Source organism: Castor canadensis, chromosome 3 (genome assembly GCF_047511655.1).
Source record: "Castor canadensis chromosome 3, mCasCan1.hap1v2, whole genome shotgun sequence".
Lineage (NCBI taxonomy): Eukaryota > Metazoa > Chordata > Mammalia > Rodentia > Castoridae > Castor > Castor canadensis.
Window position 1 is genome coordinate 6548434 of NC_133388.1, and position 288358 is coordinate 6836791.

The 288358-nt window shown below is 47.0% G+C and overlaps 6 protein-coding genes, 1 non-coding gene and 1 pseudogene across 12 annotated transcripts; 4 read left to right on the forward strand and 4 right to left on the reverse strand.

Annotated features, from left to right (window-relative positions):
• Nucleotides 1-6279: 6279 nt before the first annotated feature.
• Nucleotides 6280-45399, reverse strand: Kif26a (kinesin family member 26A). Of its 2 annotated transcripts, none has more exons than XM_020187183.2 (16): nucleotides 45281-45399; nucleotides 42574-42819; nucleotides 31316-31759; nucleotides 25703-25893; nucleotides 19260-19446; nucleotides 15280-15492; nucleotides 14582-14675; nucleotides 13981-14243; nucleotides 13699-13882; nucleotides 13401-13563; nucleotides 13018-13180; nucleotides 9398-12317; nucleotides 8383-8594; nucleotides 8244-8264; nucleotides 7814-7964; nucleotides 6280-7561 (listed from the first exon to the last, which is right to left on the reverse strand). In XM_020187183.2, exons 1-16 carry the CDS (start codon nucleotides 45350-45352, stop codon nucleotides 7380-7382), a joined length of 5706 nt encoding a protein of 1901 aa, XP_020042772.2. In that variant the 5' UTR covers nucleotides 45353-45399; the 3' UTR covers nucleotides 6280-7379. The 2 variants fall into 2 exon arrangements, with proteins under 2 accessions (XP_020042772.2, XP_020042770.1); XM_020187181.2 differs by lacking the exon at nucleotides 45281-45399 and adding an exon at nucleotides 43163-43331.
• Nucleotides 45400-67973: 22574 nt separating this feature from the next.
• On the reverse strand, nucleotides 67974-99020 carry Aspg (asparaginase). 4 transcript variants are annotated; one of them, XM_074067049.1, is made up of 16 exons: nucleotides 98722-99019; nucleotides 86491-86599; nucleotides 85674-85785; nucleotides 83008-83133; nucleotides 81562-81645; nucleotides 80421-80547; nucleotides 76479-76591; nucleotides 75082-75264; nucleotides 74809-74922; nucleotides 74168-74290; nucleotides 72824-72919; nucleotides 72424-72587; nucleotides 70972-71058; nucleotides 69139-69238; nucleotides 68729-68797; nucleotides 67974-68197 (listed from the first exon to the last, which is right to left on the reverse strand). In XM_074067049.1, exons 1-16 carry the CDS (start codon nucleotides 98801-98803, stop codon nucleotides 68177-68179), a joined length of 1710 nt encoding a protein of 569 aa, XP_073923150.1. In that variant the 5' UTR covers nucleotides 98804-99019; the 3' UTR covers nucleotides 67974-68176. The 4 variants fall into 4 exon arrangements, with proteins under 4 accessions (XP_073923150.1, XP_073923149.1, XP_073923151.1 ...); XM_074067048.1 differs by having other exon boundaries at nucleotides 74156-74290; XM_074067050.1 differs by lacking the exon at nucleotides 98722-99019 and adding an exon at nucleotides 86703-86796 and having other exon boundaries at nucleotides 74156-74290.
• Nucleotides 99021-119670: 20650 nt separating this feature from the next.
• LOC109701662 (mitochondrial fission factor pseudogene) lies at nucleotides 119671-120275 on the forward strand (annotated as a pseudogene).
• A 2825-nt stretch (nucleotides 120276-123100) lies between these two features.
• LOC141421821 (small nucleolar RNA SNORA11) lies at nucleotides 123101-123229 on the reverse strand. The gene has a single exon (XR_012446511.1). It is a non-coding gene; the product is annotated as a small nucleolar RNA SNORA11 (small nucleolar RNA).
• A 4109-nt stretch (nucleotides 123230-127338) lies between these two features.
• On the reverse strand, nucleotides 127339-217766 carry Tdrd9 (tudor domain containing 9). Its single transcript, XM_020187185.2, has 31 exons — nucleotides 217688-217766; nucleotides 214878-215042; nucleotides 207279-207382; nucleotides 181791-181855; nucleotides 179644-179698; nucleotides 179411-179495; nucleotides 178421-178478; nucleotides 175897-176001; nucleotides 163947-164044; nucleotides 163251-163382; nucleotides 162023-162188; nucleotides 161877-161940; nucleotides 161739-161802; nucleotides 161419-161463; nucleotides 160572-160625; nucleotides 156770-156886; nucleotides 155710-155817; nucleotides 154800-154900; nucleotides 154093-154266; nucleotides 152198-152309; nucleotides 150439-150651; nucleotides 150045-150134; nucleotides 149269-149529; nucleotides 147574-147729; nucleotides 147152-147222; nucleotides 145402-145511; nucleotides 144762-144858; nucleotides 138484-138622; nucleotides 134849-134967; nucleotides 130362-130434; nucleotides 127339-128219 (listed from the first exon to the last, which is right to left on the reverse strand). The coding sequence occupies exons 1-31, from the start codon at nucleotides 217745-217747 to the stop codon at nucleotides 128118-128120; spliced, it is 3363 nt and encodes a 1120-aa protein (XP_020042774.2). The 5' UTR covers nucleotides 217748-217766; the 3' UTR covers nucleotides 127339-128117.
• On the forward strand, nucleotides 190895-198840 carry LOC141421468 (uncharacterized). 2 transcript variants are annotated; one of them, XM_074067052.1, is made up of 3 exons: nucleotides 190895-191243; nucleotides 192105-192932; nucleotides 194952-198840. In XM_074067052.1, the coding sequence occupies exons 2-3, from the start codon at nucleotides 192664-192666 to the stop codon at nucleotides 196606-196608; spliced, it is 1926 nt and encodes a 641-aa protein (XP_073923153.1). In that variant the 5' UTR covers nucleotides 190895-191243; nucleotides 192105-192663; the 3' UTR covers nucleotides 196609-198840. The 2 variants fall into 2 exon arrangements, with proteins under 2 accessions (XP_073923153.1, XP_073923154.1); XM_074067053.1 differs by having other exon boundaries at nucleotides 192658-192932.
• A 26161-nt stretch (nucleotides 217767-243927) lies between the features above and the next one.
• Nucleotides 243928-247060, forward strand: Rd3l (RD3 like). Its single transcript, XM_020187186.2, has 4 exons — nucleotides 243928-244161; nucleotides 244279-244419; nucleotides 244801-245106; nucleotides 245460-247060. The coding sequence occupies exons 3-4, from the start codon at nucleotides 244808-244810 to the stop codon at nucleotides 245755-245757; spliced, it is 597 nt and encodes a 198-aa protein (XP_020042775.1). The 5' UTR covers nucleotides 243928-244161; nucleotides 244279-244419; nucleotides 244801-244807; the 3' UTR covers nucleotides 245758-247060.
• A 15684-nt stretch (nucleotides 247061-262744) lies between these two features.
• Atp5mj (ATP synthase membrane subunit j) lies at nucleotides 262745-267967 on the forward strand. The gene is made up of 4 exons (XM_020187184.2): nucleotides 262745-262877; nucleotides 266061-266184; nucleotides 267096-267119; nucleotides 267785-267967. The coding sequence occupies exons 2-4, from the start codon at nucleotides 266061-266063 to the stop codon at nucleotides 267817-267819; spliced, it is 183 nt and encodes a 60-aa protein (XP_020042773.1). The 5' UTR covers nucleotides 262745-262877; the 3' UTR covers nucleotides 267820-267967.
• Nucleotides 267968-288358: the final 20391 nt, after the last annotated feature.

Consider the following 288358-nt stretch of genomic DNA (forward strand, 5'->3'; position numbering starts at 1 on the left):
AGCAGAGCAATAGTGCCTTTCTCCTGTTGAAGGCAAACAGCAACCTCACTGGGAAGTGGGGGGCAGTCTGGCTACCAGACCCAGGCCCTTCTGTCAGCTCAGTCCAGGGGGTGCTTCAGGATACTGCTTGGCTAAAACCTACCAGGCAGAGGGTAGGAGTGGACTGGCCGATTGCCGGCAGGAGGCCTGGCTGCCTGGGGCAGCATGTCCTGTCTGATCTCACACTCCCAAGGTGATGGTGACGATAGCATGAAGGCAGCCATGGGGTGACTTCACCAGAGCCACCCTGTGGATTCTCAAGGACGTCATTGCCCCTTCTCCCAGCCCCAAGGCCAGTCTGGGCTGCCCAGACCACACTGGCACTTTAGACTGGCATCACCCTGTCCCAGGACCATGGACCTCCTCCCATTCCACCCCTCCCCCACTTCAGGCCACTGAGTTCACAGTGACTCCTGAGCCTGGTGCTGTACTGCAGCCAGGTCCCGGCTGACGCAGCCTTGGACAGCTCCAAAGGCTCATCACTGCTTAAACATCCCTGGACAAGAACTCCAGGGCTGGCCACAGTGCTGGGGAGGGTCTCTGTTACGGGTCAGGGCTAGTCAGGGGCCTGAGGAGGGGTCTGTGCATCCTGGAAGGTCTCCACTCCAGAAGCTCCTGTGCTCTCTTTCCAGGAAGCACAGGTGAGAGGCACAAGGAGAGCCTAGGCCATGGGCTCCTTCCATCTGAGTATTCTGAAGCATTAGCCCCAGGGGTCTCAGCCCTCCGGTCCCTCAGGTCTATCATTCCAGGGGATTGGAGACCCTAGCACCGACAGTGAGCTCCAAAGGCTCAGGGATGTCAAGGGGAGCCTGCTGTGGGCTGTCTGGGACAGTGGGGGCAAAGTGTCCCCGCAAGGTAGCCTTTCTGTTGGGGAAGTTCCTCAGGGCCTCAGGGCCCAGGCAGTGCTGCTGCCCCTGGGCCGCCTTCACCAGCCTCCATACAACTGGCTGGACCAAAAAATGATGGCAGCCAACTGAAAAGACTCCCAGTGGCCAGAGCTAGAAGGATTCCAGTTACAAAACTAAGTGGTGTTGGCTAGAAAAGAAACAGCAGTAAGTGCATACTGATGTCAGTAGGGAACTGGGTGCTTTTGAGGCAGGCTAGAAGCAGGAAAAGTTGGGCTCATATAGGTTGCCTGGGGATGGCCCAGACCACCCTCATCTGGCGAGGAACCACCCATGCTCCTCCCCACTCATTCATTATTGGGTGGGAACCTCCTGGGCCTGACCTTCCATGGGGTAGTGTAGGTTTTAAAGGCACCTGAAAAAGAAAAGTTCTCTCTCTGCCAGCAGACTCTATCTGCACCCACCGTGCCTTCTTCTTCTTCCCTTTCCTCACCTGACAGAACAGGTGACTCCTCTTTTCTCAATAAAGCTATCCTACCTCACCCCATCCACGTGCTCTGCTTGGATTTTTCCATTTGTAGCACAAAAACCAGGATCTTCTGATCACAGGCTGCATTAGCACCATCAATACATTAATCAGCTGAGAGGAGGCAAACCTCTGCGAAAGAATTCCAAGTCACACACGTCCAGGCTCTGCCTTCCCAGAGACGGGGAACTGTGTGCCTGCCTCCTGGGTGGGATCCCAGGCCAGAAGGACTCCCGCGGAAACTGAGGCAATGGATCCAAAGGCCATGCTTCAGAGGTAAATAAGCTGCCCATCCTGGTTCCTTGGTCATAGCAAACACACCCCAGTAAAAGGAGACTTCACGAGACAGCGTGGGATATGAGGGCTCTTGTGCCATCTTCAGAAATTTTTTTAAACATAGAATAAAGCCAGTTTTTAAAAAGACAATCCTGCAACAGTGTAGCAAAAGGTTAAGTTTTGATGCTGCTGGAGGCCAGGGCACACTTGTGGGAGCCTTGGTCAGGAGGGCATTTGGGGAGGACCTTCAGGCTGCTCCAGACACATCTGGGCCCAGAACTGGTGACCTTTGGGAGAGAAGGATCCAGGGATGCCCTGCCCAGCTCCTACCCTCCTGGAGGTCCTTCCTTTGAGGCCACAAATGTCCCGTGCTCAGCCCCTGTGCCTGGCCTCATTGGACTCTGACTATATGTCCTCCTCTGAGGGGCAGACAGACTCTAGGACTGGGCCTCAGTGTCCCCAGTTACAACATGAGTTGAGGGACCCAAGGATTTCCAAAGCCACTAGCCTAGGGTTCTGAGTGGTTCTCACCACACAGGCCTGGAGTTCCAGGAGTCTTCTTGCTCTAGGCTGCCCATGACCCCACTGCACCCCACCCCCACCCTTCCTAGCCCTCCCACCCCACCCCCGCTTAACCCACAGGAAGCCTGGCTTCTTGGCTGGCTCAGGGAATTTCTTCTCTGCCCCTCCCAGCCTCCAGGGCTTCCTGTGTGGAAACGGGATCTGGATCCCCGCCTTGCTGAACACAATATAAGGAGGGAGAACTCTCCCTCCAGGTTTCCTGTTTGCTGGGAGCAGATCCCAGGGCCCACCCTGGCTCCTGTCCCAGGAGAGGAGCAGCAGAGGAGTCTCCAACCCAAGATGTACCCTCCCGACCAAGGGCTGCAAAGGACTCCTGGGCAGGGCCCCAGGACCATGGGGTGGGGCCTCCAAGGCTGGAACCACTTCCAGAGAGCCCAGACCACACCATTCTCCCAAGGCAGTCAGGGTTGGTATTGAGGGAGACCCAGGTGAGGACTAGCATCCATCATGAACAAGAAGGTAAACTGTGACATTGATAGAGGGGGAAACTAAGGCTTAGAGAAAAGTCAAGTCTGGCAAAGCCTGCCCTCCCTGCCTAGACTCCAAGAGGGCATCTGGGATAATGAGACATATATTATTAGGAAAACAGTAAAGGGTGCAGCAGGCTCTGTCCCATCTTCAGAATTTCTCTTAAACATAAAATGAAGCTGATTGTAAAAGGACATCTTTTAGGGCCCTTATCTGGACTCCCCAGTCCCCTTGCCCCCTTAATCACAGAGCCTCAGGACCCAGAGGGAGCCCCATGGAGGCTGCTGATGTGACTTTACCACATTTCCCAGGGACAAACAGGTCAGAAGGAGGACAGGCTCCTAGCTGGCCTCAGGGAGACTGAAATCCCAGAGAAATAAGGGACCAAACAGATGGAAAAAGAACTGCAATGCACCATGGACTGGGTTGCAGGAGGCAGCACACTACCTGGCAAGGTCCACTGACCCTATGGCCATCCTCACTGTCACTAGCACCCACCACCATCCCCATTGTCACCACAAAACCCCTGTGTCCCCTCCCCACAGCCATCATGATCATACCCACAGAGAGGTTTACAGGGAATAACTGAAAGCCAAGCACTGGTTCTCAAAATTTCACGCTGCTCCCCTGGCACCCAAAATCCCCACTGGAGCGTCCGTGCCCCTCTGCTCCATGTGAAGACTCTGCATGTGGAGTGCAGGGCCCTGGCTCCTCCTCCTGCTGCTGCCCATCCTTGGAGAAGGGAAGCCCCACATCTGGCAGTGGCCTTCTGAGGGCTACAGGCCTGGCCTGACACCCACAGTTCTCTCTCCTCACTCTGGGACCAAGCAGGGTAGGGCAGCTCCAAGGGCCCCAGCCCTGCAACTCAGCTCCCATCCTGCCTGCCCACCCCCCAGCCCAGCTCTGGCCTTTTCCCAGCTCCTGAGAGCCCCTGCCCCCTCCTCCCCACATGGCCTCCAGCACCAGGGCTGAGGTGGGCAGGGCGAGCAGAACAGGCCTCAACTCGCTGGATGAGTCAGGCGGGCACCTCACCCCAGGGGAGCAGGTGGCCAGGTGCCAGGTTGGCCTCCGAGGCCGTGAGAGCTGGAGCATGAGCTGCATCAAGCCTGTAACTCCACTCAGCCCAGGCAGGCACCCCATGCCCCTTGGCCCCAGGTCCCTGGCCTGGCCTGTCCATCCTCCTTCTGACCATTTACCCTTAACAGCTGGCTGCCCAGAAGCCCCCACTCCGACTCCAAGCTTGCCAGAGCCTGATAGTCCTTAGGAAAGTTCCCCTCTTGCCCTGCAAGCTCCTGAACCACCTCACCTCCAAGGAGAAAGAACATGGAAAGAGGGCTTAGGCAACCTCTGCTCTCCCTGAGCCTCAGCTTCCCCACAAGTTCAATAAGCAGGAGGCACACAGACTCCTTGCAGATGACATTAGATGGGCCACCCTGACTTTGGCTTCAGTCAAAGAGCTGGGTTCTGGGCGGCTGCAGCTTTCCCATCCATAAAATGGGCATACTGGAACTTGTGCTGCTCCCCACAGGGTTCCCAGCCTATAATGACAGGGCTGAGGGCTTTGATGTCCCAGATGAAAGGCCACCCAAGGCTCCCAGGTCAGCCCTAGGATAGTAGGCTCCTTGTCCAGAAAAGCAGGCATTATCTTCCCCAGGCCTGGCCTGGACTGTGGGAGGTGGACTCCATATGGCCAGTCCCCTGTGCCGGCCATCCTCAGCCTGGGCCTGGCCCGTAGGAGACCCCCAGCCAGGACAGGCAGTGAGAATCAGGGCCAGAGATTATGCCAAAAAAACAGGCCCAGTACCCCTCCTGTGACAGACGGATAAGGAGGCAGCTGATGAGTCCTCTGTAGAAGGAAGGGATGTGACGAGCACATAGCCCACATAGCCCAGGTGGCACAGGACAGTACATGCTGGGAGCCAGAGCCCAGAACCTAAATGCAGACCAGGGGCTCCCTGGCAGGTTTCCCCAAGCCCTAAGTGCCCCTGCCTGGACCCAGCACTGCCCTGTTTTTGAGAACAGCACCTCTGCACAGGTCAGCATGGGAGCCAGTCCATAAAACCATGGACGGGTGGGCTTGTCTCACCTCTCACCTCTCTCCACCATATCCTGCCTGAACCCCCACCTCCCCACCCCCAGCTAAGCCCACAGCAACTTGGATTAACACTTGGCTGGTTAAAAATAACCTGGCCATTCCCAGATGTCTGCACTGTTAGAGACACATCTGGCCTCAGAGCAGCAGAGGAGTCCTGGGGTTGGAGTCCCCACCTTCCCACAGGCATGTGACCCCACCCCAAGGAACTGGGGGCCCATTTGCTGCTGCAATAGTGTGGACGGCCTTCCTTGCATGGGCAGCCACATGGAGGACAGGCTGTCTTTGGGCTATCAGCAAGGGTCTAAGCAGGAGGCATTCTGCAAACTGCTGAGTGCAGTCTGCCTCTCCCCAGCCAGAGCCCTCTGTAGAAGACTCTGTCATTCCTTTGTTCATTCATTCACTTTCTTCAGCTAGTGCCCCCCCTCCGCACCAGGGCCCAGAGGGGCCCAGCCTTGTGCCATGTGTGGATGTGACGATGAGTCAGACTCTACCCCACCCAAGGGCCCCACTGAGACTGAGATATGCAGAGACCACACAAGGTGTGACATGCACAGTGGAGGGGGCCCAGACAGCAGGGCCACCAAGGAGGGGCCCCCACATTCACTGCCTGGAGCCAAGGAAGGGGCACCTAGCTGAGCAGGCCCTGGAGGAGGGGTCCCAGGCATGGGGGCTGCAAAGACTCAGATGCTAGGAGGGACCGGGATATGTGAGGTACATGCACCAGAGCCCATAAGGTGGGGTACAGCATGTAGGGGGTCGCTAGGGCCAGGACCAAGGCTTAAGTAACAAGCAGAGCAGTCTGAGGCCAGCAAGAAGTTGCTGGATGAGGTGGGAGTCCAGATACAGCCTTCACAGGCCTATAAGGGGACACTGAGATGGAGACAAATAAATAGGTTTTGGGTGGGGGTGGGGCTGGGGGTGGGGAAGCAAACTGATTCAGCCAGGGGACACACTGAGTATGAGACCAGAAGGCAGCCCAAGCCATGGCCAAGGAGGCCTATGTCACGGGAGGCAGAAACTCAGGGAGCTCAAAGGGCACTGGATCACAGGGTTCTGGGGAGCCCGGCAAGCGACCTTGTGGGAGGAACTGAACAGAAAAGCAGGCAGGGGACAAAGGACCGAAACCAAGGCCCTCCTAAGGGCTACTGTCACCTGCCTTTACTTCCCCAGATAACAAAACCCAGTGGGATGCCAGCACAAAAAAGGCTGTTTCCCAACTAGCCCAGCTGGCAAGCCTGGCTCCCCAAACAGCCTTGAGATCTCATGATCAGGGCAGGGGGCCTGGCGTGAGGAAATGAAGGTCCGAATACCACCCTGCATGGTGGCCCCTACAGGCGCTGGCACAGCAACCTGAAGCCTGTACCCCTCCAATGTTTTGCTGCCCCACCTTCCCAACCCAGAAATCCTCAGAAAGTTGCACAGCAGGGGCACCCAGTGAATTCAGAGCCATTTGAACAATCAATGCATCTTTTATTCACAAATAAAAACTGTAGCAAGATGTTATCTATACATTTGTACAAAGGTCTGGACACCCTATAAAATGCGCAATGGTCAGAAAACACGAACCTGCCGTGTGGGGCACATCGTGTGGGGAAGCAGGCTCACCCCTCATCTGCATTTGAAAAGAAGCACCTCCCAAGGATCCCCACCCTGCCTAGGGTGCCCCCCAAGAAAGAGCCTGCCTCCTACAGCTGCCAAGAGCCCGGCCCCAGGAACGCCTTCCGTAGAAAACCATAAAAATGTAGATCATTTGTCTTCAAATTCCCACTGCAAATCCCATGTTTATAGGCAAAATGATACAAAAATAGGAACCTAACTAACAGAACTTTTACAAAAGCCACACCTCATCTTTGTTGGTGGGGTTTGTTTTGTTGTGTTTTTTGCTTGTGGTTTTGGTAAGAATTCCTGCCGTGGAAGAAGGCATTGTGTGCCCTGGCTCAGGCCTCACTCAAAGCCCTTGGTGTCCTCGGAACAGAGCAGGGTCCTCAGGGAAGGGAGAGGACTGAGGTCAGCTATCCCCACTGAGAAGACCCAGCTGCTGCAGACCGCTAATGCCAGATCTGCCAAGAGGAAACCACTAGAAAGGAAAAGCAATCCTGATCCTTAAAGCCGGTGAGCGCAGGGCTGTCCTGCTACACAAAACTGCTTAGTTGCAAGGAAGGCAAGATGGGATACAAACACCTGGCTCCAGCCCCGGCCAGAGCGGTCACAGCCGCCTGAGCCATGGGTCCAATCACACGTCTGCTGGTGTCTTGAGTCTGTAGCACCAAATGCGAAAAGAAGAAAGTCCAACAACTCAAGGTTAAAGGCACTTGCGTGGCTGTCTGGGTGGCGACAGTCTTCCGGTCTCCGTGCACTCACTTGTTCCGTCTATGGCCAGCCGGCCCTCCCCTCCCCATGCTCCATCTCCTCTGAAACCCCTGGTCCTCACAGAACCCCCCACCCTCTGCATCTTCATCCCTCTAAGATCCACCACATCCTCGCTCTCTCCCACATCCCCACCTCACACCCCTGCACATTCCCTCCCGTGCTCAGTCAGTGCCCTGCCTCAAACATCCACCTCTTGTGGCCCCGGTACAGCAGCAGTGGCGGCAACACCAATATCGAAGCAGGTGACCATCATGACGTGGGCCTTGCACAGGTTCACGCACTGCTCCAAGGCAGCTGTGGCTCTCTCCAGGGCCACCAGGTACTCAGCAGACTCAGGCTCCAGCTCTGGGTCCACCTCGACTGAGGAGAGGCAGGACAGGGTTAAGACAGAGGCCAGGCTCCCTGGATCCCCAGGATAGGCATCTAGGCCTCTCAGAGCCTTCCTTCACAACACCTGTTGCATGACTGCAGCTGGATGGCAAAGGTGGGAGGGGGTGGGGACACACAGCACAGCAAATGGGGAGCCAGGGCAGGACCTAGGGTCTGGGGTCACGCTCATGCTGGTGTCTGGGGGTCCCACTGCTCCAGCAGTGGCGGGCGTGGGGCACTCACACTGATCCAGCCAGCGGCCAGGCTCCACCATCAGACGGCCCTGGGTCTCAGCTAGCTCCTCACAGAGGTGGTCACGTTTGGCCTGCACTTCCCGCAGCCGCTGCTGCCTGCGCTCGGCCAGCCGCACCTTGGAGTTGACACATACCAGGGCCTAATAGCAGGGGACAAAAGAGGGTGGGCTCAGACATGGAGGGCAAGGGCACCCACTAGTGGGCTAGGGGCTCTCTCCCCGGGGACTCACAGCACCCCAGTGGCGAAGGGCCTCCCCCAACCCTCTAGGCCTGTGCGTATGCGTACATGGTGGTGCCTACAAGGTGAAAAGACGCCAGGAGCTCCTAGATCTTGGGCCCAACTCAGCAGAGACAATGGTGGTGGTCTCAAGATCCCCTCTAGCCGCCCTCTTCCCCAGAGGCTATCAGGGGCCACCTACCTTCTCCAGATCCTGGGAGGGCTGTAGAAAAGAGAAGGTAAGGTCTGAGGGTTGCCTGGCCACACCCCCAGGAGCCTGAAGAGCCCTCTCTGCCACCCCAGGGCTCACAGCCTCCAGCCCAGCCCAGCCCACCACAGACCCTGATCTGGTCCGGGTCCTCCCGCAGAGGCAGGCGGTGCCGCTGTAGGCGCTCCACGTCATCGATTTCATACACCTTGATCTCAAAGGGCTCCTTCAGAGAGCCGGCTAGAGGTGGAGGCAGGTCCACCCACTGTCCAGGGAGGCTGGGCTTTCGGCCCAGTGCAGTAGCATCAGGCAGTGGGGCTGGTATTAGTCGTCGCCGCTGCAGACCTGGAATGAGAATGGGGTACTGGGTGAGCAGAGCCCAGAACCCACCCCAGTCCCAGCCAGTGGACAGCCATGCCAACTGCCCAGACAGAGGCAACCCTCCGACACTGTAACTGCTCACTACTCTTCAATTCACACCCTCCTTACCCCACTGTCCCCAAATAGGGAGAGGTCCACACTGCTGTCCCCCAGAGCAGCACCAGTAAGGGCTACCAGGCAGGTGGGACACTCATCAGTGAGAACCCTGCCTAGAGTCCAATGCCTAGCTCAAAATCCAAGTCCTTGCCCAGCTTCCCAGGGCCCTAGCTGGATGTCCTGTGGCTCTACCTGGGACCACCCTCTGGGGCAGCATGAAGACGAGAGAAGGGTATGCACTGGGTGTAATTATAAACTATACAGGATTGTGCACATCTACACTCTAAACAGCCCCATGTATTTATAAACTGTCAGAGGACAGTATATGCATCTGGGATCTGTGAAACCCTGCAGATTTGTAAACTAGCGGGCCATACCCCTCTGTCCACTGAAAAACCCTAGGCATGCTCATAAACCATCAGGGCTATGCACACCTGGCATCCACAAAGATTGTGCCAGGGACCTCACAGGGTGTGATGTGCCATGGTGGAGGGGCCACACCTGGAGTCACAGAAGAGGTACCCGAGAGGCTGGACACTAGTCCCAGGTATGGGCTGAATTTGACCCAGTTGCAGGGAAAGTCAGAGTCCACAGCAGCCTGGGGTGGCAGAGCGCACCTGTCAAGCATCTCCTAGCTCCTCAGACTTTAGAGAGTCAGCACCAGCACCTACCTGTGGCCCTCTTCTTGGGGGACTTGAGGCTGCGTGAGCGGGCGCCTGGGGAGGCGGCCCCACTCTCGCTCATGGAGTCAGGAGCCGAGGATGCACTGCCGGTAGCCTCACTGTCCCGCATCATGCTCTCATAGCCACTGCTCCCGCCACTGTGATAGAAGAGCGCGGTGCGGCCCATGGCAGGCGGGAGTTCCCCACTCAGCACACTGCTATTATCACTGCCGTGGCCACTGCTGTAGCGTTGGGGCCGCCTTGGGGCCGTCACCTTGCTGTAGGGGGAGGGCAGGGAGGGGCCCGCGGGCAGCTGCTCCTCAGCCACGTTCACGCCGCTGTCATTGCCACTGTCTGAGTCAGCCGAGCCCCACGAGGGGACACTTCTGCCAGAAGCCCCACTGGCCGCCAGCTCATGGACGCGGCTATGGGCAGCCCGGAGTGCCTGCTTGGTGCCCATAATGGTGCCCCGGCCAGTCTTGGCCCCAGCACCAGACACAGCCCGTGGGGCTGACCGGGGACCTGACACAGGGCCACCAGGAGTCCTACCTGACACAGGGGCCAGTGGCTTTACTGAAGCACCCAGAGCCCGAGTCCCACCAGCCACTAGGCTACGGCCCTTGGCCCCACCAGCTGGAGGCTTGGGAGCCCCCATACCCTTAGCTGGGCTGCTCCTACAGGCAGGGGTGGGCCCAGGTGTGGGACTGGCAGGTGGCACACCCAATCTGGGCACAGCCCGGGGTGGCCGGGGGCCTTCCCTGCTCTTGCTGCTGTGTGCCAGCCCCTCGTACCGCTCCAGGGACGTGTGGCCAGTGGGGCGGGGTGCCACCTCCATCTTGCCAGCTCGGACCTTCAAGCTGGATGTGGCCTTGGGAACAGAGTGGTCAGCCCGGCCACTGGGCCTGACTTCTTCCTCGCCTCGGAAAACAGCAGCAGTCCCAGCCCGGGTCGGGCCCAAGGCCTGGGAGGGGGCCAGGGCCGGGCTGCTCTGCTCTAGACTGGACTTGCGCACAGGTGGAGCTGGAGGGGCTGCCCCACTGGGCCTTGGGAAAAAGCCCCCCTTGGGAGCCACACTCTTCTTGCTGCTAAGGGAGGCCTTCAAGCTGCCTGAGCAAATCACTGCTTCAGCCAAAGTGTCCCCACCAGATGCAGTAATTGTGGTTACCCCCAGTGTGGTGGCACCCCTCCTCAACGGTGGAATCCGAGCCACAGCCTCTGGCCTGCGGGCCACCCTGGCTGCCACCTCACATCCATCCACCACCCTCTGGGCACAGGCCAGCATTGCCTGTACCTCAGGCAGCCGGGGGGAGCCTGGAGTCGGACTGGGAGCACTGCTAGCAGAGGCTACTGGCAGCATGTCACCATCATCTACCCGGAGCAGCCAGGGGTCCTCGCAAGGGCCTCCGGGGCTAAGTGGACCCCGGCCCAAGCGAGCACAGCCTGGGCGGCTGGCTGTTGTAGTCCTGGATTTCCGGGGCAGGCTAGAGTGGATGGTCTGGGCTACAGCTGCTCCCTGCAGGGACCCCACCCAGGGCTCCATGCCAGGTCGGGTCAGGGTTGCTGCAGATGCTTCCCTGGAATGAGGCCTCCCAGTTGGGCCAGGACTGTCAGGCCGACCATGCTCCCATGACCTGAGGTTGCTATCCTCCAGAGAGCTTCCCTGGGCAGGAGGCTCTGGGGGGCCAGGCCCTGCTGTAGAATCAGGGCTGAAGGGAATCTGTGGCTCAGGACTATGGCTAACGGCTGTACAGACGCTGACCTTGCTGAGCCAGGAGCCGATGGATGAGCCAGGACTGCCACCAGCCCAGGCTGCCCCATCCAGGGGCTCCCCAGGGCCACATGGGCCCTCGGGGACCTGGGAGGTGTAGGCATCAAACTCGTCATTGATGCTGCTGATGATGCTGACTGGTCGTGAGCCAGAAGCCAGGGCCTGCAGGGAGCAGTCACTACCAAAGCTGGTCAGGCTGGAGGGCCGTGTGGCCCCTGCGAGCCCCCCCAGGGGCAGCTCCTCCACCACTGTGAACACCAGCTCGTCCTCGCCATTCAGCTCCACAGGCTGCTGCAAGGTCACTGTGGTGGTCAGCAGGCCCCGTTCCAGACAGCGGCCACTAGCAGATGGGCAGGGGCAGGCTGCATCTGAAAGCAGCGGGGGCCGGCCCACCTGTCCACTCATGCCCACTGGCGGCGTCCGCACCACACTGTCAGTTCCCCCTCCCCCAGGCTCCACAGGGGCTCCTCTAGCTTCCAACTGCCGAGGTGGTGGAGGGGCCGGGCTAGGCAGTGGCCTTCTGCCTCCACCACCTGTGGCCTTGTCCAGGATGGGCAGCTGAGGCCGGGTGCTACTGTCTGCTCTCTGGTCAACCTGGGCGCTGATTTTGGAGGGATCAGGGGCACCCTGGTGGATGTCTGGTCCAGAGCTGCCTCGAGGGGTGCTAGTGGCCACTGGGGGGCCCACAGCCTTCCTGGGGGATACAGACTCAGGTGGCGAGGGCTTCCTGCCCCCTCTAGCGGGGCTGGCCTGAGCTGCATCAGAGTCACCCAGGAGTCCCAGGGGTCCCTCACTGCCATCGATGCACTCCAGTCGCTCCTGCAGCTCTGCAAAGGTGCTACAACGAAAATGGTCGGCATCCCGTGGGCCCTCAGAGGGCCGGCGGCGGCTCAGGGCAGGAATGATGGGCACAAAGTCAGGTGGACCCTCATTATCAGTGAGATCCCGGTCTGACAGTGCTGCCCCTCCAGGTCCCACGTAGATGACCGTATCACAGGACTGCTCACTGCTGGATGAGTAGTCAGGGTCACCAGGCAAACTAGGAGCTGGGCGGTCGCGGTCCGGGGCCATGGTACGTGGGTGGAAGGGCCGCAGGTGTGGGGGGCGGCGGGCTCGGCCTTCCTCACAGGAGCTCTCCCCACCCGAGGAACTGGATGCATACTGGGGACAGCAAGGCAGACCGCATGAATGGACCCACCTTGGCCTGCACCTGGCCCCCACTCTCATTTCACCTCCTTTTCCCTGCCCTGCCTCAACAGTACGATACTGTGCTCAAGTGACAAAAATGATGGTGTGGTCACTAAGGTCACTAAGCAAAGCCTGCCCAGTGCTGGGTACTGCCCCACAAGTCGTAGGCACAGAACGCAAGTATAGTTTCCTGGCAGCAAACATCACTGATGGTGTCACACGGAGGAAGAAACTCAGACAGGTGATAGCTATCCCCACAGTTACAGCCCCCAGGGAAAACCTAGCATTCAGAACCATGATGGGGTCTGGCCCCAGAACACTCCAAAGCCCACCCTTGTGCCCAAGTGAAATGTGCCTAGAAGTCCCCTCAGGGATGGTGCCCATGTCCCATGTGCTCCAGGCCCTGGTGCTAGAGCCAGGCAACCTCACACCCCACTGCAAGCAGCTATCCCCCTGCCCGATGCCTCAGGGATTTGGGGCTTGGCTCCCTTTTCCCTATAGGCAGGGTCATGAGGCTACAGCCCCATGACTCAGGGACATACAGGAGACCCACTGGAGGCTGGGTCCCCCATCCCAGGCCCACCTATCATCCCCTCCCCCACATGCCTTATAGGCCTGCAGAGGACCCGGAGGCCTGGGGGCCCACGGTTGGGCATCAGGAGCTGGAGCCCACCTTGGCCTTCTTCTTGCGTAGGCGCTGGATACGGGCAGCAAGCTGCACGGTGCTAAGTGTCTCAGCATGGTGGGCCGGCGCGTCTGAGACATGGGCAATCATGGTGGTACGACAGCTGGTGGCAGCCAGAGACTCCTGCAGCAGCATTGTGAGTCTGTGGTCCCTGGGAGCCGAGGGGAGGCTGTGAGAGTGGGAGGCTGGGGGTGGGGTAGGACAGCTTCTCCCTGGACTGGGGCTTTGCCTGGAGCCTCAGGACTTCCCTAGTATTCACCTCTGCCCCGTCCTCTGGCCACGCACTGAGGCCCCCAGAAGCACTGGACATAAATGTGGCCAGTTCCCCAGTGGCCACCCTGGCTGGTGCTTGCCCACGGGCCCACACTCACCTATAGGGCACGTGCTTGGCCCCATTGACCAGGGCCAAGATAACGCTGCCCAGGGCTGACAGGGACAGACACAGGGGTCCTCCAGCAGCCTCCGTGCCCCTGCTGGGCGTCGCCTCACAGCTGCCCAGGTCAATCAAGTGCAGGCGGCTCCGGCCTCCAGACACTGAAACCACAGTGCAGGCAGGTGCTGAGCCAGTCCAGGTGCCCTGCTCCACAGCCCCACCCCAGGTAGGCAGGAGCCCTTGGGGGATGCCTCTGGGCACAGAAAGATCCCTGGGTGGATCTCAGATGCACCTACTTCCTCCCTGGCCGCACTTCTCCACGCGGTACTGGTAGACATGCAGCGTGAAGAGCATGTGGGAGTTGTGCCGGGTGTCCTCCCCACAACCGGCACGGCTGGTGCTGCGGGCAGCCAGGGCTGCGTCAAGGTACAAGGCCGCCTTCTCCGCGGTGGGTGCCCGCAGCTCGCTCTGGTTCTGGAGCTGTGGGAGAGGCGAAGGTGACAGCTCCCTTAGAGGCGTAGGGCCAAGAGTGCAAATCCCCACCGCCACCCTGTGGCTCGATCACGGTGTTGGTGTACCTGTGCCCCACACACGGGGTCCTCTCTCAGGTACACGCCTGGAGACTGAGTGTCCTGGAGGCTGCCAGAGGCCACCTCAGCCAGCAGGTCCCGCAGGTTCTGGTCCTGGCCGCACACCTCCACGGCCGAGACTCGGATGGAGAAGCGTGTGCCAGTCCTTTCCTTGCGTTCGTCAACGAGCCTGAAGAGCCAGGAGATGGCACAGGGCACGACTCCCAGGCTCTGGGGTGAGCTGTCCTTCCCAATCATGGTGTATGACTTGCCTGGGGTGACACACAGGAACATGAGGGCCACACCTGCTTCCCATGAGAAGCCCTCGGAGCCTGGTCACACTTGAAATCATCTCCCAGGCAATGCCCAGGGTCCTCAGGGCCAACCTGGGGCCACTTAGAACTCAGGGGCCTCCCTCCATTCATTCCAGGGCCTCTGCCCTTCAGCTCTGCAGACTTCAATCTCCCCAAAAGACCTCCCACCTCAAACACCCACGTGGAGAACTGTCCTCCTTACCCACCCAGGGCCAGACTCAGCGATGGCATCGCCAAACATGGAGGGGGGTGCAGCAGAGTGTATCTAGGGTGTGAGGGGTGAGGGAAGTGCTTACCAAGGCTCGTGTGGCCAAAGGAAAAAATGCAGCCATCGGCCCCGCCAACGACACACTGCAGCACATCGGCCACGGTGCCCGAGCAGACCTCAGCCTGCATAGAGACCCCGGGGTCAGGCAGGTGCCAAAACCAAGGGGCCATGGCCACTACCTTCCACCACGTATGTGAACTAGAGACTTGTCTGTCTGTCCTTGTCACATAGACGTCCAACCCACAGGACGGCTGAGCTGGCAGATACAGGGCCAAGGATTCAGAGCTCTGCTATATGCACAGAGGAGGCACAGGACACACACGAATGGCACACGGAGACACACAGCACACTCAACTTGCACTGTCCAGACACGCTGCAGACCCCACAGAGCACAAAGGTGCTATTGCCAGCACGGACACACGCCCAGGACACACATAGCTATGCTCGGTGAGCACAGTGCACACACAGCACAGCATCCAGATAAACAAGCTTCTGAGAATTGTGGGTTCCAAAATTCCCAGCATTCCCCAGACACTTGGCCTGAAGATGCGGGCAGGAGCTGGGGAAACAACCAAGGCTCCTGCCCACAGGAGGATCCACAGGAGGGAAACCTCAGCAAACATAGCGGGCAGCTGGGCCCTTTCTCTCTCCTCACTAAGCAGAGCCCAGACCTGACCCCATCATCCTGGCAGCAGCCCCAAACCCCAGGCACTCCACCAACCGTACCTGCTCTGAGTCTTGGGGGAAAACAGCATCAAAGGCAAACATCTTGGGGACAGCTGCAGTGGCAGCATGCCGTAGCCCTGCACTGCCAGGAGGCCCAGCAGCCGGGTCGTAGAGGGTCACCTGCTTCTTCCGAGGGTCCACCTTCAGGAAGGACGCAGACTCGGCTGAGCGCTGGGCCCCCTGTGCCGGCCAGATGCGGAGCATGACCTTCACCTGGGTGGGGGTGGGGGGACAGGCAGAAGCAGGCATCTGAGCACCACCCACCACCCAGCTGGCCGCTAATTATAGGACAGGAGGAGCCATGCGCAAGTCAGGACAACGGATCAGGCCTCAGCACAGGCACCCCATGCCACAGGAATGCGGACGGAGCAGATCCTGTATGAGGTCAGCGGGGCAGGGAGAAAATGAAGCTGAGGGCGGTGTGACGCTCCTGGGTACATGGCCAGGCAGCAGTGCAGGGGCAGGGGAGGCAGATAACTCATGGGCAGGAGGCTCCAGACACCTGGTGAGCACAGGTCTGTTCAGGTCCTGCAAAGCAGTTCTCTCTACTAAAACAAGAAGGAGCACATCCTTGCATCCCCAGACATCTCTCATCCCCAAGTATTACCAGCCCCAGGCCAAAGTCCTTCAGGCCCAAGGGCAGCTCAGGGAGAAAGCAGGTGCATCTGTGGATGAACAAGTGAACAAATGCGCAGAGGGCAAAGGACCTCAGAGGGCCTGGAGACCCCGGGGAGAAATCCCTGCAGCTTGCTGCTTCTAACCCAAGTTGGCTCAGGAAACCAAAGTCACAGCGCCCTGTGGCATGGCAGGACTGGGGCCAGCAGAAAAACAGAGAAATCCCATCGGAACAAATCCTATCCAAGAAAAGATGTCCAATGTGGCTTGGGGAAAACTGAAGCTGATGGCGGGGGGGGGGTGGGCAGAGGGAACAGAGAGGTAGGGTAGGGTGAGGGTAGCCCTGAGCTCCCAAAGTCTAGCAGGTGACCAGTCAGCCTGGGCTATGGCAGCATGGATGGCATGTCTTCAAAGTACAGAACAGATCCCCAAATGTGCACTGTGCACAAACCACCAGCCCCTCAGAGAGTATGGGACAGGGCGACATGATGCCAGAGTCCAAAGCGAGCTGTACTGCAAACAACTTGAGACCTGCGTGGAGAGATAACCCAGAGAGGTACACCTCCAGAGCCAATCTGAGTTAGGGCTCCTCGGAGCCAGGCACCAGCTGTACTTTCACTGGAGGATGCCACAGTCCCTCTCCAATGAAATCTCTGACTTCTTCCACATTGGTGTAAGTCAAATTACCCAAGAATCATTTCAGAGCCAATATTTTTCAAGGGTTTAATTGTAAGTGACAGGTACATAACACTGCAAAATTGGTTTAGCACAGAGAGCTCCTGAGTGGAGCCTGAGTGTCCCATCCTCTGGGGAGGCCCAAGGAAACCCTTGGCTATTGTACTACTCAGAACCTGCGCTCCATCAGGCGAGAGAATCGATTCTTTTATTCCCCGACACGAAAAAAACTATTTCATTTCCAAGCGCAGCTGCAAAGCAGACAAAAATGTACGCTTCCTGGTAATTTTGGCAATTTTTTTCCAGCGTGAACTACTCCCCACTTCAGGAGCCAAATGGGTTCTGAAGATGTGAGAGAATTCCCAGTGGGGAGGAGAGGCCTGAAGAAGCTACAGTTTGGCTCTCAACATCTCCTCAAGCACAGACACTAATCCCAAATTGACCTGCAGCCAGGCAGGGAGGGGACAGAGCAGGGACACCGACGTCCAGCCTGCCCCCCACTGCCCACATTCATTGTCTGCATCCAGAAAACCCTTTATTACCTCTGGGGAAATGATAGGGTCTTCCACGAGACAAGTGCATCAAGTCTCCCCCCAAATGTGCAGATATCACAAAGCCCAGCTGAATAACTATCTGCCCGGGAGGGGAAAAACACATTTTGCATTAAAAAAACAAAACAAAACAAAAAAAACGCTTCAAGCTCCACAAAGGTAGCCCAGGCTGGTGAGGGGGGAGGGGCACTGCTCAGCACCCACCAAGAAAGGGATGTCTTCTTTAATACCACAATGATGAATTATCTTAAGTAGCACATTAATGTCAGAAATTGAATATAATCTAACTTCTTTTCTGTGACAATATTAAATGCCTTTCAGGAGGCATTTCTGACTATGTGACATTAGTGCTAATAACACCCCAGCCAGGCACGGAGGTAGGATAGGGGACATGGGGGGGTGGGGGTAGAAGACTGGTTGCAGGGGTTCCTTGTCTCTGGGAAAGTGCTGAGTAGTCCAGAGTCACCAGAAATAAGGTTGAAGCTCCCCTCCTTGCAGGAACACTTGGTCCCACCTCCTCCTGAGGCCAGACCCTCACCCAAGTGTTGCCCCAGGAGGAGGCAGGAGCTTGCTGAACCCCCAAATAATATAGTGGCAGCAAGGACAGTTGCAATCTTGTGCAGCAATGTCCAGAAAGGAGCCTCTAACTCCTTAACTTGCCAGCTCTGGGGGAGACACTGTCCCCATAACCACAATACTCCCTCTGCCAGACAAAGCCAGGTGAAGTGGCCAGACTACTCAGGGGCAAGATGGAGAGCTGAGCTGGAAATACATCTGCCTTCCTTCCCTGCTACCCTAGCCCTGTACCCACCCACACAGCCACAGCAATGGTACCCTGGCCCTTGTGACCTGCCTGCCTGTACTGTGGCTATTGCAAGTGGACCACTGAGGCACACAGGCCAGCCAGGCGTGGGCCCACCTGCCTTCCAGTAACTGGACGGGGCTGATGCCACCAGCCTTGCCTCGAAGGGACCTGCTGGACACAGCCTGCTTGCAGGGCAGGAGCAGACAAGGGCTGGCAGGCAGGGGCACTCAGGAGCATGAGCCCTCTCTTCTCTGTGCCCCCAGCAGTGCAGGGCACAGAGGCAGACAGGCCTGCCTGCCACCCCAGCACCCTCAGCATCCTGAGACACAGGCAGGCAGAGGACTTCACCAGGCAGCAAGAAGCCACCTTGCCCTAGCTCTGGGCTGAGCAGCTAGACAAAATCAACAGCTCCAAGACAGACCTTTGCAGAATGGCCCCATCAGGCCCCAAAGACAGCCAACCACCTAGCCACCCCCCGATCCACCTCCCACGCACACACATATAGCAGATGTGGTGACCTGGGGCTGAAAGTGGAATTGTTCAGATCCATATAGTTGGAAGGAACCCCAGAAGTGGGGAGCTCACTAGGCAAACTACTCCTTAGCCTGGCCACACCCCTGCAGTCCACAATGGACACACACATGGTTCACATGCCAACCTTGGGCACATGGCTGGTCCACCCACATGACTCCACCCCATAGGCCAAAAGGCCTGTGCTGACCACCAGGTGAGGGACTGGCCAAGAGGCCAGGGAAACCACTCGGGGTGCACACACAGGCCTACACTGCAGTTGTGAGTCCCCCACCTTCATGGGTGCAGAGCCCACCTCACCCAGGCAATTACAATTACTGCTATGCAGGACCCCCTGGGGTCTGGGGTACAGGTACTTCTCTAAGCCTCCTAGAGGGGAAGCAATCCACAGAACTCCTGGAGGAAGGACACCAGCCTGTCCATCACCACCTGGAACCCTTGCCCTCTCCAGTCCTCATCTGAAATCCATCTGGACATGTGACATGGAAGAGCTAAGGGGTCCCCCCCCCGAGCAACATTTAATGGAGATGAGGAAAGAAGGGGCTCCCTGGATCAGACCCCACCCCCAGCCCCCAGGAACACCAGCACATGCATGGGGACCCCTGATTACACACTGCCACCCACCACTTCCCAAGTCACAGGTCCTCAGTCTCCCAAGGCCCCTCTACCCCCTTATACAAGTTCCCCATCTGTATCCCTGTTCAGTCCTGGAGAGGGGAGTGGGGCCCCTCCATCTCCCACACCTTCTCAGATAGCCCTGACCTCCCCACTCCCACGGCCACCTGACCTAGGGCTGTGTATACCTTTCCAAAGCCTCCGGGGTTGTCCTTGGCCTTGGCAGCCCTGAGCAGGCAGGGGGGTGCCGGGGGTGGCCACAGCTGCAGGATGCCACTGAAGTCAGTGGGATATGTAGAGGTACCACGGGTGGCAGGGGCAGGTGGTGGGTGGTGCTTCTTGCGCTTGGAAGCCAGGCTGAGCTTCTGGGCAGCCCTGGGGGGTGAGGGGAGAAGAGGCAGGGTGCTCAGTATATAGCTGTCCCTGTCACTGTGTCAGTGTCCATGAACCACCCAGTCACACCTCAAACCCCATCAGCCATGTGGGGGGGGGGATGCTCACAGGAAACAGTCAGAAATGTGGTTACACAGCCCAAGTTCTGTCTCTCCAAGAGAGGTCCAGGTCTGGGGTCACAGCCACAGTTCCTCCCCGGCAGCTCTGCCCAGCACACAGGCCAGACCAGGTGACAGAGAGTTCAGGCAGACAGAACTGCACCCCAAGCCTCTGTGCTCGGCACTGAAGGCATCAACTTTATTCCAGACCCTGCAGCTGCTGTCAGTGACAGGACTTCAAGAGCCCAGGCTGCAGCAGACACATAGATGGAAGGATTAGGGCATGTCAACTTAGCATCCCCATGCCTCAGTTTCTCCTGGAGGGTCTTGGGTGTGACCCCAACGAGCTAATACATTCTAGGCACTCAGCACAGTGTCCATACAGAAGGAGCTCATTAATGCGGCTCTCATGACCACTGTGCCCTGGTTCACAGGGCAGAAACTGGCCCACTCCTTCTCATACACCAAAGTCTGACAAGTATACCACACACCTGCACAGGGAGACATCTCCATGGTCAACTCTGTACCTGTTCCTGCTGGTCCCTGAGTCAGGCCTCCCTGTAGCCTCCAATCTTTCCCCCAGAGCCCCCTGCTCCTCCCTGCTCCTGGACACCCAGGATTGCTTGACTCTGCACTCCCCCTCCCCCCTCAAACATAGGTGACCCAGTGCAACACCAATGTGAACACACTCACTGGTGACCCTAGCCAAGCCCATCTCCCCATGCCTGTCACCACCTTCCAACAGCGGAGCCCCTGGTGGGGGGCAGGTGGCCAGGACAAGAGGCTACAGACCAGCTCCTGACAGCACCTGGCAGCTTCCCTTCCCAACCCAGCCTGTCCCAGCCATCCCCTGAATCCAGACTCCATCTCCTCCAGCCCCTTGGTCCTCTCAGGTCCATTTTGTCCTCCTGAGAGGTACCCCATGTGGAAGGCCCACATCCTCTACTGCACCTCCCACCTCGGGGAGATTCACGGCCAGCCAGCGTTTTGGTAACTCCTCTCATCTTTAATAGGAGTTGTCTTTTAAGAGGCCCCGGGGACAACTTCCTCCTAGTGAGGTGTCATCATGGAAAATAAAAGTAATCTACGACACATAGCAGAGTTCTTAATGGAGCCTCAGCGGCACCCGTGCACCAGGCAGGGCTGAAGTGGGGAGTGGAGGACCCACGCCCAGGAAGAATCCTGGACCTTGGGATGTGGTTTCTTTGGCCATGGGCTGGAGGTGGTGATGGCATCTGTGCCCTGGGGGCCTAGGTCATGGGTATCTAAGGTCCTCTGACCACACGTCTCCAGCATTTACCTCCTCATTTGCCTGAGCCAACATGTTAGCAAACCTCACCCTGCAGGGAAGCATTCCTCGGCCCTGTTTGCCAAGCAGCAGGCCCAAGGGCAAGAGGTCAGGATAAGAAGGGACCCTGAGACACATTCAAGCTGCACCACTGTGGAGGCTGGGCCTAGGTGGTATGGCCCCAGGACTGTGGAGGTCAGTGGCAGGAAGAGTTGTGATGCCCATCAGGTGGACAGCAATGTGAGCAGCATCAGCTCCAGGGCTCTTCCTGCCTCCCACAGTCCCAGTCTTGGCATCCCTTCCTGGATCCCAACCCGCCCTAACCACTTGGGTCACCCTGCAGCTTACCCAACAGCTTCTGTAGGAAGAAGCCAGAGCCCCACCTCTGAGGACATTAGCCATTAGCCTCTCCAGGCAAGATGCAGACAGGGAAACTCCACCACCCACTTGCCAGGCACTCCCCAGGGCTGGGACTCAACAGGGAGGGTTGTGCTGATCATGGGGACAGAGGGAGTAGGGGAGAGAGGAAGGATGGAAGCCTCTGCAGGTGTTGCTGGTATGTTCAGGCCTACCTGGGCAGGGAGGGGCCCAGGAACCCCTGTGCATGACAAAGGGCTCTAAGAGTTATTTTCTCACTTGCAAATGGGTACCGTGGTACCTGTTCCCAGGACTTCAGAAAGTGGCAGTGCAGGGGTGCTGCCCAGCACCAGGCCCTTGATGGAAGGTGTGGGCTCCTCAAGTGACAGCACTGGTCAGCAGACAGCCATGGATGTGACCAAGGCACCCTGAGTCACTCCTCACCCCTCACTGGCTCCTTGCCCCCAGGCCCTTCCCTAGGTCAGTGGGGTCAGGGCTCAAACCCAGAGCATAAGGGGTAGCACCCTCCCTCTAAGTCTCAAAGGGACATGAAAGCCATCAGGGGACCACAGGTTGCTAGGAGAGGCATAGAGTGTTGGGACGGGAGGAAGAAGTGGAACTAATTCAAGGTGGCTTTCATCTGTCGGCCACTGTCGAGGCCACCCACAGAGTGCCCCTTGGAAGCCCTCTCAGGAGCTGTACCTTGCTTACCTCCTGGACAGGCTGAGCAACCTGAGGTCTGCAGCCCTAGGAGTTTGCAAGGTTATGGCCAGGTGTCTCCACCCCACTGTCTGACCTAACTCAAGGAACCCCTCCTCCATCCCCCATCAGCTGCAAGAATCTGGGAGATGACAGCCACTCTCCAGCCCGCCCAGCCCTCGGGCACCTGGTTTTATGGGCTCATCTCACTGGGTATGACTCATAGTACGTCACTGTGCCACCAAAGCCCCAGGATGGGCACTTTCTCCTTTGATGAAATTCAGGCCCCAATGAAACTGAGACAAACACCAGTCAGCACCATCAACACCCAACCTGGCAATGGAACCTCAGCTTGCAGGGATCTTGGGGTTCCAGGGGCCAGGCCCCCAGCCTTGTGGAAGTACAAGCCTGGCTTCTGAACAGCAAGGGGGAACATGGGCCTCACCAAGGCTAAGTGATGGCATGTGGCCATGCCCAGGACCAACAAGGCCCTACAGTGGGAAGTGTGGGCAAGTCCCAGAGCCGCACCTGCACTGCAGCCTTTGTCCTTAGGATACTTCCTTCCAGGAAACCTGGCCTCAGCCCAAGCTGGACTAGTCCTCGAGTCTCCTGCTACCACAGGAACCACTGAGACTATGATGTATGCAGCTGAGCCCCGCTGCAGGGCTCTGAAGGAGACACTAGCCAAGCCAGGTTGAGCTCACAGTGGAAGCCCGGCACACACCTGTGAGCAAGGGCATGAATGAGCAGGTGCATGAGCGCCAATGTCATCTGCTTCCTTGAAGCCATCAAACATCTCACACAATCCCAGAGCCCCCTCCTGGGCTCGCCAACTCTGTTCTGCAATTCATGAGAACAGAAAGAAAAGTATTTTGGCTTTTTACAAAGAAAACTCACCTCCTCCAAACAAGAGGTAATTTATAAACAGCTGGCTTTATGATAAGACCCTTAGATATGAAAAGATAGACTGGAACTTGGCCTGTTCCCATGGGAGGTAGTTCTGGCCAATCCAGAGCTTCCAGACCCGGTTGTAAGGGGCTGGTGGGCCAGGCCAGGCCACACTCCCACTCTCCATCACCAATCAGGGACTTAGGACCAGCATCGGGGGACCTTGGCTGGGTGCTGTGGGGGCTGCTAAAAGAGCCTAGCACCTAGCTGGAGGCAGCTGCTGCCTAAAGCCTCCCAGGCCTGCATGCTGACACCCTGCATGTTACCTGAAATCCTCACCTGCAGGCTGTAAGCAGGTGAAACTCCTCTGTAGAGCACTCAGGCCCTGGAGCCCCAGCTCAAGCTCATGAGGCTCTGCACTAGTCCATCCTGTCCCTGCATCTCTACCCAGTCTGAAGCAGACACCAGGGGCTCCACAGAGGCCACACGGTGGATCTTCAGAGACCTGTGAGTACAGCAGGGTGTCCCTATGCCAGAAGGAAACCCCATGGCTCTCCCTACCATTAACCTGCCTGGAAGATGTCTCCCCCAGCAAATCTCCTGACACCTAAATTCCCAGTCCCAGAGATGACCCATCCCAAGGGCAGAAGGGCAGGTGGGCAGCACTAACAGAAGCATCTCAGAGGGAAGGCTGCAGACTGGCAGGGATGCGGCACTCCCAGAGCAGCAGAGAAGGACACGGTTAGGCAGGAGAGGGAGGGCTAAAAGCATGGGCGTGAAGGTCGTCGCAGCCTTTGGAGAAAACTCATCACCAAAGCCCTGCCTACACAACCTGTCCTCAGATTTCTTGCTGAGGCTGTGGTGACCAGATCCAAACTACCCAGGCCTCAGCCCTGCCTGTGCCTGGCAGGTATTAAGGAAACCCTGGGCTGTTGGGGGACCACACTGCCCCTCAGCTTCCCCATGTAAAGATGCGTACAGAGGTGGCTGTGGTATCTGGGAAGGCCAGAGTCTGGCACCGACCTAGGGTGGAGGCGCTCAGAGAGCGGCAGAGCCCAGACTCACCCAAACTCCTGACCCCACCCTGTTCCTGCCATGTGGCAAATGCACCTGCCAGACTCCTACTACACCCTTGAAGTCCACCCTGGTGGTTCACAGCACCAGGGTCAGCTCCTCCCCTCCAGGTCCTATGTGAGGGTGGAGGTGAGAACACAGAATACACTGTCAGCACGTGCCCCGGGGCAGGTGGTCAAAGTTTCATTGTCTCTTGGTGAACTCTAGACAAGCCCTTTCCACTCTGAGCTGAGCAGCTCCCCCATCCACCACACACAAAGCCAGGAGCTGTGGCAGTGTCTCAAAACACCCTCTGATAAAGGGCCACCGACACTGACCCCAGCCCATGGCCCTCCTGCTGGGACAAGTGCCCGAGGAGACACCCACTCCAATTCGACCCACGACCGGCCACCTACTGAGGAAACTGCTGTAATTCAGGGTATCTAACAGGCTGGAAGTAATGGCAGCCGGCAGTGCTCCCCTCTCGGGAAGCCCGCTTCTCACCCCCAGCCCTAAGTGCTTGTTTCTTTGTTTCTATGGTAACTGCCCAAGGTCAGCTCGCTGGCGGGCAGGAGCAGCTCCAGCCTGGGCTGAGACAAAAGGAAGCCTGCGCCTGCTCTGCCAGGACTGCTGGGCTCCAGGGTGCTAATAAGCCAGAGTGGGGGGCCAACAGCGGCCCGCCCACCTCAGTGACAAGACCCCTCCTCAGGCACCAGGGGCCTCAGCACCAGGCGGCAGAGTGGCTCCTAGACTCAGGACCAATGGCGATGGAAGGTCTTTCTTTTCAAAAGCATTAATCATTTCAAATCCTCCCGCCAGCACCACCAGAAGGAGCATGGCGGCCTCATCAACCACAGAAGCCCAAGGCAGAGGCACTTGAAATCAGCGCTAAGCAGGACAGAGATGTGGCTACCTTGCCTGCCCTTACACCCCAGGCACCACCCTGACTGCCACTGTCACATGGGTTGGGGGGGGCTCCTGAGAAGGCTGGAAAAACCCCCTCCCAGGGGATCCCGGCCAGGCTCTCTGTGCCTAATTGGGGTGGCAGCTGAGGCCACAGCAGCCACAGGAGGGAGAACAGCACAGCATGGCAGCGTGTTCATCAGCCAGAGCAACAATGCCCTAATCATATGCCCCAGCACTCCCCCATCAGGACACGCAGTCCCCATCCCCGTCCCCTGTCCCCCCACCCCCCACCACCAGCGCTGATAAAGCGCCCTCCTCACTGGCTGGCTGCCGGTGTGATTCATGGACAAGCTTATCAGTACCAGAGCGGGCTGCTAATGGGACAGTGACCCACAGCTGGGCTGCCATTACCACTCATTACCACGATGACATCCTGTAATTCTCGTACCTCAGGCCACCAGGATAAGGATAAAACTGGGGCTTTGGGGCTGTAGAACCCAGGGCTGTGCCTTGGGCTGAGACCAGGGCCTGCTCCCCAACAGCCAGGGTAGGGGAAGACCCCGCTCTCACACACCACCCACCTTTAAGTGCACCACTCCCGCTGTCCAACAACCACATCCAACCACACATGTCCCCAGGACCTGATGCCTACAGGCTCAGCTCAGGGCTAGGCAAACCAAGGGTGCAAACCAAGGGTCCAGTCACTCCTAGGTACCTGAGCTCTAGGCCTGGGACAGGGACCCATGTCCCAGGGAGGCCTTGTCCTCTCAGGGTGTCCTGAGAAGCCAGCCAGGTTGTCAGCTGAACTACTGAGCCACTAGTACCCACAGACCTCCCTGGAATGGTTCACAGGCCATCAGGGGTCAGGAGCCGAGGTCTCTGAGGGGCTCTGTTCCCAGACACAACGCCCCATCCACTCTGCTACACAAAGGGCCCCAGGAGTACATACCTAATAAAGAAAGAGGCTGCAGCCGATGGGCCTGTGGAACCTCCAGTCGAGGTGCCTGGGGCTGGGGTGACCAGGGCTGCTGTGCAGGCTGCCCCACGACCCCATGCCTTGGACACGCCATCAGGGCCTGGTATAGGGGGGCCATCTCGGACCGTATCTGCCACGGCCACAGCAGCCACAGCCGCCTCAGCCTATAAAGAAGAAAGTCCACATGAGAAGCAGGCTGGTGAGCAAAGAGATACCCAGTGCCCCATGCCTGAGCATTCCAAAGCCTAGCACCCCAGGATCCTGCCTGTGTGGCTGTAAAGGTCCCAGAAATCAGGGCTGGGAAACAGACCCAGAAGAGAAGGCCTGGGCTCCAAGGCAAGTCACATCCCCAGCTCAAGGACGTGACAGGTCTACCCCAGGAGGGACCCATGGAGGCAAAGGGGAACCTGCCAGGTCCTGACTTTCCAGAAGTACAATGACCACAGAGGTCAGACGATAGACACCCCATGTCCTCTCAGCCCTGGGCCACCTGGGAGCACTAGAAGGCTTTTACTCAGACAAGAAACCACAATAAATATTTGGCACAGCACTAATTGCCCCACACATGATAATGTATGATGGTCCCATCGTCTGAAACACTGCTCTGGCATTTCCAACTAATTAGCTAAAATAAATTCCAGAAAGTGAGACGGCCCCAAAATGAAGCACAGCTGTAATTAAGTGCTCCCCAGGACGGCTTCCGCATAGGACATGTCTACACCCCAAGCTCCAGACCCAGACGAACCTGCTCTAGGGAGTGGATACAACTCCGGGCAGGGCAGGACAGGCAGCCTGTCCCCTTCTCCCAAAGGCCTGCTGCCCTCCAGGACATCAGCTCCACTGGGCCCCGAGTAGGGGGTCAACATCCCTGCACAAGTGCCCTGTGTTCAGGCTGGAGAGGGCTGGAGACCCCAAGCTGAGAGGATATGGGCCCAGTCTGGTAACCTGGGCTGAAGATCCCAGCGTCCTGGAGTCTCCCAAGGGACACAGACCAGAGGCCAGGCAGAACAAGCCACCCAGGACTGGAAGGCTCATGCCAAGAGGCCCTGCCATCAAAGGAAAGCAGCCCTCCTCACCACGAGGGAGGGCCTCACCCTGCCCAGCCCATGGCCAACACTGGCTTCCAGTTTTGGGACACAAAGCAGAACCATGTCCATGGAAGTCCACAGAGAGCCCAAGCCTTACACCAGTGGAAACTCAGCCCTCCTGGCCCCTGGGACAGTGGCCACTCCCCAGGGCTTAAAGAGGAACAGTCAGTAGCAGAAAAAGGCAAACCTGGAGCAGAAAGGTGAACCTGGAACAGTTCAACAGGCATTGTGCCAGCAGACCATGGCTAGCAGTCTGCAGGGCAGGAACTCATACACTCCCTCAGAACCAAGCCTGAGCCAGGCACTGGTGGCTCACACCTATAATCCTAGCTACTCAGGAGGCACAGATTAGGAGGATCGCAGTTTTAAGCCAGCTCAAGCAAATAGTTTGGGACACCCTATCTCAAAAAAAAAAAAAAAAAAGGGCTGGAGTGGTTCAAGGCGTAGACCCTTAGTCCAAACCCCAGTACCACACACACACACACACACACACACACACACACACAACCCAGCCTCCCAGCCTGGCCAGTCTCCTCCTTCAAGCAACTCCCTCACCTCAAATGTGAATTCTTTACTATCAATTAATATGTTTCCCTTTGAAAGATCTGAACTCCTTCGCTAAGCAAAGTAGCATAGGAAAGAAATAATTTTAAAGCTACAGCAATGGCTGCTGTGGCCTGAGCCCCTCAGAGCAAAGCTGGGCTTGAGTGAGTACCACTGGGCACAGTGGCCAGCAACATAGAACCAGGACAAGTGGAGGGACACTTGTCATAGATCCCCTGGCACCTACAGCTGGCTCTGACCAGAATATAATGGCACCACTAAGGCACCCGGGCCCAGTGTCCCAGTCCAAGCCCAATAACACTATGACACCCAGCCAGCCTGCTGGACACAGGACTAAGTCTTGGAGGGCCACAGCAAAGTCACAGCTGTTTCCCCTGGCCCCACACAGCCCCTCCACCCACTCCCACTGGGCCAAGCCACCCCCCTGGCATTGCTGGCAGCATCTCCACCTCTAGCCAGATGTCCAGCCCACCAGGATGGTATATGCCTGTGCGGCTGAACCTCCCCACACTGACCTGTCTTGGGAATCCCGCACACGACTTGGCTCCACCATCCCACGAGCTGCCGTGACACGGCTCCGTCCACCTGGACGGCCACTGCCAACTCCTGCCAGAAGCAGAGCCCAGGCATGCGAAAAGAAGCCGTCCCAAAGCAAGAGCCAGAGAGGAAAGGGGGCCGGCAAGAAGGGAGACCACAACACGGAGCGGGGAGGGGAGAGGAGATGGGGTGGGCACCAAACAGAAAGCATGATGGAGGCACACAGCAGCAACAGAAGGAAAAGCAAGGAGAAAGGAGAGCGTGAGGCCAGCGCCAGCCGAGGCACGGCCTGTGGGGCACCCACGTCTGCTCACAGTGGTCCTCCCACACACATGGACTCTGCTGGACCTGCTACATAGGAGTCTCTTAACACCAGCCAGCAGAGGCTGGCAGCTAGAGCCCAGCAGCCTCCCTGGGCTGACCTTCATGGAACACCAAGGTTCTTTGGAACAGTTTAGGAAACACCATACTAGCCCATCTCTTAGCAGCCCTCTAGGCTTGGTCTCCACACCTGTAAGATTCTGGAACATGAAGGACAGAATCCCCTGGCAATCTCCCCATAAACACCCACTGGGTGTTACCGTAGGGTTAGGGGGCTGCCGAGGTGGAGGAGGATCAGGTCTAAACTGCAGTGGCCACCTCACCTTTGCACAGGGGTTGGCAGCTCTGGAGCATTAGATAAGCCAACTCACTGGCCCATGAAGTTCTGACCTCCTCATCCAGAGGCCTCCAAGGCCTGGCAGTCCTATCCCTATTAACCTGCCCAGTCACAGAGGCCTCCCTTGGAGGAAAAGATCATCCTGCTATCCCCACTGTGTGGGTGTGTACACCAAGCCTGCACAGGGCACCAGCAATGAATGGGTCAGGGAGCATCACAGAGAACCAAGCCCAAGCCCAGCACAGCTCCTCCACTCCCCAGTGCCCAGCCAGCCCCTGTGGTTGCGTGGATACCCAACCCACTCCAGGGCTCACGGTAGGAGGCAAGCAAGCAGGAGCTCCAGACTGGTTCTCCCCAACCATCACAGATGGTGGGAAACCCTGGTTCATTGAGGCCTCCCTCCAGGCAGTCACTGTTAATCTACTATGGCCTCTGCCAAGAGATGAGTGCAGGTTGCTTTGGCCTCCAAGAAGGCCCCTGCCCAAGGACACTCAGCACCGCTGGTGTCAAGGGACAGCATGTTCTGGACCCTAGTGGTCCCCAGGGAGCAGGCCAGGGCAGGTGACTGAGGGTGGCCCATGGCCACTGCACACTGCCCAGAATGTCAGGGCAGGTAGAGTGGGGACAGGGCCCTGAGCCCAGCTCCAGTGGGCAGCTCTCCTCCTCCACAGTGACAGAATTGCCTCCATCTGACATTCTGGAAAGAATGGCCAGGCCAGGCTTCAGAGCTCCACGACAAAGTGTGGACACACTCAGGAGGTGGAACAGCCTGGAAAAGGCCCCTCTGTGCTCATGAACATGACGTGGGTGGGCCATGGGGCTGGTTATAACCATGCTAGCCAAGGGCTGATCCATCTGGACTCAAGCAACAGCAAGATCCAGGGCAGTCACCAGGGCAGGCTCCTAGCCATCGCAACCAAAATGTTCCAGGCCCTGCCTGTCTATAGCTCCAGTAGATCTCAAAGCCCTGGCCACCCTCCTCCCTCTCCAAAGATGAAGCCTTCTGGCCAGATCTGGCCCCTCTTCTACAGTCTCCACTGATGGCCTCAGTCACAATAAAGTGCCCACCAGGCCTGGGCTGCTCTCTCTACTCCACATCTCAAGACTGAGGGGCTACAGCCTGCCAGAGGCACCTGTCAAGATCAGTCTACCTGCCCAGAAACAATCCCATTCCGCCTAGGGCCTGCTGTGACACAGACTCACAGTGTGGACCCTCCAGAAGTATTTAATCCTAGACCATACCAGGCAGTATTTTATCACTCTGGGGCCACCTCTAGTGATCAGTGTACTGGTTGGGGGGACATTACCTCATCTGAATCCTAAAGTTCTATTTATGGTTCTAATAATCTCTCTATTGATTGTCAAGACTGTTCTCTAATTATAAATCCATTCCTGCCTACCCTGAACAAAATCAATGTGCACATAAAACAAGGAGTGGGTGCCTTAACTGCCCACATTTTATGGCATGCTGGCTGCCAGCACGGCTGCCCTGCCAGAGACCAGTGACCCTCCCCTCCCCTGTGCCCCACCACCATCACCACATCAAGGCACAGAGATGGCCAATGTTCACCTCACTCAATTTCCAGCAGTCAGACATACAGGCTTCAGCTGTAGGCATCCAGGCCAGGATGACAGGATGACAGGGGTAGTGAGGGAACCCATGGGTCAGCTTCTTAGGTCTTGGCCCTTGGGACCCAGCTCAATGCCCTCCTCCAGGAGCCAGTTACCTAAGCGGGAGATGGTACCCAAGACACATCTCCCGGGAAGCCCAGTCAGTAAGGATGAGGAAGTGCCAGCCTGCCTCCCCTCTACCTCCCCTCAGGATGATAAATGGAGGAGCACTGTGCTCGGGCTGTGGGCATCGAGGTGAGTTATTATTATACCAACTGGAGACTGTGAGCCCCCTGGCACCCCAACTGTAAGAACAGAATGGCCTCAAAGGACCAGCCACAGCAGCCAGTCACAGGACCAGCAACGGCCTAGGCAGGATTTTTAGTCAAGGCCACTTCCAGGGACACGACATCCAGCCAGCATCACCTTGCCAACCTCAGAGGGGCCAAGTCCAGAAGATGGGGGATGGGGGCCTGTCCTGCATCAGGATTTGTACTGACTGTCCTGACGGCTGTGGGGTCATCCTTCTTGAACCTCTAACCATCCCCCTGAAATGCCACCTGGCATGAAGACTGAGGGCAAGGGCCTACTAGCCCATTTCAGAGACCCTGAAACTCCTGGAGCCCCTGCAATGCTTACCATGCAGAATCACAGCTCCTCACAGCCACCTACAGCCCCTGGTGTTCCAGGAGGAAATGCAGGGGGCTTCTCCACGCTGCCAAGCACTCATGTGCACAGCTACCCCTTGCCCAGATCCCTCTCCCCTTCCCAGCTTCTCTCCATAGGTGCCTCACTCTCCCACAGGGAGTTCCCTTCATGGTTCATCAGGTCAACCAAGACCAACAGCACAAACCCAGAGCCCAGGCCTCTGTCACCTGCAGCATCACAAGTGGTGTCAGGAGTGAAGCTGGCCCAAACTGTCCCCATAGCTACTTCTGGAGACTCAAAGGGCCCTGACAAACAGAGCCATCACAGAAGACCTGATGTGGGGCCTCTGATGCTCTGAGAGTCCCCCTGCCCAAGTTCCCTGGCTGCAGGGGTGCCACACCACAGGGTACTCAGATGTGGTCAGGGGCCTGAGAGGGAACCAGGTTCTGACCAGCAGCCCCACCCACCCAGGGCACTCACCAGGCAGGTGGGTGGCAGGAAGCTGTTGACCCTCGAGAGGCTCCACATGCTCTCCAGGCACTGCTGGGCCTGGATGGTGACCGTGCTCAAGGCTCCCCCGAGACCCGCGGGTGCCACAGACACCTGGACGCTGGCTCCAGGAGGCCAGGCCAGCCCCTTCACCCTGTCTGGCCCCACCGGGGGCTGCCTCCCAGCAGGGCCAGCTGGCCCGGGTGTGTCCCTGGAGCTGGTCATGGTTCCGGGGAGATGGGGCATGAGGCCTCCTTGAGGGACATCGGGGTCCTCACGGCTGGCAGGGGCCTGAAGCAGGCCCAGGGCCTCCCTCGTGAGTTGGTGCAGGTGGGTGGTGCAGACATCGCAGCGGCTCTCGGCCTCAGGACGGCACGTTGGCAGGACTCCGGGTGCCGGGAGCTTATCAAGAAGCAGAGCAGAGAGGCAAGGATCCTGAGGACAGCAAGGGACAAAGGTGCAATTAGTGCCGAGGCATGGGCCCATGCAGGGAGTCTGCCACCAAGCCTCGCCCTCCACAGCACGGCAAGCTCACGTCACAGCCACAGCACCATCCGTAACTAATTAATAAGCCCCCAACAGTTTCATCCTCAGGAGCCCAGCAGGAAAATAATTATCAGAGCTTAGTAGCGAGGTTAGCAGTACCCGTGGTATCTGCTGGCCTCCCCCACCATCATTAACCTTACTGGCTCCCAGCTAACAAGACGTGTTTGTGTTTGTGGCTCCCAGACAACGGGGATTCAGAGGCAAATGCACAGGTCCAGGACCAGGTGAAAGCTGGTGAGAAGCAGCCACCAGGACTTCCCTCACCCAAGCTCCTGTGGGCAGTGCAGGGTCTGAAAACCCTCTCCCTGCCTTTCCAGCCAACATGGTCAGGCAGGCCTAGGAGGAAAATGAAATATGACACTGCTATGAATGTGTCCACCCAAGTCACACCACTCAGCAAGGTCCCCAGTTTGAGAGAGGTCAGCTCCTTCCACGAGCTGAGTGGCAGGAGATGGAAAAGCAAGGCTCCCCATCCCTGAACATGCCCTGGGAAGGCTGGGTGAGGGCAGCGGGGAAAGGGGTCCTAACTGTGAGATTGGTGTCCAGAGGTAGGCAAAAACAGGAGCCAAAGTGCCTGGTTTGGAGGGAGAACTCTGCAGAGAGGCAACCCCTTCCACAGAAGAGAATGGGGTTGAGCCTCACAGCAAGTCTCACCAGAAGAGAAACTACCAAGGACCTTGAGCCTGTGACCCACCTCACCCCACAAGACTGTGCAGCCTGGGAGAGTCGTACAGGGCCAGGGCCTGAGCCTGGACCAGCACCTGTCCTGCTCCCAGAGACGTGAGTCAGCCTCAAGTACAGGGCAGGTGGCCTGAACAGCCCCTTGAACAAATATCAGCCCACCTGTGGCTGTGACAACCTCAGACTTTTCCATGTCATCCTGACAGAGCACAGGGGTCCTCCCCCAGAGTCCATTCTACCCACTTCCACCTGCCCTGGCCTGGGCCTCCATACTGCCCCGGACCCAAGGATCCCCAGTTCACTGCTCTCAGCTGGCCACACAGCCCCAAAAGCCTGGCTCTAATCTAGACACTCAGTTGGCCATAGAATAAACCACAGCCTCCCTAGACACACCCATTTCTCAGAGAAGGAAGCAGAGGCCACCATCCCCCAAGACTATTAACCCTCCACTCCCCCCCAACACACACATGCTGCCATGTCCGCAATACCCAAGAAATTCACAAAAGTCAGAGCTGTGGCCAGAGGAGGCCATCACTGTGAGGGGCACTGGGGCCCATTGTGGAGAGGGGATCTCTCTTCCCCTTGTCCCCAGTTCCACCCCGCATTCTGCAGTGTGAGCCCTGCCTTAGCCCCAGACAGATGAAAGGGTGACCCCTGACAAGCCTAGCATAGCCAGCTGCCTGATTTGTGGTCCAGTCCGGAAGGCCTGGATTGTCTCCAGGCTCTGAAGTGCCTGGCAGGCCTGGTCCTGATTAACCAACACCCCACTCCCCCTTCACCCCTGGGAATTCACTGTGCCCAGCCAGCCACAGGGAGCCCTGCAAGGGGCGGGGGAGAGGGGGTGGTCCCAGCCCCAGGCGGAGGGCAAGCAGCTCTGACTGCCTGGTTTTTCCACTCAGCAGGAGGCTGTGAAGGGGAAGGAAATGCTGCCTGCTGGAGCCATTAACCCAACTTGAAAGGCAGCTGCCCAGCCCCCAGCTCCAGCCTGAGGCCCAGGCCCCACAGCCCTTTGTTCTGGGGCTTCTGGACAGGCCATGGGGCCTAAGCCTGTCTTGGGGACCACAGGCCTCTCGGGGAGCCCCCTTTACCCCCTCCATGGTCTCCACAGCACAAGACAGGAAGGCCAAAGGGCAAGGGCAAGGCAGGCAGGGACTGACCTGAGAATGCAACAGCCCTAGCCCCATCAGTCCCTGCTGGTAGTGGGAGGAAAAAAATGACAAAAGACCAGAGCAGGCAAGCCCAGCCTAGCGCCCCCTGCCCAGGTCCCCACCAGGCTGGGTCTTCAGGAAATCAGAGCCCCATTCAGGCCTCAGGTCACTAGATGTTCAGGAATCCTGGTCAGCTGCATAGCCAACACAGGGCCTCTCAGCCAGGGACCCTTCTCCCAAGCAATGCTTGGCACGCCAGGACCTGATGCACAACCCCACGAGTCTGGGCTCCAAAGCCAGAGATCACTTTTGGGACAAGCGCCTCTCTGGGACAGACAGCCAAGTTCTGGGGGTTACCTGGCCTGATTCCAAAGGCATACTGGGCCATCTCTCCAGCCCAGAGAGGAGATGGCTTCCTGGGGTGACCAAGTAGGACAGAGGATCTGCCCCACTGTGCCCCTCAAGCCAGCCAGGCTGCAGCAAGGGCACAGAACCACCAAACTGTCCACCAGGGTCACTCAGAACTACACAGCCTGCTCCAGAGGAACCCAATACCTCCCAGTCTAGAGGGACCAGCACCTTTGTGTCAGAGAAGGCAGAGCAGAGCCCAGCTCGCCACCCCACTCAAGGCTCCAGAAGGTGAGGAAGGGGCCCCCCACAGCACCTGCTATTCCCTGCAAAGACTCCAGATGCTACCCTCAGACCAGACAAAGGCCCCGTGTCCTGCCCTCCCACCTCTGCTCTGCTATACCCTGCTTTGCAAGCCTACCACAGCAGCCACTAGCAAGCTTGCTCAGTTGAACTTCCTGTCCCTTCCAGGATCTAGGCCCACACTGTGGGGAGAGGGGAAGCACAGGCAAGGCAACCAGGACCCTTCCCCCAGGCCAGGCCTCCTCTCCCAGCCACCATGGAAGCTCCAAGTGTCCACAGGCCCAAGCCCCCAAGGGGCCACTGCCCCAAGCTCAAGATTTTAGCTACTGAAAGTTCCAGTCACCAGGCCTACTTCTCACCCCTCTGAAAGCCAGGCCCTTCAGAAAGACAGTAATTACTCCTCTGCAAAATATTACTTTTAATTTTCTCTTTATGGTCTAATTAAACAGATATTTTACTTGCACTTAGAAAATGTTTTTCTTAATTTGATTCGATTTAGCACTGTGCACAACCCACCCATCACACGGAGGGTTTTAGGGGAACTCCCCTACTTAAAAATGATGACTTTTTCTGTTTTTATTTTCTTTCTGGGGTCTCCAAGCTGCTTTAAGTAATCCTTCCATTTTCTCCTGCGTGGGAGATCGTTTCATTGCCTGCGCCTGGAGAGACAAGTTCTAGCTCCAAGGAGAGCCAAACCCTACCCAGGGGACAGACCTCCCCTGGCTGAGGCTACCAAGCCACCAGTTCCAAGAACCTCTGCCATGTGAGACCCTCTCTAGCCCACCACCCCATCTCTACAAAGGGGACCACAGCACACCCAGGCAGGGCTACTGAGAGGGCAAATAGGACCAGTGGCCCTGCCTGTAACAGCCCCAAGCTCCTGGGGTCCCTTCCCCACTCCACCACACAGAATTTGAGTGTGAGGATCCCTGGTGTAGTCCCTCTACTGCATGCTCTCTTCCCTTCCTAAACAAAGCACTCTGGGCTATGACCCCACACAGCCACTCTTTCCGGAGTTGACAACAGGTCCAGGAAGAGACTCCCAGCTGTGGGGCCAGGGCCTGCTATCGAGGACATTTCCATGTCTCACAGCCCAACAGGGTGGGGGGCCAGGGGTTGGGGCTCAATTTTCCAGCCTGGAAACTGCCAGCCCCACCTTGGCTGCCCCAGCCCCACCTACTCTGCTGGCCACCTCACCCCTCCAACCTATCAGCCTGCAGTTTTGAAAGCCTCCTGGCCAACCAGGCCTTCCTCTTCTGCTGAGGGGGCATCCACAGAGGCAGCTCAGCCCACCCAGCACTGCCCGGCACGCTACCCGAGCCCTGTGCCAGGCACAGCCCAGCTGGACAGCTCAGGACAGACCCGCTCATTGAGACCCTCCCTTCAAAGGCCTCCCCTGTTCTTCACCCGATGCCCCTACAGGATGCTGAAGCCCTGGGAGCCATGGGCCAGACAGAAACTGTCACCCTCAGCTGTGTGGAGGCCATGGCTCATCGGACACTGCCCAAGGAGGCATGCAGTACACTGCAGGGGTAGAGACCCTGTGGCTCAGTCTAACTCTGGGGCAGACTGTGGCTACTGGGTGAAGCACAAAGCCCTGTGCACCACAGTTTTCCCATCTGAGCCATGGGGCAGCACAGCATCCTCCAAGGCTGCAGCAGGCTTGCACTGCCAAGTGCATCATCCCCCCAAAAACAGGTCATGGTAGAGCTTGCTAGTACCACTGGAGACAGCAGAGCTCCAGAGAGCCCAGGTGCTCACCAGTGTCCAGCTGGAAGGGGCTCATGTAGAATCTGAACCAGGCTCCTGTCTCGAAGAAAGCCCCTGGGTTCCTGGGCAGATACCTGCAGACCACAGCATGTGGGTGTGCACAGATCTGTCCCAACAACCTGCCCCCTCCAACAGTGTTGCCCAAAAACCCAGTGCTGGGTTACAGGTGAAACCCTGGCCTGCAGCTCTTTAGCAAAGGCAAAGGTCTTCCTGGAACACCTCAGGCCCTGGCTACAGCCCCAGGGTTGGAGCACAGCTCTACTTCTTGCCACCCTGCAGAATTGCCACCGCCCACCTTCCCCCCTCCCCTTGAGAGCTCCAGATATGCCTATCTCAGAGCTTTTGATGCTTCCACACTCTGGACACCCTCGCCCCTTCACCATAAGTTCAATTCTCACCTTCTGGAGGAGAAGCCAGGTGAAGGGCTTTATCAGGTACTGGCTGGCTTTGTGGCCTGAGGCAAATTACATCCTCTCTGTCCTCCTCACAAGGGCATGGGGCAGCCACAGCACCAAGCTCTGCTTGGTGGGCTTAGATCAGGTAGGACAAGTGCAACCCCTCCCCAGCCACACTTCAATGAGGAGATACCAGGCAGGATGGGCCCCTGACATCATTCCATGGCCAGACGTGGGCCTCCTGACCACCAAAAGGCACTGCCTGCCGCCCCAGGCTCATGCCCACAGATGACCACCTTGATCCATGCGGCATGCACATGCCCACTTCACAACCGAGCCTTGGAGCAGCTAGGACACCTCAGGCCACAAAGCCTGGGCAGCAGCACTGCAGATCAAACCAGGCCTGGCAACTCTAGAGTGTCCACTCCCAAGTCTTGTTCCTTACCCCCTTCAGGTTGGTTCCCTCTTGGGGAGCTGACTTGGGAGCCCTGGCCACACCCTCAGGAGCAGAAGGAGTTTCTGAGCCTGGAGGATAAACAAGCTGGGAGGCCTGCCTCCCCATGTTTCCTCCCACTGGAGCAAGTGTGGGAGCCAAGGAGCAGGGCCCCCAAGGCGGAGATGGCTATTAGGACAATGTCTTGGGTTCTGGGTCTGTGGAGTCCTGAGGCAGGAGTCCTGGGGCCACTAAGAGATAGAGGTGGACTGTCAATATGGACCAAGGCTATGAGCAGAGGCAACAGGACAGAGGCAAGACTTGAAGGGAGGGACCCACCCTACAGCCCAAGACCCTGAGCAGGGGTCCAAGGCAAGATCCAGCACCTGGCACGCTCCACCAAGAAATGTGCTGCAACTCAGGCTGGCCTCCACTGCCCGAGGTCAAAGGCTAACACACACTGCAACGTAAGAGCATCCACCCGAGGCCAAACACAGCAGGTGCCAGGCCTGTACTGGGCCATGCAGGACCATAAATCTGCCAGACCAGAGTGCCTGGCCTGGCCCACACACTTGCACCTCCACCCTCAGTCAAAGCTCGGGGACACTACCAGAGGACAAAGAACCAGACAAGGCTGGGAACCCCCCACAGAGCACCCAGCCAGCCTCCAGGGCTCCCCATCCCACAGAACCACACCTGAGAGACACTGCCCTAGAGAGGGGTTGTGGCCACAGTGTACCCATCTGCAAAACCACAACAATGTAACACCAGGGTTAAAGTGTCCCCAGCCTAGGAGGAGCAAGAGTGACTCCACCAAGAACACTACTCACAAATGGAAAAACTGAGTCCTCTGGCTACTGCCTCAGGCTCCACCTGCCTAGTAGGAAGGGAGAAACTAGAGTTCACAGCTCAGTGCCAGAGGAGGCCAGACCACCCACGAGGCTGCCAGCAGGAACCTGCAGGGGCCAGCCCAGCCTCACTCACCACTCCTTCCATTCCTTGGGCTGCACAGGCTCCCATTCCCAAAGGCCAAGCAGCAGACCAAGGCCAGGTTCAGAAAAGGCACAGTCAGTCCATTTTTATCCTACTTACTTACGGCCCGCATAGTTTCACACAAAGATGGTGTGGTGACTTCCAGGAACCACACAATATAAATTAAAAACAAAGCATGCGACAGAAAACAGTCACCACTGGAACACACAGGAATGATCTGTTCCCACAGAAGACATGAGAAAAGTCTCAAGTGGCTATCTGGAGCTGAACAGATTTGCTGTGAGTTTCCTAGCAGGCAAAAGAAAAGGGAGCATCCTTGCTATTTAAGACAAGAACCAGCTATTCTGACTCCCGACTCTGGGGTCCTCCCAGGACCCTGGAAAGAAGCTTGAGAAGACCTCAGATCCTTTCTCTTACCCACTCCAAACCACTGTAAGCCCAGTTTAACTCCGAGCAGCTCATGGCATGACAGGTGACCTACAGCTACCCTGCCCCAATCTCTCTACCTCTCAGCAGAAGGGCAGTGAGGCCAGAGGCCACATTCAGTCCCTGCCCCACCTCATGTCTGATGCAGCCAGACCCCCTGGAGTGAACCCCTCCCTCAAGACGCAAAGCTTCTACCAGACCCATGCCCAGAGCAGCTGCCAACAACCCCTCCCCCACTCCCAGCAGAGGTGCAGAGGGCACCAGCTTCTATCTTAAGCTCAAGTCCTCCCCATAAGGCCCACCAGCAATCTGTGAAACCCCAGGCAGCAAAACAGGCAAGACACACAAGGAGTCTCATCCCATGCTGAGCCAGAGAAAACCAGGGATCAGGGAGCTAGCCCAGGACAGGGAGGGGACCTGTCGCCAGCCTCACAGAGGCTAGACAGTGAGATTCAGACTGCCAGACCTCCTCCCAGCCTCCATTGGGCATTCCTCAACCAATAGCCTAGAACCCTTAACCTCCTGGGAACAGACGGCTTCCCAGTGAGTCACCCCTGTCCCCTGCCAGTCAGCCCCAGGGAGCACCAGCCCCTCTCACACCTGTCCTGGCTGCCACCTGGGCTCAGCTGGGAAACAGGCTAAATGCCAGGGCCCCACCTTGCAGAGCCCCAGGCAAACACCATGGCATGGCTATATAAGCAGTGGGTGGAGCTCAAACCAGGCTCCAAACAGTGGGGAAGGAGGGTTGGTAGGCAGGGGCAACTTCCAAATCAGAGGAGTCAGTCCAGTACCCACCCACCCAGGACCACACCCTGTTTGGGGGCCACAGACCTCAAAATCACAGTGTAATCAGAGTCAGAGGCCATGTAGACAGAGCATCCCAAGGGCTGGAGGTTTCCTGGAGGAGGTGACAAAGAAATGAAAAGCTGGCAGGACTCCTCCATCTCTCACCCCAAGTGAAGGAGAGCCAACAGGAAAGGAACAGAGAAACAGGCACACACCAAGCCACCAAGGCCAAATCATAGGGAGAGGGGACAAGGGCTCTTGCACCAACCCTCAAGGGCTGGCTCCCTGTGTGCTGGGAGACCCCAGAGCCAGGGCACAATACCCTGAGCTGTGTGGGGACAAGAATCCAGAACCACAGTCCATGGGTGGCCTTGCCCACTGTCCGTTTGGTGAAGGTTTGAACCAATGCCTGGCACTACTCAGGCAGGCAAGGACCACAAGAAATGGTATTGCCAGCTCTCAGGAGGCAGAAAGGATGAGACCCCAAGCCTGGAGAAGCGAGGGAATTACAAGAGCTAAATGAGGATTGATCATTTTCCCCATTGGGGGTGATAATCAATTCAGTGCTGGTATTGACACTTCGAATGTCACAGGCCTCTGGAAGAGTCACCACCTCTGAATGTTACGCATTGCAGCAGCTGGGATGGATCCCCAAGTTCTCCCACCCTCCCCCTTTGTAGCAAGGAGCAATCTTTTATAAAGGAGAGGGATCACCACCTTGTGGGACACAGAGCCAGAATCCAGTCCCAGCAGCCCTCAAGATGACCACCAGTGAGGAGTGAGAGGAAAATCCTGGTCACTCAGTCATTCAGCAAACATTTCCAGGTGACCTGAACCCCCATGCCTGCCTTGGCAGAGCTACTGCCTGGAAGTGGCATCTTGGACTGGGGTGGGGACTAAGAAAGGGGTCTGCAGAACTCATCTGCCAGTTCACCATGACAGATGAGGACCCAGGATAAGGATGGGTTGGTGGAGCTCAGGTATGGCCTTTGAGTGAAAGGTGCTGCACATCCTGCAGGGATACCTCCCAGGCAGGGGCACCTGGCAAGGAGGCCCAGAAGACCACAGCAGAGTGATGGCAGGGCCTTCTGTTAAAGAAGTCTGGGAGTCTAAGGAGGAGGAAGCCATCTGAGACAGTGGAAGGAGAGGAGGTGCAAGGCCCAAAAGGAACATGCCCAGAAAAAGCCCCACAGAGATCACAAGAGGATAGTAAAGTACTATGCTCAAGGGAGCTCATCACGCCATGACCAAAAATAAGGAACAGACTTCTGGGGGAGATCCTAGCCCAACAACTCTAAATGCCCAGTATTACCTCGGTTGGCCTCCAAGGTGTGTCTGCTGGAGGCTGGCCCACAGCCGGGGCCACACGGAGGGTCCCTCCCATTCCAAAGGCAGAAACTGCTGCGTGTGCACATCTGAGCCAGTCCATGGATGCTGGGAAGAGCCCAGCAACAGGACAATAATACCCATGGAGGCCTCAGGGTACAGGCACAGCCCCTGTGCCCTGGGGCTTTCTATCTTCACTGAAGAACGACTGATGACTAACCACGGCACCCTATAGAGTAGACAGCTCTCCGGAACAGACCTGGAAGCCGTCCCCATGCACAGCAGAGGAGGCCCAGGGCAGCACAATGTCCTGGCCCACAATACTAGTCTGCTGCCAGAGCAGGCCAAGACCAGGTGAGCCCCCAGCTGAAACTGGAGAGAAGCAGCCTATGTCAAAGGTCAAACTCAGAGACATGAAGATGGGTGGATGAATTGTCTGCAGGAAGAGGCTACTGAGTGCATCACCCCCCCCACCCCCGCCTCGCCAGATGAGAAACTCAACTCTACCAGAGTGTGGGCTCTCTCCAGCAGGACCCCCAGTCCACCTGCAGTCACCAGCCCATGCCCTCAGCTGGTTCAGGGACCGGGGCTTGGAAGCAGCATAAGCAAAGCCTGAGGTGGGAGACTCAGTCAAAAAGCCCCTCCTACCCTGACATGGTGGCTCAAGCCTACAACCCCAGCTACTTGGGAAGTGGAGATGGGGAAGATCCCAGTTCAAGGACAGCCCAGACCAAAAGTTCTAGAGACTCTCACCTCAACCAATGGCCAGGTACAGTGGCATGTGCCTGTTATCCCAGCTAGGAAGATCAAGGTCCAGGCCAGCCCAGGAATAAAGTGAGACCCTATCTCAGAAAACAGCCAATGCAAAAAGGACAGGTGGAGTGGCTCAAGTGGTAGAGCACCTGCCTAGCAAGCACAAGGTCCTGAGTTGAAACCCCAATATGGCCAAAACAAAAGAAAACAAAAGAAAAAAGCCCTTCCTGTCTCTGGTCCTTTCCTGAAGGGCCTCAGGGGCCTGTCCCAAATGGCCTTTTCTGGGATCCTCAAGGGTCCCTGCTATCTTTTAAGCTAGATTCAGTTGGTTTAGGATGTGAAATTTAGCAAAGGTGCCGCAGGGCAGGGTCCAGTCACACACAGGAGAGGCCCACAGCTCCCCTCCTCTAGCCACAGAGAGGCTGCAGCTTCTCCAACCCTGGCCAGTACCCAGGATCCTGGAGAGGGTGCCCAGGTCAGAACCCAGACTAGCACCTGGCTACCTGCCCTGGCCCAGAAGGGAATTCAGGGTGTCACTTCCAAACCACACCAAACTGCTTCAGAGAACTATATTTAGATTCTGTGGAGATTACATGCACTTCCTAGGGACTCCTTCATGAAGACTGAAGGTCAGCAGCACAGCTTCCTCTAGATACCCCACCGCCCCAGACTTGCAAACGTCCAGGGAGCATTGTTCCCTGGAACAATGGCCCGGCTCCTTCCAAGGCAGGCAGGCAGGCAGGCACTGCCTGGTGGAAAGTCCAGTGGGCCCTCTCCCCACAAGCACTTGCCCACCGGACTGCAGCCTGTGAAACCCAAAGGCCCAGCAGTTCACTCCCCACATGCCAGGCTGGAACCTAAGAGACAGAGCTCCAGGATGGGTGGGACACAGGTCTTACTCATGGCAGATGCTGCAGAAGGGTTGGACGGAGTCCGCATCTGCTGGAGGTGATCTACTCACACCCCCATTCCCTCTAGACCCAGGTATGCCACTGCCCATGTACCCCAAGGGCCACACTGCACCAAGCAACCTCTGGCTGCTGCCAGGGCCCTGACCTGGGTGGAGTCCCTGCTGCTTGCTCTCTCCCCTCCCCCTCCCAAACACAAACATGTGGTTCCAGTTGTGGGACCTCTGCAGCTGGGAAAGAAACCAGCCCAAGCCCCTCCAGCCAGCAGCAGAACCCCCTAGGATGATCTGCCCCAACTCACATAATCAGTGTTACAGAGAAATGGGGCAACAGGATCCTGGTGGAACCGGGCCTCTCCCTACAAGCCTCAAGGTCTCCCAACTTCCAAGGCAGCCCAGCCCGAGAGAGGCCGGCCTGGGGAGGGGTCACTTACCCGGAGGGGCGTCCCGGGCCCACTGACCAGCTTCCACGCCTGTCGCTTTAGCTCCACGAGCTTCGTGTGGCAGTGGCGGCACCAGCCGCCCCCGCTGGCTAAGTGGCCCTGCTCTGCGCCGGCACCAGCGCCCTCGGGGGCAGGTCTGCTACCGCATGGGTCTTGGTCGGGCCGGGCAGGCAGCCTCTTGCGCGGAGACACCTCCAGGAGCGGCAGCGGTTCTCGGGCCGGGCCACCCTCGGCCACCTGCAGGGGGGAGGGTAGGGGAGTAAGCCTGGGTCGCGGGGCGGCGCTACTCTCAATCACGCACGGGCAACCCCGGACCCAGGCGCCCCGGGCCCTAGAGCAAGCTCTCTTCAAAGTTAGAGCGCTGGGCGCGAACCTGGCTCCCACCCTCTCAGTGCACTGCAAGAGCTCCCGGGTGCCGGTGCCCCAGCCCAACACCCGAGGCACAACCACGCTCCGCTCAGGGCCGGGCCCCAAGGAGGCGCCGTGCGCCCCGCGAGCATCCTCCACGTTCCAGCTTCCTAACCTGGTACCCGCCAGCCCTCGCCGCCCCGCAGCCCGCTCCCGGCCCGGCCGCGCGTACCGCGGGCTGCGCCACACACAAGGGGACGCCACGACCGCCCATGACTGGGTTGTAGGAAGGGCCGCGCTGGCTCTTGGCGCGCCGAGACTATGTGATCCGATCCCGCGGCGCCCCCATGGCCCGGCCCGCCGCTCGGAAGTTGGCCGCGCTGGCGAGTGGCGGAGAGCGCGCTGTGGCGGCGGCGGGCGCGCTCGGGGGCGGGCTGGCCCGGGGCGGGCCAGGGCTAGTCGGGGGGGCGGGCCGGGGGCGGGCCGGGAAGCCGGAACACCGCCCCCCAATCCGTACTGCGCGGGGCTTGCAGGCGTCCCCGAGCGGCCCCTCCCACTCCAAGGACCCCAACCTGTTAGGTGAGTACTGGCTGGGGAGCGGCGCTGGGGGCCACTAAGACACAAGTGCCGCGCGCGCATGCGCCTCTCCTGCTCTCCCGGTACGAGTGGTTCTGCGCGCCTCCTGGGAGGCATCCACCCACTCCTCACTTTGCAGGCGGGAAAACTGAGACCGCCAAGGGGAAGGTCTTGCCCAAAGTCACACAGCAAGGGGGACAAGGAAAGAACTGGGCCTCAGTCCACATACTCCTAATCGCTTTTCAAACACACCCAGTGCACTCCGCGTGTGACTGGCCACCCTTTTGGTCCAACTGTCTCGCGTGGGTGAGTGTCGCCGTGGTCTGCGCCTCCGGAAGTGCAGTGCCCTGCCAGGATCTGTCTCGTGTGTGTCTGCAAATGGCACGCGTGTCTTTGCAGCCGCGCGTGTGCCTGAAAGTGGGTGTGTGCGTCGTGCCGCTGGAGAAGCGGGAGGAAGTGGTGCGGCTGGCCCCGGAGGTGTGCGCGGGACCTGTTGTCAGCAGGCCTGGCAGATGGGAACTTAGCTCCGGAATTAATTGCCTGTTTGCCTCCAGCTGGGAGGTCGCCTCCCTTCCCCGACGACCAGTTGCTCCCTCCCAAGCCCGGCCCCAAATATCGCTGCCATCCGAGGTCGCCAGCGGCTATGGGCCGGGACGCCAGGTCAGCCCTAAACCCCAGGTCGAGTTAGGCTGGTGCGGCAGCCGGGCTCCCCGTGACGCAAGCGCCCCCTGCCGGCCACTGCGCTCACAAGGTTCCGGGACGCAGAGACACCCGGCACCAAGCGTTCGGCGCGGCGACGCTCTCCCGGAGGATCAGAGAGGACCGAACCAGCGTGATCCAGGCGGAGACCCTGGCCCGCGGCCCCCAACGCACAGTATACCTTCGCACTTGCTCGAGCCAGTTAAAGCGATCCTTCCTTTTCGTTTGATCTACCATCTCCTTTACTTGGACAGCACTTGCACTCGCTCCCCAAGAAAGTAGGGTGGATGATCGTCTCCTGAGGGTTCGCAAACGCGGCGGGAAGTACAGAATAAAGCGGGCATGAGCGCCCGCTCCCCTTCTACAACCCCAAAGCTTCCAGGCCCTTTCTACCTAGTCCGGAGGCGGGAAACTCCTCCCTCCCCCTAGTTTATCGCAGCCTCGCGAGGAACAGGGGCGTCGGTCCACTCTGGGATCTCGGTATCCTCAGACACCACCATCCCCAACCCATACCCTCAAGCCCTGTAGGCAGCACCACCTCCGCCCCTCTATTGCACTGGGACACACATCCAGGGCCTAAGAGGCGCGGCTCACACGCCCTCTAAATCCTCCACATTCCACATGCACCCCCAGAAATATCGCCAGGAGTCTAGGTCCTGACCCTACCGCCTGCCACACCCTCAACTTCAGTTCCCCGCACCGCCGCAGTGCTTCGGGAAGCACACGTGCATAGCCTCCACCAGGGTTCCCAGAGGGGACCGAGACACACCCCGCAGTGCCCGGAGGTGCACGCGGGAGCCAGAGCGCCTCGTGTACTAAGGATCTCGCCCCCCCGGCCCCCAGCAAGGCGCAAGGTGAGACCCGAAATCCCCTTGCTGTAGTCTCCTTCCTAGCTATCTCCGGCTTCGTACCGTCAGGACGCAGCCTTGACTACAGAGCTGCACGCAGCACCAACCCAGGAAAGTATGGCAATGAGTCCCCGCCTGGGCTGCGGGACCTGCCTCCTCTTCTTTGCGCCGCGCCGCAAAGTCGCGGGACAGCGCCTCCTCGCCAGCCGGTCCCCGCGAGCTCTCACCTTGCCTCGCCGCCGCAGGAGGTGGCTGGTGAAGCCCAGGATGATCTCCGAGTCCAGGCAGAGCGCCCCCATCTCCAGCAGACTGGGAGCCTTGCGGGGCGCGCCGCGGGGCGGCTCGGGGGACCCAGGCAGCGCCATGGAGGAGCGGGGAGCGGCCCCGAGCGCCTCCCGCCGCCGCCACCCCACCCGCGCGCTCAATGGCCGCGCGCCCACCGTCGCCGCGCCCCACACTGCGCAGGCCGCCCGCCAGGCCCCCAGTCCTCGGCGGCTCGCGCCCCCGGGCCCTGCGCTCGCTCCGCGCCGCGCGCCCCCGCGCTCTGGCCCCGCCTGCCCGCCCGCGCCGACAGCGCCCCCTCTGCCCCGGCGGCGAGCCGGACACGCGGACCCGAGTTGGGGCGGTGTCCCAGCCCGCTGTGCAGTGGAGGATGGGGGACCAGAACCCGGCTGGGTTTGCACCCAACTGGCTCGCGCATCCCCAGACGTCAGCGCCTCCTGCTCCGGGCCCTGGTAGGGGACAGGGGAGCACAAGCAGGGGCGGCTCGGCTGAGCTTGGCTCCCTGAAACCTCTGCAGACAGTGAGCATACTCCTAGCCCCTTTCCCCTTTCATCTGTCCTGGGGACTCCGGGCCTTAGGGTCCTGGTCCCTGACACACTTAGGGAGCTGGTTGATCTTGTACTCCCACCCTACCCATGCTACAGGGCACCTCTTTTCCTTTAGGAAGCCCCCTTCCACCTTCTAACCTTGGCCTATTGACACAGAGTGTGAGTGGTGGATCCCATGGTTTCTGCGCCTCCACTCTCCACAACCCCAGTGTTGTTGCCATTTCTCTGGCCCTGACCCCCATGCCTCCAGCAGTTCCCGGGAGTCCCCGCGGGCTGGAGGATTCTGGCTGGTGGGCCGTGGGCACAGCCAATTTACTTTAAAGAACCACGAGCAGGTGGGGGACTCTGCTAAGACACAAACTCAAGCTGGGATCCATCGGTGCTCCTACGCATTTGGGTCCCCAAGGCAGGACACATGAGCAAAGAGGGTTAAGCAGAGAGAGGGTTGCATAAATAACTTAGACCCCTGGGGAAGGTCATTCGGAGTTGGTGGGGGGATGCCAGCGACACCCTGAACAGGACCTGGAAGGGAAGGAAAGCCTTAGAGTGGCGCTGTCTACACACAGGACAGCCTGACTGGGTTGCCCCCTGCACCCTCTACAATCCAATGAGAAGGACCTTGGACTTTCCACCTGGAGCCAGAGACCCTCCCTCCCTGGGGCCCTCCCTGACTCACCACTATGGTAGCTGGAGAACTCTGTCTCAACCTGACTCCTCCCAGGGAGCCCCATGCTTCCATTTATCTCCAACAGGCTGACCCTAACCTCTGTATCTGGAGATGGTAGAGCAATTGGTGCCCATCAAGCACTAAGGCTTCTGGTCCAGAGAGAGGAGGGGTAAAGTGCCTTTCTTCCCTGCCCCCATATCACCCCTAGCCTGGGGCAGAGATCAGGGTAAGCCATAAAGGGGGCCCAAGGTCCTGGGGGGCGCTCCTCTCAGCTCTCATGGTCTGGACTTGGAGGAGTCCAGGCTCCAAGAAGACACCATGGGACCCCCTATCCTCCTCTCTCCTCCAGGAGCAGAAGACTGAGGAAACCACCACCACCACCCCACCCTCCTCTCCCCCAGCCTGTCTCTCCCAAGATACTGACCCTTGGGAGGGCATCCCTCAATGCAACTGCAGCTTCTAGGAGGAGGCCACCCACCATTGCTGTGGACTGATTAAAGTCATTGTGGAGATTTTTTAACATTTAATTTACCAGGCTGGCGGGCACCGGTCAGAGCTGTCCCCAGGGAAATCTAGGCCAAGGGAGCAAGACAGAAAAAAAAACCTCCTGCAATTGAGCGGAGACTCTGCAGGATTAATTGCCCAAGCTCAGCTTCCAATCAGACCCACACTCTGCAATATTTCAGGAAGGCTGCAGTGGTCAGGTTCCTGCACTAGGCCTGGGAGCTCTGGACCCCCCCCCCCAACCTACTGAAGAAGCCCCCACCTCTCCCTGGAAAGTACTTGGACACAATACAGACCAGTCCCTCCAAGCCTAGGCTCTGTGGGAGCCTCAGCTTCCCTTCCAAACCCACATCTCGCAGCCCGTAATAGGCAAGCTAGGAAGGTACCCAGACTTGCTTACAAGACCTACGCAGGAAATGCACTGCTTGCAGGGCGTAAGATACAGTCAGTCCTAGCTCTTCACTCTGTGACAGTGGATAGACAGCAGGTGGGAACAGGGAACTCCTGGAATGACGGCTCAGGGGCAGCACAGTGGGCAGCGTGGTCACGTTTGTGTTCCCAGGAAGCATCTATTCATCGAGGTGTGGACCTTTGGCGGGAAGAGCAGGAGGGATTGCCTCTGAATGGTCAGGGAGGGGCTTTTACTTCCATTTTGTACCCTTCTGAGTGGTTTTCACTAGATGGGTTTTTTGTTTTCACTGCCAGTCTTAGTGTTTTAAAGAGAGTGGGAAGGACCCAATGGCTCAAACTGCCAGCAATAAGAGGTTCTGAGGTCTACAGAATCAAACTCAGCATCAACACATCCTCGCCACTCCACTAGTGTGGAGAGCAGAGAGAAGCCTCCCCCTCATCCAAGCAGGGCTTGAGATGCTCCCCCACTTCCACAAGCCTGGTAGCTCACCCCCGGATCATAGGGGAGGCCCTGCTCCTGCCAGGTGGAGAGGAGAGAGGGAGCCTCAGGAAGGCAACCAACAATGAAGCCAGCTCTGTCCAGAGGGAGGCTGACCTCAGCTGGGAAGGACCTCCTCAACCCTGAGGGGAACCTCAGTCTCAGTGATATGGAGCACCTGTACTTCGGGAGCACCCGTGTGCTTGTCTGTTGGACGTAGCCAACCCGTGTTTGCTATGGCTCTGTTTTACTCACTTGGCAGTGATCACTCACTCAGTCCTCAGCACAATGCCAGAGGATGGAGATTATGCCACATTCTACAGACGAGCTAGCCGCGGTGGGGTGGTGAAATCACTTGTCAGAATTTGTCTCCATGCCTGGGTTCCTCAGCTCTGGGTCTTGCTGCCTCTTTACCCCTTTGCCCCAAAGGCCTTGCCTCAAATAAGCCACTGTGGAGGAAGGGCCAGATGCTGATTTGGGAGCTCTGGTCCAGGGGACAGAAGCAGCAGTGGAGGGTAGAGCCCAGCCAGGGTGCTTGGGAGGACACTGGGCCGAGGGTTTGTCAAGCAGAGAGAGACGGTATAGTTAGGCGGCTGCTGTAGTATGGACACACTCGCTGGTCACTGAGCCAGTCCCTCCTGCCCTGTCCCACACTTCGCCCTCCCCACAAGAACCCCAGGTCCAGCGCACTGGGACTGCTACCAGCACCGTGGCTTCAGCACCTTGGCCAGCTCCAGGGAGCGCTGACGGGAGCCCCAGGGCTAGGGAAGGAGGTGGATGAAGCCTGCAGGGTTTCCATCTTTCATTTGCTCAACCATCACTCAAATCAATCATCCCTCAGTTTTCCTTGACCTCTGTTCTCTTCCCCAGCTGACGTTCTATCCATCAGGACCTCCTGTCCCTGAAGCCTCCACCTTATGCCACCATCGCATCCTGTGCACCAGCCCTACCTGAGACTCTGTTCATAAACACATGCCTGGGCCTCCATGCAGCAAACAGGACAACTCTAAGAAGACAGGAGGGTTACCCACTTCCCTGCACAAAACCTTGGCTTCCCACCTTGCCCACCAAAGGGGCTGGGCTGCCCTTCTCTCATTGTGCCCCCAGGCTCTACTCCAGCCCCAAACTCAGCCCACGGCTGTACTGTTGCACTGCCTGGTGTGAGGGGCTCTTCTCTCAGACTTTCACATGCTCCCCTTTTCTCCAGGTCTTTCCTGAAACGCTGCCTGCACAGCGAAACCTCCCTATCCACCTTATCTAGAGCTGCCCATGCCTCCCAGCCCCCTCCCACACTTCTGTTATAATCCTTAGCACTTGCCACAAATTAAATACTTGTTGTTTTGATTATCCATCACCCATCATAAAGTCAGCTCCAAAATGGCAGGAAGTTTTGTGCTGTTTCCCAGGACCTGGCACAAAATAGAAACCCACTCATTCAGTGACAAGATAAAAGGAACACATGGACCCCCAGGCTGCCCTCTTTGTGCCAGTCCCACCGCAGAGGGACTCCTGTCTCTCCCACCTCACCCCAAGCATGGTTGCAATGCCAGACCTTGCTCAGGATGACCTGCCTCAGACCATGCAGCCCAGCCCTAGTGGGGTAGTCGGTCTCAGCTGTGCTGTGCACCAACCAGGAACTTTGTCTCCTGTGATCAAAGGATGAGGGCCATGGACAACAGGGTGAGCAAAACAGCAGAGTTTTATTTAAGCCTGGAGGAAAAGCTGAGTTTTATTTAATCAGAGAGGAAAAGAAGAGGAGAAATACCTTTCAGGTGGGGTCTGAGAAAGGCTGAGCCCTCGAGGCTCTTTGTCAAGTGGTTTTTGTAAGGAATTTATTTTCTGGTTGAAAGGAAGTTGGTTGTGTCTCTGTGCTATTGGTCTATTTAGGGGATGTATGTCATCACCAGCCAATGTGTTGCATGGGGACACTGTATATGCCCCTCTTTTCCTCCCCAATGGCCCTGAGGTCTAGCGTACCAGCAGGGCATCTTATCAGAGCACGACTCATGTACCATTCATATGCCTCAGTAGTTTCAAGGCCTGAGGGAGCGGATTTTAAGCTCCCCATATTTCCCACACCTGTTTATCTTGTTTCTGTGTCCTTGGTAAATTTTCATCGAGCTGCCTGTCCCTGTTTTACCTGACTTTTTTATTTCCTAACTTTTAGACTCACTAAGAAAGCTGGGTCAACCCCATGTGGTCCACAAGCAGTGAGTGGTTCCTGGCTCCCCCAGCCTGAGGACACCCCCCTGACCCAGGGAAATGTTTCTCATCTACCTTCGCCTTCCCAGCTCCTGGGAGAAAATGTGCATGGCACTGGGTAGCCCCCAGCCGCCTGACCGCTGCCTACACTGCCACAGGGAAGAATCCAGGCCCTGCAGCTCTGCCTGCCAGGACTCCTGCCCCAGTAGAGACTCCAGGTCTTTCCCTGGAGTCCCACCGTAAGTTGCATTCCCCTGGCAGCCTTCAAGGTCTCCCCCTGGATCTCTGCAGCTCAGCTGCCCCTTCACTACTTACTCAAGCCCAGGTCCTGAACCTCTCCATTCCTTCCACACCCAAGCCAGGGCAGGTCACTCTGCCCAGCTCGTGCCACTGAACTTGAGGCCAGCAGGTGGCGCCCTCAGACACAGTCCCTGTGGCCAGAGGAAATAAGCCATCACTTGTCCAGTTCCCCTTCTGCACAGACAGGGAAACTGATGTCCTGGGGAGGGAAATGGGGCTTGCCCTAAACCCCTGAGGGTGAGAGGTGCTCCAAGACATTTATCTTAGAACTCCTGCCTCCATGGCTGAAGAGGCCCTCCAGTCCTGCTGTCTTCCTACATCCCCATACACACCCCCAGCAGGCCTTGGTTCCCCGCACCCACACCTCTGACTTTCTTCTTGTCCCTCTCTCCCCCAGTCTGGACTCAGCCTCCATCTTTTTTTTTTTTTTTCCATAACCAAAAGTATTTATTGACCCGAAAGTGAATTAGCGTTTCTTTTTTTTATTATTGTCTTATTATTCATATGTGCATACAAGGCTTGGGTCATTTCTCCTCCCTGCCCCCACCCCCTCCCTTACCACCCACTCCACCCCCTCCATCTCCCCCCCACCCCCTCAATACCCAGCAGAAACTATTTGCCCTTATCTCTAATTTTGTTGTAGAGAGAGTATAAGCAATAATAGGAAGGAACAAGGGTTTTTCCTGGTTGAGATAAGGATAGCTATACAGGGAGTTGACTTGCATTGATTTCCTGTGCGTGGGTGTTACCTTCTAGGTTAATTCTTTTTGCTCTAACCTTTTCTCTAGTTCCTGGTCCCCTTTTCCTATTGGCCTCAGTTGCTTTTAAGGTATCTGCTTTAGTTTCTCTGTGGTAAGGGCAACAAATGCTAGCTAATTTTTTAGGTGTCTTACCTATCCTCACCCCTCCCTTGTGTGCTCTCACTTTTATCATGTGCTCATAGTCCAATCCCATTGTTGTGTTTGCCCTTGATCTAATGTCCACATATGAGGGAGAACATATGATTTTTGGTCTTTTGGGCCAGGCTAACCTCACTCAGAATGATGTTCTCCAAGTCCATCCATTTACCAGCGAATGATAACATTTCGTTCTTCTTCATGGCTGCATAGAATTCCATTGTGTATAGATACCACATTTTCTTAATCCATTCGTCAGTGGTGGGGCATCTTGGCTGTTTCCATAACTTGGCTATTGTGAATAGTGCCGCAATAAACATGGGTGTGCAGGTGCCTCTGGAGTAACCTGTGTCACAGTCTTTTGGGTATATCCCCAAGAGTGGTATTGCTGGATCAAACGGTAAATCAATGTTTAGCTTTTTAAGTAGCCTCCAAATTCTTTTCCAGAGTGGTTGTACTAGTCTACATTCCCACCAACAGTGTAAGAGGGTTCCTTTTTCCCCGCATCCTCGCCAACACCTCTTGTTCGTGGTGTTGCTGATGATTCAGCCTCCATCTTGAGACAGGCAATCTCCAGGAGAGGGGGACACAGGGAGGAGGAGCCCTACTGAGTTCTCCAGGCACCTTGCCTGACAGTGCTATCTGCGAAGCTTTGGGAAACCCTCCAGCACAGATTTGTCACCTGGACACCCTGCCCCTGTGCCAGAAATGGCCCTGCTGCTGCTTGAAGAGCACTTCTGGGCGCATCTCACATGTAAGACACCCCCAGCCTCTAAAGCACCTCTCAGGGAGCTTCTCTAAGGGCAGGGGTGGAGTCTACCTGAGCTCTACATCCCCAGGGACCAGGGCTGGGCAGAGCATAATATAAGCCATGGGGACGTGTGCACGTATGTGTGTGATATCACCTACAAGAGTGTACAGCATTGCCGTGCCATGTAGTGAGTGATGGCAGCATGAACTAAATGCCGGGTGGCTGGAGGTACGGGTGCTGAGTGGTCCGGGCACCACCTCTGGCCAGTGAGGACAGGAGCAGCAATCTCCATGGCATCTCTACTACTAGTCCTGGGCGAGGCCATAAAGTTACCTCAGAGAAAGAGGATGTTGAGTTCCATGAACATAAGTACAGATGCAACTCAGAGAACAAACAAAAGGCATTGAATAATAAAAATGCAGTAACAGAAATAAAAATGGCCAGGCATGATGTGCATACCTGTAATCCCAGCACTCAGGAGGCTGAGGCAGGAGAACCTTGAGTTCAAAGCCAGCCTGGGCTATATTTTGAAACCAAAATATAATTAAGCCAAAGAAAAGGAAAGAAAGGAAGAAAGGATTAGAAGGTAGAGTCAAAGAGACCTCCCAGAAAGTAAAGGAAAAAGAACTGCAAAAGAAGGGAGAAGAAAAAAAGTAGAATAGGAAATTCAACTTCTGATTAATTGGAGCTACAGAAAAAATATGAATGGAGTAATAGTGCAAAACAAAAAAATCTTCAGAACAAAGGACTAGGAGTCTTCAAGCCTGGCGCAATAAAGCAGGGAAGGGTAGGGGGAAGCCAACATTGCAGTGGAATTTCAAACCACTAGGACAAATGGAAGATACTAAAAGCTTCTGGACAGGGAAGGAGGAGTTCACACATAAAGGACCAGGAAGTCTATGTACATCACACTTCCCCTCAGTAACAACGGAAGCTACAAGACAATGGAGCACTTCCCAAAGCCTCCATCTAGAATTCCACACCCAGCCAAGCTATCAACTAAACCTAAAAGCAGACAGAGACAAAACTCTTGGTGTTTGGTTTTTCCCTTGCTTGAAGATCTTGGAAGATAAGCTCTCGCATCCCCCAAACAAAGAACTAAACCAAGGGAAAATGGGACATGGGGTCCAACCCAAGAAAGAGGTAATGGGCACTTCAGGTTGGTGCTGAGTGGAGGCTTAAGGTATTACTGAGCTAAACCCGAAGAGGTCCATATTGGAGTGATCACACAGACAGAACCTGAGAGAGGAGGAAGGAGAGGAGAGAGGGAGGAAGTAGATTACTTGATGTGTTTGAATACATTTAGAAGGGATTTAAATTTTCAAAAAGCATGGGAATTATTTGCAATTACAAAACTATGCAGGTTTTAATATGAGGCATTTGTTAAAATTTTTTAAAGCTGTACCAGCAAGGAACTGTGATCATGTATGCTACAAGGCTCAGCCATGAATTATCTTTACAAAGCTCACAATACAAATGTAAATTCTGAATACTGATTTAACCAAAAGTTATGACCACGTTATTAGGAAGGATAGGAGTGGGGTGGGGATAGAAAATGATCAGAGAACTATAAAATCCTCAGCTTCCTACAGATATTTGACTTTTAAAACTGTATGCATATTTAAATTTCATTTTAACGATACTCACTTAATTTAAATATGCAGATGAATAATATACCTCTGTGTAACTTCTAGAGGAAATCTAAATGGAAATTACAAAGAAAACAATTGAACACAACATATCACTACATGTGATCTGAGACCAGAGTGGCTCTCAAAGGAAAATCAAATCCTTATATGTATATATTATAGAACCAGAGAGAGTAAAGATTACAAAAATCAGACTTTGCCAAATGTACTACCAAGGGTAGCCTCTGCCAATGGGTGTTACTTTAGTCTGTGTATTGGGGAGTCTTCCCAAGACGTTATTCATTTGAGAGAAAGATTTGGGTGAGATTCTGATGGAACTAAAGGAAGGCTGGTTGGGCAAGACATTTGGAGGTCTCCCTCAGAAGCAACTTCACCTGCACTGCCTCGTAGGCATCACCAAGCAGCACTACTAAAGACAGCTTCACTGCATGTTGCGTCTGCCAACTGCAAGGACTCAGAAAAGTTGTGTGTATGTGAAATGCTACATCTGAAGCTAGTTTGGCTGTGAGGGGGAGAGCATATCCCACCCCAGTCAGTTGGTATACCTGAGCACCTAGGAGAATCCAACATGAAGCACCAGGAGGCCAGGAGAGATCATCTCAGAGTGAATGTGTGAGGAAGAGTGGGGTTCATCTGTGACAACATTGGAGGTGACCAGAATTGTCTCAGGAAAAGGAATGTGGTAGCAAAATGTCAACAGTCCATAGAAGTAGGAGCTAGTCTTCTTGGAGTACCTAGGAGATGGACTTTCACTTTGGATCAAGATAGAGAAACAGGGACAAGATTTATGCTCCCAACAGAAAAACAATGTAAGAATTGACAAAATATATGAAACAATTTACAGACATTGGCTATGAGGCAAGACAAGAGAGTGATCCCTGAGAGAGGGGGAAGCAAACAAGGTGAGTCCTACACCCACCCCAGTTTTGTGCCTAGAGGAAGCTTATAGGTCTCATCTCAGAAAGGGAGGACCCAGGAGGAGCCCACAGGTGTGCCTATGACACAGTGGGAACCTGGGGAGCCAAAGAGGCTGGGCACTGCAGAGAAGAGTGTCAGAGAGGAGAAACCCACATGGAAGTATTGCTCTGGAGGTCATCAGGTCTCCTCCCCACACTTCACCGGGGTATGGACCAATACATGAGGGTGAATAAACTACCCCAGTCTCTGCCCAGAATCACCTGAAAGGAGCTGAGAGAAGACTGCCCATGTTTAAACCATGCTGGGAACTAAAATGGATCTCCATGCCCACGTTCATAGCAGCAACATCCATAGTAGCCAAAAGGTAGAAGAAATTCAAGCATCCATCAATGGATGAATGGATAAGCAAAATGTGGTATATCCTGGCTGGGACACAGCTTGTGATAGAGTACTTACCTAATATGCACAAGGCCCTGTATTTAACCTTTAGCACTGAAAAAATGTAGTATATCTATACAATGGAATGTTATTATATCTTAAGGAGGAAAGAAACTTTGATACATGCTACAACATGAATGAGTCTTGAGGACATTATTCTCAGCAAAATAAGCCAAGCATAAAAGGACAAATATTATATGATTCCACTTATATCAAGTACTCAGAGTAGTCAAATCATAGAGACAGAAAGCAGGAAAGTAGTTTCCAGGGGCTATGGGGAAGGGAAAATGGGGTGTTGTGTTTTATTTTGTTTTGTTTTGTTTTGATACAGATAAAAGTTCTAAAGATGGATGTTGGTGATGGCCACACAATGTGAATATACTTAATAGCACTGAACTTTACACTTAGACATGTTTAAAATGGTAACTTTTCTATTTCTCTATAATTTTAAAACATTTAGAAATTTTTAAAAATTCATGCTGGAAATTGTTTGTTTTCCCACCAACCAGAAAGAAAAAGAATTTCTCATTCACAAGGCACAGGTACTCAGAAAGGTTGTCTCACTGTCATAGATAATTAGCCTATAATAAAGGTTTAATTTGTCACACCTAACAAAGCTAAAAACCACCCTCAACATGATTGATCTATTTAAAAGTCACTTAACCATGTCTCAGAGCAAAGATCATAGATATTTATGGGAAACAAAATTATCCAGCTCCCAATATTGAAAAATTCATAGTATTTAGCAGCCAATGAAAATTTACCAGGTATGCAAAGTAACAGAAAAACAAATAATGAGGAGAAAAAAATCAATGAAAACAGACCCAGGGATGAAGCAAATGGTAAAAGAACATTGAAACTATTCTGTATTTCAAATATATTCAAAAATGAAAACTTAAACAGATCCAATCACACTTCCATAGATTAAAAACGTAATGACCAGCATGAAAATCACACTGAGTGGAATTGGTAGCAAATTTAGATGCAGCAGAAGAAGCCATTACTTAAATAGAACTATAAATTATCCAAAATGAAGAAGGGAGAAAACAAAAGACTTTTAAAATGAATAAAACTTCAGAGATCTTTGGGACAACTTCAAGTAGCCTAATATAAATGCAGCTGGAATCCCAGAAAAAGGGATAGAGATTTATAAACAATATTTAAAGAAGTAATGACTAAAAATATTCCAAAATTCATGAAAATAGTAAAATCACAAATTCAAGAATCTTAGTGAGTACCACACACAAGAAACATGAAGAAAACCCCACCAATTTAATAATCAAATTTCAGGAAACCAGTGATAAAGAGAAAATCTTAAGAGCACCCAGTGGTCAGGAGGAGGAGGGGAAGCATGTCAGAGACAGAGGAACAAAAACAAGGATGACTACAGACTTCTCATCAGAAATAATGCAAGCCAGATGACAATGGAATAACTAATGTAGCAAAGAAAAAATGTTTTCAAGCCAGAAATCTATGGATGATAAAAATACATTTCAAGCTAACAGGCCATTTTTCTGATATTAAAAAGCTGAATAAATTTATCACCAGCAGAACTGCACTATGAGAAACATCAATAAGTTCTCCAGGCATAAAGCAAACAATACCAAATGGAAGTTTGGAAGAAAAAGCACAGGAAGTGGTAACTAACTCAGTAAATGCAAACTATTCTTTTTTATTTTTGCATCTCTTTAAAACAACTAAAGCAAAAATAACAACACTGTATTGTGGGGCTTATCAGGTATAAAGACAAAATAAATATACAACTTGGGAGGGGGGAATGGAAATACATTGTTGTGTATTTGTAAAGCTCTTATACTAAACTATACATAAGTAATTATACTCTACATAAATTGGTATATTACTGGAAAGTAGAATGTAATAAGTTAAAGATGCATACTGTGCAGTTATGTGCCATATAATGACATGTCCACAAGTGACAGATCTCATACACAAAGGTGGTCCCATAAGATTATATCACCTGGTGACATCATAGCTGACTTACTTTGAGTGAGGATACTGTATAATGTTTGCACAACAATGAAATCACTTAAGTACATATTTCTTAGAACATGTCCTCATTGTTAAGTGATACATGACTGTATATTCAATGAGAAAACACACCAAGCAGTTGTAGCTAGTAAGACAACAAAGGAAATAAGATGGAATCATAAAATATTCAATCAATCCAAATAAAGGCAAAAAAAAAAAAAAGAAAGAAAGAAAGAAAGAAAAGGGAGAACAAAGAATATATGAGACAAAAAAGAAAATAAAAGATGATAGACCAAAACCTAAATGTATAAATAATCACAATAAATGTAAATGGCTTAAATATCCTAATTAAAAGTGGAAATTGGCTCCATAAAAAAGCAAGATTCTATTATGGGCTATATAAAAGAAAATGCAGCTTAGAACATTAATGAACCTATTGTAAAATTGAAAAACCATAGGTTGAACCAGGAGAAGAGGGAAATAGGTTAAAAGTAAAACATCAGAAAAAGAAATGCCACACTAACAAATCAGAAGCAAGCTGGAGTGGCTGCATTAAACAAAAATTGGTATGTTTGAAGCCAAGAATATAATCAAGAATAATGGACTTAAAAAAAAAAAGCCAGATGCTGATAGCTTATACCTGTAATCCTAGCTGCTTTGGAGGATGAGATCAGGAGGATCATGGTTCAATGCCAGCCCAGGCAAAAAGTTCATGAGACCCCATCTCAACCAGGTACAGTAGTATGTACCTGTCATCCCAGCTATGGGGGAAAGCATACATAAGAGGATCACAGTGAAGGCCCCCCTGGGCAAAAATGTGAGACCTTATTCCAAAAATAACCTAGAAACAAAAAGGGTAGGGTCCATGGCTCAAGTGGTAGAGCACCTGCCTAGCAAGTATATGGCCCTAAGTTCAAGTACCACACCAAAAAAATGGTACTAGGAATTAAACCTAAGGCATTGTGCCTGCTAGGAAGCATGCTACCACTGAGATACATCGCCAACCCTAAAAGGCTCATTTCAAGAAGAGGACAAACAAGCCTAATTGTTTATTCACCAAATGATAGAGCTTCACACTACATGAAGCAAAACCAGATAAAAGTGAAAGAAGAAATAGATTCACAATTACAGTTAGAGGCGGGAACACTCTAACTAATACACATGTGTATTAATTACATGTGTAACTAATACACATCTACACAAAAAATCAAAGGGATCTATTTGGCTTGGACAACTCCGTCAACCAACTTAACCAAAGCAACATACAGCTGCTTCTCCACCTATGATGGTCTTATGTCCTGATAAACCCATTTAAGTCAGAAATAGTGTAAGTTTAAAATGCATTAATCATGAAGTTGAAAATCATAAGTTGAACAATGTAAGTTGGAGACCATCTGTACATGTGACAGCCCACCCAACAACACCAGAGTATACAGTATTTTGGGGTACACACATACAGAATACTTACCAAGACAGAACATCTTATAGATCATAAAACAAATCCAATAGAGTTGTGGTTTTTGTGTGTGTTGGGGGGGGAAGGTACTAGCATTTGAACTCAAGGCCTACACCTTGAGCCGCTCCACCAGCCCTGTTTTGTGATGGGTTTTTTTCAAGATGGGGGTCTCGCAGAACTATTTTCCCAGGCTGGCTTTGAACTGTGATTCTCCTGATCTCTGCCTCCTGAGTAGCTAGGATTATAGGCATAAGCCACCATTGCCCAGCTCCTAAATGACTCAAATAATACAAAGTATGATCTCTAGCCATGATAGAATTAGTTGAAAAATCTCAGAAAGATATTCCCAAATATTTTGAAATTAAATTAACCACAGCTAGATGACCCACATGTCAAAGAAAATTTCAAATAAGAAATTAATAAGTAATTTTAATGGAAAAAAGTGGAGACAAATATATCTTAATTTGTATGATGAAGCTATAGCAGTGGTGGGAGGGAAATTCATAGCACTAAAATGCTGTACATTAGAAAAGAAGAAAGGCCATATGCAAATGTCCTCAGTTTCTAGCTTAATAAACTATAAAAAGAAGTTGGGGAGATGTTGGCCAAAAGATACAAATTTTTGGTTAGACAGGAAGAATAATTTCATGAGATCTTCTATACAATATAGCAACTATGGTTAATAGTGGTATGTTGAACTTTTTAAAAACTGTTAAGAGAGTTTAAGTGTTTTCACCACAAAATTATGAGTGTGAGCACTGATACATTTGTTAATTTGCTTGATTTAGCAATTTCACAATGAATACATAATTTGAAAGTAATTGTACATGACAAATATATGCAGTGTTTCTTTGTCAAGTAAATAAATTAAAAAGGGAACTAGAAAAAGAAGAACAAATAACACCTAAAGTAAGGATAAGGATGGAAATAATAAAACTCAGCATGGAAATCAGTAAAACAGAGAACAAAAAAATAATTGAGAAAAACAAATAAAACTTTAAGAGCCAGTTGTTTCAGAAGATCAGTAAGAATAATAAGCCACTATCCAGACTAATCAAGTGAAAAAGAGAAAAGTCTCCAAGGTTAAGAATGGGAGATGGGGCATCACTACAGACCCTACAATATTAACAGATAATAATGGAATATTACGTGCAACTCTATTCCAATAAGATAGACAACTTAAGTTAAATGCAAAACCCTTGAAAGATACAAACTACTAAAACCCACTCAAGAAAAAACAAGTAACCTGAGGAGTCCTATATCTAGCAAACAGAATTTGCAGCTAAAAACCTTCCAAGGAAGAAAGCGTCAGGAGTTGGGGAAGGATATCACAAAGAGCCAGACTATACCCTTTTAGGGGTTAAGAGGGATTTCTTCATGATCTGGTGATCGATGTATCCATAGACACACACGCAGACATGTGACCATCAAATTGTACATTTTAAACATGTGCACTTTCCTGTATGTCAATTAACCTGCAGTAAACCTGAAATAATAGAGAAGACATCCCCTTCCCACAGACTGAAAGCTCAGGCAGTCTTGCTTCCAGGTGTGCCCTTGACTGCAGCTCTCAGAACCCCAAGCAGATGCTAGGAGGCCTCAGAGCCCTCCCAGAGTGGACACACTCCTTGAGTCACCAAGGGGCCAGAGAGGAAATAGCCACTGTCCTTTTCTCTCTGCAAACACAGTAGAATTGTCCTTCAGGAAGCTCTGCACAGGCCCTCACCCAAACAGGGCCGCAGTTGGGTTACCTGTAAAGCGAGGGCTTGGACCTGGTTGCTGAGGGCTGCTGTACTGTGGGGTCCTCCAGGGAGCACAGGAACTGAGAAGTTCTGTTTTGGACTGGACTCTGCTCACCTGGGAACAGGAGGCCTGGGTGTCTCCAAATCCTCAGGCACAGGGCCCCCCCACCGCTTGCAAACTTTTTCCCCTGCCAAGGTCTGCTGCTTAGCACAGTGGTTTTCAGCCTCCGGCATTCCCCACGATCACCTGGGAACTCCATTAAGACGCAGCTTCCAACCGTCCTAGTTCAGGAGCTGGGCCTCTGTGTTCTTTATTAGCCCTCCCTGTGACTCAGCTACAGAAGCCTGAGAATCACCAACTTAGCATACTGGCTCTGCAGCTTTATAGAGATCAGAATAACAACAGCTTTTTAAAAGACAGAAGGTTCCTTTCTCCCGTGGGAAAGACAGGCTACAAAGTGGTCTGAGTGGGTAGGGGGTGTACACCATGAGCTGGCCCAGGGTATAGTGATCAATCATCCCAGTTCGCCTGGGACTTAGAGTGTCCTCAGAACACAAGACTGTCAGTGCTAAGCCAGGAAGTCCCAGGCAAACCTAGGCATATGAGTCGGACAATCATCCAGGGATGCTTTGCCCTGCCCTGGGGTGTGGCCCTCCATTTTCACAAGCAGAGCAGGCTCAGTGGCCTAGTTCCACGCAGAGGCACTGAGGATGAGGCTGCGTTGCAGCCAACTTTGTTGGCATCTCCCACAATATGGCCCGGGGAGGGGACCAGGAAAACAGACCCTGACAAGGGAGCCTCACTAACATCCAGGTCTCCATCACCACAGTGAGTGAACTGGTGACTCTCACCTTCCTCTGCCTGAGTGGAAGAGGCAGAGGGGTTAGAAGTGTAAAGGGCTGGGGGTTCCAGGAAGCACAAAACTGGACTCTGGAGTAGGGATCACCTGTTCTGACGGCCCCAGGAACTGAGGGGCCTTTTGTGAGGACCCCAGCCCATTGCCTTCCATGGATCCTCCAAGGCCCTGGCTGCAAGGCAGCCCCTCCAGTGAGCCATCCACTAATCCTCCCACCCTGAGGCAAACCGGTGTCCATGACAATTCTAGCTCTGTCCAGATGAGCACTGCAGGCAACTGAGGGCTGGTGGGAGGAGGTGTGGGGATACATCATTTCAGCAGTCCCTCTCCTGAACCCCACTCTCCCTTTGCAAGAGAACACGGCTACTCCCAGAGCATAAGGGACTTGCCAAGATCATTTGCTTTTAAGTAGTAGACTGGGGCTCTACCCACCGGATTCCTAGCCCCCCGCACCCGGAGCAGGGGGATAGGAAAGTTGAGAGGGTCCTCTGTCTCTCCAATCCCCCAGGACTCCCATCCATTCCCTTGCCTATCCCATGGCCAGTCCCCAGGACCAACCCATGGCCTCTAGCCAGGAAAGGTTGAGAACCAACTGAGGGGCCTTGTCAGTGAAGCAGAAAGCAGACCGAGATGGCTTGAATTGGTGCACCTGAGAGCCAAGTCCACGCCGCAGCCTGGCTCCTTGAGCCAATAGCAGCTCAAACAGCAAGGAGGCCAGTGGCCTGGCTCCAAAGATTGGGAGGTAAGTTGGATACAAGTCACTTCATACAGCCCAGCTATACCCCAGAGGTGTCTGCCCCCAGCAGCAAGGAGGAAGCTAGGGACAGAGGCTAGGGCCCTCCTTGAGGCCAAAGGGCCAGAGGCAGGGCTGGGGCTGACAGCAGGCCCTGGAAAAGGTCTGAACCATCCCCACTCACAAGCATCCTCGTTTCTGCTTCTCTGGGGTTAGAAGGAAAAGGGCGATTGAGTCGGGAGGGAGAAACCACAAGGGGATGTGGCTTGGAGGAAAAGGATAGCCAGCCTCAGAGACACAGTGATGCTCTCAAACATGTTTATTCTTATCAACCTAGAATACACACATTTAAATCATGCAGGATGGCTAAAAATGCAGAAAAGGGAACCCCCCGACACTCATCATCTGAGCTACCTGAGCCAACAACAGCCATGCACAGGGACAACATGGTACAAGATGCAATGGCCACTCAGTGGCCGTGGTGGCTGCAGGCATCAGGGTAGTATCATGGCTGAGGTCCACCACAGAACCAGCCGGAACTGCTGCACCACCTACGCCCCAGTTCTCAAGTCAGTTTGAGAGGTGGCCACAGTGGCGTTTACTGACCTGGCTGGCCAGGTGGCCTTCCCTTGTACAGCACTTCAGTGACCCTACAAGGGAGGAGTAGCCCCCCTCCCTGTGCAGGTAAGGCACAGAATCACCCAGTAGGGAAATGTCCTAGCTGACTTCAAATCAAGGCCTGTCAGACTCACCTCAGCTGCCTAGCAGGTCCCCTGAACACTAGGCTGTGGAGGCTGGGAGCTTTGGAGGCCTTCCTTCATCTTAGAGGTTCACTAGACCAGCGGGCCAGCCCATCTCCCAGGCAGACAGGACCTGGTTCCACCTGGAGGTGGGAACAGAGGGGCCCTTTGCTCAAGAGGTTCCCTCCCAGGAGCACCTAAGGCAAACTCACCCCAGACTTTTCTGGTGGGCGCTCCCTACCTAACCGCAGAACACGAGGCCCTAAAAACGCCACATGAGGGATGTCTCCACCAACCTTCCTCCCATCCTATTTTTGGTCCTCACTGGACCCCTGCCCCGCCCAGCGGACAGCACCGCGCTCTCCGCTCTCCACCAGAATTCCCAGCACTCTGTCCAGTCACCAGTTCTCAAGAAGCCCCGGGGCAAGGAGCGCTCTTTAACCTCGAGAGGACTACTGCCAGGTTCCCGCAGGAGAGTTTCGGCAACGGTGCGGGCCCTGGGGCGAAGGAGGGTGGCGAGAGCGTCTCCAGGCCGGCTACGCGCCAGGAGCGTGGGCGACCCAGAGCCCCTCCACCCCAGCGGTTCCCAGAGCGCGGCACAGTCCCGCCCAGCCACCTCCCTACTGCACTGGGTTCTCAGGCCGTGTGCGCGTCCAGGGTCGCACGCAGCAAGTGGTGGGGGTGGGAGTGGGAGTGTGGTGGGAGGGTAGCTCGGGTCTTAGGTTTGCTGCGCGCGGAGCTCCGCCACGCTGGGGGTCACGGAACCAGGTGCTTGGGCTCTTCTCCGGCGGCCCCTGTCGCGCCCGTGACTCTGACCTTGACCGCGTGCTACGCGTGGGACGCCCCGTAGATGTTGTAGCCGTTGTTGCCGCCGCCGCCAGGCGCACCGGATCTAGTGGTCCTAAACATTTCACAATTGCGCTACAGAACTGTTGAACTGTTAAGAACCACTGGACCCAGCGCGCGAATCCGCGGCACCCTGGGTTCGACGCGCTATGGAGAGAGAAGCCCGTGCTGCCCTTGGGACCGCCCGCGTCGCCCGGGGATTCCGGGGTGACGGGTCCCTGCTCCCTGATTGCCGCCCGGCTGTAGCCGTCCGCGCCTTCTCGCCATTGCAGGCGCTCCAGTCGCCCCGGCCGGGCTCTGGGCGCAGCGCAAGCGCAGCCGCCCGGCCCAGCCCTGCCCGCATCGCCCGTCGTTGGCCGAGCCCCCGCCGACCTCGGCGTCTTCTCGTCCCGCGGGCCCCGCGTGGCCGGAGGGCTGCACTCTGTGCGGCAGCGGCCAGCCCGACGGCGCCTTTTATGCGGCGCGGCCGCCCTCCTCGGCGCCGGAATGCGCCCGCGCCGCGCTGGCCCGACCGGTTTTTCCGGGCGGGGAGGCTCCCGGGCCCCTGGGTCGCGCGGCGGGTCGTCCACGGCCTAGGGACCTGCTTGGCGCGCCCCGCGCGGGGGTGGCCCTGACTCACCCGGCGTTCAGCCCCGCCCGGCGCCCCCGCCTCCAGCGCCCAGCCTGGGCGCACCTGGCCTGGGGTTGGCGCTGGGGAACGTGCTTGCCCAGTCTCGCCTGGGACCCGGGACGCCCAGGCTCACTGAGGGAGGCCACATTGATCGAGTTGGTGCCCCAGGTGGCCCGGGTAGGAGAGGTCCAGAGAGGGACAGGGTTCGCACTCTGGGTGGTGGGGGTGAGGGCGGGAGCCTGGGCCGGACACGCCCATCCCGTCCGGCGCACTTCAAAGGGAATTTCGTGGGAGGGGAAGGAGGGAATAAAGAGAAAGTGAAACTGGAGGGAGGGAGAGAGGAGGAGGAGCAGCCCAGCAGGTTTCTGCTTCTCAGACTCTTGCCTCTCTGGGGGAGGGGAAAAGAGGACACCCCTGAACCCACACCTCGTAGTCCACACTGGGACCCCCTGCCTGTGCTCTCATCTCCGACGTAGGAGGAGGCCGGCCCCCTGGCCTGCCTGCAACACACGCAGCAGGAGCCTGCACCTTGACCCCAGCACCGAGAGCCCCGTGTGCAGCCTCCAGGGATCTCGGTTTCGGTGCAGCCCGTTGAGGCCCATCGCAGGCAAACGGAGCTCCGGCTTTAGGAAATAGGGAAAGTTTGAGGAAGGTGACCTTCTGGATCCCTGCTCTAGGTCTTGAGCTGCTGGTGGGCAGCACGGAGTGGTTATAATTCATTCAAGTCCAAGGCAGCTACCCAGGGCCAGCCCAGAGACACCAGTGTGCTCTGTGCTTGGGAACCACAGCTTGGACCCAGGCCAGAAGGCAGCCACCAAGTTGTGAAGCAGCCCGTAGATGTTGTCATTTGTGCTGGATGTAGTTTAATTATTTGCAACCACCCTGTAGCATGAAAAGTGAAGGTTTTGTTATTTACATTTTGCAGTTGGGGAAACTGAGGCTCAGAGAGGAACAGAAACTTCTCGAGGTTCCACAGCTCTTGGCAGCGGAGAAGACTTGCATGCATGGCACCAAGTGTGTAGGTCTGAGGGAGTGCAGTCAGGGTGGGGGCACAGAGCTTATGATCAACACACACACACACAATTGGGCTGGAAGAACCCACCTCTCTTGTTCCCAGTGTTAAACTCTAGAACAGTACAGTCCCCTGCAGATCTCAGCGCAGGTGGGCTGTCCCCCTTCAGCAAAGGTGGGCACTGTTGCAGCCTCAGAGAAGACAGTGCTGGGTAGGTGACCAAACACAAGCCCCCTGCAGCAAGAACTACTGAGGTGTGACCAGGAAGGGAACGGCTAAGCATACAAGAGAAATCTGGTTACCTGTATGTAGCTGGGAAGAGGGTGGCCCTGGAGGGCCCCTCCGCTATGAAGTCTGATTCTAGGATAGAAAACGCTGGGAAAATGTAGATAGTGGGTGCGATGAAAGGGAGATGTTCCCCAGAGATAGCCCCGGCACCCAGATGTTTGGTGATGGGCTGTGGGAGGCCTCCCCACAGTGAAATTACCAGGTGTGAGCAATGCTACCCTCAGGGGAGAAAGCACCCCGGGGCTCAAGCCACCTCCCACACACCTCAGCAGAGCTGAGCCACTGAGCCACGCCTGGTCCACATCTCACACCCTCCCACAGAGGAGGTTGGCCCCGGCAGGCAGACTCACCCCAGCTTTGCCAGGCCAGCATGGGGCCCTGAGCACAGGCCTGGGCAGCTCTCTGCCTCAGTTTCCTTGGCTGTAAAATGGGAGGATGAGCCAGTGCCCACCTTGGGGACCTGTTGGGGACAGCAGGCAAGCACATGGCTGTGAGCCCTCCACGGTGGTCATCCTTTGCAGCACTTCCCATTATCCTTGCTGCTCATCAGTGGCTATCAGAGGAGCTCACATACCCCTGGCAGGCTGGCCTCTCCCCAAGGACACCCCTGGAAGGTCTCCATACAACATCTGCAACTATCCAGACACTGGTGGGTTCAGGAACTGTCTGTGGTCAGGCTCTGAGTCCCACTAGTGTATGGAGGGCCTAAGAACAGGTCTCAACTACCCAGTCCTTATGGGGAGTCCCCTCACTTGCCAGGCTGCCAAAGCTTCCCCTACCCCCTTTTGCCCCTGTGTGTCTCTGTTGAACCCATCTGACCCACTTGGGGGAGAGCCAGCTCAGACTCCCTGTGGACAGCAAGGTAAGTGGGTGTTCCACATCGGCAGGTCCACACCTGCTCTGGGAGGGTCTGCGGTGTGGGGTAACATGAGCCACCTGCAGCTTTCACAATGCTGAGTGTGCCGTGGCCAGGAGCAATGGGTCTGCTGGTACCTCAGAAGCAGAGTAGAGACATGGGTGTCTGGAGAGCTGCTACTGTAGACATGAGGGTGACTCCAGAGGTTGGCTCAGCCTCTACCCCTCCACCAGGCATTTTCTGTTTTCTGCCCCGCTCTGGCCTCCTGAAGGCCCCAGCCCACCAGTGAGAGCAGGACCCTTGGCTTGGCTCTCAAGCTCCTATCCCCTTCCTTGCTTCTGCACCCCCCCAATCAGGGCTTCATGAGGGTGTGGGGCACAGGCTTCCGAGCCCTCCCATGCTCAGGTGGCATTACCTGGTTGGGTAAGGCCTGGGCACACCTGTATCTGGGAGAAGAACTGGGAGGCTGCCAGGGCAGTGCCAGCTGGGGCCTGGGAACCAGACTGAAAGCCTGGGGTGTAGACAGAACAGCCCCACCTTGGCCCACCTTGGTGCCAAGGGCCAGCTCTTGGGGGGTCACACGTTTGCCCAACATCCACAGGGCTCAGTCCTGAATCCCAGTCCACAGACAGGCAGACAACTGGGAATCAAGTGGACACAGATAAAAGGTACCTTAGTAGCTAGGCAGAAAGGCCCCGAAGTTGGAAGGTAGCTCCTTACTCCTATCAAGGAAGGCCAAGGGCTGTATGTGACAGGGGAAATGGTCATGGTTCACATTCAGGGTCTGAGCCTGGGGTGGGCCCTGTCTCTGAAACACTTAAAAGTTTGGACAAGAACTGACCAGGAAGCCAGGCACTGGTGGCTCACACCTCTAATCCCAGCTACTCAGGAGGCAGAGATCAGGAGGCTCATGATTTGAAGCCAGCCTAGGCCAAACAGTTCACGAGACACTATCTCAAAAAAAAAAAACCATCAATAAAAAGGGCTGTGGAGTGGCTCAAGGTGTAGGCCCTGCGTTCAAACCTCAGCACCACAAAAAAAAAAAAAAAAAAAAAACCTGACCAGGAGTCCAAACAAACACCTGACTTCAGTCCCAATCAGGCCTCTCCAAAGCATGAGGCTACCCACCTGCCTAGGGGCACACCTGCAGCAGAGCACCTGCCCACCCCCCACCCAGGCTGGCACAACGCAATCTGCACAGGAGACCTCTTTCCTCTCCCCAGCGGGCAGCCACCTGGCAGCCTGGCTTATAGTGGGTGGTGGATAGACCCTGCTGGGGCCCGCTGGCAGAGTACCAAATCCCCCTTTGGCTCCTGGCCTCCATCAGCCCCTCTGGAGTCCTGGAGTGCCCCTGCCATACAATGAGGAAGGGTACAGAGATGCTAGGGTTATGGCAAACAGGCAGCCACCCAGGAAGGAGCTGGGAGGCCCCGGGGTAAGCCGGAACAGCATGCAGTCCAGGTGGGTGGGGGCTGCCTGGAGAAGGTGATCCAATGACGTAACACCTGATGAGGATTACGGTGTGAGGAGATGGGACAGAGCAAATGGTGGGGAGGAGGGCAAGTAGGACAGGAGGATGGCACGCCCAGGGTTCCCTCCCAGTGTCACAACCACCTAATCAGCAGCCTCCGGATGACTGGTTAGTGTTCTTCCAGTCCCCAGGGTGCTGCAGAGATGGCCAGAGCCTGGGGCCCCACTCCCCACCCAGACCCACAGTGTCAGCTCAGACAGACCCATTCAGCCAGGCTCTGGGGACCTGGGGAAGCAGCTGTCCCCACAACTTTATTGCCACTCTGCCCAACAAAGACCTTCAGGCTTTGCCATGGAAACAGACTGGAAGCAGTCCTAGCAGTGGGGACACATCGTCATCAGAAGGTGTAGATGTGTTCCTGAGGACCCTCCAGTAGGTCAAAGCAAGAACAGCTCAAACTGCAACAGGATGGCTTCAGGTTAGACATCAGGCAGTATTTCCTGAAAATGTGAGATCTGCTGAGAATGTGTAGAGCCCCAGGTAGAGTACAGTGGCTGGGTACCCTCATTCTCCAGTACCATCTGTGGGGTCCAGCCCTTCTAGGTATGAGGGATCCCAGCCAGCCTCAAGACTCTCCAGGAGTGCCAGATAATGGAGTGGGAGTGGGGTGACAGCTGGGGCCTGGCCTGAGAGACAGGCAGAGCACCAACCCCATGGGCCCCCGGGACAGGCAGGTGGGCAAGGTGTGCATAGAGAGGTCTGGAGTGGTGGCAAGGACCCTCCAAGGTGGGGTCAACCTAGCTGGACAGAATGCAGGTTTGAGGTGGGTCTTCCCTCCACAAAACCCCCCAGATTCCCTCACACCCCTGTCCCCAGTGTGCTCCTCCCAGAGTCCCACAGGAGGGGCTCCCAGATCCCGACATTGACTTGTCTCAGCCTCCTCAGACTCTAGGACATTACAGGGCCAGGCTCCACCACAGGCCAATGGGAGCTTGCTAAAGGGACATCAGCCCAGTCCGGGGGGTTCTTACAGGGCCCGGGGCCTGGATGCCAAGCCTCTGCAAAAGGGCCACCACCTCCAGGTTTCCAGTTGCTTCCGCCTGAAGGGGAGACAAAACGCTGCCTCAGGGCCCAGCAGCACCTCAAAAATCTCAAAGGCCCCACCCACCAGCACTCCTTGCCCCCCCCACAGGGACCCCTGGGGCTCCCCCATTCTTAGCATCCCCACAGCTCCAAGCCCAGAGGGGCCTTGGAGAGGAAAAGAGGGGGAAAGACAACCCATGGGCTGCTGTTCCCCCAGAAGGGCTGGGGATCCTGCTTCTTGGGAGGTGGGTATCTGGGAGGGGGCAGAGAAGGGAGAACTGGGGGGAACAGTCAGGGTGGCTGTTCACCTTCAGGAGGTGGACGCCTCCCGAGAAGGCACAGGAGGTGGGCTACTCACAACATGCAAGGCACTGCGCCCATCATAGCCTTGCTGCCCCAGGTCAGCTCCCGCCTGCCACCAAGCCTGCAGGCCTTCACTGTCTGCCCTGAATGCCAGCCTGCAAGCGTAGAGAGGGAGCTGTCAGGGCCTTCTGGACACCTGTCCATCTGCCCACCTGCCTATCTGCCTGCCCCTCCTGATGCCCTGGGCACTTTTTCCAAGCCAGCCCCAAACAGCTGACCCAGCAGAACCCAGCCCTAGGGCAGGAGTCTCAGGCCAGGCGGCCTGGAGTCTGGTTTCACAGTGGGTGTGACTGTGACTCAGGTCAAGGGTGCACACACTCGCACACGCACACAAGTGCACAAGTGAGCATGCACACACCCTCCACCAGTTTCATATTTCACAACACAAGCCCTCACTGGGCTGGGGCGGGGTTCAGGAGTCATGAGGAGAGTCTGGGGTGGCACAGTGGCTCCAGAAGGGAGACTTGGGAGGTGCCTGAACCCCAGCAGACTACATGGGGTGGGGGTTGGACAAGGTTCCCAGAACCCTGGCCAGCATTCTCACCCTCCACTGCTCCCAAGAGAAGCCCTCTTACCACTCTGGGAGCTGGGCTGGGGAGAAGCTGGGACCAGGCAGAGGTAGGGCCCACTCCAGGTGAGCTGGGGGTCCAGGGAGGGAGGGCCCCCCCCCAAGAGGGTCTCAAGTGACTCCACTCCTATCAGGAAGCATCCACAGCAGCACCACAGTGGCGCTGGGTAATTTCTGTTGTGAATCACACCAGATGGCATGGCTAGTCCTCCTGGACCGGCACCTACGCCTCCCACACAGGGCTACCTAAAGAAGAGGCTGCACCCACACCTCACTCCTTGGATGTGGAGGCCCCAGCCCCACCCCATCCAGCCAAGCAGCTCAGGTTGGCAGAGTCCCTAATGATGGTTCTGCCCCAGTTCCATAGGACCTGTTTACTGCCTCAGTTTCCCCTACGGTGCAGCCCTGGACCAAGTCACCCCAGAAGTCCCTTCAAAGCCAACAGCCAACATCGGCTTCAGCCCTCTCATTGCCCCCCACCTCACTCCCACCTCACCTCTGTTAACTAACCTCTCATTCACCCCTCCATTACTGAGAAAGGCAAACGGAGTGGGAGCGGTGAGGATTGGCAAGCAGCACTTGTTCCCCTGGTGCACTGTAGGCCAGTGCAGGGGGCTGAATCTGGGGCCAGTGTGCCTCTCCACCTGACCTTACACTTAGTGCTGGGGGCCTCTAAGTTTGGGGGCTTCCTGACATATGGGGACACACCCACAGTGTCTACAGCATCAGCTACCACCCTGCACCTCCAGCCCAGGTTGTCTGTCTGTCTGTCTCTCTCCCTCCCTCCCTTCTCTTCCTTGGCAGGTACTGGAGTTTGAACTCAGGACCTTGGGCTTGCCAGGCAGGTACTCTCCTACTTGAGCCACACTCCCAGCCCTTTTTGCTTCAGCTGTTTTTCAAATTGGCTCTTGCTTTATGGACCAGGACAGCCTGGTCTGATAGCTGGGATGACTTGCACACAGCACCGTTCCCAGCTTTTTATTGCTTGAGATGGGATCTCACCAACTTTTTTCCCCAGGCTGGCCTGGAACCTGGATCCTCTGGATCTCTGCCTCCTGAGTAGCTAAGATTACAGGCAACACACACACACACACACACACACACACACACGACTATTCTCTCAGTTGGGAACAACCCCCAGAATATGGCCTGGGTCAGATACCTCTGCCCATCAGTGCTGGAGCATGGGCTTTCCCTGCTCAGCCCCATATCCTGGCTGACCTGGAACCCTGAGCCCACAGGTGCCCTGGCTGCCCTCACCTGCACAGCTCCGTCCCAGCATCCTCCAGCTCCTGGGAAGACAGGCAGGCCCCAGCTTCACGCAGCAGTCCAATGACACCCTGATGCCTATCATGAAAAACAGCATGCTGACCGTTGGCCCCACCAGGCTGGCACACGGCTCCCTCTGCTCTCATGTCCTGTGCACAGGGACCAGGACCTGCCTGCCTGGGATCCCACAGCCCTGGCCCTAGACAACGGCTGCTCCCCAATCCCTTGCCCAGGCCAGGTGGAGCCATCTTTAAGGCTCATGATTCATTTGTTGGGGGCACCTTCTCAGGACATCTAGGGTCTGCATCTAGGGTCAACATCCAAACAGTGGATGTTGTCCACTGTTTGTCCTCCATCCAAATAGTGTGCCCCATGGTCTCCCCAGCCTATCCTTGGGGGATGGTGCCCTGGAGGACAGCCAGCCCCAGTGTGCTCTGAACACTTGACCTCCCTGGCAGGAGGAGAGAGTTGTCCTGGCTCTAGGGCAACTGAGTCAGTTATGCCCTGATTCTGCTCTTGGGTATGGGGTGGGGGGATGAGGCCCCACAGACAAACGTAAACTTGGGGTCTGCCTGGCCCAGAACACCATGACGGGAGCCAGAGCCGTTTCTGGAGGCAGCTTTGCTGAATCGAGCCTGGAGGGGAAGTGGCCTGCTGGGGTGAGATGGAGCGGGGGCTCAAGCAATGCCAAGGAACATAGTGTGAGGTCTGAGGCTGAACAGCAAAGTGCAAGAAGGGTCACCCAACTCTTGCACCACAGTTGCTGTGTTCTATTCCTCTGCTAAGTGTGGGGATACCCTAAACTACATGGCACCCCACTTTTATGTAACTTTGGAGGAGTATGAATGGAGGCCTGCCCTCCCCACCTACTGCAAAGCCCCCAGCCACTCAGGTGCTGCAACAAGACGGGACTGGTGTTGGAGTGTGGTGACAGCTAGGCAGGACTGGTGAGTTAATCTGTCTCCACCCACCCACGCCCATGGGCGCCCAGTCAGAACTCCAGCCCAGATCACCCCAGGGGTGCAAGGGTCACCCTGCAGCCCCTAGACAGAAGGCTCAATGTCCTCACCCCCACTAGCACTCTTGGCTGCGGAGGGGCCAAGACTCTACACCACAGTCAGCGATCCTGGGCTCAGACACCAAGGTCTCCCTTGGAAGACTCACAAAAGCACTCTCAATAACCCAGGGCCTGCAGGCCATGTGCCCCTAGGGAGAAATCCCAGGGAAAAGCTGGGTCAGGAGCTTCAGACAGTCGAGATGGCCCTGTCAGACAGGTCCGTCTCACTAGATCACATTCAGTGTGCTGCCTCTGGGTCCACAGGCAATGGAGGGCACAAATGAGAAGAGGCACACAGGGCCTTTGCTCAAACCAAGTAGGTATCCTCTGTCCAGCCCCCGCCCCCACCCACACATCCAGTTCTGCAACCAGGTCCCAGGCACTACCTGCCCCTCACAGCCAGCAGCAGTGGGCTATGGCCATCCTCATCACGGGAATTCACGTCCACACCTCTCCGCAGCAGCATGGTGACCAACCCTGTGTGGCCCCTCCTCGCAGCCAGATGCAATGGTGTTTGACCAATAGGATCCTGCAGACTCAAGTCACTGCCCTGAGGTGACATTAGGGCACACGCCTGTATATCGGGGCCTGGCACGTCACTGGGAAGGGATGGGGAGGGTGGGGTGTGCCCATGAAGGTGGGGTCCCCGTAGCCACTGTGCCTGCCCCCCTGGGCCACGGGATCATGGCAGACACGGGCTTGGTGGGATCAGTGATGCCCTGATGGATGGTGTTCTGCCCACAGTAGGTAGCACTCCCGCCTGGTCCCAAGGTGGGGGAGGCTCACCAGCTCCATAAGAACCTGCAGAGCCTCTAAGTCACCAGTGTGGGCTGCAGCAAGGGCCAGACTGGGCGTCAGGGAGGCCCGCACAGCATCAGCTTCCTAGGTGAAGGGGGTGGCATCTTGGGCTCCTGCCTTGTTCTAGGATCCTCAGTGAGCAGAGCCGGTGGTCCCTGTACCATGTGAACCCTGCCTCCACACTCAGTGGGGTAGGGAAATCCCACCACACAGAGAAAGAGCCAGCATCACCACATGGAAAGCCTGGGGCTCAAACCTCACAGCCCTGCCCAGAAGTTCACCTGGTCCCCATGCCCTTGGAACAAAGGAAGGTTGGGACACCGCCTCACCAGTCATGTGTCTAGGACCTGCCACCACCCTCCAAGATCCATGTCCTCACCTGTCCCCTCTCCTGACAGGGATAGAACCCTGACAGCCCTCGAGGGAGCAGCCCTCGAGGGAACCCTCCCCTTCCCCCCCACCCCCCGCAAGAAGACCCTACTTCACACATCTGAATGCACCTGGAAGGGCCACTTGCCTGAGCTTCCAGTTGCCCAGGGCTCCCCAAGGCACCAGAAGGCCCCAAAGGTGCCACCCCATTCAGCACCCATGGCCCAGCCTGATCACAAAGCTGCTACTGGCTGGCTGTGTCCCCAAGAGGCATTAGGAGCCCCAAACAGCCACCCTAATAACAGGCCACACACCCAGTCCCTTTCATCTGACCACTGCCCACCTCAGCAAGTAGCAGTTAGCCCCACCTTGGCTCAAGACATTCAGCAGAGGGAAAGGAGGCCCAGAAGGCCCATGGACTGAGGCAGTTCAGAAGCAGGGCGCTGCCACCTGCCGGACTCTGGCACCAGGCCTGGATGCTTGGCCCAGAGGCCAGGTGGGTGTGTTGTGGGGTCCTCAGCTGCCCCTCCCCCTCCTGGTTGTAGCTATCTGATCATGAAGGGGGAGGAGACTCAGGCTGGACCACAACCCCAGATACAAGTGTGGGACCTGGAACTTTCTGGCTCAGAGTCTGACAGACCCCCTTTCCTTTAGCATCCAGGACAAGCACTGTCTCTGCCTTGCTTAGGTGCAACCCAGCTGTAAGGCAACCCTGCCTTCAGGCCAGCACTGCCATGCACCACCAGAAGCTATATAGTTTCTGCTCCTATCCTGTTCTGTGGACCCTCCAAGTCCTCCCCACAATGGACCCCATGCCCTCTTCCTGGGCCGTTGCAAACAGCTGTTTCAGCTCCTGTGCTGGAATGACAGCTACAGTGGCTGATGCCTGGCACAGCCCATGGGGATGCAAGGCCCCTGACTGCCTCCTGAGCCCCCATCACGCCTGCCCACCTCAGGCAGTACCTGGCTACCACCGAGACTGAGAAGCCAGGCCACCCTGCGGCCCAGTATGCTATCCTGCAGTGAGGACTGACGATCAGCTGCCATTGGCAATGTCATCTCCCCTCGAAGGTCCTTGACCAGGAGCTGGAAAAGAAGGACACACAGGCCAGCAGGCTCAGCCAGGAATCCAGAGCAGCTGAGAGGGGCAGGGCATGGGGGAGGGCTGCCTCTGGCCTGGAACCCTATCCTCATGCTCCATTCATCCGTGGGACTGAGTGTGACTGAGGCCAGTTCCCACACAAGATCAGCCTTGCCCTCCACCCTACAAACTGGCATCTTATGGGCCTGGGGCCAGCTGTGTCTGAGGCCCACTTAGGAATGGGGAAGCAGGAGAGGGTGTCCAGAAGCAGTGTGGGAGTCTCCACCTACACGACCGGAGGCTCCCCAGAAGGGCAAGAAGAGGGTGAGCTTGAACAGGGGGTTGGGCAAGGGCTAGGCTGCACATGGCTCTTTCCTCCCACAGGGCGCCTTCATCCCTGCCCCATCCTAAGCAGCACCCCCACTCTTCCTGAGTCTCCCAGATAGGCTCTCAGGAGCCAGAAGACATGCATGTGCACAAACATGTTCTTCAGTCTGTGCCACAGCCCCATGATTGCACATACCTTCTTCCTGTCCTCCAGGCTCAACCCGGCATGGCCCAACACATATGACAGCTTGGCCAGAGCAGCCTCTGATGTCATGTCAAAGCCTGAGATGATGCCAGCTCCCGCCATAGCCTGAGAAGGTCCACACAGGGCAGAACGAGCAGCTCAACCTGGCCCCCACATGGGCTTCTTTGCTCCATCCCACGCATACAAGGTGTGAAGCAAAGCCTGGCCCACCCATTATCCCCCAGGTGTGTCCTCCCTCCCCAGGCCTCTGTTTCCCACTCCTACCATGCCAGATGCGTAGTCTGAAGTCACAGCCCCCTGAAGGCAGTGGGTACAGTTGACAATGATCAGGCCGCGCTTGGCCGCCACCCGCAGCTCCTGCAGCAGGTCTGGCTTGGTAGGCCCATTCCCTGAACCAAAGGTCTCCATGACCACACCTTTCAGGGGGGGCTGCAGAAAGGCCCGAACCTGTGGTGGGTGGTGGGGCAGGGCAGAATGGTAACCACCTCTATTTCTTATGCCAGCAGCTGGAACCAAAAGGGCCTGCCCTGTGTCTTCCCAGTGTAGGCCCAGAAGAGCCTGAATTGTCAGCAGCCAAGCACCCACTTCACTCCCAGGGTGGCTGGGCTCTGAAAAGACCTGTGTGCAGCTACAGGTGATGGGGGGAGCTGGGGAGTGGGGGCTGACCAGACTACATTGCCCTCACTTGTCCACAGAGTGTGGGCCAAATTGGCAGGACTCCCAACACTGTGGAAATATGTAGGGAAGTACAGTTAGGGCCGGATAGGGCTGTCACCAGACCCAGGTGCTCTGTCCTGCCGGGTATTCAACAGGGTGCTCTAGTGAGCTGAACTAGGGGAACTGATGCTATGCTAACATGCACACAGTGCTTTCTGGGACCACTTAAGCTGGGCACCAGCCCTGCCCACATCTCCACCAAGCTGGAAAGCTCTACTCAGATGACAGAGGATAAGGCCTTGGTTCCAGTCAGCATCTCAGAAACAGGGAAGACAGACACCTCTACCACTGCAGGAATAGCTGGCAGCTGAGCAGTTGATAGCAGGAAGAAAAAAAAGGACCATCAAAAAGCAGTGACAAAAAAAGAACAGAGTCACAGTATTTAGGAGGCTGAGGCAGGGAGGATCTTGAGTTTGAGGCCAGCCTGGGCTGCATAGCAAGATCCTGTCTAAAGAAAGAGGAGAGGAGAGGAGGGGAGGAGAGGGAAGAAGAGGGGGAAACAAGGGAAGGAAAGGGAAAAGAAAAGAGGAGGAAGAGAAGAAGAGTTCTGGAGCCACTCTAGATCAGCTTTGGAGAAATCATCGGGCAGCACCCCCAGGAGTCCACCAGCATTTTCTGGTGTCCACACAGACAAACCCTCAGCACATAAGGTAAGTGGGCTCCAAAGCCTCAGCTTAGGTGGCAGTGAGGGTGCACAGCTTCATGGCCCTTCGTTCAGGCCATACCTGGCTGTGAGGATGAGAGGTGCTCTCCATTGCTGGCTTGTCATTTTTTGGATGAATGGGCCTGAGAAAGGCCTAGAGCAAATGGAAGCGGGAAGGCAGCACTGGGGAGCCATGGGGCTGTGGGAGCGTTTTGGGCACACTCAAGAGCCCTGAGTATGGAGGCATGGGAGCCACAGAGGGCGCTGTAGGGGCAGCAGGTGCAGAGTGAGCAGTGCCTACCAGAGAAGCAGGAATCCCGGGATAAAGGCGCAGAAGCCCCACATCACGCTCCATGCAGCTGTGTACTGCCAGTGGGTCCTTCCCACCCACCTTCCGCACAAGCTCCCTGTTGACTGAGGACAGAAGGTCAGAATGTGGGGATGGCCTGCCACCCTCTGTTTTCTTAACCCAAGTCTCTCATGCCCACTCTCCTGTCCTGCCTTTCCCCAGGAGCCAAATCTTCCCACCTTGGGCTCCCTTAGGCCTGTGTCAGGCTCTGTAGCAGGGCCAGGACCCTGGAGGAGGTACGAAAGAAAGATTGATGGCCAATCAGTGGTTTTGCATGTGACAAGGCTGATGGGGTTGGGGTTAGGGATCAGGGATGGTGAGTGAGGGCGAGTAGGACTCTCAGAAGCAGACCTGGCTGAGCCTTGTGGGCTGCAAAGGAGCGTTCAGGGAAGGGAACAGCATTCCAAGTAGAGAGACTGACACAAGCAAAGGCTGGAGCAGCAACTGACATGCACAGCTTTGAGTCAAGCAGTCTGCATGTCAAGTCCCAGGGGAAGTCTGGGCAGAGCTGGGCACCTAATGTGCCTACTGCCCATCAAATGAATGAATGAATGAATGTTCTGAATCCTCAACTTGAGGAAAGAAAGGCTTGATCCAATTCCCATCCAAATCCTAAAGGCCTAGTAGTGCCCATCACCTCTCCCACACCCAAGGTGAGTGAGGGGGAAATCTGGGTCCTGGGGAAAGTGCGGAGGGGCAGGTATTTGGGGTCAGCCCCCCTTGGGCCCAGCCATGCAGAGGACCTACCAGAGGGCCAGCCCATCCACAGGTCTGAAGTCCACTGCAATCAGCCATGGGTGGGCAGCAAGCCGACCTGGAACCTTGTGAGCCCTCCACACACGGCAGCCTCCAGCCCAACACAGGTGGGACACTGGGGACGCTCCCTATATTATATGTCACCAGAAGGACCCTCCAGCTCAGCCCAGGGAAACTGAGTCCCAGGGAGGGAAAGGATCTTGCCTGAGGTGCTATGCACAGTGCCAGGAAAAAAACTTAGACTCTAAGACCCTCCTCCAGGGTTCTTCCTCCAGACCCCACAGGGGGATGTAAACCCATGTGGCCTACCATGTCTGCTGGAGCAATTCATATGTGATAATGAACAAGGGAACAGTCTGGGGCAGAGGTGGGGCACTGGGGGACATGAGGGGAACCAGTCACAGCATTTGTCAGCCCACACAAGGGCAGTTGGAGATGTCCTTGTCACCTAGGCTAGGCAGACAGGTAAGGCAGAATGTGGGGGGCAGGGGTGTGTAGAGTGGGACTGTACAGGGACAAAGGCCATCCCATGGCCATCCCTCACGTGGAGCCAGGGAAGCAACTTCTTAGAATCCCCAAGTCTTCCCCTGGGGATCTGGATCCAGGGGACAGAGAGAGGAGGGCAGCACTGCCCAGGAAGGACACAGTCTATAGCCTGTGGTCTATAGCCAGGGAACTAAGCAGGGAACCAAATATGTGGGACCCAACCTCAGGTCTGGGTGGCCTTGGGATTTCTGGGAGGGAGGTGGCGTCACAGCATACAGAGCAGGGTGCTGGCTCTGAGCTCCCTCAGCAAGGCCCACTGAGCCTGAGTGGCCTGACCCCTGGCCACAGCAATGTCCCCTCTTCCAGATCTATTTTCCTGTGGGCTGAGTGGCTCTGGCACAGGGGTGGGCTAGGCAGGCTCCAGCAGGTGGGCAGCAAAGACAGAAAGATTTTCCATGTTCATGGATTGACAGAATTGATGTTGTAAAAATGGTTATCCTACCAAAACATTCTACAGATTCAATGCTAATCTCATCAAAATCCCAATGTCATTCTTCACAGAAACAGAGCTGGGGGCTTGAGACACACAGAAAGGGGCAGGGTCTGGCTCTCTCCACCTGCTGTGTCTTTACCTCAGATCAGAGCAGACTGACTGGAAGCCTCCAGGGTGCCAAGCCCTGTCTGTCACCTCAGGTGGTTGCTCTGACTCCCCACTCCCCGCTTCCCAGATGGTAATTAAAGAGCTAGTGAGAGTTCGTGGGAGGCCCTCATCTGAGGTCTCCACTAGTACAAGGGTGGGCAAGCACATGCTGACCCTTGTTCAACTCCCCGTGCCCCTCCCGAGGGCCCCCAGCAGCCCCACCCTGGGCAGAGCCTGCTTTCTCAACACGGGGTGTCAGAACCGGCCAGGCAGCCTAACATGAGTGGGGCAGGTGGGACACAGGTTCCCACACCAGCATATGTTACAGATGGGATCGTGGGTCAGGGGCTAGGGAGTTCGGTGGGGCTGGGGTAGAGGGAGCCTCAGCTCTTGGTAGGGAAGCGGCTTGTGCATCCTGGGCATGGCAGAGGCCCTAGGATCCAGATGAAGGCCTCTCCACCCCTAGCAGACACTCCAGTGCTGAGCTCAGATGAGGTGTGACTCAGTCTCCAGGGAGCCAGAGCTGCAGGGCGGTGTCCACACCTCCACTGCTCCGCCTTCCTGGACTGCAGGAGCCTAGTGCCACCACCCAGCATGGGAAAAGAGCCAGGCCCCCACCAGCAGCCCTCCAATTGCTTCAGCCCTCAGGGCGCAGCAAGTGGACCCCTAAGGCCCTGGGAATGCCAGGTATGCAGCACACACATTAGACATACTTGGTGAGTTTATACCTCACCCTCCTTGGAAGGTGCTCAGGTGAGCAGTGAGGGGAAGTGGGGGAAAAGGGACATAGGGGAGAGCTCCCACAGAGTAGTTGGGGCTCAGGGCTAAGGTCTTGGAGCTCCTGCCTGTGACTCTGGGGACCTTAAAGGAAGCCACCACCCTGATCAAGGCACTGGCTGCCCACATCCCATCTCCCTCACTGGGGTATCTGTTTCTCCCTAAATTGGGCAGCAGGGCAGCGCCTGCTACACCAGGAGATTCCCAAGAATAGGCCCCTCTGGGCCTGAGAAGCACCCTGTGTCTGATCCACAGGGTCTACCTTGGCCCAGGCAGAAGCATGGTGTAAACAAGGGGCCTCCCAAAGGGCTGGGAAGCTTCAGTCACGCGGTCAGACGAGAACTGCCACTTTGGTTGTAGACAAGCAGCCCCACCCCAGCATGTACAAGAGAAGCCCAGCCCTGGCACGATGTCAAGGCCCCAAAATGCCCCCAAAGGAAGCCCAGCTCTGCTGGAGCCTTCTCTGTCCTTGAGGACAGAGGCCCCAGCACTTGGGTCCACGTAGCCCCAGGATCCCAACCTCAGTTGGGAAGCAACAAGATACTGGGCAGGTTTTGGGCTACCCGTAGGAAGCAGAGGCCAAGCAGGTAGCAGGTCACTTGGAGAGTCTATCTTACAAAGGAGTAGATGCCTCATCTGCCCCAGGTGGTCAGACCCACCATAGACCTGGAATGAGCAGGAGCCAGGGAGAGACCAGGAGACAGCTGGCCCTGAGTCAAGGATGGCAGAGGCCCCCTCAGGAGAGTGGCTGTCCCAGTGGAAAGATGGTGGGCCTAGAGTGAACCATTAGGGTGGCCCTGAGTCTCTGGCAAGGCTGGTAAGGCACTGAACTCAGAGGCCACTCTACAGCTAGGATAGGGAAAGATGGGCCAAGCATCCCCCCAGGAAGCCTCAGGACACAGGACCAGCTGCAGATATCTGTTGGCCTATGAATTTGTCTGGGCTGCCCACAGACCCAGAGGACAGAAGCACTCCTTGGAGCACCTGGTTGTACCACAGGAGTCTGTACCCCAAAGGAATGTGTGGCAGAGCCATGGACACATTGGCTTGAGGCTATGAGATGGGCAGGACACATGGTGACACGAGACACACGAGGCAGATCCCCCAAAGCCCTGAGCCTCAAGACCCCTCAGCGGTGGTCTGCTGAGGCCTTCTGCCTCCATGCCACACTTTTCCCTTCTCCCCAGGCCTCCTTCTCACCCACAGCCAGAAACCCTGCTCTTAGATCAGCTTACTTGTGATATCCGCACCCACAGTGGCCAGGGCGGGTAGGTTGGGGGAGCAGAAAGCTGCAAACTTCCGGGCGTCCACCTTGGTTGCCCGGTTGCCCCGAAATAGCTGATTCTGGAAGAATAGGCAGACCTGGAGAGGGAAGGACAGGCGCTCAGAGATGGGTCCCATGATGCCCTCCAGCTTCCTCCTCCAATGCCATCATGGGAAACACCCAGACCCAGGGGGCCATCTTGAACCTGCACCCACAGGCAGGTGACCTGCAAGCAGAGACCCTCCAAGATCTCTGCAGATAGCTGCTCCTCTCAGGCACCTCCCTGCCCTGCCCCCTGACCCATGGCAGACCCCAAGCCTGCCAGGCCTGGGGAGCCTTGGCACAGCTGAGCGGGCAGCTGGCCGCAGGGCGAACATCACACTGCCTCTGCCTCTTCTCCGCTGCCTTACCTCCGAGAACTCTGCCCAGAGGCACAGAGAGATGGGTGATTGCAGAAACCTCCCCTCAGTGAACCGGGGTGCGAGGAGCACCCCCACCTCCGAGCTGCTTAAGAGCTGTCCCCTAAAGATGGCTGGATAAGATTTGGCCAGAAGATGGGGCCTGAGACTACCGCCCTAACCCTGATCCTGCCTGCCCAGGAGGGAACCACTGAAGACAAAACAGGCTCCCAGACCAGCCTGTGAAGGACAAGAGGTTTTAAGGTCTTCCTGTAACACCAGGCAATCCGTGATGCTAGGTGTGACAGGGAGTGAGTGATGTGACCAGGAAAGGTAAAAAGCCTCAAACTTACATTGGGTGCAGTCTATTTTCATGGGAACTTACTTACACGCAAATCTACAAACCAAGTGTTAGGTTTACAGAATATAAAATGGGGACACACACACTCTATGCTGCCAACAGTGCTGTCTAGGACTGAGGCTGGGCGGCTTTGTTACCTCTGCTTTATCAGTTTCTCTAGAGGTTTTCCACCACGGTGCTACTTGGAAGGCAAGGGACAAAACTTTAAAGATGGACCCAACCCCTGGCCTGTGGGTCCCACTAAGTGCCACAGGCACCAGCCCCTCCTCTGGGCTCTTGGACACACCAGGATGTAGCACCCACTATCCCACTCTCCTTTGTGGCAACCCCCCACACCAGGCCAGGCCAGGTACCTCAGGGATGACATACTGGCCAGCCATAAGAAGGGCACCCAGTAGGTTGTCACGACCGTCATTCCACAGTGCATGGATGGGTACCTGGGGAGAGACCACAGGGAGAGGGCTGGGACCAGGGCAGGGCCAGACTCCCCTCTCCAGGGAAAGCCCTTAGGCCCAAGGATAGAGAATGGCTGGGACAGACTTGGGCTGAAGAGTGGACTGTGGGGGGAGGGGCAAGTCAGCCCACTTCCAAGGCCACCAACAGTTCCTGGTGAGGACGCCAGCTTGTACCTGGAGCCTCAGCCTACCTACCTTGTTCTCCCACAAATTGGTGCCCAGTGGGCAGCCAGGCCCATGTGGCTGCCCAGCCCCAAGGGCACTGCAGCTCCATCACTACCCCGGGATCTGTGAGCCAGGCAGGGTGCCAAAGGGATTGGCTGGATGGGCTACAGTGGAAAGAGGCTTCCCGAAGGAGGCCAGGTACAGCATGGCCAGTCCTTCTGCTGCCTATTTCTGTAGTGGACAGTGCTCTAGCGTGACCAAGCAGCGCCCAGCTCCTCAGCACCCTACTAGAAGAGTGCAGGCGGGTGGGGCTGTTGTGAGGACAGAAGGGGAGCCAGTGTAGGGTCTCTGGAGGCAGGCTCCTCACATGGTGAGTGGCTGCAGGATCACCCTGAGGGCCTGTTTCCTCTTAGGTATAACAGGGATAAGGTTGCTGCATCATAGGTCTTCCCTGAGTGAGGCCATCACTCCATGAGACCCTCTGGGCAACCAGGGAGACTAAGTCAGGGACAGCCTAGCCACCACTCCCAAGAACACCAGCAGCCCTGGCAAGGGGACCTCCCTGGATCTCCCATTGGGTTCTGTGCAAAGGGACAAGTATTGGCTTCTTAGGCACAGACCTCAGCCTCTGCTCTGTAGAGAAGACCCTGAATGGCTTGGGTATGACTGGCCCAATGGCCACTGGCATTTGCTCTTGTGAAGCCACTCTCAGGCAACAGGGACCCAAAGTCAGCCCCTAGCAGGTCCCAATGGGGGTCCAGACTTCCTCTGTCTCCTCCCCTCAAATACAGCAGTTTTCTAGAACATTCCACTGACCTTGGCTTTGAATGTATTAGGTTAGGCCCCCAGGGATAGCATCAGTGGGAACCATGGTGGGAAGAAATGACAGAGGTCTCCCCAGGCCCCCCGACACCTGCTCTGTGTGTGGCTAAGTGGTTTCAGTGACAGCAGATGTGAGAGTCCATTAAAGAGAAGAGGAAAGAATGCCTCCTGTGGCTCTGGGTGCTCCTAAGGCCTCTAGTTGGACAAGACCACAGCAGGCAGAGACTGGTCAGAACGGGCCCCAGACAGTTCAGCAGGAGTGACCTGGCAGTGCACAGCAGGAGCCACCCCCTAGGTAGCTGCTACCCTGAGCAAGCAGCTCTGGTCTGCCCTTGACTCCTGAGGGCCCCCGGTTACCTGAGCACCAGTGAGAATGACAGGTTTCCGTAGGTTTTCCAGCACAAAGGAGAGCACAGAGGCTGCAAAGGCCATGGTGTCAGTGCCGTGGATGATCACAAAGCCCTGGTACTGTTCGTAGTGTCTCTGTGGGAGGGGGTGAGCTCAAGGCAGGCCAGGCCCTTCCCACCATGGGCTTCCTCCTGGGACCTGATGGCTGGGGGTGGGGGTGAGGGCAGCAGCCAATCCCCTTTTCCACAAGGAAAGAAAGGAGAGGACCCAGATGCCGGTGGAGGGTCTCAGGAAGGCGCCATGTGATCTACTCCTGCAAGACCAGCAACGCTCTCTGGAAGGCCAGCTGCTGCCTAGCGTGGAAGGCCAGTGCCCCACATCCTTATGGCCCCCCTCAGAGCCTGAGAGAATGTGGTCCCATGGGCTCTGGACACTCTGCTAGGAATGGCCTTCAGAATTCTAGCCAGTGCCTCCTCAAACAGGAATCATCAGCCTGGGGACTCCGTTGGAACTTGGCTCAGTGCTCCAGAGAGCCTATGGATAAGGACTCACTGTCTCCAGGGCAACCAGGGGTGGAGAGGGCTGTGAAAGAGAGCCTCACTGTCCAGGGGGAGGGTCAACGCAAACATACATGACCAACACAAGGCCCAGTCATTGCTGGAAGGCAGCAGGTGGTCTGGTATACTGCCCAGAAAGTAGACATAGGCAGGGGGGGCAGGAACTGATGGGCAAATGTGGGGGGAGGAGTTTCTAGGCACAGCAAAAGGCAGAAGCCCTCCTAAGCATGCCGGTCAGGAGTGAACTGGCAGTGCAGGGACACCCTCCCACCTCCTACAGGGCAGCTGGCCCAGGCTGTGGCTGCCAATGGCACAGCTCTTAGAGCCAAGGTGTCTCATACTACACCAGGTCCTCCTGGCCCATTAAAAGATGGCTGGTCAAGCCAGACACCATGGCTCATGCCTGTAATCAGGAGGCTGAAGCAAGAGGATGGAGAGTTTTAAATCCAGCCTGGGCTACACAGTGAGACCCTGCCTCAAAAAAAAAAAAAAAGAGAGAGAAATGAAGAAAGGAAAGAAGGAAGGGAGGGAGGAAGGGAAGGAGAGAGGGAGGAATGAAAGAAAGGAAGAGGGAGGAAAGAAGAGGAAGGAGGGAGGGAGGAAGGAAGGGGCCAGGTACAGTAGCTCATACCTGTAATCCCAGCTACTCAGGAGGCAGTGATGAAGAGGATTGCAGTTCGAGGGTAGCTGGGGCAAAAAGTTCTAGAGACCCTCATCTCAACTAATAAGCTAGGCATGGTTGTGCATACCTGTCTCCCCAGCTAGGAGTATCAGAGTCTGAGGCTGGCCCAGACAAAACTATGAGATCCTATCTAAAAATAGTTAAAGCAAAAAAGATCTGTGAGTGTGTCTCAAGTGGCAGAGCGCCTGCCTAGCAAGCACGAAGTCCTTACTTCAAACCCCAAAACTCCAAAAAAGAAAAGAAAAGAAAACAAACAAAAAAGGCGGTGTTCCAGCAACTGCAGCGGAGCTAGCAGGCCTCATGGAGTGGCGTGCCCTCTGCTGGCGAAACAAGGCACAGTCGCAGCCAGAGAAGGCCTTTGTGAGGGTGTGTGGTGACCTGCCATGTGCAGGGACCACAGGACATCATCTGGACCTCAACAAAGTAGTGGGACCCGGTCCAGTGAGTGTGGCCCACCACAAACAGGAGACTGCTCTGGCCCTCCACGACCGGGCCACAGATGTCCAGTGGAGGATCCATTTCTGGAACAGGGACAGGCCCAAGGTCACACACTGTTCTGGACAGTTGTAGGGGTGAAGAGGGAGAGCTGTTTTCTTCCAGGCAAGTGTGTGACTAGAACTGTTTGGAAAAGGTTGGAAGGGGAAACCCTTCCACTCAAGACAGCGGGGGTTTCTGAAGGGAGGAAAGTGAGAAGACCGACCAGGGTAGCTGAGGCTGGACTTGGGCCATGTACTGATGAGGGGAGAATAGAAAGGAAAAGCTGGCAGAGTGGGCAGCTCTGGCCACAGGTTAAGACAGTTCACCCCACGCTGCAAACCCGCCCAGACGCTGGGAGGATTCTCTGTTCCTAGATCCATTAAGACAGCAACTTCAGGATACAGGGGTAGAGAGAGGTGGCCAAGGCACGGTGGGCTAGCCAGTCACCACACGTCCCACTAACTGGGATAAGCCAACTGTGTGAGCAAACCAAGCTGGCTCACCAGGAAGGTGAACATGGCCTCAGTGCTCACCATCCGTCTGCATGGGGGAAAGGGCCCAGAACTTTGCACCACAGTGTGGCCTGATGACCTTTCTGGAGGCTGCCACTCCCAAATACTGCCAGATCTCAGGCTCGGCAGGCCCACTCCACCACAAGCTCCCAGCTCTTTTGCCCCAGAGGGCTTCTGCCAGTGGGCCTGTCCAACCCTATAGCCCTTCTCAGATTCCAGCCCCTTCCAGTGCTCCACAGCCCTGTCCACACCCACAGTCCCACCCTGCAGCCCCACCCAGCCCTCTGGCCACACCCACGTGCCACAGCCATGCCCATGGACCATAACTCCACCCCCACAGCACACCCCAGCCCCTCTCAGGACTCCACAGTCCTACCCATAACCCCAAGCCCCAGCCTCCGTCCTCCAGTCCCACCCACACTCCACTCTGCCCTTCCACCAGGCTACCTCTATGATCTGGGCAATCTGAACCCACTCAGTGATGGTCATGTCACTGGAGTCCAAGAGGGGCTGGCACTCCAGCACTGTGTAGATGATCCTCTGGTCAGAACTGGCAGGGCTGCAGAAGGCAGAGCATGGATCCCCTTCCTCCCCATTTCCGACTCAAAGCCCCCAACCCACTCCACTCGTCCCTGGCCCAGCTGGTGCCCCTCCACATAGGGGTGTCTGTGAGTGGGCTCTGTACATGGACATGATTTCAACATCCTGAGACAGGGATCATGTGTCTAAGAGATGGACAGACCACTCCTGAGCAGTGTCACCTCGTATACTAGCTCCGGGGGGGGGGGGGGGGGGGGGGGGGAGGATGACAAAGAACACAGGAGTCAGGGAAATTAGCCACAGCAAGGCAACTCCAGCTCAGTCTCCCTGCTGTGAAGGGCACCAGACAGCTGAGCCAATGTTAAGAGACAGAGGATGGCCATGCTGGGAAGGGAGAGGCCACCAGGGTTAGCCAGCCTGTCCCTAGACAGGCTGTCCCTTCCCTGCGGGCTCAGGGAGGTTAAGGGGAGGAAGAGAGGAAGGAAGATGGGCCCCATAATCAGAGGTCTTGGTGCATCTTAGTGCACAGACCCAGATTTGGAAGGAAGGCGGCAGTAGGTTCGCCCTAAAGCCCCATTAAAGTGGTAAGTGTCAGAGATATCTTATGCAAATGGCTCCATGGAAGTGCTGGGGCACTGACCAATCTCAGGATCTTCCCACCCCTTTGCCCCAGGACAACCAGCAGCCATCACCTTCCAAGATCCGCAAAGGAGCCCACACTCACGGCAGCATCAGGGTGTCCTCAGGGAGACCACAGGCCCGGGCATACGCCTCATCATGGAACATGGGCAGTGTCTTCAGGACAGCAGCCAGGCCCCTCCCAGGGACAAGCACTGCAAGCAGAGTCCAGGCAGAATGTGAGGTCAGAGCCTGCAGCCACAGCCCCCTTCTTTCCCTCCTGGGTTCCAGGACCTGGGCAGAGGCAGGGGGAAGGACCTGGTTCGGGCCACAGTGCCGACTGAGACTCTCCAACTGATGGGCAGCTATGCTTTCTGCAAGCCATGGCTTCCTCTCTTGGAGACAACACTGATTCTGAGGCAGGATAGCGATAAAGATCTGAGGACTGGTTGGGGCCATAAGGCACAGCTTTTCCCAGCACATTTCATGCTAAACTCCTTCTCTCAACCCAATACTATCCTTTGCAGTTGTAAATTTCTTTTCAATTGCAAATCCTTTGCAGTTGTAAGACAGGAAGCCTTGAGGAAATTGCCTCAATTACTTCAGGTAAAAGCCCCTTGCTTAAAACATGAATACTGATCACACCTCATACATGTAATTAAAATACTTGAGAGCTTGCCTAAGTGTATGTGCAGAGTGCCCCATGTTGTACGAAAGACCTTGTTAATCAAACCTGCCAATCACCTTAGCCCATCCTGCAAAGACCACCCAGACTCTTCCCGCCCTTTCAATTTACAAAGGCCAATTGAAACAAAGGGTGCACAGTAACATCACTACTTTCTCTATGGTAACTTCCCCTCACTTTCAATAAACATTAATACATTTCTGGGTGATGCCTGGACTCTTCTCACCAGGACACAAATGCCGAGGAGTCTTAGAACCTTTAGAAGCCACTCATCGTATCAATTCCACATCTCTAACCCAAACTGCCTCAGGTGCTCTGCCTGTTACTCTACCTGAGGCAGACTAGACATTAGGGAAAACTTGGAGATTTAAAAAAACATACAGCCTGATTTAGAGCACCTTGCTCACCCCTTCCTTACCCTTTCCCTCTGAGCCCAGAGAGCTCCATTTCAACTGCAAATCCTTTAAGTTAGAGTGGAATTTCCTCCCACATGGACTTAGGGTACCTGAGAATTAGCCTAGGTGCATGCATGAGTGCGCCCAGATCTTCCCAGCCTGAAGGCCACTGGAGATGGGGAGTGACAAGGGTTTTCTCCCCACCTTCAAGTTAAGGATAATATAAAAATTACCTAAAATTTAAAATTCACCTAGCAGAGACCACACCTGTAATCTCCTTTCCCCTTTCCTGTAATAAAACTCTATTATTTCACTCAACTACATCCACTTGTCCTGCCTGGATGGTTCCATGTAGGACGCAAGGAATTTTGGAAGTCTCTGATTAGAGACAAGTCTAAGGCGAGCCAGCCAGTAGTAGGAGGGTGAGATGCTAGACTCTGTTTCAAGACGTCATTTCTACTGTCTTCTTTTCTTCTCCTTGTTCTCCAACTGCCTCTACCTTCCTCCACTTCCATCGTTGTTCTCAGCCACCGAATGCTTCAGAGCTGAGCGCCACCCACAGCTTGGGGTCACATGACCTTGTGCCAGAGGGTTGCTGCATCCCACTGTTACCTCTGGGAGAGACATCTCATTCCAAGGCCTACAGGGAACACATGCCCCAGCAGATGGTCCATGTTAATCTTCAGTATCTCTCTGCTCAATGCACCAGCAGCTCACAGCACAGAGTATTCTGCACAGGAAATGTGGCTGGGAGATGCTGGGCCACGCTGTCATCCCACTCCCCTCCTGGGTTGTGAGGGAGAGGCATTGTGTTCCCTTTTCTCTGTTTCTGTATCTATCACTTGAAACATTAATCTTGTTGGTTTATTATTATTATTACCTTTTTAGAAAATTTTCTTGTTCCCCCATTCTTCTCAGTTTGCAAGTTGATTACAACCCTGTGGCCAGGTGTGCACACAGGCTGCTGGTTCTTCCCTCACGGTCACAGAATCCTGAGCTCTCTGCCCACAATTTCACACAACAGGGAGCAAAAGTCTCTGGTCTTAAGAAAACTGAGGGGGCCGTGGGTGGGCATGACCACTTCCTTGACTCTTCATAGGTGTTCATTTTGATGGCCTTTGTAAAAGTAAGTGCCCCAACACACAATATAACCAGGCTTTACTTCCCAACCCTATGTAATAAATGGCATTAAACAATAAAGTCATCTTGCATCTTTTTTTTAAAAAAATAGTTCCTCAATTCTCCCCAAAAGATTTTCTAATACTGCTTGGACCAGATGCTCCAGATGTTCCTCTTGTACTGAGGAACTTTTTCCCCATTATTGACTCCTAGCTTCCATCAGCCAAGCTTATCTTAATATAGTTAGAATTTGGAAGTTATTTCTTTACTGGTTGCAAAGAGTTTGTATTAAGATGCTTTTTTTTTTTTTTTAACTCTCAGCAAATTGTCTTTGTTTATATTGTTATCCTTCTTATGTTACATGTTGCTTTTGATATCAGCCTGACTCTTTGCCCAATATATGATAGTTCTGCTGATGTTTTGCTTACTGGCAAACATATATTCATTAAGAGTTTTTGAAAATCTCATCAAACTCAATGAATAAAATCTCTCCATAATTCATTTGAAATTATTTACTACATTCTTTGCATCTTTCCTAAATTAATCTCTTGCCATACACAAGAACTGAGGTATTTTTCCAGGAACACTGAGGAAACAGTTTAAACTAAGTAAAGATTCTTTTAAGTTGTTCTAATACAGCTAGTGCATGTATGTGTAACTAAATGCTGTGAAATCATTTACAAAGCTAAAGGTATTTACATAAAGTAAACAACTACGGTTCTTTTATCTAAGGTACATTGTATTGAATAAGGTCTTTGACATTTCTATTTATGACAAATACTAAGAGGTCTGCCATTTAGGCCTGTCATCTGTTGTCTTGGCTAGATAAACATTGTTATATGTACCCAAAATATACAATTGAGCATTAAAACAGGGGCTATTTGGGATTACTGAGTCTGCCTTCCTCTAACTGATGGGAAATCCAGGGTTTTGATTTTGTCAGTGCTGTCTGTTATTTTACCTAACCAAAATTCAAGGTTTAAACTATGATGCCAACTGTTACTGGCTCCTTCATATGTTAGGTATATTTGTGTTCTTCAAGTACATAAGCCTCCTAAAATAGAGTTGTAAAAAGACACTGTACTTAGCTGGTGTCCTAGTCTTTTGCAAGTTTGTGCATATATTCCTAATTGTTTTTTTTTTTTTTTTTACCTTGTCTCTTTTATTTCAAGAAACTACATAGATATTGTATTAAGAAATCAAGTTGTGTTTTGAATCCTCATGAGTAAGATTTGTTAGGTTTAAGTAGTAGCATATTTTCTTTGTTTTATACATTGTGCAAAAGTACACATAAAATGTACCATCTTTTTTTTTTTTTTAATGGTATGTGAGATACATTTTTTTTTCATTTTTCTTTTATTATTCATATGTGCATACAAGGCTTGGTTTATTTCTTCCTAATTGTAATAAGAGAGATTTAGTAATACTGTATACAATAGAAGTAATTAGACTGTTATGTTAATTGCTAAACTGTTAGCCATGGTTATTTTAAGTTTGTCATTACAGTTCTGATCCTTCTAAAACATTTACAGACAAGCCCATGGAAAATGACCCTGACAAGTACTTATCTGTCAACCAAGTCAGACATTCTTAAGTACTGGGGTTGTTTTGTACTTTCCTTGTAAAATTTTATAACTGGTGACATTTTACAACATTTAAAAAATGCCAGTACATCCTCTATAGAACAGACAAAATTAGACTTAATTAGGCCCAGCCTAAGAGTCACTGTTTTTTTTGGCCAGAAAGGTCTCATTGGCACTGCCTTCCATCTGACCTGTCTGTTGAGCTATTTCCCCTCCAACATGGGACCAGAACAGACTTTCCAGGAGAAAGCTACTCCTGACAATAAGGGACCAACTTGCCTAATGGGCAAAATATTCAAAAACAACTGGTAAAAAAAACAGTTTAAAACAAAACTGTCATTTTTTTTTAAACAAAACTGGAGAACAGGAGGGCAGAACAGGTTCTGTCTGAGGGGTTGATACCAGTGAGGGGAGGGATGTGGAGAATGCATGTAGGAGGGGGAATATGGTGCAAATACTATGTACACATATATGTAATCAGAAAAATGAGACCTGCTGAAACTATTCCAGGAATGAGGGGAGGGGAAGATAAAGAAGAATGATGGAGGGGTGAATTCAACTATGACGTATTCGATATATTGTAAACCCTTCTGTAAATGTCCCAATGTACCCCCAACATGACAATTTCAAAATTAAAAAAAAACAGTTTAACAGGACTACAGTTTCAAAAGGCTACACAAAAGAGGGAACGTCCTCTGGATCTAAATGGAGTCATTTATTCCAGACCTCTAAAAGTAACCAAAACTGAGAGGTTTTTAAAAAGACGGGTTCTGACACGTGCTATCTGGTATTAAAACCATCCAGGCTTCTGGTGAAAGGCAAACTCACGTTTTTGGCTAGGGTCTTCTGTTTCAGCAAAGGCAATACAACCATTTCTACAACTCCAGGTCTGTCCTTTAACAATTCATGCTCATAGAGTTGTCTACTCTCGCTTACATTCGACTTTGTAATGGTATTCAGCTTCTGCTCAGAGACACTGTGAGTCTTCTTTCTGTATAGAACTGACTCCTATTGCTATTTACCCTCTAACTGTACAGGCACCTTCCCGTACTACACCTGGCTCCTAATGTAAATATTGCCTCAAATAATCAGTCCTTACTATAACCACCCTACAGTAGCAGTCTGTACAAAAAGGGTCACTCAACTCATCCTCCTCCTACTTGGGTTAGGAATAGCTATAGGTATAAATACATACGTATATATAATATATGTATATATATTATATATATATATAAAAGAATAAACAATGAACTCTCTGATGGTTGTCACTTTTCAAAATAAAAAATTAGAACCTCTGACAGCTAAAAATGATAGCTTTGTCTTGTTCCTAGAAAAAAGGGTGTCGTTTACATGGTTTAAGATTTAAAATTGTACATCCTGGTTATTGCACCTGGCAGGGTCCCTTCCGATGTTCCTATCGATGCTTACGTTCAGGTCTTCTAAACTTTAGTTACTCAGATTTCTCTCTTCCAGGATGAAAGCCTTTAGTATCTAAACCTGTTATGCAATAAGGCTGTCAATCTCTGGAGGTAGACGAGATTCCCATGAACTATCTTTCAGCTGGACAAAGATTCAGACAACGGATGTCATCTGATGACTGACTGAGTCCCATGGGACAGTGGTGGGAGAGCAATATTCCTGCTAGGTAGGGCATGCAGCCAGCCCCTGGCAGCTCTGAAGTAGATACCGAAGACAGAGCACCCCTTCGCGATTCCCAAAAAAGACTTTTTTTTTTTAATATTGTCCCTCAGAGGGAAGCTGAGGCCGACTAGATGTGAGGGACAGTTCAGGGCTTTTGACAACCACCCAGCCTGATTTAGAGCACCTTACTCGCCCCTCTCTTACCCACTACTTCTGAGCCCAGAGAGCCCCATTTTATTTGCACATCCTTTAAGTTAGAGTTAACACAGGTGTACACACGAGTCCACCCAGATCCTCCCCTGTCCCAAAGGCCACAGGAGATGGAAAGTGATATGAATCTTCTTCCCACCTCCAAGTTAAGGATGATACAAAAATGACCTAAAATTAAAATTTGCCCCCTATTTTGCCTGTATGCAGTGCCTCCATTCCACCTAGCAGAGACCACAACTGTAATCCCCTTCCCCCTTTCCTATAATAAAACTCCATTTTTTCCTCCACTGCATCCACTTGTCCTGCCTGGATGCTTCCATGTGGGACACCAAAAAACTTAGGAATCTTCTGATCAGAGACTTCATCCAGGTCCTGTCTCTGTTTACACCTGTGTTTATACCAAATGAATGAGGACCACAGGGCCTGGCCCTCTCCAGCCTTTGTCTTTCCCCAATCTCCAATGCCTACTACACAAGGCTGGTGCTGCCTGCGAGGTCTGCACCATCCCCACTTCCCATCCAGCAGGTGCTTCAAAGCCCAGCTCAGGAAGCCCTCCTCCCCAATTCCCAGGCCCCAGTGCCCTTCTCACACACTCCCTCACTTCCTTGATGACCCCTAGCTTCTGGAAGGCATGGACTGTATGTGGCTCCTCGGGGGCCAAGGCCAGGTTCCCTGCCCTGGCCTCCCAAACAGGAGGATCTGGCACACAGTAAGTGTTCAAACAGGAGAGTGCTCACCACTACCCTCTCGCCTATAGCCCTCGAAGCTCAGAAACATGCATGGAAGGAAGCACTACAAAGAGTACTGTGTCCTCAGGACACCCTGAAAGGTCACAGGCACGTTTCCTAAAAAAACAAACATCTACTCAGCAAATGCTCCCAGAAAGTGCAGGACTGAAGTCCTGGCCATTGCCCTGACCTAGCTTTGTGACCTTGGACAGGTCAACTAACCTCTCTGGGCATATTTATCTTTACCATGGTCTGGGAAGTCCTCACATGCCAGAGCACCAGGACACAGCAGTGAAAACAAGGTCCCCTGACAAGCATCCTGACTGAGCACGTAAGACCTTAATAGGGGTTGTCCTGGCATCCTCTGGCCTTTGAACTCTGCTTGCTGGACTATCTCCTGTTGTTGCATCAGAAATTGCCACAAATGTGGTGCTTTCACCAGTCCCTTTATCATCTCCCTGGGCTGGGATGAGAAGTCAGGCAGTACATACCCCCCACTGCGTGCTCTGGGGCAGAACCAGGGTGCAGACCCACTCAAACGGCTGGTGGAACTTAGTCCCACACGCTGTAAGGCAGAGGAGCCTGTGTCCTCCTGGGCTCACTCCCAGACAGTGGCCCTATCAGTCTTCTTTCTCCCCTCTCTCACCTTCCTCTTCCTTAGCCAGCCAAGAAAGGAATCCTGTTGAAGGGCTCAATGGCCCAGGTGAGCCCAGTGTTACCTTCCATCTCAAAGCCAGGAGCACTGATCACTTACACTGAGCTCATTTGCCATGAGGACCCCACTCACAGGTGCTGGGGTGAGGACCTCATATGGACACTTTTGGGAGCCATGATTCTACCTGTCACAGAGTGTAGTCAGGGGCACAGAGTAGAGGAATGCCATCTCTGGCCCCTGGAGTAGAGAACAGCTTAGAGTGGGCCTGGCTAGTCCTTCCTTCCTCACACCATGCTACTCACCTGAGAAGGTGCTGACAGGGCCAGGGAGCACACAAGAAGAAAGGTCAGCCCTGCCACATCCGGTTTAAGCAGCTCTCAGGCTTATTGACTTCATAGGGAGGAAGCACTGCCAGACTTGGTGCCAGGCTCACCCTTGGTTGCCCCAGGTAATGGCGAGCATCCAGCCTGTCACCTAGCCAGGGGCCTATTCACTCCTTCAATTGAATATCTGGCCACACGAAGAATTTCCTGGTGGTCAGATTGACGCCCACTACTCTAGCTCCCCAGCAAGCCCCAGGTTCCCTGCTGGTTCCTCCACTCCCAGCACTATCACCCTTATGTGGCAGGCAGGCAGCTACTGACTGGCCTACCAGCCCTTCACAACTGTATCTGGTTCCCAGAGCTATGTCATGTCACATCACATCACAACTGAACCATAATCTCAGGGGATCCACATGGTATCCTCTACACAATGTGGTGGGCCAGGAGCCTAGCAGGCTGTGTTCCCCAGCACCCTGCCCTGTTTCTCAGGACTTCTCCCCATCTCCACCCGCCCCTCCCCAGCTCCCCAGGCCCATTGGCCACTGGGTGTTAATGGCACCATCTCTCCCACCAGTGAGGGAGACCCCAGGGGAAGAGAACTGCATGACTCCTCAATAGCCACTTCCCTGGCCTGGCATGAAGCCCCAACTCATGCACATTTGCAGAAGTGGTGCCTGCTGCTTACAGAAACATCACGTGGACAGGGCTCAGTAAACATGTGTGGAAACCACAGTCCCTGTACATTTGCCAACCCCAGCAGTCTTCGGAGACACTCCAGGTGTGACGAGGACATTGGTCAGAGCCATCCAGGGCACCCAGGATGGAGATGGAGGGCCAAGTGTGCCTGTCCCCAATGTGGAGGGCTGAAGCTGGACACTAAAAATGTCCACACCCTAATTCCAAGACCTGTTATCTTTTGTGGCAAAGTCTTTGCAGATGTAATAAAGGGTGTTGGGATGGATAGATATCAAGGATGACCCTGAAGCCTGGCACCAGTGGCTCACACCTGTAATCTTGCTACTTTGCTGGGAGGCAGAGATTGGGAGGCTAGCTTGGGAAAAGTTCTTGAGACACCATCTCCAAAATAACCTGAGAAAAATGGACTGGAGGTATGGCTGAAGCAGTAGGGCACCAGCCTTGCAAATGCAAAGCCCTGAGTTCAAACCCCAGTCCCACAAAAAAAAAAAAAAAAAAAAAGATGATCCTGGAATTTCCAGGTGGGCCCCAAAACACATCATCCCTGTCCTCATAAGAGGGAGGCAGAAGGAGACCCAGGGCGCACAAACACACACACACACACACACACACACACACACACAAGAGAAGGCCGAGTGACCAGGAACTGAGAGGGACTGGAGATACAGAGATGCTGTCTTGCATATGGGAGGGATAAGGCCACAAGCCAAGGACACTGACAGCCACCAGAAGGTGGAAGAGGCTAGAGGGTTCCTCCCTCTGCTGATGCCTTACTTCAGTGTCATGACACTAAGGAAGATGTCTGCCTCCAGAGTGGAGGGACAGCATGGACTCCTGCGGCTTTCAGTCCCTCGTCATGTACTAGTTTGTTTTGGCAGCCACAGGAAACCGAAATGTCCACTTTCCACTCCAGCTACCCCCATAGCAGGTATGCTGGGGTGTATGTGGAGATTTGGAGGTTCACTTATGGGAAGATAGAATGGGATATATTTGGTTTAGGCTTATGAGACATGCTCACATCAGGCAAGGTGCCTCTGTTCCACAGCTAGATGATTGCCACTGACGTTGGGCAACTCCTCTCAGGGATAATGGCATACTGCAGCATGGCAGGAAGAGCCACCAGTGGGACATAGACCCTGAGGGCCCCACTTGTGTGTGAGTAGCACAGGCAAAACCAGCCAGAGAAGACCAAACTCTCCTCATACACTTTTGTCTCAGCAAGACTCTGCAAACGTCATGCAACAAGAGTCTAGAAGACCATAAGATTAAAAGTGTGGAACAAAATAGCCAGGAAGGAGGGCCAGGGAGTTACCTGCAAAAATCTTTTTCTGGATTTCATGATATTCTTTTTAACTTGTAATTTGTTCTGGTTTCTTTTATTAGTCTAAATAAATTTCAGCTCTCACAACTGACCTGATTTCATAAGTTGTATTACTTTTCTGACTGAGGGTCCCCCAAAAGTGCCGGGTCCTGAGCACCCCTTTCCGGGAACTCTGGGCTTCCTCGAAACTTGCTTGCTAGGAGTAGGAACTTGCACATGGGACCACCCATACCAAAATATGGAACCACCATCAGGAAGGAGGTCCAGGCAAGGCAATGGATGCTGCTCTGCAGCACCCAAGAAGCCATGGGCATCACTCCAACTGACGAGGCTTGGCACCTGGTAGCCATTGGGCAGGCTGCATGAGCAGGGACACAACCTTGAACCACCTTGCCCTAAAGCTCGGCTTCCCAGCTCTGCCTGTGAGGACCCAAATTCCAGGGGCAGGAAGTGCACAGCCTGACACAAGAGGCCTTCAGAGAACTGTGTGACTGCTGAGAAAGGCCTGGGCCCAGGCTTGGGGTCGTCTGGTTCACAATGCCTCTCTACTTGAGTCACCTTCACTGAACTCTGAAAGGGACAGACAAAGGACTGAGTCCTGCTGCTGTCACCTCTGCCCTCCCCGAACTTTGGCAGGGCTTGGTTGGTCATGTGGATCATTCGGCCCTGTAGGCCACTGTTTACAAGAAGGCACAGAAACTGTTACAACAGTGACAATTCAAACAGCTTTACGGTGGCAGAGACACCACTCTCACTCACTGCCCCCTCCGGAGGCCAGGGCAGTGTCAGCAGAGCAGAGCAGAGCCAGTTAATCATTGATGCCTATGGGATTGCAACTCCAGGGTGCGCAGGCCCTCTACCACCAGTCCAACAGCCCCCTGAGGAGGCCACAGAGAGGCCCAGAGCTTGCCCAAGACCCTCAGAGTCCAGAGTCCCGAACCCCAGATCTGACCTCCCTCATTGTCCCCAACTTGCCTGGCCTGTGAATGCTGCCCTCCTTCCTGGAACCTTTTTCCTTTACACACATTTTTAAGCAAAAAGTCAAGGTGCCAGCGACCATCTGTGTGTCCCTGGAAAATAACTGGTTACAGCCACACAGGAGGGCAGGCCTCCAGTCCCTAGAGTCTCAGCCCTGGCTGTGCATGCATGCTTTCTGTTCCCTCTTGGGGTTCAGCAGAGGCCAGGCCTCTTGTCTCTGTCTCAGCCTCTGGAAGCTAAAAGCACAGCTCCCTAAAACCTCTCTGAAGGGGAGAAGGGTCAGAAGCTGCAGGAAGGCCCCTGGGACCAGCTTTTCTGGAAGCAGCAGGTCTGGGGAGCAGAGCTGTCAGTGCAGAGCCAGGACACCTATTCTGGGAGTTACCTGTACCTCCTCTAGGGCTCCAAAGACTGACTGGTCAGTGAGACAGGCTGACTAAGCTGAGCTCTCCAGGGTGTTGGCCACCCCAGTGAAAGAGATGCTGGGCAAATGCCAGCTGATCTCCATCTCTCCCCAGGGCTTGTAGACCCCGACCCAGAAATCCCTAGGATGTGCCTGAAAACCCACCCCATCTTCAAAGGCTGCTTTGCAGCCTCTTGCAGAAATGTAATGCACAGGTGTGAGCCCATGTGGCTGCCAGAGGAGGGCCCAGGAGCACGCAGCACAACATTCATGCAGGTGGGCCTGTGCTCAGAGTCCACTTGTCCCTCAGCTTGGACCATTCCAGAACTATGTGTTGAGCTCGACACACAGTGAAACTGAAGCTGGCCATGTGCCAAGCCTGGAAAGACAGCGTCAAGAGGTGGTCCCAGAGTCCACAGGGCCAGTTGCTGCTCCAGGCAGCTCGGCAGCCTCCTCTCTGCTCCTGGCCTGCTGAGCTCCTCTCTCCAGCTCCTCACACTGCTGCGCCGGCCTGTCCATGTTGCCACCTTGGTCCAGTTGCCGCTCCTCCTTGCAGAGCAGCCCCAGCACAAAATGGCAGCACAGGCTGGGTGAGGCCCTGTGAGGTGCCCACAGCGTCCTGCAACCTGCAGGTAGCACCTGACCCTCTTGAGACCAACTCCTAAACATGTGCCATTAGTTTTAATGTCAGCCCTGCTCCCTCTGAGGACCAAGCAGAGGGGCCCTGTCACTCCCTACTGGTGGAGTGTTCCTTTTCAAAGGTGTTCACCGACCTGTGAACAACTGGGTCACAATCAGAGGCAGATGTAGTCGGTGGAGTTAATGAGAAAGTGACAGTGGCTTCTGAGTAACCTCCTCAATAGAAAGGGTGGCCAGGAAGGGCAGCTGCCAGCAAGGTCACAGAGAAAGGGAAGGAAGGAGAGGGGAAGTGACTGACTGGCAAGGGCAGAAGAGAATGTTAGGTGAGTACTCAGAGCAAGCAGGTTCTCAGGGGCTTGGTGAGGTCCCTGGGAGGGAGGGCTGGAGGGGAGCTCACTGGGTCCAGAGAAAGGCCTGCTGTCTCAGGTGAGTGACTGGTGGAAGGCACTAGTGAACAGAAGACCCTTTAACTGCAGGCACCTGGACAGGGTTGGGAGGACGGTGGAGGGAAGGAAGTTGCAGGAAAGGTGGAGAGTTAAGCAGCTCTCCAGTGGGCAAAGAGCTCCAGCCTGAGGCTGGGGCGACTGTCCTGCCCCACCCTGAGGGAGGGCACACCCACAGGGCACAGGCCGCATCCCCAGGGTCTTCCCCAGCATCCCAGGGGCGCTAACTACAGCAGCCCTCAAGGTGAGGTCCTGCCAGCTCCCCTCCTTTCCCTTCCCAGTTGCAAAGCACTTGGGCCTCGGAAAGACCCCATGGGGCCGGGGTCTCGGAAAGGCAGTGACTGGAGAACGACCCTCACCCCACCCTGCGCAGCACAGCTGAGGTGCTCCTAGACTGTTCAATTCATTGACTCCCCTTCTGGAGCAGGAAGGATCCCCTGTCGCAGGTGAGGAGCCCGAGGTTCCCAGTCACAGCCAAGCCCTGAAGCCACCCCGCACAGGACGCGGGGTCACCGACTCACCGCCGTCCTCGCTCCGCATGCCGATCGTGCCGCCGGTGTAGACGGCCAGCAGCCGCCGCTCGGACCCGGCTGCGCGCGCCATGCCCGGAACCGCGTGCTCCAAGACGCTAGGGGTACGGTGGAGACGAGGAGCCGGGTGACCGCGGGGGACTTCAGGGAACCGACTGGCCCGGGCGCCAGGGCAGCGCAGGGCCTGCTGGGATAAGGGTTTCTACCCCTGATGGTGCGGGGTGAAGGTGGCGGGGCACCGGATCGGGCCTGTCCGGAGGCGGGAAGGAGCGAGATGCAGAGGGGCGGGGGAAAGTAACCTGCGGGGAGGAACCGAGGGGGCAGGGGGCGGGGCAGAATCCGTCAGGAGGCGGGGCCTGCTGGGGGCTGGGGGCAGGGCCGGGGCCTGTCCTGACCACCTGGGGTTTCCGTCTTTGGGCGGTGACACTGTTGTGCTGGAGGTTGAGCTGGCCGCGCAAATACCACGTGCCTCAGGGACCGCAGCGTCTGAGGACTTCCAAGGCCCAGCGCGGAGTCGGGGCTGAACCCCTGGCCCGGGTGGCTTCTTGAGGTGGCCAGGGGTAGACAACCCCCACCCAAAACACGGGTCCAGGAGAAGAGATGAGGTCTCTGCCACCGGAGCGCAGGAGGGCAGGCCCCTCCAGTTGCTGTGTCCCAGATGCAGAGAAAGCCCGCACCCTTCCGCCGTGACAGGACTGCCCAGGGGGCACTGGCCTCAGGAAAAGCCCCTCTAGCATGTCACTCTGATCAGAGACACGCTCAGGAGCTCCCGGGTCTGTGCTCATTTGCTCAAACAGAAATGCACTGGAGGCTGCAGGCTGGGTTCCTTCCCGAGTCCCTCCTTGGCTGGCAGATGGGGCCTCCTCACTCTGTGCCCCATATTCCTGGTGCCTCTCCCCTCTTTGTACGGACCCCAGCACATGGAGTTAAAGCCATCCTATCAGCCTCATTTTAACTTAATCACCTCTTTAGAGTCTCCATCTCCAGATTGTGAGGTGGGACCTTCAATGTATGAATGTGGAGAGGAACAACTCACCCCGTAACAGCCACTCCTTGAAAGTCCTGTTTTGCCTCTGTCTGCATGTACAGTTCCATATTACTATTCTGGTTTTGTTTTTTTTTTTTCCTGGGGTTTCCTTTTTTGTTGAGCCCTCCTTACTGGTGGAGTAAGTTCTTCCAGTACATGCTCACCATTTGCCCTTTTGGGAAATCATGCTTTAATTACCACCCCTCTTCCCCTTGGCCATCATAAACCCAGGAACCATGTCTGGAGCCTGGCAGGCCATCTTTGCAGATGATCCCAGCTCCAGAGGCCTTTATTCCAGCCATATGTGAGCCACAGCAGGTATGTGCTGTCAAAACTGTGTAAGACCCAGGGGTAAGTCAACAGTGTCACCTGTGGACCCAGGGGTCCTCAGATGACTCAGCCGTTTTGCTCTTGTTTTTGTTTGCATCCATCTACAGCTAGGGCTTTCTCTGACCAGGTCATTTGTATGGTATGCATTGAAGTCTCTGCTCTGGGGACCCAGCCTCTGCCCTCCTGGAGTTTACCCTCCAGTAGATAAATAAAATGCCAATGGATAGTGGGGACAGAGCATTTTGAGCAACAGGGACACAGTGAAGATGGCAGTGGCTGGGAAGCTCTCTCTGAAGGGCTGTCATTGTGGCAGAGCCAAGGCAGAGCATGTAGGTGCCAGGCAGAGAGCAGGTGCCCAGGCCTGAGGCTGGAACAAGCATGGTAAGTCCACAAATGCCCGCCTCAGAGGAGTGGGACCACTTTGAAGGATGGGACACTGGCTGAGGAACCATGGAGCCAGGCAAGGACTTTAGAGGATCCTCCAGATCTTGAGTGTTGACTGTCAGCCCCCAGAGGGCTTGGAATGGTTTGTCCCAACCTCTGCTTCTGTTTGAAGACACAGGGGTGGGTAGTCAGTGGGGTTAGGGAGGATGTCAGGAGGCCACTGCAGGTAGGCTGGGAATGACAGTGGCCTAGGAGAAAGTGAGAGGTGGGCATGTTGGAAACATGTACTGAAGCTTGGGGTACAAGGCAAAGAATCAAGGCTGGCTCCTGTGTTAATGCAGCTTTCCATCAACTGTAACAAAATGCCTGAGAAAATCAACTCGTAAGGAGGAAAGATTAACAGGCATGGAGGTACACACCTATAATCCCAGCATTCAGGAGACTGAGTCAGAAGGACAGTGAGTTTAAGGCCAGCCTGGGATACCTAGTGAGACTCTATCAGAAAATCAAAATAAAATAATTCAAAAAAGGCAGGGGAGGGAAGGATTTGTCTTATAGGCTCATAGTTTCATTGGTTTTAGTCCATTGACAACTGGCTCCATTGGTTTAGGCCTGTGGCAAGGCAGAACATCATGGCAGGAGTGCCAGGCAAAGAAGGTCTGTTCACTTCATGGCATCCAGGAAACAGAGAGAAAATGAGAAAGAGAGAGAGAAAGACAGGAGAGGAGGGGCAGGTTCCCAACATCCCCTTCAAGGACACAGCCCCAGTGACCTAATTCCCTTCCTCTAGACCCTACCACCTAAAAGTTCCACCACCTCCCATATCACTGCAGACTGGTGATCAAGCCGTCAACTCATGGGCCTTTGGAGGAGTGTTAAGATCCAAACCATAACAGTTTCTAAGTCTTTGGCTTCAGCAGCATGCTGGACAGGATATTCTTTACTGAGCTGAGAACCTAGGACCGGAATCAATCCCTGTGTTAGCTTTCTGTCACTGTGAAAAGAAGAGCTGGCAGAATGGCTCAAGTGGTAGAGTGCCTGCCTAGTAAACGTAAGGTTCTAAGTTCAAACTCCAGTACCACACACACACACACACACACACACACACACACACACACACACGCACACGCAAATACCGAGAGAGTCATCTTAAAGGAGATTGTATTTATTGTGGCTCGCAGCTTCAGTCCATGGTCAGTTCTCTGTTGCTTTCCAACCTGTTGTGAGGCAAAGCAGGGGGGCACGCAGCAGAGCACAGCTGCTGAGCATGTCACAACAGGAGAGAAATTTTTTTGTAACAACCCCCTCAAACCAAGTGAGTCATGAATCCATCAATGGATTAATCCATTTGTTAGGTCAGAGCCTTTGCGATCTAATCACTTGCCAAAGGCCCCACCTCTCAACACTGCTGCATTCAGGACCAAGCCTTCTACACATGAGCTTTCAGAGGACATTTAATATCCAAACCATAATAGTCCACTGGGCCCTGAAGCACCATCTACCTTGCTTCTCAACCCAACTCCTCCCCCTCCTTTTTTGCACTTTGCTAATTTTTTTTTTTGTCTTTTTTTCAGTAGCGGGGTTTGAACTCAGGGCCTCAGCCTTGCTAGGAAGCCACTCTACCACTTGAGCCATGTCCCCAGCCCTGAACTCATTTTTCTAGAGCATAGTTCTCAAATGCAGCCCTGGTCCAGCAGAAATACCTGAAACTTGTAGAAACTACAGAAGCCCAGGCTCTTCCCTGGTTTTCCAACTCAGAGACTCTAGGTGGGCTAGGGATCCAGAAAATGGCACACCCTCCAGGGTATTCTGATCCAAGTGCAAGTCTGAGAAACACTGGTTTAGCCCAGGGGCCAGCAAACCATGACTGAAGGGGAAAATCGGGGCCTCCTGCTTTGTGAATAAAGTTTTACTCAGTCATATACTGCATGAGAAAGGCAGGAAACCACCAGTGCAAAGGACCCATGGCCATGTTGTGGCTCGGGTCAGAGGATGCACTTGGGTGAAGAGCAAGAGGTGGAACAGAAACACCCCACATGCTGGTGCATGTTTTCATTGGGCAGGCCTTTGTCCCCAAGTTGTCACCACTGCCTTGGGTTTGGGGGGCCTCAGAGGTCACCAACAGTGGTCTGAGAGGTCTGTGCTTCACACAGATGAGGGAAGGCTTCGTGAGGTACGTGTCTACATTACACACTGGTGCCCTCTCCTCAGAGGTTGATGAAAACAGGTGGCCAAGGGACAACAGCCCCTGAGAAGCCTTGTACCTAGGCCCTTTGAGATGCAGGCTCCTTCTCGTCTTCCACTTTGACAAGCTTCTCAGGGGCTGCGTGGGCCAGGCACAGTCCAAGAGCCCTGGGAATACTGGTTCCTTGAATCTTGTAATGGCCCTGAGGCTGGTGCTCACAATCCCGTTTGGCAGGTGAGGGAACTGAGGCCCACAGAGGGTCCCAAAGTGGTGAGAAGCAAGCTAGTCTATGGACAGTACTGGATGCATGACAGCTCTGCAGAAGTAGGGTCAACTGGGGCCTGGACCACGGCTTGACTTCAGCAACTGGAGGGTGTGGGGAGGGTGGCAAGCATAGAGGAGGATTGCAAGGGGGCTGGTGGATGTGGGGACATAGGGGAGGGAAGAAGACCTAAAAGACCTGGGTAGAGGAGAGGATCTTGTGACCCAGGGGACCTAGGGGACATCTTCCACCAAAGGTCCAGTTGTGCAGGGTATGTGGGAAAGAAGCAAAAACAGACTCCTAGCTCTGTGAAGCACAGACCTCAGCACCCAACTCCAGGTCTGTCGGAGGTGCAAGGCAAGTGCAGACGCTGAGAAATAGTCAGGGAGCTGCTCCTCAGACCTGGACTCATCTGCCACAGGAAGGAGGCACTGGGTAGACAGAGGCTACCACAGCTCAGCCAAAGCCCTCCCTCCATGACCTCAGGGCACTGAGATGTCCCACAGCCAGCAGTGCCATGGCTGCTGATCCTGGTGGGTCAGCACTGAACACCAGCTTCCTCTGAAGGACAGTGTGGCCTCAGGAAAGGCGTTGTCTCTCCAGTGACAAAAAGGCTTACAAAGCACAGCAGTTGAGGCCCTGCCCAGCAGCCCCAGCTACAGCAGAGCACCAGCAATTCTGGGGGAACCCAAGGGGACCACGGTGTCCACCACACCATGCAGTGGGCACAGAGAAGCCTTCTCAATAGACGGAGCTATACCAACCAGACAATCACACAGACAGAAATAAGCCCCAGCCTTCTCTCGACACACACAGATGTTAACTTGAGATGGCTCCCAAATCCAATGAGAAAATGCTAAAGTTATAAGGTTTCAAAAGACAACAGAGAAGAGTCTGTGTCCTGTGCAGAAAAGATTTCTTAGGATACTCTAGGCACTAGCCATTAAACAAGATTTATAATCAACAAAAACAGACTGCCAAAATCCCAGAGTTCTGCACACCTGACGAAACCTTAGAAAATGAATAGACCATCTACAAAAGCCTACTAAGAACAGAATAAGAACCTAAAATGACAAAACTTCTAGAAGAAAACACAGGAGTGTCATGACATTGGACTTAGTGGTTATTTCTACCCAAAGTAGAAAAAACCACTGGCAAAACAATTAAATGGGACACATCAAACTTAACAACTTTTTTGCATCAAAGGACATAATCAACAGAGTGAAAAGGCAACCTACAGGATGGGTGAAAATATTTGCAAAGCATCAATCTGGTAGGGGTGGACATCCAGAACTCTTGTAACTCAGCAACAAAAAAATGAAATAACCTGATTTGCAGATGGGCAAAGGACTTGGCTAGATATGTCCCCAAGGGCCACACACAAATGGCTAGCAAGCTTGTGAAAAAATGCTCGACATCACTAATCACTGGGGAAATGCAAACTAAAACCATACTGAGATACCACCTCACCCCCACTAGGATGGCTACTCTGGAAAATACCCCAGAGAAGTGTTTGTAAAGCTGTGGAGAAATTGGAACTTTTATGCACTGTTGATGGAACTGTAACACAGTGCAACCAATATGGAAAACAACATGGATGGAAGTTCCTCAAAAAAAAAATTAAGAATAGAATTTCTATAAGATCCAGCAATCTTGTTTGGGTACATATGCAAAAGAACAGAAAGCAGGGCTTCAAAGAGACATTTGCACACCCATGTTGACAGCAGCAATATTCACAAGAGCTAAGAGGCAGTCCAAATTCCCCTGCACAGACGAATGCATGAGAAAAGGGCAATACAGACACTGAAAAGGAAGGACATTCTGTCCTATGCCACAACATGGATGAACCTTGAGGACACAATGCATAGTGAAATGTACCAGTCACAAAATATGTATGGTACCTTGTCTGAGGTATGTCATGCTGTGGTTTGAACGCATCTCCAAAATTCATGTTGGAAACTGAATTCCCAACGAGCAGTGTTGGGGGAGGCAGGGCCTATGGGAGGTGTCATGAGTTTCTGCTCTCACACATGGATCCATGCCATCAGAAAAGGGCCTGGAGAAGAGATGTGGTTTTTCTCACCCTTATGCCTCCTGCCAGTAAAGATGCATCACCACCCTAGATGCAGGGACTATGGCCCTCAGCAGACACCAGGGGCTGAGTCAGGACCCTTGACTTCCCCAGTCTCCAAGAAATAAGATTCTCCTCGTTATCAATTATCCAGTCCCAGATGTGTTAAAGCAGCACAAAATGGTCTAGGATTCTAACACAGTCAGTCTCTTAGAGACAGAAAGTAGAGTGGTAGTGGCAGGGGCTGGGAGGAGGAAGCCATGGAAGTTGTTCAGTGGGTACAGAGTTTCAGGTTTGCAAGATGTGAAAGTTGTGGAGATCTCTTTCAAGACAATGTGAATTACTTAATACTGCTGAACTGTACCTTAAAAATAGTTACAATGGTAAATTTTATGTTAATAAAAACAAGTGAGTAGGCAAGGATAGACTAGGAGAAAATGTCCACAAAACACGTATCTGACAAAGGACTTGAGTTCTGATTAAAGAATTCTTACAACTCAATAATAAAAATACAAAGAAGCCCCTAAAAGGTGGCACAAAGGAAGATGTGGGTAAGTGTACACACAAGGAATTAAGGACTATTTAGGGGGATTAAGTACTGAGACAGGCAAGATCTTTTTTGTGGGAGTGGGGTTTGAACTCAGGGCTTTGCACTTACAAAGCAGGCATTCTACTGCTTGAGCCACACTTCCGGCCCATTTTGCTGTGGTTATTTTGGAGATGAAGTCTTGTGAACTGTTTGCCTGAACTGGCCTTGAACCTTGATCCTCCGTATCTCAGCCTCCCAAGTAACTAGGATTATAGGCGTGAACCACCAGTGCCCAGCAAGAATAATTCTAAAGACTGCAGAAAGGGAAGGGATGGAGCTGTCATTTCTTTAGTATCAAGACCAACACCCAGGAAGGAACACACCGTCCCAAGAGCCAGGTGAGGCATAAACATCTTTGGAGTGTGGCTGTGGCCACTGAATGGCCTGAGGTGTGAAAGTGGCACTTACTGCTGAGGCTCACTGGGAAGCCACCTGCTGGCAAGAAGAAAGGAACAGAGCTAGAAAGAGAAGCTTCTCCCTCCTGCAGGGTTCCTCCAGTGTCCTCTGTTGGCAAGGCCCGGCACTGCACAGCTGGGAGAGAACAGACTGCAGGGAGCAGATCCTGCACAATGCAGCCTGGGAGTGGAGAAGAAAAAAGCTCCAGCCCACACAGAGTGTAAACTTTGCAACACTCTGAGAGCTGGTGGTTTCCCCCGCCACCTGCTTATGACCCAGTAACCCTGCAACTCCCAGGCACGTGTCCAAGAGAAATGAAAACGTGTCTACAGAGATGCGCACAGCAGCCTCCCTCATGATAGCAAAAAGTGGAAACAAGCCAAGCACAGCTGTGCCCATCAGGGAGAGAATGGATAAAGACACAGGCACACGTATGCAACAGGTTACAAAGACACAAGTGACGGGCATACCAATTGTGAAGAATCCTCAAACGCATTCTGCTGAGGAAAAGTTGCATGGCCCAGACATGAACTCCTGCATGCGTGCCAAAACTTGGTTTGATGACAGCAGCCATACACGGTTCTAGGTGGATGGGAAGGTCTGTGGGACAGAGCACCTTGGTGCCTTCAAGGAGGTGGTAGGGGCAGGGATATCACAACTCACCACAGGGCAGGCCACATCTAGACACTTCCCACGTTTGAAGGACACCGGAGCTCTGGTTTAGTGTTTTGTGAAAAAAGAAGACACAGAAAGACTATCACTGCTGAAGTGCTTTTTCCTCACACAGGTGGTTGTCTTTTACTTTTATATCATCCCAAATCAAAAGCTGTATTTTTGGCCATACTGAGGTTTGAATAAGGGCTTCATGCTTGCTAAGCAGGTGCTCAAACACTTGAGCCACATGTCCTGCCAGCCTTTTTTGCTTTAGTGAGTTTTCAGGTAGGGTCTCCCACTTTTTGCCCAGGCCAGCCTAGGACTATGATCCTCCTACCTAAGTATCACACATAGCTGGGACTACAGACATAATGTAGTCCCAGCTATGTGTGATAAATCTAAGCAACCAAAACTATCAAACAAAACGAACCTGAACATCTCTCCCATGGAGTTGAAAGTCTCACTTCCTTAGCCTGCTGCAATCGAGTTGATGTCTTCCATGGTTGGTTTGTTTCTTCCTGCAGTTCTGAAGTGCTTGCCAAGGTGCACAATCTGCACATGAATACCGGTTTGCCTATAGACATTGGGGGAGGCAGCACCTGCAGTGCTCAGCAAGACCACTAAGTGGCAGTGCCAGTCTCACCTGCATGAGGGAAATGGTCCGAAACCCACGCAGAAGCAGCTCATTGTGAAATGCAATTTCAGCAGAAAACACCATGTAAGAGAAGATGTGCCACTTCCTAATTGCAGGTCTTCCAAAGCACAGTCTAATTTCAGATGCCTTCCAAGTCTTTATCTACAGTCTGGTAATGTCACAAACTTCTCAGAGATTAGAATAGCATTGTTCTCTTTTGCTTAGGAAAAAAGCCTCTTCAACATAATGTACTAAGATAATTATACCAATACAAAAGCGAATCCAGAGAACGAAGAGCACACCTAAAAGCAGGGCACTGTTTTCCATGCCCTTTCTCCTCATAGTGTGCAATTACCTCGTCACTGCTACTGTGCTCTACTCTTCCTAAGCCTCACTTTGATTTCAGGGTGGGTCCTCTCCATCTTTTGTACTCCTGAAAGTAGTATGGTGACTTCAAGAAGGGGACAGAAGATGTGTAACACAGGCCTGCTTACTGGAGTGCAATGGCTTAGAGACCTCCTGGGCTCTACTTTGTAATTTATTTATTTATTTATTTAGGGTTTTCTTTTAAAAGCACACCTGGACTTTTCAGAGTGGCGAGCTGGTCTGGGTCAAGAGTTACTTTGAATTTCGGAAAGTGCCTGGAAGACAATGCTCATGACACACTTAATCTAGAATGTATCCATTGGCTATGCTCTCAAATTTTGGCTTTTAATACTTCTTCTGCACTGCAGCACTTTGCTGGTTGGATATGTACTCTTTTACTTTCTCGGTTTTTTAGTATATACTATATCAAGCAGGAACTATGTTTGACTGCTTGAAACAGACCAAAAATCACAAAAGAAGCCTGTAGGGAGGCAGTCCTGGGCTGAGAAGACTGACAGATAACAAAAACCCAGGTTCTGCCATTATTTGTGAGTGGCTTCCATTCTCAAGGTCCTTTTAAGGTTAAAGATGCCTGCTGAAGCTCCAAGCCAGCAGGTCTGTACTCCAGGAAGGAAGCAGGAAGAACCCAAAAGAACAAAAGGGCCCATAGCCCCTATCTGTCTCTTTCAAGCAACTTTATCTAAGGATTTTTGTCTTCATTCCATTGGTCAGAACTAGTCACATGGCCACATCAAGCTGCCAGGGACTCTGGGAACTGTAATCTCTCAGTGAGGCTGCCCTCTCAATAAAACCTGATTTTGTTATGAAAGGAGAAGGGAGAGGAAATATAGGATAAATGCTGCTACAGATGACTCATGAATTTAGGTTTATATGGTGGGTAAGTGTAACCTGATGCACGTGGTGTCTAGAATCATCTTTACCTGTTTATCTGTGGCTCCCACTCACTCTGCCCTCATTGTCCCCGTCCCACCATCTTCCATCCTCAATGACTGAGGACAATATCCAGAGCACATCCTTCCCCGTTCCTCCATACACAGGGATCCATCCATGCGATGTTTCAAATGAGATACAGCCACAGTTCTTCACTCTTTTTTTCTCACAGCCCCTGTGGAAACCCTTCAGGTTAGCAGCCATGCCTCACAGTTCACCTCTGACGGTCTTCGAACAGTCCTTGATGTTGACTGGTACCCAGTCACTGCACGTTCCTTGTCCTACACCTCTAAGTCAAGGGTATGCCTGTTGTGAATTTTCACAGATGTTGTCAAACCAACTTCCAAAAGAAGCTGAAACTCTTCCCACTTTTACCTGCAATATATAAGTATTTCTTCCCTCCACCTGCCTACTGATAAGCGATGCAGCTGTTTGCAAGATCCTGACAGTCTAGGGATTTAATATAAAGCTTGCTGCTCTGGAATTCCCTCACTACTAAAGAATCTGAGAATCTCCCTGCTTCTTGGTGGTTGGATTTGCTCTTCCATAGCTCACGTACTCATACTATTGCCCTGTTTGTCTGTTGGATTCCTGCTCTTTCCTGACAACTTTTTAAGAAGCTTTTATGTAGTATCTATTAACCCTTTCTCATTTGCATCACCTGATCCAATCAAATCTGTGCATTCACTGGTTATGGTATCCTCTGCCATATAGAAGTTTATTTTTAATATTTATATGGTCTAATGTGTTTGCACCTTCTGATTGATACAGCTTCGGATTTCCCGTAGCCGGATTCTATTCTTGGGCATTTATTCATCCATACAAATTTTAAGATACTTTCATCCAATTTCAAAAAGACACCCTATTGGGATTCTAATTAGAATTGTATTACATTTGCATATTAATGGGAGAATTGATGTTTAGGGAATGAAATCTCAACTATACTTTTTTTTTAATCCAGATTGTGTTTATGAAGGTATTCAATTCTGTAGAAAGTTGCTTTTTCTTCAAGTATTTGCATTTCTAGTAACTTATTTCCGCACTTGTGAGTCATTATGAACTACTATCATTCCAGCTCAGTAATCATTTTCACGTTTAACAGATCTCTCACATCAGAATACAGCCATTTTTAAATTACTTGTACAAAATAATAGGCTTTGCTATGACATTTTCATACCTTCATACAATGTACTTCAACCATGTTCACCCTCCCTCCACCACCCTCTCTTGTCCCCTTTCCCTCACCTGCTAGTCTTTCCTCCATTGTCCCCCTTCTACTTTCATGCCCTTTTAAATTTTAATCTACATCCTGCATATGAGAGAAAACATGTGGTGTTTTCTTTTTCTTTCTTTTTTTATTTTTGCAGTACTGGGAACTGAATAGTCAGGGCCTCGAGCGTGCTGGGCAAGCACTCTATCACTTGAGCCATGCCCCCACTCCTTTTGCTTTCATTTTTCTTTTCAGATAGGATGTTGTGCTTTTGCTTGGGCTGGCCTCAGACCTCAACTGTCCTGTCTCCACTTCTTGAGAAGTTAGGACTACAGGCATGCATCACCATGCCTGGCTCAATATCTCTCTCAATATCTTGTTTCGGTTAACATGATGATTTCCAGTTCCATTTATTTTCCTGCAAATGACATCATTTTGTTTCTTTCTTCCTTTTGTTTTTGGCAGTACTGGGGTTTGAACTTAGGACCTTGCACTTGCCAGGCAGGCACTCTACCACTTGAGCCACTCCACCAGCCAAAAACCAACAATATTTTTAAAAATTATACACCATGACATTCAGGATTTATTCCAGATATACAAAGCTATTTCAATATTCAAAAATCAATTAATGCAAACTATCACTTAAGTAGGCCCAAAGAAGAAAAAAATCACACAATCCTATCAACAGATGCAGAAAAAGCATTTGACAAAAATCTAATGTCTGTTCATGATTAAACTCTCAGCAAACTACACCTAAATGGGAATTTCCTTAATATGAAAAAAGAATGATCATGAAACCCCACAGCTAACATCATACTCAATGGTGAAAGACTGAAATCTTTGCCTCTGAGATCAGAAATGAGGCAATGAAATCTCTCACTATTCCTATTCTTCATTGTACTAAAAGTCTTAGCTAATACAGTAAGAGTATGAAATAATACAGCAAAGAAAGGAAGTAAAACTGTCTTTATTCACAAATGACATGATAGAAAATCTCAAAGAATCTCCTCCCAAGGTGAGAGTGGTATGGGGTAAACATTATGGAACAAATAAATAATTATAAAAAGGTTTCAGGACACAAGATAAACAAAGGCAATTGCTTTCCTATATTCTAGCAATGAAAATTACAATTTGAAAATTTAAATACATCACCATTTGTACTTGTACTCCCAGAAAGAGATTTAGGTATAAAACTAGCAAAATATGTGGATTACATACATGAGAAAAACTACAAATCTCTGATAAAAGATAGCAAAGCTCTAAAGAAACAAGAAAAGCAAGTGAAAGGTCTTGAGCCAACCCCCAGTACCACCACAAAAAAAGGAAGAAAGAAACAAAGAGGTATCCCATGTTCATGAATAGGAAGACTCAATGTGGGTAAGATGTCAGTTCTTCCCAACATGATCTGTAGATTGAATACAATCCCAGCAAGTTATTTTGGGATATTAACATGCTGATTCAAAATCTTTAGGGGAATCGAAAGACCTGGAATAGCCAAGACAACACTGAAGAAGAACAAAGTTGGAGCATCAATGTCACCCAACTTGAAGACCAACTATGAAGCCACAGTAACCAACAGAGTGATACTAGCAAACAAAAAGAAAAATAGATCAATGGAACAGAAAAAAGGGTCCAACAATAAACTCATATCAATTCAACAGGGAAATTACATTCTTCTGGACAAATGTGTGGAAAAAAAATAAAGTATAAAGAAATCTCAACTTCACATCACCATCTACCCTTTCCCCTAAAACAAACATGGAAAAAATAAAACTTGAAATGGATCATAGACCTAAGTGTGAAAGCTAAAACTATAAAACATTCAGAAGAATATGTAGTAGGCAACTTTGTAATCTTGACTTAGCCAAAAATTTCTTATACAGGACACAAAAAGAATAAACCATAAAAGAAAAATGACTAAATCAAACATAATCAACATAAAATTTTTTGCTCTTCAAAATTCATCATCAAAAAATGCAAAGGCAAGGCATACTGGGAGAAAATACTTGCAGTATATATCTCTGACAAAGGATGTGTACCCAGAAAACTCACACAATAGTAAGACATCCAACTCCACTCTAAAAATGGGAGGAAAAGTTGGAACAGATACTTTACAAGAAAAGTCATTCAATAATAATCACACACAAAGAGAACACAATGTCAGTTTTCATCAGGGAAATGCAAACTAAAATCACAAGGGGACATTGCCACCCAGGACTGTCATACAAAACCTAAAACTCCATGACTGCCAGTACCAAGTTGTTGGAAGAGTCTGGAGCAACTGGGTTGCTCACTCAACGCTGGTAGAAAAGCAAAGTAGTGCTGCCTACACACATCTAACACATCTAAGACATTTCTCTAAGAAGTTAAATATACACTTACCATATAAGCCAGCAATTCCATTCCTAGGTATTCACCCAAAAGAAACGAAATATATGTCCACACTTACTATTGTCCACATACTATTGTTCATAGCCATTTTATTAATAATTAACCAAAACCTGAAAACAACTCAAATAACAATCAAGAGGTGAATGGATCAATAATGTGTGTATCTGTACAATGGAATACCACTGAGCTGTCCCAAGGAATGATCTACTGGGCACAACAATGAGGATTAATCTCAAAATGTGCTGTGGTTAATCTTGAGTGTCAACTTGATTGGTTTGAGAAGTGTCTAGATTAGTTCAACAAGGGGAGAAAGAGCTGCCTTATATGTGGATGGCACCATCCCATAGGCTGGAGGCCCAGGTGGAATAAAAGTGGGGGGAGAAAGCCAGCTCCCACACATGTTCTCTCTCTGTTTCCTATCCACCATGGAAACTACCTTGATTCTCTACCTCACCACAGCCCAGAATCAACGGAGTCAAGGACTAAGGGCTGAAACCTCTGAAATCATGAGACAAAATTAATTCCTCCTTTGTCATTGTTCTCTCAGATAATTTTGGTCACAGCTACAGAAAGCTGACTAACGTACATGCTGAGTGAAGGAGTCCAGACACAGAGTCCATAACTAGCAAAGTCTGAGCAGAATCTGCTCTACAGAAATGGTTCTCAACCAGAGTGACAATGTTCTGGCCATCACAAGAAGATTGTGCCTGACATCAAGTGGGTGGAGGCCTTGGGTGTTGCTAGACACCCTATGAAGCACAAGATGGCCCATCTTAGACTGTTTCCTGTTGCTAATAATACAATACCAAAACTGGGTATGTCATAAGAAAAGAGGTTGATTGTGGCTTGCTGTTCTAGTCCGAGGTTAAAGAGAGGCACATCTAATGATGGCCTTCTTGACAGCAGAGTCCTGAAGTGGACCAGGGCATCACCCAGTGAGAGACAGGGAGTGTGTGCATGTGGATGCTGGTCTCTTCCTCTTATTATAAAGCCACCAGGATTCAGTCATGAGGCTCTGACCTCATGACCTTAGCCAATCCTAATCACCTTCCCACAATTCTGACTCCAGACACCACAGATTGCATTTATACCCTATAAAAACTTCACAGTAGGGGTGAAACTCCAACATGAGTTTCAGAGGGGACAAGCACCATTCAAAGCACAGCACCAATGACACTGCTAAGAAACTCAGTTCTGGGGACAATATGTATGTAGGCAGCAGTTCCCTCAGGCTACAATGGTGGGTGACCACAGAGGGGCATAAGGGAACTTTCTGGGGTGATGGAAACATTTGTTATCATAACTTGGGTTGTGGTTATATAGGTGTTTACATATGACAGAATTCAAACTGTGCACTTAAAATAGGCGTGCTTTATTGTATGTGAATTTTACCTCAATAGAGTCAATTTATAAATGAAATTGGAAGATTGGGCATGGTGGTGCAGTCTGTAGTACCAGCACTTGGGAGGCTGACACAGGAGGAGCTCATCAGCCCATGAGTCAGCCACCAGCCTGGGCAACTCAAGAAAGAAAAAGAAGCCACAAGTACACTGAAGTAAGCATAGGAGATATTTCAAGTAAACTCAAGACAGCAGGGCACTATTAGAAGGCATAAAAGATGCGTACATTTGACATGAAAAGACAAAATTTATAAGGTAAAAAAGAAACATGATAAAGTCAAAAAGCAAATGACAAACAAGACAAAATATTTGTAACTCATACTACAAAGAGCTGATTTTTTTTTTCTTGCAACAGGGTCTCATTATGTAGCAAAAGTTGATTTCTTACAATAAAGAGTTCTGGGGGTATATCTCAGTGGTAGAGTATGTGCCTAGTATGAGTGAGAACATGTGTTCAGTCCCCAGCACCAAAATATAAAATAAAGCACATAGAAAAAATTCTATATCATAAAGAAAGCCTGGCAAAAGATGGGAATGGCCAGTTCACATAAAAGTAAAAAGACTCTTAGTGTGTGAAGATGCTGAGTCTCACTCATAAAGAGAAACTCAAACTGAATGGCTACTCTGATGGAAAAGGATGGTGTCTCACAGAGACCAAATCCTTTCCCAGCGCTGGAGGCAGGAGTCAGGCAGCAAGTGTGCCTGGCTGCCTAATGACCTCTAGAAGGTCGGCAGCCTCCACAGGTTGAGTTATTTGCACAACATCCTTTCACCTTGTGACTCTAACTCCATAAATATTATGGAGTGACAGAGTCTGAGGACTTCCACAGAGACACCATCTGCAAGACTAGAAACTCCCCAAGTCAATCAGGAAACATTAATAAAATGATACACCGTGAAGCACTTAAAAAGGACAAAGCAACAATCTGTGTAGCAGTCTAGAAGTGTGACCTGCAAATATGTTAAGGAAAAAATTAAGATGGAGATCAGTAGATGCAGCTTGCAACCATGTGTGAAGACAGACACTGTGTCCATCTGTGTGAATAGCTCATCTCTGGGCTGTACTGACATGTTTCCACAAACTGGGGGCTTACACAACAGAAACTGATCCCCATTGCTCCAGGGGCCAGAAGTCACACATAAGGCATTACAGACCCAGGCCCTTCTGAAGGCTCTGGCCCCCCTTCCAACCTTCAGGTATCCTTGGCTTGTGGCCACATCACTCCCATGTCTGCCTCCACCTTCACATGGCCTCCTCCTCTGTGTGTCTCGTACAAGGACACCTGTCATTGGCTTGAGGTCCTATCCCAAACTCAGATGATCTCATCTTGAGATCCTCAGCCATACCATCAAAGAACCTTTACTCAAACATGCTCATATTTACAAAGGACTACTGGGTCTGGGACATGGGTACAGTGAGGGGGCACTTCAACTGGTGTACCACTGAGGACGCTCCTGACTTCTTGCACCTGCCCACTCCAGCACAGTGCCAGACAACAGTGTTTCCCCTGGGCCTTCCCACAGTGCACCCAGTTACCCCTTGCAATAGCCAGCAGATCTTCAAGAGGCTATCAGGGCAGCTGTTCTCTCACTCAACCCTTCACTTCACTCCATCAATGACAAAACTTGCCTGAGGGTCCACCTGACCTGGCTTGGACTCTCTCCTGACTACTCCTGCCCCTTTGTGCTGTGCCAGTCTCACAGGCCTCCTGCTCCCCCCACCCAATAGCAGGCTTGAGCACATTTTCTCCTGTGTGCATCCCAGATGAGATCTGTGCTCAGCCTCTTCTCAGGGACTCTCCCTGTGCTTCTTCCCACATAGAACCTGGCTCCTGCCACCTGGGGCCTGCTCTTACACACCGAGTTCTGTAGACACACCTGGCTCCTTCTTTACATATTGCTTCTGGCTGCCTTTGAGCTACACCTGCAAAGCTGCTCAGTGGTGCAGACCATGTGACCCACAGAGCCTGAGTTAGCTGTGCCCACCTGCCTTCTCCCGCCACCTGCTGAACTAGCTCCATGGCCTCACCATTTCCCGATGCTTCTACTATAGTCTCCACCCAGCACAACGAGCACCTGGAGGACATGGAAACAGGAGACGCACTGCTCACCACTGATCTCCAGCGTCCCTAACTCTGCCTGCAGCACGGCAAGTGCCCAATAAGAACCTGCTGCAGATGTGTGCAGACAGCAAATACTGATGGTGGGACAGGACTCCAACCACCTGCCTTTTGAAATGTTGCCCTTATACGGTGTACGTGTATGAATAAGACCATAAATACTTCTTTTAAAAATGTGTGAAGAGAGAATTTTGCAAGTAAAAAAAAGAAAGCAATTATCCTCTATAGTAAAGTCATACAAGGATGATCAAGTCATTTATAAGAAAGAAGTATTGGGCAATCAAAGCACACTACTTGGCTTTGTAGAAAATCATTTTCTTTGATATTTGCAAAGCCAATGTTATTAAGTAGGATGACTCATTTAACAAGCAATATTGATGTGGCTCTATTGGGAGATGGGAAAAGGTGCAGAGTGTTGTAAAAGAGCTTAGTATTCATCTACTACTCAGCAATGACAGATTATGACTAAAATGGAAATCACGAAAATGGTCAACACACTTAGCAGGATGGAGGCAGGGCTCCTTTTTAAAAATAAATCAATCTCTTGGTACTACTTAGGTTTTTAACCATTTGCTAAGTGTGACTAGGAAGCAAACAGCAGGCATGCTTGGCCGCTCCGAGCTTTCTGTACTGGCTGACCCCACCATGACCAGTGTGCCCCCTCCCTGAAGACTCTGACTCAGACAGGCAGCAGCAGACAGCAGTGGAAATACCTGTGGCCCTTCCCTGTCTGAAAGACCAGAGGACTCTGAAGCTGAAACAAGCCTGTGGGTGAGCTGGGGAGTGGCAAAGAACTGCGCGCTTCTAACATATGCTGCCCCCTGCTGCCTAAGACTGGGAAGCACAGTTCCCAGAATCTGGGAAGATTTTCTGCTGTAAGACTGGGAGGCAGGAATGATGCAGAGGGTGTGACTGTTGGGTTGTCACTGTGACTTGGTGACTCAGTCAGCGCTGCCTGGCAGCCAGTGTGCCTCCTCCCACGCTTGCCTTCTGAGATGGGCCTGCTGGATCCCCGTTCTGTGGATGCTCCCCCAGACATGACACTGCTGACCTTTATGTGAGGCTCTGCTCACAGTCCCACTCTGATCCCAAGCACTCATGCCCCCACCTTTCCTCACAAGCTCCCAATTGTGCACACTCCTCTGCTCCTTCCTCCAGTCCTCTCAGCTTGGTTGTGAGAGGCAACTGGCACACTAAATCCTTTATGGTTGAGGGAAAACAATCTTGATATGTTTATTTTGTTATAATTACCTCATACTAATTATACAAATTAAAGTGTTCCACTGTGACATTGCCATATTATGTGTATATATATCATGTTTTGATGGAATCCACCCTCCCTAACATTTCTCTTGCCCAACCCCCCCACTTCCTTCTCCCTATTAGTCCCTCTTCTACTTTAGGACCTCTTCTTTTTCTTTCTCTTTTTCTGGCAGTACTAGAATTTGAACTCAGGGCTTTGTGCTGGCTAAGAGACACTTTATCACTTGAGCCATGCCTCCAGACCCTTTTGCTCTGGTTATTTTTGAGATGGGGTCTTGCTTTTTGTCCAGGCTGGCCTGGACCACAATTCCCCTATTTTAAGCTTCCCACCATCACTGGGATGACAGGCATGTGAGAAAACATGCGATACTTGTCTTTCTGTGCCTGGTTTATTTCAAATGACATGGCTTTTTCTTTATAGCTTAATACTACTCCATTGTGTATATATAGCACCCTTTCTTTATCCATTCATTTGCTTATGGGCACATAGTCTAATTTCATAGCTTGGTTATTGTAAACAGTGTCATAATAAACATAGGTGTCAGGTGTCTCTATTGTATGCTGACTCCTTTGGGCATGTATGATTCCTTTGGGCATACACCTAAGAGTAATATAGCCGATCATACGATAGTTCTGTTTTTAATTTTTTGAGCAATCTCCAGGCTGGTTTCCATGGTAGCTGAACTAATTCACATTCCCACCATCAGCGTATAGGGGTTTCTTTCCCTCACATCCTCATCAGCATTTTTTAAATGATGCTCTTTCTGATGCTGGGTGCGGTGCCTCATGCCTATGAAACCCAGCTACTCAGGAGGCACAGATAGGATTGAAGCTCAATGCCAACTCAGGCAAAAAGTTAACTAGAGGCCATCTCAGTAAGCCATGCTTGATGGCATGTGCCTGTCATCCCAGCTGCTCAGGAGGCTATAGGTAAGAAGAGTCTCTTGGTCCAAGGTCAGTCCCTACCTGAAAAATAATTTAAAAAGCAAAAAGGGGGTGTGGCTCAAGTGGCAGAGCACCTGCCTAGCAAGCGCAAGACCCTGAGTTCAAGCCCCAGTACTGCAACAACAACAAAAAAAAGTCATTTTGACTGGAGATGAAATCTCAGTATGATTTCTTTTTTGTTTTAAGACAGGGTCTCACTATGTAGCCCAGGCTGGCTCAAACTTGAGGTCCTTCTGTCAGCTTCCTGAGTGCTAGGATTACATTTCCTAGCACTCAGCTTCAATGAAGTTTTGATTTGCATTCCCCAGATAGCCAAAGATATTGAGCATTTTTCATATATTTATAGGCCATTTGTATTTCTTCTTTTGAGAAGTGTCTGTTTGGTTCATTAGGCCAGTTATCAATTGGATTACTTGTTAATTTGTTGTAAATTTGAGTTCTTTATATATTCTGGATATTAAGTCTCTGTCAGATGAATAGCTGGTATATGCTGTTTCTTCACTCAGTTGTCAATTCTTGCTTTCTTCCCCCCCACCCCCCCACCCCGTGAGCTCTTGGAATCCTATTCAGGAAATCTTTGCCAATGCCAGTATCTTAAAGTAGTTCCTCCATGTTTTCCTCTAGTAGTTTCAAAGTTTGGAATCCTATTCAGGAAATCTTTGCCAATGCCAGTATCTTAAAGTAGTTCCTCCATGTTTTCCTCTAGTAGTTTCAAAGTTTCAGGTCTTTCATTCATTCAGATCTTTGATCCAGTTTAAGTTGATTTTTGTACAGGGTGAGAGAGAGGGATCTAGTTTCAGTTTTTCTCAATGTGGATGTTCAGCTTTCCTAGCACCACTTGTTGAAGAGATTTTCTTTTCTCTAAGGTATGTTTTTGGTACTTTTGTTGAAACCCAAATGGCTGTACTGTGTGAGCTTATTTCTGGGTCCACTATTCTGTTCCATTGGTCTACATGTCTGTTGTTTATGTTACTATGACTCTATGGTATATTTTGAAATCAGATATATTGTGATGCCTTCAGCATTGCTGTTTTTGCTTAGGACTGCTTTGGTTATTTGGGGGTCTTTTGTACTTCCACATGAATTTTAGGATTTTTTTCCTAGTTCTATGAAAAAACCTGCCATGGTATTTTAATGGAGATTGCATTGAATCTGTAGATTTTTTTTTTTTTTTTTGGTGGTACTGGGATTTGAGCTCAGGTCCTCATGCTTTGTAGATCATTTTTGGTAGTTTGTTCATTTTTACAGTATTTAACTCTCCCAATCCATAAACATAAGAAGTCTTTCCATTGTCTGCATCTTAATTCCTTTTATTTTTATGATTTTTATTGTAGAGGTCTTTCACTTCCTTCCTTGGTTAGGTTTATTACTAGGGTTTTTTTGGTTTTTGTTTTTTTTTTTTTGAGGCTACTGTGAATGAGACTGGTGCCCTGATTTCTTTCTCAGGAGGCTGATCATTGGTGTACAGAAAACCTACTGTTTTTTGCATTCTGGCCTGCAGTGGCTGCTCTACTAGGGCTTTTCCTGGACATCTTGGTGCACTTGGCCAACAGCCTGTAAGATAGCTTGTCCAAGTACCGAGAGCCTGCCGGCTGTGACCCACTCCAAGGACTCTCCAGTAGGTGCAGGGACAAAGGTATCTCTAAATCCAACACATGCAGAATGAAGCATGTTAAAGGAAGCAGACAGTGCCAAGTAGAAAGGAGTAGTTGGTTCACATTTGGTGAGTAGGGTAGCATTTTCTTCTCCCACTGCTGCTGAAATGGCAGAAATTAGATGAATTCAGTATGAAATGGACTACACTGAAGGTATTAGTCAGTGAATGAGGGTCCCAGAGAAAATAAAAGTAGTACCACCAAATGCTGACCTTGTGGAACAGATTTCAAGAAGGAGTTCTAAATGTTAGTGTGATAATGCAAGTTTCAGAGAGGATAATATGAAGATATTTTCAAAGAAAATAATGAAAGATATTTTCAGGACCAAAGATCTAGACATCACTCAGTCAAGTCTCTTTAAACCCCTGGCACTAAAACACTACCCTAATGTACTTACACTAACTGAAAGACCACTACATTTTCTAGATTTAGAAAGATCTCCACCTCTCAAAATGAGGGTATCTTTGTAGTTAGCAAGCTAAACAGAGAACACCCTGTAAGTCAAAATACTGTTTGCCAAAAGAGACAGCTGGTCAGAAGATTCTACGTATGGTACTTCAAATACAGATACAACTGAGTATAGGATGACATGACTGCTGTAAATGCAGCATCAATGAAACAACAGACAATCAACCTAAATAGACATCCATCAGTTCTAGAAGAGAAGAAAAAACATGCCAAAAGAGAATTGGTCATGTATTCAATGCTATAACATGTTGACTGCTTGTTTGTTTGTTTGTTTTTCAGTACTGGGGTCTTCACCTTGAGTCACTCCACCAGCCCTATTTTTGTGAAGGGTTTCTCAAGATAGGGTCTCATAAACTATTTGCCCAGGCTGGCTTCTAACTGCGATCCTCCTGACCTCTGCCTCCTGAGTAGCTAGGATCACAGGTGTGAAACACTGGTGCCCGGCCTTAATAGCTTTCATAGCTAACTCTGGCTTCACTGCTAGAGGCAACCTTAGCATTTAAGTATATTGTCTCAATAGCTGGAAACATAAAGGATCTGCAAACTTATTTCTGTCTTTGCACTGTATATTGTTTTACAGTCCATGCCCTGAAAATGTATTTATTCAGAAAGGATCTACATTTGTAGAAGGCATATTCTGTTACTTAGTTGCATTCACTTTAAACCAGTTCTGCAGTAATACCTACATAAAATCTTCCTTTTGCAACATTTTAAAATAGACTCTAGTTCATTTTATTTTAAAGAAATTCATTTTGCCTCATCAGTCTGCACAACCAATTCTATGAAAGGGAGAGTGTGCAGAGAATGGATTTAGAAAAGTACCTGTGAAAGAAAAACAATCCTTTTTCTGTTTCTCACCCTATTAAACAGTTAATAGGTATTTTCAATGTTAACACCTTTGAAGTCATGGTTTGGTGCCAGATTTAAGAAAAATCTAACCACCTAATACTTTATAATCACCTGTAGAGATTAAATTATTTCCTGACAATTTAGCAGTTCATCTGTGTGCAATATTACTAGGTTTTTTTTCTTTGGTGGTCCTGCAGTTTGAATTCAAGAGCCTCATGCTTGCTAGGAAAGTGCTTTCCACTTGAACCCTGCCACCAGCTGTGTGTAACATATGTGCTATTTTCCTTTTAGTTTTGCAGATGATTTTTCTGAATCTTTTGGTAGCATCTTTAGGGTCTTTAAAGTATAGAATCATCATCTGAAAACAAGGATAATTTGACTTCCTCCTTTCCTATTTGTATACCTTTTATTTCTTTCTCTTGCTTGCTCTGGCTAAAATTTCATGTACTATATTGAATAAGACTGTTAAGACTGGACACCCTTGTCTCACTCCTGAGTTTCCTCCCCATGGAGTGTCATGTTGGCTATGAATGTGTCATATATAGCCTTTATTATGTTTTGATCTTTACATACTTAACTTACTCTGGGCTTTTATAATGCAATGTTGGATTTGTCAAAGGCTTTTTCTGCATCTATTGATATGATCATGGGATTTTTATCCTTGACTTTATGTGCTATATTACATTTACTGATTTGCACTTGTTGAACCACACTTGCATCTCTGGAATGAAACCAACTTACCTTTTTCATGTGTTGAATTTGATTTGCAAGCATTTTATTGAGGATTTCTGCATCATTGTTCACCAAGGATACTGGCCTATAGTTTTGCTGTTGTGTCCTTATCTGGTTTGGGCATCAGCGTAATGCTGGCTTAGTAGAGGGAGTTAGGAGGATTTCTTCCCTTTGTGTCTTATGGAAGAGTTTGGGGAACACTGGGGTTAGTTCATCTGGCAAAACTCAGCAGTGAATCCATCTGGCCCTGGGCTTTCCTTTGTTGGGAGACTTTACTACTGCTTCAATCTCATTGCTCATTATAGGTCTGTTTAGGTTTTTCATATCCTCTTTGTTCAATTTTGGTAGATCATATATGTCTAGAAATCTGTCCATTTCTTCTAGATTTTCCAGTTTATTAGAGTATAATTTTTCAAAATATTCCCTAATGGTCAATCAGTAGTATCTGTTGTAATATCCTCTTTTTCAACTCTAATTTTATTACTTGGGTCTTCTCTTTCTTTTGGTTAGCTTGGCTAAACATTAATCAATCTTCTTTTTTTTTTTCTCCATATAACCCATTCTTTATTTCATTGATTCTTTGTATCAATCTTTTAGTCTCTACTTCAATTATTTCTACTCTCGTCTTTATTGTTTTTTTCCTTCTGATTTTGGGTTTGGTTTGTTCTTGTTTAAAACCCTAAGATGCATCATTAGGTTATTTAAGTTTTTTAAATGTAGGCTGTCACAGGTATAAACTTCTTAGTACTACTTTTGTTATGCTCCCCACATTCCAGTATAGTGTGTTTCCATTGTCATTTGATTCTAGGAACTTTTAAATCATCCCACAATTTCTTCAATGACCCAGGTTGTCTAAAAGTATATAGTTCAATCTTCATGTGTTTGTAAAATTTTGTAATTTCTCTTGCTGGTTTCTAGTTTCATTCCACTGTTGATGTGATGAAATGCAACCAATTGTTTCAATGTTTTGTATTTATTAAGACTTGCTTTATGGCCTAAAACATGGCCTATTTTGAGAAAAGTTTCACAAGCTAATGAATGTTGCATGTAATATTCTTTAGATGTCAGTTAAATCTATTTTCTTCACAGTGTAATTTGCCTCTGATGTTTCTTAACTTTTTTGTCTGGTTCATCTTTTGGTGACAGTGGAGTATTAAAGTTACCCACTATTATTGTATCGGGATGTATCTCCTCATTTATGTACAGAATTGATTTATAAAATTAAAAATTTGATTTATAAATATGTGACATTTGGTGCATATGTATTTACAATCACTGTGTCTTTTGGTGGATTGTTCCCTTTAACAACATGTAATGAACTTTTCTGTCTCTTCTAATCTTGGCTTTAAATCTCTTTCGCCAGATGAGTACCACTACTCCTGCTTGCTTTTGGATTCCAATGCTTGAAATACCATCTTCCATCTTTCACTTTCAGTCTGTGCATTCGATGGTGAGTTTCTTGCACACAGAAAATTGTTGGTTTTTTCCATATGTAGGACATTTGTTCCTAAAAAGGCCATACATTTTGTGTTCTTCCTAACAATGACAACAAATTTCTCTTGGGTGGGTTATAAACAGAGGAGCCATTGTTCAGGGCCCCTGCTCTAAGTACACTCATTGTTGGATCTTTTTATTGGAGAACAAAGACCACTTTCATTTAGGGTTACTACTAAAAGATATGAACTACTTCCTGTCATTCTGTTGTTCCTCTCCTGGTTGCTTTTAAAAATTTATTTTTCTTTCTCCTTTATTCATCTCAGAAGTTTGATGGTTTACTGAATTAATACTATTTGACTCTTTTCTAATTCTCATTTGCTTGTCTACTTTTCTAGTGAGACTTGCTGTTTCTCATGCTCTAATGTTTATCTTGCTTCCTCTTCTAGGTATAGGATTCTTTTAAGTATCTTTTGTAATGTTGGTTTAATAGTCATGAAATCTTTTAGTTTATGCTTTTCCTAGAAGGTCCTTACTTTTCCTTTGATTTCAAATTTGATAATAAGGGCTGGCTCAAGTTTTTAAGAGCGCCTGCCTAACAAGCATGAATCCCTGAGTTCAAATCTCAGTGCTGCTCCCCCTCCCCAAATAAAGAGATAACATAGGATGGCAGTTATTTTCTTTTAGAGCTTGAAATACATCACTCCATGCTCTCCAGATCTTTTAGAGTTTCTGCTTTTAGGGGTTTGCCTTTATATGTGATTTGGTGCTTCTACCTTGCAGCTTTTAATATTCTTCACACTTTAGGAAGTTTTGTCATCGAGAGGCTATTTTCTGACCACATCTATCTGGGGTTCTAAATGACTCCTGTACCTGTATGCCCATATCTTTCCCAATATTTGGGAAATTTTCTATTATTCCATTGAATAAGTTTTCTATGCCTTCAGCATGTAGCTCTTTGCCCTCATCTATGTATATTCGGTGCCTCATAGATACTGTATTGCTCTTTTTATTCTTTATTACTGTTGAATGTGGTAACTCATCAACTTTATCTTCAATCCATATCATTCCTTCTTCTGCTTGATCTTGTCTACTGGTGAAGCTTTCTACCGAGCTTTTGGACTTGAATTTTTCATTCCCAAGATTTGTTTGGTTCTTTTTCAGAATCCCTATTGTGGGGAGTGGATTATGAGCAGTGTAGGCAAAATGCAGCAGCACAGCTGCATTTCCTAAGTTGTTTACATTCAGAGAAATAGGAACACAGGTTTCTCGTTACAATGTCATGTCATGACCCTCCCAGAGAACTGTTGCTCCACCTCCTTGTTTACCATTGTATATAAAAGACTTGCTGAAGGAGGACATGAGGTTTTTTTGATGGGGTTTTTTGATTGGCTGCCACTGATGTTGCTACTGGCTGTGCATCTCCACCAGAGCAATTTTCTGCACTGAGAACTTTATACATAGGTTTTAGAAAAGCTAAGCTAAAGAAAAGCTAAAGAGAACATGGGACAGGGCAAGTCTAAGGACCGAGACTTTAAGAGTTATGCTAATGCAGTTTTTAGATGCAGCTGCTATTGTTTGCTGCAAGTCTGAGCACCGAGACTTTAAAGAAAGCTAAAGAGAGAACATGGGACAGTGCGAGTCTGAGGGCAAAGACTTTAAGGTTATGCTAAAGAAAAGCTAAGAGAAAATACAGAACAGATCGAGTCTAAGGAAAGAGATTTTAAAGAACAGAAGACTTTAGAAGTAAGGTTTTAAAGACAGAAAAAAGAAGCAGAGTAAAGAGAAGTAAAAAAAGCAATGATGCTTTTGTGCATCTCCATCCAAGTACCCAGCACACCTGGCCCCAACTTTATACATGTTTGCCTATCTTTTGTCCTTTCTGCATCTCCCATTGCCCCCAGTTAGCCTAGTTAAGTCAGGAGACCAGGAGTGAGAGAAAGCTAGCTCCACCCTATCTCTTTATTAAAGTGCTCTTTCATAACCTGCACTGTCTCCATTAATTCCTACAACTATTTATTTGCATTCTCTTAGAAATGATTATTTTAAAAAATCATTCATTTAAATACACTGATCCACCTTGGTATCTTTGTAATTAGTTATTAGGTAGTTACAAACTTTTGGAGGAGTCATATTGCCTTACTTTTTCAGAGTTCTTGTGTTTCTAATGTGATTTGAGCATCTCTTGGAATGGAAATCTCTTCCATTTTTATGTGACAACCTTTGTAGGGAGCAGTGTTCTATTGACAATGTGTCCTGGGTTATTACTTTATTGTGTAGTGTTGAACTTAATTCTAAATTTGGTTTATTGTAGCTTTCCTGTGGCTTCTTAGGCTGTGATTAGTGGGTTTTGACAAAGTGTGTCCAAGTTTGAGTGACTGTCTTTCTCTGTTGGTCTCAGAAGAGTGGGGGCCCTTTGGGAGTGCAGGCAGGTTATGCTGTAGATTATATAGGTATTATATACCCATATATATATGGGAGTATATATTATAGATACTCCCTCAATCTTGTCAGCAATGTATGGTCTAAAAGGGCATGGGAGTAGCCAATGCTGAGGTTCCTCTCAGGTGCAGTGACCATAACATTTGTTATTCCTTTACTGTTGCTATGGGGGAAAATGACCAGGAATGGGTCTTCAGGCCTCCCCAGGTTGTTAGTTGAGCACTTTTACCTCCCCTATTCTTTAAGTTGAAGTACCTAATAATGTTTGAATGGGACAAGGTCATGGTCACTGGGCTCAGTGGCAGAACAGAACACCCACGCAAAGTTCTTGAGGCACCTGGATCAACCCCCAACATTACTTAAAAAGAAAACATACAGTAGTAACCAGAACATAAATAAAAATAAGTCAGATAACAATAGTAAAAGGGGTAAAAATAATATAAACTAAAAAGTCAATAATGTAGGTAAACATTTTTAAAAAGTGAAAAAAGAAAGGAGCATAGATTGAAGATCCAATTATAGAAAAGGAAGACAGGTAGAAACAAAATAAAAAAAATAAGTATTAAGGGGGGGGAGAAAAAAAATTTTAAAAACTGCACACACACACACATATAGGCACACCAAACAGGTACAACCAAAATGTCTTAATGAAAAAGAAAATGTGTCCACCAAGGTGGTCACTTGTGCAGGCAAGCATGGATTTTTGCAACCTATGCTAATCAGATCTTCTTTTCATGACCTCTTAGGTGATGTACCTCTTGGAAAGAGTCTAGGGGTTATTATCACCTTTTCCTCTTTCCTTTGTGCTTCCTGCCAGATGACCAGCAGGAGCAGTTTGTGACTAGAGGCAGTTCTAATACTTCTCAACTGCCCTGCTCAGCAGTTCAACTTAGGACAGAATGCAAAGCTTCCCCTGGCAGAGATTTTGTCCAGTGTTATCTGCTCTGCAGATCTCCAGGGCAGGGCTGACACTGGTCACTGCAGCTCATCACGGTCATGGCGCATTTTGTATTGCCTGCTCAGGAGATGGTGAGAGGAGATGCTATGGGGTTGCAACCATCTGCACCGAAATGGGGGGCAACCAAGATCCCATGTGAATTCCACTCCAATCTCTGGTGTTCCAAGACACCCATAATCCTGTAATCACATACAACCACTCCTTTCCCCCAAGCTGCTGTAACTGGATCCCTGAGTTGCTGGTCCTAAAGGTGAAGCAACCCTCCTTCCCTTATCCATCATAGACAGGTTTCTTACCCAACAAAGGTCTCAGAAGTTTTATTTCAAAGGCTGTCCCCTGGAGCCAAACTGACCCTTAAGGCAGACATTGGTTCAGTTTATCCATATTTGCTGTAGGTTTCCCACAGATAGAACAGCAAGCTCAGACAGTATCTTCTGGAGGTGGCTCCCCATGATTACTCTGTGAACATATGCTGGGAAGCAGGGATAACTTCCCTGGTATGTTCACATGATAAACAGATTCCAAGTCCTCTGTTCTGACTGCATTTCTGCACAGGGCTGAGTCCTGTGCTCACAGTGCTCTCTGGTTCTCTCCCTACTTCCACCTCTACCCCTGCCCCCCAGAGCCCCATGGATGCTGGTGTGCTCTGTCTTACTTTCTTCTCCACTCTCTCTGGGCTTGTCCAAGCCTCTTTCGGTTCACATTTGAACTTTAGTGTTTCCCACCTTGATGAGTAACTACTGCGCAGCTGGGCTTTTTTTTGGGGGGGTGGGGAGGGAGCAGTGGTGTTTTGTCTTTGTGTTTCTTTGAAACAAGCTCTCACTATGTAGACTGTTTTTGAACTTTCTATCCTCTTGCCTCAGCCTCCCAAGTGATGGGATTACAGGTGTACACCAGCTCTCTCTAGTAGTTTTAATTCTCTCTCATGGAGAAGCTGGTGAGTGCTGGATGCCTCTAATCTATCATCTTGCTCCCTCTAAGAACTGACTTTTTTAAAGAGGACTACATTGCTTCACCAGTTTTATAAACTCAGATCTTTCTAGAATGAAACACATATTAACCTCCTCTGGCTAAAAACTATCAGAAACAAAAATGTCACCTAATGTTTTTATTGTTTTAATACAGTTATGCTAGTTGCCAAGTCATTTCTCCTACTTCCAAAACATGGACCAAGAACTGTACCTTAATTAAAAATCTAAAATATATAAAACTGAAGTTTACCACAATTGGATACTTTCCCTCATGAGAAAATGCCACATGTTTTTTAAAACATATCCACACACACATACCCTGTGGCCACCTGGAAGTCCTGCTCTCTCCGGCATGCCAGGCCTAACCCTACAACAGGACAGGACATGCAAGCATGCTCTAGATTCTTATGTGTGAGACTGGTTACTTACATTTACCTTCAAACATTTAAGGCAAAATACTGTTTTTCTGAAACAAAGTCTTCTTGCACAACAACTTTTTCCACAGTATTTAATACAGTGATTTTCTGTTTCTAGAAAAGACTGTACTTTCTAATTCTTCCCACCAGAACAGAAGCAAAGCCAGCAGATGGAGAAGACCCTGGGCACAGCAGGCCTGGGCAGCGATGCTTGGCCGTGGGAAGCAGCCGTAGAGGAGCCTCCATGGCTTCCTACAATGCAGCTGGGTGCATGCTGCCCACATTTAGGGACTGAGCACAACAAGCTTGTGAAGCTGGTAGAGAAAAGTATTCTTCCCCCGGCTGCCTTCTCGGTCAGCCTGTTCCATGACCAGCTTTGGATCAACCTACCAGGCAAACAAAAGGACCAATCAGGCTCTGTGATGGGGCTTTACTAGACATAAATTAAATAAAATTATACACACACATATGTAGACATGTAAGACAGCAAAAAGTGTCCTTTCCATTTTTCAAAACTATTTATAAGCCAGATATGATGGCTCACACCTGTAATCCTAGTTACTTGGCAAGCAGAGATCAGGAGGATTGTAGTTTGAGGCTAGCCCTGGCAAAATATTTGTGAAACCCCATCTCAACCAATAAAAGCTGAGTGTCATCCCAGCTATGCAGGAAGCATAAATAGGAGGATTACAGTCATAAGTGAGCCCAGACATAAACACAAGACCCTATTTGAAAGATAAGTAAAGCAAAACAAGCTGGGGATGTGGGCTCAAGTAGTAGAGCATCTACCTAGCAAGTGCAAGGCCCTGAGCTCAAACCCCAGTACTGTCAGCAAAAACATACTTCTCTAGTCTCATACTTCATACTATATATCTGGTAATTCACTTTTAACCTGATGTTTAATAATAGGGTAACCTTTACTGAGAAATTTCCCCTACTCTCCTATATAAACAGGAACAGTAACTTCAGTGTGTTTATTTAAAACACAAAGTTTTCTAAATCACACTAACTATAAAATGAAAGGCTTCTTTCAAACTGCTTTCTGCTACTGTATCAACTTCACACACCCTACTTGAGTCTAACAAATTTGCTGGTTGTATGAAGAGCTCTGTGCAATGGCAGAGGTGGTTCTGGTGATGGTCCTGGGGGATCCAGATGGGGAATCCATCCAGGGGAACAGAGAGACACACAGTCTCACAGAGGAAGAACCACAGATTCAGGATGGAAACACAACATCCTAAGGAGCACAATCTAACCTAAACACCAAAGGGATGAGGAACTATTGCCCCAGCTGGCTTACTTACAAAGACATCCCTTACCCTAGAGTTAAACTTAAAACTCCTCCCGCTGGTGTATTCCCTGAAACTACATCTTACTCAATTTTCTAAGCCTTAAAAGAGGAAACGTTAAAGGGTCAAAGATGGACCCTATTCTGCTTCACAACTGAACTGCGTCCCCCAAATTCCTATGTTGACACACTGGCCCTCAGTGTGTGATGATACCAGGAGGTGGGGTCTTTGGGAAGGGACTAGAGTTAAATGAAGTCAGAGAGTAGGGTGCTTATTATGGGTTTAGTGTTATACCAGAGAGCTCACTTGCTCTCTATCTTAACCATGGGAGGACACAGGAAGAAGGCAGCCAACTGCAAGCCCTCACCAAAACTGATCTTGTTGGCTGGCACCCTGATCTCAGTCTCAGAACTGTAGGAAATCAGTATCTGCTGTTCCTGAGCCAGACCTCTGTAGTGCTTTTTTATAGCAGCCAAGCAGACAGAGACAACCAAGCAATTAAAGGCAATAAGCAGGCCCAGTGACAGGAACAGAAAAGCAGAGTTTTCAGTAGACAACAGGAGCTGGAGGGTCCCTTCCAGGCACTTGTACTTGTCTTTTCCAAATTCACAGAGCATCTGCCCAGAGTCTGCCTTTTCCCAAGGCATTACAGTAAGCCCTCCTTGTTCAGATTTATTACATGTAGTTTGGCCAAGCACAGTCAAAAATAGTTTTAAAAAATCAAAAGAAATTTTAAAAACAAAAATTTTAAATTCCCACATGTACATTACATGGCTCGGTGGATATAGAGAAGCTCTCAGTCAGTCCTGCTCCTCAGTTGTGTTTAAATCATTGTGTGATATGCTATTTCCCTGCCCTTCGTTTTGTGAAAATCTGCCTTCCCAAAAGCAAATGGTACTCCTAAAGCTAAGTAAAAGTAAATGTGCTTAATTCAAGCGATAAAATGAAATTTTAAGGCTTGCTGAAAGGTGCATGTCTCTAACAGAAGGTGGGTGGCATCATGGAAAAAATACTTCAAGCATCCACAGCACATGGCTGAACTCTGCATTCCTGATCATTGGTGTTTTTTCCTCAATGGCCATCTCTCTGGAACCACACACCCTCAGATGCCAAGGGTATCAAGGGTCTGCTCCATGGCCTCAGCCATTTGCCACGTGCACCCCCACCTTGCTTCATCCCCTGGGCCTGTGTCCACCCAGTGGCCTCCCCCTCATCCACACACAGCCACTTCTCACTTACCTGATTCCACTCGTAGGGCTTTTCATGCCACTTAGGAACAATCTTCTCTCTAGGTCTCAACTGACAGAACAAGCTGAAATTAAGAAAAAAAAATCAAGTTATCCTAATTATGCATTAATAATTGAAAACACTACTATGATCATACTACCCTCAGAATTAGACCTACAAGAGCTTTTAAAAAGGTAAAAAATTTTGTAGTTATGATCAGAGAATATTTAATTTATAGCACATTAAAAACAAAGGAATGGAACACAGAAGACTCAGGGGCTATTATAAGCATTTCATACAATGCCCTTTTTTTTTTTTGGTGGTGCTACTGGGGCTTGAATTCAGGGCTTTCACGTTGAGCCACTCCACCAGCTCTATTTTTTTGTGAAGGGTTTTTCGAGATAGGGTCAATAGGGTTTCCTGAACTATTTGCTTGGGCAGGCTTTGAACCATGATCCTCTTGATCTCTGCCTTCTGAGTAGCTAGGATAACGGGTGTGAGCCACCAGCACCCGGCTAAAATGCCCAATTTTCATGCCATGACACAGGAACATGTGACTCTATTCAGAAAAAAAAAAGCAGTGACAGAAACTTTAGTAAGCCCTGATGAGGGCTTAACACACAAAGACTTCAAAGTGGCCATTACAGGTACATTCAAAGAATTATGGAAAACTATGTTTAAAGATTTAAAGGAAAAAATGAATGACTCAAAGATAACTCAAAGATTAAAACTATATAAAAGTACAAATTCTAGAATAAAAAAGCACAGTAACTAAAATGGAAAATGCATAGATAGATATTATATTGAAGAATCAGTAAACTTAAAGATAAATCCATACAAATTATCTAATATGAAGAGCAGAAAGGAAAGACTGAAGAAAAATCACAGAGCCTCAGGGACCAGGGATACCACCAATCACATGAACACATCAATCAGTTAGTATACTAAGTATATACAATGCAGATACACAAATGCACATGTAATGTAACATCTTCTAACAAGATAGGAGAACAAAAATACAGGGAAGAAAATAAAGAACTTCAAAAATTCAAATAGGCTGCAAGTAAAAGGACAGAAAAGGTTATGCCATGTAAATAGTAACCAAAGGGATCTGGAGTAACTATATTAGTATCAGATAAAATAAAATAGACCTTAAAACAAGAACTAATTACTAGAGACAGCAATTTCATAACACTGATAGCAATTCTATATGTAGAAAATTATAAAGAATCTACAAAACTACCAAAATTAACATAGCAGTTTAACAAGGTCACAGGATAAGAGATAAGTATATAAGATTCTTCTAGAAATGAACAACTCAAAACTAAAATTAAGAAAACAATTTCATTCATAGCAGCATAAAAAGGGACTAAAATATTTAGGAATAATAACAACAGTAGAAGACCTGCCCACTGCCAAGACTATAAAACAGTGTTGAGAGAGAGGTCTCTCAGTGTTATGAGAGGTCTCTCATAAAGAGAGACCCTATCTCAAAAATAAGCAAGTGACCCCTAGGAGTTCTGGAAGAGAATTAGAAAGCAGTACTTGGAGCAGGGTTTATTGAAGTAGGAATTGTCACCTGGCTCGCTCCAAATAGACATTCCTTCTTCCTAGATTGGATGACTTGACATTAAGATGGCAACAGTCAAATTCACATACAGATTCAACACAATCTGTCACATGCCAGTCCAGCTTCCTGCACAGATTGGAACACTAATTCTTACACAGAGTGAGAAGGAAAGAATCTGAAAGAGTAAACACAACTGAGAAGGAGAACAAGACAGGAGGATGAGTACTACCCAGTTTCAGGACTCAGCAAACAGAACAGACAGCACTGGTATGAAGACAGATATAACCGACAGAGCATATTGTAATGTCCAGAAATAAAACCTTCCTTTATGGCCAACTAATCTCTGACCCAGGTGCCACAGGAATTCAATGGGGAAAGGAAGATTCTCAGGAAATGATGCTGTAACAATTAGATATTTATTTATACACAAGACCATGGCATTAGAGACTTACACTGCCAACCACACACCAAAAATTATCTCAAGGATACTCAAGACCTAAATATAAGAAGCAAATGTAGCCAGGCACCAGTGACTCATGCCTATAATCCTAGTTAATTGGGGGGCTAAGATCAGGAGGATCACAGTTTGAGGCCAGCCTGGACAAATAGTTTGCAAGACCCCATCTCCAAAATAATCAGAGCAAAATGAACTGGAGATATGGCTCAAGTGGTAGAGTGCCTGCTTTGCAAGTGTAAAGCCCTGAGTTCAAACCCCAGTCCCACCAAAAAAAAAAAAAAAAGCAAATGTTAGAATACAGAAAACTTTTGAGACCTTGGATTTAGCAAAGATTTTTTAAATATAACACCCAAAGCATAATCCATTTTAATAAAAAATAAAGTATATTTCATCAAAATAAAAGATTTGTGATCTACAGAACATATATTAAAATGAAAAGATAAGTCATACAATGGAGAAATATTTGCAAACACTTGTCTGCTAAGAGACTTGTATCTAGAATTTATAAAGCATTCCTGTAATTCAATGAGAAACATTTTTAAATAGGCTAAAGATCTGAACAGATTTTTCACCAGAAATGGCTAAAATGGATATAAAAAGATGTTCTATGTAACTAGTCATTAAATACAAATTAAAACCACAATGAGATACTACCATGTACTGTTAGATTGGCTACAAACAAAAATACTGTATTAACAACTAACAATCCCCAGTGCTAGGGAGGATGTGGAGAACCTGGAGCCACCAAATACAGCTCATGAGAAGGCTCAGTTACATTGGAAACAGCTTGGCCATTTGCCATTTCCTTAAAAATTAACACAGACATACCAATATAGCCTACCAATTCCACTCCTAGATTTCTACCCAAGAGAGCTGAAAATGCATGCTCACAATTCTTAGTAGGTTTATTCATAGGCCAAATGCTGGAAACAATCCAAATACTTTATCAACTGGTGAAGGGGTAAACAAAACATGACATTTACCAACAGTGGAATGTTTAGTAAAAATGAAAGAACACATTACAACATGGATAAATCTCAGAAATATTAATTAAAAGAAGCCAAGCTTTTTTATGATATCAGAACAACAGAGAGAGCAGATCTATAGAAGCAGAAAGTGACCCATGGTTGCCCAGGGCTGGGGGTGGAACAGGAATTGCTGCAAACAGTTTTGAGGTGTGGTTTACATACCATGAAATTCATCAATCTTAAGTACAAGATTCATTAGTTTCAGTAAATTTATAGAATGGACGAACACTACCACAATTCTGTTTCAAACATCTGCAGAGCTAATGTCTTTCTGAACGCTGCCCTCCTCTCCCTGCAGTGTGGGGCTGGCACAGCACAATCATGCAGCCCAGGTCACGGGCATACCGGATCCCTAAACAGGGAAGCTTGCCAGGCCCCAGACGCATTCTTAAGCAGCCAAGAGGCAGTTGAAAGAACGTGCAGAACAGTCTTCCCCAACAATGTTTATGAGTGAACATTTATGAATGATAGCAACGTAAAGTTGTGTTGTGCTGATCATTTCCACAGCTCCATAAATTCACTAAAATCATTCAATTGTTCCAAACAAACCAACCTAAACCACCTGTCTCTGGCCTAGTAACTCAGGACACAATTACTTTGTAGAGGGTGAGGATACAATGGGTGTAAGAGGCTAAAGAAGCACCTATACTTTATGTGTACTAAACTTTAACACAAAAACTTTGCAGAAAAACTTTTTTGTAAGAAAGTGAGGAGAGAAAACTAAAATTAGCCTTTCCCACAATTTCTAAGGCAGCTTTGTATATTCAATACCTTTTTTAAAGCACTTGCTAAATTAAGAAAGGTCTACCACAAGGGTATAGAATGGAGAAAAAAGTCATTGTGACACCAGAAGCCATCTGCGCTTATGGTTCCAGCTCCTGGCCAGCTCCAGACTGTGGGGCAGGAGGAACTGGTCCCAGCCTTCTTGGTGACTCTGAGACAAGGCTGCAGTCCTGGGTGTAGGTACTTCTATCTCTCTTCCCAACTGCTCCCATCTTCTCAGCTTCCTCCGGCCCTCCAGTCTGACTTTGGCTCATGAGTTACATCAATGAGCATCCCTTGCCATCTGAACTCTGGTTGGGTGTGGGCAATTGAGAGTCCAGCAAGAGGTGAGAGCTGTGAGGGAGCTCCAGTCAGGTGGGCTTCTGAGCCGCCCGGGCCCAGGCTCCACTACCACCCCAAGGTACTATGGTGCCCACTGGTGGTGGGTACACTGCACCACCAACTGTGGTTTCCATGCTCTGTCTAAAATGATCCCTTTAACACTTCTTGCATTGCCCATAGCAGATGCCCCCTCTGCTCTGCCTGCATCCTGACATAGGGGTGTGATGCCCACATTCCAGGGGCTACCTGGGCATTTCCTAGATGATTTGAAACACCCACAATCAAGGCAGCTATGAAAGCTGACCAGGAAGAGAAAAGCCTAAGTCCTTGAACAACTTACCCTAGAAGTTTCTGACGAGCATTATCCTGTAACTGCACAATTCTTTCTGGCCCAAGATACTTCAATCCATTTGGCCCATCACACACTAGCTTGTTGATAGCAGCCCTGAGAATATTAATCTGTAAATAAATGGTGACATAAATAAATTCAGCTACACATAGCTGAATTTCATCCCACAATAAGTAATTCATAGCATTCACTCATATTCTCTGTATCATCGGTATAGTTTCTGGGAGAATTATGAAAATAACATCAATAATCATTATCTTATGGAAAAACAGCAAAAAATCAAGAATCAGCAAGTGTAAACTTCAGAATTTACTCTTCTTTTACCACAGCCTCACCTGTGGGTAACACAGCTTGTGACAGACGTCCTGCTTCCTACTGGCTTTATTGATGATGCCTCTACAAATGCCTACAAAGCCTCTCACCTGAGATTCTAAGGCCCTGTGCTGCCAACCAGCCTTAGTCTTAGTTCTTTTTCTTTATAAACTTTCTATTTTTTAATAGTTTAAGTTTACCTCAGACTTGCAAAGAAAGAGCAGATAGTTTCTGTAAGCCCACATGCAGCCCCCTTAACACTTGTTACAACTGAGACACCAACTCTGGCACTGCCATTAACTAAACTTTGGGCTAGTTAGATTTGACCTATTTCCTATTAGTGTCCCATTTCTGTTCCAGGTCTAGCTCCAGGCACTATACTGAACTTGTCTCCTGTGATACGGGACAGCTCCTCAGCTTTTTATTTTTTAAGACCTTGGCAGTTTTGAGGAGGTCTAGTCTGGTATTTTGTAGACGGTTCTCCAGTTTGTAACAGGCAAAGGGGAAATGCCTTCTCGTCATATCCTACCGTTGAGCCTGCAACCGTCATGACCTATCACTGGGGATGTGACCAGGATCACACAGCTAAGGAGCAGCCAGGCTTCTCCTCTTAAAAGATCTTCCCCCTTCCCTACTCCATGGTCCACCAAGCCTTGTCCACTCTTGGGGACAGGCAGCACCTAACTACACTCATGGGAATTCTGTAGAGAGAGTTATTTCTTTTCCTTCACTGAGTTGTTCAAGCACTAATCTTTTTGGGTGGTGCTGGAGGTTGAACTCAGGGCCTTGCATTCCACCACTTGAGCCTTTCCTCCAGCCCTTTTTGCTGTAACTGTGTTTCAGGCAGTGTCTCACATTTTTGTCCAGGGGCAGCTTCAGGCCATGACTCTCTGATTTATGGCCTCCCAACAGCAGGAGCCACAGGTGTGCACCACCATGCCTAGCTTACTGGTTGAGGTTGAGTATCTCAAATTTTTTGCCCAGGCTGACCTCAAATCACAGTCCTCCTGATCTCTACCTCACAAGATGCTGAAACTACAGGTGTGAGCCATTGTACCTGGCTCAATCACTGATTTCTATCTCTATGGACACATGAATTTTTTATACTTTGGGCTATTATCCAACCCTAAGTTACTTATTTTCTTGCTCAAACTATTAAGAGCTCTGGCCACTGGGAGCTCATTCTCTGCTTGGCTCCTACATGCTCTGACTTGCCCCCTCCCTGAGTACTATAAGCTCATCCTTACCTCCTGACACTACAAGAGCCTCAGCTCCCTTGGTATATTTCTGCTCCAGCTCAGAATCAGTCATTTCTCCAAGGAGCCCTGACTCCCATCCCAGAAAAATCTCACTAGAAATCAGTCAGAGCATCAGACATTCCCCCTGGAGTCATAACTTCCCCACCTGCCAATAACCACTTTCCTGCTTTCTGTCCAGAATGTCATCTGAATAGAATCTCACAACAGGCCCTGAGTGTGGCCTGTCTAGTGTAGTGAAATGCACTTAACACTCATCAATACTCATTCCTTTTCACCACTGAACAGTATTGTATGGCTGCACCACAGTTTGCTTATCTGTCCCCGGTTGAAGGATCTCTTCATCTATCCTAGTTTTAGCAAGCATGAATGTTGCCATGTCAACATTCACATAAGGCTCTCTGTGGACACACATCTTCAAATTTCTCGAACACCTGTAGGTGGGATTATGGCCTTAACTTGGCAAGAGACCTGTCTTCCAAAGAGCAGTACCAAGGGCTGGAGGCAAGGCTCAAGTGTTAGGGTGTCTGCTTAGCAAGCTCAAAGCCCCCGAGTTCAAACCCCAGCACTGCAAAAAAAAAAAAAAAAGAAAAAAAAGAAAAAAAGAGAGAGAGATGATTCAAAAAGCAACACTACTCTGCAACCCCAGCAATGACCGAGGCTCCCACTGTTCCCCACTATCCCCATAACATCAATTGTCAGCATTCTGGATTTGAGCCATGCTACTAGGTTATGTAGTGCTACGCTGTGGTCTTAATTTGCATTTTCCTAATGACATGAGATACTGAGCATTTGTTCATTGCCATCCATATTCTCACGTAATTGCTTGTTTTCTTATTACTGAGTTGTAAGAGCTCCTTACATATTGTGGACACAAGTCCTGTATCAGATATGTGATTCATAAATATTTCTCCCAATGTGCAGTTTTTCTTCATCCTCTTTTGGTAAAATCCAACTTAATTGATTTATCTTTCACAGATTGTATTTTTGGAGTAATATCTACATTCTCATGCCAAATTTGAATTTATATAGATTTCTCATGTATTTGCTTTCAGAATGTTTAGTCTTAAATTTTACAATTCAGCCTATGACCTAAAGAGTTATTTTTAAACTCTTACACCCCTTTTTGTGAAAGGTCAATTAATATTTAACAGTTAAACCAACAAATCAAAAGGCAGAGGAAACTGACCACTCCTGTCCTTGGGACAGCCAATGGCATGACTCCCCCTGCTGCATCTTTACCCTGGCAGCTGTGTCAATTCACCTATTTCATGGAACTTCTGAGAAGGAAAGGAGTCTGAGTGCTCAGGAATACCTTACTCAAACTATTTGTGGTGATGGATCAGTTGTATTTTGGTCCCACTTTGTAAAATGCAAAAAAAAAAAAAATTACTAGAACAATTAGATACAAAAGCAAAAACCTACAAAAACAAGCACATGTTTTTTACTTTTAGATTCAAAAGGCATAGAACTTGTTTGTCCAATGGCTTCACAGTTCTGAAAGCTTAACCTGGGGTACACCTGTCACAGGCACAATGGTGGACCCACTGTGCACAATTGCTCTGGAGTCTTGCATGCACCCAGGCCTGCACAGAGCAAGGGTGTGTGTGTGTGTGTGTGTGTGTGTGTGGGTGTGTGTGTGTGTGTGGGTGTGTGTGTGTGGGTGTGTGTGTGTGTGTGTGTGTGTGTGTGTGTGTGTGTGTTGAGGGGGGTGCTTCCTCATTTCTCCATGTGTACCATCAGGAAAGCATCCAGAGAGAGACCCACAGCTCCTCCTAACCTAGCACAGGTTCCATCTAACTGCACCAGGAGACACCAAATGAAAGATTATACCAATGATCAGGAACTGATGTCTCACAGAACAAAGGCGGCAAAGAGCCAGAAAGGAGTGCTCATTCTACAAGGCAGTATGGAGGGCATCAGGAAGGACAGGTACCTTGGGGAGGAAAGCAAGCATGTCTCCACGTCATGTGCTGTGGTAGACACGACATTACAGGGGTGCAAACGCCAAATGAGAGTGAGATCACCATTCGACCGTGATGAATATGTCACACTAACCTCGACAATATCTTCTACATTGAACTGCACATCAAATGCTAGCTCAATGTCATGCTCCGGCAGTATAGGAGCCTCTGTAGTTGAACTCCATCCCAAACCACAAAGAACACCAGTATAGCATTTTCCATCCCGATCAACCCTGCACAAAACATTTTGAGAGGAATTAATTATTTCACAGTTGTTAAACCACCATTTTAACTTTAAGGAATTAACTGGTAAGATCATCCTACTGGTATAGTAACTAATTTTACTTGTGTTTCTTCTAGGTTTACACTAAAAATAGAAATATTACAAGGATAGTAAACTAAATATTCATATTAACCCAATATCAAGTTTCTTACTGCTGCAGAAGATAATGAAAAGAGTTTTTTTTTTTCTTTAATCACATACCTCAATGGGTTAAATTTTCACTAGGGAGGTTTTTGGAGAAAAGGTTGTACACACAGTTGTGACTATGAAACAAATCCATCCTAATACTTGTCTGTCCCAAGTTCCCATCCCTAACAACTACACATATGATACAGTTTTTTATCCCAGTTCTGTCAAAAACTGCCCCACCTCAACCATCTACACATCCTGCCATTTCTCTCAGTTTTCCCTGCATCTGTCAGTCCTCTCCATCCATGACACCAGCCTGGTCCAAACTGCAGCCACTTCTCAGATGGACACACACACAATAATTTTCAGACTGATTCCCCCACTCTACTCCTGCTTCTGCAGACCTTTTCCAAGTAACAAACAGTGGGAGCAGATCAAACAAATGCAGCAACACTACTGCCTTGCTGAAGGGCTCTCAATCAGTGGATCTGTCATTTCCAGCAACATTCTCAACACAAGCCACAGTACAGCTAAGCAGTCTCTGCTTAGTTCTTCCACAGCACCTCAGGCTGCCTTCTTCCTGGCCCAGCTGGGCTCTCACCTCTCCTCCAGAGGATCCCTCACCAAGCCCCCAGGGTCCTCTGACCTCAGTTCTCACTGGCAGACACTAACACAAATGCTAGGGCCTCGACCCAATGGGTCCAACAAATAATTACACAAAGAATAGACATTAGTACTGAGTGCTAATTTTTGATAATTCATTCAGACTTTTTCCTATCACCAGGATCAGCTAGTCTTTTTTCCAGCTTTACTGTGGTATAACTGACAAAATTGTACATATTTAAGGAGTATGTTTTGATGAGTGTATACTCTGTGAAATGATTACCAAATCAAGTTTATTAGCATATCCACCACCTGCCTCATAGCTGCCTTTTCTGTGTGTATGAGAACACATAGGATCTTCTTAGAAAATTTCAAGTGAACAACAGTATTATTAATTACTATCACTTACCTGGTTATCATTAGATATCCAGAACTTTTAACTTCAAGTTTACACATCAATTAAGTTTTGTGGGGTTTTGCTGTTTTTACTAACATACATTAGTGGTACAGGAGGTTTTGTGTGATAATTCCATATATGTGTACAGTGCACTTGGTCCAAGTTCACCCCTTCTTCCACATTCTTTTAACCTCCTCCCTCTTTGCTGATTTTCAAATACTGTTTGGTGAGTTTCATTTTGTTATCTTTATACACACACACACACACACACACACCCCTACCTCTTCACTCTAAAGTCTCGTTTTATGAGAAATGGTCTGTGTTGCCCAGGCTGGCCTTGAACTACTGGACTCAAACAATCTAATGTCCCAACTTCCCAAGTGGCTGGCACCACAGGTGTGCACCACTGCACTTAGCTACTCAAGTCTTGATTATACAAAATAAAAAAAAAAAAAAACCCTAGGCAAAACAGCTTTCTTCTTAGTCATATACATGCTTCCCTCCTGTTCACTTGGTTTTTTTTTAAAGTTATTTTAATAAAAGCAAAAGAGAATCCTGCTTTAAGTAAACTCAAAGAATAGAAACCTAAAATTCAGGCACAAATTAGGTGCTGAATATTCACTTTGTAGAACAGTAGAACAGTCACAAAAATGTTTGCTTAAACCATTGCTCTGTATTATTAAAATAATTTATTACCATTTTAATTCATATAAAAACTTTCTATAACAGAAGTGAAGAACAATCAGGGCTTTTTTCATCAATTTTATTACAACATTACAACCTGTCGTCCTTACTGATAGCAGCTATGGGACACACTGGTTGCTCACTCACACGACAACAAACGCACTTCAGCGAGGACAGTCTAAGAAGTGACCTTGAAGTGACCCATCCGAGGGTGCTAGTCCTCCGCTCATCTTTACAACGTTAGGTGAATAAGGGTAACCCAAGCAGGGTGCTACTGTTTGGCTCTTAAGCATCCCCAAAGCCCCACATATGATAAAGTCTTGATCCCTGCCTGTGGTGCTGCTGGGGGGCCAGTGCAGCCTTTAGAAGGTGGGTCAGTGGGGAACTGCCCTTGAAGGAGAGGAGCACGGTCCCCTCTCTCACTCCTTCCTGGCCGCCAGAGCTCCGTGCCGTGAGCTCATAATGTTTCACCCACAGGCCCCAAAACCAAGGAAGCCAAGCGACTGGCGGACTGAGTCCTCCGAAGCCTTGAGCCAGAGTGAACTATTCCCTCCTCATGCGCTGATGCATCCTGGGTGTTTTATCATAGTAAGAGAACACTAGCACACAGTGGGCTTATTGTCTTCTAGGAATCCTAACTGTTAACATAAACTTTAAAAACAGTCATTGAAACCATAGAAACACACTCAATTCATCTGTAATTTATACTTTTGACTGAAGCCAAACTTACAAAATCACAACAAGAACAACAGAGCAAGTGCTGTGCAGAGAAGCAAGTGCAGCTACAGACATAACCAAGGTGAGTCACTCCCCTGAAGAAGCAGCATACAAGCTGGTTGTTGCTTTTTGGGAAGACAACTTCAGATAATTATGCACCAAACAAACCAGAGAGAAGGAACTTCTATTGCAAGCTAACAGGACTCCCCATAAAACCCATAGAAGGAAATATGTATCGTCAAAAATGAAATGTTAGTCGGTCTGAAATATCCACATACAAAAGCTATGTTAAATATTCAGTGATGGAAACTGAATTAACCTACACAGTGTCACACAGCACTGTTCATGGCATGTCACAAGGACATCGCCCCATGAAACACCTCCCAACTCTTCACTCCCTCCACAGGGGTAGGATGCACACCACCATGAAAGTCACAACCTTGTGCAGCACTGAGTACCACACACCTCCCTCAACCCCTGGGAGGGCCAGCCAGCCCAACCCTCTGCTACAAAAGAGCAGACCCCAGGGGTGAGAGATGGCCCCAGGCAACAGGCCCAGGCCCCACCCCCAGGGCTGCCTGCTCCACCACACCTGAGGGCATCTCTCACCACCTCACGTTTCCAGCAAGGCAATTTTGCATTCTTCTCAAAGTCTTCAAGGCTTTTCTAAAATATGGGGTGTAGGTCAAGATTTTGCAAATTCCAAAACAGTGTGCGGATGTACTGTAAACAATTTTAAAAGGAAGTTAGCAAACAGACTGTGGCAGTCTGCTCCTTCCAAAGACAAGGCAGCATCACTCTCAGCGAATGCTGTTCCCACATTGATGCTGGTACTATTCCAGACTGCTTGAGTCAACGATCCTGCACTTTGCATCTGGGTGGATGGTGGTCATAGCATGACTCACACTGCAACACAGCTTCTATTTGGTTGTCTCTTGACATACTGACCCTTGGCACTGGCCACCACACTGTAGGTGCCCAAAGTAGCCCACAGAGAGACTTCTTGGAGAGGCCTTCATGCAGAGAAACCGAGGCCTCCAGTCAGCATTAATACCAGCCACATGAGCAGACCTTAGACCAAACCTTCACAGCTTCCCATGACTCCCTGTCAGCTATGGAATAGAGGCACCTGTCCTTCATGAGCCCTATCTTAATGCCTCACCCGCAGAATAAAATATGGTGCTAAACCCCTTCACATTTTGGGATCACTTATTCCCAGTCATAGTATAACTGGAACATCGAGTTAAATAAAGTCTTCTTATGATCCACTCCTTTAATTTTTAACAGATTTAAGGACTGAACTCTCTGTCACTGCTATTTTGAAAAAATCCTACCTCCACAGTGCCAGCTTGAAGCATGACTGTGTCCAGGCTAGGCAGAGCCTAAAGGCTGTACTGGCCTCTAAACCTGGACCATCACTTAATGTGACCTCCAACAGCTGCAAATGCCAGCAGCAGCTCTGAGAACCAAGGGAGGGGGACAGATGGCATCTCACCACTGCACCCAGCCAAAACACTTTTTTAGTGTGCTTCCCAGCCTGGGATAACTGGCCCTGTTGCGACAGAGCCATTTGCTTGCCCAGGGAAAGGATGTCTCCATTAGGTAAACAGTAATGACACCATTGAGCCAGAGTTGACACCATGGACTACTCAAATTGTTCAGGAAAAACACCACAGGGCAAGGCAAGAGAAGTGGAGTACCCTGGGCAGACACAGATGGAGAGAAAGGGAAGGTCAGTATTCATGCTCATGGACAGAGTACTAGGGCAAGAACAGCTTGTACAGAGGTCCTGCAGCAGGAAGTGGAGGACAGAAGTCAGGCACAACACCCAGGCCAGGCCAGGTACAGAGAGGGCTAGAGCCTCTACCTGCATTTTTTGCCTTGCCAATGGAGGGTGGCAAATACCTCACCTCCTTCTCCATTTTAAACAGAAACAAAAGGTAAGCTCTTCTCCATTTATCTTCCCTTCCTCCCACTACTGCACAAAGAATATGTTGGAGGTGGCAAAAAATAAACAAACAACAACAAAAACCCATCAGGTCTTCAAGTTGTTATCAACTGTGGTGGGACAGGGATGATCTGGAAGAACAGACCAACCTGAGACACAGACGTGGTTTCTGACAAGTGGCTCCCTAGCAGCCTTTAGAATGGCAATCAGATGCCTTATGAACAGAAGTGTCTTGTTGGTGGGTCACAAGTGGAAAGAAAGGGGCATGCATATGGCCTAGAAGCACTCTCTGGGTGTCTTGAGGACAGTCCCTCCGGGACAGCATGCCTGCAACACAGTGGGTGACAGGTTCCCCAGGTCAGATCAGACTAAACATCCTGTCCTGCTTGCCCAGGAAACAGAACACTGGAATGAAAAGAAAGGAAAATGCTTGTCTCAACTAAATGTCCTCCACCTTCCACAAGTTTTTCAAAAATGGTTGCTACTGATTCAACAGTTTTTCTTAAAATTCATATAACTAATTAGAGGCAGAGTTTGGATAAAAATCCACAAAGCACCAGGCTACCCCTTCCCTTCCTGATGACTCCCTAGGTGAGCGAATGGATTCAAAGACAGCCACTGACCTATAATGGCTCCACCATGACTTTCCAGTTTTAATTGCAGCACGAACATGATACACACTCAAGTGAAAGTTATGCCTTGAGGTCTCATCTTCCCCTGGCTAGCAATGGATGGCACAGTGCCCTCTCACACTGCTAGGCAGCTGCAGAGTCAAAGTTCCAGTCAGCACTGGGACCCTTACTAAATGACCATCTCATCACACAGTTCTCTGCATTCAAGTCTCTGGGGGAAAAATCCCTATTCAGTCTTGGCACAGAGCTTCCATTTTCTGGGTAGTCTGCCTCCTAGTTTCTGTGGGCAGTGGCACTGACCAGGGTTCCCCCTTGAGAACCAGCCATCAGAAAGTTTACATTCTCATTCACAGCCTGCTGACAACAGGATGCCTGACACGTTATTTTCTATGAGCAAAATTCACAGTTCCACTTCCTATTCTTTTGCCAGCTTTTAACATGGGGATACACAGTATCCCCATGATACTGTGTGTACCTCTGCCAGCTCTCTGAGCTCCTTTCTGAAACAAGTCCAAGCACAAGGACAGATGCTCCTCCATTTATGGTGAGCTCAAATCCCAAGAAGCACACCCAAAGTTGAAAATACCCTAAATTGAAAATGCAGGGTGTAGGTCGTCTCCCCTCAGGACCAATGAGCTGATCAGAGATGCCTAGGATCATCATACCACTAGCCCAGGGAAACATCAAAGCTCAAAATTTAAAATACAGTTTCTACTGAACAAGTATTACTTTTGCACCACCATTAAGTAAAAAACTCAGAATCCAAACCATCATAAGTCAGGGGCCATGAGTACATGAATGATAACAAAGCTGAATCACATGAAGTACAGAGGAGAATGAACAAACCACCAAGAAGGGGGTCACAGCCACACCCTTCCTGAATGCTTCTCACAAACAGGCAGGAAAGGGTCCACTTGTCTCTGCTCAGGTTCTCACATTACAAAAGCCTGCGTAAGGACAAATGGAGGCCCAACCCTACCTTAACTCCATCACCGGTGCGAACAACATGCTGAGCAGTGCCGGGAGGCCAGGGATGTGAGGCATCAGAGAGGTTTCTCTCAGAATCATGGTAGATCCTGTTGCACAGGGGAATGAGAGTCAGCTGTCAGGCCTGCACCTCATGCTGCTTGGTGTCATTCACTCCTAGCCAGTACTGCTGATCCACAGCACCCTTATTCACTGAGTCTGTCTCCAGAAGTCACCCTCCAAGGAAAGCACTCCCTATTCTTGGCTCCCACACATCCTACAGAGACACCTCATGAGTATGCTCAGGTGTCTGTTCCATTGGGGAATAACTCACGTGGTTACTCTTTTCTTCTCTTTCCCCTCATTATACTATCGGGTTTTCCCAGGGCCAAGAACATGGACTTAGTCTCCTTTGTAGCCAAATGGAGAAATTACTGAATGAATTAACAAATGATCAACTAATTCCCACATCCTTGTATTTAAAAAAAGTAATAATGCTCCATTTCTTAAACTTGCATCAGCCAATTCTCAGAAAATGGCCTAAAAGTATAATACATAAGCATAAATTTTTTCACTAATTATAAATTGTTCCTAGCAACCAAGTCAAGGAAAAGAAGAAAAGAGGGAGACATATTCAGAAGCCCTCTAATTACCAGTTGCATTGACTGAGAGTGAGGCTGCAACTAGCATCCTCTGGTGCAAGTCTGCAGGAGCATCACTGATGACAACAGAGTTGATGCTCTCCTTCTCGATCCAGACACACCTGAAAAAAATGGGCAGGACACAAGCTACTGACCCACTGACCAGGCAATAAAGTATACCCAACCCATAAGTGTGCCTCAGAAAAGACAGTCACACATGCAAATGTGATTGTCCACAGCCATGCCAGGCCTTCCAGTCTCCTAGTCTCCTTTCCTGAGCCTCCCCCATATACCAGGACTTACTCTCCCCTCTCCACTGTCCCCACATAGTCCCACCATCTCCTTGCCTGTGGGTACTACCAATGTGTGAGGATACCCAAACCTGCTCCTCTACCCCTGCTCTGTCCTGCACCATAGCCCATGCAGCCATCACCTGCATCCCAGCAGAGGGCACTCAATGCAGTGCAGCTCACTCCTCTGTCTCCTCTCAGCAGACCCAGCAGCAACTCCACAACAGCATCTTCATTCTTCATCATCCCACATCACTAACCTTAACTGAACTCCAGCCTGTTTGTCCCACTCCTAAAAGTTCTTGTGAAGCTGTCCACATCTGTACCTCCTTCTCTGGCCTCGGTTACAACAGGGACCAGCCTTAGAAGGGTGCTCACCTAAGGACTCTTGCACACAGAAATCAATGCATTCCTCGCAAACTTCAATGTGTATGCAGAGCTCCTGAAGAGCTTGTGAAAATGCCTGCCCACTCAAAAAGTCTGGGTGGGGCCTGAGCATCTTCATTTCCAACAATTTCCCCAGGACTCCCCTTCTACTGGTCCTCAGAGGAACTCTTAGAAGAGATTATCCAAAGTGAATTTTTGGTGAGGGAGGTACTGGGCTTTGAACTCAGGGCCTCATGTTTGCTAGGCAGGTAATCTACCACTTGAGGCATACTCCTAGCTCTCCAAAGTGGTTATTTTAAAATGCACATAGTAAAGCCTCCAACTGTATTTGGATGAAGTCTAAAACATGCCTTAGGAAACTTGTTCTTGTCTGTCACAAGGTCTGCAGACCACTCTTGCCTAGCTCCACCCAATTCAATCATACTTCACTTATTCAAAGTTCTCACAAGACAAACCCTCAAATTTAGGCCTTTGCCCTTGTCACTAGAACACCTCCAACCCTCACCTCCCCTCCTCAAACACTGCTCCCTGGCAAATGCCTCTGCAGCTTTCAGGTCTCAAATTCCTCTGGAAAACCTTCACTGCCTTCAAGTGTAGCTGGGTCCATTATGTTCTAGAGCCCCTAACAAGACCCTGTAAACCCTCTGCTATCATCACCAATTTTCCCTTCTGCCCCCACTGGATCCATAATATTAGTGAAGATGTCAAGTGCATCTTTTCAATTAGCAATAATCAATTAGCAACAATCATGCTTCAGATAAAACTCATTGGTTACACAAAGCTGACAAATGCATATTCTTCACTATTGTTCCCCAATGCAAACACCATTCTCTACACATTCATGGACCTGCTGAGTAACAGTTACAACCAGAACAGAAGAAATGACAAAAGACACTCAAAAATATGTCTGTTATAAAACTGCATTCATGGAAAAGAAAAAGAACACCTCAGATTTGGAGCTCGGAGAGAAATTAGGATAAGTTTAAAACATTTTAGCAGTTGAGATACAAAGAAAGATCAGTTTCTGATGAGGTCTATAGAGAAGCAGAGAAAAAATTTTAATGGGAAAATTAATTTAATCATACCTGAACTTGGATATTCTGGTCAAACTATGACACTTCAGCTCGTAAGGGTTAAACGGTCCATGGAGTATGGCCTGTACACACAAAATGCACATGCGACCAATAAGCACTATGCCACATACCATAAAGTAGAAAAAGCCCAAGTCAGCTCACACTTCAAAAAAATTACATTTTCAAGATTCTGTGAGAAAAGAACTCCTTAAAGAGGGTATTTTTCCAGCCAGGCATGGTGGAGCAACCTGTAATCCTACATTCAGGAGACTGAAGCAGGAGGACAGAGAGTTCCAGGCCAGCCTGAGTACAAACAATCCGGTCTCAAAAACAAACAAGAAAAAAAAAAACTGACTATAGCTCCAACTCTTACTGCACAGTGAAGAATGATACCAAGCATCTAGATAATATTTTAAGCAGTTCCTGCACATTACCTTGCAGTTTGGGGCACCCAGCCTATTGGAAGAAAAGCTCTCCAACAACACTCGGATCAGGTATTTCTCCTCATCCTTCATGGGGGAGGACACGGACCTATCCACCAAGTTTTCCATTGATTTGGAAAAGAGATCCTTGAGGACTTCATGGCTTTGCTGAACAAAATAAGAAAAGTACGTTCTGTTTAGGAAAAGTTATACTAAAAGCATCTATCCCAACCTAATCAAAACATTTCATAGGTATAATCTTATTCTGATCTATATGTCATTAAAGTACAAGTAGATAATTTTTTTTTTTTTTTTGCAGTACAGGGGCTTGAACTCATGGCCTCCACCTTCAGCCACTCCACAGCCCTTTTTGTGATGGGTATTTCTGAGATAGGGTCTTGCAAACTATTTGCCTGGGCTGGCTTTGATCTGTGATCCTCTGATCTTTGTCTCCTGAGTAGCTAGGATTACAGGCATGAGCTACCAGCACCTGGTGGGAGGTAATTTTATCAAGTTCATTTTAAAATTCAAACAAAAGAAATAATAAGTTTTAGCTATCAGAGAATTTAAGGAAAGAAACCTTTAGAAAAAAAAAAAACTATCTTGTAAGCCAGGCACTGGTGACTCATGCCTATAATCCTAGCTACTTGGGTTGGCTAAGATCAGGAGGATTATGTTTAAGGCCAGCCCAGGCAAATACTTTGGAGACCCCATCTCCAAAATAACCAAAGCAAAATGGAGTGGAGGAGTGGCTCAAGCAGAACAAGGCATGCTTTGCAAACACGAAGCCCTGAGTTCAGCCCCAGTCCCTTCTAAAAAACCTTGTCTTATATATAAAATTCAGTTTTCCACAAGGAGTATCACCATAATTCCTGTTTTTCACAACTGAGAATTTCACCGGCTTGTCGGTTAATATTTTGCTAGGTTTCCCTTTTCCAATTCCTAGAATCCTTCATCCCCAGCAGAAATTACAGAAGTACAACAAAAGACCTTCAAGGTAGGGCTCAAAAGCAGCCTCTATGAAACCTTTAGACCAAGAAAAGTAACTTTACAACTGATTGTGAAAACAATAGTCAAAAGAAAACTTGAAATATGTGAAATATATATATTTTGGTGGGACTGGGGTTTGAACTCAGGACTTCATGCTTGCAAAGCAAGCAATCTTCTGCTTGAGCCACTCCTCCAGTCCATTTTCCTGAGGTTAGTTTGGAGATGGGGGCCTCGCAAACTGTTTTCCCTGGCTGGCTTCTAATTGTGATCCTCCCGATCTTAACCTCCCAAATAGCTAGAGTTACAGGCACGAGCCACTGGTGCCCAGCCTGAAATAAATGTTTAATTAACTACTTCTATTATGAAAATAATTCTTAGAGTCCATTAAAAAAGAAAAAAGCAATACAAAATATTTTCAAATCTAATTTTCATTTGAAGAAGAAAAAATAGCTTAAGTAGGAAGCCAGCAAAAATAACATCCAGCCAGTAGTCTCAGAGAAATCTGGAAGACATTGTAAATAATACCACAGATCTTGATAAAACATGCCAAATGATGAAGAGCAACTCCATCCATCATCCATCCATCTATCCCACAACACCCCCAGAGATGAAGAAAAGTAACCCCATTCTCATTCATACTCTCTCATTCTTTGTCTTTCTCTGTCTCAATGGCAAATAAACATGTATGCGTGCTCTAACAAAAGCAAAGATGCATACTTTTGACTCGTAACACTCCTCCGCGAGCTCAGCATGGCCCTCGCTGATGAGGACGTCTCTGATGTTGACCATGTCCTGGGTCCCGGAATAGTGGTACACGTCCACATGCAGCACACTATGTACCACTGAGAAGACCTTCACTAGCAGAGCACAGCCGCTCACCAGGGAGGCAAACCGTCCACTGGCTCTGCCGCTCCAATGCTCACCACAAACAAGAGACTTTGCCGAGGGCTGCATTTTGCAAATCTTAAATTCCAAAGCCTGCAAGACAGAAAAATCACATGGCAGTAGTTTTGTAAATGGACAAAACACTCATCTCCCCCAAATACCACCAAAAAGTGACCTTGTTCTTGTATCTCGTTAGTTTTTTTCACAAGAATCCTTCTGAAAGTGATGTGAGGTAGTGAGAGTTTCACAGCTAAAGAAATTTGGCTTCACTTATCAACAGCAGCAGCTTAGGTTAAATGATAGAAAGGGAATGTCTCCAGCCCACCTCACCTCTCTCTCTGGTGCCAACATAACCAGAAGCCTTAGAAACAGTGTTAGAAAATACCACTGAATTAAAACAACACATTTTTTCTATATCTTAACTTACTTCAAAAGCAATAATGGCAAAAAAGCCAAAATGCCTATGGCAATGTATTTTGAGTGAGTGTGACACAGTCCCTTCTCTGCTCTGGCCCTTGGCTGCTCTGTGGTAAGCTGATGGAAGAGGACCACAAGACTCTTCCTTTGAGCATCCAACATTCATTTCCACAGAATCTTTTTTACCTTACCTGAAATGGAAGCTCAAGAAACTGACAGGGAATCTCCATTAAAAGGCCTAGGTCGACATGAGACCTATTACCATAGTCTACAAAGAACACCTAGAAGACAAAGAAAGAGAACACTTAGACACAGGGCCTCAAACAACATCCTCATTGACCTCTTTGAGCAATGGCAGCACAGTGGCCCTCTCTAATTCTGTAACTACAAAATTTCTCAGAGTGACCTGGGCTCAAATCCACACAGTGACAAGGGACACACATACAGTGATGAGGGAAATACCTTGGGCTCACTCTTAACTATAGTAATTTTATATTTGATATCTACCTGTAATTGCAAGAGATTTGGTATAAACTGCTATGAAGTTTGTCTCCTTTCCCTTTGAGTAGTTACAGAAAAACATACCTCAGCAGAATTTCCAGAAACATAAAGGATTTGAGCTCTAAAATAGCGTTCCTTGTCACAGTCAATAAAAGGTGCTAGACAGACCAAGTCAGGATGAGGGTGAACAGGCAGGGGCACCAGCTCCAACTGATTTATCTCAGCAGTCAGCTTCTTCAGAAGCTCTGCATTCCTTTCATCAATCCTGTATCCCCAGAAGTGGCCTACTTCTACCACCTGAAAGGGAGGGGAACAGACAGAGATGAAGCCTATAAAGGAGACCACAGGATACTACAAAAGCTCATTCCTGGGTACATGTGTAGTCCAGAAGTTTCTTTTTTTTCTTTTTTTAATTTTTATTTTATTCATATGTGCATACAATGTTTGGGTCATTTCTCCCCACTTCCCCCACCCCCTCCCTTACCACCCCCCCACCCCATCCCCTCCCTCTCCCCCCCACCCCCTCGCTACCCAGCAGAAACTATTTTGCCCTTATCTCTAATTTTGTTGAAGAGAGAGTATAAGCAATAATATGAAGGACCGAGGATTTTGCTAGTTGAGATAAGGATAGCTATACAGGGAGTTGATTCGCATTGATTTCCTGAGTCCACAGGTTTCTAATAGGTATTTGTAAGAAAACACCTAGTCAATTCTGGTAAGGAAGTATGTGTGATACATCCTGCTCTTGGAGGCACAGAACTCACCAGCATGTCCAAGTACTAAAGACGTGTTGGTTTAGTTCAGAGCTAAGCCAATACCACAGGGCCTCAGGTGCCCTCCAGGCTGGCAAGAACAGGTATAGTGCAAGAGCACAGCCCATGGATAAGTGGTGGCACACGGGGTCTGGCATGGAAAAGCAGATGTTTCATCAAATACAGTCACCAGTGTTCACATATGTCTGGAATCCAAACTTTTACATGAAGTTTCTAATGAGGTGTAGCTGTAGATTTGCCAGAAAGCATGCAAGGATTTTTTGTTATTGTTCCCGTTTTGTTTTTTGGGTTCTTTAATGGTGCTGAGGATCAAACCCCAGGGCCTCATACATGCTAAGCAAGAACTCTACCACCGAGCTAAATTTGCCAGCCCCTGTTTGAATATTTTAATTATAATTTTATTTTAAAGAAATTAAAAAATAAACTCAAATAATATTGGTGGCAATGCTCATTTTGTTGACATAAAATTTAATTATATAGGCACATATCATGATAGCAATTAATTTTTTTTTGGTGGTACTGAGGTTTGAACTCAGGCAGGCCCCCTCAGCCCTTTTTGCTTTAGGTATTTCTGAGACAGGGTCTCACATTTATGCCCAGACCAGCCTGGAATGTGAACCTATTTACGCTTCCTGCCTGACTGGGATGACAGGTGGCATCACCATGCCCAACTTTTATTGACTGAGATGAAGTCTCTCAAACTTTCTTTTGCCTGGGCTGGCCTTCAACTGTGATCCTCCCGATTTCCACCTCCTGAGCAGCTAGGATTATAGGTGTGAGCCACTGCACCTGCCAGTGCCAAAATTTTTAACATGTTTGTTACTATGTTTATTTTAGCATTTTAAATACACTTGCCATTTTAAAAATTAGTTTGAATTCTAGAATATTTGTTTCATTTTCCACTTTAGCCACATTCTAATTTAGAGAGCAAAATAATTCAAGTTCACCCATGCTTACCACATAGCTATAGTGTACAGGTTTATGTGTGTGAACTTATTTCATGAACATACATGATATATGAAGATTTCGGAGGAGGGAAAGATTCGAATGACTCAAGCACACATTCTCACCTCTGTGACATCAATAGTCAAGAGGAGATCTGCGACTGTCCGGGACCGATCTAATGTGTTGAATGAGACTTGCATGGGATCTACTGTCTGCTTCTGGAAGTCCACATTCACCCTATATAACACAAGTTTTATAAAACAGACAATAAAAAATCAGTTCATAAAAAGTGTTTATATACATGAAGTTATCACATGATCTATGTTCTAATTTCTCTATAAGAAATGAACATTTTAATCAAACACTAAGCTAGTGCTATTGTCTGGATCCGGAAAATCCCCCATAAGCCCATGTACTGAAGGCTTGACTGTGGACATATTGGAAGGTGACAGAACTTTAAGAGGGGGGGGCCCAGTGAGAGAAAGGTAGGTTACTGTGGATGTGTCCTTGAAGGGGATGATTGGGACCTTGCCTGTTGTTCTCTCTTTGCTTCCCGGCAGCCATGAGGTGAGTGGTTTCTTCTACCACATTCTCCCTCCATGATGTGCTGCCTTGCCTCAGACCCAAATCAACTTATCCTACTGACCAAGGACTGAAATCTCTGCAGTCATGAGCCAAGATAAACCTTTTCTCTTGTAAGTTGATTATCTCATGTTTATTTGTCCTAGGGATAAAAAGATGACTGACAGAGCAGGAAATGGTAAGTTTGATCTCACCTCCAAGGTGAATTTCTCATGACTTCCTGAGCTGCCCTGTAAGAGGTGCACACTCTAATAATTATGCATTACCCTGCAGAAACAAGGAATACATTCTAAAACCAAGACTTTTAGAGAGTATCTACTTCCAAGGACATAAATTCTAACTCCACAACCTGCAATGTTTCCTGCTTTGTGATTTCAGGAGTGGCTTTGACTTTAGAAAACTAAGAATCCACACTTGGCTCAATACTATGTTAGAACACACACAGATGGTTATCTAACAAGCACAGGAAATATTATTCATCCTTTAAAGCAATAAGACAGTATATGCTAAAGTTCAGGGATATAAAAAACAAATCCAATGAACATAAAATTTTCCTTTCTTAATACTTTTATTCTAAAATAAAGGAAAAGAACTATAAGAGAGATTTGATCAAACTCTTTTCCTTTTATTGATAAGTTGGCAGAGTGACCCAGCATTAGGAACAGGCTGACTTTGACAAGCAGGATGGTCTCTGCTTTGAATCCAACACATTCCCAAATGCTCAGAAACCAAAATGCCATACGCTGCATGAATCTAGATGGACATATTTCCCTTCCTTCACTAACTTCTCAGATTCCTGCCAAGTTCCTCCTGAAAATACAACCACTACAAATAAGAAGTGATAAATTAGACTTCAACCCATGTGATGGTGAGGATGTGACCAAAAAGGCACAGAATCTGTTACAAATACCAAAGAGTATTTAAATTCTAAGAGATGATCCATGGCTCAATGGCCCCTGGCAAGTGTCCTCCTCTGAAATGACCAGACAGTGCAGGCAGTCCCTGCCCCACACCAAATTGGGCAGAGGAAATGACACTGCTTGGCAGCTGGTGCTGGCAAGAACCAGAACCCCAACTGCACCTCCACAGTGTCCCACCCTCCACTCTACTGAAACAAAGAAAATGCCCCCCTGCTTTAAAAGACAGTTCTCAGAAGGATAAACCTATGGAGGAAGAAAAGACATTAACATCAGGTTTAATCTCTACTACTTGAACTGAAAATTATATAAATGATTCCACCCAATCTTCTCAACAGTCTTCTACAACAGGCATTTGTCCTATTAACAGATGAAAACCACTGAAGTTTGGAGAGGGTAAGTATTGTGTTCAAGCACACACAGGAGTCAGAGACAGTGCTGTCTGGTTACCAAGCCAGTCTCTGCATCATGAGAAAACAGTGTCTGGAAAGGTGAGTGCAGGCAGAGTCTTCTGGAAATACCTTGTGTTCCTGAGCTTGGACACCGACCCTCCTTGCACTTTCCCTTCAATCTCATCTGCAGCATGAACACTGAGCTCCAGTGACACTTTCAGCTGGGACATCTTCACTGCCATATACACTGAAGGAAGGGTTTTAAATCTCTCTGTTGGATTCCGGGAAAACTCCACAAAGGCTCTGCTCCACAAATATGAAATAAAACATAGATTTATTAGGCATCCAATATCTGAAAAATAACCAAACAAAAAAGGACTAAAGTGGTAGACCACCTGCTTAGCAAGTATGTGGCCCCGAGTTCAAACCCTAGTACCACCAAAAGATCTAGGATCAGATTGACTCTGTCTTGGGGTATCTATCCTCATGGCTACGAAATATAGTATCAGTGACTCACTTTGAAAATCTGGGGACAAGATACTAAAGTAAGGGGTACCTGCTGAGAAGAGAACACAGTACCACACCATTCTGCAGAACCCTCTTTGCATTAAGAACACAGGTCACAGTCCTAGTTCCTTTAGGATCATGAATTGGACAGAGACAATAAATCTTGCAATTAGATAAACCAAAGCTACATTTCAAAAGCTACCAGTAGCAGCCTCCAGGAAGACCCACTTGCATGTGCACTGAGCCCTAACAACCAAAGTCTGGAAACATTTAAAGCATTATTATGTCCCTTTCATAATAAATGCTAACTTTAAAAATGGAGTACTTACTTTGCACCATCAAATACAATGGATTTGACTTGACCACACTGTCTAAAGAGAGATTGCAGTTGTTTATAGTAAAGAAATCCATAGGGAGGAATGTGCTTCAACTGTAAAACATAAAGAAGTACAGGTCCTAGCTGTTAAATAAAGGCTAATGGGATAGTCACATGTTCATAACTTGAAGCTGTTGCTCATCATCTTAGTTTGCAAAAACACAATTTACTAACCTTTAACCATAATAGAGAGACTAGATCAATCAGTGTACCTAATGACTTAATGACTTCTCAATTCTAACTAACTTTTAATAAAAAAAAAGTTAATGGCTAGTTCTTCCTCATTAAAGTAGTTCAACAGTCTAATACAGCAAAATTAGACCATTAGATTTACCCAAAGTGCATGTTACTTAAATGCTGTTCTAGGTCAGATATTCTAGTTCAGACTTTGAGGGGCCCTCAAATCTGAATTTAAAAAGAAATAAATGAAATAAACACTCTCTAAGTAGTTGCGTTGGGCATTCAGGATAGGTGATCCCTGGTGTAAGCCACAGAAGTAAGCTGCCAATCAGTATTATTTTATGAGCTCTAGGCTCAATAAATAAATAAATTGCACTTTGTGTAAAATTAAGTTATTAACAAAGCATTCTTAAAATTTATGGAAAAGCGCCTTAAATCCTTCAAATAGCACATGTTCAAATCTACATTTGCCATGAACACATAAATTCTCAAGGCCTTCTTATACGCCTCTTCTGTAATAAAGGAAGAAGAGACTGAGGAATAAGTAGAAGTATCTGAAAGCCAAACAAGCCTAAAGTTTTTAGTGATTTTAGAGACACAAGGCACACTAGAGGCAGCTCCCCATGGAAACCAATGACTCAGCCCACATATACTCTGAGGACAACTTCTTATCTATCACCTACCACAACCGTTGTCTTTGGGTCTTTGCCAGCCAGCTCTCTCACCGCCATCTCCTCATCTGGCTGTCCAAAAGTAAAGTAATTTGGATAAAAAGCACCTGCCAATACAACCTGGAAGAGAAGCTAGTTTTCATGAGAAAGTAGCATCAATTTTATCAGTTTTTCTGATAAAACTGAAAAGAGACCAGGACTCTCACTTCACTCTAGCATGTTCACATATCTAACATGTAATAGACTAGACCTCTTCCTCATACAATGGAAGTGACACTCTTGGTTATTTGCCCATAACACACACGCAACATGTATCATTTCTTCAAAGCAGATGAGGTTTGGAAAACTGATGTGCTAAGCAAGGACACAACAATTGCACACAAAGAGCCCTGGGGTTGGCGGGCTTTCTCTGCCCTCGCCTGGATACTGACTCTGATGGGTCAGGCACGCCCCAGGTGTGCAGATACAACTCTGATAGGGACACTTGACCAAGGGCAGCGGGCTGGCATCTAATATTCACTTATTCTAAGAAGCAATTTTCAAAGTTCCTTCTTTAATAAAAATGTGTCCTGAGCAAAACACACACCCATGAAAGACTCTTTTCCCCAGGTCTGTGGCAATTTTACATCCAGAAAAGCACATCCATTACCAGCACACCCAGTTTATGGGTTTCCACCTCAAACCCAATTCTGTGTGCATCGGCCAACCCTTATCTGAAAGCCTGCAGCAGAAGCATGCTCCACATATGAAGACACAGTGCAGTGTAAGAGAACAGCTCCACACGCTGCCTCTTTACTTCCAAACACTGCAACAGAAGGCTGTCTCTTCATGCAGGGGTAGGCAACAGCTGGTGCTCCACAAACATGCACCCTAGAAGGAACAGTCCTTTGTCTGGATCATCAACTCATATCAGGAAGGGTGTGAAACAGGAAAGATGAGAATGGTTCCTGGTTTCCAAAACACAGCAGGAACACTGTGGTCCTGAAATCTCTGAGGCTCAGCTGGAGAGAACACTAACCAAAAGCTGCAGGAGCACTAAGATCAGAAAAGGCACCCAGAAGCCCCAGCACACCTGCAGGATGAAGCGCTGCTTATACCGATACTCTTGGTCCAAGACGGGCCGCCGAGAATCCACATACATGTTGAACTGTGCGATTCTGTTCTTCAGTTCTTCATACAACTCAGCTACCTTAAAAAAAACACACTGAAATCCAATGCCTCAAGATACATACGTTGCCCAGAATGGTGAAAACACTAGAAAAGTAAGCAAACGACGCAAAGTATTAACAAACGTGTGAGTGGACCATCACAGCTACGAGGCAGCTCACAAAGACTAACAAGGAATGAAAGAAGCTCAGTACAAACAATACTAACAGTGAGCAAGAAAGCAGACCGACTGGCATCTCATGGCCTCAGTTATGCACAGACAGCTGCTTCAACCAGCACAGATGCTAACTGCAGTCACCTGGGAGTGCAACGCACAGGAGAGCTGTGACCATATTGCTAACCTCCACTGTGGATTAGAGTGGTGGTTTTTTTTTGGGAAAAAAAACACCACCAAGTTGTAATAAAAACTATCTCACATGCTTTAAATGTTCACACATGAAAACACACAATTCCAAATTCCTATAAACTTATCATAAATTAAATCACTACAAAATTATCTCAATACATTACAAAAAGTAAACACTCACACACACAGTAACAGGTTGTGAACATAACTAAGAAAAAGCATGCATAACAAACTGAAAGGGGCTTGGGACGAAGCTCAGTGAGAGTGTGTGCCTAGCACGCCCGAAGCACACATGCACATGTGCGCACACAAGAATGAAAAGGACAAAGAAACTGGGTAACACTGTCTCTGGAGACACAAGAAAAGCCCAGGGCTGTGGGAAGGCAGGGGAAACACATTCAAATGTCAGCCCGTGTGTTTCTACTAAAACCTCTTACAAGACTAATCACATATAATGTATCTAAGTATCAAGTAAAAATCATCCTAGTCTGAATAAAACACAGTAAAGTCAGAAATTAACAAAATAAGATCCTAAAAATATTCCTTCCCACCAGAAATATGATAAGTTCTTCTAAAGAACTTAGCATCAAAGAGAAAAACAACACTGAAAGACATTAATGGTCAAGAACAGCAGTCCTACAGGTCAAAAATCAGTAAGATGTGGACAGATTATGTTCACAATAAAAGTCATAGCTTTAAATGCTTTTAATTAGAAAATAATCACATCAGGAAGACTACAAAAGTAAACCAAGAGACACAGAAGAACTAAATTAATAGAAAAAAAGCAGGGCCAGGCATGGTAGCTCATGTCTATAATCATAACTAATAGGGAAGCAGAGGTCAGGAAGATTATGGTTTGATGTCAGACCTGGCAAAAAGTTAGTGGGACCCCATCTCAACGAGTAAGCTGGTCGACCCCATCTCAACGAGTAAGCTGGTCGTGGTGGTACACACCTGTAATCCCAGTTACTGGGAAGCAGAAACTTGGCTTGTAGTCCAAACCTGGTCCTGCGCAAAGACAAGAGACCCTATCCAAAATGTAACAAAAGCAAAAAAGGGTGGAAGGTGTGGCTCAAGTGGTAGCAAGCACAAGGCCCTGAGTTCAAACCCCAATACAAAAAAAAAAAAGCAACCTCGCAAATTGTGCAGTGAAGGGCTAGCTCCACAGGTCTGGATGTCCATACCTTAGAAAGGCCAAAGAAAGGTTTGGCTGTGGCCTGCCTTCTGCAAAGAATGGCATGCTGACAATATCTTTGCTTGCCTGGCACTGTGTCGGCACCAGCAGTTTAGCTATGGCAATATGGGTGGTGGGGCCCATGGCTCTGAAGGAGCTGAAGACTCAGGAACCAAGATCTGCTGGTGAGCAGCACTCCAGGCCTACAGAGCCAATCCAAAGAACAAGACTCAGGTGAGCACGCCTGGATGGCAATTCCTTACACCTTCATCACACGTAGCTACTGCGAGCATTCATCACTGTCCTTAGGCTCTCCGGGGAGAGAAGGCCTGGAAGCCTGTACCTGAGCTCTCTTGGCCTCCTCCCATGTGCCCTTCTCTCTGCTGGTTTTAACATGCTTCTTTGTCTGTAACAAGCCCCAAGCAGAAGGACAGCATTCTGAGTTCTCTGAGTCTTTCAAGCTAACCCCTGACACTGAGGGTAGCCTTGGGAACCCTTTGAACACACACAGTCAAAACACACACAGCTGGGTGCTGGTGGCCACACCTATAATCCAAGCTACTCAGGAGGCAAGAGATCAGGAGGAGCTCAGTTCCAAGCCAGCTCAAGCAAATAGTTCACGAGACACTACCTCCAAAGCACCTATCAAAAAAAGGGCTGGTGGAGTGGCCCTGAGTTCAAAACTCCAGTATCACAAAAAAAAGAGAAAGAAAATCACTTATAACCACACACCAATAACATGAAGATCTAGATTAAATGGATTATGGAATTCTCAAGAATGCCCCAAAGAGTTAGAAACCTCTCAGGAAGGACCAGTAACTCTAAGGGAAACTGACACCACTTTTAAAAACATCTATTCCTCAGCTGGGCAAGATGGCACATACTTACAATCCTAGCACTCAGGAGGCCGACGCAGGAGGATAGACAGTTTAAGGTCAGCCTGGGCTACAAAGCAAAACCCTGTTTGAAAAATTAGTAAATAATATATACCTCAAAAAGGCAATGGTCACAAATGCTTTTATGGATGATTCTACCAACTTAAACAAACGTATTCCCAGTTATTAAACTGTTACCTAAATGCTGTGCCAGGCACAGACCGCTGAGGTCGAAACCTGATCTTACTGAGTGTGTGTGCACGTGCACACCAACGCGCCCACACACACAAGCCTAAGGCCAATTTTACTCAAGAATGCACTTACAAAATCCTAGAGAAAACACTGGCAATAAGAACCCAGCAATGGCCTGGGCAATGCTGGCTCACACCTATAATCCTAGCTACTTGGGAGGCAGAGATCAGGAGGATCACAGTTTGAGGCCAGCCCTGGCAAATAGTTCATGAGACCCTATCTCTATAAAATACCCAATACAAAAAAGAGCTGACAGAGTGGCTCAAGTGATAGAGTACTGGCCTAGCAAGTGCAAAGCCCTGTGTTCAAACCCCAGTACCATAGGGGAAAAGAATCTAGCAATGTCTAAAGAGAAAATACAATCAAGGAGGTTTACGCCAAAGGGTACAAAGTTCAATCAACAGTAGGAAACCCATAATGTATTTAGTTACATAAATTGTTAAATAAGTTAATGAAAGCACTACATGCTTATGTTAATACTGAAAAGACAGCTGACAAAAATTATACATCCGCTCCTCATTAAACTACATATGGTGACTCAGGCCAGTGGCTCATGCCTGTAATCCCAGCTACTTGGGAGGCAGAAATTGGGAGGATCATGGTTCCAAGCCAACTCCTAGCAGGGAGGAAGTGATTAGGAAGACCCCATCTCAATCAATAAGCTGGGTGTGGTGGCATGCATCTGTGATCCCAGCTACTCGAGAGGCTGTAGGTAGGAGGATCACATAGTCTGAGGCTGGTCAGAGGTGAAAACTTGAGACCCTACCTAAGCAAAGGGCCATGGGTACAGCTCAAGCAGTAATGTACCTGCCTGGCAACCCAGAGACCCAGAGTTGAAAACCCAGAATTAACTAAATAAATAATAAAAATAAACTACAACTGGGGAGGGACTTCTTTACCCGGAAAAAGAATACCTATAGGAATCTAGCAGCTATCACACGGAAAAGGGAAGACATGAGGCACTCACAAAGTGAAGGAGCCTGTGCATTTACGGTGCTTAATAACTATTTAATAAGTCAGTTTTATCTGCATCCACTTAGTCAAAGAATTCATACTTTACCTCTCTAATTCTCTTGATTTGAATGTAATTTAACCGTCCCCAGTCAAGTTCGTCCTTTAAATACATAAAAGCAAACATTCAGTGTGAGCATGCTAAGAGTTTCATTTGGCTGTTATACAAAACCTAGGCAGTAAATGTAAGTTCCTGCACCACTAAACAGTGCACACAGTGACCACAGCATATCCTCTCCAGGTGCTAACATCACACCAAAGCCAGAAAACACAAGTCCCAGCCACGCACATTATGTTACATAGGGACAATTCTTTGAGTTCACCTGTCTCAAAAATTAAAGGCAGATACAACCTGACTTGCTTGGGAAAGATGCCTGACATCACCTACCCATAGGTGTATCTAGAGAGCAGCTTTCCAGGGCAGGTCACATGCTGATTGGTAGAAAATAGACCTACTGGTGGTCTTTGGAGCCTAATCAGTTTAGGAGAAGAAAACCTGACTCAAAAGAAATGCAATAGAGGCTACCAGGTTAAGTTCTTTTTAAGCCCATAACCTAAACTTGGCTGAAAGTAGAAAAGGCAGGGTTCTTAATCCAGAGCCAACATGTCTAGCCTAATATCCACAAGCACACTGGTGCGAAGCAGAGCTGTGGAACAAGCAGCCCCGCAGCTCTGCAGGCTAAACAGCCTCCTTCTCATAGTGACTAAAACTTGGCACTCTGCAAAAAGACCTGTCACTAAGATCATGGCCCCTCCCAGAGGACAGCATGACAACTGTCTACATGAGGTCAGCTCAGACCTCAGCACCACCATGATTCAGTGTCTAAACTGAGGCAGAGTCCTAAGGAATCTGTCACCCACAATAATCCATAAGGAAACAAGGAAACATGACCAACCTTGGGATGCCGCAGCTCTCCTCGTTGTCTGCAAGCCTGCCATGCCTAAAAATAAATGATCCAGCCTCAAAATAATGTAGTGGCCAACTGAATTTTTTAAATTCTGATTTCAACACACTTTGACCCCAGAAAATGTACAAGTTTTAGATCAACTTCATGAAATTGGGCTCCCACCCCACATGCCTCCTCTTCCAGTAGTTTGTTACTTAACCCTGGATGTGGGTAACCCTAACAATACTGCATGAGAGAAAAACTCTCTCTGACCCATGTACAGATATGAAAGTGTGCTGGCCATCTCTGGTGCCACCCTGCAGACTCACTCTAAATGCCTCCACAAGCGCAAGGCAGTCGCTCTTACTGCTGCCAGAGAAGTTCATTTTGTTCCTACAAACAGACAACAGAAGATCAGTTGGCACTATTAAGACAAGGTGACCCCTTCTAATAGGAATGGCAAGTACCTATATCCATCAAGATGCTGCCGAAAGGGCATCACAAAAAAATTCTTCAAAGAGAGAGCTGCCGCTAAGATAAAACACAGAGAAGGAAGACTGTTAGAGTGAGCCATCACACAAACCTCCCAGCACATGCCCATCCTCACACTCACCTATGATAAGACACTCATCCAGGCACCCAAACACGTGTCCCAGCACGATGAGTTTACCCAGCTGCTGATTGACAGGGAGCTGAGCTAGCACTCTCCCTAAGAAGGTCAGTTCACCATCATGGGGGTTTTCATCTTCTCTCTGCCCGCTAACTGCCAGGGCTCCAACCTTTACAAAACAAATTAGTGGACTGGGCATGGTTCAAATGGTAAAACACTATCCTAGCACTCATGAGGCCCTGGGTTCAATTCCCACTACCATCAAAAAAAGAAGAAGAAGAAGAAGAAGAAATTAGCATTATTAGCAAGCACTAATAATGCACTCACACCTTTCCTTTTTATCCTTAAGGCAAGAGTGCAAAACAAAAAATAAAGATGAAATTTTGATAACTAAGGTTCTAAAAGACATCTAAGTCAACTTATGAAAGGTTGATGCTACCAATTTGCTCTTGAAACCCTCACTATTTCACTCCTTTTTTAAAGAATATGCTATTGGGAAGTAACAATTAAGGAAACTTCCTTAAGCCTACCTAGCTCACAACTTAACAAAGGATTCAAAAACCATTACCACATGGTCACTCACCACAAAAACCTGTTAAACTATGTACAGACAAAAGCTTTTTGAAGATGACAAAGTGCATTTCACAGAAACCTAAGCAGGTGTCCTATCTAAGGGGAAAACACCAGTGGCATCATCAGCTTTTGAGGGTTAGGAGCAGAATATCCACAGCCCCATCAAATGAGGTATGTACTAGGACACAGCTGGTTCCTATGTCCAGGGGGCAATTGTCAAAGCAGAGCATGAGTCAGGAGTGGGCCACAGAGGCCAAAGTAGGAAAAGCAGCATCTTCAGGAACAGGCGGAGGGCTAGGATGAGGTGGAGGAGCCAAGCCAGGAGAGCAGACTAACAGGGACAGAGCTCTACAGAAGCATCTTGCAATGACAGCACACAGTGAGCAGGGGCCTGGGGGCAGGGGAGACATGAGGGAGGAAAGGTTGTGGACATCAGCAACCACCAACAAAACTGATCTGACAGCTGGCATTGTCCAGGAGTCACCCATCAGTCATCATCTGGACTTTTTAAGCACACACTTTGTATGCTTAAAAAAATACACTATTGTAAATGTGAGTCAGAATTTACAATAGCAAAAACAGATTATGAAATTTTCATTCCCCAACAAAATAAAAATCTTAACTTTTCCCACCAGTAATAAATTCCAGACAGCCTCACCTCCTTCAGCAAAAGGATGGTACGCTCTATGTCACTCAGACTAGGTGGAGAAAGGGCAGTTGCCAGAAGAGCTCTTGGTTCACCCATGTCAAGCAGCTTCACTTTTAATATTGTGCTTCCTAACGGACAACGCTAAGAATAACAAAACTTAAATTTAGAAATAAAAAGATAACTTAAATCATAACCTATTCCCATGACTGGTGCTCTAGACAGAGAAAAGCAAGAGAGATGAGAAATAGAAGCAATAAAAATAGAGAAGTCTAAAGAACAAAAAAAAAGAAAAAAAAACAGAGAAGACTAAGAATGAGAAAAGAGAAAAAGGAAGAAACAAAAACATGGAAAGAAAGAAGAAAAAGAAGAGTAAGGGGCAAGAGACAGAAGAGGAAAGAAATAGGAGGAGAAAGAGAGACAGAAAGGAGGGAAAGAAGAACTGATCCAGAATTACTCATTATAAAAGGAAACAGAAAATAGTAGCACTTAAAGATAATGCTATTATAGAGCCAGGTGACACTAGGAAATGTTCTTCTCATTAAGGATATATGACATGTTAAGGGCGCTAGTAGAGTGCCTGGTGGTTTATAAACAATGTTAGTATTGTGATTTTTCTGGAATTAAAGTTATATGATGCTGAAAATTATATTAGACTATTTGGTAAAACTATAAAAATTAACTTTCACCATAACCAAAGTGCATTACCAACATCTCAGGAACAACATGGTCAGGGATGGAGTTGTCCCAGAAATCCTTGTGTACCAGCCTGTAACAATACCCTTTAGACACTCGCCCAGCACGGCCTGAAAAAAAGAGATGCTCGCCATCACTTGACATGAATGCTACATTTTTACATGACACTTTATTCTTTTTAAATTTTTATTATCATATTATTGTTGTACTGGGGATACAGACCAAAAAAAAAAAATACAAAGAATCAACGAAACAAAAAGCTGGTTCTCTCAAAAAATAAACAAGATTGACAGACCCCTGGCAAATCTGACTAAAATGAGGAGAGAAAAAACCCAAATCTGTAAAATCAGAAATGCAAAAGGGGAGATAACAACAAACACCACGGAAATCCAGGGAATCATCAGAGACTACCTTTGAGAACCTATATTCCAATAAATTTAAAATTCTTGAAGAAATGGGCAAATTTCTAGATACTCAGGACCATCCAAAATTGAACCAAGTGGATATCAACCACCTAAATAGATCTAGAACACGAAATGAAACTGAAGGAGCAAGAGTCTCCAAAAACAGAAAAGTCGAGGACCCGATGGATTCTCTGTTGAATTTTATCAGACCTTTAAAGAAGAACTAATACCAACTCTCCTTAAACTTTTCCATGAAATAGAAAGGGAAGGAAAACTGCCTAACTCATTCTATGAAGGCAGTATTACACTCATCCCAAAACCAGACAAAGACACATCCAAAAAGGAGAACTATAGGCCAATCTCCTTAATGAACATCAATGTAAAAATTCTCAATAAAATAATGGCAAACTGAATCCAACAACATATCAGAAAGATCATTCACCACGACCAAGTCGGCTTCCTCCCAGGGATACAGGGGTGGTTCATCATATGGAAATCTGTAAATGTAATACAGCACATTAATAGAAGCAAAGACAAAAACCACTCGATCATCTCAATAGATGCAAAAAAAGCCTTCAACAAGATCCATCACCACTTCGTGATAAAAGCTCTAAGAAAACTAGGAATAGAAGGAATGTACCTCAACATTATAAAGGCTATATATAAAAACCTATAGCCAACATCATACTTAATAGAGAAAAACTGAAACCATTTCCCCTAAAATCAGGAACAAGGCAAGGGTGCTCACTCCTATTCAACATAGTCCTGGACTTCCTAGCCAGAGCAATAAGGCAAGAGGAAGAAATAAAAGGAATACAAATAGGTAAAGAAACTGCCAAAATATCCTTATTTGCAGACAGCATGATCCTACACTTCAAAGACCCAAAAAACTCTACCCCAAAACTCCTAGAGACTATAAACAGTTTCAACAAGGTGGCAGGGTAGAAAATCAACTTACAAAAATCATTAGCTGTTCTAAACACCTACAATGAACAAACTGAGAAAGAATATATGGAAAAATTCCATTTACAATAGCCTCAAAAAAAAAAAAATCAAGGATTCCAAGATGGCAGGCTAGAGGGAGGAAGCAGAAAGCATGCCTCCTAAAGTAAAATCTTGGAGAGACACTGGATATACACCTTACAGATGAAACCACTGAGAAGAGGCAAAACTATGACCCCTCCACACCTCCAGCCTGCGCAGAGCATCTCCACCTCACGTTAAATGGAGAAACCAGGAGGCCAGATGCCAGTGCTCAGATGGCTTGGGAAGACACAGACCACAAGGTGAGCTAAGTGGTACATGGTACTCCCACAGAAAACCCTGGGCCAGATCAGCATAGCCCCCTGGACAGACCGATCCCCACCCAGGGAAAAAAAGAGAAACTGAGTAATAAGCAATAAGAACAATAAAGACACGTAGCAAAGAGGGTGGGGCACCCTGAGCGCCAAAGAGCGGGGGATGGGAATCCCTCCCAGAACTAAATAAACAAGCCAGGCCGGAGAAGGCAGGAGCAGCAGCAACCAGGAGCAGGAAAGCTTGTATAAGTGGTGGAGGGAGGAAAACTCCACAGGACAGGGGGAAGACCCACTTCCCACGTGAGCTGTAAACAAACACGCAGGTGGGCAGGAGCTGCAGCACACGCCCAGTAATCAGAAGCGGAAAAACTTGTAAAAGCAGCAGTGAGAGGAAAACTCCACAGGAGAGGGGGGAAGACCCACTTCCCACGTGAACTGTAAATAAACATGCCGGCCTGAGAAGCAGGTGCAGTGTCACCTCCCCCAGTGAGCTTGGAAAGAGGAAAGCTTGTAGCAGTGGCTCACGCACAGGAGAACTCTGAGTAAACAAAGCCTGAGGGGCCAGGTTAGTGCTAAGCTCACCCATGAGATCTGCATAAATAAAGCCTCCAGCAACAGCAGGCTGACAGCAGCAGGCAGGAAAGCCACAGCCGCAGATACCATTCTCAGAACTGTCTCGACTCTTTTTTTTTTCTCTCTCCCTACCTTTGATGAGAAAACAACCGAACTATACCTGCATGCTGAAAAACTTACTGAAATGGTATTGCATTTGAACTTGGGACACTTTGTGGGTTTTTTGTTTTGTTTTGTGTGGTTTTGGTTTATTTTATTTTTCCCCTTTGGTGAGACAACTACAGAACAACATCTGAGGAACCATCTCCAGGATTGGAGGCTAATCCTGGATTAGCCTGGATGGCCTGGAGGCCATCTCCAGGATTAAGGCCAATCTCCTTAATGAACACTGACGCAAAAATCCTCAACAAAATAATGGCAAACCGAATTCAGCAACACATCAAAAAGATTATTCACCACGACCAAGTAGGCTTCATCCCAGGGATGCAGGGGTGGTTCAACATACGAAAATCAATAAACGTAATAAACCACATTAACAGAAGCAAAGACAAAAACCACTTGATCATCTCAATAGATGCAGAAAAAACCTTTGATAAGATCCAACACCATTTCATGATAAAAGCTCTAAGAAAACTAGGAATAGAAAGAAAGTACCTCAACATTATAAAAGCTATATATGACAAACCTACAGCCAGCATTATACTTAACGGAGAAAAACTGAAACCATTCCCTCTAAAATCAGGAACCAGACAAGGATGCCCACTATCTCCACTCCTATTCAACATAGTACTGGAATTCCTAGCCAGAGCAATTAGGCAAGAAGAAGGAATAAAAGGAATACAAATAGGTAAAGAAACTGTCAAAATATCCCTATTTGCAGACGACATGATCCTATACATTAAAGACCCAAAAAACTCTACTCAGAAGCTCCTAGACACCATCAATAGCTACAGCAAGGTAGCAGGATATAAAATCAACATAGAAAAATCATTAACATTTCTATACACTAATAATGAACAAACTGAAAAAGAATATATGAAAACAATTCCATTTACAATAGCCTCAAACAAAATCAAATACCTAGGTGTAAACCTAACAAAAGATGTGAAAGACCTCTACAAGGAAAACTATAAACTTCTGAAGAAAGAGACTGAGGAAGACTATGGAAAATGGAGAGATCTCCCATGCTCATGGATTGGTAAAATCAACATAGTAAAAATGTCTATACTCCCAAAAGTAATCTACAGGTTTAATGCAATTCCCATCAAAATTCCAATGACATTCATTAAAGAGATTGAAAAATCTACCGTGAAATTTATATGGAAACCCAAGAGGCCATGAATAGCCAAGGCAATACTCAGTCAAAAGAACAATGCAGGAGGTATCACGATACCTGACTTCAAACTATATTACAAAGCAATAACAATAAAAACAGCATGGTACTGGCACAAAAACAGACAAGAAGACCAGTGGAACAGAATACAGGACCCAGATATGAAGCCACACAACTATAACCAACTTATCTTTGACAAAGGAGCTAAAAATATACGACAGAGAAATAGCAGTCTCTTCAACAAAAACTGCTGGGAAAACTGGTTAGCAGTCTGCAAAAAACTGAAACTAGATCCATGTATATCACCCTATACCAAGATTAACTCAAAATGTATCAAGGATCTTAATATCAGACCACAAACTCTCAAGTTGACACAGGAAAGAGTAGGAAATACTCTGGAGTTAGTAGGTATAGGCAAGAACTTTCTCAATGAAACCCCAGCAGCACAGCAACTAAGAGATAGCATAGATAAATGGGACCTCATAAAGCTAAAAAGCTTCTGTTCATCAAAAGAAATGGTCTCTAAACTGAAGAGAATGCCCACAGAGTGGGAGAAAATATATGCCAGCTACACATCAAAGGACTGATAACCAGAATATATAGGGAACTTAAAAAACTAAATTCTCCCAAAACTAATGAACCAATAAAGAAATGGGCATGTGAACTAAACAGAACTTTCTCAAAAGAAGAAATTCTAATGGCCAAAATACTCATGAAAAAATGCTCACCATCTCTAGCAATAAAGGGAATGCAAATTAAAACCACACTAAGATTTCACCTCACCCCTGTTAGAATAGCCATCATCAGCAACACCACCAACAACAGGTATTGGCGAGCATGCGGGGAAAAAGAAACCCTCTTGCACTGCTGGTGGGAATGTAAACTAGTACGAGATACTTTAAAGCAACTGAGGCCAATAGGAGAAGGGGACCAGGAACTAGAGAAAAGGTTATTAGTTCAAGAAGAATTAACTTAGAAGGTAACACACATGCACAGGAAATCAATGCGAGTCAACTCCCTGTATAGCTATCCTTATCTAAACTACCAAAAACCCTCGGTCCTTCCTATTATTGCTTATACTCTCTCTTCAACAAAATTAGAGATAAGGGCAAAATAGTTTCTGCCAGGTAGCAAGGGGGTGGGGGGAAGGGAGGGGGTGGGGGGGAAGGAAGGGGGTGTGGGCAGAGGGGAGAAATGACCCAAGCATTGTATGGACATATGAATAAAAATTTAAAAAAAAAAGAAAGTGTTTGATGTGCCCACTGCAGAGGAGCTAATATAGTAGCCTTAAAACAACAGAGGTCACTATGGGAAGGTGACTGGGAAGTAGTGAAGAGGTTTGGTAGAGATGAATCAATTTGGGTTGTATACACATGTGCTTGGAAGCAATGCTAGGACTCTTTCTGTATAGCTATGCTTATCTCAACTAGCAAAAACACCATGTCTTTATTATTATTGCTTATGTCTCTTCAACAAAATTGGAGAAGAGGGCAGAACAGGTTCTGCCTGGAAGCGAGGGTGGTGAACAGGGGAGATAAGAAGGGGGGGAGCAGGAGGCAGGGGGGAGAAATGGCCCAAACAATGTAGGCACATATGAATAAATGAATAAATGTGAGAAAAAGAAAGTGCACGTGATACTTTATTCTCGATTGCATACATTGATTGTACAAAGGGATTTCATTATCATTCCATACATGTATATAATGCACTTTGATCATATTCACTGTCCATGAATCACTTTAACATAGCGTGATGAAACATGCAACACCAGCCATTAATCAGGAAAAATCTTAACTGTCTTCTACCAGACTAGGTCAATTAAAAACCTTTAGAATAAGTCACTATATACTTAATAAGTTATTCCTATTCTAAAGTTATTCTAAAATCTACCCTGAAGTTCATTTGGAAACACAAGAGACCGCGAATAGCCAAGGCAATACTCAGCAAAATGAACAAAGCTGGAGGTATCACAATACCTGACTTCAAAATATATTACAAAGCAATAGCAATAAAAACAACATGGTACTGGCACAAAAACAGACATGAAGACCAGTGGAACAGAATAGAGGACCCAGATATGAACCCACACAACTACACCCACCTCATTTTTGACAAAGGTGCCAAAAATATACAATGGAGAAAAGACAGCCTCTTCAACAAATGTTGCTGGAAAAAGTGGTTACCTGTCTGCAAGAAACTGAAACTAGATCCATGTCTATCACCCTGTACTAGTATTAACTCAAAATGGATCAAGGACCTAAATATCAGACCTGAAACTCTGAGGTTACTACATGAAGGAGCAGGAAACACTCTGGAACAAATAGGTATAGGCAAAGACTTCTTCAATAGAACCCCAGCAGCCCAGCAACTAAGAGAAAGGATGAATAAATGGGACTTCATAAAATTAAAAAGCTTCTTCACAACAAAAGAAACGGTCTCTAAACTGAAAAGACCACCCACAGAGTGGTAGAAACTATTTGCCAGCTATACATCCGACAAGGGACTGATAACCAGAATATACAGGGAACGTAAGAAACTAAACTCTCCTAAAATCAATGAACAAATTAAGAAATGGGCAACTGAACTAAACAGAACTTTTTCAAAAGAAGAAATCGATGTGGCCAAAAAACACATGAAAAAATGTTCACCATCTCTGGACATAAAGCAAATGCAAATCAAAACCACACTAAGATTCCACCTCACCCCTGTTAGAATAGCCATCATCCAAAACACCACTAACAACAAGTGCTGGCTAGGATGTGGGAAAAAGGAACCCTAATCCACTGCTGGTGGGAATGCAAGCTGGTGCAACCACTCTGGAAAAAAAAATGGAGACTTCTTAAAAAATCTAAACACAGACCTTCCATATGATCCAGCAATCCCACTCCTGGGGATATACCCAAAGGAATGCAATATAGGTTACTCCAGAGGCACCTGCACACCCATGTTTATTGCAGCACTATTCACAACAGCCAAGTTATAGAAACAACCCAGATGCTCCACTATTGATGAACAGATCAAGAAAATGTGGTACTTGTACACAATGGAATTTTACTCAGCCATGAAGAAAAATGAAATCTTATCATTTGCAGGTAAATGGATGGAACTGGAGAACATCTTTCTGAGCGAGGTCAGCCAGGCTCAGAAGACCAAAAATCATATGTTCTCCCTCATATGCAGACTTTAGATCTAGGGCAAATGCAGCAATGTTGTTGGACTTGGGTCACAAGAAAAGAAGAGAGCACATACATATAGGAATAGGTAGAAAACCCAAAACATGAAAGCGTTTGATGTCCCCACTCCAGAGGAACTATTACAGAAACCTTAAAATGACAGGTTATCACTAGCAGGGGATCAGGAACCAATGTAAAGATCAGTTAGAGTTGAATCAACATGGGTGGTAACACATGGGTACATGAGAGCAATAGTAGGAATCTTTCTGTATAGCTATCCTTAACTCAACTAGCAAAAACGCTTTGTCTTTCTTATTATGCTTATGCCTTTTCTTCAACAAAATCAGTGACAAGGGCAGAATGGGACCTGCCTGAAACTGAGGAGGGGAAGAAGGGAAGGGGGGAGGAAGGGGGGAGGAAATGACCCAAACAATGTATGCACAAGTGAATAAATGAAAAAAAAATGAAAAATTAAATAGCTATTCTAAATAAGAATATCCTAGAATAAGAGTAAGTGCTGACTTTACATAGTAATCAACATTATAAAACCCCATGAGCATTTCAGAAGAAAACAACCTTGGCTCAATATGCAATAGAAGCCAAAACATTTTAAATAACATCCATTTTCTGCAATGGTCAGTCCCTACTAGCAGTGTACAAAACATAAAACTGTGAAATTTCCATAAGAAACACAAGAAAAAACTGTGCAGGACTCAAAGCTACATAGAGAATTCTTGCATGTGACACCAAAAGCATGAACCATAACAGAAAAAAACAGATAAAACTGGGCCTCACCAAAGTTTAAAACTTCTCTAAAAAGACTATGGGGTAAGATGATGACAAAACAAACTACAGCCTGGGAGGAAAGTTGCAAACCACATATCTAACAAAAGACTCGAATCTAGGTTATAAAAACAACTCTCAAAACTCAACAGCAGGGCTGGCAGAGTATCCCAAATGGTAGAGCGCCTACCTAACAAGCTGAGGCCCTCAGTTCAAACCCTGGTAGTACAAAAAAAAAAAAACAAAAAATAAAATAAACAGTAAAAATATGCAATCCAATTTAAAACATGGGCAACAGACACAGACATTTCACTACAGAGATGCAAGTGGCAAATAAATACAGGAAAAGATGCTAGCCTCAAGAGCAGTTAAGGAAGTACAAGTTAACAATAAATGAGATTGCATAACCAAGCTGCTGGAATGGCTCAAAGAAAACCAAGAGGTGACACTCACTGTTGTTAAGGGCGTGGGGAAAGGGGAGCTCACACACTACTGGGGGTGTAAGGTGCTGAGGCTACCAGGGTAGTAGTCAGGGCAGCTCCTTAGAAACCTACACATATATTTGACCATATGATCCAGTGATTCGAGAGAAATGAAAACTTATGCAAAAATCTGTGCCTGGGAGTAGGTATACTGTAAGCTATACTGTAAGCCCATATGTAAATATCACAGTGTATCCTCCTGTGCAACTATTACATGCTAATAATGAAATTTTTAAAATCTGTACATGCAATTTATGGCTGCCTTATTCCTAAAAGCCAAGATCAAAAAAACCTCAAATGTTCTTCAACAGGTGACTGTGCAATGAACACCTTCAGTAAGACAAAGGAATTGACTCATGCCTATACGCAGAGATCACAGAGGTCAGGAGGATCACAAAATTTTGAGGCCAGCACGGGTTTAAAAAAAAAAAAAAAAAAAGCAAGACCACAACTCAATAAAGAACAGGGTGTAGCAGCACACACTGGCGATTCCAATTATGCAGGAGGCCTAAGAGGCTGTTTGAGAGAGGCCCCAGGTAAGAAGTGCGAGACCGTATGTAAAAAATAATTAAAGCAAAAAGGGATGGGGACATGACTCAAATTGTTTTTATAACCTAGATACTAGTCTTTTGTTAGATAAGTGGTTTGCAACTTTACTCCCAGTCTGTAGTTTGTTTTGTCATCAAGTCCAGCAGAGTTGCAGCAGGTGCCAGTAGTTCTTTTTTTTTTTTTTTTTTTTTTTTTTTTTGCAGTACTGGGGTTTGAACTCAGGGTTTCATGCTTCCTAAGCAGGTGTTCTGCATTTTGCCATCAAAATGCTGCATGCTATATGATTCCATTACCTAACCTCCAGCCCGGTGAAAATGACAAAACTATAGAGGTAGAAAGTGGGTGGTATAGTGGTACAGGGACAGCATGAAGCAGGCCCTTCTCAGCAGTGGAACAAGCAGTGATCACACAAACCTACACGCACAGGGGAGTGTGTAAAACTGCAACCGGATGACGCCTGCAGCCTATCAATAAAAGTCTGCACTTAAGATGTCCAGGGGGAAGCTGGAGAAGGATTCAGGGATTCTATGCACTACTTTTTCAACTTTCTGTAGGGGAAGATATAATGAGCATTTTTCTAATTACAGAAATTTTGAATACTCAAAAAGGTAGACAAAGGATAACCCTAAGTCTGATCTAAAGATAATTACTTTTAACATTATTTCTAGTCCTTTCTTCTAAGTACAGTTTTTTTGGCAGAGGGAATGAATAGGGGAAGGTGGTTGGGCACAGTGAGATAATTACAGTTTAATGTTCTTTTTCCACCTAACTTTATAACAACAACCAACTCCAGATAAGGCCTTTCACAGTGATGAGACTCTATATGACTAAGTTGGAATGACACCTTCATCGGCTATCAGTACTCTTCGCTAGAGCAAAGTACTTCAGGAGAAAGAGGGGACACAGCAAACTAGTCAAGAATGAAACCAGATTTCTGGATCTAATCTAGTCCTGCTAATAAATACACGAAGAAATGGTCAATATCCTTAGCCATAAAGGAAAAGCAAAACCAAAACAGCACTGAAATTCCAGCTCACCTCAGTCAGAATAGCAATGATAAAGGAAACAAACAACAAATGCTGGTGATGATGCAGCAGGCGGTGCAGGGGGAGACCCTTATACACTTTGGAGGAATGTAAACTAGTGCAGCCACTATGGAAATCATTATGGAGGATCCTCAAGAAACCAAAATCAAAACTACCTGGTACACCACTGTTGGGCATATATCTGAAGGAATGTAAGTCAGCATACAATAGAGACACCTGCATACTCATATTTATTACAACACTATTCACAATAACCATGCTATGTAATCAGCCTAGGTGGCCAACACTGATGAGTGGGTAAAGAACATATGGTACATATACACAGTGAAGCCATAAAGAAAAATGAGACTATGTTGTTTGCAGGAAAATGGAAGAAACTAAAATGGTCATCATGCTGACCAAGATAGGCCAAGCTCAAAAAGACAAGTATTGCATATTTTCACTCATATGCACAATCTTGATATAATAATAATGGTAATAATAAAGGGGACTATTTGGGGGGAGAACCAGCAACAGAGAAGAGGGAGAATGGAGAGGGTGAGGGGGGTAGAATATGATCAAAATACATATGCACATATATATCCGTAATACATAGGAAAACAGCATAAGGAAACTCACTAAAAATTGCTCAAAAGGAAAGGGAAAAAGGAGGGATGAATAAATAATAATACGCTGGGCGCCAGCGGCTCACGCCTGTAATCTTAGCTACTCAAGAGGCAGAGATCAGGAGGATGGTGGTTTGAAGTCAGTCTGAGCAAACAGTTCAGCATACCCAACACAAGAAAACAGTGCTGGTGAGTGACTCAAGTGGTAGAGTGCCTGTCTAGCAAGCATGAGGGCCTGAGTTCAAACCCCATTACCACAAAAAAAAAAAAAGAGAGAATAATACAGATGGGGTGAATTTGATCAAACTACAATATATACATGCATGTAAATGTAATAATGAAACCCTTTATACAATTAACTCAGGCTAAAAAATTTTTAAATCTCATTCAAACCATTCTGTAAGAGAAACATGAGCAATTACCATTTCCCTGTGTCTCAGACTAGAGTGTTAATGACATTGTGTGCTCACCTCATGGTTTTAACAAGGACTAAATGAGGAAATGAAGTGCTTAGAATACTGCCTACCAGTAGTGTCTGCCCTAAGGTAAATCCTCATAAATGCTGCTCTGTTTTTTTTATATAGTAAATTTCCCAACTGGAATTCTTGGGGTGGTCTTCCAAGAACCTTTTCTTAGAACCTTCCCCAGGAGGTTTTCTAAGAAAATACAACCACTTCTCAGTACATACCATGGACACTGTCCCCTAAAGCCTGTTCTGCCACAGAAGAAGGTGACACCTGGGACAGGAATGTTGTAGATGCACCTCCACTCTGACCAAAGCATCCCACCTCCTAAATAACCCCACACCCTCACCTCTGCCAAGTTTATGTACAGATGATGCAGCAAAGCCTGAGCCCTCTGTGGAGCCATCTGTTTAGAAAAACATCCCACAAATATCTAAAGTTGGAGGAAGTCAGAGAAAGGTTTGTCAAAATTAATTAAGTGATCCACTTGGCTTCCGTAGATTAGCCTGCCAAATCCTAGCCAAAATAACTCTATCTTAAAGCAAGCTGCCATTTAATCTAGCTATTCTATGTGCCAGACTGCAGAAAAAAAAGCCATCCTTCCAACAGTGTGACACATATTCAGAGAGACCAGCAGAATCCTGATAAGGGCAGGAACATAAACATTAAGACTTTCCCAGAGTCTGCTTTTGTCTGTCTTATCATTTGAGACTGTAGTTACTGCTGCTATTTTGACACCAGGTGGCACTGTAAGTCTATAGTTTCTGCTATATAGAGACTAGAAGCTCGGTAAGTGGGGTGGGGAACAACTTTGGTGACTTCAGGTGAATGCCACCCTACACAGTCAGCCACCATTTTGTAAGTAACCCCTTAAACTCATTTTACTAAGCAAACTGGATTTGCACAAGATGGGCTTTTGGCACCATCTCAGTTTAGAAGCGCCCTATTCTTTTTCTCCTCCTCAGGAAAATCACCCAGTAACAGTTCCAAAAAAATGTAATTTCATTGTGAAAATCAATAGTGTGAAGATGGCCATTATGCACAAAGAAGCCACTAATACACTGGAAGAGGAGAAGTGTGGAGTGAAGTGAGACTTGACAACTGGACATGCTGGTGCTTAAACTTCAAACTGATCTCAATAAAGGCAGCATCTGAGAAAGAGTGACAATGCACAGTCAAAAGTTCTCCAAAAGACCCCGCATGTGCCCTTGTCCCCATCGAGTCCTCAGTATGTTTGCCAGAAGTGCCTTACCTTTTCTCTGGTCACAACTGGTCTTAGAAGCCCAGCTCAGCCGCAGACTCTGGTAATTCGTATCTTCATCACAAACTAGAGTTCTAGTTAGACAAAAATCTATAACTGCCATTTGAAAACAAAACAAAAAAAGAATATAAACACCTTGCTAACATGTGATTTCTTATAATATTAAATCACAATGCACAGTGATAAAACAACAAGAACACAACACGAAGCTTTCGGAATTAGTGTACTCTCAAAAACATTCACTTCTATCTACGTCAGAGACACTGAAGTCTCCCTGATGAGGACTGAAAGTCTTTAGGCATACAAAACATATAACCCGTAAGACCCAATGTGTCCTAAGACGGGCTCACCTGGATGCACCCAACGGTTAGTTACCTTCTCAGGCCCGAGGCCCGCCCCTCTCATACCATTGCCTCCCATCCTGCATTAGCAACTTCCTGTCACCGTGGCCCACCCCAGTCCAACAGAGCTCCCTCCCTCTATCACAGTTTCAAAACAGAACTCCCATCTTCCCTCTCCCTCTCTTCCCACTGTTGGAATCCTGCCCCAGCCATCCCCCCACAGGGCCTAAAGCTGTCCATCTGTAACCTGTTGGCTGCCCCTCCCCTGCTCCTATACTCAACTCTCCCTGGGATCACCCAACCACAAGTCCAGGAGCCACCATGGCATGCAGCCCAGTCTCCTGCGGCACACTCTGCCCTAGGGGTCTAATGCCAGCACAGTCCTGGTGAATGACGGCTCTCCATTTACCCTGTGTCGCCTATGTAGTGTGAAGGGAAGATACACATAGGCCCTTTCCTTCCTGGCAGCTCGGCCACCTTTAGGTGTCTATTCCATCTCTCATAATCCCTTAGGTACCTCTGCAACCCCCTCACTGGCCCTACCTTCAGAATCAACCCAAAAACAGGTACTTCTATCCCCTCCACTGCTGTCCTATTTTCAACCATCCAATTCTCACCCAGGCCATAGAACCTATCTCCCAACACACTTCCTTTTCCTCTCCTTTGTCTTATTTTAGTCTATACCCAAAGTGATCCTGGTAATGGCCTTTAGGTTGTGTGATTTCTCCTCTCCACCTTACTCAGCAAAGCAGTCTTTACCATGCCCTGTAAAGTCCTGCATGACCCGGGGCCCCACTGATCCTGGATCCCTCCTTCCACCTTTTTTCCTCCCTTGCTTACCCTGGTCCAATGGCCTAGGCCCTCTTGTTGGTTTTTGACCATATCAACCCAGGATGGAACTAGAGTGTCCCCCTCTGGGAGAAGTTTCCCCAACTATTCCTGCTGTCATGTCATGCCCTCCCCAAAACTCCCTACTACACTTTTTGTTCTTCTATCAGCATCATCTAACTCACTGCCTATTTTTAATTATCCTATTGTTTATCCTTCCAATACACATCTCACCCCAGACTTCTGTCTGCTTTGTTTCCACAATTTTCCCTAGCACAGAGACAAAACACCCACTAGCTGTCCTTTCCCTTGGGTTTATCCAATTCTGTCTTTCTGGCTGCTCTTTAATCTGTTCCTATGCCTGAACTGCATTTTTGTCCAGCTCCCTTCGCATTTAATTTAGGTCTTTGTTCAAATATCACTTCCTTAAAAACGTGCTCCCCCATCACCCTACCTAATAAGTCTTTTCCTTCTATCACCATGGCCACCCCAGTCCAACAGCATTCCCACCTACATCACAGTTTCAAGACAGAACTCCCATCTTCTCTCTCCTCCACTGATGGGATCCTGCCCCAGCCATCTTTCTTCCCACAGGGACCTAAAGCCATCCATCTGCACCCTGCTAGCTGTCCTTACCTCCCGCTGTAAGCACCCAACCACAAGTCCAGGAGCCACCATGGCATGTAGCTGGGCCTCCTGCTGCCCACTCTGCACTATGTGTCTAATGCCAGCACATCCCCTGATTTATTTTCTTATGAACACTTACCTCTCCCTGAGCTGTATTTTTTACCTACTAATCATCTGTCTCTCCCACCAGAATGTAGTCATTGTGAGGGCAAGAGTGTGTCTTACTCACCATGGTGCTCCTAGACACAAGCACTGGGCTTTCAAATATGGTTAATGAGCACAGAAAACTCATCAATAAGCAACCTCGCAGTTATCAAGGACATGCATGCAGAGGACCAAATGATGGAGAGCTTGGTTCTGGAGCCTGCATGGCTTCCTTCCAAGCTACCTTCAGGGACAGAGATTCATGGATTCTATCCCAACATCTGTCTCCACCCCCATCAGAGAACTCCACCTGGGTAGCCCCAAAGCTGGGCTTCTCATCAGTCCTCTTGAAATGCCCTAGACACCCCAAAAACAGCCCTTCCCCAAGTGAACTGGCATGCTCAGAGGAAGAAGTGATAAACCAAGAGGACAGGACTCCTCATGTGAGCCTACTACTCTGAAGTCTCTCTTCCAAAACAAGGAAGAGATGACATGGTGGGAGGGACAATTCTTGAGACAAGAAGACCTATGGATACTATAGTTTATGTGGGAAGGCAAGTAGAGAAAGACCTTACCATACTTGACATCTGGAACTGTGACAGAACTCTCTGCAATGTTGGTAGACAGAATAATCTGTGGAACATCAAAGAAAAGAGGCTCACATTCCCCTTCCATTCTGGATACTATTATGCAGAGTTTAAGAAGGAACTTGCTTGAACACTGTTGCTTCTTAGTATAAATACTGAACTAAAAATTTGTTTTTCTTTTTTTTCTTTGTGAACTCAAAACCTGAAACTAGAGATTTTCCTATTTTATGCAGATCACAACTGATCCAAAAGCCCCAAAGTATGGAAAACTAATCACACACAGCACAGAAGGTGCTTAAAAGCAGCAGGCAAGACCCTGTGCAAAGAACTGCTCCTGACCCTGCTATGGAAGCTTCGGGGGTGAGGGAGACTGTGGAATTGCCAGGGGCAAAAAAGCACAGCCAGGTCAAAGCCATAACATTCAAGGTCTAGGCTTCCTCTAGAAATACCAAACATTCTCATGGAAATCAGAGTTGGACCACAAGCTCAAGGTGATCGCTGATCATCTGAGGCAGCTCAGAAGGGTCTAAAACTAAGAAATCCACCTCAAGAGGACCATGGCCTCACTGACAAACTCACCAGAGGAGTGTCAGGGACACTACAGAGTTCCAAAGTCTGGAAGATACCAAAAAATAATTAAAGGCATCAAAATCCACTAGCAATAATGTCCTGAAAGAAATTAAAAACCCTTAGCTTTGCCAGGCATGGGCAGGGGGGTACACTTAAAATCCTTGCACTGGAAAAGATGGGGCAGGAGGATCTTGAGTTCAAGGCCAACCTGGACTACATAGTGAGATCCTGTCTCAAAAAAGAGAAAAAAATCTTATCTTTGTAGCAAAGTGATTTATAAAATAAAATGCAAAATTAAGTAGCATAACTAGCTAACCTACTCAGCGACAGGTACAACGAGAAAGAGGCTACTTTCCCAAGTAGAGTCTCTGAGGAAGGTGCTTAAAACTTGTCTTCCAGCCTTCCTACCTTTCGGTACCCAGGGACTGGACTTAAAAATATATTGTTCTGTTCTTCTAAAGTCACACTGGAATGGAGCGGATAGACTTGTAACCTAAGAAAACAAATTACTAAAATAAAATACCACATCATACACATGAGATATAAAAGTAACTACTCATTGAGATAATTAAAATTATATAAAGGCATAAACAATTTAATACTCTAAAAGTAAAAATAAAGCCATTTCATTTTAAACACACCTTTTGTGAATCATGTTTGTGAGAAGTTCATGCATATAGTTTATTTCACCCAGACCTAGAAGGGGAAAAAACTAAATTTGTATTTATTGCTAACAACTAACTTATAAATTAAAATGACATCTTTTTCAAAGAAGGCCCTATCAATTCCCATTTGACTTTTTTATCCTTTTCACCTAAGTATGTCAGAATTACAAATAAAAATGCATAATGACATTAACCAGCAGTAACTCAGAAATATTAAAAAATATATACATATATCCTTCCAATATTTTCCTTGCCAAAGCAGTAACTACCAATGGCATTGGCTGTATGAGTAATTTTTCATTTCTTTTCTTCCCACAAATTTTCCAAATTTCCTAAATTTTTCCAGTGAAAAACATTTCAAAATCAGACACGGTGGTTCACACCTGGATTCCCAGCCTCTAGCTAAAAGCAGAAGACCTGCAAGTTTGAGGCCATCCCAAGTGATATACTGAGTTCAAGGTCAGTCTGGGCTACACAGAGACCCTGTCTCAAAAAAAAAAAAAAAAAACAAAACAAAGCAAAATTTTTGGACTGGGTGTAGCTCAGTAGTTGAGAGCTAAGATTTAATCATAAAGATACACGAAGTCTTTTTTATTAGGTTTAAAATGCTTATCGATATGTAACACCTGCATGTGCTTTTGCCTCATCCTGAATTATCAGTACTTGAGTCACTGTGGATTCACCTGTGTCTCCCCAAAGGCTACACTGAAGTCCCAACTCCAGCAATTCAGAATGTGACCTTATTTGGAAACAGTCATTACAGATGTAATTAGTTAGGATGAGGCTGGGCCCTCAATCAATAGGGCTGGTGTCTTCATGAGAAGAAGGGAAGAAGCACACACACAGAAAGAATGCCACCTAACAGCAGCAGAGAAGGGAGTGATAAGAGCTACAAGCCAAAGAACATCATGGACTGGTGACCACAATCAGAAGCTGGGAAAAGGCCAAGAAGGAGTCTTCCCAGAAGCTCAAAGGGGCACAGCCTTGCTGACAGCTTGATCTTGAACACCTAGCTTCCAGAACAATGAGAAAATAAATCATTATTGTTTTTAAGCCATCCAATTTGTGGCACCTTGGTATAACAGCTGTAGAAAAACAAAACTGCTCACATAAAGTATATAAACTTAATATAGATTAATAAAGTATATAAACATATATCAAACTTGAATTTATATAAGCATATAACAGAAAGACAACAAATTTAAATACAAAATATCACTTAAATATTTTACTCAGGGAATGTCTAGCAGCTGAAAAGTATTTATCTCATCTTAGGTATGACAAGGTTGATACCACATGGTTCTGCTGCACACAATAGTCACTTAGTTAAGTGCATCATCTGGTAAGAATGGAAGGGAGTAAATGCAACTCTGCCCAAACTATCAGCCAGTGATTGTTTTCTACACATGAAATGAATCCATACCCTAAGCAAAATGTGACAAAGATTTTAAACTCACATGCTGCATTCCAAAATTAAGTTTCTCTCATTGTACGCTTTTTGTTTTCCATCACGATAAGCACAAACACTCATATGCTCTATACATGATCTTTTAACAATGAAAAATATTTGAATTATTGTTTTAATTTCCATCAAACTATACTACTTGATAAAAATAATTTAAAATCATTTTGAAAAAAGTACAATTTAACTTAATCTTTTCAGATTTGTTTATCAAGCACTGAGAAAGAAACACAAAGACTATTCTGATGATTCTTGTATTACATTTCACTGTTACTAGGTAAGCTTTAACAGAGACTGATGACAATTAACCTCATTTATAACTACATAAGTGAATGCAAGCTTAACAAAAGTAAATGTGGCAAGTCTGTCTTTGAAAAGTTATACTCTTCATTGTCAATAAGAAATCTTTTTAGGGGCTGAGTATGTTGCTCAAGTGGTAGAGCACTTGATTAGTAAATGTAAGGCCCTGAGTTCAAATCCCAGTACCACCAAAAAAAAATCTTTTTAGCAATACAAAGCTTATAGTAGAAAGTCAAACTCAAAGTCTCATTCGTTTATGTTCTCAAGTATCTAAAAAAACAGACATGGAGACTACCATTTTTCATATTATGTGCTGTCCAGAGTATTATAATTCTAGGTCACAAAATTATGACATTCACACCTGGCAAAAACACCAATACGCTGCTCCGCTCCGACACAAAGTGGGCCCCCGACCAGGTCTTGTTCCTGTCAAAATGTGAGGTGCACAAACATGAATCAAGGCTGGAAGGCTTTGTGAGAACCCTGATACTACCAGCTTTGATCTAGAAAGCTCTTGCAGACCATGCTATGTGATATACTCTATGTCACATAAGCAAGCACAGAGGCAGACAAGACCCCAGCCCCCTGGCATTCAGGGGCCTAGGCCTCTTGACTTCCATTATACTCATCTATAAGACACACTATCTGCAAAAGTTTTCCTGGAAATTTAGTTATCGTAATCTATAATTCCAAGATACTAAACACATAAAACTACAAACTTATCAGAGTCCAAATTATTTGAAAGCAATTTTACAACTAAGATCTCGAATCATCCACTTGCCTCCCCACTATTACCAGTATTTTTGTAAAAAAGAATTTTCATTCCTCCACAAACCTATAAGTCCTGCCTATGTGACAGGCCTTTCTCTGTGCAGTCTGGAGCCAGCAGTTAACCGGCAGGTGAGAATCCCTGCGCTGGAGTTTATCCCCTAACTAGAGAGACAGACAGAAAGTAAGGAAATAAGGCCCCTTCAGTTTAGCAGTAAGACTATGAAAGAAACAAACAGGAGCACAGGATAAAGTGATACAAGGTATCTGTACAAAGTGTCTTTAGTGAAGGCAGGGTCCTCTCACAGAAAGGAGGTAACAGGAAGCTAAGGAGGCAGTCACAGAAAAGGCAAGGAAGAATAATCCAGGCTATGGCCTGGGAACAGTAACTGCAAAGGAGAATGGAATGTGAAAGGTAGACCAGTGATAGTTCCACAATAACTGTTCCTGGTGCTCAGCCACTGTGTTAGAGAACACAGGCCTGGTTTGTGTGTGGGGGGCGGGGCTGAACGGCATGCTGGAAATAGCCAAGAGTGGACATGTGCTGCCATGGAGCCTCACCCAGAGGGGATAGGGAAGGGAACTCCTCCCAGCAAGCAGAAAGGCATGCAGTACATCTGGTGGTCACCTTCATGTTGAAGGAGACATTGCCATTAGGTTGGTTTTGCCCTGATCAACAGGAAGAAGCTAACAGGTTGGTGAGTTGGTCAGGGACAAGGAAATAAAAAGACTGGAATACTGATGACAAAGAATCTGATGGAGAAACACTTGGATGAGCCTCCAGTAGTGATGCCAAGGAAACATCCACCACAGTAAAAGAGATTTTTAGTTAGCAGATGGACAGGAGTCTATATGGATGTCAGTCAGTCTCCTTGTCTAATCCCCCAGGGGCTATTCATTGCCAAATGGTCAAGGGGCAGGAATTACAGCTTATGCAAAGACTCAACAACGTGCACCTTCCTTGACCGAGGCTGATCTGATTACTGTAATGTTGCCACCAACATATATAGCAGGGGCCAATGCCAAGTCACAAATACGGCATCATTCCCTGGGGAGCCTGCCCAACCAGTTGATGGCAGACTGATTCCATCCTAAAGGAGACAATGATTTTATCCCAGTGGGAATAGATAATATAATATCTCATTCTAGATTCAGAGTTGATTTCCCTACACCTAAAGCTCTGCTGTGCCTCTATCAATGGACCTACAGGTGCCTCTTTTACTTGAACTGTCTCCTGCATAGCAAGCATGGCCTCCAGTCAAGGAGGTCCCTTAAAGGTCAATGGGCTAATCAAATTCACAGGTCTTATCATGTGCCCAAAGCAGCTGGCTTTGAAAAATGATGAAGCCAGGCACTGGTGGCTCTTGCCTGTAATCCTAGCTAATCAAGAGACAGAGATTAGGAGGATAGCGGTTCAAAGCCAACCTGGGCAAATAGCTGCAAGATCCTGTATCTTGAAAAAAACCCATCACAAAAAAGGGCTGGTGGAGTGGCTGAAGGCGTAGGCCCTGAGTTCAAACCCAGTACCTGCCCCCACCAAAAAAAAAAAAAAAAAAAAAAAAAGATGAAAATGCCTGCTAGGGCCAGGCACCTCCTAGCTACTTGGGAGGCAGAGATCAGGAGGATTGCAGTTTGAAGCCAAACTGGGCAAATAGTTCACAAGACCCTATCTTGAAAACACCTAACACAAAAAAAGGACTGGCGGAGTGGCTCAAGAAGCAGAGTGCCTGCTTAGCAAGTGTGAGGCCCTGAGTTCAAACCTCAGTACCACCAAAAAAAAAAAAATGCCTGGTAGGGCTGGCATATGACTTAAGTGGTAGAGCAAGCACGAGGCCCTCAAACCTTTGCCAGACAGAGAGACAAACAGACAGTGAGAGGAGGGGAGGGAAAGAGTAAGGAGGGGAGGGAGAAGGAGGGGAGTAGAAGGGAGGAGGAGGGAAGAGAGGGGAGGGAAGAAAGGGGCAAAGGCACACCTGAAATACTAAAGGAATTTCTTCAGATTAAAAGAAACTGACAGTATTTCCATTCCATATGAACAAAGAGTGGAAAAGGGGATTACAACACTGCTTTCTTCCTTCCCTTAGATGATTTAAAAAGCAAATGCATAAAATAACATATAATCTGCTATACCTATAACATACAGAAAAATACAATGTATAAGTAACATATTTGCCAATAAAAGCACAATGGAGGTGGGTTGGAGAAAAGCTGTCATGAGCTAAGAAAATAACAACAGATGGCAATGATTACAATGTGTCTGTTGGTTTATAACACCCATAGATGTAATATGCAAGGAAAAAAGGAAGAAAAGAGAATAGAATTCTATATGAGTAATGTTTTGACATATTGCTGGAATTAAACTACTATATTGCTGAAGTAACTTGAAAAGCTGAGATGTGTGTGGTAAAGCCTAGAGCAATGCCTAAAGATAAAAGTGAAAAAAATCAGTTATGGAATTAAAATGATATATTTATTGAATACAAAATAAAGCAGTAAAGAGAAAGCAAGAAACAAAAGGAAATGAGATATATGGGAAACAAAAAGTCAACATAAATTCAATCAATAAAATTAAAAGTACTAAAAATCCAATCAAAAGACAGATTATTAAGAGTAATTTAAATAATGCAAATCCACTCCGAATATGTTGTCTAAAAAGAGACATACTTTACAAAGACACAAATAGACTGAAAGTAAAAGAACGGGGGAAAAAGATCTGTCATACAAACAGCAACAATAAGAAGGTGGAATAGCTACACTGATATACAAAGTAGACCTTAAAATTAAAAGTGTTACTAGAGATAAAAAGGACATTTTATAATGACAAATGGATCAATTGATCAGAAAGATGAAACTGTCACAAACATCCATGCACATAGCAGAACACCAAAATACACAAAGCATAAACTGACAGAAATGATTAGAGAAATAGGCAATTCAATACTAATGAGGTCTTCAATACCTCACTTTCATTATCTATACAATGAGGCATAAGATAGAGGAAACACAAGACTTAAAAAATGCCATAAACCAACTAGGCCTAAGACACATGTGTAGGACAATGGTAGAAAACATATTCTTCTGAAGAATCCATGAAACATTCTCCAGAACAGACTATAATAGACCATAAAACAGACCTCAATAAACTTAAAAAGGAAGGATAGTACAGAAGTTCTTCAACCACAACAGAATGAAGTTAACTGGTAACAGGGACAATTTAGGAAAACTCATTAATACATGCTAATGATATTCTCCTAAAGAACAAGTCAAAGAAAAATTCAAAAGGAAAATAAGAAAATACTTGGAAATTTAAAAAATAAAGGCACAGCTGGCGCTGATGGGTCATGCCTGTAATCCTGTGGTAAAATGAATTGGAAAAAATCAGTCTTGACACCTCTTGCTGACAGGCAGTATCTGTGCTCACTGACATTTAACCACCAAGGCAAAAACAGAAGCTTCCAGCTGGAGGTTCAGCAAGGAAACTGCAATAGCAAAAGCAGAGAAACAGAAGTAAGACCCCCTTGCCCACCTGCCTTTCTTGCCCAGGTAGAGACAGGCTTGTACCCAAATTAGGAATATAAAAGCTGTCCTCCAATGAGCATGCATTGACCTCCTGCCTTGATGTACTCAAAACCTGCTACTGTATAAAAACTAACAGCCCTACTGTGTTTGGGGCTCAGACTTTGGGAGTAATCCTACTGAGCCATGGTGCCACCAATAAAGAGCTGCTTCCAGATCTCAGTGCACAACCCCTTTGTTCCTGCTACAATCCTAGCTACTACTCAGGAGTCAGAAATCAGGAGGATCGTGGTTCAAAGCCAGCTCAGGGAACACAAAAAAGGGCTGGTGGAGTGGATTGATGTGTAGGCCCTGAGTTCAAACTCCAGTACCACAAAAACAAATAAATAAATAAATAAAGCCACGACATACCAAAACATGTAACACACAGCTAAAACAGAACTTGGAGAAAAATTTATAGCTATAAAACCATAAAGTACCAAATTTTCACCTTAAAACACAGGAAAAAGAAGAGCAAATTAAATGTAAAGCAAGCAGAAAAAAACAAGAAAGATTTCAATGGAGATTAATGAAATAGAAAAAGAACTGAAAAAAGTCAATGAAAACAAAATCTGGTTCTTTACAAAGATCAAAACAATTGACAAACTATTAGGCAGCTTGATCAAGAAAAAAAGGGAAAAGATTCAAATTACCAGAATTAGAAATAAAAGATTATAAAGGAATCTTACTGAAAAGATTATAAAGGAATATCATGAATAACTGTGTATCATAAAAGTAGCTTAGGGGAAATGGCAAAATTCTTAGAAAGACACAAAATACTGAAATCAACCTGAGAAAATATGTAGCAAGGACTGGGAGTACCAGGAAAGAAACAAACAAGTCTGTATTCTAATAATGTAGCAGGGGGGAAGGGATGGCATTTCAGAGAGATAAAACTTAAAAGAATCTAAACATGAAGAAGATCACGCAGCACTGGAGGGGGTGAAGTAGCCAACAGAGTTGCATGCAACCATATATGAGTTACACTTTGGTTTTTGCTTCTATAACCTACTTGCAAAGATATATAAGGAAGCAACCTTTGTTATTGGGGTTCAGCCTTTGGACTCGAGTCCACTGATACGTTGCTTCCTGCTGAACTGCCTCAGTGTTTCATGTCTCTGTTCAACTTTTCCATAACATTTCTGGGGGCTTGTCTGGGATTGCAGAGATGGTGGTTTTACACCTCCCTTGTTGCCAGGATGCATCCCCCAGACCACCGGGAGAAGTGAACCTGCCAGGTGCCAACTGAAAGTCTGATCCAGAGGAGGGACTCATCCTTCTGGCAAGTCAGGGTGAGGGGCTCAGACGCACAATGGAACCAAGTGAGGCATAGGAACCAGCCAGGGGAGTGCCGCCCATCAGACTGGTAAGAACCTGGGTTCAAGTATTTGGCCTGCTCCTAAGTGGCAGAAGGGGAGCTTGATCACCTCCCAGAGTTACCTGAGTAGTTTTAAGTGAAAGCAAAACCGTGACTCCTAGGCGCTGGGTGTGGGGCGGAGACACAGATGCCTACGTGTGGACATGTGTGAAGGAGACATAGGCCTGGCTACACAGCAAGTGCGGAGTCCCAATCCACGGGTCCATGGGGAACTATGGTCTAGGGTGAGCCCTAACAGGGCCTCCAGTCCAGGGTTTATATGGACTCACTATGGCTAAGAGACACCTAAATCCCCATGAGGGAGCATCTGGAGACAGTAGAAGCAAATGAGAACTCTGTGTGGGTGCAGTTCCTGGGTGGGCAACCATGTCCAGGTCACCGATGAGGGGCACATATTGTTCTCCCTTGTGTGTCAGAGAAAAGGGCTGCTCTTTACCTTGCCTCCAAAACCCCTACCCCCCCATGTCTATCTTGATGTCTGATAACAGGAGAAAATGGGTGGAAATCAGAGTAAAAACATTCCCTTGGAGTGTAGGGTTAAGAACTTTAAAAAGGGATTTAATGGAGACCATGGAGTTAAGTTAACTCCTAACAAGCTTAAGGCTCTTTGTGAAGTGGATTGGCCTGCTTTTGGTGTAAGTTGGCCCCCAGAAGGGTCACTAGATCCAACTGTGGTTAATGACGTCTCTAGGGTAATTGTAGGAAATCCAAGGCACCCAGATCAGTTTCCCTATACTGACTGCTGGCAGGATGCTGTCCTCAGCCAGCCCACGTGGCTAAGGCCCTGTCTGGAAGAGGCCTGTAGGATTATGGTAGCTAGGGTGGCTACAACTTCCAAGTGTTGAGAAACAAAGGAAAGAAACATAGGGAAAACAAAGGAGCCTGTACTGGCCAAGGAACCCAAGGAAACACCACCACTCTATGTGCCACTTTATCCACCTCTGCCACCAGCACCCAGTTCCACACCCTCGCCTCCAACATCAGATGGGGAAGCTAGAGGGACAGTCACACCTGTAAAATCTGGCCCAGAAGCCCCCAACTCCCTTGACCTCCCCAAGTCCTATGGACTCCATGCCCACTCTGAGTCTGCCAGTTCTCCCCTATTCAATCAGGGGCATCCACCCAGTCTATGCTAGGACCCCTTCTCTCCTCAGACTCCCACTGCACTGCAGACGCCCCTGAAGGAAGCCCAAGGCCCAGTGTATTATGACCAGGATGGTCAAATACAGGGAGGAGGATGGATATTTGTCCACCGCCCCTTTACCACCACAGACCCCCTAAATCGGAAGCATATACTCCCTCCTTCATGGAAAACCCTCAGACTCTGATTGACTTAAAGCAGTCTATCATCCAGACTCCTAAACCCACCTAGACAGATTGTCAACAGCTTCTTCTGACACTAATACTGAAGAACGACACTGTGTAACATTGGCAGCTCTAAAGGGGTTATAAGATCATGCCCTTGAGGGCACTCTAAATGCCCAAACCTATGCTCACTCTCATTTCCTCAAGGAAGACCCACCCACTGGGACCCCAATGATGACTGAGATTACCAGCGACTTGAACAATATCAGGAGGCATTATTGGGAGGCAAGAAGGAAGGAGGGGAAAAGGCCATGAACATGAGCAAAACGTCAGAGGTCCTCCAAGGGCCAGATGAGAGTCCCAGACAGTTTTACGAGTGTTTGTGTGAGGCCTTCCATTTGTACACCCCATTTGACCTGGAAGCCACTGAAAATAAGCAGATGATTAATGCCACTAAGGTGAAAATTGCAAACACTAGAGGGATTTTGTGGAACAAATGCTAGCCAGCTTCTGGAGGTGGCCACAAAGGTTTTGTTAATGGAGATCAGGAGGCTAAATGGGAGGCCGACAGGAAGATGAAAAGGAAAAGTGCACCTCATTACACCAGCCCCTGTTGAACAGTCAGGCGGGTCCCAGAGAGCTAATTCAGGCAGATGCAGAGACAATCCCCGAGGATGGTGACAAATGCCCCCAGGATGTCACTGCCCTAGGGAGGAACCAGGACAAAATCAAAGTGCCTACTGTCATAGGGAAGGGCACTGGAAGAATGAATGTCCCCAATGGGCCAGCGACTCCCAAAGGGCCCCCAGACTAGAGGCAGAGACCAGATTGTCAAGGGAAAGTATAAGCCTACCCACAGGGGAGCAGCCCCTGGGAGGAAAATACTGTTGATCTAGCAGGCCTGGAAGGCTATGAGGAGGTATAGGACAGACCAGGCTCCATTCTACTAGGACCTCAGGAGCCTATGGACTGAATGAAAATAGGGGGCCATCCTGTTGATCTCATGATGGACACAGGCGCAGAACATTCAGTTGTGACCCAACCAGAGAGCCCTCTTTCCAACAGGCATAAAACTATTATCAGAGCTACAGGGGCCCAGGTCTGCTACCCCTTCTTAACATCTAGACGATGCAATCTTGGGAGTCAAGAAGGAAGGCATAAATTCCTTTATCTCCCTGATTGTCCTGTGGGACTAATGGGCAAGGACTTACGATGCAAACGGAGGGCACACATAACTTTTGATTTGGATAGTACAACAGCCTTAAAGTTGAGAGGACCTGAGGCAAAAACTCTAATCCTCACAGTTTCACAAGAAGAGGAATGGCAGCTCTATGCCCCTGAGGGAAAGGCCTCTTGAGATTCCTGAGCTTCCCTTCAAGATTCCAGGTGTATGGGCTGAAGATAACCCCTGAGGTCTGGCCTGAAATGTGCCTCCTGTAATGGTGGAACTAAAGCCAGGAGCCACCACTGTCAGCCAAAAGCAGTACTTCATCTTCTGTAAGGCCCAGGTTGGAATTCAAAAACACTGTGACAGATTCCTAAAATATGGGATCCTCCAACCTTGTTGGTCATCTAGGAACACCCCCTTATTACCACTCCAAAAACTGGGGACCAAGGATTTCAGGCCAGTTTAGGACCTCCAGGCAGTAAATTCAGCAACTGTCACTTTGCACCCTGTAGTCTTAAATCCATACACATTTTTAGGCCTTGTCCCAGCTGAGGCAAAGTTTTTTACCTGCCTACATCTTAAAGACGAATTTTTCTGCATCTGCCTGATGTGGATGTGGGGGCTGGCCCCACAGAGCCAGCCTATTTTTGTCTTCCAATGGGAAAATCCCAATACTGGGGAAAAGGGGCAACTAGCCTGGACTCAATTCACAAGATTTCAAAAATTCACCCATTATTTTCGGAACCACCTTGGCATCCGATCTCAAGACCTTCTCAGTCAGGTGCAGACACCTTCAGTACGTAGATGACCTCCTGCTGGCTGGACCAACTTGGGAAGACTGTATGGAAGGGACTCACCTTCTCCTTTCTCTTTTATGGGAGGCAAGATACAATGTCTCTAGGAAAAAAAAAAGCCAAAATTTTCCAAAACACTGTCAAATACCTCGGTTTTCACCTGTTCCAGAGGCAACATAGGCTAAGCCCTGAGAGAAAACAGGCTGTCTGTTCCATCCCAGCCTCTAAGACCCACCAGCAATTTAGAGTGTTTTTGGCAGCTGCAGGTTTCTGTTTGGCCGGTGGGCAGCCACCCCATGGTGATCAGGGACTCTCCACTCGATTTTCCACTCCACCCCCTCCTTCCTTTCATGGTTACCACGGCAACTCCCACACATGGCAATTAAGAAACTTCCCGTTTCACCCTCTTCCTTCCTTATCCCCTCTAATTACCATGGCAACTCCCGCTGGCAGGCAATGGGTCCTGACCTATCCTACAGATCCATATTACCCTGAGCTCCTCCCCACCAAACCTCGACCTATCCCGACACCCCATAATACCTTAAGCTCTTGACTTCACCCAGATTATAAAAACTGGGCTGCCATTTCTCAGGCACGACTTCTCCAGCCCTGCTCTTTGGGACGCTGAACCTCGCCCGAGAGCGTGCTCTCAATAAAGCTTGCTTTAAGCCTGTTTGCTTTATTATTTGGCTCCAATTTGGCTTTCCCATCTGCATCGACCTAACATTTGGTGCCGAAACCCGGGAGGAAGTGAGCCTCACCTGACTCCAGGCAGTCAGGGCCCTGGGCCAGGCCCTGGCTTGAGGCCCTTCCTTCTCTCCGGATTGATGATCCGACTCCACTTGGGTGAGTCTCCTCCCCCGTTTTGTTCCTCCTTAGGCCCCTGTCCTAGTCGCAGCCACGCCAAGGATCAGCCCCTCTGTTTCTCCTCACACCTGGGCATTCAGAGAGACATCTCCCCTGTCCAAGCTGCCTCCTCCAAACCGGGTCTCCTCTTTTAGTGAGGGACGCTTCTCTAAAAGTTGAGACTCTCTGACAATTCGGGAATGGGGTCCCCCCAATCCAAGCTTGACTCAGGGACTCCTTTGTCCTGTCTCCTCTCAAATTTCCAAAATTTGGGACTCTCTCCAGACCTCCACCGCAAACAGCTCATTTACTATTGTACCACAGCATGGCCACAATATACTTTAAACAACAATTCAAAATTGCCTCCACAGGGCACTTTTGACTTTAATATCCTCACTGATCTTGATAATTTTTGTCGTCAAACCCACAAATGGTCTGAAGTCTCATATGTACAGGCCTTTTGGGAGCTGTGGTCTCATCCCTCTCTTTGCCACCAATGTTCCCCTTCCCAGATCCTTCTCACTCAGACACCCAATCCTTCTGGGTCCCCTCCCCCATACTCCTTTATCTGAATCCACTGAATTCCTGCCCCCTCCCCCCCACCAACCACAGACACCCTCGCCGTCACATCCAGCTTCCCCTCCCCCTCCCCCACCCACAGAACCTTTCCCACCCAAGCAGCCATCTCCTTTGGCCTTGCCTCCCACACCCTCTGCTCCACCTACTCCCTGCCCTCCTACATCCCCAATAGCCTCCCACACTCACTCACACCGCCCTTCCCCACCCCCTCTCCTTTGTCCTCTCCGAGAGGTGGCTGAAGTGGAAGGACCGGTCTGAGTTCATATTCCTTTCTCCCTCCAGGACCTATCACAAATAGAAAAGCGCCTGGGGTCCTTCTCTGCCAACCCCTCTGTCTATGTCCCTCTATCTCAGGCCTATGACTTAACTTGGCATGACATATTTGTCATTATGGCCTCCACCCTTATGCCTGATGAGCAGGAACACATCAAAGCCACTGCCCGGCGTTATGCTGACCAAACCCACTTGGCTGATCCCTCGGTCCCAGTTGGGGAAGACGCAATTCCCGACCACGACCCTAACTGGGACTACCAACCCGAAGCTCCAGGTCGTCGCAGGAGAGACATAATGATCTGATGCCTCCTACAGGGCATGGACACGGTGTCCAACAAATGTAAATTTTGACAAACTCCGTGAAGTAACACAAGGGGCTGACAAAAATCCGGCCCTTTTTCTTAACTGCCTCCAGGAGGCCCTCCTCACCCAATATACCCAACTAGACCCCACCTCCCCTGCTGGGGCAGCAGTCTTGGCTGGACATTTTATATCCCAGTCCACACCAGATATTAGAACTAAACTAAAAAAGGCTGAAGATGGCCCTCAAACCCCTATACAGGATCTAATGAAAATGGCATTTAAAGTTTTTAATGCCCGAGAAGAGGCAACAGCGTCAACCCACCAAAAATACCTCCAACAGAAGGTGGCCCTCCAAACCCAAGCCTTGGTAGCAGCCCTGCGGCCGCTGGACCACAGCCCCGAGTCAAAGGAGAAACCCGAAACCTCCCATCAGCCCCTCCGGGGGCCTGTATCAAATGTGGCAAGGAAGGCCACTGGGCTCGCCAGTGCCCCAACCCAAGACCTCCAACTAAACCCTGCCCAAAATGCAAACAGGTGAGTCACAGGATCAGATTGTCCTGGACAGGGCTTACCCCCTGTGGCTCCTCGTGGAGGGTCAGCCCCACCAGACATCCAGATCCCTGACTTTCTCGGACTGGCAGAAGATTGACGATGTCTTGACTTGGGGACCCCAATCACCCTTGCCAAGCCCAGGGTCACGCTCCAGGTAGCGGGTAAGTCCATCTCCTTCCTCTTGGACACAGGGCCTACATATTCTGTACTGCCTCCCCACTCAGGTTTAACAGTTCCTTCATCAGTCCGTCATAGGAATTGATGACTCTCCCTTCTGCCCATACAAAACTCTACCCCTCCCTTGCTTTGCTGGAGGTATACTATTTGTACACTCTTTTCTTATCATCCCATCCTATCCTGCCCCACTTTTAGGTTGAGATATTCTAACAAAGCTTGGGGCCTCTATAATCATCCCTCCCCACCTACCAGAACCTCTAACTTCCCACTCACTCCTTCTGGCCTCAGCCAGCCACCTAGCCCCTTCACCTCCTGAAACTGCTCCGCCCACCTTTCCTCTTCCGGTCAACCCCATTGTCTGGGACATCTCAGTCCCAGTTGTGGCTACACACCACCCGCCCATCCACATTTCTCTTAAGGACCCTAACCAATATCCCTGTAGACCCCAATTCCCTATTTCAGAAACTCATCAAAAAGGCATAAAAACAATAATTACCAAACTCCTAAATCAAGGTCTCCTTATACCTATAAATTCCCCATGTAACACGCCTATCCTTCCAATAAAAAAGCCTTCCAGGTCCTACAGATTAGTCCAAGACCTAAGCAACATAAATGAGGCTGTTATCCCCATTCACCTGCTGGTCCCAAATCCATATACAATCCTCTCCAACGTCCCCTGATACTACTCACTTTTCTGTCCTCAATCTCACGGATGCCTTTTTCACTATCCCCCTCCATCCGGACTCCTACTTCCTCTTTGCCTTTACCTGGGAAGACCCGGACACTCACCTTACCCAACAGCTAACTTGGACAGTTCTTCCCCAAGGCTTCCGTGATAGCCCCCACCTCTTTGGTCAAGCTCTGGCTCGAGACCTAGTCATGTGTAATACAAAACCCAGTACACTTCTACAATATGTCGATGACCTCCTTCTGTGCTCCCCCTCCCAGCAGGACTCTGAAAAGGGAACAGCCAACCTCCTTAACTTTCTAGCCTCTAAGGGATACCGGGTCTCCCCAGCCAAGGCCCAACTCTGCTTACAAGCTGTTACTTTCCTGGGCTTCTGTCTCACCCCCACCTCAAAGGCACTTACCATGGACTGGGTCCAAACCTTAAAGGACCTCCCTCCTCCTATTGATGCCCAAGAAATTTTATCCTTCTGGATAAAATCACTGGATTCCTAATTTTGCCTCGTTGGCCCGCCCACTGTACCAGACTGCCAAGGAGACTCCCACTGGTCCACTCATCTCTCCGTCCATGGTCCATCACTGTTTTTCTTCTCTCAGGGACACCCTCCTTCAGGCTCCAACCTTGGCCCTCCCAAACCCTTCCAAACCATACCACTTATTTACGGATGAAAGTTCTGGAATAGCCAAAGGGGTCGTTACCCAACTATCAGGCCCTATTCACCGACCAATCACTTACCTCTCCAGGCAGCTGGATCCCACTGTCAGGGGCTGGCAGCCGTGCCTCTGAGCTCTTGCAGTGGCAGCCACCCTCACCAGGGAGGTTCTTAAGCTATCCCAACTACAACCAATAACTGTATATTCCCCACACAGACTCGCTGACCTCCTCACCCATTCCTCTCTCTCTCTCATTGGAGCTTCCCGCCTACAGACATTTCACCTCCTATTCATCGACAATCCTGATATAACTCTCACTACTTGCTCCCCACTCAATCCCGCTACACTGCTTCCCACCCCCCCACCAACAGCCTCCAACCCAACCCATTCCTGTCCTCAAACAGTGGAGAGTCTCATGACCCCCAGGCAGGATCTTACTGACTCTCCCTTACCTTCTCCTGACCTCACTATGTTTGTTGACAGGAGCTCCATCCTAGATGACCAGGGAGGCCGCCAAGCCGCCTATGCCGTAGTCACCATCGACCCTCCTCGGGTACTGACAGCAACTTGCCTCCCCCTGGGAACAACATCTCAAAAGACTGAACTCATGGCTTTAACCCAGGTGCTCACCATCGCCAAAGATAAAACTGCTAATATTTATACTGACTCTAAATATGCTTTCCTTATAGCACACCCTCATGCAGCCATCTGGAAGGAGAAGGGCTTCTTGACCACACGGGGCACCCTGGTGGTCAATGGACCCCTCATTGCCAAACTATTACAAGCTCTGCAGCTCCCAAAGTGGATCGCCATCATCCATTGCAGGGGACACCAGACCTCCAACGACCCAGTGGCACAAGGAAACACCTTTGCGGATCTAACAGCCTGGAAGACAGCTGAACAGTCAATTCCCCCACCTATCCTTTTCCTCTCTTCTAGCTTTACTCCAAACTATGAGCCAAAAGAACAAATTGCTCTCCTCAAAGAAGGGGGAATTATGTCCCCCAACGGGTGGATCTTCAAAGACAACCGTCTGATCCTCCCCTTGGGCCAGACAACAGAGGTCATCACTGCCATCCACAACTCACTACACATAGGCCCCAAGGCCCTTCTCTCCTTCCTGGAATCCTTGTTTCACCCCAGGGGCCTCCAATCCACCATCTGTCGGGTCCAGGAGGCCTGCTCCGTTTGCTCTCAAGCAAACCCCCACAGCAGACTCCATCTCCACCAATCCCTCCACCAACTCCGTGGTAGCCAGCCCGATGAAGATTGGCAGATCGATTTCACTCATATGCCTAAACACAAAAAACTCCGATACCTTCTTACTTTTATTGATACTTTCACAGGGTGGATCGAAGCCATTCCTACGGCCACAGAAGGGGCTACAATCGTAGCAGACACTCTCATCCATCACATCATTCCCCGTTTTGGCCTTCCACAAAATCTCCAGTCAGACAACGGCCCTGCCTTCATCTCCAAGGTCACTCAACTAGTCTGTAAACACCTGGCCATCACATGGAGACTCCACACCCCATACCACCCCCAATCCTCAGGTAAGGTCGAGCGGGCCAACGGCCTGATCAAACAACAGCTCACCAAGTTGTCCCTGGAGCTCTGGCTCTCCTGGGTTGACCTGCTGCCCCTGGCCCTCACTCGCCTCCAAGCAGCCCCTAGGCAGCCAACTGGCCTAAGCCCCTTTGAGTTGTTGTACGGCCGCCCCTTTCTCCTTTCCCACACTTTCCCATTAAGTACACCTCCCTTAATAGGATACTTACCTTACCTCACTCTCCTCCACTCCTTGCTCCGAGCCCATGCAGATCGCTACCTACCCCAATCAGATACTGTTCCACCAGACTATGGCCCCCTGTCTCCAGGCGACAGCGTTCTTCTCAAGCAGCTACATCCAAAGCCCCTCCAACCCAGATGGACGGGACCATACACTGTCATCCTCACCACTCCCTCGGCGGCAAAACTTCTGGGACACCCTACCTGGTACCACCTCACCCGCCTTAAGAAGCTTCCACCCAACACGCCCACCAAAACTTGGCAAGTTACACCAATGGGGCCCACCTCCCTCCGGATCTCCCGGGTGGGGGACACTCTTAATGCTGATCCTAACCCTTCCCCCAACCCTATCTGAACCATCTTCCTCTTATCATTGGAGATTCAGGATCCAAGAAACATATACAAAAGACAATAGGGTGGTCACCTGCCTCACCAACGCTGGGGATTGCCCCTCCGGGGGGTATAGCAGACCGCTCACCCTCCAGTTTCAGCACTCCTTTACCAACACATATAGAACAAGAACTATAAATCTTGGTTATTTCTGTTTTACATTCGATCAAACCAAACCATACTGTAAGGAGGGGGCCAAATGGGTTGAAGAATATGGAGGATGTCCATATTGGTCCTGCAAAATTCATTACATTAAGTTCAACACTGGATCTCACTCAGGCAACTCGTTGGAAGCTTCCTATGATGGCTCCCAGGTATGCCTTTACATTCCTGACCCCTGGGATAATAGATGGGCAACTGGGGTGACAGCCAAGGGATATCAACCTGGGTATGACACACATCCCTCAACAACCTTCAAAATCTGGAGGCTATATGAATGAGTAGTCCCCCAGATTCTCAATGTAGTAAAGGACCAGGTGAAAGCCATTAGGGAGGCAGAAAACAGCCTTCAAAACAAAACCTGGAGAGACCCTATCTCCTGGCTGTCTCTGGCACAGGAAGGTGCCCACTTGTTAAATAGGTCAGGCCTGGCCAATGTAACTAAATGTTTCCTTTATGCCGCATTGTCCAGGCCCCCACTCGTAGCTGTTCCTTTACCTGGGCCATTCCCATCAAACGGGTCAGCCTCCACACCTCCGCCTGTCCCCATCGTGGGAGCCCTCCTATATAGAGATCCTCTATCCCTACAATTGCCCTTCTGCTACTCTGATCCTGGCCAACTATGTAACACCACTAACTCTACCATATCAGATTCCCTCTGGGCCCCTCCAGGAGGCTTCTTTTGGTGTAACGGCACACTTTCAAAAAATCTTACCCAACAGGCCCTAACTTCCCAGCTCTGCTTACCTGTCTCTATGGTTCCCCAGCTTACTATGTATGGAACAGGAGAATTCTTCCAACTCATAGGCCTTACATCAGGGACCTAGCCCTCACCTCCACATAGGACCAGGAGGGCTGTCTTCCTGCCTGTCCTTGTGGGCATATCTTTGGCAGCCTCAGTGGTGGCTACTGGTTTCAGCTCCGGTGCCCTGGCTCACTCAATGATCCAGACCCAAAGGCTCTCTCAACAGGTTCTGACAGGCTTTGAGGACTCAGCAACATCCCTTGCCTCTCTTCAAAGACAGATAACCTCCCTAGCTCAGGTAACCCTACAGAACCGCTGCACTTTGGACCTTCTCATGGCAGATAAAGGGGGAACTTGCTTCTTTCTTCGGGAAGAGTGCTGCTACTATATTAATGAGTCAGGCCTGGTGGAAACTCATGTCCAGTCTCTTCACAAGCTCAGCGACAAGATACGCCACTACAATATTGCCTCGACTGACACCCCGGCTGGTGGAATTCACCCGTTTAACATTCTCACCCCACTGATTGGACCCCTAATAATTATTTGCCTCTTTCTGCTTCTGGCACCCTTTCTCTTTCGATTTTTCCAGAACCACCTACGCCAATTAACTCGGGTAACCTTCAACCAGATGTGCTCCAGGTTCATGACTACCAGCTCCTCCCCATGGGGTCCGGCTGCACTGGTCAAATGGCCCAAGACATCCCTAGCCCCAAACTTTTCCCCCTTTCAGCCAGAAGTAGCCAGAACCGATTCTGCGCCCCTATACCAAAGAGTCTGGGATGTTTGGCTGGTGGGCAGCCACCCTATGGCAATCAGGGACTCTCCGCTCGATTTTCCACTCCACCCCCTCCTTCCTTTCATGGTTACCATGGCAACTCCCGTACACAGTGATTACAGCACGTGGCGATTAGAGGCTTCATGGTTACCATGGCAACTCCAGCACGCAATGATTGCGGTGCACAGCGATTAGAGGCTTCATGGTTACCACGGCAACTTCCATGCATGGCAATTAGAGACTTCCCATTTCACCCTCCTCCTTCCTGTTCCCCTCTAATTACCATGGCAACTCCCGCTGGCGGGCAATGGGTCCTGACCTATCCTACAGATCCATATTACCCTGAGCTCCTCCCCACCAAACCTTGACCTATCCCGACGCCCCATAATACCTTAAGCTCTTGACTTCACCCAGATTATAAAAACTGGGCTGCCATTTCTCAGGCACGACTTCTCCAGCCCTGCTCTTTGGGACGCTGAACCTTGCCCGAGAGCGTGCTCTCAATAAAGCTTGCTTTAAGCCTGTTTGCTTTATTATTTGGCTCCAATTTGGCCTTCCCATCCGCGTAGACCTAACAGTTTCTGCTGAATCTGGATCCCTAACTACTCCCTCATGGCCAAGCCCCTCTATGAAGCCACACAGGGGGGAGAATGGGAACTTTCAGTATAGGGAAGAGAACAAGAGAAAGCCTTTAAAGAAATCAAGAAGGCACTCACAAATGCCCTTGCTCTAGTACTGCTGGGTGTGATGAAGCCCTTTTTTCTGTATGTCCATGAGCAAAAGGGAACAGCTATTGGGATCCTGACTCAACTACTAGGTTCCTGGCACTGTCTGGTGACCTACTTGTCAAAACAACTTGATGCCATTTCCCGAGTCTGGCTGCCTTGCCTACGTGCTCTAGCAGCCACCACTACCTTGGTAACAGAGCAGATAAGCTTACCCTAGAGCAAGAACTCATTGTCCGGTTCCCCACTCTGTCCTGATACTCATGGAGTATATTCATGGGAAATTATTGGCTGACTAATCTCAGATTGTCAAATACCAGTGTATGCTATGTCAAAACCCTCACATCCAGCTTGAGGTTGTTAAGACTCTAAACCTGGCTACCCTACTGCCAGTTGACTTGGGTCCCGTCCCCCTCCAGAGCATGACTGCTTAGAGGTTATGGATGAGGTTTTCTCAAGCAGGCCAGATCTAACTAATTAGCCTATCGACAATCCAGATGTTAAATATTTCACAGATGATAGTAGCTTTGTCCAGGATGGCATGTGCTTTTGCCAGATATGCGGTAGTGACTCTGGATTCAGTCATTGAGGCCCGCTGGCTGCCACTTGTGACTTCTGCACAAAAGATTGAACTTGTCACCCTCACGCAGGCACTCTAGCTCACTTTAAGAGTACAGGTAGACATCTACACTGACTATAAATATGCCTTCACAACCATTCTTGTCCATGGTGACTTATATAAAGAGAGGGAACTCATTAACTCAGGAGGAAAAAGTATCAGGTATGGGCAGGAAATCCTCAAACTGTTAATAGCTGTATGGGCTCCTAAACAGGTGGCAGTTATACACTGCCAAGGGCACCAAAATGGAGATGCAATAATTGCTTGGGGAAACTAGAAAGCTGACAGGGAGGCCAAACAAGTGGCCCTCATGAGGGGACCAGCTCCAGCTGTTCTGACAGCTGCCTTAGCCGAATGGGACCCACAGTACACACAAGAACTCTCACCCTTTGAATTCCTTTATGGACACCCACACCCCTTAATCAAGGACATATTGTGGGGACCTTAAAGAAACAGGCAACAGATTTTCTGGTAGAAAATTTTCTACTGGACAGATGGTGGAAGTTTGCCGATGGCTGCATTGCCATACCTGAGTCACTGGCTCCTACATTTATCAAGCAGTTCCACAAAGGAACTCATTCAGGGTGAGCAGCCCTTGAGACCACTTTGGCCCAGCACTTTTATGTCCCCAAGCTCTCCAGCATAAGTAAGGTAGTATATGAAACATATAGCCTATGTGCCCAAAATAACCCCAGACAAGGGCTAAGAGTGCTTTCCCAGGCATGGAGCATTGGTGGAACTCCTCTTAAAAACCTGATCATGGATTTCACTGAAATGCCACGAGCTCAAGAATGCAAATATCTGTTGGTGCTTGTCTGTACTTTCTCAGGATGGGTGAAAGCCTTCTCCACACAGACTGAAGAGGACTGGGAGGTGGCCAGATGTCTGCTAAAGGAAATCATCCCTCGGTTTGGAATACTTGTGTCTACTGGGTTGGATAATGGGCCAGTCTTTGTGACTAAGGTAGTATAGCTGATGGCTAAGGGCTTAGGAATCACCTGGAAGTTGCATACAGTCTACCACCCCCAGAGGTCAAGAAAAGTCGAACACATGAATAGAACCCCAAAATTACAGTTAGGAAAACTGTGTCAGAAGACCCATCTACAGTGAGATCAATTACTGCCCACAGCACTACTGAGGATTAGGTCTAGCCCCACGAAGCAGACAGGGCTCTCACCCTTTGAAATCCTTTATGGACACCTACACCCCTTAATCAAGGGCATACGGGGAGAACCTTAAAGAAACAGGCAACAGATGCAGGTCTTTGGGTTAACTTTCTCAAAGATCAATGAATGGGGCCAGAAGAGACTTCCTGTCAGCCTGACAACTCCCACACACCCTTACAGGCCAGGAGATGCCATCTGGGTAAAAGAATGGAATGCCCAACCATTAAAGCCTCATTGGAGAAGCCCTTTTGTTGTTATCTTGTCTATCCCTACCACAGTTAATGTAGCAGAGATTGCTCCTTGGATCCACCACAGTTGAGTAAAGCCAGTTGAGTGGGAGTGTATCCCTGATCCAGCTTCACTGTGCAAGATCACCCTCCAGAACACCTGCACCCTTTCTTGGCAGGACTCTAATTCCCAAGAGACAACAGGGGACCACAAATAACAGGACAACAGCCCTACTCTAGTCACTCTGGAAGCTGACTAGTCTACACAAGGCAGAAGGTCGAGGAGTCATCTTCTTCCCCCTCCAAGGATGGGTCTTTTTCATGTTTTCCTTTAGTTGAATTTAGTCAGTCTCTTACTAGGGGAACCCCCAGATCTCAAACTGTGTACTATGCAGGCATACTACTTGGGCAGGAAGTGTTGTCACCAGGACTTTGCTTTTCCATATTTACTACTTTTATACAGGCACTGTCATCGAGTCATGCACCCACAACTGTACCATCTATTCTGTGTATTCCCATGGTAATCAGCATGTCTGCTTCAACCCCACCTACAGCCCTTGGGAACAATGGCTGGAGGTCTGGAGATTTGACTGTATTATCTGGGTGGGAATTAGGAACCTCATTAACCATATCCAGGTGTTCAATCCTAATAAGCCAGTGTTAGTGTTTTTTGATGTATGTGAAGCCACAGACCAGGGTGGATGTTGGATATATAGGCTGTGGCTGTGGAGGCCTAGCCTGGGAGAGAGCCTATGAAATGATAAATACATGTGCCTGGACCCACACGGTGGGTCATGTGGTGGCACAGGATGGCATTATTGTGTTTACTGGAGTTGTGTTTCATGGGCTACTTGACAGACAGTAGGATACTCAGCTCTTCTCCACAAGGGAACACCTACACCCTACTGTACCCTTCTATCATTGGGAATTACTGTATCTGCCACCCAAAAAGACCAGTTCTCTACCCCAGTAAAGGATTTAACTTATGTAGACAGAAGTTTTACAATGACATTGCCCAAAAGACCAAATGGTGGGGAGCTGCAAACTACACAGAACTCCAGCCCCAACCCACTGGCCAATTTCTCTAATCTCCAGAAAGCTTGGAACAATCTTACCCAAACACAGACTTGTGGGTGCCCAGAGATCTGTGGAATTATACGGTGCTACCTAGCACTGGTTTGGGTCTTGCATAATAGGCTCAATCAGGCCATCCTTCTTGCTTTCCCTTAGGCAAGGTAAAAAACGAGGAGTCCCCATATATGAAGAAAAATTAAGTAGACAAAAACGGGGTACCTTACAAATTGACAACTGGAAAGATAATGAGTGGCCTCCCAAGCAAATCATCTAGTACTATGGTGTTACCACTTGTGTAGAAGATGGGTCCTGGGGCTATCGCACCCCGATATATATGCTCAAACACATCATCAGGCTTCAGGCTGTTGTCGAAATTATAACTAATGAAACCGCAAGAGCTCTCAATTTGCTGACAAAACAAAGCACTAAAATGCACAATGCAACTATCAAAACCTCTTAGCTCTAGACTGCTTGCTTGCTTCTAAGACAGGAGTTTGTGAAAAATTTAACCCAAGCAACTGCTGCTTATAGACTGATGATGAAGGGAAGGTTATAGAAGAAATCAGACAAAATGCCCATGTCCCCATCCAGATTTGGGAAGATAGAATCCCAATGACTTGTTTGGAGGATGGTTCTCTGCCTTGGGTGGATTCAAAACCCTGACAGAGGTGATGGGTCTTGTCCTAGGAGGATGCTTAGTGTCACCCTGCCTGGTTCCCCTGGTATTGCAGTCTATCAGAACCATTCTGGAGGCCACTACAGAAAGTAAAACTGCCACATATGTAATGATACTATGAAAAAAAATCCCCTAGATCAAGATGATGCTTTGACCCTAGGTGGGTCCAAGCATCAAAGGGGGGAATAATGTATCAGGGAGGAAGACCAGAAAAGAAACAGACAAGTCTGTATTCTGATAATGAAGCAGGGGGGAAGGGATGTCATAGCAGAGAGATAAACTTAAAGAATCTAAATACAAAGAAGATTACATAACACTGGGTGGGGTGGGGGGTGAAGCAGCCAATAGAGTTGCATGCAACCCATGTATGGGTTAAACTTTGCTTTTTGCTTCTGTAACCTGCTTACAAGAGTGTACAGGGTAAGCCCCTTTGTTCTTGGGGCTTTGTTCTCAGACTTAGTCTGCTGAGTCTGTGCCTGCACAATAAGTTGCTTCCTGATGAATTGCCTCCGTGTCCAGTGTCTCTGTTTGAGTTTCCCATAACAGAAACAGATAATCTGAACAGATCTACGGCAAATGAAGTGATTGACTCAATAATTTTTTTAAAAACACCCTTAAACACATGGGATATGATGGCACACACCTGTAGTTCTACCTACTCAGGAGACTGAGATAAGGATCACTTGAGCCAAAGATTTCAGTACCAACCTGGGCAACATAACTAGACCCCAAAAAATAAATGAAATAAAAAGTTCCCAAGCTCAGACACCAATAGCTTTCACATCTGAACACTACCAAATATTCAAATAAGCAATGCCAATTTTTCAAGAACTCTTCCACAAAACAGAAGAGAAAGGAACATTTCTCAACTCATTTTATAAAATCAGACAAGGACATCACAAGAAAACTAGAGAAGAGTATCTCGAAAAAATAAGACACAAAAGTGTTCAATAAAATACTAGCAAACTAAATTCAACAACATATGAAAGGACTATATACATGGTCAAGTGGGATTTATCCCAGGGGAGCAGAGTTGGTTTATCACCCAAAATCCATTAACACAAATAATGCATTATATCCACAGAATCCCACGGTTATCTCAATAGACACAGAAAATGCATTTAACAAAGTAACACTTTCATCATAAAAAGACTCAACTAACTATTGCAGAAGCATACTCCCTCACCCTGATAAAAAATCCCACAGCTAACACTATATTCAATGGCAAGACATGAAATGCTTTCCCTCTAGAATCAGAACAAGACAAAAAACTCTGCTTTCACGACTTCTATTCAACATTGTACCAGACGCTCTATCTAGGACAGTTGGCCAGCTAAAGGAAATAAAAGGTATTCAGATTGGTGAGGAAGAAGTAAGGCTATCTATATTCACAGATGACATGATCACGTACATAGAAAACCCTAAAGAGTTCCATTAAAATTAATAAATGGGTTCAGCGAGTTGCAGAATTCAAGATCAGTATCTTATATTATATAAAAACCAGGCTAGGGACATAGCTCAGTGATAGAGCATGTCCAAGGGCCTGGGTTCAATCTCCAGCACCAGAAAAAAACAAATAAACAAACAAAACTGCTGCATCAAAAGGAAAGTGTAAACCAAAACTGACACTTTCTCAAAGACAATTATAAAATCACTTCATATCAAAATATTGGGGACTCAATAAAAAAACTGACCAAACAAAAAGTCATGGATTAAATAATTCAATCAATAAAATGAGAGAATGAAAACAAAAAATAACAGAATGAACTATTCAATTAACAAGTCAGAAACAGATTCAGGTGTAGTATGTTCCTGAGTCCCAGCTGCTTGGGAGACTGAGGCAGGATGATTTTTTGAGCTTAGGAGCTTAAGGACGGCCTGGGAAGAACAGGAAAACACAGTCTTGAAAGAAAAGTTAGAAAACAGTAATGCAATAAACCAAAACAGCAAAAGGAAGGAAATTATGGTACAAGTAAACACCAACTTCATAAAGAAAAATAAAAGCAACAATACAAAACCTACTTCTACATGATTTTCAACTAAACACCTACTTGATTACCATAGACAGAAATTAGTTGTAATTAAATGAAGATAAACTTCTGACTATATATTCTGAGTAAGGTATATTATAAGAACAAAAGGAACATCAAATAGGTTGTGTACTGGATTCAAGTAGGTTTAGTTTAGAAGAAATTTCACTATTAGCTGCACATGGTAGCTCTTGCCCAGCATTCAGAAGGTTGAGATAGGAGGATAGAGTCTAAGGCCTGCCTGGACTGCATAATTAAGACTCTGTCTCAAAAACAGAAAGGAAGAAAAGAAAGAAGAAGGAGGGAGGGAGGGAGCAAGGAAGGAAGGAAAGAAGGAAAGAAGGAAGGAAGGAGAGAGGGAAAGAGAGAGGGAGGAAGGGAGGGAGGAACAGAGGGAGGAAGGAATTTCACTGTTATATTATGAAATTATTATTTTACAAAAAAGTATGTAAATACTATTCAGTGTATTATAAAAAGTACTAAAAAGGACTGGGGGCATGGCACAAGTAGTAGGGCATTTGCCTAGCAATATATGGCACAAACTGTAATCCCAGCACTTGGGAGGCTGACACCAGAGGACTGTTAAGAACAAAGGCTAGCCTAGGTTACATAGTAAGACCTTGCCTCAAAAGATAAATTAATTATTTAATTAAAATAAAATACATTTCCAAGCCTAGTGCAGTGGCACACACCCGTAGTCCTAGCTACTTGGGAGGCTGGGGTAGGATTACCCCAGCCCAGGAGTTCAAGGTCAGTCTAGGTAACACGGAGTTCCCATTTCAAAAATAAATACATATATAGCTATAACCACTGAAAAGAAGGGGTGACAACTCAGTAGCAATGATCACATTCAGCATTCAGATCTTACTTCTACAAACATTCCTCATGGAAGAACTAAGTTCCATGAAGAAATGGATGATGTGCTTTAGGGCACAGAGAGAACAGGTGAGTGGCCTGAAACATCTTGTGCCATAAAGCAAGTAAGAGCGCAAGACTAAAGGAGTTATGCCAAACGATATGAGAATCAGCCTAAAATGGCTCCACTGGCCAAATTTTAGAGAACTGATCATCAAAAACTAAAACTGACTACAGTGAACTTTCATATTTTAAATAAATAAAAATTCATCAATCGTAAGAGAATGAGAAGACAAGCCACAAAGTAGGAGAAAATGTTTGCAAAACACTTATCTGACATAAAGAACTACTGTACTCTACAAAACATACAAAAGGCTGGGTGTAGAGGTTCACATCTCTAATTCCAGCTACATGGGAGGTAAAGTTAGGAGGATCTCAGGTTGACAAGAAAGTTAGGAAGACCCTATCTCAAATACAAACTAGGCACTGGCGGAGTGGCCCAAGTGGTAGAGCACTTGCCTAGCAAGTGTAAGGCCCTGAGTTCCCAGAACCAAAAAAAAAAAAAATAAAAAAATAAAAAACAAGCAGGGTGTAGTGGCGCACATCTGCAATACCAGCTACCTAGAGGAGGTATAAGTAGAATTGCAGTCTGAGGCTGGCCTACATAATAAACACAAAATCCTCTCTGAAAAATAATTAAGACAAAAAGGTTAGGAGTATGGTTCAAGTGGCAGAGGGCCTGCCTACTTGCCTAGCCAGTTTAAGGCCCTGAGTCCAAAATTGTGTTGATTTAAGAAGTTTTAAATGAAGAATAATGAAAGTGAAAGAGAAATTTTTAGCTCAATAAAAGCTGAGAAGTTTTCTAACAGATTTTTTGAGGGTGAAATGTGGGAAGGAGAGTAATGCAAGAAAAAAAGTTTAAGTTCACAAATGAGGACTAATTTGGGGGTGTGTCTAAGACCTATAAGAGAGAAACCATCGCAGTTCTGGGGGTTAAGAGGAGATAGAATTTACATTCTCATTGTTTGTTGTTCCAAAATACAAATGCTATTAAGAGCTATAGAAAAATTAGCACAGTGAAGCCTCAATAACAAGAATATAATATTTTTTAAAAATATATGCTCTAACTAGCACTTAGAATCTAAAACTGTTTTGAAAATATGTCCCACAAGTTAAAGGAATGAATGTCTGGATTACAATAAGAGCTCAATGTGTGTCAGGAACGTATGTTTGTAACAAATGAAAATAAAATAAAGGCAAAGAAAGTGATGTGACTTCTGCATGGTTGGAAAGGCTGTCTTAAACCTCTAGGCTTTGGATCCTAGCTTTTAAAACTACCAGCCTAAAACTGCATTCAGAGTGGCTATGACTACTTAAAGCAGAGATAGCCAGTAAAACACTTCCAACTACTATGTACGGTGACTGCTGAAAAGTACCTCTAGCTATATCTCAATACTATAAAACAATAGGAACCTTCAGACCAGCAACAATTGTTTCAAGTCACACACACACACTCACTCTCACTCTCTCTCTCTCTCTCTCTCTCTCTCTCTCACTCTGAAGGGTGGCTAGAGTGACTCTTACCCACTCTCCTTCATGTCCAAGTCATCAAACATCTGAATTAGTGAGATAGCAACCTCATAGATATCTTTCGTTATTATTGGTTCCTCCAGGCGGTGGGGAGAGAGCTGAAAATAGTAAAAGGACAAAGTTAGAATACCAAAATAGAATTAGAGAGGAAATGCTGGATTAGATGGGCGATTCACCCCTTCAGTATATCACTCTAACAAATGCCCTAAGTAAAAATATCATTTGGAGCCAATCCTTGAGCACGTGATATGTCAAGCACTGCTCGGGACACCTAACATGTCTGGTGCTAGAATCACCCATCACCATCCCCAGAGAACCCAAACAGAGAGATGAAATGTTTAACAGGAAATCTATTTTGAAGGCACAGGATCAATTTTGAAGCTGCACCAAAGTCTAGGGAACCCAGAGTCATTTCCAAACCCAAAGCCAGTGCTCTTCCACTCTGTCAACCTCTGCCTCCAAGAGCCCTCAGAATCTAACACCCTACCATTCAGGAAGTACCAGGACCTGGCAGCATCACATCTCTGTCTGCCAGCATGCCATAAAAGCATAACCACATGGTGAGGATGTCTGCCAACACTTATGAGATTACTAGACCACATTTAATTGTGCATTCAAACAAAACCAAATCAAGCCCAGATGGTTTTAAACTGTCCCCAGTTGCCTTTACAGGATGCTGGGCAACCACACTCTACCATCTCCCCGTCAGCCATCTATGCATGGCGTTCCAGGAGCTGAGGTCACAGCTGCATTAAGTGTCTCCACAGTGTTCCCACAAAGTCTGTCTTACAGCATTTCTGCAAGTTTTCCACCAAGAGCAAGAAGACCTTTTGTTTAACTAACAACCTTATTAAGCAAGGAATGGTAATCCCAGCACTCAGGAGAGAGAGGCAAGAAGTTCATAAGTTCAAGAACAGCCTGAGCTACATAGTGAGACCCTTTCTCCAAAAATATTTATCAGCTACTCTATGAAAGACATTGTAATTTGATTTTGTGAAGGACACACCAAAAGGAGTCTTCAGGTGATCAGAAGTTCATTACACATGGAAATTGTTTTTCCAATTTTTCTTAAGAGTAAATTCGGTCAGCTAGTATCCAAATATTCACTTCTCATTATTACTCTAATTCTAGTGATATACTTATGACAAGCTGACTTTTGTTATCAATTTGAAAAAGCATATCTAATACAACCAATCCTGATATACAACTGCTGCCTTCAATAATTTTCTGCTTTATCCAAACAATTATCAATATTCATCATAACACAACTATACAAAAAAGAAATAGATAGCTACTTGGAAGGCAGAGCTTGGAAGAATTACAGTCCAGACCAGCTCAAGCAAAAAGTTCATGGCCACTGCAGTGTGTATTTGTCACCCCAGCAGAAAGCACAAATAGCAGGATCATGATCCAGGCTGGCCCAGGCATAGAGTGAGACCCTATTCTCAAAAATAACCAACAAAAAAGGGATGGTATAGTGGTTTAACTGGTAGAGGACCTATCTAGCAAATGGGAGGCCCTGAGTTCAATACCCAGAACAAAGAAAGGAAGGAAGGGAATGAAGGGAGAGAGGGAGGGAGGGAGGAAGGGAAGGAGAGGGGGGTGGTGAGGGAGGGAGAAAGAGAGACATCATGCCCTGGCTGGCCAGGGAGGGACATATATGCAAGTAAGTGAAATACTGAGCATCGCAGAAAGCAGGAAAACAATTGCGGCTAACTGGGCATTCCTAGGAGTAGTGAAGAGGTCTGGTAGAGATGAACCAGTGTGGGTTGTAAGACACACGTGCACAGAAGCAACACTAGGAATCTCTCTGTACAGCTATTTTATCTCAAACTAGCAAAAGTGCTATGTCTTCCTTATTATCTCTTATGTTTTCTCTTCACCACCACCAGAGAACAAAAGGATGCAACAGGTTCACGCCTGGAAAGAGTGGTGGGGTGGGGAGGTGGCCCAAACAATGTATTCACATGTGAGTAAATGTAAAAACAATTAAAAAAAAAAGATAACTGGGTATCCAATTTAAGTGGATTAAAGACCTAAAAATGAGGAGAAAACCCTAACAGGAGTACTCTGGGGTGCTCTGGGGTGGAAGGGAGTAGTCTAAAAACTACACACAGCCTAATTGTGGAGGGGGGTTGCTATACTTCTGAACCTGGGTGGTGGATCATGGATGTTTACTTTACAATTTCATTAGAGTGCACGCTTACATCACTGTACCTTTTCTAAGGGTGTTCTTACCAAAAAAAAAAAAAAGATTGAAAATAAAGGATGAAAAGAACTCTTCAAAGGGACACTGAAAGGGAAAAAAACAGAACGGTACCAGAGGACCTAGGGACAGGTGAGGTTCAAGAAAATCCAAGTGGTTGCCAAATATCAGAGGGACCAGGAAAGTTTAGGGCTGAGCTCTCCTGACTCAGTAGGGAGGGCATAAGGACCCTGAGCTGAATGGGGATAGTGAAGTTACACTGTGAAAACAAAGAGCAGAGAAGCAAGACCATGAATCCAGAGAAAGGTTAGCAAACGCTGTAAAGGAACTTGCGACCCAAGGAGGGTACTTTTGAAGGTGAAAGAGACTCAATTATGTTTACATGTGGACAAGACAGGGTGAGTAGAGGAGATAACAAGATAAGGAGAGAAGGGTGAACAGTAGATCAGACAAGGCCCCTCAGAGAGGAGGCAAGAGGCTGAGTTCCACAGAGGGAAGGTACTTCCCCTAGCAGCCCTAGTAGTGGGGGAGGGTAATGAGACAGCAGTTAAGTATACCAAAAAATTGGAATCAACCAGGCACCAGTAACAGAATAGAGGACCCAGATATGAAGCCACAAAACTATGAGCAACTTGTCTTTGACAAAGGAGCTAAAAATATACGATGGAGAAATAGCAGCCTCTTCAACAAAAACTGCTGGGAAAACTGGTTAGCAGTCTGCAAAAAACTGAAACTAGATCCATGTATATCACCCTATACCAACATTAACTCAAAATGGATCAAGGATCTTAATATCAGACCACAAACTCTAAAGTTGATACAGGAAAGAGTAGGAAATACTCTAGAATTAGTAGGTATAGGTAAGAACTTTCTCAATGAAACCCCAGCAGCACAGCAACTAAGAGATAGCATAGATAAATGGGACCTCATAAAACTAAAAAGCTTCTGTTCATCAAAAGAAATGGTCTCTAAACTGAAGGGAACACCCACAGAGTGGGAGAAAATATTTGCCTATACATCAGACAAAGGACTGATAACCAGAATATATAGGGAACTTAAGAAACTAAATTCTCCCAAAACGAATGAACCAATAAAGAAATGGGCATGTGAACTAAACAGAACTTTCTCAAAAGAAGAAATTCAAATGGCCAGAAAACACATGAAAAAATGCTCACCATCTCTAGCAATAAAGGAAATGCAAATTAAAGCCATGCTAAGATTCCACCTCACCCCTGTTATACTCTCTCTACAACAAAATTAGAAATAAGGGCAAAATAGTTTCTGCTGGGTATTGAGGGGGTGGGAGGGAGAGGGAGGGGGCGGACTGGGTGGTAAGGGAGGGGGTGGGGGCAGGGGGGAGAAATGACCCAAGCCTTGTATGCACATATGAATAATAAAATTAAAAAAAAAAAAACAGGCACCAGTGACTCACACCTGTAATCCTAGCTACTCAGGAAACAGAGATCAGAAGGATCGCAGTTCGAAGCCAGCCAAGGCAAACAGTTCACAACACCGTATCTCAAAAAAAACCCTTCACCAAAAAGGGCTGCTAGAGTAGCTCAAGGTGTAGGCCCTTTGAGTTCAAATCCCAGTATCACAAAAAAAAAAAAAAATTGGAATCTGAACAAAGGCCTTCTAACTTTGAAAGCTATATAACAGAATCTATACAGGATACAATTTCATAAGCTTAAAAGCAAAATGTAGGAGCAAGGAATGTAGCTCAGTGGTAAAGCATGTGCTTATATGGACAAGGCCCTGGGTTTGATCCCAGAACACCTTCCCCCAAAAAACTCTCAAAAACAAAAAGTAATATACAGTTAAGTCTTATGTATTCATTCATTGAAATATTTACTGTGTACCTATCAGGTACCAAAGACAGGATATTTGATAAATAATGCCAAATCCAGGTACTATTCAAACTGCTAAATAAAAGCCACTATGAGCTGAGGGGCCCTGGCTGCCTGGAGCTGAGTTGTCCTGACTACAGGGGCTCAGAGAGCAAATGCCCATGTCTGACCTCACCTCTCAGCGTGTCCACAAGAATCATCTAAATGTCTGTGAGCTCAGACATATAATACAAAATAAAAATCAAGAGGAATTAATTAACTTTAGCAAGTAGAAAAGAAGACTAGTAAACCATCATCACTCTCACATTCCAAAATGGTCAAAAAATGCAAAACTTTTACATGCTGTAAGTGCTTTCTCCTCCCCTTTTTGAATAAAGGCTGCACTTAGTGACTTGTTTCTGAAGAGAACAGTACAGAAAAGAAGGTAACAGGACAGTGGAGAAGCCTGGTAAACAAAACCTCAGCCAGAAGACCAAGGGCAACATCACCAGGAGTAAGTCATGGTGATGATGTATACCCATGCTAAGTGACAAAAATAGCACTTCACATCTATGCTCTTCCTCCTCAAAACCCATAACCTCAGCTATGGGGTTAGCCATAGAAAAACATCAACCAAATTCCAACAAAACACCTGACCAGCACTCCTCCAAAATATCAAGGCCATTAAAAGCAAGGAAATTCTCAAAAGCTGTCACAGCAGAGAGGAGCCTAAGGAGACATGACAACCAGGTGACCAAGATGACCTAGGTGACCTAGACGGGATCCTGGAATAAAGAAGATGACAGAAAAGCCAGTGAAACAAATATAGGGAAGTTCAGTTCACAGAAGTAAACCAATGTTTGTTTCTTAGTTCTGAGAAGCTTTCTAAAACGTGCTACGTTTTAGAAACATGGGAGAGGGAGGAGGGACAAGAGAAAGTAACACGGTAAACATGATCAAATTCATTATATCAGTGTATGAAAATGTATGGCCCAAGTGGTAGAGCTCCTGCCTAAGAAGCTCAAGGCCCTGAATTCAAACCCCAGTACAGAAAAAAAAAATTATTGCTGAAAATATGGAAAAAGGTAACTCTTACACTTTGTTGGTATGAATGTACATTAGTACAGTCACTATGGGAAACAGGTGAGGAGGTATGAAGGTTCCTCAAAAAAATTAAAATAGAACTATTGTATGATTCTGCAATCTACTGGCTAGAAAGCCAAGGGATACAAATCAGTATGCTGAGGAGATATATGCACTCTCGTGTTCACTGCAGCATCATTCACAGTAGCCAAGATATGGAACCAACCTAAGTGTGCATCAACGGATGGATGGATAAAGAAAGGCAATGTGATTTGGAAACACAATAGGATACTATTCAGCCTTAAGAAAGAGGAAAGCCCCATCATTTGCACAACCCAATGAACCTGGAGAATGGCATGTAATGAGCAATGAGCCAGGCAGAGAAAGACAAATGCCGCATGATCTTACTTAACACGCGGAGTGTGAAAGAGCTGAATACTTACGAGCAGAGAGATAAAACAATGGTTACCAGAGGCTGGAGAACGGGAAGCTTCAAGAAGTGTTGGTCAAAGGACACAACTTTCAGTCAGACAGGGAAAATAAGTTCAAAAACTCTATTGTACACCAAAGTGACTACAGCTAATAATAATATATTGTATACTTGAAAATTGAGAAGAGATTTTATGTGCTCTCTATACAAAAAAGTGTAAGTATGTGAAGTAATGTATATGTTAAATGGCTTGATTTAACCCATTCTACAACGTATATGAGCATCAAACTCCATGTTGTACAACATAAATTATACAATTTTTACTTTTCAAATAAAAATACAAATAATTTTTTTGAAGTGCTACAAAGTAAATGTTGACCGTAGAATCTAGGATTATAAAAGGTAAATAGGTGTGGGCTATAAAATTCTTTCAACTTTTCCATTCTTTTGAAATACTGTCATTTAAGAGTTGGATAAAAAGAAATACTATACTTAATGGCCTGCCTGACATGACTTGATTTGACTATTTATGTCAGGTGAAACCAGTCAGCCACCCTACTGTAACGGAAACATGTGGTTGACACCATTTAACAAACATTCTGAATAAAAGTCAAACTCTGTTCTTTGACCCAGCAGCCCCCTTCCAGGAATGTATGTTCTAGGAAGGCACAGCTATACAGACAAGCATTCTCACTGCAGGAGGGGTGTGTGGGGTAGAAGGTCATAATCCCTATGTGGACATCTGGTGATGTCTAAGAATGTTTTTGGTTGATAGTGGAGAGGAGTAAGGGGTACTACTTGCACCAAGTGGGTTAAGGCCAGGAATAAACATTCTACAATGCACAGGCCACTCTTGCCACACAGAATTATCTAGCTGAGGCTGAGGAACAATGACCTAACACAATACACATTCACATGGACAGTTATTCACAGTAGCACTATTTGTTATAAGATCAGAAACATTAGAGATGAGCTAAAGAACAGTATCCACATGAAGGAATGATATATAACTCTAAAGAGGATATAAGGAAAACTATTCACCAATATAAAAAGATGTGAAAAGTTAGGTGAAAAAGCAAGGTTAGCACAGAATTCTACACTTTCAATAAGAAGAAACAATATTTCATAGCCACTTAGTGGGCACAAAAAATGTGGAAGGATTCCTAAGAAATTAGTAAGAGTGGTCTCCTCTTGGGGGAAGAGCTTCTGGGTAGATAGAGACAGGAAAAGGAGGAGTGAAGAAATTCTTCTTCCTTTTATCTTTTTCTTTTGTGGTGCTGTAGAGCCTCACACATGCTAGGCAAGTACTCTACCACTGAGCTACAGCCCCAGGAGGAGAAAGACATTACATTTTTATTTCTGAGTCCTCTAAATGTGTCACATGTATGAAAGCAATTTTAAATCCACTGTAACCTTCTATCAGAATGTGTTTCCCCTGCTCTTCACTGTTATGGTACAATCCTCCTCCAGGTTTAGATCAATGTACCTTAAACTAGAAAATGTAAATGTAAGCAAAACTGTATTTGAAATGAAATCACCCCCAAGTTAATTTACAACTTTACACTGACCAAAATCTTTTTTTTTCTGGTGGGACTCAGGTTTGAACTCAGGGCTTCATACTTGCAAAGCAGGTGTTCTACTGCTTGAGTCATGCCTCCAGTTTATTTTGCTCTGGTTATTTTGGAGATGAGGTCTTGCAAACTATTTGCCTATGCTGGCTTCAAATCATGATCCTGCTGATCTCAGTCTCCCAAATAACTAAGATTATAGGCCTGAACCACCACATCCTGGCAAAATCTGGTTTTTTTAGTTTTCAGCATCAACACAGTATAAAACAGAGGTATGTGTAATGTATTTATTGCACACACAGTTTATATCAATAGACCTAAGAGTTCACTTTCTTTATTCTTCTCCAACCCTCTTCCCTCCTATCTCTCTGCTCTGATTTCATATTCTAATTGGGCCTTACAACTGCAAGTGGTGAATGCAAGTTTGATCAAACACCAGAAGTCCATTTACTAAAAAGGAAACAAGGCATTCCAACATACCCCACTATGATAAACATGCCCCAAATCATTAAGATAATATTCTTCAATCGCATGAGGCTTGCCTTCCACTTCAAAAATATATGCAGGATTCATCTTGTTCTGAACAGGAACGGCAAAGTAGTCTGCAAACTCCTTGCAATTGATGGTAGCAGACATGAGGACTACCTGTGGAGAAAAGAGGTCATCCAAGTACACAGCAGTAAAAATGATCACTGGAGTAAATACTGGTTCATTCCCGTACCTACTAACTTTTGAGATTTTAGGTAGACTATCTCGATTTAATCTTGTTATTATGCAAATTATTACAATTTAAAGAATTATTTTTAAATCACATATCCCCAATAAAACTAAAGCAGAACCACTTAATCTGAAAATAGATTTTTACCAGGAAATTTAAAAAATAAGTAATTAGATAATATGTTCCAGAAAAAAGTGGGTATAAACCAGCAAAGAGGAAGACAAGAGATGCAGAAAATCTTGACTGCAACTGCAGAAAATAAAGTCATGCAGCAATAGCTGCACAGCAGCCAAAGGAGCTAGCCCAAACCAGAGCAAGGCAAAGGAGGCACCAGACTGATTGCAGTTTTCAATGCTGCCAAAAAGCAAATAGGAAATCATATCCTTAAGAAAGTTAGCCACATGGGCTGGTGGTAGAGCTCCTGCCTGGCCAGCATGAGACCCTGAATTCAACCCTTAGTATGAAAGGAAGGAAGGTAGGGAAAGAACAGAATGAAGGAGGGAGGGAAAAAGAGGAAGGAAGGAAGGAAAGGGAGGGAAGGAGGGAGGGAAGAAGGAAAGGTAGGAGGGAGGGAGAGAGGGAGGAAGAAGGAAGGAAGGAACTCAGCCAGCCATCCACACAAGCCACAGCACCTCAGTCATGCCCCAGAGACGGTGACAGCAGTACCAAGAATCTGCGTCATTCCCCCGTCTCCACAGGCTAAGTGGAGGTACACAGCTCTCTGGCTGGTGGCTATCTGCTGCATTTGGCAATTAGAAGCTCTAAGTGTAAACCTTAGCAGGAAAATCAAGACTATTTAGGCGCTGTCAGTGCATTTTTTCCCCTTGACATTGGACATAAACAAAACCCATACCAACCAGAAACTCATTTTGAGAAGAGGTGTCTGACATTACAGAATGTCCTGAAAAGCTACCTGGGGTACAAGAGTAACCCCTCCCAGGACACACCCAGTCACAGTGCATGATGCCTAATCACTGTCTAAGGAATAGTGGACCAGCCAAGTGCAGAGTTTTTATTTTGTTGAATGCAACATGCAAACAAAGAGACCAACCAGGACTTGGGCACTGCCCCCAGTGTCCCCAGGCAGCCTAACCAAAGACACCACTCATCCAGAGTGGGCCTGGGCTGGAGAACAGCAGGTGAGGACAGAGGGGGAGGTAGGACAGAGAACCCAAGGACCTCTACAAGCTTAGGTGCTTAGGTGGGAGAAGTAGGGGAGACTTTAAAGCCAGGTATTCTTGCTCCTGCATCTAAGTCCTCAGACAGCAGTGCTCTCAGAAAATCAACAAGGATTTAAAATAAACTCTACAAAAAACTTGACTTCTGAATACTTGGCCCAAATACATGTACCATTTAAGTTCTATATTTAGAAAACACGCTGCTTCATATATTTTTAATAAATCGTGAAGCTGACAAATCACTTATTACTTATTAGCTAGGTGCCACATCCTTACCACCATTTTCAGTGTGATTGTTTTTTTTTAATCCACCAAACTCTTAACTCTCTTTATCACTGAAAACTAAAAAATATATGATCAAAGTCATTATCCTGACTTGAGTAAAAAAGAAATGTATTAAAAAGACAATCAAGAAAAGCCCTAATTTGTTGAAGAGTCTTCAATACTCTCTTGTTCATCCTACAGTTGCCTACAGCAGCAACATGACCTACTGCAAAGGTCAGGCTGCATTCATGTAGTGCCAGCATGTGAGAATATGGTCACCCTGCAGGGTAGAGGAGAAAAAACGTTTCCCTAAACAAATGAAGATTTGACTTTTAGAGGCAAAACACTTCACAATTTAGAAAGCAACTGGTTTCCAATTAACAGCAAACTCTCCAGCAATTCCATGCTATACTGATATGCATATCCCAAACAAATTGCTACCAAGGGCATACTAGGTTTATTTGTTTAGACTGCATAATTATTCTAAGTTCTTGGCTATTTTGGTATTGATGCTTTTTGTTTTATCTTTTTTGTTCAAATAAAGAAGGATATTAACCATTCCCCCACAACATGTACTTACTCTCAACCCACATTTCCAATAGCAGTTACATACACTATCCTCAAACTCCAGTGCCCTACTTCCAAAATGGGAACTGCAGGTCATTCACATGGTGACAATCCTACTTTAAACCATAGTGCTTGTTCAACCAAAAGCAGGACTCCCAGACCCAGCATTTCATTATAGTCAACTATTATTAGATCATTTTCAGCAATCTGGAGAAAGAGTTAGAATTCAATGCAATATAGTAACCAGAAAGTATTCCACACTGTGACCACAGGAGAATGCTATCAAGCATACTTCCTGGGAAGACCTGGAGTACTACACCTGAAAACAAATTTTAAGAGACTGGATCCAATTTTTCTGTTAAAATCAGGAGAAACAAGCTGGGCATGGTGGTTCACACCTGTAATTCCAGGACTTGGGAGGTTAAAGCAGGAGGATCACAAGTTTAAGGTCAGTCTAGACTACAAAGTAAGACCCTGTCTTAAAAAAGAAAAATAGGAAGAAATAAAACTAAACAATAAGTATTAACTCTAAATATTTCTGTTACTTACAAAATAAAATTTACCTTCACAAAACGTGAATTTGTTCTTAAAAGTTTTCGGACTACTAACAGCAGAAAATCCATTTCTTCAGTTCGTTCATGTACCTACAAAATAAAGAAGAAGGCACCGTCACAAAATATCAAGCAATGCATACATCACTGTGAATGAGTGGAGGACTAAACCAATTCTCTTTACTCAATGCAGCTCTTCAGAGAACCAGTCTCACGCCTGGTTAAAAAGAAGCAAGAGCATCTGCCTCAGGCCATAGGGTACTATGTGAGTCACTGTCACCACAATGCTTCTCTTTAGGGACCACTGGCATTGTCACAGAAATACTGAATTTCCTTGGCCCTGCCCACTTAATGTCCACAGTGCCTGCCCAGGTCACTATGACAATCAAGAACATCCCCATCCCTCTCAAGGACTCATGGGCCAAACTCTCTATCATGGTTAAAAGTTCACTGTTATTCTAGCAAATGCAGGAATGAAGCCAAACTAGTCTAACACTGGCATGTTCCATGATGTACAGAACTGAAGTTCAGAAGTTAGGCATGGGATAGCCCTGGAAAATTTTGGCAGGTCAAAAGCAGGTAACCAAAACAAAGTTAGGGTCTGAGGCCAAGAGGTAGAACCTCAAAAAATCCAGCAAAGGAGTACACTCTAGGAAGCAAGAAGATGCAGACCAAATTGCTCAAGGCTTATGGCTGCTCCACCCTCCCCACTTTCTAGAAGCAGTCAGGGGCAAAGGGACCTTATTCCTTCCTTTTTTTTTTTTTTGCAGCGCTGGGGTTTGAGCTCAGGGCCTACACCTTGAGCCTCTCCATCAGCCTTTTTTTTGTGATGGGCTTTTTCAAGATAGGGTCTCATGCACTATTTGCTGGGGCTGGCTTCGAACCTCAATCCTCCTAATCTCTGCCTCCTGAGTAGCTAGGATTATAGGCGTGAGATCCTGGTATCCAGCAAAGAGACACTTTTCTAAAAGAACCCAGTTACACTACACTTGGTCAGGATACCTCAGTGTACAAGGGGACAGTAAGATTCAACATCTCCCTGCCAAAGCAGAGACAGCCACTGAGTTTGAACAATGAAGTCCTCTCCTCAGGGTAAAGGCCTGATGCTGTATTCCATGCAGCTAATTATACTGCAGGCCTTTCTGTTAGCCTCACTTCCCACAGAGCAGACATACCCAGTCATATAGAAAAAAGAAGAGATCACAAGCTGGAAGGTATTCGATGTTCATGTACAACCGCTAGCAATTCTCAGAAAACACCATGAAATCTCATTCTTATCTCACCCCATCACCAACTCAAGACACCTCCTCAACCTACATCTCCTTCTCTTCCCTAAAAAAGAAAATCAAGGCTATCACTAGTGAAGGGCCCTGAGAAAGCATGATCTCTCCTCAGCTTTTAGGCCCTACATCCTTACTTAAGAATTACAGCCTCTCCTCTAAATTTCCTTGAGTCCAGCCCTTTCAATTCTTCTGTCCACAGGACCCCAGTCCCTTCCTGCTACAAGCCTTTCCTTAGCACAAACGCACACCTCAGCAGACGCCAGTTTCTCTGGGTAGGCAAGAAGGGCTAAGAGCAGAAACTATGACTTAATTGTCTTTACAGGTACCCAAAAAGGCATCACTTTCACAGGAAGTACTTGAAAAAATGTTCACTGAATGAATGATATGCCTGAAGTTAGCTTATTCTTTTTCAAAAGCTGAGAAGCCAAAATACTTACTTCATTTTTAACTGCCTGGCTATCTTCAACCTTAGGTTTTACATTTCTTTTGAAATTAAAATTATCCCAGAGAACATGAACAGAACTATCTGTAAACATAAAACCTCAGGTATACCAATCATTCATTCCTGGATGCAGGGGATTCAGTGGCAGGTCATGTACCATGGGGGAGAAGAGGGGCAATACAACTGTATAGCTCCTAGCCACTCCCATTGCAGGGAAGCTTTGCAAAGTAGTCAATTTCTATCCAACCTTTAAGAAAGAATGAAGTCTATAATGCATTATAAATGTGCTTTCAGTAATAACTCTGAGTGTTAATGGTCTCAATTCTTTAATCAAAAGGCACAGACTGTCAGACGGGTTAAAGAACAAGGCCCAACCATTTGTTGCCTACAGGAAAAGTACCCCACTGACAAACACAAACACAAACTGAAAGGATGTATAAAAGGGTAGGAAAAGATTTTCCAAGCAAACACAGCCTGAAAGCAAGCATGAGTAGCTATAGTCATATCGAACAAAGCAGACTTCAAACCAAATTTAGTCAGAAGAGACAAAGAAGGTTGCTTCATATTGATGAAGGGAACAATCCATCAGGAGAATATAAGAATTATAAGCATATATGCTCTGAATGTCAGTGTACCCAATTTCATAAAGGAAACACTATTGGACATAAAAATTCAGATAGACTGAAACACAATAATAGTGAGTGACTTTAGTACCTCATTCTAACCGGCAGGTCATCCAGACAAAAAAATCAGTAAGGAAATTTCAGAATTAAACAACACCATAGATCAAATGGACTTAACAGACATCTGCAGAATATTCTTCCCAAAAGCCATGGAATACACATTCTTTTCAGTAGCCATGGAAATTTTTCTGAAACAGATCATATCTTTGGACATAAAGCAACTCTTAAAAAATACAAGAAAACTGAAATAATTTCCTGTATTATATCAGACCACAATGGAATAAAACTAGAACAAGAGAAACTACAGAAAATATTCAAACACATGGAGACTGAACAATTCACTTTTGAAAGATCAGTGGGGTCACTGAAGAAATGAAGGGAGAAATAATTATTTGATTCAAGTAAAAATGAAAACACAACTTACCAGACTTTTGGGGCACAGCAAAAGCACTGATAAAAGGGAAGTTTATAGCTATGAGTGCCTACATTAAAAAATCAGAGCGATTCCAAATAAATAGCCTAATGATGCACCTCAAGCCCTTAGAACAGCAAGAACAAGCCAAACCCAATAAAAGCGGTAGACAAAAAGAAATAATAAAGATCAGGACAGAAATTAACAAGACAGAGACTAATTTTAAAACCAATGAAACAAAAAGCTGGTTCTTCAAAACAATAGAAACAATTGATAATTTTTAGCCAAACTAACAAAAAAAGAGGGAGAAGACAGAAATTAATACAAAGGAAGTATCACAACAAATATCAATGAAAACTTAGAGGAGCATTAGGGAATACTTTAAAAACCTATATTCTAATAGACTGAGAAATATTAGAAAAATGGATGAATTTATAGATACATATGACTACCAAAATAATCAGAATTTAAAACACCTAAGCAGATCTATAATAAACAATGAAATTAAAGCAATTAATAGTCTTCCTCCCGACCTCCCCCCCCAAAAAAAAGCCTAGGATTGGACAGATTCACACCTCAATTCTGAATTCTACCAGACATTTAAAGAAAAACTAACACCAAATGACTCCATAAAATAGAAAGGGAAGGAATACTACCAAACTTATTCTATAAAGGACTGGAGGTGTAGCTCAAGGTGTTGAGTAACTACTTTGCAAGTATGAAGACCTGAGTTCAAACCCCAGTCCCACCAAAAAAAAAAGGCAAAGGGAATTTTTAGGACTGGTGGAATCGCTCAAGTGGTAGAGTGCTTGCCTAGCAAACATGAGGCCTTGAGTTCAAACTCCAGTGCCGCCAAAATTTTAAAAATATTGTCAAACTTATTCTTTGAAGCTAGTATTAATCCTGTGCCAAAACCCTATAAGGACACAATTAAAAAAAAGAAAATTATGGACCAATTTTCCTGATGAATATATATGTAAATATCCTAAATAAAACAACATTAAAAAATCATAAACCATGATCAAGTTGATTTCATTCCAGGGATGCAAGCATGGTTCAATATATGCAAATCAATAAATGTAATATACCACATAAACAGAATCAAGGACAAAAAATCACATGATCATCTCAATAGATGCAGAAAAAGCCTTTGACAAAATTCAATAGCCTTTCATGATAAAAGCTCTGAAGAAATTAGGAATAGAAGGCACATTCCTCAACATTATGAAGACTATATATGACAAATTTATAACCAACATTGCACTAAATGGGGGAAAAACTGAAATCATTTCTTCTAAAGACAGGAACAAGACAAGGGTGTCCACTCTCTCCAGTCTTACTCAATAAAGTACTGTAATTCCTAGCCAAAGCAATAAGGCAAGAGAAAGAAATAAAAGGGATTCAAATGGGAAAGTCGTCAAATTATCCCTACTTGCTGACTATATGATCCTATACTTAAAAGACCCTAAACACTCCTCCAAAAACTCCTAGATTTGATGAACACTTTCAGCAATGTAGCAGGTTAAAAAATTAACAAAAATCAGTAGCTTTCCTATATGCCAACAAGGAACACACTGAGAAAGAAACCAGGGGAAAGAAATGACCCAAACAATGTACACACATGTGAATAAATGAATAATAAAAAAATTTTTAAAAAAAGAAACCAGGAACAGCCTCAAAAAAAAAAAAAACCTAAGAATAAATGTAAGGAAGTGAAAGACCCCTACAATAAAAACTATAAAACCCTGAAAAAAGAAATTGAAGACACCAGGGGATGGAAAGACCCCTTATGTTTATGGATTGGCAGAATTAATATTGTGAAAATAGATTCATTACAAAAAGCAATCTACAGATTCCATGCCCAATGTCATTCTTCACAGAAATACAAAAGTCAATCCTAAAACTCAAGGGACATAGAAGATCCCAAATGGCAGAAATCCTAAAACTCAAGGGAACATAGAAGATCCCAAATGGCAGAAATATTCCTGAGCAAAAGGGCAGTGCAGGAGATACTATAATACCAGCCTTCGAATTATACCACAGCGCCACAGTATCAAAAACAGCTACTGGCATAAAAACAGACCTGAGACCAACGAGGTTAAAAAAAAGACCCAAAAATAAGCTATAGCCATCTGATTTTTACAAAGGAACCCAAAACACACATTGGAAGAAAGACATCCTCTTCAACAAGTGGTACTGATTACCCACACATAAAAGACAGAAAATAGAACCTATCTCCCACCCTATACAAAAATCAAATCAAAATGGATCAAAGATCTTAATGAAAGACTTCAAATTTTGAAACTACTACAAGAAAACATAGGGAAAACCCTGGACGATACAGACACAGGCAATTATTTTCTGAATAGGAGTTCCAATTGCCCAGGAAATAAGAGCAGGAATTGACAAGTGAGATTGCATCAAATTAAAGTTTCTGGGAGTGGCAGAGGGTTCAAGTTGTACAGTGCCTGCCTAGCAAGCATGATGCCGAGTTCAAACCCCAGTACCACAAAATAAATAAAAGCTTCTGCATGTAAAAAAAGAGACAATTATCAGAATCAAGAGACAACCCATAGAATGGGAGATAATCTTTTCCAGCTATTCAATGGATAAAGGGTTAATATCCAGAATATGTAAAGAGGTAAAAAATTAAACACCAAAAAGAATAATTCAATAAATATGCAACTGAATTGAGCAGATAATTCTTAGAAGTAGTAGTGCAAATGGCTAATAGATGAAGAAATGTTCATAAAGGAACTGCAAATCAAAACTACACTGAGATTCCATCTTACCCAAGTTAGAATATCAATCACTAAGAAACAAACAACAACAGATGCTGGTGAGAATGTGGGAGGAAAGGGACTCTCATAAACTGCTGATGGGAATGTAAACCATACGAAAATCAGTAATGGAGGATCACCAATAAGCTAAAAACAGATCTACATTATGGCCTAGCCATACCACTCCACTCTTGGGCATCTATCTGAAGAATGTAAGTCAACATATAAAAGAGATGTCTGTACACCTATGTTTTTTTGCTTTTGATTTTGGCAGTACTGGGGTTTGAATTCAGGGCCTCACACTTGCCAGGCAGGTGCTCTACCACTTGAGCCACTCTGCCAGCATGTACACCCATGTTTTTCACAGCACTATTCCTGGACTATGGAATCAGTCCAGGTGCCCCTCAACTAATGAATGGATACAGTGAATACAGAATACAGGATAAATACAGAATATGGCTAAAGTGGTAGTGTGCCTGACTAAAAAATGTGGTATATTTACACAATGGACTATTATTCAACCACAAAGAACAATGAAATAAAATCATTTCGAGGAAAACAGATGGAAATAGAGATCATCACATTAAGTGAAATAACCCAAACTAAGACAAATACAGCATGTTCTATCTCTTATGCAGAATCTAGACCTTAAAAAATGGATGACAGTAGTGTAAAATGGGGACTGTTTGGGAGTGGGACCTAGCAGGAGGAGGGAGGGTAAAAGGAGATGGTGAAGAGGGGTCAATATGATTGAAGTGCTTTATACATGTGTATGAAAGCAGAATAATGAAACCTATTAAGATTATTTAAAAAGGAAGAGGATGAGAAAGAGAAATAGAGGGGGTGAATTTGATCAAAGTACTTCGTATGCGTGTATGGAAATATCACAATGAAACCCTTCGCACAATACACACTAATAAAAATATTTAAAAAACAGAAGAAAGCAAGCTGAGACAGGCACAAAGACAGGGTTTACAATATTTTATCAGAAACTTTTCTTTTGGTGGTACTGGGGTTTGAACTCAAGGCCTTGTGCTTGCCACAGTTCAAGTGGGTTACCACTTGAGCCACATCCTCAGCCCTTTTGTGCTTTAGGTTTTAGGCATTTTTTGAATAGGATCTTGAATTAATGCCTGAGTGTGCCTGGATGGTGATCCTCCTATTTATACTTCCGCAGGGGCTAGGGTAACAGGTGTGCACCACCACACCAGCATTTATTGAGATGCCGGGTCTCATAAACTTTTTGTTGGGCTGGCTTCAAACTGTGATCATCCCTATCTCCACCTCTTGAATAGCTCTGATTACAGATTTAAGTCACCTCACCCAGCTTTATTAGAAGCTGTGTGTGTGTGTGTGTGTGTGTGTGTGTGTGTGTGTGTGTGTGTGTGTTTGTGTGTGTATGGCACTGGGTCCTGAACTTGGGGCCTCACACTTGCTAGGCATGCACTTTTAACACTTGAGCCATTCTACCAGCCCTATTAGAGGCTTTTTAAAGAAAGGTAAATACATTAAAATCTTGTTTATGTTATTGAATTTTTTTCTCCTTGTGATGTTAGGGATCAAATTCAGGGCCTTGAACATGCTATGTAAGCACTCAACCACTGAGCTATACCCCTGGCCCAATTTTTTAAAAAACTATTGTTGCCCTTGATTTACTAAAGAAAAAGTTCTGTGGCTGGCTGAAAACATCTATACACAATGAAAGTTCTTGTAACTCTCTGAGTCTCCATCAGGGGCTTTCCACCCTCCCTGAAGAAGGTCAAATGGCCCATGGTATTTCTGAACAACTACTCTAGTTCTACAAGTGTACAGGCCAAAGGCCCTAGACAGTAAATAAACAAGCCAAAGAAACTGCTCCAATAAAACCAGCCTTACAAAAGGAGATGCCAGATCTGATCAATAGCTGCAGCCTGCCAATCAATCTCTGCTCTAAATAAAGTATCTTTTCATAGGCCTCAACATCCCACCCATATTTTGAGACAAAGAACAAAGAATAAAATCAAAATTCACAACCACAAGCAGAAAGGGCAGATGTAGACCCAAAGTACCTGGTGACCCATTTCAAGAGGATACAGGCACCCACATGTAAACAGGGACCCACACAGAAGGGCAGAGTACTCACTTCGTCGATGAAGACATGTGTGAATTCCATCAAACTCTTGGCACTTACAATTTTCTGAAGCAGGACTCCAGTGGTCATATAAATTAGCTTGGTGTCTTCTGTTGCTATTTTCTCTAGCCCTACCTAAAATTGGGGAAGGAAAAGGTTTAAATGGCTCCAATTTTACCACCAAAAGTGGGTATGCCCATTTTATAATGGAGGTAACAAAGGGAATAAAAAATTATTGTACTTCAGAAATATATAAACATATAAGGCCAAATCCCAGTACTGCCAAAAAAAAAAAAAAAGATCTATGTGTGTGTGTTAAGATGTGCTCAAACTGCTTTTGCTAAAAAGCATGGATTCGTACTCAGGCCCATGAATTAACTAAAAGCAGGAGAAAAGTATGGCATCTCTCTTTCATTTTGTATCTGTTTTGCTCTAAGCCATTTTCTTTGCAGTTACTTTGCGATCACCTCGGATTCCAGAAAGGACAGAATAATAACATCTTCATGACAAGGGGCTGAAAATACCCTCAACAGTAGAGCTGCCTCAGGATGGACCACCCTCCAGATGGAACCTCTTCCAGAACAAGGACTGAGATAATGACCAACCAAACCACACCTGTGACTAGAACTATTTAACTATGTATACCTTACCTCTCTCCCCCTGCTCCCAGTTCTTTGTCTATTGAAACTTGCAGATCATGTTTGTACCCAAAAGTTTGCTGAAGATGGGCTAAGTGCTTACTTTGCCTCTTCCAAGCCATGTAATAAATCTCCTTTCTCTGCCTTCACCATGCCTCTTTATTGGGTGTACAGGGGCAAGTAGCTGGCTTGTGGAATCCCAGGAGCTTGGGCCTTGGGTACAAAACTTTATATATACATATATATATATATATATATATATATATATACATATATATATATATATTCCAAATTAAAAGTCTCAAGTTAATTTCTTTCTTCTCTTTTGGATGGAGACTAGCTTATCTAGTTATACTGCCTACAACATTTTCATATTTCAACAACTCTGTTTGCAGACACCTTCTAGAATACAAAGGTATAATTAAAGGTATAAAATTATAAAATCTATGAGCCTAAGAATTATCATTTCTTTTTATTTGACTGGGAAATAAATTTGTTTTCAAGAAATTCAGTTTCAAGGCCAGGCTCATTGACTCACACCTGTAATCCTAGCTACTTGAGAGGGAGAGATTGGGAAGGTTGCAGTCAAGGACAGCCCAGGCAAAAAACTGGCAAGAGCCCACCTCAATCAATAAGCTAGGTATAGTGGTGCACACTGGGACTCCAACTACACAAGTGGCTATAGGTAGAAGGATCATGGTCTGAGGCCAGTCAGGGAAGAAAGTAAGACTCCATCTGAAAAACAACCTAAAGCAAAAAGGGCTGGAGGTGTGCCTCAGTGGTAGAGCACTTGCTGTAAGCTCAAGGCCCTGAGTTCAAATCCCAGTACTACACACACACACAAAAAAAGAAATTGTTTCACTAGTTTTTAAAACAATGCCAGTTCTGCTCTAAAGTAAACGGTTTCATTTTAATTTCCAATACAAAATAATCATGTTCTAACATCAAGTTACATAGAATAAAAAATTAACAAAGAGAGAAAGGTTTGCTTTCTCTTTCTTCTCCATCTCACCTGATAGCCCACCAAGCCACCCAGAGTCCAAGAGCGCTCTTTACTGATCCACCTAGCAATGCTGCTGGCCCCTATTTTCCGTGGCTGGGTAACCACAATGTTGCAGTAGGTACAGCGCTGAGCATAATGGTCCAAGATATACTGTGGAAGTTGAGTACTCTTACCACTTCCTGTGGCGCCATGTATAATTACTACAGAATTGCTTTCTATCAAAGAAATAACCTGGAATTTTAAAAGAAAAATATCTTTCAAAATTGGCATAAAACTGACAACAATGTAAAGTATTATCTATCTCAAGAAGACTTTCAGGGTTTATTTCCCTTTAAGTTAAATTACTAATTAGCCATCTAAGCATCACAAAACAGCAAGAATACTATCAGTGGTTGCCACTTTTAAAGCCAATTCTACTATAACTGTTATTAACAGTTATAGCTCAATAGCTAGAAAATCAGGCCAAGGCAACTTCAGCTCTCAAAATCTTAATTTCTTCTACAAAAATAAAAATATCAAAGTGGATTTCTATAGCTTTAAATCTAAATTTCTTCTATTTCAAATTTTTGTAATGAAACTGCATGCAGTTCTATTGAAAATAGAGCTGTTGTTATCATACTCAAGTTGCTTTTAAATTTCATTTTACATTCTTCAGATGAATTTTTAAATAATTAACTTCTACTTTTGCACTTACAGATTATACAGAATACTCTAAAACTTCACCCAATTCCTATCCCAGATTTCCCTACCTCCACTCTAAACTTATTTAAGCTATCTTATCCTTCTAGCAACTGATATGGTCAGAAAACATCAATTAATTTGAATACTAATGTACCTAAAAACTAATTAAAATACAGCTACTCTGTAAAAGTTACAGGATTCAATTTTAAAAATGAAAATGAAACTTGGAACATTTCCCATTCTAGTGCTTTTCCACTAGTATAGTTAAAAAAGGTTTTAACACTGTTACTTTTAACCATGGTTACTAACATGTAACTGATAAGAAACTTAACCATCCTACTGCTAGATCTGGACTGGCATTGGCAATGCAATGATGTGTTAACAATTAGATCAATCAATGAGTAGAAAGTAGGCAACACCGCAAGGAAAGTCCCATGGAGATGCTGGGGCATGCTCTCTCTTTATAACAAGCCCTCTCAGTGAGTTTCTTAATAAGTAGCTCTGTTGGTAAGGGATAACCACTTACTGACAGACACTGCAGAGGTAGGAAAGGATAGGCAGTAAGCCCAGTACCAGGAGATGTGATCATTGGGAAGCTACATACATTAAATTTGGATAGAAGCTAACCTAGGTCAAAACAAAGATCAGCAGTGGTCATCGCACAAGCAGAGCCAGGGACCAACCTCCCCTGTGTCCGCAGCAGAGCCTTGCTCACTTGATAGCTTTCACATTGTAAACCAGTAGTGCTGGGCTTCAACATTTATTCAAACAGCAAAATTACATTATGACAAAAATAACTTTACCTCTTCCTTACATCGATTTATTGGCAAATCAGGATATTTATAAGTTGTCTCTGGAATGCATGTCACATTGCTTAACTTAGCCAAAGGTGGCCTTGGACCTGGATTCAGACAAAACAAACAAATACAATGCTATATCTTATCTGAAAAAAAAAAAAGTACATAAGACATACATACAAAAAGCCATCTTCTGCGGGCTAATACTGCCAGTAGGCTCATTAGAAACTCCCCCTTGATAATCCACTATTAGTAATGCAGACAAGCAAAGTAGGAGGTTCGTGTCCTTCCATCCAGTCACCAACACTATCGACTTTCACTGCCTCCTAAGGTAACAGACCTGCGAAATGACACTTGTCATGTGATTAAATGGTGCTAACACGCAATTTCAATAAAATGCACCAATTTCTTACGTGTGCATTCCTTACTACTAAAATAAATCGATAATGGTAATAACTAAAAAAAACACAACTCACAAACTAAAGGCATGGTGAAAAGGGGAAACTTTACTCTGCTAAAATGCTAGAAAGAGTAATGGGGAGAATATGATCAAAGCAAATTATATGCATGTATGGAAATATCACAAAGAAACCCCTTTGTATAGTTAATATATACTAATAAAATAGTGAACCAAAAAAAATGCTTAATTTGTTGTCTGGTCCTACTTCTTGTAAATCTGTACACTGCTCTGGCTGCCCTGTAAATCCTAAGCAGCCTCTGCCACCACATGACAAACTGAGGAGGAATCAAAGTTCACGGGATGTGGCTTTCACTGGAAAGGAAGCAGCATTTCCAAGACAAATAAACCCACAAGTCTTCCCGCCTCTCTCCCAAATCACTTCCTTCTCTGGATACCTTTTCCCCCATGGTTCCCTTTCCCTCTCTCTCCTCACTCTTCTTTTTTGTCCCAGCAGTCCTTTCCTGCCATTGTTCCAACTGCTAAACATATGGCCAAACTCTTCTTTCATAATTGGTCTAATAATATATAACTGAAACGTGGTTATTTTCCTACATATTTTTTTTCTTTTGTGGTGCTAGAGATTAAACCCCAGGCCTTGTGCCTCACGTATATGTGTACGTGTATATGTACATGTATATATGTATATATGGTGCTTAGGATTGATCCCAGGAACTCCAGCATGCTAGAGAAACACTCTCCTGCTGGGCCATACCCCACCCCCTTCTTTCCTGTATCTGAATCATGGTGTGTGGTACTTGTTCTCAATCTCACAGTCAGAGGAGCCAGATGTGCTGTAATCTCTCTGTGAAAACCACTCCTCTGTGGGAAAGAGCTCTTCCTGAGGCATTCCTGACTCAAATCCAGCTTCACTCATCCTCAAGACTTCTGATCAACCTCCTACCTACTGCCAGGCTCCCCAAAACTGAAATAGGGATTTCTTCTCACAATCTCACTTCACTCTCTCCATCCTGCCTCCCAGCTTGCTTTCCCAAGTGGTGTGCCCTAGGCCTTGAGAACACAATCAGTAAAGGGAAGGGGCAGAGGGACAGGTGAGCAACTGGGAATAGAGTGGGAATGAGAGGCTTAGGGAAGAGCTATCTAAGGGAAGAGAATGAGGATTCTTTTCTTTCAGGGAGACAAAAAGGAGACAGCTATCTCTTTTTGCTAAGAGACTTTAAGCCCTGTTTCCCAGTGCTGCTAAACGAGCCCTGTTAATCTGACAGTATTGATGTGACTTACATGACTTGATAACTTGATTTTGAAGGTTGCTACATAATGACACAAATTTTACAAGAAAAAAAAATGTCAAAAGCCCTTACCATACTGTCTAAGATACAGCCCTGTCCACGCAGCACAAAACACCACTTGACGTTTTTAGGTCACTGGCTGAAGCAGACCCAGCACAGATGAAGCCCTGCCTCCATGTCCACTGCCCCAGGGTGGACACGAAAGCAAACAGCAAAGATGGTCACAGCTGTGTGGGTCTGTCAGCTTTGTATTTACCACAAAGTAAAAGGAAAAACATCAGAGATAACTTAAGGCAAATCAACAAACTACATATGAAGTCCAAAAATGGCAAGAAAAATACAACCTCAAAATCTGCTCTTCTCATTTTTCCATTGTCTCTTTATCATTACTAAAATACTTTATATGAACCGGGAAAGACCAGATATTATAAAAATAGCTAGTTCTCTTCACTAAGCCACCACACCACATCTAACCCAAAGGTTATGTAATTAGAGGTTCCAAACAATGTATAACAGATTTTAATGGTTGAGTAGTATGCCTGCTCATATGGAGAACATAACACACTTTCTTATCTTAAAATCTAGGCATTCTCCACACAGAAATTAAGCTAAATTACTGCAGTTCTAACTTAACCATAAAATTAAATCTTTAAATAGATAATTATATCTCACTTTCTCCAAGAATGGGATGGTATTCTGCATGTAAAACTAACCTTCACTTCAAAGGGCAGGGCTGTTTTCCTTCTCAGACATTCCAGAGGCCATTCTCTCACAGATTCAGAAGAAAAGCTAGGGGGGGAAGAAAACCACCTCTAAAAACATCCCAAACTTGAAAGGAAGCAACAACTGTGGAGTCCATCACCACCCAGGACAAGTTCAAAACTGTCATGTGAAAACACAAGAGTCCTGAGGAGGCCACACCCTGGAGCTAGGCTCTGTGGTTAGGAAAGACTCTACTTTTCAATGCTATTCAGTCTCCATCTCTAAGAAATGATTTACTTTAACTGCAAAAAAGAACTCTAATATAATCTATAGAAATGCACTGATATGTATCCTTGAATTTCTAATTAGAAAAAAAATAATACAAGTGAAATAGCACTTGTAACACACCAAAATTAACAGTATTTTGAACCAACATAATGTATATAACAAAATGTTCGTGTTGAAGCCCGTGGTCTCAATGAGAGGTATCTGAGTGCCCTCATGGTTTTATATAAAGAGACACAGAGTTAGAAACAGCTTTGTGTTCATGTGTGTATACATACACATATGCACTTATATACGGGGTTCCAACTGAACCAGGTCAGCTCGCTCCTCCTAGCTGCTCTACTCTGATCCCTCTGATCTTTTTATTTATTTATTTATTTTGATTGGGGTTTCAACTCAGGCACCCTTATCACTTGAGCCACTCTGCCAGCCCTGATCTATTCTTAAAAATACCAGCAGAGTGCTCTTCTCCAAACAAACCTCTCATGTGACACCTCTCTTCCCTTCACACTCATCCCAAGAATAACCTGGAACATTCAATAGCTTCCCACTACTCTTTGAGTATTAAGACCAAGATTCTTAGCCATAATAACAGACCCTTATCATTGGGCCTTCTGCTCTCACCCCACCTCACCCAGTGCAGCTGTATGAATTTCCTGCAGCTACTGTAACATGTTTCCACACATTTAGGGGAAACAACACACATTTATTCTCCCACAGTTCTGGAGGTCAGAGTCCAAAATCAGTTTCAATGGCTGTGATTAATGTATCAGCACTGTTCCTTCCAGGGCTCTTTGGTGAGGAATCCAGTCCCTTGCCTTCTTATCTTGTAGAAGCAGCCCACATTCCTTAGCTCATGGTCCTTTCTCACATTACTCCAATCTAGGTTCTGATCCTCCTGCTCCCCTCTTATAAAAATATGTGACTGCACTGGGCCCACCTGGAAAATCTTCCCACCTAGAAATCCTTTACTCACATTTGTGAAATCCCATTTACTATGAAGATAACACATTCAAAGTTCTGAGGAATAGTACACGGACTTCTTCCAGGGTGTACTATACAGCTGGCAGCCCTGCCACACCCATCTCTACTGCCCAGCAATACAAGCAATTCCCTCAGGATTGGACACCAGGCTTTCTCCCACCAAAAGGCCTCTATGCACATTTCCCCCCACCCTGATCCCCACTCTGCCCTCTAACGTACTCACCCTCCTACTCTAAGCTAGCTGTCACTTTCCTGATACACCCATTTTATGCCCCCTAGAGCTATCTTTCAGAATACTAATCTCCAAAAGCATTTACTAGCATAACAGTATGACCAAATGGTAAGTTCTGTAAGTGGTGGCCCAGGTCTCTTTTACTTAAATTCTTGTTGCTTCAAATAGCCCCTGGTGCGCGCACACACACGCACACACTTTGATAACTACCAGTAGCTGGATGACTCCTATACTTGTAGCAGAAGCCTAAGCTTGGGTGACAGCCTAGTGAAAAGTTTCAAATATATTATGACACAGGAAAAAAAAAAGTGAAGAACAGCTTCAAATATGAAATTAAATCAAAAGTTACAACAGACACTCTGAATTGCAGGCATCTGTAATGTAGCTATTTCCAAATGGTGGCAATCCCAGATGGCATGCTTCAGGATCAGCATGCAGCATGTGCTGGGCTGTGTGAGTGCCCTAGGCCCACATGGGTGTTAGAGGACATATTGATCACATCACATAGAGTCATCTGTAAATTAACCAGCATGCTTCCCCAAAACTGAAGTATTAAGATGACAGACGTCTTTCCACAGCAACACATACGGCTATTCTATGCCCCCATTGAAGCTGCAGGGTACCTCACATACAGGCAGTCATTCTTCTGCTCAATGACATTTAACATACTTCCAACACTTCCAATAAATAAGCAATGGTGCAATAAATATTCTCATATGAATAGCTTTGTATTTTTCTTAGCCTAAGTAGAAAGTGCATGTATTTTCAATTATCACTTCTGGTAATAAGGCACTGAGTTGTTCAGACAAATCTCTTTCCTAATGCAACTAAAGATGCCAGGTTTTCACCTATTTCCCCCATATCCAAACATCCTAAAGGCACTGAAATTATGAGACAGTGGTGAAATACCAGTAATGCAAGAACACAGACAGGAAGGCAAAGGACTCCACAGGTGCTTCTGCCTTAAGGTGAAAAACAAATGACAAATTAACTAGAATAAAGCAGAGCTACCAAAAAAATTTTTTTAAAAACACAATGTCTCAGAATTTTCCAGGGCTGATGAAAGATACCAATACACTGTCAATAAGCCCAAATAAATACCAAGAATAAGAATTAATACAGAGGCTGGCAGAGTGGCTCAAGTGGTATTGTAACTGCCTAGCAAGCATGAGACCTGAGTTTAAACCTCAATACTGAAAAAAAATATTAATACAGTATTATTGTACATGTACTGCTTCATAATTACTAAGAAGGCCAAAAATGAACAGGAAAATGTTATTCTAACCCAAACTTCTGTTCTTTAGGCAGAGCATAGGTGCACAGGAAGAAGTGGCAGAAGTTCTGGGAAGAGGTGTAATGGACAAATTCTTTGAAAGGCAAAAAGCTCAAAGGGTACTTCTTATCATGTGAACAGGCCCTGACACTAGGAAGATAATTTTAGTTATCCAACCTATAATACACTCTTCCCAAGAAACATCCTGAATTAACAACCAACAGGGATTCCTTTCATTGACCAAAATACTGTACTTCTTAAAACTTTTTAGAATGTGTTTTAATATGTGAACCACTCACATATCATATTTAAGATATTTATAGATACCCTGTTTACCTGGCCCATTGGTTGTTTGATCACTGCCATACATATCAAACTCTTGTGCTTCAAGTTGCCTGTATTTGTTAATATACTCCATTTCTGAGCTCCTCTGGCTGAGTGACCTAAAAAGAATAGTAAAATTTGGCATGTTATTTCCAAAAAGGCACCAAACCTCTGCGTACCAAAGGAGTTCCTGAATCATTATTTTAAATCATGGGGAAAATGTTAATAACCAATAAGCAAATGAAAATATGCTCAAATTCAAATTACAAAATATAGGCAAATTAAAACAAGAAGGAACTAGCCCCTGGCGCACGCACGCACACGCACACACTTTGGTGTACAATCACTTATCCTAATGTACAACCTACAGCATCTTCCAAAACCTAACCCACAGCTCTCCTACAGCCTTCACATCTTCCTCAGTGTGGACACACACATATAAACAAAGACACATTCACAGACACACTCATTCAGCAAGTATTTACAGACCACCTGCTACATGCAGCACTGTCTTAGACTCTAGGGTGAGCACAACAAACAAAGCTGTATCTGCGCCCTCATGAAAATGCATTCTAATAAATGTAAGTAAAATGCTGACTAGTGACGTGGAGAAAAACAAAACTGGGTAAGGCTATAAAGAATTCCAGGGAGAATTCCTAGCCAGAGCAATTAGGCAAGAAGAAGGAATAAAAGGAATACAAATAGGTAAAGAAACTGTCAAAATATCCCTATTTGCAGACGACATGATCCTATACCTTAAAGACCCAAAAAACTCTACTCAGAAGCTTCTAGACATCATCAATAGCTATAGCAAGGTAGCAGGATATAAAATCAACATAGAAAAATCATTAGCATTTCTATACACTAATAATGAACAAACTGAAAAAGAATATATGAAAACAATTCCATTTACAATAGCCTCAAAAAAAATCAAATACCTAGGTGTAAACCTAACAAAAGATGTGAATGACCTCTACAAGGAAAACTATACACTTCTGAAGAAAGAGATTGAGGAAGACTATAGAAAGTGGAGAGATCTCCCCCATGCTCATGGATTGGTAGAATCAACATAGTAAAAATGTCGATACTCCCCAAAGTAATCTACATGTTTAATGCAATTCCCATCAAAATTCCAATGACATTCATTAAAGAGATTGAAAAATCTACTGTTAAATTTATATGGAAACACAAGAGGCCACGAATAGCCAAGGCAATACTCAGTCAAAAGAACTATGCAGGAGGTATCACAATACCTGACTTCAAACTATATTACAAAGCAGTAACAATAAAAACAGCATGGTACTGGCACAAAAACAGACATGAAGACCAGTGGAACAGAATAGAAGATCCAGATATGAAGCCACACAACTATGAGCAACTTATCTTTGACAAAGGAGCTAAAAATATACGATGGAGAAATAGCAGCCTCTTCAACAAAAACTGCTGGGAAAACTGGTTAGCAGTCTGCAAAAAACTGAAACTAGATCCATGTATATCACCCTATACCAAGATTAACTCAAAATGGATCAAGGATCTTAATATCAGACCCCAAACTCTTAAGTTGATACAAGAAAGAGTAGGAAATACTCTGGAGTTAGTAGGTATAGGTAAGAACTTTCTCAATGAAACCCCAGCAGCACAGCAACTAAGAGATAGCATAGATAAATGGGACCTCATAAAACTAAAAAGCTTCTGTTCATCAAAAAAATGGTCTCTAAACTGAAGAGAACACCCACAGAGTGGGAGAAAATATTTGCCAACTATACATCAGACAAAGGACTGATAACCAGAATATATAGGGAACTTAAAAAACTAAATTCTCCCAAAACGAATGAACCAATAAAGAAATGGGCATGTGAACTAAACAGAACTTTCTCAAAAGAAGAAATTCAAATGGCCAGAAAACATATGAAAAAATGCTCACCATCTCTAGCAATAAAGGAAATGCAAATTAAAACCACGCTAAGATTCCACCTCACCCCTGTTAGAATAGCCATCATCAGCAACACCACCAACAACAGGTGTTGGCGAGGATGCGGGGAAAAAGGAACCCTCTTACACTGTTGGTGGGAATGTAGACTAGTACAACCACTCTGGAAAAAAATTTGGAGGCTACTTAAAAAGCTGGACATCGATCTACCATTTGATCCAGCAATACCACTCTTGGGGATATACCCAAAAGACTGTTACTCCAGAGGCACCTGCACATCCATGTTTATTGCGGCACTATTCACAATAGCCAAGTTATGGAAACAGCCAAGATGTCCCACCACTGACAAATGGATTAAGAAAATGTGGTATCTATACACAATGGAATTTTATGCAGCCATGAAGAAGAACGAAATGTTATCATTCGCTGGTAAATGGATGGAATTGGAGAACATCATTCTGAGTGAGGTTAGCCTGGCTCAAAAAACCAAAAATCGTATGTTCTCCCTCATATGTGGACATTAGATCAAGGGCAAACACAACAAGGGGATTGGACTATGAGCACATGATAAAAGCGAGAGCACACAAGGGAGGGGTGAGGATAGGTAAGACACCTAAAAAACTAGCTAGCATTTGTTGCCCTTAACGCAGAGAAACTAAAGCAGATACCTTAAAGCAACTGAGGCCAATAGGAAAAGGGGAACAGGTACTAGAGAAAAGGTTAGATCAAAAAGAATTAACCTAGAAGGTAACACCCACACACAGGAAATCAATGTGAGTCAATGCCCTGTATAGCTATCCTTATCTCAACCAGCAAAACCCCTTGTTCCTTCCTATTATTGCTTATACTCTCTCTACAACAAAATTAGAAATAAGGGCAAAATAGTTTCTGCTGGGTATTGAGGGGGGGAGAGGGAGGGGGCAGAGTGGGTGGTAAGGGAGGGGGTGGGGGCAGTGGGGAGAAATGAACCAATCCATGTATGCACATATGAATAATAAAAGAAAAATGGAAAAAAAAAAAAAGAATTCCAGGGAGGAATACCTTTTTTGTACTATTCATAATAACTAAAGGCTGAAAAAAACATCCAGTTTTCAGAGACAAGATAAAACCATAACATACCCCTATTTAGTATGCATCATTTTAAGAATACCATAGCTCTATTCATGATAGTAGATAAAAATGCCCAGAACGTTAACTGAAATGGATGATTATAGTGATATATATATACATATACATATGCATATTGAAAGCAGACTTTATACATATACATATATATGTATACGTATATATGTATACCATCAAATGTTATCAATGATTAATTTATGTGTTATTGTCATAAAAGAGTCTGTACAATACTAAGTTTTAAAATTTGAAATTTAATGTGGCAGTTAATTTTATGTGTCCATTTGACTGTGTCCAGATATCTAGTAAGGTATTATTTCCAGCTGTATCTTGTGAGGGTGTTTCCAGAAAAGTACAGCATTTGCACTAATGGAATGAGTAAAGACAACCCACCCTTCCCAGTGTGGATGAGGAGGCAACATACAATTAAGGGGCTACTCAAGCAGAGTGAAAAGTGAAAAGGAGGAGGAGCAAACTGGAACATCATTTGTCCCACCCTCAGATACTGGAGCACCCGGTTCTCTGGCCTTCACGTTCCAGGACTTCCATCACACACACTGGGCACACTCTGGCCCCAGGACCACTGCTTCTCAGGGTTCTTGGTCAGGAGTACTTTCCCCATAAACAGATATAAGGCTGTTCCCTGACCTTCTTCAGCCTTTGGCTAAATGTCATCTATCACCTTGGTTAACATTGCAGGCCTCCTTGCCCCATCTCCTCTATTGGCATTGTTTTCCCCTATGCTCTTATCTAACATACTTTGTTTCACTCATTTTCGTTTTCTTTCCCCAGCTAGACTATAAGGTCTGTGAGGACAGTCTGTACTGGCAAATGCTCCACTCCAGGTACTCAGAAGATGTCAGGCATGGAGTCAGACCTCAGTTATTTGTTGGATGAATTAGTGAGTAGATATCAGGCAAAAAGTAACCAAAAGAATGTTGGTATAACTTTTAGTATCAGGCAAAAGTAGACTCTAATGCAAATAACATTTTATTAAAGTTTGTTAGCCAGTATTCTCCAGAAAAAAAGAAACAGAACCAATGTGATTATTAAGATGATGAGACTTAGCTCCCATGATTATAGAAGCTAAGCAGTCCCTTAATATACTACACTTGCTAGGGAACCAGGAAAGCCAGTGGTGAAGGCCTGAGGACCTCAGAGGTTGTCAAAGGGAGCTGCAAGAAGGGAAAAGCTTAAGGAATGGACATCTGAGGCTATTTGCAATGTACGGGGCACACCCCACCGTTGCTCATGCCCAATCTGACTGATCCTCCAGAGCCATTCAGAATGGGCAGAATGGCCACTAATCGACACACATGAAAGACAAATGCAGATTGCACAGGAATGACTGAAAACTGGTCAGTCACTAGAACTACTAGCCTCATTCCCCACTGGACTTAGACAAGACCCAGGGTATTAATGCCCAGGTTACACATCAAAATTACTTGCCATATGGTTGGACATGGCGGCAAACACTACTCCAGCTACTCAGGAAGAAGAGGAAGGACGATCATACATTTGAGGTCCACCCAGACAAAGTTAGCAAGATTCCATCTCAAAAACAAAATGAGATGTGTTGAAACTATTCCAGGAATGGGTTGGGGGAATAAAGGAGAATAATGAAGGGGTGAATTCAACTATGATGTAAGAACTTTGGTAAATATCACCCAGTAAAACAATAATAAAAAAAGTGAATGAATGCAGTAGTATTTTAAGCAAAATATTTTCAGAAGGAAATAATACTGAGAAAAATTTAACAGTTTCTCCTCAAATATTAACTGCATCTTTTTAAAAAAATTTACTATGGTACATACATATAAAATTTACTGTTACAATCATTTTTAAGTGTACAGTTCAATGGTATTAAAAAATTTATAATGTTGTGTAACTCTCAACACCATCCACATCCAAAATCCTTTTCAGCTTATAAAACCCAAACTCTAGACCCACTAAACACTAACTCTTTATTTCCCTTTATCCCAGCCACTGGCAACCACTATTCTTCTGTCTCTATGATTTTGACTTGCTCTTCATCATTTAAGTGAAATCATAGAGTATTTTTTTGTGACTGGCTTATTTCACTAGCACAATGTCCTCAAGGCTTGTCTATGCTGTAACATAGATAAGGGAGGTTCCCTCCCTTTTAAAGCTGCACTATCCCATTGCATGAGCACACACTTTGCATACAAATTCATGTGTCAATGGATACCCTGGTTGCTCCCACATTTTAGCTACTGTGAATAATGCTGCTATGAACATGGGTGTGCAAACATCTCTTTAGACTCTATTTTCTACTCTTATACATATAAACCCAAAAGTAGAATTGTTGGGTCATATGGAAATTCTACTTGTAATTTTTTGAGGAGCCACCATATTTTCCACGGCAGCTGCTCCCTTTTACATTCCCATAAACAGTACATGCAGGTTCCAGTTTCTCCACATCCTAGCCAACACGTCTTTTTGATGGCAGCTATCCTAGTGAGGAAGAAGCAGTATCTAATTATAATTATGGTTTGCATTTCTTTAATGGTTAGTGGTGCTGAGCATCTTTTCATGTGAATATTGGCCACTTGTATATCTTCTTTGGAGAAATATCTATTCAAGCCTTTTGACTTTTTTTTTTTTTTTGGCAATACTGGGTTTTGAACCCAAGGCTTCTCACATGCTAGGCAAGCACACTACCACTGAGCTACATCCCCAGCCTTCCTTCACTATTTTTCAATCAAGTTTTGCTATTGTTATTGTTAAACTGTGGTCTTTATACATTCTGCATATTACTGCCTAATTAGATATATGACTTTCAAATATTTTCTCCACTCTGTGCAGTGTCTTTTCTGTTGATACTGTCTTTTAATGTACATATTTGCTCCATTTTCATGAAGTCCCTTTTTGTCTATTTTTTCTTTTGTTGCTTGTGCCCTTGTCTTATCTAAGAAATCATTGCCAAATTCAATGTTGTCAAGTTCTTCTAAGAATTTCATAGTTGTAAGTACATTTATGTCATTCATCCATTTTTAGTTAATTTTTATACATGTCAAAAGGTAAGGGTCATCTTCTTTCATTTGTCTGTGGAGATCCAGTTCTCCTAGCACCATTTGTTGAAAAGAATTTCTTTCCCCAGTACATTTCTTGGCATCCTTACTGGAAATCATTTGACCAAATATTCAAGTGTTTATTTCTAGACTCTACTTTACTCCAATAGTCTGTATGCCTTACTCAGTAACACACAGCTGTGATTACTGTAACTTTGAAGTAAGTTAAAAATAAGGAAGTATGAGTCCTCAGCTTTGTTCAAAATGCTCAGGATTGTTCTGGCTATCCAGGGTCCCTTGAGATCCCATATGAATTTTATTATGAGATTTTCTATTTCTACAAAAAAAATTCATTGGGATTTTGACAGAGATTACATTGAGTTTGTAGTACTGACATCTTCATATTAAATCTTCTTACTCGTGAACAAGGGATGTCTCCACTTATTTGTGTTAATTCTTTAAGCAATGTTTTACACTTTCCATTATGCAAGTTTTTCATTTCTTGATAATTACTAAATATTTCATTTTTTTCATGCTATCATAAAGGGAATGTTTTTGTAGTTTCCTTTTCAGGTTGTGCATTGTTAGTCTCTAGAAATTCAGTTGATTTTTGTGTGCTAATTTTATATCCTGCTACTTTGCTGAATTCACTTATTCTGATAGGTTTGTGGAATACTCATGTCATAGTAAACTATGGGCACATTCAGGGAGGCAAAGGAAGACAATGTTGTGTTTTATTTTTTTCTTTTGCACTATTAGGTATCAAACTCAGGGCCTCATACATGCTAGTCAAGCACTCTACCACTGACTACATCACAAGCCCCAAACCAGACTTTCTAAAGGTAAGAAAGATGAGGACTACATGTAAACTGTTTTGAAACAAAACATGGGTTACAGGGCTTTTCAAAGGAGTTGATTTAGTTCATTCATGTAGACAGTTCCAGGCAAGTGTTCACATACATCTGCCTAACTCTCTTTGGACTCATGCAGCAAGCAGCAATTCAGCAGTCTTCCTAAGAGCCTTCAGAGGGACTGTGTAACAATTCTATCATAAACATGCAAGTGCGTTCCCTCCCTTCATAACCTCCAGACTCCATTTTGTTTGATACAGTGACTCCATCTTGATACTGATTGAAAATTTCATTTTCTTGCCTAATTGCTGAATACAACTTTCAGTACTACATTGAAAAGAAGTGGTGAAAGTGAGTATCCTTGCTTTGTTCATGATCTTAGAGGAAATTTTTCAGTCTTTCCCCACTGGGCATAATGTCAGTTGTGGGCTTCTCATATTATGGCATTTATCATGTTGATACTTTCCTTCTACTTATAGTTCGTTTTTTATCTAAACAACCCCACAGATATGTGATTTTTAACGTTAAAAAATGAACCAACAGCCCAGAACTTTTAATTCCACAGCAAAGGAACTGAAACCGAAAGATAGTAATCTCCCCACAATGAAAAATCTTTAATTGCAATCTAGTGTTGTTGAAAACTGCATCAGGTAGTCTTGATTTTAAGATCTTGAAAACTGTTCCTGGTATCTTAGTTTTCCCTTCAGGGTTCCCTAATTTCATCATTCCAGATTTACGTTTTTTATGTGCTTCCTTATACAACTTAAAATTTTGTATAGATATACACACATATCATGAATATGGTCCTACTTTACTTCAAGCCCTTTACAGTTTTGTACTTCTTAGTTAACCAGCTGTAGTCTAGGAAAATCATAACAAAAAAGAAAATAATCTGATTGTATAACAGTATAAATTTTATATCTTCCATACAAAATATCCTAATAAGATTGTGATTCATTAGAAATAATTCATTTATTGAACTTACTAAAATGTTTGATGAGTAAAACCCAATGTTAATCTGGTTTTACCCTGATAAACAGAAAAAAATAAAAATCTCCTTATCTTGATCTACAAATACACACGTATGTCCTCTATCTACATGCTAATAGAGGAAACAGAGAATGATATTTTGGTCTCTATTTCAATCTAACAATTTTAGGAAAAAAGAGAAAAAATAAAATTTCAAACAATGTCAGTAGCACACACCAAATACTACCAAATTTGTTTATACAAATAAGTACAAAGGAAGGGGTTACTTAGTGTGAGCTAAGATGGTAAGGAAAGTTCTGTGAAGGTAAGATATGAGCAATGGTCTCAATGGACACGTGAGTGTCCAATAATTCAAGTGGAGAACAGAGATGGCCTTCAAGAAGCTCTCTGTGGCTAGCTCACTGACCTTTAAATTTTGCTCAATGGATACTCCCATACATGCCTAGAAAAGCCCTCCCTAACCCCCACCTCTAACTTGGGAAAGCACTTCAAGTATGTTAAATAAGACATGATGACCTACAAGGACCTTACTTGCAGCCCCTAGCCTCTAGGCCACAGAAGACAGCAGTAAATATCTGCTGACTGAATGTCAGCAATTACAGTAGAAGACAGAGCAGAATCCAATCAAAAAGCATTAGAAAACAAGGAGAAAAAGAGTGAACTAGCGCCTGCCTAGCAAGCATGAGACCCTGAGTTCAAACCTCAATGCCACAAAAAAAAAAAGGTGAACTGGAACAGAGTACAAAGGAAGAGTAGAACAAGGGAAAAATGTTGATAAAGAAAAAAATGAGCTGTCATTTAAGCTTATCCCTGAAAAAGAGAATTACAACACAGCTCCATGAAAAGAGAAATAAACATTTGAGAAGAATCAGTATAACCAAACTTAAGGGAGGGGAAGTAAGCACAGCAAACATGGACGGCAGTGAGGCCAGGCACTGGGTAGACAAATGGAAAACTTGGTAAGAAGGGATAATAACAGTGGAAGACTACAGAGAACCTTGAACAGAAATCTTATGTCTCATTTGCAATATATGCTGATATTTCTGTTATCATCTCAGAAGAAAGAAATTTTTAAGCAGTTACAAGGTTATTTGAAGAACTGGCAAAATTTGATTTTGATATAAAATTTGGTAGGATGTTTGTCATGGTGAGCTTCATTCCTTTCCTTCTCACAGTACAACCCACAATATAATGTGAAAACCCTCTAGTTGAGGATAATAAATCCTGACATGTGGCTTTTTCCAGCACGTAAGAACTATAGGAGGACCACACACGTCACTCTTGATTGGGCATGGCACAAAGATATGATGTGAACAATGTCTATTATACATGGCTCACTGGAAGGAAAAGCAACTGAAGAGGTAAGTATTATGAAAGGAAAAGCCACTGTGTAGTCACTCAACACAGAGCTAGAGAGTGAAAGACTGTTTATACTACATCCACTCTTTGGCAAGACAAACTCTTGAATAGAAAATTAGCACAATAAAGAACACCAACACACACCTGAACAGTGAGTATAAGTGTTTCATCTGCAGCTCCTAGATAAAACACTAAGATATTTTCCACGATGAACTGTAAGATTTTATTTTGAGTTTCACATGTTCTTATGTCTATTTTTTCCTGATAACCCATTATTGTCTTATCACTATGTACCCAAAGAGGAATATCAGGTATTATTTTAAAGTTATCTACTTAAGTGTTTATAAAGTCCTCTAGCATTTCGACTTGCTTTAATATGTAAATTACTATTTTGCAAGAAAAAAGTGTAGCATTTGCTAAATATTTCATGCATGGCTAATGTCAGCATGCTTTGCCTATTTTACTCAATTACAACAAGCTTTCTAAGACTGTATATTTTGCAGATAGTCAGGTCTGATCTATTTTTCCTGCTTCCAATAGAGGGGACAGTGACCTGGCTTCTAAATGGCCTGAAAGTTAAGCTGAAGAATAAAAGCAACATGGTTATTTTTAGAGCTCTACAGGCATAAAAATACAGCACTAAACTGTGACCTACAGCCATGCACAGCAAAGCATCACATCATGCGACAGTCTTCACTTTAGCTAGGAGCGCATCTGTGGTGCTTCAGCAGATCGCTCTTCATCTCATTACCAAAGACATGTCGGCATGCATTTGGGACCAGTGTCCATAGCTGCCGGCATCTTTTTCAAACAGAATGAGCTACATTCAAAAGATATATCATTATATAATTCATGAAGATTAAATAGTAAGTTATTTTTGTCATTTCTTCTAGCTTACATTTAAGGTGAATTAATAAGCATTCTCTCCAAATGAAAACATCGCAACCTCATTCCTAACATAGAAAGTTGTTTATTTCAAACAGTTTCAGTGAGTAAATCAGGAGGCTCATTCCTTCAACAGAGGACACATCCAGGAGCTCGAGATAAGCCTGAGAGAAACAGACTCATCACCAATTCAAGTAAACCCTGGCAACATCCCCACATCAGATCCATCAACTTGGCAGGTAAGCTCTAAGTCTTTTCTGTACATAGCACAAATCAAAAGTATATCTGTAGACAGCACTTTTCAATACATTAATGTCGTAAAGCTTCCTAAGAACTTTTAATAGCAAATGTTATTTTCACAAATTGTTCAGTATGTGTGTCATCTCCGACTTTGCTTAGTTTCTGCATAGCTACATAAAAGTACTTTCAAAGCTTGGTTTTGACACTGACCTACTTAGAAATTAAAAGACTTTAATCAATGTTCTAATCTTACTTTGACCTCCATGTCGAACCAGTGAAAAATTCATGCACTTTTCTTGCAATTATATTGTAAAGAAACAAGTATTTGCTCCTTAGACCCAGGAAATTTTATTCATGTGAAAACTGAAATATTTCCACAGACTAAAAATGCCACTTTTCAGCTGGATGAAATGGCCAAAAAACAATTCCTACAAACCTACACACTACGCCAGCTCAGATGTAGTGACAAAGACTTTGCTTCGGGAATTAAAATGGCATCTAAAGGAGAGAGAGAGATTAATACAAGAGATTGAAAATGAACAGAAAGTTAAAAAAACAGGTGTAGATTACAACTGGCTACGAAACTACCAGAATTCCCATACGACTATCCCAGCCACTGAACAAAGGCAGCTTGAAGTCCTCTGCTCACAAGTTCAACCCTGCCAAACTGGAACTATTCTCAGCAGGTAAAAATACTATGTTCTCTTCTTGTGATATGCACTACTGCCAAGTCCAAGCTCCTCACATATTCAGACTAGAAGTTGTAATCTTTTATGTAAATTCTTTATTCACGAGTACTCAATACCCAGCTACCAAAATCCCTACATATAGACTGGACAAACATACCTCTGGATATCTCACTGGTAGGAAATTTTTAAAATTACAATCAAAATGTATTTACCAGAAACATAATTTTAAAGCTATGTGCAGATTATTCTAAAGGTAATTAGTACAAATGACATTACATAAATTGTATTGGGGAAACCAAGGGGTACAAGGAATTTTCTGAATTGAACATTCATTCCCACATTCCTTCTAGATTTCGAGAAGTTCTGGCAGAAAATGATGTACTGCCATGGGAAATAGTCTACATCTTCAAGCAAGTTCTGAAAGACTTCCTCAGCAGTGCTGGCAGAGGGAGTCAGCCTGAGGGCCCACACGACTCCCAGGACACAAGCTGTCCCACTCCCTCTGAGCTCCCAGGTGAAACCTCCCAGAGTCCAGGCAAAGATGAAATACCTACTATTTCAAGTTATGTAGACAGAAACACAAAGAACAGGTTCCCAACATGCTCACACAGAATATGGAGCCTTCCATATTACTACCCATCAAGTTAAGGTACTCAGAACCAGGAGTTTTTATGACCATCTTAGCATCAGAACTCTTCATATTAAGAATAAGAAAAAGTGATGTGTGACTTCAAGTGTCTTTGCTACACAGCCAGAAGTTAAAATTCCTATGGATGTATCCTGTTTTAAATAGTATTCTTTTTATCATCACTCTAAATATGCATTTTCATTGAACAGTATGCTTTTAACTAAAAAATGTTTCCTAAATATTTTGAAATATGTTTGAAGTATTTTCTTATACCTCAAACACATCTCACAAGACCTAAGGCAATTTAATAATGTAGTCTGACATATTCTGTATGAAACTTAAGTTAATCCTGACTTTTATTCTAGAAAAGACTGTACAAAATAAATGATATATAATATATCACTAAAATGAAAAGAAGTCAATATCCCAGTATGTAATATTATTATCAGCAAGGGACAGGGAAAAGGGACAGAGAGGGAGGAAACCACATGCAGCCTAAAAACAAGCAGGGCTTCATCCTGCTTTGTTGAATCAGATTCATTTTTCATCACAATATTTTTAATTCAACATTAACAGAAAGTATTAAAAATAGTTCTATGTTGTATCAGTAAAAATAAATGAACTGACTTAACATCAGTAGCTGCTACTCTCAAAGAAAAACATTTAATGCTGACATATAAATTTAAATCCATAGCTGGGTGCTGGTGGCTCACACCTGTGATCCTAGACTACTCAAGAGGCAGATCAGGAGGATCAAGGTTCGCAGTCAACCCCGGGGCAAATAGTTCCGCAAGACCCTATCTCAAAACATCCCTTCACAAAAAAAGGCTGGTGGAGTGGCTCAAGGTGAAGGCCCTGAGTTCAAGCCCCAGTAATGTTTAAAAAAAAAAAAGTCCATATTATGCTCATGCAAGACAACAAAATATTTAATGTATAAAATTCAACGTTATTTCATAACTTAATTAAAGTAAGAAACTATGTATTAGTCAGATTCATTTTTTTGATAAAATGCTAGAATCTTTACCATTCTTAAAGGTAAGACCAAGGAACCTTTAGTCCCTTCATGGTATCTACAGTTGGAGATATACTGATTTTCTTTCATCTACAAAGAAAAAAAGCTGGGTGCAGTGGCTCATGCCTGTAATTCTACCTACTAAAGATGTGGAAATCAGGAAGATCACAATTTTGAGGTCTGCCAGAGCAAAAAGTTAGTGAGACTCCCATCTCAACCAACAAATTGGGCATGTTGGTGTGAGCCTATGATCTCAGCTACAGGAGAGGCCTAGATAGGAGGATCAATTGTGTCCACAACTTCAAAAACAACTGGGCAATATAGCAAGACACCCATCTCAAAAGAAGTAAAAATAAATAAAATAAATTTTTAAAAAGAAAGTAACAGCCTGGTACAGTGGTTTACACTTGTAATCCTAGCTACTTGGAAGGTAGAGATCAAGAGAATTGCAATTCAAGGCAGCCTAGGCAAAAAAGTAAGGAGACCCTATCTTGACTTAAAAAGCTGGGGATAACTGTGTACGCCTATCATCCCAGGTATGTAGGAAGCATAGCTAGAAGGTTAGTGGCCCATGCTGGCCCTGGGAAAAAACAACACTGACCCTATTTCAAAAATATACAAATCAAAAAAGGGTTGGGGGAGTGGCTCAAGTGGTAGAGCGCCTGCCTAACAAGTACAAGGCCATGAGCTCAAAGTCCAGTACTGCCACATATTTATATACACATATATACACATATTAATGTGTGTGTGTGTGTGTGTGTGTGTGTGTGTGTGTGTGTAGCCTTCACTGCAAGAACAAAATTTTGTTTTAAACAGACCTTGCAGTTTTATTTCTGAAGCCAGTACTAGAGCTGCTCTGTCAGGAAGGAGACACCATAAAAGGGCCCAAAGCATCATCGCATTTTCCCTTACAACCCCTTGGACAGTCCGGGAAAGGTCATCCTCTATACTCAGACAGGAAGAAGATACTTTCTCCGGTAACTCCCATACAAAAGTCACTGTGACTGAAGAGGCATAGGCAGTGGTACTGTTCCACCAGCCCAGGATGAGAATGAATCCCGACACCCTAGGACACCTATGCAGCCAATTCATTTTACAGCCAGACTCAAAAAGGGAATGGAAGAATACACAGTGTTGAGTTTCTTTCTCTTATTTTATTGTTGTAAATAACCCAATAACCATGTTTCTTATGAGTCTTTATTTATGAAAGTTGAAACTATAGTTCACTGGGTGTGGTGCACACCTATAAACCTGGCTACCCGGGAGGCAGAAGCAGGAGACTAAAGATCAAGGCTACCTAGGGCAAAAGTAGGGAGACACTGTCTCAAAAAAAGGGGGGATTGAAGGACATAGTTCAAGTGGTCCGGCACTTGCCTAACATGTGCAAGACACTCGGTTCAATGCCCAGTACCAAAAAAAAAAAAAAAAAAAACTATAGTTGCTTTTGGAAAAATCAACGAAATCAAATAGAAATTTTAACACAAATAACTTCCTGAATACTAATAGGTCCAGGTTTTATACACTGGGCTATTTATAACACCTAAATGTGGCAAAGGAATTAGGGCCAAAATATAAAGGGTAAGAAGGGAGTGGAACTACTGGGGATACTTCAGGTACATTTTATCAAGACAAAGTGGTGTGGCACAGTAGCTAAAAGTTTTAGCTAGGGAATATTAAGAATAAACACATCCATGGAAAAGCATCTGCATAGTACCTGACACAACAGATTCTCAAAAGTTAGAATTGTTAACCAGCCCAACCTATTTAATAACACTAACTCTTCTACATGCCAGACACTACATATACTTTCATTTCATCTTAACCTTGTAAGTCTGATATTATTCACACTCAGCAAAGAGCAAACAGACTCAGATATGCTCAGTGGCTTGCCCAATGCAAGGTAACTGTGAGCTGGGAATCACACCCAGCCTGTCATATCCCACCTCAACCTTAAGCTGCTCACAGACAACTTAAGATCAACAAGCTCAAAAACAAATTCATAGAGTTTGCTTGTTGTCTAAAAGGATAAAATCCAAGAACCAGTCACTATGTATTATCAAAACAATGTCTAACACACACACACACACACACACACACACACACACACAAAGCATAACCCTTCAAACACTTCATCAACTGCATTTTTCTATCTCAGAAAATGACAGCACCACCCACTCATCCAATTTTACAACCAAGAATCTCAGAATCACTCTGGTGCCCCTTGGGTAGCGAGGGACCAAAGTCAGAATCACATATAAGTGCAAAGATGATTGACAAACTGGTCTTTGGTTATCATAAGTAAGACTTTGGGCATGTGATAAGCGCCTGAAGGAAGAAAAATGCTGAGATGGACTAGAAAGACTGGAAAAGATGGTGGGAGAGAAATTCTTTAGCGATGGAGATTCTAAGGAGTAGACATTTGAACAGGGCCCCAATGGGAAGAAAAAGGAAGGGAAGAAAAAAGGGGGGTGGAGGGGAAGATCCTTCTTACAGAAGAGTAAATACAGCAGCTGCAAGGTGGGAATGGGTTGGCAGCTACAAGACACAGAGGAAAAAAAATGCTGAAGGGGGTGAATTCAACTATGATATATTTGATATACTGTAAGAACTTTTATAAATGTCACGATGTATCCCCAGTACAACAATAATTTAAATAGGGAAAAGAAAAAGGAAAAAAATGCCAGTGTGGCCAGAGTGTAGCAGAAGAGCAAAACAGATCAGGTGCTAGGTGAATCAACGAGGCAAGTCATGATTCAGAGTCTATAATTGCATACAACAGCAATCTATCCCACAGAAAGTCACACATGTATTCAACCTTAACTGTGAGTGTTGACTCAAGAATTTCTTCATTCCACAAACACTTACTAAGCACTGACATCATGCCATCCCTTCTCCTAGGTGCTAAAGTCATACCAGTAGGCAAGGATGGGAAGTCAAGAGGCTAAAACTGGCAGGCTTTTGCAACAATGCAGGCAAAGATAGTGACTTATTCTAGGATGGTGATATGCAACCAGTGTGCCACACCATTTGCCAGAATATTGTGATTTTTACCAGATTATCTGATCACTCACCTACATATACACTCACGCAAACCCTTTAGGGAAATCAGCTACAACCAGAGGAGTAAGGCAGATCTTAGAGAGAGCAACTTCCCTCCCATTTAGAAGAAGGACCAGGCATATTGTAAGCACTCAGTAATTAGGACATGTGAGTCTCTACTATGGGTCAGTAATGCACTAAGTAGTGGTAATTCAGTGATAATCTGTACCTTCAATAAATTCTTCTGTGGAGAAACAACACATGAAATAAGTCCAAGTCCAACAGTCATCTGCTAGCAGAATTTCTTCTTGATCAAAACAGGCCAGAAGACTTTGTTGTCTCAAAGGAGGTCCAGCCTTATTAAGATCTTCAATTGACTGGACAAGGACCACTCACATCATGGAGGGTAACCTGCTTTACTAAAGTCAACCAGTTCAATAAAATTTTTTTTTTTTTTTTTTTTGGTGTGGGAGTGGTACTGGGGTTTGAACTCGGGGCCTTGTGCTTGCTAGGCAGACAAGCTACCACTTGAGCCATTCTACCAGTCCAGAAGTCAACCAATTCAAATGTGAGTCCCATGTAAACATCCTCACAGAAACATCCAGACTAGCCTGGTACTAGTGAATCGTATGTGAAATCTTAGCTACTTCAGAGGCTGAGATTGGGAGGAACTCAGTCCAAGGTTAGCATGCCTGTCATCCCCAGCAGGAGGGAGGCTGACATCAGACGAATCACTGGTCCAGGCCAGCCCAGGCAAAAATGTTCAGGAAACCTAGGCATGATAGCATATGTCTATCATCCCAGTGACAGTGGGAAGAGTAAAACAGGAAAACTGATATCCAGGCTGACCTGGGCAAAAAGTGAGACCCTATCTCAAAAATAACCAGAACAAAAGGGGATGGAGGCATGGTTCAAGAGGCATAGCACCTGCCTAGCAAGCATGAGGCCCTGAATTCAAACCCCACTCCACCCCCAAGAAAAGAAACTTACAGACTGTTTGACTACTTCTCCGGCATAAATTAATTAGCCATCACAGATGATATCAACAGACTCTTCCCTGCTTCCCTGTTTCTACCCTTGGTCCTCTTTGATCACACAGCAGTGATCCTCTTACATCCAGAAGTCATAGCTCTGCTCAAAATGCCTAAACCACCTTCAGTGGCTCCGGGCACCTGCAGATGAAGCAGCACACTGTGATTTAAAAGGCAACTCATGCCAGGTGCCGATAGCTCAAGCCTATATCCCAGCTACTCGGGAGCCTGAGATCAGGAGGATCATAGTTTGAGGCCAGCCTGGGCAAATAGTTCACAAGATACCCACCACCAGAATAACCAAAGAAAAATGGACCAGAGGCATGGCTCAAGAGGTAGAGTGTCTACTGTGCAAGTGTGATGCCCTGAGTTCAAAACCCCAATCCCACCAAAAAATTTTAAAAACCTGTGATTCTTGTTATCCTCTCTGACCTCATCTTTTATCACTCTTTCAATCACTCTACTCCAGCTAGACATAGTAGACACAGGATAGGTACTCCAATACCTTTTTTGGGGGGGGTTGGGGGGGAGTGGTGAGAGCCTCAAACTTTTTTCCTGCTACTCTCAAAAATGCTGAGACCGCAGGCATATGTCACCATGTCCAGCTCCAATGCTTTTTAATAAAGGGGAAATTTACCTAATGAACTAAATCTGTTATAAAGACAAAAAAGTTTTTTAAAAATGTGAACTTTAGGCCGGCAGAGTGGCTCATGTGGTAGAGTTCCTGCCTAGCAAGCATGAGGCCTTGAGTTCAAACCCCAGTACCAACAAAAAAAAAAAAAAAAAAAGGAAAAAAATATGTTTTTAAACGTCAACTTTTAGCCAGGCACCAGTGGCTCATGCCTGTAATCCTAGCAACTTGGGAGGCTGTGATTGGGAAGATAATGGTTCAAGGCCAGCCCAGGAAAGTAGGTCAAGGGACCCATCTCCAAAATAACCAGAGCAAAAACAGACTGGCAGTATGGCTCAAGCAGAAGAGTGCCTGCTTTGAAAGCACAAAGCCCTGAGTTCAAACCCTGACCCCACCAAAAAAAAAAAAAGTGAACTTTTAAGTTGGGTGTGGTGACACACCTGGAATCCTAACACTCAGGAGGCTCATGAGTTCAAGGCCAGCCTGGAATGCATAGTTATTTCCAAGACAGACTGGGCTACACAGCAAGACTGTCAAAAAAAAAACCTGTTGTGGCTATGTTTGTTTTATAACCATCGCTATAACAAAATACTTGAGGTAATTAACTTATAAGGAGAAAATATTTCTTTTGGTTCACAGATTTGGAGGTCCCAGTTCATGTTTGACTAGTCTCACTGGGCCTATGGCAAAAAAAAAAATCACACCATGATGAAGGAGCACAGCTGAGCAAAACCACTCACCTCTTGGTCAAGAAGCAAAAAAAGGAGGTAAAGAAAGGACAAGAGTCCCACAATTGTTTCTAGAGCATGCCTCCAATGACACAGGGTCCCTGGGGCCCCATGTCTCCAAGATTCTACCGCCTCCCAACAGCACTAACCTGGCACCAAGCTTTTAACACATGGGTCTTTGGGTGACATTTAAGATCCAAATTACAGAAGTGGATAAATAGAAAACAGGAATCCTTGGAGGGCAAGAGAGGTCAAAATACCAAAAGGTAACAAGGCAGAAAGAAGATAAGCAATATGCTTTGTAGTCAAACACATGCTTGTATGACACAACACACACACAGACTGAGAAAAGGTAAGATAAAGTCTGCTGGAAGGACTGCCACCTACCACAATGTCCAGGATGATAGGCAGTTAGCTTACTTGAAAGGGAAAACAGAAATTAAGGAAGAGGGATTTGGGTAACAGTAATCACCATACAACTGGAATGTGGAAGCTCTCTATGGTGAAGCCTTCTCTGGGTTTAGTAAAAGACATAAAAGTAAGAATTAAGCAAGAAAGTCATGGGCCAGGACTTAAAGTGAGTACTGAAGACAGGAGTTCCACCTCAGAAGGCACAAAGCAGCTTGAGGCAGAAGGATGGAGAAGGGATGCACAGCTCCCAGCCCCAGCTGATGGCTATAGACTGCACTACAATCCAAAGGAAGCCAGCACTGACAAGTCTGGAGAAGGCTCAAAACAGCATTAACACTGACACCAGGTTTTCCTTTTCATATGCCAAGGTGAAGAAACAGGAAAGTAAGGACAAAAGAGTACATGACACAATCAGCACCAGAGAGTAAACTACAGTACCATGTAAAAGCAGAAAGGGAGGATCCCCTTTTTACAATCACTGGAAATAGGATTTGCAAACCATTCAACCACTCACACATACTTCACCAATCCCTCCCAACTCCTCACACTCTAACCTCTCTCCATGGCAATACAAGCAACGTTTTTTGATGTTTTACCTTTGTTTTGCATTACTAGGGTTTGAACATAGGGTCTCACACTTGCTAGACAAGCACTCTACCACTTGAGCCACACACCTAGCCTTTCTGCTTTAGTTACATTTCTTGCATTTTTGTCTGGGACCAGCCTGGACCATACAGTTCTACTTTTATGACTGCATGTAGCTGGGATTATAGATGAACATCATCACACCTGGTTGTTTATTGACTTTTTGCCCAAGCTGGCCTCAAACCAAGATTCTTCCAATCTCTGCCTCCTGAGTAGCTGGGATTACAGGAGTGAGCCAGGCTCAGCCTAATCAAAACCTTTCTCAGTGAGGAATAAATTCACTATGAACCTCTACTCGCTTACACACACACGTCCATCTCTTAGAGCAATTCTTCTCTGAACTATCCATAGTATAGTCAGATCTTTTCTAGTTTTTTTTTTCTTTTAGTGCTAGTGCCACTGCTCATTTAGCACCATTCTCTCAGACTAGCACCATATACCTGGTACTGTAGGCAGCCCAGACTTGTGAAAGCCTGACTTCCCTGCAGCAAATGTTTTCTCACTCATATCCAAACCTCAGTCAGAATTCCCCTTTACTGGAAAGAAATCATTCAACTGGTGTCTGAGCACCAGTTCAGCTCAGGGGGAGTTTAGGCCAGCTCCCCCTAAATCTGAATCCCAGCTCCATCACCTCATTAGTATCCTAATGCAACAATTCGTAACAAATGACCACAAACTCATTAGTTTAAAACAACACCAATTAGCCACACAAGGTGGCACATGCCTCTAATGCCAGCTACCTGGGAGGCGGAAGCACTAGGATCACAAGCTCAAGGCCAGGCAGCACAGGGAGACCATGTGTAAAATAAACAAAAATATAAAATAAGATAAAATAAACACAAACTCATTATCTCACAAGTCCAAGCAGACTCAACTGGGACCTCTGTTCAGGGTCTCACAAGGCCGAAATCAAGGTGTTAGCAGGGTTGTATTCCCTACTGATAGCTTGCTCATTCACTGTCAGCCAAATCCAGTTCCATGCAACTGTAGGATAAGTAAGGTACCTGTTTTCTTACTAGGTTATCAGGTAGGATCCTGTATTGGATCACACTTTTCTCCTTATGCTTTTGTCATGGACCCCTCGGTCAACATTTCAACTCTTTCAGAACACTTGTGATCAGACTGGGCCCACTCAGATAATCTTGTTTATCTCCCTTCTAAATGCAGAACCTTGCCATGCATCGGTGGCTCACACCTGAAATTCTACCTTCTGAGGAGGCTGAGATCTGGAGGATCACAGTTTGAGGCCAGCCTAGGCAAAGAGTTCCCAAGATTCTATCTCCAAAATAACCAGAGCAAAATGGACTGGAGGTGTTGCTCAAGTGGTAGAGCACCTGCTTTTGCAAGTGTGAAGTCCTAAGTTCAAGCCCCAGACTCTCTCTCTCCCTCCTCACCACACACACACACACACACACACACACACACAACACCTAAATTACATATGCCATATAACATTGCATAGTCACACTATGCAAGATTCCAACACCTTTGGTGGAGTCACACTGCCTATCGGGTTTACTGCCACAGAAAATTGGTCACTTACCATTCCCAAACCTATTTCTTCCTCTACAAAATCATCAAGGATGACTCATTACTGATAATGCCATCAGACCTCAGAGGGTTGCTATAAGGACTAAATCTAGATACCTTTAGCTGAGTGCCTACTACATGCTAAAAACTCTGGCATTGGGTATCATGTGTTCAGAACCCAGGAAAACACTTTGAGAACAAGGTCATCTCCCCTAGTACTACTCAGACAGACTGGTCAGTAGCCAATTAAGTACAAATATTAAAACATTTATGGCAGAAAGTACTTTTATATATGTTAAATCTAGTAACTTAAAAAATGGGGATTTTGCCTTTTTTCATTTTATTGCTCCAAATATTCATTTTTATCAATTTACAAAAGTCTTGGTCCGTGAAGAAATGGAAATTTTAAAACTGCTCCTCAGTAGTCAAAATGACATTTGAATCTGTACTTTTAGTTTCTGACAAGACCAATGATACTTTAATTCCAACATCACAAATACAATACATTTTATCCTAAAATCTAGAGAAGTTTAAAGAAGTAGCAGAACATTAAGTAGAGGTGGTAGCACAGGATCATTTACCAGTAATTCAAGGAAATAAAGTGTGCAAAAACATAAACAAAGCCACAACTCTAAAGCTGCACAAAGTATCTCTTTGTCCCCACTATACCTCCAAGAAACAAAAGAATAAAAGGCTGCAATTGAAAGGACTCTAGAAAGGCTTGAAACAATGACCCACAGTTTGGGCCTACCTATCCAGTCAGTCACAACCTACCAAGAGTAACTCTTAAAAATTAAAAAACAGGTGAGCATGGTGGTACACACCTGTAAATCCCAGCATTTAGGAGGCTGGGGTGGCAGATCACTTGAGCTCAGGAGTTCAAGATCAGCCTGAACAATATAGCAAGACATACAGCCCCCTCAAAAAAATTTTTTTTAAAGTTTCTCTCCCAATTGTAAAAAAGGCTGAACATGGGTGGAGGGGAGTGACAAAGATGCTCCAAGTTAGGGGTACTTCTTGCAGGTTGCTTTAAAGAACAGGTGCTTCTACTCACCAGGTTTAGTTCTCTCTTCTGAAAACACAGGCTGTCCTTCTGCCTTTTTATTTTCACCAAATTCATACGATCAAAATAACCAAGAGCAGCTACTTAAGCCAAAGAATCATGAAGAGTGTTAAAACTCAACACACCCAGCATCCACACTTAGTATTTGCCCAAACGCACTGAAAACTTACATCCAAACAAAAATCTGCATATGTCTACAGCAGCTTTTTTTTTTTTTTTGGTAGTACTGGGGTTTGAACTCAGACCTCATTCATGCTTGCTAGACACTCTACCACTTGAACCATGTCCCCAGTCCAGTCCTTTCTTGCTTTAGTTATTTTTTGGATAAGGACTTGAATTTTTGCCTAGGGCAAAATCAGACCTCAATCCTCCTTCCTCTCCCTCAAGTAGCTGGGATTATAGATGTGCCCCACCATGTCCAGCTTGTTTATTGAGATGGGAGAGTCTAACTTTCTGCTGGGGTGGCCTCAAACCCAAGTCCAGCAAAAGCTTTATTTATTACTTCAATACTTGGAAACAATCAAGATGTACATGGAGTAGATAAATGTAATATAACCAGACAATGGAATATCAGTCAGTGCTAAAGAAAAATGAGCTATCAAGCCACACACACCAAAGAAAGAGAGAAAGAGAGAGAGAGAAACCTCAATGTATATTACTAAGTGAAAGAAAGAAGCCAGTCTGAAAGAGCAGATAGTGGGGCTGGTGGAATGGCTCAAGTGATAGTGCGCATGCCTATCAAGCATGAGACTCTGAGTTCAACCCCAATACGGCTCCCGAAAAAAAAAAAAAAAAGGGTCAATACTTGCGATTTCAATTCTATGAAATTCTGGAAAAGGTGAAACTATGGATACAGTAAAAAAAAAAAAGATCAGTGGTTGCCAAGGGTTAAGGAGTAGGAAGGAAAGAACAGGCAGAGCACAGATGATTTGTAGGCAGTGAAATCACTCCCTGCGACAGCAAAATGGTGGTGGATGTACACTACAGGTTTACCCAAATCCACTGAATGTGCCACACCAAGAGTGTCCCCTAATGTAAACCATGGACTCCGGATGATAATAATGTATTCGTTCTTGTTCCTTCTGTAACAAAACCTACTTCGCTGATACATATGTTAACAATAGAGGAAACTGTGGAAGCAAAGGGGGATTATGGGAACTGATGAATTGTCAAGGAAACCTAAAACTAGCTTCAAAAAGTAAAGTCCATGAATAAAAAAAGTTAGAAACGGAACAGAACTGGGGAGGGGAGAGAGAGCCTCAGCTTCCTGGACAGAAGCACAGGACACTGGAAGAGCTGCCTGGCTCAAGTCACCGGATGAGGCTTGTGTGACCACCGTCCTTGGGGTCAGCTGATGGGCACTAAAACAGCAGGGTCACTAGAAACGGCACCGACTCACGGGGTGTCTCGCTGCCCCCCAGCCCTCCTCAGCACCCTACCTCCTCAAGGCGGCGGCCGGGCGGGTGGGAGCTGGGGCCTGGGTGGGGGCCTCAGCCGGGAGCACGGCTGAGACTTGAGCGGGAGCCAGAACTGGCCCCGACGCCCGGGCTGAGGCAGGAGCCGGGATGTGGGCCACTGGGCCGACGCTGGAGGCCTTGTCCCTGGGAGCCTCGGCCGGGAAGGCCGGTGGCGAGCCCAGCAGCTCCACATTGGTCACAGTCTTGCCGATAGTGAACCAGTCGTTTATCTGGTCTACGGTGAGCTTGCGCAGCATGCTGGACTGAGGTCTCCGCGGCCTCAACCGCCTGCTCACAGGTGCCAGAACACCCGCGTCCAAACGACGCACACAGGCTGGGACTGGTGTCCAGAAGCCCCACCCCCACACCTCTGAGGCCCTCCAATCAGAACGTTCCACGCACAGGGGCGTGGCCAGGCCTTGCACTTATGGCCAATGAGCGTGGGCCTCGTGACCCTGGACCCTGCCCACCATGCGCGAAGGCCTTGAGAAGCTACTGCTTACCGACGCCCCCGCAGGCCTGCCCTCGGGCCGTCCGGTGAACGGGGCACTGTGGAGGACCACGTGAGCCCGAGGGCAGCCCCGAGTCACTTCTTCCCCTCCTGGTTTGAGGGTTAGGAAGGAGTGTTCTGAGCTAGAGACGCAATCCGGACGGAAGGTTTACTGAGCACCTGCTGCGGGTCCGGCCCAGTGCGGGGCTATGCCACCCCGCAGGGACTGACCTCAGGGAGCTGGACAGCAAGCCAGAGAGGGGTTTGCTTGGAAGAAGCACACATTGGTTGCCGATTGGCCCATCTCTGGAATAATCCTCCTCTCCCCACCCCCATTAAAATATGAATAATCCCCTTTTCCGTTAAACCTTGCTCATAGGGGCTATCCAAAGTCCTGCTATGCGACTTTCTTTCGAAAAGGCTTCATTCACCCCTTGAGAGTGTGATCCCCCTGTGATACAGCTTTCTCCTCGTCTCATCTCCGAATGAGAGTGACAAGAACCTGGAAACGCTGGTCTGCCTTATTTTTTAAGAGGGGCACGGGGGAGGAAGAAGGAGGAGGAAAGGAGAGGGGGGAAGGGGAAAGGGGAGACACTGGAGGTGTGGCTCAAATGACGAGTACTGGCCTAGCACTTGCTTGTTGATCTCCAGTCAAGTTTGAAGTTCAAAGGCCTTGTTTTAGAACAACTTGCAGTGATGCTCTTATGTTTTTCCTGAGTCTATCTTGTCCTCAACAGTTTTCTAAGTCATCCTAAGTCTAAAGTGCTCTTTTTCTGAGACTCTTAGAGTGTTCTCTTTCCCTCCTTAACAGTAATTGAAGGCCCTAAAAAGCTTTTATGTGTGTTATATCTACTTTATTAGGGGTTACAACTGAGAAATGTTTTTTTTTCTTCTTAATTTACTTAAAGTAGCAATAATAAACTCATTTGAAGTCAGAGTGTTACAGGATGTTTTAGATCCCAGCCCAAACTCCTGTGTTTCATAAGTCAGGTCCAGTCACTTGCCCAACATGCAAAATAAAGAGATGAGTTATGACGAAGGAGGGAGAAAGACGTTTATTATGCAACACAGGCACTGCCACAGGAAGAGAAAAGGTAGCATTCTAACCTATCTTCTCTTTTCCTTTTATTGTTTTATTATTCATATGTGCATACAAGGCTTGGGTCATTTCTCCCCCCTGCCCCCACCCCCTCCCTTACCACCCACTCCGCCCCCTCCCTCTCCCCCCCCCACCCCCTCAATACCCAGCAGAAACTATTTTGCCCTTATCTCTAATTTTGTTGTAGAGAGAGTATAAGCAATAATAGGAAGGAACAAGGGTTTTTGCTGGTTGAGATAAGGATAGCTATACAGGGAGTTGACTCACATTGATTGCCTGTGCGTGGGTGTTGCCTTCTAGGTTAATTCTTTTTGATCTAACCTTTTCTCTAGTTCCTGGTCCCCTTTTCCTATTGGCCTCAGTTGCTTTTAAGGTATCTGCTTTAGTTTCTCTGCGGTAAGGGCAACAAATGCTAGCTAATTTTTTAGGCGTCTTACCTATCCTCACCCCTCCCTTGTGTGCTCTCGCTTTTATCATGTGCTCAAAGTCCAATCCCATTGTTGTGTGTGCCCTTGATTTAATGTCCACATATGAGGGAGAACATACGATTTTTGGTCTTTTGGGCCAGGCTAACCTCACTCAGAATGATGTTCTCCAATTCCATCCATTTACCAGCGAATGATAACATTTCATTCTTCTTCATGGCTGCATAAAATTCCATTGTGTATAGATACCACATTTTCTTAATCCATTTGTCAGTGGTGGGGCATCTTGGCTGTTTTCACAACTTGGCTATTGTGAATAGTGCCGCAATAAACATGGGTGTGCAGGTGCCTCTGGAGTAACCTGTATCACAGTCTTTTGGGTACATCCCCAAGAGTGCTAACCTATCTTCTCAAACAGGCATTTGCTTTAGGTTTAAATAGGATGAAGAATTATTAACAGTCTCAGTCACAGGTGTGTTCCAGTGGTCATCGGTGGCTGACACCAGCCTCAGGATTGGTCAGGCAGGGCCTTGTTGCAGTACAATTCGTTGATAGTCCTGGCACAATGGCTCATGACTGTAATCCTAGCTACTCAAGAAGGTGGAGATCAGGAAGATGGGCTTGGTGGCCATCCTGTGCAAAAAATCCTTAAGCTGGGCATGGTGGTGCATGCCTGTCATCCTAGCCTGGGCATAACTGTGAAACCTATTCCAAAAAGAACTAAAGCAAAAAGGGCTGAGACATGGCTCAAGTGGTAGAGCCCCTGCCTGCCAAGTGAAAGACCCTGAGTTTAAACACCAGTACAGCCAATTTTTTTTAAGTCATTGACACCTGGTAGGTTGTCTTTGTCTCCTGCCTTGTGTTTCCTGGATTCCAAGATGATTGCAAAGTGACTGCAGAAGAAAATGGCTCAGAGCAAAGTATACAAATCCAAAATTGAGGCTAGGAGGCCTAGCTTTTATCCTGTGTTCAGCAAATTCACGGGCCCAAGTAAGGAATCAGTGTTCCTCAGCAAAAGAAGCTTTTAAGCACCTGTTACAAGAATATATCTTAAGAAAGATATATTTTCCAAAAAAAAAAGGTTTATAAAAGGGATATGTTTACATTTTCAACTATCTCTTAGTGTTTGACTAATGGAAAACAGCTGCTTCTCAAAGCAGTTTCTTTATACGTTCTGTTATTGTTATTGGAACCTATGAGGCTCTAGAGAGGTCTCCAAAAAGGAAGAAACTTCTACTTGGCCCTTGGGTACTGGGTTCATGGCATTATCCCAAGAAAGAATTTTAGGACACACCAACATAGAGACCAAGAAATTTATTAGTAAAACAAAGCAACAAAAAGACAGTACACACCTATATGGGTGAGACAAACCTGAGACGAGGTGCTCTAACGTCTGAGTGCATGCTCTAATGTCATGGGATTTATGGTGAAAAGTGAGCTAGGAGTTGGCTTAAAATAAGTGCTCTCCTGTGCTGTGGACACCTGGTAAATTCAATCATTCTTGCTGCTACAGTGTTTTGACATTATCAATTGGATCCAGACATACCAAGTCTGGTCAGTTTACTAAATTTGGGTCATAGATGTCTGTTTTCCCCAAGCATCCTTTTAAACAAAAGGTGCTCCTTTAAAGGCAGGATATTTATCTTCCTTAAGATAAATGTTTTTCCTTTGCAAACACTTCTGTGATCAAAGTGAAAACAAACTTTTGGCACCCAAGCCCAAACTCCTATGCTTCCATGTCAGGTCCAGCCACTCACTCTTATATGCCAAATAAAGAGACATGGTGAAGGGCAGAGAAAAGAAATTTATTACACAGCTTTGGGCATGTGATGGGAAGAGGCAAAGTAAGCACTTCAGCCCAGCTTCAGCTATTTTTGGGGTACAGATATGAGCTTTAGCTTTAAATAGACAAAGATTTATGGGAGGGTGAAGGTATGCATAGTTAAACAGTCCTAGTCACAGGTTTCAGAGGTGGCAGCAGGCAGGTGATCAAGTTGCTCATTGTCTCAGGATTGGTGGAGGGGAGGGGCTGGTTGACTACTATCTCAGTCCTTGTTGTTGGGTTAGGGTGAAGTTGTTGCCACTATCATCACTTGAAGGGATGAGAGGATTACTCCTACTTCAGGTGCAACCTCATCATTATGTATAATTGTCCTCATTTCAGTGGGGTTGGGAGGGGGGGAGTCAGTCCTAGGAGACTCTGCTCTTCCTTAGGGGTATTTCTGGTCCCTTGTCATAAAGATGTTATTGATCAATCTTGTCCTTCCTTGATTCCAAGTTGGCTGCAGGAGAGAATGGCTCAGAGCAAAGGACAATAGATACAAAATGGAGGCAGGGATGCCAAGCTCTTCTCCTATTTTTAGTTAATTTGTGGGCCCAGGTAAGGATTCAGTACTTTTCAGCAAAAGCAGTTCAAGTGCCTCTTACGAAATGAGTCATTTTAACAGATATTTTATTCCCAGTACACACGTCTGTCTCTAAGATGTTCTTGCTGAGTTCCCAGAGCAAAGTAATCATAAGGCAAAGTCAGATTGAGAGAGCTGCTTTTTTTTTTTAACTATATACTAAGGAGAGTATATAAAGCTTAAAGCAAAGAAAGCAGTGCCTGTTAATAAGCTATTCACTAATACAATGTTTATCTTTGAATTCCTAGCTCTTGTTATCACTTCTTTTTCCCTCCTCTATCCTGCCTCATTATGACATCATTAGTCACAAAACCTCTGGGAAACTCCACTATATCCATGAGAGAATACTAGTTTAAAAAAAAAAGGCCAGGTACAGTTGCACATGACTGTAATCCTAGCTACTCGAGAGGAGGAGATCGGGAGGACCATAGTTCCAGGCCAGCTTGGGCAAACAGTAAGACCCCATCTCAACCAATAAAAATCTGAGGGCTTTCCACCTGAGTAGCCCACCAGCAACTTAGGAAGCATAAATAGCAGTACTGAAGTCCAGGCTGGCCCAGGGAATAAGAACGAGACCCCATTTGAAAAATAACTCACAGAAAACTCTAATTACACATGAAGCTGTGGATGTAGCTCAGTGGTACAGCTCATACCATTTGCAAGCCCCTTGGTTCATTCTCAGCAAGAAGGAGGGAAGGAAGGAGGGAGGAAGGAAGGCTTTCTTGCTGTGTAATCTGTATTTGACTCTCGCGTTTATGCGTCTGACATTTTGAGATGGGAGACGACTTGTCCTTTTTTTCACAGTGACCAACCCGTTTCGGATTATCTAGAACGCTCCTGGTTTCTGCATTAAAAGCCCCACATCCTGGAAAGCCCTTCAGTCCTGGGACAGTCTGGACAGTATGGGACTCCCACCCACACTCATCCCAAAGCTCCTCCTCCCACCCCTTCCGGGCTTACCACTCACCCTCGCTTTCTTACCTGCAGCCCAGGGCTGCCGCCAGGGGCGCTGTGGTGCGCAGGCGCGGCCTGGGAGGTGCGCAGGCGCGGCCTGGGAGGCACGCCGCAGCTCCTTCCGCCTTCCCGGCAGGCCTCGCGCGACGCCTGCGCGCTCGGTGACCTTTCCTATTTGGCTGCGGGGTCCGCTGGGGCCTGAGCCCTTGCTCCTGCAAAGGTGAGCGTGGGATCCTGGCCGACTGCTCAGCCAGCTGCAGACGGGCCTGAAGAAGAGTGGGATGGGGTGCGGTGGTGCCCAGAAATCGGGTTTGGAGGCCGGGCCAGGGCCTCTGCGGCCCCCGCTGACCTTGGTCAGCCCCTCCACCTTCACCCGCAGTCGTCCCGGCCTGCGAGGGAGGGGCCCAAATATCAGTCCCCCGAGGCTGCAAGGGAGGTGACGGAGGATCGACCCCCAGAGTGCGAGGGAGTACCCAAAATTAGGCGTGTGCGCCCCTCCTGCTGTGAGGGGGGTGGGATTCCCTGGATTTAGGTGCTCTTGGAGAATCACCTGGGCCAGTATTAAGCCCTTTTCCCTGGCGCTGATACACTGATGCACCTGTATACCGTACGCTTTTGGCAAGGAGCTTACATCACCTAAGAACTGTCTGATCTATCCAAGGTTACACAGCTAGTGATACAGCTAGTATCCAAACCAAAATTGTCACCCCAAAGTTAGTGCTTTCTCTATGCCTCAAGTTTCCTTCAAGTGTTATACCGTGCATATGACAAGGCCTTGGTAGTGGGATGGTCAAAACTGTATGAACCCAGAGTGCAAATCCCAGACTGGGACTCAGTGGCCAGATATTTCCCATTTCCAATGTGAGATCTAGAGTTTGCTGTTAATGTAATGTCAAAAACTTTCCAGGCTTAGGCAGATACAGTAGATGTCCATTTGACCTTTGAATAGGATGAGCTTTTAAAAGATCCAGGGCTGTAAAACTAACACAGAGCTGGGTAATGTGGCTGGCAGAAAGACTTGGGTGGAAAAAGTAGGGACCTTCACTTTATTGAATATTGGGAAGATATTACTTGTCCAGCCGATGCAACAGAGTTGGCCAAAAGGAAGGGGGAAGCAAGATAAAAGGTAATTTTGGGTGACGAGACAATGTCAGGGTGCCTAGGTTGTAAGCAAATTATCAAGATAATTGAAGTACCTTTGTACCCTCCTGACCTCCACCTGGCCCTCTCAGAATCCCAGTGGCTCAGGAGTATTGCTGTCAGCTGAGTATTCTTAGAGATTCTGTTATTGCTGTGATTCTTTATGTTCCCTTATGGTTCCATCAGTAGCCCTGTGGGGCAGGTGGAAGGTCCTGTTTAACAGCAGAAGGCCCTGTGATGCAGCAGCTTCAGGGACTCCCAAGGTTGAAAGCAGAGCAAGCATAGCTGGTGTTGGGACTCAGGATTCCTAGGCTTCCAACCTGTTGGTGTTCTATAACACCTTTCCAGTCCCTGCTGGTCCCAGAAGAGAGGAATTCACTGCACGCCTCAGAATTCTTTAGTCTAGGGCTTCCAGAGTCCACCTCTGGATCCTATTGAAAGAAGTCTGTTGGTTTCTTTGTTTTCTTTTTGGCAGTACTGCGGTTTGAACTCAGGGCCTCACACTTGCTAGGCATGTGCTGTACCACTTGAGCCATGCTTCCAGCCCTTTTTTGTGTTCTGTATTTTCGAGATGGGGTCTCACAAACTATTTGCCCAGACTGGCCTCGAATTTCAGTCCTCCTGAGTAGCTAGGATTATAGGCATGAGCCTATCAGAATGCTTGGATATAATTTGAGGACAGAGATGGCTGCAAGAGGTTCCAGGAGATCGCAGACCCATCCTACAAGGTCATACTCAAGCCTTCATGACCATTCTTCAGCCTAAGTAAATTCCCATGGGACGAGCAGGAAGCCAGGTATGGAAGTAAATCTGTGTAGGAATCAAGTATATAGACCTGACTTGGTGCACTCCAGTGCTATCTACCCACCGTGGGATCCTGGGTAGCTTTTTCCAAGTACTGACTTTATAGAGGTGGGGAATAGTGCAGGAAATATGTATGTCCAGGATTAGTAAATGCTGTTAAATTTGTGGAACATTTTTGGAGTGAAAGCTGAACTCTACCTAGACCTCCAAGGCCCTAAATGACCCTGCCCATCTACCCTTCTGTGGTTTATCCATGGCATTTTATGTAACAAGCACTTGATACATAATGCCAGATGGTATAAACATTTGACAGAGTAACATAAGGTTCCCAACAGCCCCTCGAGTTAAGTACTGTCTTACAGATGAGGAAACTAAGCCAGTGCAAGTTAGGTAGTAATTGAAATAGCTAGGATTTGATTCTGGGCAGTCATGCTGACCTTCCCACTCCTTCCAGCTCTCCAAACTCATTCTGACCTTGGGGTCTTGGCACATCAGTGCCTCTGCTGACCTTACTTCTCACAGGTAGTTTGACCCTTGTGTATTGTCGCCTAAAACAGTTCTGGCTCCTAGCACATGCTTGGTTCACATTTGCTGAGTGAATAAATGACCATACAATTCAGGTTCAGTAATTTAAGGGCAGCCATTGGCCTTGGACTTAATTGGGCCTTCGCATGATCCAGTGCTGTAAAACTGACACGAAGCCCGGAAGTGTGGAAAACTGAAGAACACTGAAGAGAAGCAATGTGAGAGGAGCTGGGCCTGGGAAAGTAAGATACCGAGTGCAGCCAAAGTGGAGTTTCCAAGTGAAATGAGAAGTACTTGGAACTAGTCATCCCTGACATCTGTTGGAATGACTGTCACTTAATACAAACATCTCAAGTTGAAAATGAGGACTTTTATTTGGGAGTCAATACTAAAGTAAACTGTAAAATAATTGGAAGCATTACTTTGAGACTTGTACCTAAAAGCAACCCACAAATTCCGAACTTAATGGCTTTCTTAACTGAGTCTAGTGAGTGCTATCATATCTGGGCCTTTGTCCTATGCCATCTGTCTGTATGTAGCAGTGGGCCTCAGGACTGAGCTACAGTTAGTCAGTGTGCCCAGGCACAGGTGTTAGTTTCACGAGGAAATCACCACACCCTGACCCTGCTCTTTCAGCTTCAGATGCCAACTGTTCTCAGCATGATGATGAAACCAGTGTTTCCACGTAAAGAAGCCAAAAGTGATGTGTGACTCAGGGCACAGTTTTGGTGGAAGATCAACTTGGGAAGGGGGAGCTTGAAGAACTTCAGAGAGCAGCACCTGTGCCATGTAGGGAATAGAATTGTCTGACACAAGAGAAACAACCTGTGGGGCTGTCATGGGAAATAGGGTCAAGCTTAAAGAACAAATAGAAATCTCTCACCTGTTAGATTTAGTACAGTAAGCACTTAATGTTTATCACTGTTATTTTCAGATGCTTCAAAGCATTATTAGAAGTGTCTGGATCCCCATGAAGCCCTACTATACCCAGGTTTACCAAGAGATCTGGGCAGGAATGGGGTTGATGAGTTTCATCGTTTATAAGATCAGGAGCGCTGGTAAGTTTCTTTATGTGTGATTTATTTAAGTTAGGAATAAAATTGTCTTCAGAAAGAATCACAGTTCATCTGTCAAGGAACTGTGACTTTTAACTGGGTGTGAACATCAGAACCACCATGATCCATTATGAGAATGCAGGCTTTGGGGGCCAGCCTATGAAAGGCTGTGGGGACAGTGAGGTGAACTGAACAAGACCTTGATAATCAGGGAATTGTTGTCCTAAGTATGACAGTGGTACAGGAATACGTAGGAAGTGTTCAGCTCAAGAGAGACAGGCTGAAATATTTAGAGGTATGATGTTATGGTGTGCTTTGCTTTATTGTACTGTTTCAACTATTCTGAGTGTTTGACATTTCTCCGTAATGAAATTTGAAGGGGAGGAATAAGCATTTGGTTCTCAGTGGAGCAGAGATAAAGCCCAGTGGTGTATTGCTAAGCTCTTGATTAAAAAGGGGAAGAGAAGGGCGAGGCGCTGGTGGCTCATACCTGTAATCCTAGCTACTCAGGAGGCAGAGAGCAGGAGGATCATGGTTCGAAGCCAGCCTAGGCAAATAGTTCACAAGACCCTATCTTGAAGAAAAAAACTGTCACACACACAAAAAAAGGACTAGTGTAGTGGCTCAAAGTGTAGACCCTGAGTTCAAACCCCAGTACTGCAAAAAAAAAAAAAAAAGAGGAAAGGAAAACAGCAAGACTACAATTAAGGATATGGGAGAGAGCAAGGAGCCCTGCTCTTTGCTGTTCAGGGAACATGTTTGATAGCACTTCTCCTGTTGTCTGAAAGCTTCCTATACTGCTCTACCTAAGCTATGAAGCCTTCAGCCAAATGTCAATTTTGACAATGAATTAACTAAACACATTTTTGTAAGACATTGATATGACCATTTTTTTTTCCTTCCTTTTATTTTAGATAAAAGAAGTAAAGCTTTAAAAGGTAAGAATTTTGCTTCTTAAAATCCTTGGGGAATGAAAAACACCATCTGATCTTTTCAAGACAAGTTGTATCATTGTTCTGAATTGAAATTGATACAGGATACAGAGTGTTAGAGCTAGAGTAGAAATACTTCAGAACATAAAGTTTAGTATGCCTACTAGCAAAGAGAAGTCTGAATTGCTGCTTTTTATAGTGAGGACAATCTAAAAAAATAAAAAATAAAAACTCAACCTGTTGAATAAAGCAAAACTTACAAGAATAATAGATAAAGGAGAAATCAGAGGTAGCTGATGGTATCAGTTTAGTTGAATGCTACCCTATGAAGGTCCTGATATTTTTAATATGCCTTGAAAGAAATCACCTTATAAATTTTGAAAAAAATCACCCTAGTGCTGGGTATTTCTTCACTTTACTTCCCCAATGACAATGAAACTAGTCATTTGACACTCCACAAACTCAGGACTGGCTCCATGAGCTTTGGTTCACCTCTGTAGATGATGACAGCATCATTTGCACAAACTACACTGAGTGCTGCATATAAAAATAATCCTGCATGTAGCACTGAAAATTGTTGCGTATGCCCTCTGACTTGTTGATACTTATATAGTAAATTACATTCTGCCTCTTCCTTCCTAAATTGTATCTACATTATACTTCTTTAAAAGGTTCCAGTCCTGCACCTGCTCATGGTCATCATTAACCAGCTCCCTTGAGTACACACGAGATGAAACATCAATCTGTCTGTAAATTTCAGCAAGCTTTGTTAGATGGGAACACGGGACATTGCTGTACACCAGTAGGAGTACCATTTACTATGTGGTATGAATAAACTCTGTCTGTGAGATACACCACTGCCTGTGGGTACTGCTTTCAGTATGCTCTTCCTGGGTGGGGACTTTGTGATGCAGCAGGCACAGCCATAGCTTCACCTAGGAAACCTGAGGACCGAGGAGTAAACACCTCCATTGACATAGGGGTTAGTGGTCAGGATCTAGGCGCTCAGTCCATTTCTGATACTCAATTTATATTTTCTAAACAAATGGTTCTGCTGCCTATCTCCTGACTTCTGATCCTCTGTTTTCACACTTGGGAAAAGGAAATGTTAACTATGTAAGTACCAACCTAGAATTATTATGAGGGTCAGTAGGAGAAGAGAGGGGAAAACATTTAAATTGTGAAATGCTTTAGAAATAAAATAGCATTAGAGCACACGGTAGGCAAAATTATAAGCTCTATAAATTTTTTTAATAATCACAACTGAACTGTGAAGTAGCAGTGTTTAAACGTTAGTTGAGGACCAGTTGTGGCAGACACCTGTAATTACAGTACTCAGGAGGTTGAGGCAGGAGGATCATGAGTTCAAGGCCAGCCTGAGCAACATAGTGAGACCTTGTTTCAAATAAAGTCACCAGACACAGTGGCTAAAGCCTATAATCCTAGCTACTTGGGAGGCAGAGATCTGGAGGGTTATAGTTAGAGGCCAGCCTGGGCAAATAGTTCGTGAAATCCCATCTCAACCATGGGTGAGCACGGTGATGCATGCCTGTCATCCCAGCTATGCAGGGAAGCATAAATAGGATTGGATTAGGGTCCAAGCCAGCCTAGGCATAAGGAAAGATCCTATCTCAAAAATGATGAACATAAAAAGGGCTGGCAGAATGGCTCAAGTGGTAGAGCATCTAGCTAGCAAGCTCAAGGCCCCGAGTTTAATCCCTGGTACTGAAAAAAAAAAATTTTTTTTTCTTCTAGTTTGGCTAATATCAAATGAATAGTGCATAATGTTGATCTCCAGTTAAGGCAATTACCGAGACCCCTACAAACTCAGAAAAGGTTGAAAAGCAACCTGCATGCAGCAGGAGAAAGTGCAGTTTGGAACTGGGCATTTGCAGGTTGGTGGGCGTCCAGCTGTGGAACAGAAGTGAAGGTCCTCCTTTGCCTTTGAGGCCAGAGACCTACCTGTCTGTGATCTGTCTCCAACAGTGAGCATGGAGTCTGGCCTGTATGAAGGTGCCCAACAGATGCTTGCCACTCATTGTGGGATCTGTCTGAACCTCAGTTTGCTTTGCAAGATGGGATAGACTTGCTTTATGTCTCACAGCCATGGGGTTGTTGGGCACAGTGGGCAGCCTGCATGAAAGCATTGTGCAGCACCAGGTTTCGAGACTCAGTTCTGACACAGGAGTCTCTTTCTCACTCATACTGTTCTGTTGAGCCTCTGGAGCATGACTTGGTACGGTCGTGGTATGGGAGGACCCCAGCTTAGAAATTACTAATCTGCACCAGCTCCTCTCAGTCTGGGATGTGAACCAGTATCACCTGCAGGGTGTTGACACAATGGACGTGTCTGAGTCCATTGGTTTTGGAAGGAGCATAGCCACTTGTATTTCTAAGGAGTTCCCAGAATATGCTGATGCCTGGGAAATCACTAATGATGTGAAGAACAAACCCTCAGCCCTAGCTTGACGTATCCTGTTCACTGTGGGAGGGGCCCAGGCACCAACCACATAGCTTACTGCATTTTGTTGTCCTTCGAACCCCGTGAGGTGCTGATCTCACAGAATAAGAAACAGGCCAAGTGAGAGATGGTGACAGGTCAAAAGTGTCACAGCTAGCAAGTGCTGGACTTGGGCTCTGAGAGTCTGAGCTTGTCCAGAAAGGGAGAAAGTGAGGACAGGATAGAAGCAGAAGTGTCTTAACAAAAGGCTGAGCAGTTGCTCTTCCCCATCACTAAGGTTTCCTTCAGTCAAGATCATTGGGGTAAGTTAGTTCTGCCTATAACCCCATAATGGACCAGCGCCCACACCACATCTTGTGCAGAGCTGAGTGAGAATTAGAATTGGATTTGCTAGCCCAAAACTCACTAAGACCTGAATTTCCTGAACTTTGGAAACACCAGGTTCTGTACTGAAAGTGGCCTGTAGGTGGAGCCAGAGCATGTCCAGGCAGTGGTCACCCTGGCCTCCCTGTGACATGGAGCGCTGGTAGGTGATTGTGTGGGTGGAATGTGCTGGATGGGAAGGGGGTCACAGAGCGACCCAGGAGTGGCAAGGAGGCAATGGAGGAAAGTTGTATACAGACATAACACAGCAGCCTCAGGAAGGAATTCCAAAGACCTACACACAGTGCTTTCCAAAAGCACCGCAGAGTAACCCTAAAGGCAAAAAGGGTGAAATCTGGACCGTTCTGCATATGTAGTTTTCAGTGATACCTTTAACCTAGCCTCAAGCTTTAGTTTGTGGTTTTTGTTCTGTGACATAGTCTCACTATGTAGCCCAGGCTGGTCTCAAATTTGAGATCCTCCTGCCTCCATCTCCCAAGCACTGGGATTACAAGCATGCACTACCACACCTGGCTCAAGAGTCTACCTTGATATGTGTTTTAACTTCCCTCAATAAAAAGTTTTTTTAAAATACTTAAGTTTAACAAAAAAGAAAGAAAGAAAAGCCATGCATGGAGAGCCTTTGTCAGCTTTACGCCTATTTTAGCCTCCACTGCAATCCTGGGAACTTGAGTCAATTGATTAGCTCAGACATCCATGTCATACTCCAGTGTCCTGTTAGCAAAATGACAGGAAAGTCACCTTTGATATTTTTTCCCCTCTTGAATGGCATTCTGCTACAGACCTGAGTTAAATGCTTAAGCCTAGGGGGAAAAGTGTCAGGAAACCCTTAATTAGGAACAAAACTTATTTTTAAAATTAAATTTGCAACTTAACACTGAAATAGAAGATAATGCTTCTATGCTGTCATCTTGATGTGCTTTATTCCTTTCTAATAACACATTTGGTCTTTTCCTGCCATCTTGACATTTGAAAAATATATTCTACTTCATAATAAAAAGGATTGAGTATTGCAATTGAAAAAATTCCCACATACCTTGTCAGATGACTACTGCTTGAGAAAAAAAACTTGAATTTTCATGTCATTTTAAGGAAACTAAGTAAATTCAAATAGTTAGAAAAACAAATTTGAGCATTTGGCAGGTAGGTGTCTTAGAACCCATCAAAAGAAGAGCCAGCTGGGCATCAGTGGCTCACGCCTATAATCCTAGCTACTCAGGAGGCAAAGATAAGGAGGATCATGTTTTGAAGCCAGCCCTGGCAAATAGTTCACAAGATCCTATCTCAAAAAAAACTGTCACCAAAACAAAAACCGAACTGGTGGAGTGGCTCAAGTTGTAGGCCCCGAGTTCAAACGCCAACACCGCAAAATAAATAAATAAAAGAACCAAAGGATTAAACAGCTGTTGTGAGCCAGCCTCAGCCCTGGCACTGTGCCAGTTTCCTGAGCCGCACACTGCTTTGGTAGCTCCCTAGGGTTGCAGGACCAAGTTCAGGAGATGGGCAGCAGGCAGACTGCTGTGGCATCCAAGGTGAACTGTCTCCTCCATCCAGCTCCAGGGAAGCCAGGTTTCACCCAGGGGGAAAGATGGTGCTGTAGGCAGGGGTTACTCACTGCCAGTCATTTCCATAATCACCAGCAGGACAGTCTACCAGGGCCCTCAGCCAGTAGCCTGACAACTGCACCCAAGGAACACTTGTGAGAATGCAGACCTCGCCCTTTCTCCCCAGCAGGCGGCAACATGTCAGGGGGAGGGTCTGGCTCATGATTGTCTCCCAGACTTCCTGAACCCCTCCTAGGGGTGCATATGCTGTGCCAGGAACAGTGCCCCTGAGAGGAAGTAGAAGATGCTGTTCTCACCTCAGTAAAAATTACAACTTAAGTCACGATGCTGGGGTGGGAATATTATGCATATTCGAAGAACTGATGGAAATTAAGAATGGTAAAAGGAGAACATTTAAAATTATAACATGTAGAACATGTAAAATTATAACAATAGCATCAAGTCTGGCACACAAAGTTTTTCTGGTCTTATATAAGATTTTTTTTTTTTTCTGTTAGCTGCAGTCTCTGGTGATAGTTTTACTAAGGATTTGATCTCTTGTGACAACTTTTTTAAACTGGTAGAGTACATAACAAAATGATTTTAACTTTGCTTTTTGTGGTGCTGGGAATAAAACCCAGGGCCTTACATACATTAGGTAAGTGCTCTATCACTGAGCTACACTCCCAGCCTTTTTTTTAAACAACAACAAAATCGACATGACTTTAAGTTGTAGACGTATCCAAAGAAAACAACTTCATATACTGAAGCTTCCTTCAACATACATTTTAATGAACTGTTTGTATCTGCAGTGCACCTGCCACTTCACAGCAGGAATCCTGGCTCCTGGAAGTGTATCATGTGTTCAAAACAGTTTACCTTAAAAGGAGACAGCTGCAAATGCCTCACAGTGCACAGCCGTGTTCCGCTGTACCTGAGATTGTTCTGACAGGTTGGATTCAGGTTCCAGGTAGAGCTACCACTTAGAGCTTGTGTGGCCTCAGGCAGACTCCTGCGCTTTCCTGGGCCTCTGCTTTCCTATTCTAAAATGAGGAGTTGGGTGAGAAGCCCTTCAGAGTCCCTCTCAGCTCTGTAGTTGTATAGCTAGTGGATTTTTAATGAGCACAAATCACACTGTCCAAAAATAAACAGCTGTGAAGCAACAGTAGGATGATAGATCAGAAATTGAAGATTTATGTAAAGGACAGAAATTCATCTCTTTATGCCCACTATCTAACATTGGAACAGGCATTTATAGTAGGCACTCTGCTTTTTAATGGATTTAATTGAATAGGGATGCCAGTTAAAAATTATTTTTGTAGGCCAACTGTGAGGGATCCACCATAGTCCCAGCTACTTGGGAGGCTGAACCAGGAAGGTATGAGTTTAATGCCAGCCTGGACAATACAGTGAGACCTTGTCTCTGATTTTCAGAGTGCAACTGACAGTTTACGATTGTCATGAGAGTTTGGGGATTCTAAATTTAGATCTCCCTGGGCTTATTCCAGGGAACTTTATTCCTACTGTATATGCCAGGGAAGGGAGCAGGTGCTTGGGGGCTTGTGCCCTCTGCTGGATAGATCCTGCAAGTGTGCACTTAGCACTTCAGAGACTTTCAGCACTGCAGGAGACAAAAGTAGGTTCCACCCAAAGTGTCACAGATGAATGTCACCTTGAGGCCTGCTGTGCCTGGAACACACTTTGGGTTGCTCGTGTTCCAAGAACTTCAGCTCTTCTGAGTGCCTATCCCCTGTTGAACAGCTCCACTTTAACTGACTGTCTCACTTAGGGCCCAGGGTTAGACTCAGGAGCCCTGAGACTGGATGGAATGAGTCCAGCGCTGGTGTTCCCAGCCACACACTTCCCACACACCTTTCTTGTGACACAAAACTCATTATACGTCTTCCTTATTTGGGATTGGTGGAGTGGCCTAAATGGTAGAGTGCCTGCTTAGCAAGCATGAGGCCGAGTTCAAAATCCCATACTATCGAAAAAAAAAAAAAAAAACCAACAACAACAAAACTTCCTTATTTGACAGAAGAATTTCAAGGATCATTTCCTACCAGATCGAGTGGACCCTGTCCTGACCTGGGCTCACCTACGGCCCCTGAACACCTGCCCAGCTTTGCTGGCTTCCTCAGGGCAGAGTCCCAGCTGCTGGGGGTTCATGTCCTCTTGAGTGGCCCATGCTGGGATCAGGCCATGCTGGGATCAGGCCATGGCTCCTCCAGTGAGACTTGGACCAGAGGCCCCCCAACCCCAGATCAGTTCCTTGTGCCTCCATAAGCATTTAAAAGCCTGCTCCCCTCAACCTAGCCCAACAAACTGAATCCTCATCTGGGAGTCACCTTCTTGTAACCCACGCTGGGATTCTGGACACCTGATAAATGTGCCAGAGATGAAGAAGCAGGGAGCGTACAGTTAGCCCACAGGTATCCCAGTGTCCCCTGCCTTGGCGCCCCACTGTGCACTCCTCTGCCTTCTCACCACCTGCCTTCTGGTAACCTGATAGTCCCAAACTAAAGCTTGAGAACAACGTGATGGACCCACCAGTGCCCTCAAGTATCCGGGAGACTGGCAGGAGGCCCGCTGTCTCCCTTGCCCCACAAAGGGACTCCTGTGGGGACAGCTTGGAGCCACACAGGAGCTGCCTGTCCTGGCGGGCTCAGGTTCTCACCAAGCTCAATGAAGACACTCTGCTATAGAAATGCAGTCTTTCTCTCTTTTGAAAAGGGACAGAGAAAGAGCCTGTGTTTTTTGTCCCCATTCTGGCCTTAAAACCAAGTTGTTTTTCCAGTGAAAGTGGTACCCACAGTGTCCGGTGCACCCTCCCAGGAAACTGAGTGGTTCTGAAATTCGCCCATTTGCAGAGGCACTACTGGCCTCAGAAATTGTGCATGCCAGATGTGTCTCGTCACCAAAGGTCACTGGACAGCCTTCCCAAACCATGGGCACTCCCACCCTACCTTCCATAGGAACCTTGCCCACGGCTACCTCCCATCCAGCCCAAGCTCCAGAAAACCAGGCAAAGGGAGAGGGTTGTCTTCTGTGTGCCTCATCCTTAAAGGAGTTGAAGATGCACTTCATGCTTGCAAATCCAATCCTACCTGTGATGGCCTGCAGCCCCTGCAACAGCAGTTCTCAAAGTGGGATCTGGGACCACAGCCCTATAGCATCTGGGAACATGTCGGAAGGGCAGACCTGCCGCATCAGACCCTCAGGAAGGGTCCAGCACTCTGTGCCTTGCAGAGCCCTCAGGGAGAGTCTGGTGCACTCTCAAGTTCAGGATTCCCTGGCCTAGAAGAGCCTACCTTGTAAGGAAGCCTACAGCAAGGCCTTCAGCAAAGCCTTTACTACCTGCAGTCCTATGGTCAGTAGAGCAGATATTATCCTGGCAGGCTTTCCTAATACAGGTCCCCTCCTTTCAAAAGAGCAGTTCCCTCTGGCCCCAGCTGCCCGGTGTCCTGAGGAGAGCAGCTGCAGAGTGCAGGCTGCACACCTGGATGCCTGCCCTGCTGCGTCCATCCCACTGCCCCTCACTGTGCCTGTCCTGACAGGCTGGGAGCATTCAAGGAATGCACCCCATCACAGCATAGGGCAGGGTAGCTCCACTAGTTGCCCTAAGCTCAATTTCTTAGGAAATTGAAGAGGGAAACCGGTTCAAATTCAGTCTCCCTCCTTGTATGATTCTGGCCAGTGGACTGGGCTTACCCCTACTTTCCAGCATCAAGCCTTCCTAGGGCAAACCTTTTAAGGAAGACATGGACTCTCATAAGTCCAGTCCCCAATTTATGGTTAAAAAAAATTACACTCACCTCTCCATACCCACAGCTTCTACATTCAGATTCAACCAATAGCAAATTTGAAATATTTGAAAAAATAGCACCTGCACCTAGTATATACAGACCTTTTCCTTGTCATTATTCCTTAAGCAGTATAGTATAATAATTATTTACACAGCATTTAACATTATATTAAGTCTCATAAGTCAGCTAGAGGTGATTCAAAGTATTAGGGGGGGATTGTGAGATCCTACGCAAATACTACACCTTTTTAAGAGGAGCTCCTGCATCTGAAGATTTTGGTATCCACAGGTATGGGAATCAGTCCCTCAAAAATAGTGAGGGACCACTGTGTCTCTCACACACACACACACACACACACACACACACGCACAAAGATGTAGCTAGTGTCGATGCTGACCACCTTAGCTAGTGTTCTTGCCCACCTTAGCTGTCCCCATGTCAACCTGGCCCAGCCATTGAGTCCCAGCATGCTCAGTGTTTGAACCAATGCAAGTTGACCTAAGGTGGATAACTGACTAGTCTAGACTTATCACATCATCACATAGCTTCCCCCACCCAGCTCCAATCCTGTCCCTCATTTCCATGCCTTGCGACCAAGGCAGCATGGGGACCTCGGAGGAGAACTAACAGCAGGTCCCCCTGACATCCTGAGATGTTCTCACTCAAGGTCTGGAAAAGCTGAGATTCACTCATGTGGTCCTGGATAGTACCAGGGAGACAAAGGCAGGCACTGTGTGCCCTATGCCTCCTAGACCCTGGCACTGTGGCTGAATCTGGACAAAGTCTAGGACATGGAGGCTCTTTGCATCTCAGGTTCTTTCTAGGCTCACTCCCTGTCTCCTCCTTCTCCTGGTGCCTGCCCCTGCTGCACTCCTGTAGAGGGTGGCATCATGGTGCAGCTGGCCCCTATGGCACCATGTGACATTTGTTCACATTACCCTCCTGCGAGGAGCTTCCCTCCTCTCTTTTTTGGTCCAAATAACTGAGCAAAGTCATAAGATTGGCCCTGCTCATCTTTTTCCACCAAGTTATAGGTCTCTAGCCAGCTGTGGACAACTTGCCCTGGCCAGGAGTGCTCCCACGACCCAGTTGGCATGGCTGTTGGAGATTGGAAGATGGCTTCATTTTCCAACAGCTCTGCAACTCTTCTCTCTTCATTATTGAAATCTCCATCTAGATGGCTTTTTTGTTGTTTTTTGGTCTTGGTTTTGATTTTTGGTTTTTTATTTTGGTTTGTTTTTTGAAACACGGTATGGCCTCCTGAGTGCTAGGATTACAGGCATGCACCACCACACCCATCCCATCTGGGTTTTGAAATTTTGAGTTGTACAGCTTCCAGTTTCATACACTTTTTATATATTTTACTTTATTTTTACATTTTATTTTGGATGGAACCCAGGGCTTGCCACATGCTAGGAAAGCACTCTACCACTGAGCTACAGCAGTGTTATTTTATCTCTAAAAGTTTTGAGGTCATAGTATGTCAGTCAATGACCCTGATTTAGACGTCCAGGCTTGGGTGGCTATGGCTGTGATGTATGGAGGGCTTTGGGTCTGGGAAGACTGTGTCGGCACCCATCCCCCAGAAGCCCATGTGGACTGACCTTTCCCAAAGCGGGTGTCACAGGTGACAGATCTCTCACCTAAGCAGAGGAAATATCCTTTACTGGGCCTGTTTCACTCAGCCTCCCCTGGTTCCTGAGGAACCAAGTAAGGCCAATTAAGGTGGCCACTGTGCTCTAGATCTCAGGGTCCTGACGACAGCCACCCCAGCGGCTCCTCATCCACCAGGAGGGTTAGCTAATCAACATCTGGACTGGTGGTGACGATGCCTTCCCCCCAGGAAATGAGTTCAAGCGAGCTCCACAGCCGGATCCAGTTGCCTGTTAAAGAGTAACTTACACCCCATATTACATTCAGTCCCGGAGTAAATATCCAAGGGAAGTGTTTATTTTGGTGGGTGAACAAAGCATCCTTTGTCCGCTGGCTCCAGCAGCAGCAGGCTCTTGTTTGATAGGAACCGGCTGGCTCAGTCCCCCAGGGAATATGCAGCCTTGCAGTCACCTAGTTAACTCGGATCAGGGTGGGCTCCTCTCAAGGGTCTTCACTCTCCCAAGAGTGAAGAATTGATGAGACTGGCAGCAACCCCTCCAGAAGGCAATGAAGAGTCAGTCTCTCTCTACAAGATCCCCCATGGGGGATCTGTTCCCACTTGACAGCAGCTCTTTCTCTCCATATCTTGAAGGAAGGTACTGGTCATCCTGAGTGGGGCCCTAGCAGATACCCATCTCTCTCACCTCCCCTGGGGTCTCTCCATGTCACCGGGTGCTCAGATCCTGACTGCTCCATGTTTCCCAGGTTGCTTTGCTAAAACACACCTATACTGGGCCCTACCCTGGATTGCTGAGTTAAAAGTCTGAGGTGAGAGGCTGACACTTGTGCATTGTAAACAAAAGGTCTTCAGGTTGCTTCAAAATATAGAAAGAAGAGAACTGGGTGGGGGATATGTAAGACAAATTGGGCCATGAGTTGATAATTGATGAGCATATGGAGATTCAGAAATTCTACCTCCTTCTCTAAAGAGTTTCATATGTAAAATATCAACAGTGTTTGACAGCTTCTATAATGAAAGTGTTTTTCAAATGCTCCTCAAGAGACCTTGCTTAAAAGGGCTGGATGAGTGGCTCAGGTGGTGGAGAGCCTGCCTAGCAAGCACAAGGCTCTGACTTCAAATCCCGGTGCCAGTAAAAAAAAAGAAAAAAGAAATCCAAAGAGACCCTGCTATGCAGGTTGAGAATGCCCCCACTGAGATTTGCCAGATAGCGATGCTGGCTCAGACAGCAAGGGGGCGCCTCTGCACCCCCAGTGCAAGGGCCTGTCATCATTCCAGGTAGCAGCCACATAGGCAGAGCTCTTGGCTTCCGTTTTATTTAATATTTTTCTTTGCTTTTTTTCATTTTACATTAAGAAGGCTGTGGGAGTATACAGGGAACCTGGCCAGTCATAGGTCCAGCTAAGCAGGAGGCCGGGGGCACATGGACCCTCAGACTAAGCCCACGACTCTGGCAGGTAACTACACCTTCTCCCTGAGACCCACCCCGTGTGTGAATGTCCTGAGTGGAAGAGAGACAGAGGCTGCTGGTGGCAGTACTCTTTAGCCACTGAGCTCCTGTGGCCTTGTGAATATGAAAACCAAAACAAGGCGGTCAGGCAGGGCCCAGCCCTAAGAAACCAGGCCAAGGACACTGTGCCAGGCCTGGCTCTGGGACACACCCTGAGTGTGTTCCCACCCCCACCCCAAGGATGACCCTGGCCTCAGTTAGCCGAGCACTGGGAGTGGAGGTGGGTCAGTTGAGGGAGGCCCATTTGTGGAGAATAGGACAAGACCTGTGACCTGCTGGGTGCCTCTAAGCTCTGGGCCTTCTGAATCAGAAGGAAGCAGTGCTAGAGAGGCAGGAGGTCACTTCCCAAGATTCATCCTCCTTCTCAGATGGATGCCTGCCCTAATTAGCACTTTGGTTGGCTGGGCCTTCTGGGAAGCCCTACAGGTCACACCCTCACCCACCTAGCAGCGTGGCCTTTTCAGCTTGTCTGGCCCTTGTCCAAGTTCTAGGGATCAGGTACCCAGTAGAGAGGCCACCCCAAGCTGGTTCAGTGGGAGGACTGATATTTTCCCACGGAAGTGCAAGCAGCAGGACTTGGTCCAGCTGGCACCAAAGGAGATGAAGGTGTATGTCCTGGAGGTCAGGGCCAGCCTGGTCATCACCCAGCCCTGCACATCCAGCCCAGGCCAGCAGAGGAGGCTTGGGGAGCCTAGTGCCAGCAGAGGAGGCTTGGGGAGTGCATGGCTGGACAGCATCTGAGCAACTCCTCAGTTGCACTCAGTGTCCCTGAAAACCAGCTGGAATCAACAGCTCTCAGCCTGCCCTCTGGCTCCAGCCCCACTCCCTGACCACTCCTTTGTCATCTATCACACCTGTCCCTGCCAGTCCTCACCTAGTCCCTGAGCAAGTCACACAATCTCTCTGGAGTTTACCTTCCTCATCCATAAAACAGATGTCATCCTTCCTGTGGAGGAAGGATGCTGTATACCAGGCGTCCTCTGCATCTGGGGATCATAAAGTACATCTCTACATGCTGGTGCAACAAGAGGGAAAAGGCAATTTACATGTCCATACACGCAGCAATGTCATTGAATTGAAAACATTCACAACCTAAAACTGGTGTAGGCATCAAAGTACACACACACACACACACACAAAAAAGAAAAACCAGTGAATACACTGGGAATGGGGAAGAGTCTAACCTGATCAACTGGACTCAAATTTTATTGGCGATGGTTTAATTTTTATGACAGTATTCAAGAATTATTGTATGATTTTAAATAAAATTTAAAATAATACCCATTTATAGTGTGTGCAGAGATCAGGAAAATTAAGATTCAAGGTCAGCTTAGGCAAAAAGTTCACGGGATCCCATTTCAACCAATGAAAAGGGGCACGGTGGTGTGTGCCTGTCATCCCAGCTACGCAGGAAGCATAAGCACGATTGTGAACCAAGTTCCGGTGGCTTACTCCTATAATCCTAGCTACTTGGGAGGCTGAGATTGGGATTGAGGCCAGCCCCAATAAATAGTTCATGAGACCTCATCTCCAAAAAATAACCAGAGCAAAATGGACTGCTCAAGAACTAGAGAACCTGCTTTGTGAGCATGAAGCCGTAAGTTCAAACTCCAGTCCCACCCCCCAAAAAAAAAAAGGTGGATTGTGATCCATACTGGCCAGGGCATAGATGGGAGACTATAACTAAAACAAAATGGGCTGGGGTCATGGCTCAAATGGTACAGTGCCCTCTGAGCAGATGCAAGGCCCTGAGTTCAAACACTAGTAAGCCCTAGCTAGTATGGCCAAAAGAAAAAGAAAAAAAGGGAGGGGGAGGAAATAATAATGTGTCAAATCAAAGTTAATCTACAGACAGTAAAATGCACAGAGAAACCAAAAAAGGCCAGCAAACTAGAATTCCAGCAGCAAAGAGATAACAGAAGACAGGTAATTTGGAGGGCCTTTGCAAACACTGACCCATCATCACTTCACTCCTGGGCTTCACTCAGAACTCCTGTCCTAAGTGGTCCTTGGCACATAGGCATTGGTTGCAGTGCCCACCCTGGTCCTGCAGTTGGTCCTCCTTCAGACAGGCATCCGGGCTCTCTGCAATATACTGTTCCCAATCCATACTTCAGGCTCAAAATCCCAGACCTCTCTAAGCCAGACAAAGGCGCTCTGTGGCACATGCAACAAGCACTCCTAGGAGACTTGCTATGGGCCAAAACCCTAGACTGCAGCCTCCACTCAACAACCATGCTCCTGCTCCCCCATTGGCTCTGGTAGGTTCCCCAGATCTGTCACTTGAGCATGAAGGATCACACCAAGGCAGGGAGAAATGAGTGTGCGAGCGCGCATCAGCCCATGGCATGTGGTCCCTAGGAGGGCACCAGTGGGAGTCTCTCAGGAGACCACATCTGCTCCTCAGTGACTGAGGAGACTTTGCTCCCTGCACATAGGCAGCACTAGGTCTGGAGCTTGGAACGGAGCCACTGGAGGGCAGACAGGAGGGATGCCCCAGTGGGCATGGGGAGCCCAGGACCAGGGATGTTTCTTGGCAGCTTGGAAATAAATCCTGGCTGAGCCCTGGCAGGAAAAGAAAGTGCTGGAACCATGCAGCAGTGTCAGAACAGAGGGTCCCAGCCCTGGGTCAGGCTGCCAGACCTTTGGTCATCTCCCACCTCCCAGATGCTGACCTCTTCCCTGACTGGTCCTATTGCCTTTGTGGCAGAAGATGAACTGCCTGGCATCACACCTTACCAAACTCCAGTTGAATTTCGCCACCTGGTAATGTGTGACCTTGGGCAAATAAACTTCACCTCCACCCTAAGCCTCAAGTTCTCACCTGCAGATGTGGTTGTAAGGGCCATATCAGCAGGTCATAAGAGATTGAAAGACAATGAACTGAGGTGGCCCGTGTCCCTCAGGACACAACAGCCTGTGATGGCATGGGGAGCAGAGGGTGGAAGGTCAGTCTAACGTCAGGAGCAGAGAACAACTACTCTGGTACTCTAGGCTCTCTAGATGAGAGAATTGGGGGGCAGCTGTGCAAACTGTAGATTGCCACACCCCTGAATGAAAAAGGTCTCCCTATGAGACAACAGCTGAGACTCCTGAAGTTGGTCACAATCACCTGCCTTTGGGTTCCCACAGAGTTGATCCTCTCCCAGGCTCTAACCACCTGAGGCTAAAGGTGAGGCAGATATGGTGATAACCCCAGGAGCAGAAAAAAAAGATGAGTCACCCCAGCCAGGAGCAGGAAATGCGTTATTACCAGAATGGTCACTACCAAAACCTAAAGAGTGGGAGCATGACATCACAGCAGTGACCTCACCAACAGGGATAGGAAGCACCTGCCAGCTCCCTAGGCTAGCCCTGTGCTCCACCATCCTTCTGTGCCTGTGGACTGCCCTGAGTCCTGAGGCTGAGAGGACCAGGTGTGATGGCCCTGAACAGAGTTGTGCCTGAGGCCACCTTCACAAAAGGCCTCACTGTGAGCTGTCAGCACTGTCTCGATGTCACCACCAAGGCTGCATTTGGAGCTCCAGGCCAGGGAAAGATTGCTCTTCCCAGTGGGAGGCAGCTTCACACAGCCTGAGTGTGGAATGAGGGCAGTGGGAAGCAGGCTGAGTCATCCCACAGCCTCCCTCAGGGGCCATGGGGCTCACTGAAATCCTAAACTAGTGCAGCATCAGGGTGGTCAGGCAGGTGGCCTTGGGCATCTGGACACTAACCCAACTGGGAGTTCATGAAGCCCTACCCTGATGATCTTATCATCTACTGCCACTCATCCAGGCTGGGGGCGTTGCTTTATTGTTTTTGAAGTGTCCTGTTGCTATTTTCTGCTCATGATAAAGACCTTAAAGCACTGAGTGGACAGTGTTGTTAGTTCAGGCTCCAGATGAGGAGACTTGCCCAATCACAGTTCAGCAGAATCACAGCTCATCAGTGTCCCTCTGGACAGGTGCCAATGCTGGCAAGACCCCTGACAGGGAGAGGCACAGTGAACTCCAAACCCTCCCACCCGAGTCTACTCACAATTGGGTATTTTCTACACAACAAGGTAGGTTGGGACAGGAGTAGGCAAAGAGTGGCGCTCGTGACACTAGCCAGTCATCACCAGACAGCTCTGACCACCCGGTATGCTGCCTATCTTGTTTCCCCAGCTGCTTCCTGCTGCCGAGTCTGGGGGTGGGGGAACAGGGCTGGGCTTCCCTCCAGCTCAATGGAACTCCAGGCTGCTCTGGTAGCCTAGTGCTTCCCAGGGCTAGGGTGCTGAAGTGAAGATCTCTGATGGCTCACCACAGGCCTCAAGGGAGGCTGCAGAGGGACTCAGCCCCTTCCTAATGCCTTCATGCCACACTAAGGCTCCTCAAAGCTGCTTCCTGTAGGAAGGAGAAATACATCCCGCTTCCTGTGCTGTCCTTGGCATCTAGTAACAGTGTGAGTGAGTGGGTGGGGCCCTGGAGCAGCAGACATGCCCCACAGAGCAGCACTCCTGTCCATTCCATCCCAGATGGATAGCACCAGTGGCTTTCTTTCCTCCGTACACAGGGGAGCTCCAAGGACTGGGACCAGAGGATAGGGAGTGACTTGTCCAGAGCACCAGATGGAAAGGGTCACCTCTGGTTGTCCTTCCCCCACCCAGGGCACCCTCAGGCTGCCATCCAGCCCTCCCTTATACCACGCAGAGTTTGCTTGCTGAACCCTCAGAGGGGCTTCCCAAGGACTCAGAAGCCAGAGCCACTTCTATCATATGAGTATTTGAGTGAAAAAAAAAAAAAGGAAAAAATGTAAAACCAGAGTTACAACTCTGACATTCACCAAAATTTGCAGTTCACAGTGTGATCTCTCCTGGCCTGGAGCCCCACCTGTAGGCTCATTGGAGCTGCTAACTCACAGTTTAAGGCCTTTTGTGATGGTGACCTCAGCCAGAGTCCCATCTCCTGGCCACTAAAGCCCTGTCTGCTCTGCACTGGAGATTCCTGTTGACCTGGACAAGGTCCTTGTCCCTGGTCCTCTCAGCATTAGGGTTCAGGGCAGGCTACCAACACAAAGAGTAGACAGAGGAATGATGGAGCACAGGGCCAGCCTGGGAAGTTGGCAGGTGCTTCCTATCCCTGCTGGTGAGGTCACCACTGTGATGTCATGCTCCCACTCTCTGGGCCTTGATAGTGACCATTTTGTAATGACCCATTTCCTGCTCCTGACTGGGGTGACTCACCTGCTTCTTCCACTCCTGGGGTTATCATCATGCCCTACCTCACCTTCAGCCTTAGGTGGGTGGGACCCAGGAGAGGACTAACTCTGTGGTCCCCCTCCTTGAGGGCAGGAGGTGAGCATGACCAGCTACAGGGGTTTTGGCTGCTGGCTCATTAGGAGACCTTCTTCCTGTAGGAGTGTGACACTCAATAGTCCGCACATTGCCTCTCCCACTTCTCTCATGGAGGCAGGGCAAAAGCTGGGTTTTCCTGTGAGCTTCAGGGAAACAGAGGCTCTAGCAGGCCTGACTGCCTAGTCAGCCAATCAACCTGAATGCCCTGACTTCCTGACTCTGAACTCTGTACCCTTCCAGGTGGGCCAGGAAGAGACCAGAGGAAGGAAAGCCTGAGTTGCAACCAGACAGAGAGCACCAAAAAAAAAAAAAAAAAAAAAAACCAGCAGTGTGGCTGGGGGAGGGACAGCAGGTTCTGATGAAAACACAGTAGCTTTGTGCCCCTAACCCCCACCAGGCCTCTAGTGTGACCCACTGACAGGGAAAGGTTGATGGGGTGGACAGAGGTGAGGAAGAAACCCCTTCTCCAGCTGGATGAGGGCGATGGGAGACTCAAACTGTCACTGTGTGCGCTGAATCCAACAGCCCTGACTTGTCTCAGACTCCCAGGTGGAAGCTCAAGTGTGAAGCAACTTACTCAAGCTGCCCTGGTTTAAATTTTGCTGGGGCCTCGCTTATCCCACATCCACTGGTTCTGAGGTGGGCCCCTTGTGCTTCTACAGGGCCAGACCTACAGAGACTGAGAGAAGCCCTGGAAACACAGGAGGGCCCAGGCCCTGGAACCCAGCTCTGTCCTGCATGGCTGGCTTCAGCCCTTCAGTCTGGGCCCAACTGGCCACCCTCATGAATCACAGGGCCCTGCCACCGTGTCCAGTCCAGAAGGTCTTAGTGGCCCGATGGTCCCCAAGGAGCAGAGGAGAGGAGACTCAATGATTTGAGGCCGGTGATGGGTGTGTGTGACCCCAGCATCCAAGCAGGCAGAAATGTGGTGCTGAGGCTCCATTCCTGCCCAGACTGGCTGGAGCTTCTATTTTTACCCTCATACTTCCTGCTTCTTTTCCGGTTCTAGGTAAAGGCTAATGTGGCTCCATGGGACCTGGGGGTCTTCTGAGGAGCCAGAGACAGCAGGCAGTACCCCAGTTTTCTCACCAGGACTGACCCCTCTCTCTGGACAGAACCATGAAATGTGCAGCTCCTATGTGTACCCAGAGAAGATCCTCTTGCTTTTAGGGCAGCCTTGGGGACATCACTGCTTGCCTGGGTTGAACAAGAGAGCAGGTTCAGGATGCTGGAGGATTTGATCCGTGCCCAGTGTATGGGCATCTAAAAGGGGTCTGAAGTAGACACTTACCCTTTCTGTTCTGCCCACTGCCCCCCTCCTACTCCAAGACTCATTTCCTCACATCCAACTTGACCGGGAGGAACCAGGGAGGAAGGAAAAGAGTGGGCCTGAGAAACTGGGAGGAATTTGCTCAGCTCTTTACAAAGAACATTCTGAACACCAATTCTGAGGCCCACAAGTTTGGATCCAGAATCTGTGCTTGCAGCCCAGCTGGGCCTCTGCCGCTTTCCAGCCCTGGATGAAGCAGCAACTTCCTCCACCCTGAATTTTCACCTGAGAGATGGGGGATCTGAGGAATGGTGGCAATGAATGACACAGCCTTCCGTGCAGGGCTCAGCCATGGTGGAAGGTGGCTATGCATCTTTCAGCCATCAGTACTTACAGCAGCTCTGGGCAAGTCCAAGGGGACACTAACTATACAGGAAGGAGGTATGAATCTCCAGGTTCAAGCCTGTAGCCTTGAGACAGGGCCACTTTGAGGCAAGCTGACTCCCCAGAAGGCACAGGACCCACAGAAATGTTTTTATTTCTCTTAAAATCAGGAGAAAATAAGCTTTCAGTTTGAGAAAAATATTAATGAACATTAATTATTCATTAACATATTTATCTTCACACTATTAAATATAAAACCTAGGAGGTCACTGGGCCCCAACTGAGCAATCTAAAAATCAAAACAGTGGCCCTCAGACTGAAGATCCATATCACCAAGCTGAAACTACTTTTTTGCCTAACCTTTTGAGCCACTGAAACACTTACACTAGTTTATGGACTCAAGTGAGGCCCATTCTAGAATCAAAAATAAAGCCAGTTAAAATCTTTATACTAAATTTATTGTTACTTTGGATTTTTATAATATCAAAGGAGTTATGGTGTTTCTTCCAGGATGTGATCCTCAGGGCCCCTGGCCTCCTTGATGAGCCAATCCAGAGTTAGCTTTCAAGAGGAAGATTCTGATTGGTCAGCTTGAGTCAGCAGCCAAATCCACGGAAGGTGATGGGGCAAGCTAACCTCTCCAGACTTGGCCATTGAGCCCCAGATAAGAGGCATTCCCAGATAATGGGGGTGGCTGGAAGACCCTGGAGTCTACTCTGATTATTCAGTCCCCACTGGTTGCTCCTTTAGAATCTCTCATCTTTATGCAAAGCACTGCACTACATTTGCCCCTCTGCCCTCTCAAAGATAAATGGCTAAAATTGGAGATCCAGGCAGGGTGCCTACCAGCTTTAGATCTGCTGCCCTCATGGAAGTCCAGCAGAGGCCACTGTGACCATGACCGCTTTCAAGGTCAGCATCGCCAACCATAATCTTAGCCATGAAAAGCCTCAAGGAAGCCCTTGAGCATCTTGTGGTCTAGTAGAGACTGACCACCTGAGTGATGTCTCCAGCAGTCTCCTCTGACAGCTGCCTGGGGTGGAGTGGGGAAAATTCTTTGGGCCAAAGGAATTTGAAAAATGGTATCAGATGAGTCCATCCTTACTGGCCAAGGATAGGGCTAAGATCAACCCTTTTTGCAGTCCGCTGGTGTCCCTCATCAAGTAAGGGGATTCTAGAGTGGGTGGCAAGTGGTCCCACAGGACCACATCCTGGGTGACCTGCCAGTTTGCTGCCTACAGCCTGGAGGAAGGAGTGAAAAAGCACATTTTATGAGAGTCAGTGATTGAGGGTGGTGTGACGGCAGCCTGGGACTGGCCTGTGGTTTGTGCAGCACCCAGGTGGTAAATAGTGTCTCTCTGAGCCTGGAACAGATGTCATCTCAGAAACTCCTGCCTGCACCAGGCAGGAAGACCCAACATGGAAAAGCCTAGTTATTATTTTAGGGAACTCATGGAGCTGTCCAAGACAGAAGGAGCTTAGTGCAGCATCACTTTATAGATGGGGAAACTGAGGCTTGAGAAGGAAAATGGTTAAAATTGGAACACATAGGGATTATGGAAGGACCAAGGCCACCCCTGGGGAAGGAGGTCAGGCTTTGGATCTAAAGCCCAACCTGCCCTAAGATCTGCCATGAGCTCTGGTGGGGCTCTTTCTTCTCTGAGCCAAGACACTTTTTTTCTAAAAGACACCCACTTTCAGGGAACAAACCTCATGGCCTTACTGGGGCAGCAGGAAGAAAAGGGCCAGAGATAAGACATCTTCTCAAACTAACGTTACTGAACCTCACTGTTGGGTGCTCACTGAGTCCTTCAGAGGCATCTTGGAATCTTGAATGGACATGAACTAGCTAGGTCTTACTCAGGCATAAAATTTAGACAGGAGCCCCTTCTTGGCCATGGTCACCTCTCAAGGCCCTCAAGCCAGAGGAGCCTGGCCACCCTCTTAAGCTCCAGCCTCTGAACACGCAGGTTTTCTGGGGTCTCGGAGTTTCTTTAAGTCCGATGTCCTCTGTCAGGTACCCTTGTTCACAAGCACAGCCCTATTCATCAATGCAAATGCAGGTCTCCTGCCAGAGCCAACAGAGCCCCTCACCTCTCCTCCAAGGTTGTGCCATTTCATCCTCGAGGCAGGTGCCCTAACTCTTACCTCCACTTGAGGAAATCGATGCTCTAGGAGTCATGTGGCTCACTGAGGACACAGTAGGGCAGGGAACTGGGGTAGGTCTGTCTGTGTCATCTCTTAAACATATCACCTAGCCAGGCGCCGGTGGCTCACACCTGTAATCCTAGCCACTCAGGAGGATCGCAGTTCAAATCCAGCCTGGGAAAATAGTTCTCGAGATCCTATCTCAAAAAACCCTTCACAAAAATAGGGCTGGTGGAGTGACTCAAGGTGTAGGCCCTGAGTTCAAGATCCAGTACTCCAAAAAAAAAAAAATCACCCTGATCTCAGTAGTCAATGAAGAGCTGTCTCCCAGGGGTCTCTGGAGACAACAGTGTGCATGGCTGGTTCATCCACTGGCATCAGGTGTTCAGGAAAGTGTTGACGGGGGACCCCCTGCCAGCCTCCTGCTCACAGGACTCCTCTCCACAAAACTCACTGTCCCACAGGAGCCAGCTCCACTTGACACTGAACTGGAGTGGGCTGTATCAGGGCTGTCCCTGGCTGAGTGGGGAGCACCTGACATGGGGGTTTGCAGGGCCAAAGGGACCCTACCCAGGCTGCTCCATTCCCCCCAGGGCCCATTCGTTCCCACTTGGCACACACACACAGAGTGCAGTAAGAGCTTGGCCTGGGCAGGGCTGGGAGTGAGAGGCAGCTCCCTAAACATCTGGAAAGTATCACCTTCCTCTCTCATGCATACTGCAGATAACACAGCCTGCTCATTGGGAAAGTGCATCCCTGGGCATGCCTGGCACCCATGACCTCTGCATCCAAGCTGTGCTCTCAATGATGAC

Coding starts and splice junctions, on each gene's coding strand:
- Kif26a (XM_020187183.2), bottom strand. CDS start 45,352: ATGGGGGCGCTCTGCCTGGACTCGGAGATCATCCTGGGCTTCACCAGC. Junction 31,760..42,573: donor GGCCCGGGACGCCCCTCCGG/GTAAGTGACCCC, acceptor TGCTGTCCTCAG/GATCCTTGCCTCTCTGCTCT. Junction 8,265..8,382: donor AGGACCCGGACCAGATCAGG/GTCTGTGGTGGG, acceptor TCTTTTCTACAG/CCCTCCCAGGATCTGGAGAA.
- Aspg (XM_074067048.1), bottom strand. CDS start 98,803: ATGGCGCGCGCAGCCGGGTCCGAGCGGCGGCTGCTGGCCGTCTACACC. Junction 86,600..98,721: donor CATGCGGAGCGAGGACGGCG/GTGAGTCGGTGA, acceptor CTCTGCTTGCAG/TGCTTGTCCCTGGGAGGGGC. Junction 71,059..72,423: donor CTGCTGGCTGTGAGGGGCAG/GTAGTGCCTGGG, acceptor TTTTCATGATAG/GCATCAGGGTGTCATTGGAC.
- LOC141421468 (XM_074067052.1), top strand. CDS start 192,664: ATGAAAATGGCATTTAAAGTTTTTAATGCCCGAGAAGAGGCAACAGCG. Junction 192,933..194,951: donor CCTGCCCAAAATGCAAACAG/GTGAGTCACAGG, acceptor GTTTGTTGACAG/GAGCTCCATCCTAGATGACC.
- Tdrd9 (XM_020187185.2), bottom strand. CDS start 217,747: ATGGATTTTCTGCTGTTAGTAGTCCGAAAACTTTTAAGAACAAATTCA. Junction 156,887..160,571: donor AAATCAAGAGAATTAGAGAG/GTAAAGTATGAA, acceptor GTTTTTTTTAAG/GTAGCTGAGTTGTATGAAGA. Junction 134,968..138,483: donor ATGTAGAAGATATTGTCGAG/GTTAGTGTGACA, acceptor ATTTATTTACAG/ATTAATATTCTCAGGGCTGC.
- Rd3l (XM_020187186.2), top strand. CDS start 244,808: ATGCCACTTTTCAGCTGGATGAAATGGCCAAAAAACAATTCCTACAAA. Junction 245,107..245,459: donor ACTGGAACTATTCTCAGCAG/GTAAAAATACTA, acceptor CATTCCTTCTAG/ATTTCGAGAAGTTCTGGCAG.
- Atp5mj (XM_020187184.2), top strand. CDS start 266,061: ATGCTTCAAAGCATTATTAGAAGTGTCTGGATCCCCATGAAGCCCTAC. Junction 266,185..267,095: donor TTATAAGATCAGGAGCGCTG/GTAAGTTTCTTT, acceptor CTTTTATTTTAG/ATAAAAGAAGTAAAGCTTTA. Junction 267,120..267,784: donor AAGAAGTAAAGCTTTAAAAG/GTAAGAATTTTG, acceptor CTTCTTTAAAAG/GTTCCAGTCCTGCACCTGCT.